Genomic DNA, 283,531 nt, shown 5'->3' with positions numbered 1-283,531 from the left:
AACAGTGAAAGATCAGAAAGAGAAATCAAGGAAACAATGTCATTTACTATCACATCAAAAAGAATAAAATACCTAGGAATAAACTTCCCTGAGGAGGCAAAAGACCTGTACCAGAAAACTATAAGATACTGATGAAAGAAATCAAAGATGACACAAACAGAGGGAGAGATATACCATGTTCTTGGATTGCAAGAATCAATATTGTGAAAATTGTATACTACCCAAAGCAATCTATAGATTCAAAGCAATCCCTTTCAAACTACCAATGGCATTTTTCACAGAATTAGAACAAAAAAATTTTACAATTTGTATGGAAACACAAAAGACCATGAATAGCCAAAATAATATTGAGAAAAAAATACGGAGCTGGGGGAATCAGGCTCCCTGACTTCAGACTATATTACAAAGCCACAATCATCAAAACATTATAGTACTGGCACCAAGATAGAAATATCGATCAATGGTACAGGATAGAAAGCCGAGAAATAAACCCACACAAGTATGGTCACCTAATCTATGACAAAGGCAGCAATAATATACAATGGAGAAAAGACTGTCTCTTCAATAAGTGGTGCTGGGACAACTGGACAGTTACATATAAATGAATGAAATTAGAGCACTCCCTAATACCATACACAAAAATAAACTCAAAATGCATTAAAGAGTTACATGTAAGGCTGGATACTATAAAACTTAGAGGCAAACATAGGCAGAACACTCTTAGGCATCAATCACAGCAATATCTTTTTGGATCCACCTCCTAGTGTGAAAATAAAAATAAATAAATGGGACCTAATTAAGCTTAAAAGCTTCTGCACAGCATTTTTTTTTTTTTTTTTTTTTTTTGCAGTACGCGGGCCTCTCACTGTTGTGGCCTCTCCCGTTGTGGAGCACAGGCTCCGGACACACAGGCTCAGCGGCCATGGCTCACGGGCCCAGCCTCTCTGCGGCATGTGGGATCTTCCTGGAGCGGGGCACGAACCCATGTCCCCTGCATCGGCAGGCGGACTCTCAAGCACTGCACCACCAGGGAAGCCCCTGCACAGCTTTTAAGGAAAGGAAACCATAAACAAAATGAAAAGACAACACACAGAATTGGAGAAATCTTTGCAGACAAAGCAACTGACAAGGATTAATCTCCAAAATATACAAGCAGCTCATGCAGCTCAATATCAAAAAACAAACAACTCAATCAACAAATGAGCAGAAGATCTAAATAGACATTTCTCCAGAGAAGACATACAGTTGGCTAAAAAGCACATGGAAAGATGCTCAACATCACTAATTATTAGAGAAATGCAAATCAAAACTACAATGAGGTATCACTTCACACCAGTCAGAATGGCTATCATCACAAAATCTACAAACAATAAATGCTGGAGAGGGTGCGGAGAAAAGCAAAACCTCCTACACTCTTAGTGGGAAAGAAAATTGGTACAGCCACTATGGAGAACAGTATGGAGGTTCCTTAAAAAACTAAAAATAGAGCTGCCATATGATCCTGCAATCCCATTCCTGGGCATATATCTGGAGTAAACCATAATTTGAAAGGATACATGCACCTCAATGTTCATTGCATCACTATTTACAATAGCCATGACATAGAAGCAACCTAAATGTCCATCAACGGATGAATGGATAAAGAAGATGTGATTGATATATATATATATATATATATATATAAAACAATGGAATATTACTCAGCCATTAAAAAGGAATGAAATAATGCCATTTGCAGCAACATGGATGGACCTAGAGATTGTTATACTGAAAGAAGTAAGTCAGACAGAGAAAGACAAATATCATATGATATTGCTTATATGTGAAATCTAAAAAACGGGTACAAATGAACCTATTTACCAAAAAGAAATATAGTCACAGATGTAGAAAACAAACTTATGCTTACCAAGGGGGAAAGGGGGAGGAGGGATAAATTGGGAGATTGGGATTGACATACATACACTACTCTATATAAAATAGATAACTAATAAGAACCTACGGTATAGCACAGGAAAATCTACTCAATTCTCTATAATGACCTCTATGGGAAAAGAATTTAACTGATTCATTTGGCTGTATAGCAGAAACTAACACAGCTTTGTAAATCAACTATACTCCATTAAAAATTAATTTAAAAAAATTAAAAATAAATAAGTAAAGGGGATTAGTACATTGACTAGATGGAAAATTTATTAGATGATATCTCACACAAGAAACTGAAGTAAATTCCAAATTTATTAAAGAATTAAATATGAATGAAACTGGGGAAGAAACAAAGGAAAATATATTTAATGTTTGATCTCAAGTTTGGTATGGAAAATACTTTTTAAGCATAAAGGCAAAGAAAGAACAGTAGAGGAAAAGATCGATTGATCTATGTAAAAATTAAGGAAGTCTCTACATTGAAAAAAGTTCAAAGAAGCTAAGCGTCCAAAACAAACTGGGAAAAATAATTACAATATACCTGGCAAAGTGTTATTACATTTAGCATAAAAGACAAGACAATAACATCTCAATATAAAAAGTATCAATAGACATGAATGGGAAAGTTATTTTAAAATACAAGTAAGTGGCCAAAAAATATTTTAAAAGGTCAATCTCAGTAAAAACAAGAAGTACACTTTTGTACCTATCAGAAAATTGCAAATCTTTGAAAATGATAATTTTTGGAGTAGGTTGGGGGCAGGAAAACAGACACATTTTTCTACGGCAGTAGAGTGGTACGTGATACAATCTTTGTGGAGGGTCGTTGGTCATTGGGTCATGCATCAAAAGACTAATGGTTATACTACTTGCCCTTGTAACTCTATTTCTGTAATTTATCATTTGAAAATGAGTAGAAATAAATATATCTATGTTTGGTGATGTTTGTTACAATGTTATTTAAAATAACAACAGACAGGAAACAAACAAAAATATACAAAAAAAAAACAGTTTGGTCCATTCATAGGATACAGTATGGCACATTCATTGAGCAGAACACTCTGCAGCCATAACACACAGATAACAAAATATGTACAATATTCAACACGAAAGCATGAATGGTATCCACACTGGAAATATTTGTTGAAAACATGATTTTAATATCTACTGCATATTCTACCTAGTAGTTGCCAAATACTCATAGTGTGAAATCTGTACCTCGAAGTATTAACAATGTTACCATCAGAGAGTAGGGCTATGCATGCAAATTTCCTTTACTATATCTTTCTTCATTATACAGAAATTTGACAGTGACAATACATTGCCTTAAAATCAGAAAAGTAAGGAAATATCTGACTCTAGACAATTAAATAATCAGAAAGATGAATGATACTAGAGAAATGTTGACTTGGGAGAAAATGACAAAAAAAGGTCTTAGATACCCTTTGGACCCCCGCATTTGATAGATGATGAATCTAAAGCATCAGGGGTGAGCCAGTCCTGAATCACATGGCCAATCAGTAAACATCCCAGCCCAGACCCCATCAGAGGACACCCCTCTCAAAAATGTCTTTGTGGGCACATATGGTACTCAATGGCTTAACAAATGCAGTTTTACAAGAAATGCATGTGGCAAACTGCTAATTTTAGAATCCGATAGACCCTCTACTTTCTTCTTGAAAGCTTAGTGGCTTATTGTAAGGCAATTGAAGTATTAAGAACAAAAGCACACTTTACTGGAGCTATATACATTATTATTATACTCTAGGTGATACCTTTCAAACTCACTACATTATTTATAAGCTTGTTGGCTATTCACTTAATTTTTTTTATCCCCCAGAGGGCTTCACATAGTACTATCAACATAGTGGGTGTCCAATAGGGTCTTTTGCTTGTTGTTTTGCATTTCCTTTTGTTTTTGTTCTTTGTTTAAAAACCAGTTTTAATATTTATCATTTTAGTGTTAAAAAATGAAATAGTAATAGAAAAAAAATAATATTCCCTGCCCCTCCCTCCCTATTGTTCCCTGCTCTTATGTAGACATAAGAAGTCATCAGAAGAAACCACATTCAACTTTAAGCTATTTCTTCTACCATTTACCTTCATGTTCCTAAATAATGCTCATGTGCAGTTATTTCCTAATTTACTTATTTTAGACATTATCTTCTGTGTTCCTGTTTTGATAGATGTAGAGGTGGCTCATGTGCACATTTGCTTTCCCTTCTTCATGCCCTCAGTATAATTATACCACAGTTTTTATATTTAAATTATTATTTGTATCACATAGATACTGTTCACTGGAAAGCCTCTGGGGCAAGAGAAGTGGTAATCACATGACTGCTTATGAGAGGGGAACAGATCAGAGCAACAAACTCTCAGCATATAGACTTCCAACCAGTCACCTTGTTTTAGCACCAGTGCTCTAAATAATTTAATGTCTCAGTTTTGATAATACTCAGGAGTTCTGCAAGGCAAGCAGCCGTGTCCCTGCCAGCTTATTCCTTTTTTTTTATTGAAGTATAGTTGGGTGTACAATATTATATAGGTTTTTGGTGTACAACATAATGATTCACAACTTTTAAAGTTTATAGTTATTATAAAATATTGGCTATATTCCCTGTGTTGTACAATATATACTTGTAGCTTATTTTATGCATAGTATTTTGTACCTCTTAATACTCTACCCCTCTCTTGTCACTTCCCCTTCCCTCTGCCCACTGATAACCACTAGTTTGTTCTCTGTATCTATGAGTCTGTTTCTTTTTTGTTATATCCACTAGTTTCTTGTATTTAGATTCTATGTATAAGTGATATCATATGGTATTTGTCTTTCTCTGTTAGACTTATTTCATTTAGCATAATACCCTCCAAGTCCACCCATGTTGTTGCAAATGGCAAAATTTCATTATTTTTATGGCTATGTTGTATTCCATTATATGTGTATATACCATGCCTTTTTTACAAAAATTTGAAATTGTAGTTGCTGTACAATATTATATGTTATAAGTGTACAATATAGTGATTCACAATTTTTAAACATTATACTCCATTTATAGTTATAAAATGATGGCTATATTCCTCATGTTGTATGATATATTCTTGTAGCTTAGTTTGTACCTCTTATTCCCTACTCCTATCTCCCCCCCTTCTCTCTCTCTGTTTGTAACCACTAGTTTGTTCTCTATATCTGTGCATCTGCTTCTTTCTTGTTTTATTCACTAGTTTGATGTATTTTTTAGATTCCACATATAAGTGAGAGCATACAGTATTTACCTTTCTCTGTCTGACTTATTTCACTAGTATAATGCCCTCCAAGTTCATCCATGTTGATGCAAATGGCAAAATTTCATTCTTTTTTATGGCTGAGTAGTATACCATTGTATATAAATACCACATCTTCTTTATCCATTCATCTGTTGATGGACTCTTAGGTTACTTCCATATCTTGGCTGTTGTAAATAATGCTGCTATGAACATTGGGGCACATCTTTTCAAATTAGTATTTTCACTTTTTTTTTAGATCTATACCCAGAGGTGGAATTTCTGGGTCATATGGTATTTCTATTTTTATTTTTTTGAGGAACCTCCATACTGTTTTCCATGATGGTTACAATTTACATTCCCACCAACTGTGTTAAGTTTCCCCGTTCTCCACATGCTTGCCAACATTTGTTATTTGTGGCCTTTTTGATGATAGCCATTCTGACAGGTGTGAGATGATATCTCATTGTGGTTTTGGTTTGCATTTCCATGATAATTAGAGACGTTGAGCATCTTTTCTTGTACCTATTAGCCATATGCATTTTTTCTTTGAGAAAATATCTATTCAGTTCTTCTGCCTATTTTTAGATTGGGAACTTTTTTTTGATGTTGAGTTGTGTGAGCTGTTTATATATGTCAGATATTAACCCCTTATCAGTCATATCATGCAAACTCTTCTCATTCAGAAGGTTGTCCTTTCATTTCTTGATGGTTTCCTTTGCTGTGCAAAACCTTATAAATTTAATTAGGTCCCATTTGTTTATTTTTATTTCCTTTGCTTCAGGAGATGGATTAAAAAATATTGCACTTCCGGGAAGATGGCGGAAGAGTAAGACGCGGAGATCACGTTCCTCCCCACAGATACACCAGAAATACATCTACGCGTGGAACAACTCCTACAGAGCATCTACTGAACGCTGGCAGAAGACCTCAGACCTCCCAAAAGGCAAGAAACCCCCACGTACCTGGGTAGGGCAAAAGAAAAAACTAAACAGAGACAAAAGAATAGGGACGCGTCCTGCACCAGCGGGAGAGAGCTGTGAAGGAGGAAAAGTGTCCACACACTAGGAAGCCCCTTCGCGGGTGGAGACTTCGGGAGGCGGAGTGGGGGAGCTTGGGAGCCGCGGAGGAGAGCACAGCAACAGGGGTGCGGAGGGCAAAGCGGACAGATTCCAGCGCAGAGGATCGGGCCGACCGGAACTTGCCAGCCGAGAGGCTTGTCTGCTCGCCCGCCGGGGCGGGCGGGACTGGGAGCTGAGGCTCCGGCTTTTGTCGGAGCGCCGGGAGAGGACTGAGGTTGGCGGCGTGAACACAGCCTGCAGGGCGTTGGTGCACCGCGGCTGGCCGGGAGAGAGTCCGGGGAGAAGTCTGGAACTGCCGAAGAGGCAAGAGACTTTTACGTCCCTCTTTGTTTCCTGGTGCACGAGGAGAGGGGATTAAGAACGCTGCTTGAGAGAGCTCCAGGGACGGGCGCGGGCCGCGGCTAGGGGTGCGGAGCCCAGAGACGGACGTGGCTAGGGCCGCCCAGAGCGGCTAGGGCCGCTGCTGCCGCCACCGGGAGGCCTGTGTGCGAACACAGGTCACTGGCCACGCGCCCTTCCGGGGAGCCTGTGCAGCCCGCCACTGCCGGGGTCCCGGGATCCAGGGACAACTCCCCCGGGAGAACGCACAGGCGCGCCTCAGGCTGCAACGTCTCGCTGGCCTCTGCCGCCGCAGGCCCGCCCCACACTCCGTGCCCCTCCCTACCCCCGGGCCTGAGTGAGCCAGAGCCTCCGAATCAGCGGCTCCTTTAACCCCGTCCTGTCTGAGCAAAGAACAGACGCCCTCCGGCGACCTACACGCACAGGCGGGGCTAAATCCAAAGCTGAGCCCCTGGGAGCTGTGAGAACAAAGAAGAGAAAGGGAAATCTCTCCCAGCAGCCTCAGAAGCAGCGGATTAAAGCTCCACAATCAACTTGATATACCCTGCATCTGTGGAATACCTGAATAGACAACCAATCATCCCAAATTAAGGAGCCCTGTGGATGAAAGGCTCTTGGGGCTGCAGCCAGGAGTCAGTGCTGTGCCTCTGAGGTGGGAGAGCCAACTTCAGGACACTGATCCACAAGAGGCCTCCCAGCTGCACATAATATCAAACAGCAAAAATTTCCGAGAGATCTCCATCTCAACGCCAGCACCCAGCTTCACTCAACGACCAGCAAGCTACAGTGCTGGACATCCTATGCCAAACAACTAGCAAGACAGGAACACAACCCCACCCATTAGCAGAGAGGCGGCCCAAAATCATAATAAGTCTACAGACACCCCAAAACACACCACCAGACGTGGACCTGCACACCAGAAAGACAAGATCTAGCCTCATCCACCAGAACACAGGCACTAGTACCCTCCACCAGGAAGCCTACACAACCCACTGAACCAACCTTAGCCACTGGGGACAGACACAAAAAACAACAGGAACTACGAACCTTCAGCCTGCAAAAAAGGAGACCCCAAACACAGTAAGATAAGCAAAATGAAAAGACAGAAAAACACACCGCAGATGAAGGAGCAAGATAAAAACCCACCAGACCTAACAAATGAAGAGGAAATAGGCAGTCTACCTGAAAAAGAATTCAGAATAATGATAGTAAGGTTGATCCGAAATCTTGGAGATAGAATGGACAATAGAATGGACAAAATGCAAGAATCAGTTAACAAAGACCTAGAAGAACTAAAGATGAAACAAGCAACGATGAACAACACAATAAATGAAATTAAAAGTACTCTAGATGGGATCAATAGCAGAATAACTGAGGCAGAAGAACGGATAAGTGACCTGGAAGATAAAATAGTGGAAATAACTACTGCAGAGCAGAATAAAGAAAAAAGAATGAAAAGAACTGAGGACAGTCTCAGAGACCTCTGGGACAACATTAAACGTACCAACATTCGAATTATAGGGGTTCCAGAAGAAGAAGAGAAAAAGAAAGGGACTGAGAAAATATTTGAAGAGATTATAGTTGAAAACTTCCCTAATATGGGAAAGGAAATAGTTAATCAAGTCCAGGAAGCACAGAGAGTCCCATACAGGATAAATCCAAGGAGAAATACGCCAAGACACATATTAATCAAACTGTCAAAAATTAAATACAAAGAAAACATATTAAAAGCAGCAAGGGAAAAACAACAAATAACACACAAGGGAATCCCCATAAGGTTAACAGCTGATCTTTCAGCAGAAACTCTGCAAGCCAGAAGGGAGTGGCAGGACATATTGAAAGTGTTGAAGGAGAAAAACCTGCAACCAAGATTACTCTACCCAGCAAGGATCTCATTCAGATTTGATGGAGAAATTAAAACCTTTAGAGACAAGCAAAAGCTGAGAGAGTTCAGCACCACCAAACCAGCTCTACAACAACTGCTAAAGGAACTTCTCTAGGCAAGAAACACAAAAGAAGGAAAAGACCTACAATAACAAACCCAAAACAATTAAGAAAATGGGAATGGGAACACACATATCGATAATTACCTTAAATGTAAATGGACTAAATGCTCCCACCAAAAGACACAGATTGGCTGAATGGATACAAAAACAAGACCCATATATTTGCTGTCTACAAGAGACCCACTTCAGACCTAGAGACACATACAGACTGAAAGTAAGGGGATGGAAAAAGGTATTTCATGCAAATGGAAACCAAAAAATATTGCTGCTATTTATGTCAAAATGTTCTGCCTAAGTTTTCCTCTAGGAGTTATATAGTATTAGGTCTTTAAACCATTTTGAGTTTATTTTTGCATATAGTGTTAGAGAATGTTCTAATTTCATTCTTTTATATGTAGCTGTCCAGTTTTCCTAGCACCACTTATTGAAGAGACTGTCTTTTCTCCACTGTATATTCTTGCCTCCTTTGTCATAGATTAATTGACCATAAGTGCATGTGTTAATTTCTGGTCTCTGTATCCTGTTCCATTGATCTATGTGTTTGTTCTTGTGCCAGTACTATACAGTTTTGATGACTGTAGCTTTGTAGTATAGTCTGAAGTCAGGGAGCATTATTCCTCCAGTTCTGTTCTTCTTTCTCAAGATTGTTTTGGCTATTCGGGGTCTTTTCTGTTTCCATATAAATTTTAAAACTATTTGTTTTAGTATGTGAAAAATGCTATTGGTATTTTGATAAGGATTGCATTGAATCTGTAGATTACCTTGGATAGTATGTCATTTTAACTATATTGATTCATCCAATCCAAGAACATGGTATATCTTTCTATCTGCTTGTGTCAATTCAATTTCTTTCATCACTGCCTCAAGTTTTCCAAGTAGAGGTCTTTAGCATCCATAGGTAGGTTTATTCCCAGGTATTTATTCTTTTTTGATGATAAACAGGATCGTTTCTTTAACTTATCTTTCTGATATTTTGTTGTTAGTGAATAGAAATTCACACAGATTTTTTGGGGAATAGAAATAATGCACAGATTTTTGTGTATTAATTTTGTATTCTGAAACTTTACTGAATTTGTTGATGAGTTCTAGCAGTTTTCTGGTGGTGTCTTTAAGACTTTCTATGTATAGTATCATGTCATCTGCAAACAGTGACAGTTTTATCTCTTCCTTTCCAATGTGAGTTCCTTTCATTTCTTTTGCTTCTCTGATTGCTGTGGCTAGGACTTCCAAAATTCTTTTGAATAAAAATGATGAGTGGGCATCCTTGTCTTGTTCCTGATCTTAGAAGAAATGCTTTCAGCTTTTCACCATTGAGTATGATGTTAGCTGTGGGTTTGTCATATATAACCTTTATTATGTTGAAGTATGTTCCCTCTATGCCCACTGTGTTTTATCATAAATGGATGTTGAATTTCATCAAAAGCTTTTTCTACATCTATTGAGATGATCACATTGTTTTCAGTCTTCAATTTTTTAATGTGGTGTATCACATTGATTGATTTGAATATATTGAAAAATCCTTGCATCCCTGGGATAAATCCCACTTGATCATGGTGTATGATCCTTTTAACGTACTGTTGGAGTTAGTTTGTTAGTATTTTGTTGAGGATTTTGCATGTATGTTCATCAGTGATATTGGCCTGTAATTTTTTGTGTGATATTGTTGTCTGTTTTTGATATCAGGGTGATAATAACCTCATAGAATGAGTTTGGAAGTGTTCCTTCCTCTACTATTTCTTGGAATAGTTTCAGAAGTATAGGTGTTAATTCTTCTCTAAATGTTTGGTAGAATTCACCTGTGAAGCCATCTGGTCTTAGGCTTTTTTTGTTGGGAGTTTTAAATTACTGATTCAAACTTATTACTGGTAATTTGTCTGTTCATATTCTCTATTTCTTCCTGGTTCAGCCTTGGGAAATTGTATCTTTCAGTCATTTGTCCACTTTTTCTAGGTTGCCCATTTTATTGGCTTATAGTTGCTCATAGTAGTCTCTTATGATCTTTTGTATTTCTGTGGTGTTGGTTGTAACTTCTCCTTTTTCATTTCTGATTTTATTTATTTCAGCTGACTCCCCCCTTTTTTTTTTTGTGGTAGGTGGGCCTCTCACTGTTGTGGCCTCCCCTGTTGCGGAGCACAGGCTCCGGACCCTCAGGCTCAGCAGCCATGGCTCACGGGCCTAGCCACTCCATGGCACGTGGGATCTTCCCAGACTGGGGCACAAACCCGTGTCCCCTGCATCGGCTGGTGGACTCTCAATGACTATGCCACAAGGGAAGCCCTCCCTTTTTTTCTTGATGAGTCTGGGTAAAAGTTGTCAATTTTGTTTATCTTTTCAAAGAACCAGCTTTTAGTTTCATTGATATTTTCTATTTGTTTGTTTGTTTGGTTGGTTTGGTTTGGGTTTTTGTCTCTATTTCATGTATTTCTACTCTGATCTTTATGATTTCTTTCCTTCTACTAACTTTGGGTTTTATTTGTTCTTCTTTCTCTAGCTCCTTTAGGTGTAAGGTTAGGTTGTGTATTTGAGATTTTTCTTGTTTCCTGAGATAAGGTTGTATTGCTATAAACTTCACTCTTAGAACTGCTGTAGCTGAATCCCATAGGTTTTGGATCATTGTGGTTTTGTTTTCATTTGTCTCTAGGTATTTTTTATTTCCTACTAGAGTTTTTCAGTGATCCACTTGTTGTTTAGTAGCATATTGTTTAGACTCCACATGTTTGTGTTTTTTGCAGCTTTTTTCTTATAGCTGATTTCTAGTCTCATAGTGTTGTGGTCAGAAAAGATGCTTGATATGAATTTAATTTTTAAAATTTACTGAGGCTTTTATTTGTGGCCTAGAATGTGATCTATCCTGGAGAATGTTCCATGTACACTGGAAAATAATGTGAATTCTGCTGCTTTCAGATGGAACACTCTATATGTATTAATTAAGTCCATTCGGTCTAATGTGTCATTTCACTCCAATACCACATCTTTATCCATTCATCTGTTGATGGACACTTTGGTTGGTCCCATATCTTGGCAATTGTAAAAAATGCTGCTATGAACATTGGGGTGCATGTATCTTTTTGAATTAGTGTTTTCATTTTTTTTCATATACATAACCAGGAATGGAATTGCTGGGTTATATGATAGTTCTATTTTTAGTTTTTTGAGGAATCTCCATACTGTTTTCCACAGTGGCTACAACAATTTACATTCCCACCAACAGTGTACAAGGATTCCTTTTTCTCTACATTCTCACCAACATTTGTTATGTGTGGTCTTTTGATGTTAGCCATTCTGACAGGTGTGCAGTGATATCTTATTGTGTTTTTGACTTGAGTTTCTCTGGTGATTAACAATGTTGAATATCTTTTCATGTACCTCTTGGCCATCTGCATTTCTTCTTTGGAAAAATGTCTATTTAGGTCTTCTGCCCATTTTTAAATCAGTGGGGTTTTTTTTTTTCTGTTTTTTGATGTTGAGTTGTATAAGATGTATATTTTGGAAATTCATCCCTTGTCAGTGTCATCATTAGCAAATATTTTTCCCCTTCAATAGGTTGTCTTTTTGTTCTTTCAATGGTTTCCTTTGTTATGCAAAAGCTTTTAAGTTTAATTAGGTTCCATTTGTTTATTTTTGTTTTTATTTCCTTTGCTCTAGGAGATAGATCCAAAAAGATATTGTTATGATTTTTGTCAAAGAGTGTTGTGCCTATTTTGTTTGTTTGTTTGTTTTTATTTCTTTTTTTATTGGAGTATAGTTGCTTTACAATGTTGTGTTAGTTTCCACTGTACAGCATAGTGAATCAGCTATATGTATACATATATCCCCTCTTTTTTGGATTTCCTTCCCATTTAAGTCACCACACGTGCTATACATTCGGTTCTCATTAGTTATCTATTTTATACATAGTAGTTTATATATGTCAATCCCACTCTCCCAATCCATCCCACCTCCCACTTCCCCCCTTAGTATCCATACATTTGTTCTCTACTTCTGTGTCCCTATTTCTACTTTGCAAATAAATTCATCTATACCATTTTCCTAGATTCCACATATATACGTTAATATATGATATTTGTTTTTCTCTTTCTGACTTACTTCACTCTGTATGACAGTCTCTAGGTCCATCCACGTCTCTGCAAATGGCACAGTTTTGTTCCTTTTTATGGCTGAGTAATATTCCATTGTATATATGTATTACATCTTCTTTATCTATTCCTCTGTTGATGGACATTTAGTTTGCTTCCATGTCCTGGCTATTGTAAATAGTGCTGCAATGAATATTGGGGTGCATGTGTCTTCTTAAATTATTATTTTCTCTGGGTATATGCCCAGGAGTGAGATTCCTGGGTTATCTTGTAGTTCTATTTTTAGTTTATTGAGGAAACCCCATACTGTTTTCCACAGTTTCCATATTGTTTTCTAATTTCCCTCTTAGAGCTGTTTTTGATGCATCTCATAAGCTTTGATATGTTGTGTTTTCATTTTCATTTGTTTCAAGATATTTTTTCATTCCTTTTTTGACCCATTGCTTGTTCTGGAGCATGTTGCTTAATCTTCACATATTTGAGAATTTTCCCATTTTCCTCTTGTTACTGATTTCTAGTTCCATACCATTGTGGTTAGAAAAGATTATTGTTGTCATTTCAATCTTCTTAAATATGTTGATACTTGTCTTATAGCTTATCATTTGCTCTATCCTTGAAAATGTTCTGAATGCACTTGGGAAGAATGTATATTCAGCTTCTGTTGGATGAAATGTTCTGTATATGTCTGTTAAGTTCTTTTATTTTAAGGCATAGTTCAAGTCCGGTTCTTTAATGATTTTCTGTCTGAATGATATATCCATAGTTGAAAGTGGGGATATTGAAGTCCCTTAGTATTACTGCACTGTTGTCTATTTCTCCCTCCAGATCTGATAATATTTGCTTTGCTTTATATATTTAAGTGTTCTGATGTTGGGTGAATAAATATTTTTAATTGTTACATCCTCTTGATGAATTGACATCTTTATCATCATATAGTGACCATTTGGTCTCTTGTTACAGTTGTTGGCTTAAAGTTTATTTTATCTGATACAAATATAGCTACAGCTGCTCTCTTTTTGTTTCTATTTACATGAAATATTTTTTTACCTCCCTTTGCTGTCAGTTTACATATGTCCTTAAAGCTGAAGTGAATCCCTTTAAGCAGCGTAAGTTTGGGTCTTATTTTTTGTTTGCTTGCTTTTAAATCTATTTAGATATTCTATGTTTTTTGGTCGGAGAATTTTGTCCATTTACATTTATGTAATTATTTATAGGTATGGATATACTGTTTCCATTTTCTTAATTGTTTTCATGGTGCTTTGTAACTCCTTTGTTCCTTTCTTCTTGTGTGCTACTCCTTTTTGGTTTTATAATTTTCTGTAGTGTTACGCTTAGATTCCTTTCCATTTATCATTTCTGTATTTTCTATAGGTTTTTGATTTTTGGTTACCTTGAGGCTTACATAAAAGTTCCTATAGTCTAATTTGTTAAAAACTAAAAGTTGAATGCATACAAAAGCTTTACATTTTTATCCTCCCTCATTTTATGTTTGGATGTCATAATTTACATTTTTAATATTGTATGTTCATTAACAAACATTATTATAATATTGTTATAGCTATGGTTATTTTTAATACTTTTGTCTTTTAACTTTTATACTAGAGTTAGAAATGATTTACATATCAACATTATAATATTAGAGATATGAATTTAACTCTATATTTACCTTTACCAGTGAGTTTTATACTTTCATATGTTGTCATGTTACTAATTGTATTCTTCCATTTCAACTTGAAGAACTCCCTTTAACACTTTTTATAAGGGATTTCTAGTGGTGATGAACTGTTTCAGCTTTTGTTTGTCTGGGAAACTTTATACCTTTTGTCTGTTTTGTGTGTGTGTGTGTGTGTGTATTTCTTTTTGCACTCTGAGTATATTAGCTCACTCACGCTGGTCTTCAAGATATTAGCTGGAAAATCCACTGATAGTTTTATGGGGGTTGGCTTGCATGTAACAATTTGTTTTTCTCTACTGCTTTTAAGATTCTCTCTTTACCTTTAACTTTAGACAATTTAATTGTAATGTGTCTTGACGTGAGTCTCTTTGGATTCATCATTTTTGGTTGTTTTGGGGCTTCCTGGATCTGGATGTCTGTTTCCTTCCCCTGGTTTGGAAAGGTTTCAGGCTTTCTTTCCTTCTTTTTTTTTTTTTTTTTTTTGAGTCACTAAGTTTCTTTAAATTTTTATTGGAGTATAGTTACTTTACAATGTTGTGTTAGTTTCTAGTGTACAGCAAAGTGAATCAGCTATACAGATAAATGTATCCTCTCTTATTTGGATTTCCTTCATATTTAGGTCACCACAGAGCACTGAGTAGAGTTCCCTGTGCTATACAGTGTGTTCTCTTTTGTTGTCTATTTTATACATAGTATCAATTGTGTTTATGTATCAATCCCAATCTCCCAATTCATCCCACTCCCTCTTTCTCCCTTGGTAACCATACATTTATTCTCTATGTCTATGTCTCTATTTCTGCTTTGTAAATAATATTGTCTACACCAATTTTTTCAGATTCCACATATATGAATTAATATAGGATTTATTTTTCTCTTTCTGATTTACTTCACTCTGTATGAGTCTCTAGGTCCATCCACGTCTCTACAAATGACCCATTTCATTCCTTTTTATGGCTGAGTAATATTCCATTGTATATATGTAACACGTCTTCTTTATCCATTCATCTGTCAATGGACATTTAGGTTGTTTCTATGTCCTGGCTACTGCAAATAGTGCTGCAATGAACATTGCGGTATATGTTTCTTTTTGAATTATGGTTTCCTCTGGGTATATGCCCAGTAGTGGGATTGCTACATCACATGGTAGTTCTATTTTCAGTTATTTAAGGAACCTCCATACTCTTCTCCATAGTGGCTGTATCAATTTACATCCCCACCAACAGTGCAAGAGGGTTCCCTTTTCTCCACACCCTCTCTAACATTTATTGTTTGTAGATTTTGTGATGATGGCCATTCTGACCTGTGTGAGGTGATACCTCATTGTAGTTTTGATTTGCATTTCTCTAATAATTAGTAATTTTGAGCATCTTTTCATGTGTCTCTTGGCCATCTCTATGTCTTCTTTGGAGAAATGTCTATTTAGATCTTCCACCCATTTTAAAAAATAAGTTTATTTACTTTATTTATTTACTTTGGGCTGCATTGGGTTTTCGCTGCTGTGTGCAGGCTTCCTCTAGTTGCAGCAAGCAGGGGCTACTCTGTTGCAGTGTGCAGGCTTCTCATTGCAGTGGCTTCTCTTGTTGCAGAGCACAGGCTCTATGCATGTGGGCTTCAGTATTTGTGGCACGTGGGCTCAGTATTTGTGGCTCACTGTCTCTGGAGCGCAGGCTCAGTAGTTGTGATAAACAGGCTTAGTTGGTCTGTGGAATGTGGGATCTTCCCAGACCAGTGCTTGAACCCATGTCCCCTGCAATGGCAGGTAGATTCTTAACCACTGAGACACCAGGGAAGCCACTGCCCATTTTTTGATTGGGTTTTTTGTTGTTTTGATATTGAGCTGCATGAGCTGTTTGTATATTTTGGAGATTAATCCTTTGTCAGTTGCTCCATTTACAAATATTTTCTCCCATTCTGAGGGTTGTCTTTTCATCTTGTTTATGGTTTCCTTTGCTGTGCAAAACCTTTTAAGTTTCATTAAGTCCCATTTGTTTATTTTTGTTTTTATTTCCATTTCTCTAGGAGGTGGGTCAAAAAGGATCTTGCTGTGATTTATGTCAAAGAGTGCTCTGCCTATGTTTTCCTCTAAAGGTTTTGTAGTGTCTGGGCTTACACTTAGGTCTTTAATCCATTTTGAGCTTATTTTTGTGCATGGTGTTAGGGAGTGTTCTAATTTCATTCTTTTACATGTAGCTGTCCAGTTTTCCCAGCACCACTTATTGAAGAGGCTGTCTTTTCTCCATTGTATATTCTTGCCTCCTTCATCAAAGATAAGGTGACCATATGTGTGTGGGTTTATCTCTGGGCTTTCTATCCTGTTCCATTGATCTATATTTCTATCTTGGTGCCTGTACCATATTATCTTGATTAGCTTTGTAGTGTAGTCTGAAGTCAGGGAGCCTGAATCCTCCAGCTCCATTTTCTTTCTCAAGATTGCTTTGGCTATTTGGGGTCTTTTGTGTTTCCCCACATAATGTAAAATTTTTGGTTCTAATTCAGTGAAAAATGTCATTGGTAATTTGATAGGGATTGCATAGAATCTGTAGATTGCTTTGGGTAGTATAGTCATTTTCACAATGTTGATTCTTCCAATCCAAGAACATGGTATATCTCTCCATCTATTTTGTGTCATCTTTAATTTCTTTCATCAGTGTTTTATAGTTTTCTGCATACAGATCTTTTGTCTCTTTAGGTAGGTTAATCCCTAGGTATTTTATTCTTTTTGTTGCAGTGGTAAATGGGATTGTTTTCTTAATTTCTCTTTCTGATCTTTTGTTGTTAGTATATAGGAATGCAAGAGATTTCTGTGCATTAATTTTGTATCCTGCAGCTTTACCAAATTCATTGATTAGTTCTAGTAGTTTTCTGGTGACATCTTTAGGATTTTCTATGTATAGTGTCATGTCATCTGCAAATAGTGACAATTTTACTTCTTCATTAACAATTTGGATTCCTTTCTTTTGTTTTTCTTATTTCTCTGATTGCTGTGGCTAGGACTACCAAAACTATGTTGAATAATAGTGGTGAGAGTGGATATCCTTGTCTTTTCCCTGGTTTTAGAGGAAATGCTTTCAGTTTTTCACCATTGAGTGTGATGTTTGCTGTGGGTTTGTTACATATGGCCATTATTATGTTGAGGTAGGTTCCCTCTATTCCCACTTTCCAGGGAGTTTTTATTATAAACCAGTGTTGAATATTATCCAAAGCTTTTTCTGCATCAATTGAGATGATCATATGGCTTTTATTCCTTGTTAATATGGTATATCACATTGGTTGATTTGCATATATTGAAAAATCCTTGCATCGCTGGGATAAATCCCACATGATCATGCTGTATGATCTTTTTTAACTGTTGTTGGATTCTGTTTGGTAGCATTTTGTTGAGGATTTTTGCATCTATGTTCATCAGTGATATTGGCCTGTAAGTTTCTTTTTTTGTGATATCTTCGTCTGGTTTTTGTATCAGGGTGATGGTGGCCTCATACAATGAGTTTGGGATTGTTCCATCCTCTGCAATTTTTTGGAAGATTTTGAAAAGGGTAAGTGTTAGCTCTTCTCTAAATATTTGATAGAATTTATCTGTGAAGCTGTCTGATCTTGGACTTTTGTTTGTTAGAAGATTTTTAATCACAGTTTCAATTTCAGTACTTTCTATTGGTCTGTTTATATTTTCTATTTCTTCATGGTTCAGTCTTGGAAAATTGTACCTTTCTAAGAATTTGTCCATTTCTTCCAGGTTGTCCATTTTATTGGCATATAGTTGCTTGTAGTTGTCTTTTATGATCCTGTGTATTTCAGTGGTTACATTGTAACTTCTTTTTCATTCCTAATTTTATTGATTTGAGTCCTCCCTTTTTTTTCTTTATGAGTCTGCCTAAAGGTTTATCAATTTGTTTGTCTTCTCAAAGAACCAGGTTTTAGTTTTATTGTTCTTTGCTCTTGTTTTCTTCACTTCCATTTCATTTATTTCTTCCCTGATCTTTATGATTTCTTTCCTCTACTAACTGTGGGTCTTCTTTGTTCTTTTTCCTCTAGTTTCTTTAAGTGTAAGGTTAGATTTTTTATTTGAGATTTTTCTTGTTTCTTGAGTAATAATGTATGGCTATAAACTTCCCTCTTAGAACTCCTTTTGCTGTGTCCCATGAGTTTTGAATCATCGTGTTTTCATTATCATTTGTTTCTATGTATTTTTTGATTTCCTCTTTGATTTCTTCAGTGTTCTCTTGGTTATTTAGTAGCATACTGTTTAGCCTCCATGTGTTTCTGCTTTTACAGTTTTTTTCTGTAATTGATTTCTAATCTCTTGGCATTGTGGTCAGAAAAGATTCTTGATATGATTTCAATTTTCTTAAATTTTCCAAGGCTTGATTTGTGGCTCAAGATGTGATCTATCTTGCAGAATGCTTCAAGTGCACTTGAGAAGAAAGTGTATTCTGCCACTTTCAGGTGGAATGTTTTATAAATATCAATTAAATCAATCTGGTCTATTGTGTCATTTAAAGCTTGTGTTTCCTTATTTATTTTCTGTGTGGATGATCTCTCCATTGGTGTAAGTGGGTTGTTAAAGTCCCCTAGTTTTATTGTGTCACTGTCAATTTTCCCTCTTTTGGCTGTTAGCATTTGCCTTATGTATTAAGGTGCTTGTATATTTGGTGCATAAATATTTACAATTGTCATATCTTCTTGGGTTGATCCCTGGATCATAATGTATTGTCCTTCCTTATCTCTTGTAGCAGTCTTTATTTTAAAATCTATTTTTTTCTGATATGAGTATTGCTACTCAGGCTTTATTTTGATTTCTATTTGCATGGAATCTTTTTCCATCCCCTCACTTTCAGTTTGTATGTGTCCCTAGGTCTGAAGTGGGTCTCTTGTACACAGCATATATATGGGTCTTGTGCTCATATCCATTCAGCCAGTCTATGTCTTTTGGTTGGAGCATTTAATCCATTTACATTCAAGGTAATTATCGATATAATAGTATGCTCCCATTGCCACTCTCATAAGTGTTTTGGGTTTGTTTTTGTGGGGTTTTTTCTTCTCTTGTGTTTCCCACCTAAATAAGTTCCTTTAGCATTTGTTGTAAAGCTGGTTTGGTGGTGGTGAATTCTCTTAGCTTTTGCTCTCTGTTAAGCTTTCGATTTCTGCATCAAATCTGAATGAGATCCTTGCTGGGTACCCTTGGTTCTAGGTTTTTCCCTTTCATCACTTTAAATATATCCTGCCACTCCCTCCTGGCCTGCAGAGTTTCTGCTGAAAAAGCACCTGATATCCTTATGGGGATTCCCTTGTATGTTATTTGTTGTTTTTCCCTTTCTGTCTTTAATACTTTTTCTTTGAATTTAATTTTTGTTAGTTTGATTAATATGTGTCTCAGCATGTTTCTCCTTGGGTTTATCCTGTATGGAACTCTCTGTTCTTCCTGGACCTTGGTGGCTATTTCCTTTCCCATGTTAGGGAAGTTTTTGACTATCATCTCTTCAAATATTTTGTCAGAGCCTTTATCTTTCTCTTCTTCTTCTGGGACCCCTACAATTCAAATGTTGGCATGTTTAACTTTGTTCCAGAATTCTCTGAGACTGTCTTCATTTCTTTTCATTCTTTTTTCTTTATTCTGCTCCTTGGCAGTTATTTCCACCATTCTATCTTGCAGCTCACTTATTCATTCTTCTGCTTCAGTTATTCTGCTATTGATTCCTTCTAGTGCATTTTTCCTTTCAGTTATTTTGTTGTTCATCACTCTTTGTTCTTTAGTTCTTCTATGTCCTTGTTAAACATTTCTTGTGTCTTTCTCTATCCATGCCTCAATTCTATTTCTGAGATTTTTAGATCATCTTTACTATCATTACTCTGAATTCTTTTTCAGGTAAGTTGCCTGTTTCCTGTTCATTTATTTGGTCTTGTAGGTTTTTATCTTGCTCCTTTGTCTGTACTTTATTATTTTGTTATCTCATTTTTTTCGATGTGTGGGCCTGTGTTCCTGTCTTGCTGGTTGTTTGGCCTGAGGCATCCAGCACTGGAGTTTGCAGGCAGTTGGGTGGAGCCAGGTCCTGGTGCCACGATGAGGACCTCCAGGAGGGCTCACACTGATTAATATTCCCTGAAGTCTGAGGTTCTCTGTTAGTCCAGCACTTTGGACTAGGTGCTTCCACCACAGGAGCTTAGGCCTGACCCCTGGCCTGGGAACCATGACCCTGCAAATCACATGGCACAGCAAAAGAAAAAAAAAGGCAACAAACAAAAATGAGTAGAACAATAACAAAGAATTTTAAAAAACAAAATTAAAAAATATATTAGAAAAAATAAAAATGAAACAACAAAGCAAAACAGAACCACGAGAGCAAAAAAAAAAAAAGCAAGAACAGGTCTTTGTCAAGGGAGGGGGAGGCTTTGGCTCAAGACCCACATGGCTGGAAAAGGTATTGTGGGGGTGGGGTTTAGGCTCAGCATCCACCAATGTGGCCAGAAAAGGCCTTGCTATGGTCATTTATTTTTTGACAAATATGCCAAGAATACACATGAGCAAATGATAGCCTCTTTAACAAATGGTGCTGGGAAAACTGGATATCTACATGCAAAAGAATGAAATTGGACCCCTGTCTTATACCGTACACAAAAATTAACTCAAAATGGATTAAAAACTTGCATTTAAGACCTGAAACCATGAATTTCTTAGTTTATAAGGAATAAGCTCCTTGGCATTGGTCTTGGCAATGAGTTTTTGGATTTGACACCAAAAGCACAGGCAATGAAAGCAAAAATAACAAGTGGGAAATGTCAAACTAAAAAGCCTTTGTACAGCAAAGGAAACCATCAACAAAGTTAAAAGGCAACCTATGGAATGAGAGATAATACTTGCAAACCACATATCCAATAAAAGGTTAATGTCCAAAGTATATAAGAAACCCATACAACTCAATAACATAAATAAATAAACGAGTGAATAATCAGATTTTAAAATGTGCAAAGACAAGAAAGACATTTTTCCAAAGAAGACATACAAAGTGGCCAATAGGTACATGAAAATGTGCTCACCAAGACTAATCATCAGGGAAATGCAAATCAAAAACACAATGAGATATCATCTCACAACTGTTAGGATGTCTAACATTATTAAATAGACAGGCAATAAAGTCTGGTGAGGATGCCAGGAAAAGAGAACACTTGTCCACTGTTGGTGGGAATGTAAACTAGTACAGTCACTATGGAAAACTGTATAAAGTTTCCTCAAGAAATTAAAATTAGACCTACCATATTTTCCAGCAATCTCCCTTCTAGATAAATATGTAAAGGAAATAAGCCCACTGTCTTGAAAAGATATCAGTATTCCCATGTTTACTGCAGCATTATTCATAATAGTCAAGGTACAGAAACAAAAGTCCATTGATGGATGAATGCACAAAGAAAATATTTGATACGTGTGTGTGTGTGTGTGTGTGTGTACATATATATATATATATATATATATATATATATAAAACAATGGAATATTATTCAGCCTTATAAAAGAAGAAACTCCTGCTATTTGCAACAACATGTGTGATAGTGGAGGGCATTATACTAAGTGAAATAAGCCAGACAGCAAAAGACAAATGCTGCGTGGTATCACTTATATGTGGAATTTTAAAGAAGAAAAAAAAAGTACAACTGTTAGAAATAGAGAGTAGAATGGTGGTTGCCAGGGGCTGAGAAGTGAAGGAAATTGGAGACATTTGTTAAAGGGTACACACTTTCAGTTATAAGAAAAATAAGTTCTCAGGACCTAATGTAAAGCATGGTGACTATAGTTAACACTGTAATATATAATTGAAACTTGCTAAGATAGATCTTAAACATTCTCGCCAAAAAAAAAGAAAAAAAGTAACTATGTGAGGTTATGAATGTGATTGTGGCAATAGTTTTACAATGTATACATATATCAAATCATCACATTGTCCACTTTAAATATATTATAATTTTATTATTCAATTTTACCTCAATAAAGCTAGAAAAAAATTAATAAAATCCTAAGGAAAGAATCTGGTAACCATAGCACTTGGGATAATGGTATCTCCCATTCCAACTATTCTCTATGTTTTCAATTCAGTATTTTCCCTAAGTTTAGTAACGCTGTGGGTCTAGGACTAGTTGGTTTTGCTTGAAAGGAATCTATATTTGCATATTTAAGATTTTCTAAAGAGAGATGGAAATTTTAATGTCATATTTTTCTTTAAACATTTTCTCTGTAGCATTAGCAAATTAATTTAAGGGAAAATATAGTTCTTGAATCTATAATAATGCTAACTTTTTCATTTGATTTTGCTAAATTCTTTGTGCTTCAGATTTGAAATTTAACAATCTCAGTAAAATTTTAGCATTGATTTTGTTTTGCTACCTACAAAACGTGGCATTTTTAGCAAAACTCCTTGTGTGTGTTAATAAAAATTCACTTTATTATTTTTTATTTTGATTTCATTGAGCTATTTGTGGGTTAATTTTTGGCCCTTACACATGAAAACTCCTTCGAGTTCAGAGCGTGTTATGTTCATGGAATGACTTGAGAACTGGGCCTTTGGTTTATTTCTCAAATACTCGAATTTCCTTTGGTTAGCTTTCAAAAGGTAGTTTCCCGGATCTCTATTCATTTGTACACTGCACCCTCTCTTTCTCTTTGTAAATTTGGACAATTCATACCCCTACCCTCTCTTTGGTTTCCAGAAGTTCTGGTCTATGAAGCATTGTTGCTTAGCAACAGGTTAACCAGCTCTTCCTTTCTATGCCATACTACAAAAGAGCTGATCAGAACCTCCACGCACTCTTACTCATCAAATGACTACAGATACAGTTTATAATGTTGTATTACTGATGGACTGTATAATTTTGTCTGTCTTCAAACTGTAACAAAATTATTAAAAGTGTGTTTTAAAATCAAACTTTCTTATTAAAATTTGCCTACTTGTTTGACTTGATTTTAAAATAATCTTTTGCTTAAAAAGATTCCTTTAATTGAAATAAGCTAAATCTTTTCCCCCTACATTTAAACCAAAGAAATAGACATTATTTTAAGCTGATCACAAAACCCTTCAAAATACCTTTTCTTACTAAAGTTTGCTTCATATAAATAGTGTTTTGAATAGAGTAGTGACAAGTTAATCTTCATATATCTTGTATCAAATTTAAATATACAGCAGAAGCCAATTTGGGATTCAAAAGTGCAGTATTTATACTTGGAGAAATAAAAAACTTTTTAAAACATCTTTAAGACATTCTAAAGCTAAGGTCCATTGAACCAGGGAGCAAGTGTAGAGAAGGTACAGTTTGGTAGTTTCTCATTTAGGAATAAAAGATCATAACATGTCGGATTATTCACCTGTCAAACTGTTCTAAAAGTCCCTGTTGCTAGGGAAGGAGATTTAAAAAAAAAAAAAAAAAGCTAAAACTGCTTGGAAAAAGCACTTGATTATCTAAAATAAATAAATAAATAAACTCAAGCTTACATTTTACAAGATTTCAAAGTTTTGGACTTCTCATGCTGGCCAAGATAGAATAGGCACACTACAGCCTATCTCTCCCACTCCATTATAAATAAAATTTCTGGACAAAATTGTATATCAACCAACTATGAACTCTGAAAAGTAAATAATGGCAGGCACTTTGTGGGGTAGGCAGTCAAAACCTGAAAAAACGACATGTACAGGAGTGAGTTTCCCATTTTTTTGTTTTCTTAACACTTCCAGCTTTGACATGAAAGTAGACCCAGTCAGAGAATTCCCCAGTTGGCACATACAACAAAAACTCCAAAAGGAGCCCTGTCTTTCTGGCCAGAGGCCAAGAAAAGAGGTCCGTGAGCCAGAGAGACTGCGGGGGGAAATCCCTGTTTGTTCCATCACACTTATTCTTGATAGATATAGGTGATACAGACATAGACATAGACACAGATATAGACATGGTTATATCTTCCTTCTTTTCCTTTTTCAGCCCTACTTGAGGGAAACTCCAGTCCTAGTACTATGAAAAGGCAGGATGGGCAACAAAAACTCCAAAAAATTCCTGTGAGCCAAACAGGTGTTTTGGGGAATTCTAGAGAAGATGGAACTAGAGAAGTGGAAACCCTGACTCTGCATATGAACTGGCATAAGCTCTGGCCTCAGGCTTAAGGTACTGGACAGACTCAAAGAAGTGAACAAAATATTTGAAACCTTAATTGCCAATGGAATCACCACCCACAGAAGGTGAGACAGAATTTGCAGCCTGATCTTAACTGGGTTGATTGCCTGCTTTAAATCAATATACTCAAGAGGATTTTAACAGGTTTCAGAGACTCACAACATAATCAACATGTCCAATACAGGATTACTGGACACACAAGGAACCAGGGATGTATGATCTCCTCACAAGGGAAAAGCCAATCAACACCTGTCCATACAAAAATGACGCAGATGTTGGATTATCAGACAAAAACTTGAAACCAGCGATTATAACCATACTCTTAAGACAAATAGAAAGAGAAGTTTTTGACAGAGACATAGAAGCTATCAAAATTCCAAGTGGGGATTTTATAATTGAAAAATACAATTTCTGAAATTAAAAAAAAAGAGTAAAGGATGGAATAGCAGAATGGAAATAATAGAACAAAGAAGCAGTAAATTGAAGACACATCAGTAGAAATTAACCAACATGAGGAACATCAAGGAAAGGATAAAACAAAATGAACAGAGCTTCAGGAATCTGTAAGGAAATATCAGAAGGCCTAATATTTTTGTCATTGGAGTCCATAAATAAAAGGAGAAAAATTTATTCATAAGAAAAATGTTCTGAAGGCATAATTGCTGAAAACTTTAAATTTTGTGAACCATATAAATTTACAGGTTCAAGAAACTCAGTAAAACCAAAACAAAATGCCCAGTATATCATAATCAAACTACTGAAAAATAAAGATAAAAGATCTTGAAAGCAACCAGAGACAAAGAACACATTCAACACAAGGAACAACAATTTGAATTGCAGATAACCACAGATACCCAATAAAAAATTGTGTAGGCAAGTATGCAGTGAAACAACATCTTTAAAGTATTAACAGAAAAGGACCATCAACACAGAATTCTATATGCAGTGAAAATATTCTTCAGGAATGTGGTGGTTCTAATATATATCCACAAATCCATATTTATCCCCCATTCAAAAGTTGGAGCCTAATTCCCTCCGTTTGAAGGTGAGCCAGAATTGATGATTCACTTCTAATGAATAGAGTATAGTAGAAGTGACATTTTATGATTCTGAAATTGCAGTTACCACAGCTTTGTTGACACCAGTACCCCCAACACCGTGGTTCAAATTTCAGTTACCGCAGTGTATTAACTGTGAGTAAATGCATAAAGTACAAACTTGCTACAAACTGTGCTCCTAGCTCCTCAGTCCCCACCAATCACTACATAAATAATTCAGGTATCATGCTCAGTGACCAATGACATTACTTCTTGCAGAGTCTATCAGTGACTGGTCACAAGCATCTCTTAGTTCATGCACAGACAGCAAAGCATGTGGTTGTGTTGCCTCCTTGTCTCCCAGTGATAAGTTCACAAGATGATTTACAAAAATGGATCATCCAATGATGAAAGTGCAGCAAAGAAATTAAAACTGGAAACACTAAAAGTGAAATTTAAATCCAACATAAATGGTGTCATCAAAGAAATAGTTGACTGTGGGGAGGTCAATATTGCTGCCATTCCAGACACTCAGATGTGCAACCAGAAGAACTTAGTAAAGATATTTTTATCAAATACATAAGGAAACTGTTTGCGACAAAAAGGATGAAGATGTTCTAGAGGAAGGGACACCAGCAAAAACTTCACATTAAAGGAACTTGGAGATATTTCAGGGCATTAAAAGCACAAAGGAGAAAATGTTGGAAGCTAATTCAAACTTAGAAAGGAATATTACAAGTTGTCAAATAAGTTATGTGAAGAAGACAAGCACTGTTCAAATGACTCTTGATACATTTTTACAAAGACTAAAAGCACTTTAATTCTCAGTGTTGCTAATGTTTTCAATTACAGTGTGCAAAATAAATGTTAATTTTACTATTATGCTCATTTCCTTATACATTTATAAATGGCAGTATGAGTTTTTAATGTTTTGATGAAAATTTCTAGAAGTCACAGTAAACCATAATTTTACCCCTTCATTATTAAGATCATATGGCACGGTTTTAGCTTGCACAGCCATTTGTATGATTCCATAATGTTGGGCAAAACAAAAACCATCTGTTTTATGTTGGGAGACTAAATGTGCTGAAATTCTAAAAAGAAATTATCTGGAGAATGTTGATTTTTTGTTTGTTTGTTTTAGCAGGCAATCACCCTGTCTTGCCCTCTGTTAGTGGTGGTTCCAATGTCAGTTCGTTTTCAAATGCTGCTATGCAGCTCTGTACTGAGCACAGACATATGTATGAACACAGAATTGGGGAGCCCCCTTTCCAGGTCTCTTCTCTCCAAGATGTCCAGGCTCTTTGGCTCTCAGGGGTCCCCTTTCCTGGTGCTCTAGCTAGAAAGATGGGGTTTCCCTCTGTTACCTGCCAATGTGCCCCATGATTTTGTCAAAAGGAACTGCCCTCAGGCAAAGAGAAGAAAGAAAATGGAGGGAAAAAAAAGAAACATAGATTCCTTCCACATTCTTCAGAAGGGTCACTTCTTTCTGTCTCCCTGGCTGGAAAGACAGGTTTTCTCTCAGGGTTGAGTAGACTGCTATCTCCTTGGCCTCTGCAGTGCTTCTCCACAACTAGGGTCAACTTCAGGTCAAGTCTGAGAGAGTAAAGATTTAGGAGCAAAAACAAAAACAAAACAGGGATACCGCCACACTCTGGCGTGCAGGGACCCCATTACCAGAACTTTTAAAGAAAGTTCAGACTGTTTTCCCATCAGCAATGTGAGAGTTCCAGTTCCAGCGCATCTTCATCAGCACTTAGTAATAGGCACTGTTAATTTTAGCCATTCTAAATAGGTGTGTAGTGGAATCTCATTGTGGTTTTTAAAAAGCTTTATTGAGACATAATTCACATAAAATTCATCCCTCTAAAGTGTACAATTCAATGGGTTTTGGTATATTCAATGTTAATTTTTTAATTGTGGTGAAATATCACATAGAATTTCCCATTACCAATTTTAAAGTGTACAGTTGAGTAACTTTAATTACATTCACAATGTTGTACAACCATCATCACTATCTAGTTCCAAAAGTTTTCACTACCTCAAACAAAGTCATAACTTTCCATTCCTACCTCTCCCACAGCCCCTGGTAACCTCTAATCTAATTTCTGTCTCTATGAATTTGCTTACTCTTCATATTTCATATAAGAGGAATTATATAATATTTACCCTTTTGTGTCTGACATTTCATTTAGCATAATGTTTTCTAAGTTCATCCACGTTGTAGCATGTATCAGTACTCCATTCCTTTATATGGATAAATAATATTCCGTTGTATTTATATATCATATTTTATTAATCCATTCATCTGCTTATGAACACTTGGGTGGTGTCCACTTTTTCGCTATTGTGTATAATGCTGCTATGAACATTGGCATATCTGTTCAAGTTCATGCTTTGAATTCCTTTGGGTAAATACATACAAATGGAATGCTGGGTCATATGGCAACTCTATTTAGTTTTTTGAGGAACAAACTATTTTTCACAGTGGCCGCAACATTTTATATTCCCACCAGAAAGATATGAGAGTTCTGATTTCTCTACATCCTCATCAACACTTGTTATTTATTTTTTTAATTGCAGCCATTCTGGTGTGTATCTCGTTTGGTTTTGAATTGCATTTCCATAATGATAATGATGTTGAGTATCTTTTCATGCTTATTTGCTATTTGTGTATCTTCTTTGTAGAAATGTCTATTAAAATCCTTTACTCACTTTTGAATTGTGTTTGGTTTGGGGTTTTTGTTTTTTTGGTTGTTGAGTTGTAGGAGTTTTTCATATGCTCTGAAAATTAATTCCTTATAAGACATATGATTTGCAAATATTTTATCCCATTCCATGGGTTTCTATGTACTCTCTCAATACTGACCTTTGATATACAAAAGTTTTTAATTTTGATGAAGTCCCATTTTTTCCTTTTTTTCTTTTATTTTCTGTGGGTTTTGTGTCATACTTAAGAAATCATTGCCTAATCCAATGTCATAGATTTTCACTTAGAGTTTTATAATGTTAGCTCTAAGAGTTTTCTTCTAAGAATTTTATAGTTTTAGTTCTTAAGTTCAGGTCTTTGATCCATTTTGAATTACTTTTTATAAATGGTATAAGGTAAGAGTCCAGCTTAATTCTCCTGCATGTGTCTATTTAGTTTTCCCAGCACAGTTTGTGGAGAAGACTTCCCTTACCCCATTGAATAGTCTTGGCACCCTTGCCGAAAATCAGTTGTCCATTTACGTGAGATTATATTTCTGGGCTCTCTTTTCTATCTCATTGGTCCATATGTCTATGCTTATGTCAGTATGACATTGTTTTGATTATTGGAGCTCTAAGAAAGTTGTGAAATTGAGAAGTATGAGTTCTCCAGCTTTGTTCTTTTTAAAGAATGATGTCTTGGGACTTCCCTGCTGGTCCAGTGGGTAAGACTCTGCACTTCCACTGCAGGGGTAATGGGTTCAATACCTGGTCAGGGAAATAAGATCCTGCATGCCACATGGTCCAGCCAAAAAAATAAAAAATAATTTTTAAAAATGATGTCTATTTAGGGTTCCTTGGGATTCTATTTAAATTTTAGGATGGGTTTTCCATTTCTGTAAAAATTGCTGGATTTTTGGTACAGATTGCATTAAATCTCTAGATCCCTTTGGGTAGTGTTGTCTTCTCAAATAATACTAAATCTTCCACTCCATGAATATGGCATATCTTCCCATGTATTTAGGTTTTTAAAATTTCTTTCAGCAATGCTTTGTAGTATTTAGTATACAAGTCTTTTTCCTCCCAGGTTGAATTTATTCCTAAGTATTTTTTTCTCTTTGACGCTATTCTAAATGTAATTTAAATAAATCCTCAGATTGTTCATTGCAAGTATATAGATATATAGCTGATTTTTGCACATTGACTTTGTATTTCACAAATTCGCCAAATTCATTTATCAGCTCTAACAATATTTTTGAGGATTCTTTAGGGTTTTCTATATATAAGATCATGTCATCTGTGTAGAGAATTTAACTTCTTCCCTTCCAGTTTGAATGTGTTTTATTTCTTTTTCTTGCTTGACTGCTTCAGCTAAGACTCTCAGTATGATAAATAGAAATGGTGAAAGTGGGCGCCTTTGTTTTGTTCCTGATGTTAGAGGAAAAGCTTTCAGTCTTTCACCATAGAGTACGATATTAGCTGTGGAATTTTCATATATGGGCTTTATCATGTTTATGAAGTTCACTTTTAGTCTCAGTTTATTGGGTGTTTTCAATCAAGAAAGTGTGTTGAACTTTTCTAATGTTTCTGCATCAATTATGATGATCATGTGGGATTTTTCCTATTAATTCATTCTATTAACATGGTGCATTACACTGATTAGTTTTTTATGTTGAACCACACTTGAATCATCTTGGGAATAAATCTCATGTAGTTATGATATATAATCCTTCTAATATGCTGCTGAATTCAGCTTGCTAGTAATTTATCAAGGACTTTTGCACTTATCTTCATAAGGAAAATTGGTCTATAATTTTCTTTTCTTGTAGAGTCTTTATCTGGTTTTGGTATCTGGGTGATTCTGGCCTCTTAGAATGAGATTTAAAGTTTTTCCATCTTTTCAATTTTTTTTGAAGACTTTAAGAAACATTGGTGTCAAATTCTTCTTTAAGTGTTGGGTAGAACTCACATTGAAACCATCTGGTACTGGGCTTTCTTTGTTGGGAAGTTTTTGATTTCTGAGTTAATCTCCTTACTTGATGTGGATTTATTGAGGTTTTCTATTTCTTTATGATTCAGTTTTGGTAGATTTTGTGTTTCTACAAATTTGTTAAGTTCATCTATGTTATCCAATTTGTTGGCATACAAATGTTCATAGTATTTCCTTATAATTTTTTTATTTTTGTAAAATTGGTAGTAATGTCCCAAATCAGTAAATTTCTGATTTTAGTAAGTTTAGTCTTCTGTCTTTCTTTCTTACTGAATCTTTGTCAATTTTGCTGATCTTTTTAAAGAACCTACTTCTGATTTTGTTGATTTTCTCTATTATTTTTCTGCTTTCTATTTTATTTATCTCTACCCTGACCTTCATTATTTCCTACATTATGTTAGCTTTGGGTTTAGTTTGCTCTTCTATTTATAGTTTCTTAAGGTGTGCAGTTAAGTTCTTCGTTTGTTTCTCCTTTTTAAATCTTGATTCTTTTCTTTTAATGATGTATTTTGAAGATCATTGTTTATCAATACCTGTGGGTATTCTTCATTCATCTTTCTTGCTACAGAGTATTTTATTGCATGTGTGTACAATTACTTATTTACCCTGTCTTCTATTGATGCACATTTAGATTGTTTTCAATTTTATTGGTATTACAAACAATGCAGTAATTGATATTACCATGAAAATATTTTTATTGAGCGAGGATTGCATTTGGCTGAAGGTAAAAGAAAACTCAACTTTAAAAAACTTAAATAGAGTGTATTTTTCTCTTACAGAAAGGAGTCCAGGGGAAGGAATTAGAGAACACAGACAGTTGATCAATGTCATCTTCAGGAATCCAGGCTCCTCCTACCCTCTCTGCCTTCCTTAGTGTATGACTTTCATCTTCATACTTCCAGAATGGCTGCTGCTCCTTCAGGCATTGCTTCTGCATTCCAGACCAGAAAAAAGAGGACGAAGAGCCAAAAGACATGTCCATGAGTTCTGTCCTTTTTTTGAGTGTGTTCTTTTATTTATTTATTTAAACATCTTTATTGGAATATAATTGCTTTACAATGGTGTGTTAGTTTCTGCTTTAAAACAAAGTGAATCAGCTATACATATACATATATCCCCATATCTCCTCCCTCTTGCATCTCCCTCCCACCCTCCTTATCCCACCCCTCTAGGTGGTCACAAAGCACCGAGGTGATCACCCTGTGCTATGCAGCTGCTTCCCACTAGCTATCTATTTTATATTTGGTAGTATATATTAGTCCATGTCACACTCACTTCGTTCCAGCTTACCCTTCCCCTCCCCATGTCCTCAAGTCCATTCTCTACGTCTGCGTCTTTATTCCTGTCCTGCCCCTCGGTTCTTCATAATAATTTTATAAATTCCATATATATGTGTTAGCATACGGTATTTGTTTTTCTCTTTCTGACTTATTTCACTCTGCATGACAGATTCTAAGTCCATCCGCCTCACTACAAATAACTCAATTTCGTTTCTTTTTATGGCTAATATTCCATTGTATATATGTGTCACATCTTCTTTATCCATTCATCTGTCGATGGACACATGTTGCTTCCGTGTCCTGGCTATTGTAAACAGAGCTGCAATGAACATTGTGGTACATGACTCTTTTTTTTTTTTTACATCTTTATTGGAGTATAACTGCTTTACAATGGTGTGTTAGTTTCTGCTCTATAACAAAGTGAATCAGCCATACATATACATATGTTCCCATATCTCTTCCCTCTTGCATCTCCCTCCCTCCCACCCTCCCTATCCCACCCCTCTAGGTGGTCACAAAGCACCGAGCTGATCTCCCTGTGCTATGCAGTTGCTTCCCACTAGCTATCTATTTTACGTTTGGTAGTGTATATATGTCCATGCCACTCTCTCGCTTTGTCACAGCTTACCCTTTCCCCTCCCCATATCCTCAAGTCCATTCTCTAGTAGGTCTGTGTCTTTATTCCTGTCTTATCCCTAGGTTCTTCATGACATTTCCCCCCCTAAATTCCATATATATGTGTTAGCATACGGTATTTGTCTTTCTCTTTCTGAGTTACTTCACTCTGTATGACAGACTCTAGGTCTATCCACCTCATTACAAATAGTTCAATTTCATTTCTTTTTATGGCTGAGTAATATTCCATTGTATATATGTGCCATATCTTCTTTATCCATTCATCCGATGATGGACACTTAGGTTGTTTCCATCTCCGGGCTATTGTAAATAGAGCTGCAATGAACATTTTGGTACATGACTCTTTTTGAATTTTAGTTTTCTCAGGGTATATGCCCAGAAGTGGGATTGCTGTGTCATATGGTAGTTCTGTTTGTAGTTTTTTAAGGAACCTCCATACTGTTCTCCATAGTGGCTGAACCAATTCACATTCCCACCAGCAGTGCAAGAGTGTTCCCTTTTCTCCACACCCTCTCCAGCATTTATTGCTTCTAGATTTTTTGATGATGGCCATTCTGACTGGTGTGAGATGATATCTCCTTGTAGTTTTGACTTGCATTTCTCTAATGATTAATGATGTTGAGCATTCTTTCATGTGCTTGTTGGCACTCTGTATATCTTCTTTGGAGAAATGTCTATTTAGGACTTCTGTCCATTTTTCGATTAGGTTTTTTGTTTTTTTGTTATTGAGCTGCATGAGCTGCTTGTAAATTTTGGAAATTAATCCTTTGTCAGTTGCTTCATTTGCAAATATTTTCTCCCATTCTAAGGGTTGTCTTTTGGTCTTGTTTATGGTTTCCTTTGCTGTGCAAAAGCTTTGAAGTTTCATTAGGTTCCATTTGTTTATTTTTGTTTTTATTTCCATTTCTCTGGGAGGTGGGTCAAAAAGGATCTTGCTGTGATTTATGTCATAGAGTGTTCTGCCTATGTTTTCCTCTAACAGTTTGATAGTTTCTGGCCTTACATTTAGGTCTTTAATCCATTTTGAGCTTATTTTTGTGCATGGTGTTAGGGAATGTTCTAATTTCATTCTTTTACATGTAGCTGTCCAGTTTTCCCAGCACCACTTATTGAAGAGGCTGTCTTTTCTCTATTGTATATTCTTGCCTCCTTTATCAAAGATAAGGTGACCATGTGTGCATGGGTTTATCTCTGGGCTTTCTATCCTGTTCCATTGATCTATATTTCTGTTTTTGTGCCAGTACCATACTGTCTTGATTACTGTAGCTTTGTAATATAGTCTGAAGTCCAGGAGCCTGATTCCTCCAGCTCAGTTTTTCTTTGTCAAGATTACTTTGACTATTTGGGGTCTTTTGTGTTTCCATACAAATTGTGAAATTTTTTGTTCTAGTTCTGGGAAAAATATCAGTGGTAGTTTGATAGGGATTGCATTGAATCTGTAAATTGCTTTGGGTAGTGGAGTCATTTTCACAATGTTGATTCTTCCAATCCAAGAACATGGTATATGTCTCCATCTGTTTGTATCATCTTTCATTTCTTTCATCAGTGTCTTATAATTTTCTGCATACAGGTCTTTTGTCTCCTTAGGTGGGTTTATTGCTAGGTATTTTATTCTTTTTGTTGCAGTGGTAAATGGGAGTGTTTCCTTAATTTTTCTTTCAGATTTTTCATCATTGATGTATAGGAATGCAAGAGGTTTCTGTGCATTAATTTTTTATCCTGCTACTTTTCCAAATTCATTGATTAGCTCTAGTAGTTTTCTGGTAGCGTCTTTAGGATTCTCTATGTATAGTATCATGTCATCTGCAAACAATGACAGCTTTACTTCTTCTTTTCTGATTTGGATTCGTTTTATTTCTTTTTTTTCTCTGATTGCTGTGGCTAAAACTTCCAAAACTATGTTGAATAATAGTAGTGAGAGTCGGCAACCTTTTCTTGTTCCTGATCTTAGGGGAAATGGTTTCAGTTTTTCACCTTTGAGAACGATGTTGGCTGTGGGGCAAGTTCCCTCTAGGCCTACTTTCTGGAGGGTTTTTTTTTTTTTATCATAAATGGGTGTTGAATTTTGTTGAAAACTTTTTCTGCATCTATTGAGATGATCAGATGATTTTTCTCCTTCAATTTGTTAATATGGCGTGTCACGTTGATTGATTTGCATATATTGAAGAATCCTTGCATTCCTGGGATAAACCCCACTTGATCATGGTGTATGACCTATTTCTCCTTTTTTAACATATACATTTACAACTATAATTTCCCACTTTAACACTGCTTTTGATGCATCCCATGAGTTTTTGTACATTGTGTTTTTATTTTCTTTTGTCTCAAGGTATTTTCTAATTTTTCTTGTCATTTCTTCTTTGACCTATTGTTTCTGTAAAACTGTGTTGTTTAATTTCCACATATTTGTGAATTTTCCAGTTTGCCCCTGTTATTCATTTCTAATTTCATTCCATTATGATCAGAAGATATACTTTGGATGATTTCAACCTTTTTTAAATTTATTAAGACTAATTTTGTGACCTAATATATGGTAAATACTAGAGAATGTTCCATGTGCACTTAAGAATAATGTGTATTCTGCTGTTGTTGGGTGGAATGTTCTGCATATGTCTGTTACGTCTAGTTGGTTTAAAGTGTTTGTACAAGTCCTACAGTTTCTTATTTATCTTCTGTTTGTTTTTGCTCTTCATTATTAACAGTAGTGCATTGAATTCTCCAACTAGTATTATAGAGCTTTCTATTTCTCTCTTCAACATGTCAGCTTTTGCTTCATATATTTTGGAGCTTTTTTTATATATAAAGTAGTACAATATCAGTTGAAGGTAGACTGACATGAGTTAAAGATGTGTACTGTAACCCTAAAGCAACGAATAAAATAAATAAAAAAGAATAATGGTACTAAAACTACAAATAAGATTAAATAGAATCATACAAAATACTAAAGTGACCAAAACAAAACAGAAAAAATAAGAAAAAGGGAGTAAAGGATATATGGGACAAACAGAAAACATAGGAAGATGGTAGATTTCTAATGTTTATAATTGTTATATCTTAGTGCTATATTAAATGTTTTATCAATATATGATGAAAACTTTTTTCATTTACAGTCTCTTTGTCTGACAATAATACAGCCAAGTCAGCTCACTTTTAGTTACTATTTGCATGGAGTATCTTTTTCCATCCTTTTACATTAAATGTATTTTCATTCTCATATCTAAAGTGAATATTTTGTAAACAGAATATTGATGAATTCTGGTTTTTTAAAATATGATCTTCCAAATCTGTATTTTAATAGGAGAGAGCAATCCTTTTACATTTAATGTGATTACTTAAAAAGAAGAATTTACTTCTGTCACTTAGCTATTTGCTTTCTATGGTATTTATACTTCAATTTTCCATTACTGACTTTTGGGAGATTGCAATTAACATATTAAACTTAATAAACACATAGTTTGAATAATACATAAAATGATATCATATTTTACAAAAATTCTGCTTCCATACATCCCCACTTCTTCCCTTTTGGGTTCTCCACTTCAACCCTTTGTGATGTTATTATCACAGATTATCACCTTATGCACTGTAGTCCCCTTAACATGAATTTATAACTGTTGTTTTATACACTTGCCATTTAGTTTATATAGGAAAAAGAGAGAAGTTACAAATCAAATGAAAAGAACAATAATACTGGATTTTGTATTTATGCTTGTTATTTTTTCTTATGGATGTGAGTTACTGTCTGGTGTCCTTTCATTTCAGCCTGAAGGATTCCCTTTAGTGGTTCTTGTAGGGCAGATCTATTGGTAATGAAATCTCTCAGCCTTCGTTTACCTGGGATTGTCTTAATTTCTCTTTCATTCTTGAAGGATAGTTTTGCTAGATACAGAATTCTTGATTGACAGGGTTTTTTTTTTTTTTTCTTTAAGGACACGAAGCATGTCATCCCACTGCCTTCTGTCCTCTATGGTTTCTGGGGAGAAATCATCTGTTAATTTTATTGAGAATCACTTGTGTGTGATGAGTCACTTGTACCTTCCTGCTTTCAAGATCCACTCTTTGTCTTTGGGTATTGACAGGTTGATGATAATGTGTCTTGGTGTAGATCTCTATATGTTTATCCAGCTTGGAGTTAGTTGAGCGTCTCAACTATACATATACATATTCATGTATTTCATCAGATTTAGGATTATTTTTTTTTTGGCCAAATATATTTTCCTGCTCCTTTCTCAATATCTTCTCCTTCTGGGCATCCCATAATGCATATGTTGAACACTTAACAGTATCCCACCAGTCCTTCAGGCTTTGTTCATTTTTCTTCATTCTTTTTTCTTTCTGTTCCTCTGAATTTATTATTTCAATTGTCCTTATCTTCAACTGATCCTTTCTTCTGCCTGCTCAAATCTGATTTTAAACACCTCTAGAGAGTTTTTCCTTTCAGTTTTTGTGATTTCCAGCTCCAGAATTTCTATTCAGTTCCTTCTCTTTATTTATCTTCATTTGTATTCTTTTTGTTTCCTTTTTTTTTTTTTCCTGCGGTATGCAGACCTCTCACTGCTGTGGCCTCTCCCATTGCAGATTGCAGGCCCTGGATGCACAGGCTCAGTGGCCATGGCTCACAGGCCCAGCCACTCTGTGGCATGTGGGATCCTCCCAGACCGGGGCACGAACCCGTGTTCCCTGCATCGGCAGGCGGACTCTCAACCACTGTGCCACCAGGGAAGCCCCAGTATTCTTATTTTATACAGACATTATTTTCTTGATTTCCTCTAGTTCTTTGTCCATGATTTCCTAAAAATCATTTAATATATTTAAGAAAGTTGATTTAATGTCTTTGACTAATAATGTAAATGTCTGGGCTTCCTCAGGGATGGTTTCTAATTCTTTTGTTCCTATGAAGAGACTGCACTTTACTGTTTCTTTGTATGTATTGTAATCTTTTGTTAAAAACTGGACATTTTGAGTTGTGGTAACTCAAACTATAATGCTGTGGGAATTCTAGAATTCCAATTCTTCCCCTTATCATGGATTGCTGGATTTGATTGTTGAAGGCTGAAGCCATACAATGTAACTTTTCCAAACTGTTTCTGAGAAGCATGAACTCCTTGTGTGTGATCCTTAAAGTTTCTGTTCCATTGTCTCTGCAATCAACCTGTGACTCAACAAAGGTATCCTTAAGCATCTGGCTCCCAAAAGGGGAAAACGTAGATACTGTCTCTTTAAACCCTCTCCAAGCCAGGAAGACATTTTAGCCCTTTGGGTTTGAAACAATGGCTAACTTCTGTGTCAGCTCCTCAGTGATTAACAATAAAAACCTATGATCCCAATTTTTGGAGGACAAGGTCCATATTCTCCACCATGGCCCCAGCAAGCTGCACCAGGAACTGGGTTGCTGCCTTCCGGGGTGCTGGAGTGTAAGGCATGGTAGCCACTACCATGTAATCACTAAAATTCACCAAAATGTAATGAAATTTACCAGCTTCTTCATCAAGCACTCCCCTGGATCCTGTAAGAGGTCTATTAGACCAGGGTTGCAAAATAGTTGTGCAGACAGTTCCTACCAGCTCAGATGTCATTTCTGTGAAGAGTCATATTCCTGGGGCTTTCTACCCTGCCATATTCCCTGATATCACTTCTTTGTGGTTTTAATTTGCATTTCCCTAATAATAAATGATGTTGAGCATCTTTTCATGTGCTTATATGTCACCTGTATATTTTCTTTAGTGATGAGTCTGGTCAAATTATTTCCCAAATTGTACATTGGGATTTTTTTTCTTAATGAGTTTTCAAGGTTTTATTATGTATTATGAATACAAGTTTTTATCATATAAATGATTTGCAAATATTTTCTACCACTGTAACTTGTCTTTTCATTAACAGTATCTTCCTAAGAGTTCAAATTATTAATTTTGATGGGGTTCAATTTTCCAGTTTTTCTTTTACAGATCATGCCTTTGGCACTATCTAAAATATCTTTAAATAAGAAAATATCACAAAGACTTTCCCTTATGTTTCTTTCTAGAACTTTTACACTTCTAGGTTGCATATTTAGGTCAAACAGCTTTTTTTTTTTTGCTAAATTTTTAAGCTAATTTTTGTATATTTGTGAGATATGGATTACACTTATCTATTTTTTTTTACTCCCGTATGGAAATCCAATTAGGTAAGCACCACTTCTTGAAAACGTTACCTTTCTCCATAAGTTGCTTTTGCATTTTTGTTGAAAATCAACCCCAAATGTGCAGGTCTATGTCTGGACTCTCTATTTTGTTACATTGATCTCTTTATCATGATGCTAGTATCACACTGACTTAATTACTCTAGACGTATAGTAAATCTTTTAATTAGGTAATGTAAGTTCTCTACTTCTGTTCTCTCTTATTTTTCAAAGTTATTTTGGCTATTGTAGGTCTTTGGTAGTCCCATGTAAATACAGTATATCTCTTTATTTAGATTTTTCCATGATTATTTCATTAGCATTTTAAAATTTCTTTTAAAATTGTACACTATGTGTACAACATAGTGATTCATAATTTTTGAAGTTTATTTTCCATTATAGTTATTATAAAATATTGGCTGTATTCCTTTTTCTGTACAATATATCTTTGTAGCTTATTTATTTTATACATAATAGTTTGTACCTCTTAATCCTCTACCCCTATCTTGCCCCTCCCCCTTCCCTCTCCCCATGGTAACCACTAGTTTGTTCTCTGTGTCTGTGAGTCTGTTTCTTTTATGTTATATTCAGTAGTTTGGTTTTTTTTTTAGATTCCACATATTAGTGATATCATACAGTATTTGTCTTTCTCTATCTGACTTATATCACTTATCATCATACCCCCCAAGTCCATCCATGTTGTTGCAAATGGCAAATTTTCATTTTTTAATGGCTGAGTAGTATCCCACTACACATACATACCACATTTTCTTTATCCTTCCAACTGTTGGTGGACACTTAGGTTGCTTCCATATCTTGGATATTGTAAATAATTCTGCTATGAACATTGGGGTGCATATATCTTTTTGAATTGGTGTTTTTTTTTTTCTTTAGGCATATAATCAGGAATGGAATTGCTGTATCATATGGTAGTTCTATTTTTAGTTTTTTTGAGGAACCTCCAAACTGTTTTCTACAGTGGCTACACCAATTTACATTTCCACCAACAGTGTACGAGGGTTCCATTTTCTCCACATCCTTGCCAACAGTTGCTATATCTTGTCTTTTTGATAAAAGCCATCCTAACATGTGTGAGGTGATATCTTGTTGTGGTTTTGATTTGAATTTTTCTGATGACTAACAATGTTGAGAATCTTTTAATGTTCCTTTTGGCCATCTGTATGTCTTCACTGGAAAAATGTCTATTCATATCTTCTGCCCATTTTTAAATTGGGTTGATTAAATTTTGATGTTGAGTTGTATGAGCTGTTTATATTTTTTAGATATTAACCCCCTATCAGTCATATCATTTGCAAGTATTTTCTCCCATTCTGTAAGTTGTCTTTTCATTTTGTTGATGGTTTCCTTTGCTCTGCGAAAGCTTACAAATTTAATTAGGTCCCATTTGTCTATTTTTGCTTTTGTTTCCTTTAGCATTTTGAAGTTTTGAGCATATAAATTTTATGCATGTTATGTTAGATTTACACCTAAGCATTTTACTTTTGTAAGCAATTGTAAATGGCATTGTATTTTTAATTTTGATGTCCACATGTTCATTGCTAAGTATATGGAAGTATACTTGATTTTTGTCTGCTGATTTTGTATCCCATGACTTTGCTGAATTCACTTGTTAGTTTTAGGAAATTTTAGTAGATTCTTTGGTATTTTTCTATGTTGATAATCATGTTATCTGCAAATATGGACAATTTTATTTATCCTTTCCCATCCATATGTCTTTTACTTCCTTTCTTGCTTTATTGTTCTGGCTAGACCTTCCAGTGTTTTGTTTAATAGCAGCGGTGAAGAAAATATACTTGTTCTCAATCTTAGGAGAAAAGCATTCAGTCTTTCACCATTAAGTATAATGTTAACTGTTTTGTTTTGTGTTTTGGTAGATGATCTCCATAAGGTCAATAAAGTGTTTGCCTCTTCCTATTTTTCTGAGGGTTTTTTCTCATGAATGAGGGCTGAGTTTTGTTAAATACTTTTCCTGCATCAATTGATATGATCACATGATTTTTCTTTTTTAGCTTGATTTTGATTTCCCAATATCAAATCAGTCTTGTATTCCTGGAATAAACCTCACTTGGTCATGGTATATAATTCTTTTTTTTCTTCTGATTATTAAAAATTTTATTGAAATATAGTTTATTTACAATGTTGTGTTAATTTCTGCTGTATATCAGAGTGATTCAGTTATACATATATATATTCTTTTTTATATTCTTTTCCATTATGGTTTATCACAAGATATTGAATACAGTTCTCTGTTCTATACAGTAGGACCTTGTTGTTTATCCATCCTGTATATAATAGTTTGCATCTGGTAATCCCAAACTCCCAAACCTTCCCTCTCCCAACCCCTTCACCCTTGGCAACCACAAATCTGTCCTCTATATCTGTGACTCTGTATCTGTTTCATAGATATGTTAATTTGTGTTGTATTTTAGATTCCACATATAACTGATATCATATGGTATTTGTCTTTCTCTTTCTGACTTACTTTGCTTAGTATGATAATCTATAAGCATCCATGTTGCTGAAAATGGAATTATTTCATTCTTTTCTGTGACTGAGTAATATTCCATTGATACACACACACACACACACACACACACACACACACACATATTTAGTTTTTTAAGGAACATCCATAATGTTCTCCATAGTGGCTGTACCAATTTTTTGGTGCAATAGTAAATGGGATTGTTTCCTTAATTTCTCTTTCTGATTTTTCATTGTCAGTGTATAGGAATTCAAGAGATTTCTGTGCATTAATTTTGTATCCTACAACCTTACCAAATTCATTGATTAGTTCTAGTAGTTTTCTACGACACCTTTAGGATTTTCTATGTATAGAAATGACATATGTCATCTGCAACAGTGAGTTTTACTTCTTCTTTTCCAATTTGGATTCCTTTTATTTCTTTTTTTTCTCTGATTGCTGCTGCTAGGACTTCTGAAACTATGTTGAATAAGAGTGGTGAGAGTGGACATCTTGTTTTGTTCCTGATCTTAGGGGAAATGTTTTCAGTTTTTCACCATTGAGTATGATGTTTGCTGTGGGTTTGTCATATATGGCCTTTATTATGTTGAGGTAGGTTCCCTCTATGCCCATTTTCTGGAGTGTTTTTATCATAAACTGGTGTTGAATTTTGTCAAAAGCTTTTTCTGAATCTATTGATCATATGATCATATGGATTTTATTCCTTAATTTGTTAATATAGTGTATCATGTTGATTGATTTGTGTATATTGAAGAATCATTGCATTCCTGGGATAAACCCCACTTGATCATGGTGTATGATCCTTTTAATATGTTGCTGGATTCTGTTTCCTAGTATTTTGTTGAGGATTTTTGCATCTATGTTCATCAGTGATACTGGTGTATAATTTTCTTTTTTCATAATATCTTTTGCTGGTGTCCGTATCAGGGTGATTGTGGCTTCATAGAATGAATTTGGGAGTGTTCCTCCCTCTGCAATTTTTTGGAAGAGTTTGAGAAGGATCAGTGTTAGCTCTTCTCTAAATGTTTGATAGAATTTTCCTGTGAAGCCATCTGGTCTTGGACTTTTGTTTGTTGGAAGATTTTAAATTACAGTTTCAATTTCATTACTTGTGATAGGTCTGTTTATATTTTCTAATTCTTCCTGGTTCAGTCTTGGAAAATTGTACCTTTCCAATAATTTGTCCACTTCTTCATGGTTGTCCATTTTATTGCCATATAGTTGTTTGTAGTAGTCTCTTATAATCCTTTATATTTCTGCGGTGTCAGTTGTGATTTCTCCTTTTTCATTTCTATCTTTACTGATTTGTGTCCTCTCCTTTTTTTTCTTGATGAGTCTGGCTAAAGGTTTATCAATCTTGTTTATCTTCTCAAAGAACCAACTTTTAGCTTTATTGATCTTTGTTATTGTTTCCCTCATTTCTATTTCATTTATTTCTGCTCTGATCTTCATGATTTCTTTCCTTTAGTGACTTTGGGTTTTCTTTGTTCTACTCTCTCTAGTTGCTTTAGGTGTAAGTTTAGATTGCTTATTTGAGATTTTTCCTGTTTCTTGAGGTGGGATTGAATTGCTATAAACTTCCTTCATTTAAAAAAAGTATTTATTTATTTTATTTATTTATTTTTGGCTGCATTGGGTCTTCATTGCTGCGCAGGCTTTCTCTAGTTGCAGTGAGCGAGCGCTACTCTTTGCTGCAGTGCGCAGGCTTCTCATTGTGGTAGCTTCTTTGTTGCAGAGCATGGGCTCTAGGCATGCGGGCTTCAGTAGTTGTGGTTCACAGGCTCTAGAGAGCAGGCTTAGTAGCTGTGGCACATGGTCTTAGTTGCTCTGCAGCATGTGGGATCTTCCTGGGATAGGGCTTGAACCTGTGTCCCCTGCATTGGCAGGAGGATTCTTAGCCACTGTGCCACCAGGTAAGTCCCTAAACTTCCCTCTTAGAACTGCTTTTGCTATGTCCCATAGGTTTTGGGTCATTGTGTTTTCATTGTCATTTGTTTATATGTATTTTTTTATTTCTTCTTTTATTTCTTCAGTGATCTGTTGTGTATTTAGTAGTGCACTGTTTAGCTTCCATGTATTTGTGTTTTTTAGCTTTTTCTCCTGTAATTGATTTCCAATCTCATATTGTTGTGGTCAGAAAAGATACTTGATATGATTTCAATTTTCTTAAATTTTCCAAGGCTTGATTTTTGACCCAAGATGTGATCTATCCTGGAGAATGATCCATGTGCACTTGAGAAGAAAGTCTATTCTGCCACTTTCGGGTGGAAAGTCCTATAAATATCACTTAAATCTATCTGTTCTATTGTGTCATTTAAAACATGTGTTTCCTTATTTATTTTTCTGTGGGGTGATCTGTCCATTGGTGTAAGTGGGATGTTAAAATCCTCTACTATTTTTGTGTTACTGTTGATTTCCCCTTTTATGGTTGTTAGTATTTGCCTTATGTATTGAGGTGCTCCTATGTTGGGTACATAAATATTTATAATTGTTATATATTCTTCTTGGATTGACCCCTTGATCATTATGTAGTGTTCTTCCTTATCTCTTGTAACAGTCTTTATTTTAAAGTGTATTTTATCTGATACGAGTATTGCTACGCCAGCTTTCTTTTGATTTCCTTTTGCATGGAATATCTTTTTCCATCCCTTCACTTTCTCTGTATGTGTCCATAGGTCTGAAGTGTGTCTCTTGCAGACAGCATATATATAGGTCTTGTTTTTGTTTCCTTTCAGCCAGCCTGTCTTTTTTTGGAGCATTTAATCCATTTACATTCAAAGTTATTATCAATATGTATGTTCCTATTCCCATTTTCTTAATTGTTTTGTGTTTGTTTTTGTGGGTCTTTTACTTCTCTGTGTTTCCTGCCTAGAGAAGTTCCTTTAGCATTTGTTGTAAAGCTGGTTTGGTGGTGATGAATTCTCTTAGCTTTTGCTTGTCTGAAAAGCTTTTGATTTCTCTGTTGAATCTGAATGAGATCCTTGCTGGATAATCTTGGTTGTAGGTTTTTCTCTTTCATCATTTTAAGTATATCCTGCCACCAATCCCTTCTGGCTTGCAGAGTTCTGCTAAAAAGTCAGCTGATAAACTTGTGGAGATTCCTTTGTATGTTATTTTTTGCTTTCCCCTTGCTGCTTGTTTTTTTTTTGGGGGGGGGGGCTGTACATGGGCCTCTAACTGTTGTGGCCTCTCCTGTTGGGGAGCACAGTCTCCGGACGTGCAGGCTCAGCATCCATGGCTCACGGGCCCAGCCGCTCCGTAGCATGTGGGATCTTCCCGGGCTGGGGCACGAACCCGTGTCCCCTGCATCAGCAGGTGGACTCTCAACCACTGTGCCAAGTGAAGCCCCCCTTGCTGCTTTTAATATTTTTTCTTTGAATTTAATTTTTGTTAGTTTGATTAATGTGTCTTGTTGTGTTTCTCCTAGGGTTTATCCTGTATGGGACTCTCTGCCTTTCCTGGCTTGGCTGACTAGTTCCTTTCCCATGTTAGGGAAGTTTCTGACTATAATCTCTTCAAATATTTTCTCAGACCCTTTCTCTATCTCTTCTTCTTCTGGGACCCCTATAATTCAAATGTTGGTGTGTTTAACTTTGTCCCAGAAGTCTAAGACTGTCTTCATTTCTTTTCATCCTTTTTTCTTTATTCTGATGCTCAGCAGTTATTTCCACCATTCTATCTTCCAGCTCACTTATTCATTCTTCTGTCTCAGTTATTCTGTTACTGATTCCTTCTAGCGTATTTTTTCCTGTCAGTTAATTGTGTTGTTCATCTCTGTTTGTTCTTTAGTTCTTTTGTTAAACATTTCTGTATTTTCTCAATTCATGCCTCCATTCTATTTCCAAATTCTGGATCATCTTTGCTATCATTACTCTGAATTCTATTTCAGGTAGGTTGCCTATTTCCTCTTCATTTAGTTGGTCTTGTAGGTTTCTACCTTACTCCTTCATCTGTGACATAATTTTTGGTCATTTTTTTGTTTTTGATGGGTAGGACTGTGTTACTATCTTACTGGTTCTTTGGCCTGAGGCTTCCTGCAGTGGAGTTTGTAGGCTGCTGGGCTTGGTACCGAGATGATTACCTCCAGGAGACCTCACTCAGATGAATATTCCCTGAGGTCTGAGGTTCTCTGTTAGTCAGTGGTTCGTACTTGGAGCTCCCACTGCAGTATCTCTGGCCCGACCCCCAGCTTGTGAACCAAAATCCCACAAGCAGCACGGGGTGGAAAAAAAGAAAAAGAGAAAAGAAAAAAAGGAACAGAACAATAACAAAGAGTAAAAAATAAAATAGGATTAGAAAACTAACAGGTGTTAGAAAGAATAAAAAAGTAAAAATATAGATGAAACAACAACCAGAAGGTAAAGCAGAACCACAATAGTAAAAAAGAGGAGAAAAAAAAAAAAGCTGGAAAACGCCTTGGCTGTGGGGGGCCAGGCTTAGGCAGGGGTAGGGTTTAGGTGGTGGGTAGGGCCTATGCTTAGGACCCACAGGCCTGGAAAAGGCCCTGCGGGTGGGGGGGTGGGGCTTATAATCAATGCAGTAGGCAGTGTCCAGGAGTGCCTCTGGCCTTGGAGGTTGGAGGACCAGGTCCATGACCCCAGCAGGCTCACTGGGCCCAAGTGAGTGAGGAAAATGTTAGGCGCATTCCCCCCTGATCCTCCCCTGAAGGGCCCCTCCCCGTTGGTCTCTCTTCTTCTTCTTCCCCTCCTTCCTCCCTCCTATGCCCCTAGGAGCCACGTGGCCAAAGGCGGTCCTGAAGGTAGGGGACGAGACCCCAAAGCCCAACAGGCTTCCTGAGGCCGAGTGGGTGGGGGAAACGACCTCTACACCTCCCCTGATCCTCTGATCCTGGAGGGCCCCTACCCATCTCTCTCTCCTCCTATTCCCCGCCCATGCCCCTAGGACCCCTGCAGCCAGAGGGGGCCTTGGAGAAAGGAGGACTGGGCCCAGAAGACTAGCAGGCTTCCTGGGGCCTGAGTGGGTGGGAGAAACACCTGCTGCACCTCCCCTGATCCTCTGGTCCTCGAGGGTCCCCCCCACACCGTTCACCTCTCCTCCTGTTCCCCCCTCCTCCCTCCCTCCCATGACCCTAGGACCCATGGGGTTTGAGGGGGTCCCAGAGAATGGAGGACCAGGCCTGGGAGACCAGCGGGTTTCCTGGGGCCTGAGTTGGTGGGGGAAGCGCCCTCCGTGCCTTCCCTGATCCTCCAATCTTGGAGGGCCCCTCCCCATCCACCTCTGCTCTTCTCCCCGCACCTCCTCCTCTGCTCCTAGGACCAACGCAGTCCAGGGAGGGCCTTGGAGGGTGGGAGACCTGGCCTGGGAGCCCAGCAGGCTTCCCAGGGCCTGACTGGGCAGGGGAAACGCTAGGCACACTCCCCCTGATCCTCTGAGCTCCTGAGGGTCCCTCCAGGTGTGGGAACCCCTCCCCCTCCCAGCCACCTCTCAGGGGCACTGGTCTTGTCTGGCCCCCACTTCTCCTCCCCACTCACTCCCCCCACATCCTACCCAGTCACTCAGGGGCTTCTCCCATCTCCTTGGGCATCAAGGTCCCACACCAGCGTCCAGCAGGCACCCTAGTTGTTGTCTATTGAGACTTAATTTGTGGCCTAACATATGGTCTACCCAGGAAAATGTCCCATGTACACTTGCGAAGAATGTGTATGTTGTTCTTGGGTGAAGTGTACTGTATATGTCTGCTAGATATAGTTGGTTTAGTGTTTGTTTACATCCTCTATTTCCTTATTTATCTTCTTTCCAGTCGTTCCGTCCAGTATTGTGATTTTTTAATTTAAAATATATTTTGTCTGATATTAGTATAGCTACTCATGCTCTCTTTTAGTTCCTATTTGCATAAACTCTTTCTCCCATCCTTTCACTTTCAACCTGCTTGTGTCTTTGGATCTCAGGTGAGTTCTTGTAGACAATACCTAGTTGGATCATGTGTTTTTATCCATTCTGGCAATCTTTATCTTTTGATGGAAGAGTTTAATCAATGTATATTTAAAATAGCTACTGATAAGGAGGAATTATTTCTGTCATTGTGATGATATTTATTTTCTATTTGCCCTATAGTTTTGTTTTGGGTTTTTTTTGTGGGGGGCTGTCATTTCCTGCATTCCTACCTTCTTTTGTGTTGACTTTTCTGTAGTAAATTGCTTAAATTGATTCTTAATTTCTTTTTGTATATATTCTATAGCTATTTTCTTTGTGGTTACCATGGGAATTACATTTAACATCCTAAAGTTATAACAATCTAATTTGAATTTATAGCAGCTTAACTTCAATAATATACAAAATATTTGCTCCTTTGTAGCTTCATTCTGCCCCTTTCAATGTTGATGTCACAAAATTACATCTTTATACATTGTGTGTCCAAAACAAAAACTAATAATTCTTTTAAAAGCATTGGTTTGGAGTTACAAACCAGTGTTTCAGTAATACTAGCTTTAACACTAATTTTTTCCCATTAAATGTACTAATCTCTTGAATCATGTAGAACGCAAAAAGTGTAATTACAAACCATTGTTACAATAATACTAGCTTTAAAAATTGCCCATGTATTTACCTTTATTGTGATCTTTATTTCTCCATACAGCTCTGAGGTACTGCTGAGTGTTCTTTCATTTCACTTTGGAGGACTCCCTTGAGCATTTCTTGCAAAACAGGTCTAGTGGCTACACCCTCAGCTTTTGATTATCTGGGAAAGTCTTTATTTCTCCCTCACTTTTGAAGAGCAGTCTTGCTGGATATAAGATTCTTGGTTGATGGGGTTTTTTCTTTAGCACTTTGAATATATCTGCCCACTGTCTTCTGGCCTCTAAAGTCTCTGATGAGAAATCTGAACATAATATTATTGAAGATCCCTTGTATTATGTAATGATTTGTTCTCTCTAGCTGCTTTCAAGATTCATTCTTTGTCTTTGTCTTTTGAAAGTTTGATTATGTGTCTCAGTGTGGGTCTCTTTGAGTTCATCTTATTTGGAGTTCATTGAGCTTCTTGGATATTTATATTCATGCCTTTCATCAGATTTGGTAAGTTTTCAGCCATTATTTCTTCAATGTTCTCTCTGTGCCTTTCTCTCTCTCTCCTCCTTCTAGGACTCCAATGATGAGTAGGTTGGTATGTTTTATGATGTCTCACAGTTCCCTTAGGCTCCATTTCTTTTCTTCAATTTTTCTTTCTGTTCTTCAGCCTGGATACTTTCCACTCTCTTATTTTCTAGTTCACTGATTATTTCTTTTGCCTGCTCAAATGCCTTTGAATCCCTCTAGTGAAATTTTCATTTCAGTTATTGTGCTTTTCAGCTCCAGAATTTCTTTTTTATTTATTTTTAGGCTTTCTATCTCTTTATTTATACTTCTATTTTGTTTACACCTCATTTTCTTGACTTCCTCCACATCTTCATATAGCTCTTTGAGCATCTTAGGACAGTTGTTTTAAAGTCTTTGTTTAATATATATTCCATTAGGTCTATTTCATGGACAGACTCTTGAATTATATTTTTTTCCTTTGAATTGGCCATACTTTCCTGATTCTTTGTATGCCTTGTGTGAGTTTTTGTTGAATGAACACTGGACATTTGAATCTAATAATTTGGTAACTCTGGAAATCAGATTCTCACCATTCCTCAGGGTTTGATGTTTTGATCATTTTTTCAAAATAAAAATAATGTCTTCTTAGGTCTTTTCTGAGCCCTTCTTTGAGCACATTTAGTCACTTTCTAATTTCCCCCATATATGTAGTTGTTTTTTTAATGTCCTATTCATTAATGTCTGACTACCAAAAGGGGAAAAGCAAAAAATTAAGGCAGGAGAAAAGGGTATTGGCCTTTAAATTTCCTAGAAGGCTGTTCAGCTAGAGGAGAGAAGCTTGCAGTGAGGTGGGGGGGGTATGTGAGGGGAGGTGCAGCAACAATGGCTGCCTGCCTTTTTCCATGCACCTCTGTGATCAGAAGAAGCAATCAGTGACCAGAACACAGATCCTCAATATTTGGGGGACCGGGTCCTTTTTGTCTACCCTGGCTCCTGCAAGCTGTGTGCAAGCTGCTCAATGCCTGCCATGTGGCTAGAGGTGGGGATGTGTAGCTACTACTGTCAGCTAAAAGCTGAAATTGACTAAAATTAACCAAAATTTACCATCCAAGACTTCCCCAGAAGTTGTAAGTCTTCAACAGACTCCAGAGTTCCAAATTAGTTATATCAGACAGAATCTGCCAGTGTCATTGTTGTCTAGGTGGGAGACAGATTTCTGGTGCTTCCTACTCCATTATCTTCCCAGAATCCTTGTCTAGAGTTAATTTTATCTCATTACCAGAAGAGCCTTTTTAGTACTCTAGCTGATGACTTTTGAATGATGTGATTTTCCAATCTGTTGGGACAAGCACTACTTCTGGTCTCAAGTGAACTTCAGGCACTGTATCCTTTCATCCTTCCCAATGGATTTTTCCTCTGCCTCAGGTAGCTTGCTCACATGTATTCACTAATTGATTCTCAGCTGAATATTTATGGAGGAGTCTCTGCAGATCTCTGGAGTCCTCTCTCTGTACATCACTCCTCTTTCCAGTACTCCGCCTTGTGAATTCTAGCCCTCTTGACCAACCCAGATTCCCAGTTTCATCCTCTCAATTTAGGGAGGCTGCCAGGCTCTGTGGGTTCCTTTCCTTACATCATGGCCTGGAAAGTCAACAGGCAGTGAGGTGGGTCAATTGTAGGGCTCATCTCCTTTGTTTTCCATTTCTCAAGGATCTGTCCTTCATTGACTTATGTTCAATGTCTTGAGAACCATTGTTTCACATGTGTTGTCTGGGTTTTTTTGGTTATTATTGTTTCAGGTGGGAGGGTAGTCAGTTCCTGTTACTTCATCTTGGCTGAAAATGAAAGTTTGAAGCTTCAATTTAAAATTAGTTTCTTCCTTATATGATCTCCTAGGATATATTCTCTGATCTTCCCATTGGCACTAATCAATATCTTTCTTGGTAATACAAGTTATATATGCAATTATTTTCTTTTCTTAGTAGTCTGTGAGTTTGTGGAGAATAAGATATAAGTGTGAGTCACAATATGTACTTTACAAATATGAAAAATATAAATGCTTAATAAGCATCTACTTAGTGGATTAAACTATTAAAAATTAACCTTACTTGGCATAGATTTCTAGACTTGTAGGTCATGAAAATATCATGGTGTATGTTGATAGCTGCAAGGAGTTCCATGATGTTTCTTATGAGAACTTTTTTGTTAAGATATAGATATTGATTTCTTAGGGTAGTTAAGTGAATTTGCAGTGAGTTAAATAAATGTCAAAAAAAAGAAAAATGGATCAAATAAAAATAGGACATGTTCTTTAGACACGTAGCTCACCAGTGATTCAGTATATAATCAGTGGCTTAAAATTCAGAAGGCATGGCTTTACAGTGTCTATATCTTTTAAGGACAGGGTATAGGAAGGGTCTTATCATGCATGTCGTGAACATATATCTATTTTGGACATTCAGCATTCCTTTTCCCTTCCTAAAGATATCCAGATATCTTTCTCAGAAGTTGTATATATTGGGCTTCCCTGGTGGTGCAGTGGTTGAGAGTCTGCCTGCCGATGCAGGGTACACGGGTTCATGACCCGGTCTGGGAAGATCCCACATGCCGCGGAGCGGCTGGGCCCGTGAGCCATGGCTGTTGAGCCTGTGCGTCCGGAGCCTGTGCTCTGCAACAGGAGAGGCCACAGCAGTGAGAGGCCCACGTACTGCAAAAAAAAAGAAGAAGTTGTATATAGTTTTGGTGAAATGGTCAATCCAGGTACTTGCTTACCATATGAACACCAAAGGAGCCATATTCTTTTCACCATCAGGTTGGAGACATTAAATGTAATCTAATATGGGGCCAGACTGATGCAATTGCTCAGTTTGTTAGGAATTAAGATCTTTTGCTACAGTATCCACTAGACACATGTAGCTATTTAAACTAAAATTAAATAAAATTAAAAATTTAGTTCCTCAGTTGTATACATCGAGTGCTCAATAGCCACCTATGGCTAGTGGCTACCATATTAGACAGTACAGCTCACTTCCTTCATCACAGAAAGTTCTATTGAACAGTGTAGTTCAAGGAACATAAATGTTAGGATAAGATTATTGAGTACATAATCTTTTCTCTTTTAGGGACATGGAAATTTTTATTTTAAAATATTGTATTTATAGTGCTTCTTGCTTTGACAAAACTGTAGGTATCTGTTATAAGATAAATAGACTTAACAGGCATTGTCTCATGACTGTGCTGAAATCCTTATTCCAGGTTGCACTGAAGTCGAAGATGTAGCTCTAGGCCCCAATCCCCCATCCTGGGCCAGTGCTGCCTGTACCACCTACCTGGGACCCGCAAGGAGTGAGGGAGGGGGAGGAGGCAGTGATGGGCAGGGGAGGAGGGGCTGTTTCTTGCCTTCAGCTCTTTCCCAAGCTCAGGCTACTGCTCCACCCTGAGGTCATCTGCATTTAAGGCAGAACTTTCTCCCCGTCTTCCAGAGGCACTTGCATTCTTGTAGTTCCAAAGGCAAGCCTGGCCTCTTCCTTTGGCAGCAGGGTCTGTGCCAGGAGCCTCAGCTCAGTTTCCAGAGAATGACTATGTGCTCTCACCTGTCTGAGGCCCCAGACACCCTGGAGGAGGTCAGATTCATGTGTTCCAGCCTTGTCAGGGCTGGGTGCTTTTCATATTCTGGTGGGAGAGAACTGCTCTTTCCAGAAACATTTTTATGGTTTTTATCAAATGCAATAGACCATTTAATGATAACTAGTCTCTACATATATCTTAAAATGGTTTTGTACTTATGAAAGGAGATTCCTGGTTTAAAAAAATAAAATTTTCATTTGATTTATATCACGTTAAAAAATAAGATTTCATTTACTAAAAAAATTTGGGGAGGGGGAATTCCCTGGTGGTCCAGTGGTTAGGACTCTGAGCTTCCATTGCAGGGGGCGTGGGTTCAATACCTGGTTGAAGATCCTGCAAGCGGTGCAGTGCGGTGCGGTGCGGTGCGGCCAAAAAAAAAATTATGTTTTGAAGATTCCATAAGGTAGTATGTAAGGGATGACTATAAAGTTCTTCTATTCAAATGAGAGAATATATGCCCAACTGAGTATCGTCTTCCAAAGCATCCCTATGGATGGTTGTCTACTTACTCCTCAGCAGCTCCCAGAGGTGAGGGTGGGAGTCAAGGCAGACTGATGCCTCCTGTCAGTAAGGACTGATGTGGAGAGGAAGAGGTCTTGGATACACAGGAAATGCCAGGAAGGCCTCTGTGTATTTCCACAAGTGGTGGAGAGGGAACACAGACAATCCTTTACAGACTTCAGAAAAAATGGGCACCAAAGAGCTCCCAATTGTTGTTAGATAGGGAAGGGAAAATTAGTAATGAAGGAGTACAGTAACCCTTCAGCTGAGTTGGTAACCAGCTGATTATGTAAAATGTTTGTCAGCCACGCATTTGGAAACTCCCTCTATTCTTGAAAAGCCCTAGAAATTTGCATTTAATGAAATTCACTTATACTTTCCCATTGACGCACAGTTTAGAACTATAATGTATACCTGTTTTAAAAGATTATGGTTGAAAGAGAAAATGTATTCATACTTCTGAAGAGAACATGACTTTTAATCCACATAACTAAAGACAAAAAGCACTTTTTAATTCCAGAATACCAAAACAAAAACAACAAAATCCTCAAGACTGTAGAGATACCTGTGTGTTCTTCCAGGTAATTTAAACTGACAATCAATTAACAGATTAGAGCTTAGTGCTAGGTAAACATTACATGTTCAAATCCCAAGCAGAGATTAATTTGCTCTCTTCTAGGGTCACACATTTCATGCTGAGCCCCAGCCTGCTGTTCTCCTACTATATGCTAATGTTTACATGGGTCTCAGTCACCTTAGTTGAAACACTGAAAGCTTAACCTTTTAGTGGATAGAAGCCTCAGCTAAGTAGAATATTAAGTAAAGTTATCATTCTACTACAAAACACTTTAATTGGGAAAGAATCATGTAAATAAGATAGACAATATTTTCCTACTTCGGGCTATAGATTAATTGATCAAAACTAAATTGGCTAAAATGTGAAAGAGCTGAAAATAAGTATTTCTGTCATTGGTTTTCCACACATCAGTAATTTTTGCATACATGGGTTGGCTCTCTTTGTCTATTAATCATAACTTTTTTCCCGAAATTTCTTTTTGTAAATTTATAAAGCCTGGGGCCATGTCCTTTTTAGCATTTTTGTTTATTTTTCAGATTTTTTTTCTTGCTTGTGGGGCAATCTCTTAGTGAAATTCAAAGTTTTCTAGAGAATATCCGCAGACGACCGGCACCTGGTCTCCAGCTGCGGCTCCTTCATCAAGACCGAGCCGTCTAGCCCGTCCTCGGGCATCGATGCCCTCAGCCACCACAGCCCCAGCGGCTCGTCCGACGCCAGCGGCGGCTTCGGCCTGGCCCTGGGCGCCCACGCCAACAGTCTGGACTTGCTGTCCATGTTCGTGGGCACCGGGCTGGGAGGCACCCCCTACCGCAAGGGCTACGAGGACTGTGCCGGCGGCATCATGGAGGACTCGGCCATCAAGTGCCAGTACATGCTCAACGCCATCCCCAAGAGCCTGTGCCTCGTGTGTGGGGACATCGCCTCCGGCTACCACTACAGCGTGGCCTCCTGTGAGGCCTGCAAGGCTTTCTTCAAGAGGACCATCCAAGGGAACATTGAGTACAGCTGCCCGGCCACCAACGAGTGTGAGATCACGAAACGGAGGCGCAAGTCCTGCCAGGCCTGTCGCTTCATGAAATGCCTCAAAGTGGGGATAATGCTGAAGGAAGGTGTGCGCCTTGACCGAGTGCGTGGAGGCCGCCAGAAATACAAGCGCCGGCTGGACTCAGAGAGCAGCCCGTACCTGAGCTTACAGATTTCTCCTCCTGCTAAAAAGCCATTGACTAAAATCGCCTCCTACCTGCTGGTGGCTGAGCCGGACAAACTTTACGCCATGCCACCCCCTGGCATGCCAGAGGGTGACATCAAGGCTCTGACCACTCTCTGTGATCTGGCAGACAGGGAGCTCGTGGTCATTATTGGCTGGGCCAAGCACATCCCAGGCTTCTCCAACCTCTCTCTGGGGGACCAGATGAGTCTGCCACAGAGTGCCTGGATGGAGATCCTCATCCTGGGCAGCGTGCACCGCTCGCTGCCCCATGACGACAAGCTGGTATATGCTGAGGACTATATGCTGAGGACTATATCACGGACGAGGAGCGCTCCCGCCTCGCGGTACTGCTGGAGCTCTACCGGGCCATCCTACAGCTGGTGCACAGCTACAAGAAGCTCAAGGTGAAGGAGGAGATTGTGACGCTCAAGGCCCTGGCCCTGGCCAACTCAGATTCCATGTACATCGAGGATCTGGAGGCGGTCCAGAAGCTGCAGGACCTGCTGCATGAGGCGCTGCAGGACTACGAGCTGTGCCAGCGCCACGAGAAGCCATGGAGGATGAGCAAGTTGCTGCTGACGCTGCCCCTGCTTCGGCAGACAGCTGCCAAGGCCGTGCAGCACTTCTACAGCCTCAAACTGCAAGGCAAGGTGCCCATGCACAAACTCTTCCTGGAGATGCTGGAGGCCAAGGTCTGATGGCCTGGCCCAAGGACCGACTCCCACCCAAGGACAGACAAACCGACGGGGAGACCTCCACAGCCACCAGCCTCAACATTCAAGTCCTGTATCATGGCCGCGAGCAGTCCCAGAGGAAGGGGCTCCTGGCCTCCTGGCTGTGTGCAGAGCCCTGGGTGCTGTGGGGTAGGGAACGGGGATGGGAGGGCAGGGCGCAGGGCTCATCTGTAACAGGCTTTTTCTTTGGTATGTTTTTCCTCCGCCACGGGCAACGCTGAGGCCTGGGCCAGAGCTGACTCCCCTGAGGCTGGAGACCACCGAGGAAGTGCCCCCTCTCCCTGCCAAATCACCAAGAGGCAGCACTAACATAACACATTTCCTAACCCCATGCCCGACCCCCTGTCCTCTGTCCATGGCCTGCGTGGGCAGTGCTTAGCGCCCAGGACTCTGGCATACTCAAGTGGGGTACCTTCTGGAGGTTTCCCTCTCCCAGAGGGCAGTTACTTTCTTGCAGCGGTGCTGCCTACTCTGGGGTTCTGTGGGGCCCCTCAAGAGGCCCTACGCCTTCCACAGTTCAGACGGCTCCCTCCCTCCATCCTTCCTCTAAGCTCCCAGGCCCGGCTCACCATCAGGAGAGTAGCGCCAGAACTCATGCGTTTTCCTGGTGACCCCACCCCTCGGTGCGCCCCCCCCCCCCCCCCGCCTGCCTGTCACCGCGGCCCCAGGGCCTGTCCTCCCCTTCTCTTCCCCAGGAGTCCTGCTGCTACTTCCTGCCCTACCTCAGAGCTCACTCTCACAGTGGGTTCAGCCAGCCAAGACTTCAGGGCCCGTGGGTGGGAATGGTGCTGGCTCAGAGAAGAGCAGGGTCCAGGCAACACTCCCCAGCGCTCCCCCTTCTTCTGGCTTCTCCCACTCCCCTGGGGCAGGTCCAGAGCAGGTAGGCCTTGGGAAACGAGGGAGATGCAGGGGCCTGACCCCGTCTGAGGGCACCCAGGGCACTTGATTCTGGCAGCCCTGGGAGGACCGGGTCAGGATAGGGAGAGGCCCAAACCAATCTTTGCCGAGCACAGAAAGGCCCAGAAGCAGAGATGAGCAGGCGGGGGAATCCTGAAGACAGAGGCTCGGTGGAGGTCACCAGCCTGCCTGATCTTTCCTTGTATCCAGGGGCAGTGGACACCGAAGCCCCCTCCCCTGCATCCCAAGGGCTGGGTGAATCAGCGCCACAGGAGGGGTTGCTCCTGCCATCCTTGGCCTAAGGAGGTGTAGCGTAGCTCCCTGGGTGCACTTAGAAGACCAGCTTTCTGGCAGGACAACTACTCCGGCCCCCCATCAGTCCTCCAGGCTGCTGTGTAAGGTGACAGCCACCCCAGTTTGCCCAGGACCGGTTCTGGCACTGGAAGTCCATTTCCCAGGAAACCCCTCAGTCCTGCCCAAATGGGGACAGTTGGTCACCCATTTCTGTGAGTGGCTATGAAAGTTTGTTCTCACCCACTTGTGGTAGGTCGGGGGCAGCCTTGAACATGCCATCTGGTGCTCACGGGGTTGGCTGAGGGCCGCTCAGAGGATCTCCCGAGGGTGAAAGGTTTTGAGCATTATGGAGAAGCTTCTTCCAATCAGCTGCCTTCTAAAGCAGGGATAAGAGCATCCCCCCTGGGGCACATCCCTGGGGAATCCACACACATTCTAACCCGACCTCTTGTCACATGGAGAGGCAGGCAAATCCCACCCACCCGTCGCTAGGACCAGGAGGCCAGGTGCCCTCCGCCACAGCCTCGCAGCTTTCCAAGGGAAGCAGCTACTGCTGGTTCCACCTCTCTACCCCGAGACACCGCTCTTTCTGAACTTTTGCTGGGACGTGCTGAGGTCACCCCAGGCAGGAGGGTTGGCTAAATCCTAGCAGCTGCTCTCAGATACCTTCACATAGAAAATGTAAGGGGTTCCAAGAGACTTCACAGACCAGCAAAGTGTGCCCCCTGTCCCTTTTGCCTGTGGGGATGGCCACAGTCACTTGTCAGTCAGCATTGGAATGATCTGGGATGCTTCAGCCCTAGCTCTCTGTGCAGTCTCCAATCTGGGTGGACAGATGCACAGGTGCCTCTAAGGGACCAGGGGTAAAACCCAGGCCTAACTTAGCCACTGGGGGCCATGCCATGAAGTCTGGACTAGGGAGATGGTACGGTGCGAGAACTTGGGGTCTGCTCTGCGGGAGCCTCCCCTAGCCCCTCACTGTGCTGTGTGCTCGAGGAGGTGGGGCAGAGAGTCGCACCTCATCACCCCAACCTCTGTAGCGTCACTGCTCAAGCATGAGGGCCCAAGCTGTGAGCTGTGGCAGGGGCTTGTGCACAACTGGCCTTTGCAATCCATCTTTTCTAGAAAAAGCAACTCTGGCTAACAGTGCAACAACTGGTTTGCGGTGGGTGGGGTGTTCTGTACACAGGGCAGCTTTGCCTCGCCGGATCACATACATCTGCAAGTGTCCCGGCATCAGAGCCCCTTTAAAGCAAAGAGGGGGCAGTGGTCCTGATGGCTTGATGCTAACGAGATGGATCCTGCTGCTGCTGCTGCTTTTACACTTAAAAAACGCCAGTGGCAACAGGAAATGTATCAGTAATGATGAGAATTCTGTCCAATGGGAAAGGCCCTGATGTGTACTTGATGGATCCATTGGCATTCAGAGAAAAAGTTTAGGAGCCAACTTCTTAGTTGGAAGTCTAGCTAGCTTTGGGACCTCCCTGGGAAGAGGGGGGGGGGGCGCTGACCTAGTGGAAGACAGTGGAGCAAGGAGAGTTTAGGACACCCCATCCCCCCAAACAGAGCAAAACTGAAGTTTACCTGCAAATCCGCTGTTCCCAGAAAATCTGTAAAGATGAAATAGCCCTGCTCAGTTGTACTCTCATGATACAGGTCATTGAAATGAACCAAGAAATAAAATGAAAAAAATCCAACCATGGGAAAAAAAAAAAAGTTTTCTCATATGCTCTAAGTGAAATGTCGAAAGATAAAGGTGGTTGCATATAGGAAAGTCCCCACCCATTAGTTATCATATATTGTGAACCCAAGGAGATATTATAATTTTTATTAAATTTTAAATACAGATGTTTGCTTTTACCTTGATACTTAAAAAATTTAACTTCAACCAACCTCTGAATTTGAAGATTATATAAAATATTTGTCAGCCAAACATCTTGCCAGCCACTAACAATGTTACTCAAAACATACGAGTTAGTTTTTTTTAATGTGAACACATACTTAAACAGGGAAAGTAAGCATAAATGAATTTATGTTTTATACTTATGAAAATGAATTTTAAGGTTTCAAAAAGTAAGATAACTGATCCATGTTCTCAAGGATAAATTTTATACAATTATAGGATGTGTAAGTAATAGTTACAAAAGCCAACATTTATTGAGCATTTGCTCTGTGGTAAGCACACAAATTGTATGATTTAATCCTTATAATGATCTGGAAGGTAGATACTATTAATATCCTCATTGTACAGATGATAGAAAGCAAGGTTTTAAAAGTTTAAGTAATTTATGCAAGGGCACAGAGGTAGGACTAGACAAGTTTGGTAGTCTGACTCCAGAACCTTAGTCCTCTATACTGTCTTAAGGTGAAAATAAATTTATTCTCAGAACCCCAGACACTGGCACCAAAGCATCTAAAATGTTAAAAGCAAGCACATTTAAAAGAAATAAAAACAGTACATAGCAAAATTAAATATGGAATGCAATGCTATAAATTAAATTACAATGAGTGATTAAAATTAATACTCCTAATCTTGTGAACCTACAGTGGATTATAGAAGGAAATTTGAATATTTGTGGTGTCAGTATTTAACGTGGCTTTAAATGGCTAAATAACATAATCCTGGCTTCATCTCTAATTTTGTGTATGAGTAAGTGGCTTAACTTGCCAAAGTCTGTTTTTTAAAAATTAAACATACTTATCAAAACACCAAGAGCATTTTACTTATGTGTATATCATACTGGCCTATATTTGAGGTGAAGTTATAAGAAATGGAAAAATTCAACTTGCCTTTTCGGGGACAGAGAGTATGGATGCTTCTTGGAACCTACATGGGTGCAGGCTCCATCTGCTCTGCACCTGCTGTTGGGGCCTGCTCCTCTACAGAGGTTTCTCCAGAAAAAAGAACAGACAGGAGGACAGGAGGTAAGTAAAAACACCACTTCCAAACTTCAAAGAGTTCTGAGTTTTTAAATGTTTCATTCTGTAAGATATTAATGTTTTAAAAACCATTTTATTGAAGCATAATACACTTATAGTATTAACCTCATTTAAAAAGCAATTACTGCTGAGCTCTGGGACAGAAGTCATGAAAGGATCTCCTTCCAGAAGATGCTACTACAGCAAGAAGGATTTAAATCATTTTCCTTAGGAGGGGTTGCTCAGTCTCAGGAAAGCGAGAGTTAGGGAAGATAGGCATTCCACAGTTGGAACTAAATAGAAAGGAGGCATTTCACATGCTGTAACAGATCTGTTTTTAAAGTCTCTTCGGTGATTATCTGACACTAAGGCTACTTGTATACTACATTATAGATTGTCAGTTCAGTGTCTGGGCCATGAAATCTGTTACTGGTGTGAAAATGAAAAAGGGGAGCCCGAGGCTCCTTCAGACAGTGAAACCACTTTGAGTGGGTTGAGTCAGATCTGCCTGTAGGGAACCCTGCTACCTAAAAGGGAGCTCCAGTGAGGGTCCCGGCTCACACCACCCTATTTCTCCCAGAAAAGCAGTAAACCCAGGGGGCAGTGGAGTCAATCTGCCACCTTTCCAACTTCCTCAGAATTACGACTCCACTCCTTGTGAACAACCAAGTCTGGAGAGTTATTTCCCAAGTTAATTAAAGATACGAACGCGATTAAGGTTGAGAGAGCAGGTGATCATTTCTCGAACTCGGTAACTACACTTGGGGACACAGCGCAGAGACTTATTCCTTTCTCCATTGGGGACAGTGGCTTCTGCTCCCTCCTCCCTCCCAGATGCACCCAACTTCCAGTTCCTGACCAGCCTGCCCACTTTCCCTCTGCAGCCACCCCGGCCAGGGCACTGGTCCCACCTCAGGATGACTGGTCCCCCCGGGACGAGGACGGGACCTCTTTGGGGTGACCAGACCCCAGGGATTAGGGCTCCTCAGGGCACTGGGATAGGAAGGGGCCTCCTCTGACCGGTCTTTGGGGACGAGACAGGGCCTCCTCGGAATGACTGGACCCGGGGACTAAGATGGGGCTTCCTTAGGGTGACCAACGACGGGACGGGGCCTTCTCGGGGTGACCGGCTTCCGGGATGAGGCCTCTTCAGGGTGACCAGATCCCGAGGACCGAAAGCGGACTCCTCGGGGTGACCGCCTCCGAGCGGGTACGGGGAGAGGGCTGCCTGACCGGCTTCCGGGTATAAGGCCGTCTCGGGGTGACCAGATCCTGGAGCCGGGGATGTGGCCTCCTCGGGTGAACAGCTCTGGGAGACCAGGAAGGGGACGAGATGAGGCCACCGCTCTGGGACCTCCCGGGAGCTCGCGCAGGCCCAGCGGCGCCGCTTGGGCCCGGCGCCCCCTTCCCTGGACTGGACCTCGCGGACTCTCCCCGGTCTGTCCTCCTCGGTCTGGGACTGGGATTTAGGTTCGGAGTCCTGGCCCTCAGTATACCGACCGCTCCGTCCGTAGTACCGGCAGCTCAGCCGCGGCACCGCCTCTTCCGCCCCTTCCGCCGGCCCACGTAAGTCAGCTGGCATCGCCCCGCCCCTCCGCCGCCGCCCGCCCGCCCGCGCGAGGCCGCCTCAGCCTGGCCTGGGCCTGGAGCGGCGCACGGCGCAGGTCCCTCCCCGCCATGGCCCTGGGAGGCGGTAGCACATGGCGGCAGCAGCGGCCATGAGCGCGCCCGCGGCCCGGCCCGGCCCCCCCTAGAGCCCGCCGCCCCGGCCCAGGCCAGCGCCACGGCCCCGCCGCCCCCGGCCCCGCCGCCCCGCCGCCCCGCGCCCGCCGCCGCCGCCGCCGCCGCCGCCATGGGCGTGCAGGGCTTCCAGGACTACATCGAGAAGCACTGCCCGAGCGCCGTGGTGCCGGTGGAGCTGCAGAAGCTGGCCCGGGGCAGCCTGGTGGGCGGCGGGCGGCAGCGGCCCCCGCACACGCCGCTGCGCCTGCTGGTGGACGCCGACAACTGCCTGCATCGCCTCTACGGCGGCTTCTACACCGACTGGGTGAGCGGCGGCCAGTGGAACCACATGCTCGGCTACCTGGCCGCGCTAGCCAAGGCCTGCTTCGGCGGCAACATCGAGCTCTTCGTCTTCTTCAACGGCGCGCTAGAGAAGGCGCGGCTGCACGAGTGGGTCAAGCGGCAGGGCAACGAGCGCCAGACGGCGCAGCAGATCGTCAGCCATGTCCAGAACAAGGGCACCCCGCCGCCTAAGGTCTGGTTCCTGCCACCCGTCTGCATGGCGCACTGCATCCGCCTGGCGCTCATCCGCTTCCACGTCAAGGTGCGGCCCGCCGGGCGGGCAGGCTGGCCGGGGTCCGCGTGGGCCTGGGGGCCGGGGGCGGGGTTGGAGGCCGGGGCTGGGCTGGGGTCTGCGTGGGCGTGGGGCCGGAGTCGCTCGAATTCAGAGTCAGGGTGGGTCGGGATCTGGAGTCCGAGGTCGGGGTTGGACTGGAGTTTGGGGTAACAGAGAAGGAGCGGGCCAGAGGTCTGGGCCTGAGTCGGGGTCTGGGGTGCGGGCTTGGGCCGGGGTTGGGGTCTGGGGTCCGAGCGGGTCGGGATCTGAAGTTGGAGCTGGGCAGGGTTCGGGGTCTGGTCCGGGGGACTGCAGGCGCCTCTCCCCTCCCGGTCTGAACTGCTGCAAAATGGACGCGCGGCCTGGAGCCCGGCCGGCGGCTGCGAGTGCCCGGGGTCTGGGGACTTCGGCTGCTCCAGGCCGTCCGAGAACCTTAAGACCAGCGGATAGCTGCAGGCTTGGAGGGTGCAGTGCCACCATCGCTGAGATCCGGAGTATTCCTCCACTCTTTGAAGCAGGTAGATTACTAACCTGAACTTTTATGAGACGCTGGTTTTCCTTTAGCAGGGCTTGAACAGCAACAGGTTTTTTGGGGGAGCAAGTGGGCTAGATGGCGACAGAAAGGGGTCTCCAGCCACTGAGGGTGGATGGAAGGTCTGCCTACTGCTGTCACCCCGGCTCAGCTGGGGGCTGTGACCTGGGCAAGGCCTGTGGAGTTAGCCTCTTCTTGAGAACGCAGGGCTGGGTCCAGGTTCCCTGGAAGATGACAGTTTTTAGAGAAATTGTCGGATTTTCGTGTGTGTTAGATTTCAAAGAATCATAAATTTTGACATGCTGAAATTTTGTCAGTTCTGTGACTTAGAGTCTACGTGAAAAAGTCTTTGGTTCTGTGTATCTGAAGTGAAGAGAGTAGTTCAGAGTCAGGGCAAAGAGAATGTGAATCAGAGTTTCCAGGATTTATTTCTCTCTGCACAGTGAGGACTCCACCACTTTGGGCTGTGCACTCAGGTAATCAGAGCTTTGACTGTCCGGCATTCTGCTGTCCTTTTGGCAGAGGTCTCCTTCCAGAACCCAGGCCAAGGAGTGCTTGAGGACCTAGCAGCCACGGCAGAGATAACATGCAAATCAATGACCCTTGACTTGAATTTTGATTGCTTCCTTTTTGATTGTTCTTTGTTTAAAATTTTTAGGGGGAATGTTCTGGTTTTCTGACTTTTGCCACTCTGCCTTCCAACGTGTTTGTCATTCCTTTATTTCTGCTTGAAACTGTGCTTGTTCCCAAAGTTTGTGAAATTCAAACTTCCTGATTGCTCTTGCCTGTGCTGAGATGGTGGTGGTTAAGCCTAAAGTGATAGCGGAAGTCCCACCCCGATCCTGTTGCAATTGGCGACAGGGTTTCTAAGTGTGCGGGTCGAGGCTGCTGGAAGAGCGGCGATTGGTCTGTGAGTATGGCAGAGACCTAGCCTGCGTCCCTGGGGAAGTTCGGCTGAGAGCCAGGGACTGCTGCTGGCATTTTCTGCCCTGGAGCCTGGGCTCTCAGAGAAGTAAGACAGTGCCGACTCCCAGGTGTGATCCACCTCCAGAAGATGCCCTGAGTGTTAACAGTTTTATCTTGTTCAGAGATGGAAACTACTACTGGAAAGACAATGAGCTTTCTAGTCAAGTGGCTTTCAAAGGAACACCGTAAATTTTACTTAGGATCAGAGTCAGTGTTTGTACACAGTCACTGTATCTTTTGAAAGAACTGCTAAATTCTTTTTTAATTGTAAAATTTCTTGGTATTTATCTTTGTGCCCCTGTAAATGTCTCACTTACCTGCTGGATGCCCAGAATTTTGACCAATGTGTAAGTTAGTAAGAAACTAGATTTAAGATCATTTCTTCCACTTAGGTTTCTGCACTCAAGGTATAATTGAGTCTATAATTATTTTGCTTTAGATAAGCTTTTAACTCCTGATATAGAACCACAATATAGTGTTAATTTTACAGCTTAATATAGTAAAGACTCAATTCCTTGGTGGGCACTTAACTGGCAGCCTCACCTTTTTGGAAAATGCCTAAGAAATCCAGCTACTAAAAATTTCTCAGCAGCCAAATGAGAGGTCAGGAAGCTTTGGTATAGTGACCCAAAAAGGAAAAAAAAAGCTTTCTGTTTCTTCCTTGAAGAATCAACTTCTCTCCCTTGTAGACTGCCCTCTCCTTTTCAGATGTAATTCTGATAAGCTTAGTTATCTATTTCTAAACTTAGCTTGAGAAAAGGGTGCAGAGGAAAGTCTGCCAGGCAGGCGCACCATTAATAGAAGGAAGTGACACTTCACAAGGGAGAAGATAGAAAAAGCTATAAAAAACACACATAATTCTGGGGCTTCCTTAGAAAAAAGAAAACAACCCTATGTACTTCAGTAGCCCCTGAGGGCAGTATGGTTTACTCTATGAGGATGATTTTGAGCCAGAAAAATTTATGTTCAGCATTCTCTAAGGGAGTGAAGGGAGTGTACTGTTTTTTAAAAATGCCCATTAAATGGTTAAGTGAATTAAAACCATGATGGCATATCACTACATACTTGTTAGAATGGCTAAAATAAATAATTCTGGCAATGCCAAGTGCTGGCAAGAATGCTGAGCAATTGGAATCGTCCCACATGGCTGGTGGGAATGCAAGATGGCACGCCACCCTAAAAAACAGCTCCCTTAGTTTCTTATAAAATGCATTTACCATGTGGTCCAGCAGTTGTACTCCTGGGTATTTTCCTAATGAAACTATTATTCACACAAAAACTGAACTTGAATGTTCATAGCAGTTTTATTCATAATAGCCAAAACTGGAAACAACCAAAATATCCTTTAATAGGTGAATAGTTAAGCTATGGTACTGTGCAATACTACTTAGCAATAAAAAGGGAGAAACTACTGATACATACAACTTGGATGAGTCTTTATAGCTTCATGTTGAGTGAAAGAAGCCAGGCTCAAAAGGTATGGTTCTATTTATATGACATTCTCTTGAAGATAAGGCTGTAGTGATGGGGACCCGATGAGTGGTTGCCTGAGGGTGTGAATATAAAGGGACAGCAGGAGGGAGCTTTTTGGGGTGATGGAACTGTTCTGTAACCTGATGGTAGTGGTGGTAGCATTTTTTTGTGTGTGTGTGTGTGTGTGTGGTACACGGGCCTCTCACTGTTGTGGCCCCTCCCGTTGCGGAGCACAGGCTCCGGATGCGCAGGCTCAGCGGCCATGGCTCACGGACCCAGCCGTTCCTCGGCATGTGGGATCTTCCCAGACCGGGGCACGAGCCCGTGTCTCCTGCATCCCGTGTCTCCTGCATCGGCAGGCGGACTCTCAACTACTGCGCCACCAGGGAAGCCCTGGTAGCATGTTTTAAAATCATAGAACTATACATCAAAAGTAAATAAAAGTTAATTTTACTGTATGATATTTGTATTTTTTTTAAGATTAAATAAAAATTGGCAAAGGAATTGATGCAAGCATCTCACTATATATAATGTTGGGCATATGAGGCATTTTTCTTATAAAAATCTACCATCGTATTGGCCGTCTCCAGGGTTCTGCAAACTGGCAGAAAGTCTTAATTTCCCGTCAGCTTTGCTTAGAGAAATCTTCTTTGGCTTAGAAGAGTATGTCTTTGCTAAAGTAATAATTGCATTTCTTTAACCATTAGAAGTTGGCCCACACATCAGCTAATTTTGTTCAGGTCATTAAACTGCCCAGCCTGAACTTGGCTTCTGTTAGTTACTAGGAGCATTTCCTCTTGTGTGCCTTGAGTCATCATAACCTTTGAAACTTGGTGAGGACTGATGTTGATTTTAAAATCTTGGTGGCATTAGATGCCTGGAGCTTTACTAAATGTTTCTGCCTCAAGACTTGTGGTGTTGATGTGCAGGTTTATAATGAAGTCCTTGAAATCTTATCCTGAATCGGTACTCTGGGGTATTTACTCAGATCTTACATAAAGCAGAGCTCATGTTTTAAGTCACTGGAAGAATGTGAGATTAGGCTGTGGCCTGAGATCTTGGGATGATGATCTCTTTCTTTGTATACTTTGTAGGGTGCCAGTCCCATGCTAGGTCATCTCTCACAGTGCTGTCTCATTTAGCCCTCAGTATTTTGTTAATATGGGAAGAAACGGATTGCGATTGCTGATTGAGCAACGTCTGGGGACAAGTAACCAGTAACCTCTTCAAGAGGGAAGTGGTGTGCTGAAGTCAAAGTTCAGTTTCATTGTGTAAGAATGCTGTGGGGTGTGCCTACCTGCAGTTCACTCTCAGGTCAGATCTGATAGCAAAACGCCTCTGCTGCTTTTTCCAGGCAGCACAGTTTCTATCCAAGAGACACTGAAAACTAGCAATGTACTGTTATTCTTAAAGATCTCTAATTGATCAGGGAATACTTACGATTCAGAATCGACCACATTATAACTCAAACCAGCCATACATTTAAAATACTTATTTAAAAATATTTATTTTCTTCAAGTGTACCAGTTTTGTGACTGGCTTATTTCTCTTAGCCATAATGTCTTCAAGGTTCATCCATATTGTAATGTTGTGTCAGAATTTCCTTCCCTTATAAGGCTGAAAAATACTCTATTCTGTGGATGGACCACATTTAGTTTATGGATTCTTGGGTTGCTTCCCCCTTTGGCTGTTGTGACTAATGAATAGTGCTGCTGTGAATATGGGTGTACAAAAATCTGTCGGGAGTCCCCGCTTTCAGTTCTTTGGGGTATGTACCCAGGAGTGGAATTGCTGGATCATTTGGTAATTTTATATTTAATTTCTCGAGGAATCACCATACTATTTTCCACAGCAGGTGCCTATGTATATTTTATATTATATATCATATGTTATCAAAATAGTTTTAGTTTTTAACATTAATGCGATCACTACATTATTCAGCAATTTGTTTTTTTATAAGTGTGTAAAAAATCTTTTCATTTCTATACTTACAGTTCTAATTCTTTTTAATACCTGCATAGTGTATGATTTATCTATCCCCTACAAATGGTATGCACACACAAACTTGATAGATTGAAGAGTGTGCACATTTTAAAAGCCTTACAAGACTATAGAGCCAACATTGCCAGACCTTCAGATTTTTCAAGAAAGTCAGAAATCCAGATTTTTATTTGAAATTATTCCATTTAAAAAACACCTTTAAGCCAAGGAAAATGGACTCCGGGCTAGATTCAGATCTTGAGCCACCAATTTGTGACTTCAGCACTGATACTTATCAACAGTTATCACCCATTTTTCAGGTTTAAAGTTAGACTTACCAAAGCCCATTGCCTCTTCCCTTCAACATTGCATTGTTGAAGCCTTTTTGATTACCAAAGCACTTCCATTTCCTGGAGTTACTGAAATACGACTTTCCATAAATGCCATAATTCTGTGGACCTTTCTGTTATATACTCTTATTATTACCTCTTTTGAGGTTAATACTATGCACATATTCTTTCAACATCTGACAGTTTCCAGTGCACCCTTTTACTGTTCTCAAAGACTTGAGCAGCTGGTTTTATGTACTTAGAGATTACTTCTCCCATATCCCATTCAACACACAAACTGACTATTCTCTCTAATCTGACCTCAGATTAGTCACCTCTAGTGACTATTGTAATTTCACTTTAGCTACCCTAGGGTTTGTGTCCTATAATTAGCAGGAAGAATGAATGATACCACCTTTAAGACTTCAAACTGCATGTCCCCCCTAGAGCCTGACTTTTACTGATATACCCTTCATTCCCCTTTCACTTTCCACAGTTGTCTCTTCTCCCAGTCTGTTCTGATTTCACTTTTAGCCCTAACTGCTTTGAGCCTGATGGTCACCTATTTCAAAGTTACACTTACCACCCTGGAGTCATCTTTGGCATTTTTATCATTCCATCCTGCCAGTCCCTGCAATATGACACATCAGTTCTAGCCCAGCAGTCTCTTACTTACACTTCTGTTCCTCATTTCTAGTATTCCCAACGTGTGAACTCACCAAGTTTACCGAAAAGGTCTGGTGGGTTGTGAAACCAAATTATTGGGTGTTTATCAGCATTTAGAAAAATTCACACAGAATAAAATAGAATAAAAAGTAGAATGCAAGACATGTATTAAGGGTGAATACCATTACATTAAACTGTGTCTTACTGTGGATAGTAGTCAGAATTGCCTCTGGATCTGACCAGGCCCCCATGCCTAGTATCAACAGTGGAACTCATCTTGCACACAATGTCAGAGCACCCTGCAGGGTCCTCAGGTGAGTCATTCTCCTGGCAACGACTGTCAACAAAACCATTAATCCAAACTCTTTATTCAGGCTTTTAGACCCTCCTACAATCCGAATCCATTCTACCTTCCTTAGTTTCAGAATTCTTCTATTATACTTTTAAGATGCTCCCAACCAGACTGTTTACTGTTTCCCCAAGAAATGTCCATTTCCCAACTCTACTGATGTCTCCCTCTGTCTACCCCACTTTCGCTTGCCAGAATTTTGGTTCTACCTCAAAGCCCATCTCAAAAGCTTTATTGTAGCTACCTTCATATGTATCTCCCCCACTAACTAAGCTACTTGAGGCCAGGGACTAATTTTACTCCTCCTGTATTTCCTATGTTTAGTATAGGCATTCAACTTTTTAATCATATATTTTCTTTGTTCTATTTATATAGGCAATTTAATTATTTTCTTTCAACACCTGGGTCAATGGCCATTAAGTACGATTTATTTTCTTTAAATTTCTTATTCTCTCCTCTCTGGTTTCCAGTGATGATTCATTCTCCCTTTAGCAAACATTGAGTGCCTGCTATTGGCCAGGTGTGGAGGAGTGAATATAACAGAAAAGAATGGAATCCTTTAAGGAGTTTACTCTAGTGGAAGGCGGGGTGTGTGTGCTCGTTTACATCATTTTCCCATGTCAACGTTTGGAACTTTCTTTGATGCCATAGGACCATCTATTTAGTCACTGAAGAGCAGTGATTCTCAACAGGGGCTAGAGGGCTGGTGATTTTGTTAAGGTCTAGAGACATTTTTGATTGTCACAGATGAGGGCATACTGGCTGCAGGCATCTAGAGGCAGGGGCCAGGGATGCTGCTAAACATTCTACAATGCACAGGACAGCCCCACAGTAAAGAATTATCCATTCCCAAATATCACCAGTGCCAAGGCTAGGAAATCCTGATGTGAACAAGTCAAAGAATTCTAAGCTTTGGGCCTTAGTAAAGCCATATAAAGGTTTGAAGTAGAGATTTCTAAGTATACCAGGGAGATAAGTAAAAAAAGAGAATATAGCTTAGTTTTCTAAATAAGATACGTACATACACACACCTTCTCTCTTATATATTTCTAGACCCACGTTGCTCTTCATTTTGTTTTATACAATTAGAATTTATACAATGGAAAGAAATTAATTAAAACATACTACACATTCCAGCCTTAGTAAGAAATTGACCATAGGAATAAATACCATGTAATATGAAGAGGAGTTCCTTTTTTTTTTAAATTGGGATATAGTGGACATACAGCATTATATTAGCTTCAGCTGTACAGCATAATGATTCAATATATGTATATATTGTGAAATGATCACCACATTAAGTCTAGTTAACATCCATCACCATACATAGTTATACTTTTTTTTCTTATGAGAATTTTTAAGCTCTCTCTTAGCAACTTTCAAATATACAATACAGTGTTAACTACACTGTCCATGCTGTACATTACATCCACATGACTTATTTATTTTATACAGATGACCCTTGAACGACACGTGTTTGAGCAGTGTGGGTCCACTTATATGTGGATTTTTGTCAATAGTAAATATTACAATCTGTGGTTGGTTGAGTCCATGGATGCAGAACCGTGGATGGAGGACTAACTATAAAGTTATACACAGATTTTTGACTGCGTGGAGGGTTGGTTTGCCTAAACACCTCCCTCCCCATTGTTCAGGGGTCAACTGTAACTGGAAGTTTGTACATTTAGACTTCACCCATTTTCTCCACCCCCACCTTAAAGAAGCAATACTCCAGAATTTGAAAAATTAGATTTATTTTCCAATGGATTTATAGACAGAGTTTTATAAATAGAACAATTAGATGTAAGTGAATCAGAGTTCAGATAGAAATATTCTAAAATTCTCCAAATGTCTCTATATAGCTGGAATTAGTTTTTACTTATGTTTATGTTTTCTCTAGCAAGTAAGTCCTACGATGGATGACCACCTCTTAGAACATTATGTTATCCATCTCTTAGAACACTGGCATGTAGTACGTGTTCAAAATATATTTGAGAAATGGACAAATCAATTCCAGACTCACCAGTTAGTCACCTTGTGCAAGGCAGTGATGGCAGAAAGATGGTAGAAAGTTTGTGTTCAAACCCAGAGTCTAGTCAATTCCACAGATAAGTAGTCTCAGCTTGGCCCCCTGGCACAGAGGCTTTATCTTTGAGTAAGCCCTTTATGCTTCTTAATTTAGGAGCTGTGTTGAAGACATCAAAGGGGTGACTGCTTAGGGAAATTGGCTTCATTTAGCCATCTTTTTTTTTCTCCCTTGTTATACCTGGCTCTATCAAACATTGTTTCTAGGTATTTTAGGGCCAGTATAGAGTTGAACTTGGCACACTGATTTATCTGCAAAGGTGATGGTAAATCTACAGTAATTAAGGATCTGTGATCTAGAAACGTGATTCTTTTGTACCCCGGTTACTTGGTATTTCCCGCTTGTCTCTAGAATAAATTTATTTCTTTGGAAAAACTGAAACTACCCTGTTGGTATTTTGCCAATTAGTGTAAGAAAATATACTGGAAGGAGTATTACTGGAGGGTTGAGTTTTCATAGGTCTGGAGTGTATTGTTCATCTTCATGGGCAGGAGTGCCAGCCAGTCCAGACTGGGAGGGCCTCCCTGGACTGCTTGGATGAGCACAGGCACCATGGTTTTTCAATCTCCTGTACCTATGTGAGCCATTAAATATTTCAATAAAGAATTTGCACGTGTCACCATTTTGAAATAAATTGCATCAGTCTGAGATTCATTTTTCTGAATTCCAAAAGTTAAATTTTGATGTATTTTGGAATTGGATTTTTAAAAAGAATACTACTGCTTGGAGTTAGCTGAATCATTAGGAGATTAATATAGTAGGCTGAATAGACACTGAATACAAATAATGTTGGTGTTTCAACACTCCTTTTTTTCTTTTAAATTAATTTTTATTGGAGTATGGTTGCTTTACAATGTTGTTAGCCTCCACTGCACAACAAAATGAATCAGCCAAACACATACAGATATCCCCTCCCTTTTGGACTTCACTCCCATTTAGGTTACCACTGTGCACTAGGTGAGTTCCCTGTGCTATATAGCATGTTCCTATCAGTTGTCCATTTTATCCATAGTATCAATAATATATATGTGTCAGTCTCAGTCTCCCAATTCCTCCCACCCCACCCCTTTCCCCCTTGGTTCAACATTCCTTTTTTTTTTTTGCGGTACGCGGGCCTCTCAGTATTGTGGCCTCTCCCGTTGTGGAGCACAGGCTCCGGATGTGCAGGCTCAGCAGCCATGGCTCACAGGCCTAGCCGCGCTCCACGGCATGTGGGATCTTCCCGGACCGGGGCACGAACCCGTGTCCCCTGCATTGGCAGGCGGACTCTCAACCACTGCGCCACTAGGGAAGCCCTCAACATTCCTTTTATTATTTTTATTTTAAAAATGTATGAAGTTTAACTTGCATTTCTTTTAGGACATTCACTCTCTTATTTAATTTTTTAACAGAGAAAGAAAACAGTTTTATTATTGAATAAGCATTGAAACAGATTGCAGTTGCATCACAGGCAACCTGCTAAAGAGATTGCAAAGAAGAAATCTCACCCTTTTATGTAGGCTGACAGATATAATACATTACATATATGCTAATGTCATTATCCAAAGGAAAAATAAAACTTCTGTTTTGACAAGGAGGAAGTTATATGTTGGAGCTAAGTGCCTAGGATTTCTGAGAAAACAGGGAGACGGGGTGCCACCCTCTTATTATTATAATTTTTATCTTTATTTTTTTAATTGTAATAAACTATTTAACAAAAGTTTTACCATTTTAACCATTTCTTATTTTTATATTAATTTATTTTATTTTTGGCTGCGTTGGGTCTTCATTGCTGTGCGTGGGCTTTCTCTAGTTGCGGCTAGCGGGGGCTGCTCTTCGTTGCATTGTGCAGGCTTCTCACTGTGGTGGCTTCTCTTGTTGCAGAGCACGGGCCCTAGGTGTGCAGACTTCAGTAGTTGGGGCGGGCGGGCATAGCCGTTGTGGCTTGCGGGCTCTAGAGCACAGGCTCAGTAGTTGTGGTTCAGGGGCTTAGTTGCTCCGCAGCTAAGCATGTGGGATCTTCCTGGACCAGGGTTCGAACCCATGTCCCCTGCATTGGCAGGCGGAGTCTTGACCACTGCGCCACCAGGGAAACCTGCCCATTTTAACCATTTTTAAGTGGAATTAAGTTCAGTAGAATTAAGTACAGTCTTCCCTCAGGTATATGCAGGGGACTGATTCCAGGAGACCCCTCAGATACCAAAATCCAAGGATGCTCAAGTCCCTGATGTAAAATGGTGTAGTACAGTGAGTACAGTCGGCTGTCCATATCAGCAGATGCGAAACCACATTCACACTGCTATGCAGCCATCACTACCATCAATCTCTAGAAATTTCTCACCTTCCCAAAGTGAAACTGTCCTCATTGAGCACTAACTCCCCATTCCTCTCTGCCAGCCTGTGGCAGCCGCCATTTTACTTTCTTGTCTCTATGAATCTGACTACTTAAGGCACCTCATATGAATGGAATCACACAGAATTTATCTTTTTGTAACTGGTTTATTTCACTGAGCATAATGTCCTCAAGGTTCATCCGTGTTGTAGTATGTATCAGAATTTCCTTCCTTTTCAAGGATGCATAATAATTTCTTGTGTGGGATAGACCACATTTTGCTTATCTGTTCATCTGTCAGTGGACTCTTGGGTTGCTTCTACATTTTGGCTATCGTGAATAATATTGCTATGAAGATGGGGGTGCAAATATCTGTTTGAATCCTTGCGTTCAGTTCTTTTGAGTATATGCCCAGAAATGGAATTGCAGGATCATATGGTGATTTTATATTTTGAGAACTGTTACACCATTTTCCACAGCAACTACACCATTTTACATTCCACCAGCAATGTGTGAGGGTTCCAGTTTTTCCACATCCTCGCCAACACTTGCTTATTTCTGTTTTTTTTTTTAGTAGCCATCTTAATTGGTGTGAAATGGTATCTCGTGGTTTTGATTTACATTTCCCTATGATTAATGAAGTTGAGAATCTTTTCATGTGCCACTCCCTTATTTTAAAAGACATTGTTTTTCCTTGCTTTTAAGACCACTGCAACCAATTCTTATAGAATAACCAAGAGCTATATAAGGTAAGACGTTTATTCAGCCATGATTACCTGAGGAGGAGAGGTTTACTTTTAGAGACATTGCTAATGTATGTCATGACACTAAAATTGCTCTTTTAAAGTAAACAACAACAATAAAAATCTTCTACCAAGTTAGCATTGACTTTCATGTTCTCACTCTTCAGCTCGACTTGAGTAGGGAGTAAGTAGCCTGAGTAAGTTTTACCCACCTCATACATAGTGTCTAGAATTCTGCTGGATAAAGGTCAGAGCCTGATTTTTTTTTTTTTAACAAAAGAATTTAGGTTGACTTATCCTTTTACGTTCAGGTTAACTTATATCTTTTAAAGCCAGTAGCTGGTTGGAGGACGTGTCACATTATTCCCTGAGCCTCTGTAAAATTATTCTAAAGAAAAACCACATATGATATTTTTTTCTTTGTGTCAGAAAATCTCTTTATGACAACTCATAGTGTTTCAGGTCCTGCATGAAAAGTATGAAGAAGTAGATCCTTTCTCACATAGCTTACTTGAAAATAAATAGTACCTGACATTTATCAAGTGCTTATTATTTATGAATGATTCTGAGCTGTTTACATGTAGTAACTCATTTAATCATCACAGCTACCCTATGAGGTAGGAGAGTACTATTATTTTTGCAGATGAAGAAATGGAAGTACAGAAAGTATTAAAGTAGGCAGTGGAGTTCACCTGATGCCAGAGACACAAAACCTCACTGTACAAGTGCTTCTTCACTGGAGATTAGGAGTAAGTAACGGTGTTACATTTTCATTCTTATAGGACTTTCCCCATAGCTGCTTTCAGCATTAATAAATAATTACATTCACAAAGTAAGCTTGAGAATTTTTTAGTCATTATTCTTTGTAAAAAATACTGAATTTTGATGTATCTGCCTTTTTAATGATGAAACTTAAAACTATTGAGATGAAAAGATTTACCTAGGATTCTGTGGCAAATATACAGTTACATAAAATTATCCCTAGCTAAATACAAAATACTTCATTGGGACCAAAAATGGGGCGTTTTGCCAGCTACTGAGGATCTTCAACACTGATTGCATACACCGTGTTTCTTGGTGACGGATGGGTGGAGAAGTGAGGCGAGGTGTTTGGTGGTTCCCAGCCTAGTTGTGGCTACCAAAGCACGTATCAAGTGGGCTTCCCTGGTGGCGCAGTGGTTAAGAATCTGCCTGCCAATGCAAGGGACACAGGTTCGAGCCTTGGCCCGGGAAGATCCCACATGCCGCAGAGCAACTAAGCCCGTGTACCACAACTACTGAGCCTGAGCTCTAGAGCCCGCAAGCCACAACTACTGAGCCCACGTGCCACAACTACTGAAGCCTGCGCGCCTAGAGCCTGTGCTCCGCAAAAAGAGAAGCCACAGCAGTGAGAAGCCCGCGCACCGCAACAAAGAGTAGCCCCTGCTCACCGCAACTAGAGAAAGCCTGCTCACAGCAACGAAGACGCAACACAGCCAAAAATAAAAAAATAAAATAAATAAATTTATATATTAAAAAAAAATAGTAAAAGTTGAATGCTCTGTGCACTGTACTCAGGAGCTCTACGGTTTCACTCCCTTGATCTGAAGTTGCATTTTGATGCAGTGGTGTTGGCAGCCATGGCAAAAATCAGTCAAGGCCTAGTGCCTTTAAGGTGGTAGGCGGTCTTTGGTCACTAGCCTGTGGTTTTCTGTGAGGAGGCTATGCATAATTCCAAGTCTGGCTCGCTCTCATAGGAGGCCTTAACCCTTTCTTTATCACCTGTGAGTAGATAGGTCTCGGCATAATTTTTTAGCTTGCTTTTTATACTCTTTGGGAATTCAAATTGAAATAATCTTCCCAACATTGTATTTCATAGTTTTTACTCATTTCTAAACTAAGAATTAAGAACTAGACATACCATTTTCATTAAGCATAATGTGCCCAGTCTGAGCCAGGAGCTGGAAGGCCAGGGAATTGGAGAAACAGAACACGGGGAATAGGGTGAGTAGAAGAGATGGGAAACAGGAGTGAAAGGCATTCAGACCGGAAGAAAGACACACTGAAAGGAGAAAGAACAGCGATACCCTGTTAGACCCTGATTCCTAGAAGCTTAACCTCTGGAATTTAATTTTTTTTTTAATTAAATAACTACCTCTCAGGTTCTGTTTTGATGCAATCCAGGCGTTTTCCTATCCTCACCCAAACCTTGCATCGAGTCTCCTCTGCACTGCATCCAATTCTTTGCCCCTGACTCTACCAGGCTCTTTGACATAAATCTTGAGGAATTGTTCAGTGGGCCTCTTACAGGTATTCTTGGTTGTTGGACTTTATTCTTTCATTCATAGGTTTATGCTGTGTGTGGTGGGCTTTCCTACTTCCCTTATTAGTTGGACTGTCTGGGGAGAGTTGTGTTTTCACATGATAGACTCTCGGAGACTTTGCCTGCCAGGCCTTTCAGTGCTTTGTTCACATGATGAAATAGCTTAAAACAGTCTCTCAGTTAGTGTCTTGTAGACCAGGGGTCCCCAACCCCTGGGCTACGGACTGGTACCGGTCCATGGTCTGTTAGGAACCAGGCCGCACAGCAGGAGGTGAGCAGCGGATGAGTGAGCAGAAGCTTCATCTGTATTTACAACTGCTTTCCATGGCTCACATTACTGCCTGAGCTCTGCCTGCTGTCAGATCACCTGCGGCATTCGATTCTTATAGGAGTGCGAACCCTACTGTGAGCTGCGCATGTGAGGGATGTAGGTTGTGTGCTCCTTATGAGAATCTAAAGCTTGATCTGAGGTGGAGCTGAGGCGGTGATGCCAGCTCTGGGGAGCGGCTGCAAATACAGATTGTCATTAGCAGAGAGGTTTGACTGCACAGAGACCATAATAAATCAGTTGCTTGCAGACTCATATCAAAAGTCTTATCAGTGAGTGGCAAGTGAAAGGAAGCCCAGGGCTCCCACTGATTCTGCATTATGGTGAGTTGTATAATTATTTCATTATATATTACAATGTAATAATAATAGAAATCAAGTGCACAATAAATGTAATGCACTTGAATCATCCCAAAACCATTCCTTCCCCCCACCGCCGCCTCCAATCTGTGGAAAAATTGTCTTCCAGGAAACTGGTCCCTGGTGCCAAAAAGGTTGGGGACCGCTTTTGTAGACTATTGTGTTTTTTTTTTTTTTTTCTTTTTAAAATAAACTTCTTACTTGGGAATAATTTGGGGTTTATAGAAAAGTTGCAAAAATGGTACAGAGAGTTCCTGAATATCCTTCACTCAGCTTTCATGCATCTTAGCATCCTATGAGCTAGTACAACTGTTACAACTAAGAAATTAGCATTGGTACAGTACCATTAACTGCATTATGTATTTCATTCAGATTTCTTCCATTTTCTACCTGTATCCTTTTTGGATTCCCTGTTGCCTTTAGGCGTCTTGTCTACTTACTGATCTCTGATCTGGGACAGCTTCTCAGCCTCTGCTTGTCTCTGTGGTGACCTTGACACTTTTGGAGAACTGATCAGGCATTTGGTAGGTTGGCCTCCAGTTTGGGCTGTCTGATATTTTCTTGTGATTTGGGGAGAATGCTCCAGAGGGGCAGTGCCCTCCTTCCGTATATCTACTGGGCGTCTGCTCAGTGACATGCCTTTTAGTGGAGAATGGTATTTAGAAACCAGATCGGGGTACAGATGTTCTTTCTCCTGGGGCGTTGCTGCTTCTAGGTTCTCTGCTGACACCTGGGAGATATAGGTGTGTGTTTATAGACTAATCCACGTGCACACACTTAACCTCTAATGATTTCTGTGCCTGTCTGTCTGTGTTGTCATCTACTTGTGGGTTCTTACGGACATCTCCATGGCTAACCCAACACTACAGGGTCATGCTAGCCTCCTCCCTTTGCACATTTGTAAGCCCATTCTCTGATAGGGAGACACTGAGGTCATCTACCATCCATTTACCCCAACCTTAACACATGTGAAAGTGATTTCAGAGTTGTTCATTGGCACCCCTGTGACAGACGGTTTATAATACAATTCGATACATTTGTCAGTTTGCATTCTGGCCTACCATCCCTGACTGCTGGCTGATTTTTTTTTTTAAGTCGTGTATATTAAAGTTTATCCTTTGTATGATATGTACAATGATGTGAGTTTGTACAAATGCAGAGTCATGTATCCATCAGCCAGACTCTTTCATTTAGGTGTTTTGTGGGGTTTTTATTTCCCTAATTGAGTAACTGCTACACCACTCTTCCATTGTTCACTTGTTGGAAAGGATTGCATCTCTGTTACCTTGTGGTTTTTAATGCCATGTAGCCTTCCTCAGATAAAGGCAAAATGGATTTTAACCAGTGGGGAAGAATACTAGAATTTCAGAAGTTGAAAGAATCTTAAAGATTCATTAATTTTACATTCCTAGCTAGGCAGGTTGGACATCAAGCCAGAACTGGAACCTGGACATTTTGGTTCTCCTCGCCATCCATATCACTCAGGGTACCTGAGATAGGAAAGATGAGCACGACAAGGGGCACAGATTGCTCCACCTTGCTTTATTATTATTATTATTTTTATTGAAGTATAGTTGATTGAACTAACACAATGTGTTAGTTTCTGGTGTACAGCAAAGTGATTCAGTTATACACCTTGCTTTAGATTTGAAGTCTGTGCTTACTTAAGGGCAGAGTTCCTTTATCTTTTGTTTTAGGAGATTAATTCTAGCAGACAATTATTTGTTTAATGTTAGGTGTGCTTTGGGGGAGGATTAAGATATTGTTAACATTTGCAAATTAGTCTTGTAGTGAGTTATTAATAGTTCATTCACTTTGCTTATTAATGCCAGGCTGAAACCAAGTGTTCTGAATGAATGAGAAATTGTGTTTGGGGAAGGGTCAGTGGAAGGAGGTGACTGTGGAAAGCGCTACATTCCACTCCCCAGAGATAGATGAAACTGCTCTATAAGGCTCTACTGGCTGTTGGTTTCTACTGTTTAGAGTTTATAGTAATCTTTATAAATAATTTAAAGACTGTTTGGGGCCCCTGAACTGGGACTCCCAGAGTTTTTCGTTTCATAAATAGTTTTTACTGTGTGCCAGGCACCAAGCTAGACCCTTGATATGTAGATGAGCAAATTGTGTGCCTTGTCTGGCAGGAGACGGATGTGAAAGGAGGAGTATTTGCCCCCAGTGCGGTGGCATAGAGGTGGCCAGTGTGGGCGTGCATATATGAGGGCTGTTTCAACTTTTTATTAGATTTTTTTCCTTTAAAAAAGTTTTTTTTCTACCATAATTCAAAAAGAGTCATGTACCACAATGTCATTGCAGCACTATTTACAGTAGCCAGGACATGGAAGCAACCTAAGTGTCCATCAACAGATGAATGGATAAAGAAGATGTGGCATATATATACAATGGAATATTACTCAGAGATAAAAAGAAACAAAACTGAGTAATTTGTAGTAAGGTGGATGGACCTAGAGTCTGTCATACAGAGTGAAGTAAGTCAGAAAGAGAAAAGCAAATACCGTATGCTAACACGTATATATGGAATCTTAAAAAAAAAAAAAGGTTCTGAAGAACCTAATGACAGGACAGGAATGAAGATACAGACGTAGAGAATGGACTTCAGGACACGGGGAGGGGGAAGGGTAAGCTGGGACAAAGTGAGAGAGTGGCATGGACATATATACACTCCCAAATGTAAAATAGATAGCTAGTGGGAAGCAGCCGCATAACACAGGGGGATCAGCTCGGTGCTTTGTGACCACCTAGAGGGGTGGGAGAGGGAGGGGATATGGGGATATATGTATCTGTATAGCTGATTCACTTTGTTATAAAGCAGAAACTAACACCATTGTAAAGCAATTATACTGCAATAAAGATGTTAAAAATAATAATAAATTAAAGTTTTTTTCTTTCTTTTTTTTTTTAAGTATAATTGTGCCACCGTGTACAACTGTGTTAGTTTTTGCTTACTCCCTTTCAGTCTTTTTCCATAGGTGCAGTTTTATGTGGTTGTATGTAGCAGATATTGTATTCTGAAATGGTTTTGCTTAATATTTTATTCTAAGCTTTTCTCAAGTTTCTCCACAACATTGTGTAGTTGCTGTGTTTACCCAGCTCCTTAATGTTAACTTATTTTTCCCATGGAAGGCTACCCTCACCCTTTTTATGCTCCCAACGTTTTTTATCAGGTACGTTGCTTTCTTAGGCTCTATTTCCTGGCGTAAGATTGCTCCAGAGTCAAAGAGTATGAGTGCTTTACAGCTCTGGAAATATATTGCCTGTTGTTTTACAATGCCCACAGCCTTCCTTGAAAACCTGCCAGATTAGATCTGTCCCTGCCTGCTCTGACTCCATTGCCTACTGCTTTCCCCTGGGTCTCTGGCATGAGGCTGCAGACACCACACTCAGCTCTGAGTCAGTATACCTGCTGTTCCCCTGCTTGAACACCCCACTGAGTGACCACACAGGGCTACCTCCTCCTTTCCCCTCCAAGGGTTGTTGTGAGGATAATGAGGTGATGTTGTGAGGTATGCAGAGAGTGGGTGCTCAGGGAGGATGAGTCTCTGGACCGCTCTTGTCCTGGAGCTGGGCAGAGCTAGGTTCTGAACTGCTGGCAGCCTCAGTTTCCTGGAAGAATAGGTTAACAAACTCTTGCAAAATATAGCTTGTACAGTACTCAACTCATACATTTAATTTTGCCCCATCTCCTCTACAGGATATCTGGCTCTATGAAGCAAGCAGCCATGCTGCCTTTTCTAGAACTCCTCTGAGGGGACTGGAGCTAGGGGGTGGTAACTCACAATCTCTCTTCATTTCAGGGCCTCTTAGGAAGATTGTGCAGACTTAATATTAAAGATGTCTGGAAAACAGGAATTGCTGGTGATTTTTAAATGCCTTAAGACATTGCTGTAAATATAAAGTTTTATGTAATAAAGTGATTTGAGGTAGAGAGCATGGACTTGGAGATTATCATTTCTAGATGAAGCTGGGCTAATTAAAATAAATTTTAACTGTAGTTTTCTATTTTAGTGAAAGTACTCTTTTTAGACTGAGATAAAACAGCATCATCCTATTCTAAGACAGAAGAGTAATTGACTAATTGTATGTTGTTATTGTTTTCTTTGTAAAGCAAAATATTTTTATCAAAATACTTATTAAGAGAATGCAAAAAATTATTTTTCCTTTAAATATGCATCTTTAAAAGGACTGCTTTGCCGCTGAGATTTCATTATAACTAACTTTCTAACAAAATTTGCGAAAGTCAGTGAGAAATGAGAGTAACTCTACAATGATGTCCATCTAGTAGGTGACCATTGAACACTTGAACTTAATTTTTAATGTATTTTAAATTTTAATTCAGTATAGCCACAAATCGGGCAGTGTAGTTCTAGAAATTTATGTTTAAGGGCACTTACTTGTTTTTTACCTTTAGGGCTCTATGGAGAGTTAATTTTCCACAGCTGAGTCACCCAATTAAGTTTAAAATTCTGTTTTCTAAAATACCTTTATCCATTGTAGGGGGAAAAAAAAACCTGCCAAATTTTAGTTGGTTAAATGAGTGTGGGTAACAGCAGGAGAGGAATTGTCTTTGACTTTATATATATAATTTTAGGAAAATGTTTTTCAATGCCCTTTGGTATGTTTTTTGGAATAGAGAAATTCTGGGGGCTTTTTGCTTTCCTGTGGGCGTTGCTTCTCTGCCCTCTTTAGTATGTGATGGACACCTGAGATAGATGGGGTTGACCTTTCACAGTGGGAGAGCCAGTAGAAGTAAGAAGCTTTAGCTTGTAGTTTTCATCACTAAAAAGGCAGTAAATTTAGACCTAGCCTTCACAGTGGTCCTGAACCTGGTGCCATACCACCAGGCCTGGTCCTTTGCACAGAATAAACGAGTGACAATTATTTGGGGGTAAACATGTTCATTCTTATTATTACCCATATGCTGAATGCTTCAGGGTCTATAGTAACTAGTAGGTAGGTGATGGATAATACTTGGCTTTTTTTTTTTTTTTAATCCTTCTGGTTATTTCACCTATTTGCTTTGACTTACTTTGAAGAAATTATTTTGTTTTCACTGAGAGTGGCTGGCTTCTTTCTGTCTCCGTCCTTTACACTTCTTTATTTTCCTCTTCTGTCTCTTTTTTTCCCATCTGTCTCTTTTCCTTCAAAATACTGTCACAGAGGCCACCTGGGATTGTGTATTTTTAAACAGGGTGATCTTTGAACTTGATAAGAAATTGAAAGTTAATTTGCAGTCTGGATGGGATCGTAAGTTACTGACCAGGAGATTATTTCCCACTGAAATTTCTTATTTGAGCAATGTGCTGCATACTTTATGATTGTTAGTTTTGACTGTTTGGCTCTCTTGTATAGCTTCCATATCTGGAATTTACAGATTCTGTACAGATATGTCTGTGTATTGAGCACGTGCTGAAGTGGTGCCTGGCCTCTGACGAAGTGGTCTTCTCCCTTGCACAGGTTGCACAGAGCATCGAGGATCATCATCAAGAAGTGATCGGTTTCTGCAGAGAAAACGGCTTCCACGGCTTAGTTGCATACGACTCTGATTATGCCCTGTGCAACATCCCCTACTATTTCAGTGCCCATGCCCTAAAACTGAGCCGGAATGGGAAAAGTCTCACCACAAGCCAATATCTGATGCACGAGGTTGCCAAGCAGCTGGACCTGAACCCAAACCGCTTCCCTATCTTTGCTGCTCTGTTAGGTAGGTGGGCAGTGTGAAAATTCATTTTATAAAGGAGTTCTGTACTCGGGACATACTGTTGTTGTTTTTTTTTAATTTCAATGCTAGAATGTTTGGGATTGTATCTTACTTAAATTTCAAAAAAACAGGGAATGGGCTGGGCTTCTCCTCAGTAACATTCTTTACTCATTATTTTTTGGTGTCACTGAAAATGTGCTTCATTTGTTCTTGTTTGTTTATGTATTGTTCCACTTAGGCCGATAAACTAATTTTGTGAAAAAAAATGCCCTTAAAGTTTGAGGAAAATAACATTTAAAAATCACAAGTGTTAACACAGTCTCACTTATGAAAATTAAACATTTAAACCTTTGGCACAAATTATGTTTGTTATAGAAGAAAATATGCTGTGAAGTTAGCACTGTCATGTTTTCCCCTCATTTTCAGGATTCTCATTACTTTAAAAGGAAAACAACAAAAATAAACTACGTTACCTTGTTTCCAGTGCCTGCATCTTAAGTGAATGTATACATGTCTTTAAAAACTCCCTTGGAGGGGGCTTCCCTGGTGGCGCAGTGGTTGAGAGTCCGCCTGCCAATGCAGGGGACACGGGTTCGTGCCCCAGTCCGGGAAGATCCCACGTGCCGTGGAGTGGCGGGGCCCGTGAGCCATGGCCGCTGAGCCTGCGCGTCCGGAGCCTGTGCTCCGCAACGGGAGAGGCCACAACAGTGAGAGGCCCGTGTACCACAAAAAAAAAAGAAAAGAAAAAAAAACTCTCCCTTGGAGGAATTCCTTATGCTGAATACCTAGAAAGGATGAAATCTGGTTTCAACTAAGATTTTATATATTAATTTCTTTCTCTTAAAAATAACTTGGCAATAGGTAATATATTTATTTATCACTTTATGTCTGTAGTTTATAGTTATTTCTTTCTTTTCTGTCCACTTCCCTTTCTTGTGCTTGGAATGTACATGTTTCTAGCTACTTGAATATCCGGCTCTAGTTTGCTCAGAGTTTGTAAAAATTATGTCCACAGTATAAGTAAATGTGTTCTGAGCAAAGCCCTCCTGTGAGTAAAATCCATGAATTTCAGTGATGGGATTGAGGGCTGTTTGGGACACACAGGCCCTTTTTGAAAGATGTGTGGTCTCCAGAAAAGTGCGATCTTATTGTACTCTCTCAATTTCTGTTCTAGTGCTTAGCAGCCTGATCTGGTCATGTTTAAGAGGGGGATTATATTGTGGGTTATTTTTAGAAATTCCTAATTATCAGATTTTTTATAAACATTCCAAAAAAGTTTTATACAACTAGAAATTATAGTGAGACAGCCATAATTTTTCATATATTATTTGGTGATAACATTTCAAACTGTATAACTACAAATCAATCAAAAACTTTCTGATTTTACAAGTTGTCTTTATTTGGATCTAATCTCAAATACATGTCTTTAAGTTAGTACTTGGCTATTTTCTGTCCATTTTCTTAGTGAACTCTTGTGACTTGGGATTTGGAGGATTAAAACCTAATTTCTAAATGTATGTAGTACTTTCATATTTTCAGACATTAAAATATAAAAGGATATTTCCTCAAATGTTAAAAAGTGATGGAGTGGATGGGCACATTATGAAAAGTTTCATGTTTACTTAAATGTTACCACAGTTGACTTTAAGTGAATGGGAAAATTGTATGCTTTTAGAATATGGATGCCTTAACTAATTTGGGAAGGATATTTGTTTATCTTATTTAAGGAAACATTGAATAAATTTCTTGGGAGATAATGCCAACTAATACTTTTCTGGCTAACTTATTTTGTGAAATAGTAAAAGAAATGAAAAACAATAGTAACGTTGTGAATAATTTAGTAATAAATTAAGGCTTGGAATTTCTTCAGAAAATTTAGGCAAGTTATAGATAAACGCTTAATTGGGTGAACATTTTTAGTTTAGATTTTGTGTAAAAGTTTCAACGTCCTCAAATAAGAAAGATTATTTTTCCAATAGAAAGTATAATTTCTCCTTTTTTGTAATAGAAGGTATAGCTATATAAGTTGTTTTGTTTTAGAAAGGTTGAGTGAAATACTCATTTAAGTATTTGACCCAAGTTTTAACAGACTGTTCTTTTTTTTTTACATCTTTATTGGAGTATAATTGCTTTACAATGTTGTGTTAGTTTCTGCTTTATAACAAAGTGAATCAGCTATACATATACATATATCCCCATATCTCCTCCCTCTTGCATCTCCCTCCCACCCTCCCTATCCCACCCCTCTAGGTGGTCATAAAGCACTGAGCTGATCTCGCTGTGCTACGTGGCTGCTTCCCACTAGCTATCTATTTTACATTTCACGGTGTATATATGTCCATGCCACTCTCTCACTTTGTCCCAGCTTACCCTTCCCCCTCCCTGTGTCCTCAAGTCCATTCTCTACATCTGCGTCTTTATTCCTGTCCTGCCCCTAGGTTCTTCATAACCTTTTTTTTTTTAGATTCCATATATATGTGTTAGCATGTGGTATTTAACAGACTATTCTTTTTTTTTTTCTTTTTTTTTTCTTTTTTTTTTTTTTGCGGTACGCGGGCCTCTCACCGTTGTGGCCTCTCCTGCTGCGGAGCACAGGCTCCGACGCGCAGGCCTAGCAGCCATGGCCCACGGGCCTAGCCGCTCCGTGGCATGCGGGATCCTCCCGGACTGAGGCACGAACCCGCGTCCCCTGCATCGGCAGGCGGACTCCCAACCACTGCGCCACCAGGGAAGCCCTAACAGACTATTCTTGATGTTGGAATTGGCTTAATATCTTTTCAGATAGAAGCTTCAAAAACAAATCTCAGATACTTAATACTTACTTCACAGTAAAGTTCTATACATTCCATGAGCCGAGGAAAGCAGTACAAAACTCGGTAACTGATACAATTAGGACTTAACTTTGCTCTTCTGGACATAATGACAGTTTGGTACATCTGTATCATGTATTTGTGTGTTTAGAGTATTATGATTAGCAGTATTGCAAATGAACTCACCTTGTTTTGTTTTCTGTTAGCAGCTGATTAATGAATCTGCTTAGTGTGGAGATGACTAAATCATAATATAAAAATTACAGAATTATTTAGGAAATTACTGCTTCTAAATTGTATCAAGACCACTAACAAACCAAAGATGTTAGTGTATCAGGCATCCAAGCACTACACTGAAGGGAGAATGTTCCCTGCAAAATGTAGTTTCTCAGCTGAATACACTTCTTATTTGTGACACAGCCCTGGTGATAGTGCATAGAGCTGATTGGCACTTCTTGATAGCACTTGTAGTCTGTGCTTTGTACACCTATTTGTGGGTGGTGCTGGAAATTACGGGAGGAGGGTGTTGATCCATGTCACAGGCAGCAAACATTGTCACTTAACCTTCCTTAGATTTTATAACTATAGATTCTGCCTCTGCTGTTGAACCTACTTCACAGAATGCAGTTTGAACCATAGTCTCTCATAAACAAATGAAAAGTTGTTTCAAATTGACATTTGGCATCTGGCATTATCAGACTGACCTTAATACTGTGCTGGGGAATTACTTAGGTTTTTATGCAGTTTATTCAGTTTGAATGCTGTTGAGCCTCTACTGGAAATTCACGTTGTGCTTGAGGCAGCTGCAAGAAGTCTGTCTGCTGTATGTTGCTTTGTATTAAAAGATGAAGAAATATTCTCAATTTCTGTGTGGAAGTTTTATGTGGTGTATCAAATGAGGTGGTCCTAAGAAGTCATATTACAAAGTCTGAAACTAACAAAGATAATCTACAAATTATAACATGCAATGATACTAAGTTTCCCCTGTGTCACTCATGATGATGGCTTTTATGGTATCCCTGTTTGTATTCCAGGAAATCACATTCTACCTGATGAAGATCTGGCTTCCTTTCATTGGAGTTTACTTGGTCCAGAACATCCACTAGCCTCACTTAAGGTACATATTCATTTCATTTCCAACATTTGTTGATTTTGATATTACTTTCATAATATAAATAATGTTTCTTTATTGTAGAAGGAAATATACCACAAAATTAGCAATATCCTGCTTCCCGCTAACTTCAGAATCTGTGTTGCCTTAAAAAACAAACAACCTGCCTTATCTTGTTCCCAGCACCTATATTTTAGGGAAATATATAAATGTCCTTAAAAATTCCCTTAGAGGAATTCTTCATGCCGTATACCTAGATAGGTGGAAATTTTTTAGCTAAAGTGTTTATGTATTAATTTTCTTACCTACAAATATTAATTTTTTTCAATAGATAATATCATCTTCTGTTAGTCAGATCAACATCTTACATAGTTTGATAAGTTTCATAATTTTCTTACTAATTTTTAAATATTATAAAAATCTATTTACAGTTTTAATGCTTTTTTTTTTTTTTTTTTAGTTTTAATGCTTTTTGAATGATGGAGGAGACCCAAGTTCATTACAGAAGTGGTCCATTTGTACTATTTTGTTAATATTATTTTCTTATTTTTCTCCCCTTCCTGTTTGTGAAAGTAATGAACATCCAAGAAGATTCTCTTAACTTTGATTTTCTAGAGTGGGAAGGTTTACGGTTTGATGTGAACATAGTAGTGAAATTGGTATGAGCCACTAGGGAACTTGGAGTTGTACTTGTTAGTGGCTTCCTGTGATTTTCCGTATTCCCTTTGCTGGGTAAAGTGGCTCTGGTGTTCTCTGCTTTTTAGTGTTGTGATCATAGCTGCCACTTGTTAGGTGGGGAGCTGGGAAGTCGGGACCTACACTGGCTGGCAGCCTGGGCCTCAGTTCCTCATAGTAATAGGGAGGTTGCTTGGAATGGTTTCTGAATGCACTTTTCCTGTTGTCAGAATTGCCCTCCAAATTGGAGTTTTTGTGTTTTAGCTTATAGTGAGCTTTTGTGATACTTGCAAGTTCAAGCGGTATTCCTTTCCTGCCTCTTTCATCTTGTTACTTGCTGCCTAGAATCCCCTTTCTTTTCCATTTCTTATTGAAGGGTCCTGATGTGTTCCTTTTTATCCTAACAGTTCTTTGTATGGGGCTTTTCCACTTCTGTTCAAAAGTCAGTTTTTCTCCTCTTGTTAGAAATTACTTGTTTTCTTTTGCTTTTTTGTCCTTGAAGGGGTACAGCTTTCTCTTTGCTATTGGCCAGAGTGTTCTTCATGTGTGTTTTCATTTACAGAGTGCTACAATTTGTAATCTTGATTCCAAGCTCCTGGTGATACCATTATTGAATTGCAGAATGGGAAAAGTGTAGTCTGAAATCAGGTGGACTCAGAAGTATTGTGCTCATTAGGTTCATTAAGCAGTATGCTTTTATAAGTTGAGACAGAATGAAGGCTTGTTTTTTAGAAGGTTTGTAGAGTTTTGAGTAGCAGGGGTGAGAGGCTCCCAGGATCCCAGACCATATACATATATCTAAATTGAGCTTGCCTTCTTTCATGTATCAGAGGTTAGGAGTGAGGAGCTGTTTGAATAATTACTGGAAAACCAACTCAAACTATTGGTAGGTTACAAACATCATTATCATGTATTTTTCCTAATAGTTTGTTAAGAAAAATACTAAGTATGTAAAAAGTTGAAATAGAAAATGTCTATCCATATATCCACCATCTTGGTTAAACAGTTTTTAACAGTTTCTTCTAAAGTATATTTGTATGTGTGTGTGTTTTTTTTTTTTTTTTTTTTTTTTTTGTGGTACGCGGGCCTCTCACTGTTGTGGCCTCTCCCATTGCGGAGCACAGGCTCTGGACGCGCAGGCTCAGCGGCCATGGCTCACGGGCCTAGCCGCTCCGCGGCATGTGGGATCCTCCCGGATCAGGGCACGAACCCGCGTCCCCTGCATCGGCAGGCGGACTCTCAACCACTGCGCCACCAGGGAAGCCCTGTGTGTTTGTTTTTTAACTCAACTATTTGGAAGTAAGTTGCAGATATCATAACACTTCACCTGTGAAAACTGTGGTTTATTTCACCACCACCTAAAAATAAGGATAATCTCTTAATTATATTATTATTATCACATTAACTAAATTAGCAATAATTCCCTAATGTCATTTAATATTAAGTCCATGTTCACATTTTTCTATTGTTCTCTGAAAGTTGTTTATAGGATTGTTTGTTGGTTTTTATTTTAAAGCAAATCAGATTTTTTTTTGCATTATCATCATGTGTATTTTAAATATTAGCTGGGTGTTTTTATGGCATTGTGAAGCAGTCCAAAATAATTTTTCAGTGACTTGATAAGTTGTAGGATTTTTAAAGTCATATTCTGAAAAGCAAAGCATTTTAAAAAATTGCATAACTTTTATGTTAAAAAATTGCATAACTTTTATGTTTTGACCTTTTATACATAGTTTTCTGTGTGTAGTATTGTTTTAATCATTTTAACAAAGACTGTGGGATATTGAATGTGGTTTTTTTCTCATGAACATTACTACCGTATAGAATTATCTGTATCCCATCTGCTTTTTTAGTCTCTTCTTTTTCACAGTAATAAAACTAACTACATCTTTTGAAAATTTGGTTAGTTGTTGTTTATGAAACTTCCTTATGATTTTTGTTTGTTCCTTTTTAACACAGTATGTTGTATACACAGCTTTTAAGGATACCTGATTTTGCATACCCAAGTTCAAGCATTCCTTTTATCATCCTTTATTTTGCCAGTGTTTCACCAAAGTCATATCTACTAGTTTATTGTTCACAGAGGGTTGGTGTTATATGAACTTATTATCTAATAAATTCAAATCACCCCTTAACATGTAATACCATAATCTTAGCCCTGTCAACATTTTAACCATTGTATTCATTTTAATGGTTTTTGTGTTCCTAAACTTCATATTCAGTTTCATGTATTTCAGGTTTTTATCCCCATCAGTCATTCATGACCCCCCCCAAGTACTTCTGGCCCCGGAGTCCCTTCACCATTTCCTTCACGTTGGACAGGCTACTTTGCAAGTTTTATGCTCGCCTTTCCTCTCCCCAGACCTCCCACATGTGTTGTTCTCCTGTACAGCTAATCAGGTTCTATTTTGGTCTCTCTATACCACCACCCCAATTGTGGCAAGCAGGCAGTGTGCCCCTCCCCTGGCACACTGCCTCCCCCCCGCCACTCCCCCCAGGCCTAGCTCTGCCCATCAGCCCCAGGCCAGGCAGGTGCTGGTTTCTCTTGAACTCCTTCTCCCTCTGTGTGTCCAATTAAATTAAAATATGTCCTTGAAAGCCCCCTTGCTTGCTTCTGCCTCTTCTCAAAGATCTAAGTGCTAGCTCTTGTACATCTCTCTTTCTGATTTAAATAGTCTTTAGTGTTTATTTATATAACCCTACCTTCAGGTTCACTTATTTTTAGTCACCTTCCTTTTTTTTTTTTTTTTTAATTTTATTTATTTTTGGCTGTGTCGGGTCTTCGTTGCTGCGCACGGGCTTTCTCTAGTTGCGGTGAGTGGGGGCTACTCTTCCGTTGTAGTGCGTGGGCTTCTCATTGCAGTGGCTTCTCTTGTTGTGGAGCACGGGCTCTAGGCATGTGAGCTTCAGTAGTTGTGGCACACGGGCTCAGTAGTTGTGGTGCATGGGCTTAGTTGCTCTGCGGCATGTGGGATATTCCCGGACCAGGCATCGAACCCGTGTGCCCTGCAGTAGCAGGCAGATTCTTAACCACTGTGCCACCAGGGAAGTCCCAAGTCACCTTCCTTTACCAGTATTATCTTTTCCCTGAGGCAGCTGTATACCAGGGCAGTCTGTCAGGTCAGATTAGGAACGTTTTGTTTTAAATTTACCTAGAGTTTTACCAAAGTTATCTCTAACTTTATATTTTTTACATGCCACCAGAAGTCACTGAGTAATCCTTTTTACCAATGTCTTTAGGGACAGGATGTGGCAATTGACCCCGGGGAGGAGGGAGTATGGTTCTGGGTGAGTAGCATGTTAGGGTCCCTAGGAACGTGGAGGTGGACAGAAGAGCCATCTATGTCTCACCATGCAGTCCATGCAACCCCAGCATTCCCAAGGTCAGGGCACATGGCAAGGCTCACAGTGGGCCCTCAGGATGAAGCCTGGACTCAAAGGATCTCCTCTCTCTTGGCTTCCCTGAAGGGGAAGCGGGTAGCAGCTGCACCTGCTGTGATCAGTGTCCAGCCAACCAGTGATCTTCATATCCACCGTACGTGGCCCCTGTCTGGGTTTCACACTGGAGCCAGCTGCCAGAGAGAAGAGCAGCATGATTTCAGGCATTTTGAGTTTTATGGTATATCTAACGTACTATGCAAGCTTACTAGAGTGAGATTGATGATCAGACTTTCTGGGATCCCTTTTGAAGGAAAGTTGAGTATAAATTGTGCATGAATAGAAAGATGGGCTTCAATTATTCTGAGTTCCACCTTTTAAGGCAGGGGTCCCCAATCCCCGGGCCACAGACCAGTCTGTGGCCTGTTAGGAACCGGGCCACACAGCAGGAGATGAGCGGCGGGTGAGCGAGTGAAGCTTCAACTGTATTTACAGCTGCTCCCCATCACTCACATTACCGCCTCAGCTCCTCGTCATATCGGGTCCGCTGCGGCATTAGATTCTCATAGGAGCGCGAACCCTACTGTGAACTGCGCATGCTAGGGATCTAGGTTGTGTGCTCCTTATTTGCAGGAAAACAAGCTCAGGGCTCCCACTGATTCTGCATTATCGTGAGCTGTATAATTATTTCATTATATAAATGTAATAATAACAGAAATAAAGTGCACAGTAACAGCAATGCACTTGAATCATCCTGAAATCATCCCCCTCCCCGTCCGTGGAAAAATTGTCTTCCAGGAAACCGGTCCCTGATGCCGAAAAGGTTGGGGACTGCTGTTTTAAGGCATTGCAAGAGGTGGCAGTTTGGGCACTTAAGACCTTCCAAAGAAGGAATTCCTGCTTGCATGTTAGTGTTAATTGAAGTTAACTCAATATATTCCTTTCTCAAAAAGTCATCCTGTAGTTTCATAAGAGCTAAGAAGTACTTCCTAAAATCTAAAGACTTTTCGGGCTCTAGAGAAAATAACGTTAGGGGCCTGGAAGGTTGAAAAATTCAACCATTATGCATTGTGGAAGTGAGAGCTATTTATAATTGCACTCCTGGAAGAGAACCACTTTTAACAGATTGATATTTGGTACTCCAGAATTGTTTTTAAATGTACATCCTGCTAATATTATTATTATAATGTCATCATCGTCATGTATTCAGTGAGCTGCACATTCTTAACAGTCTGGAATTTCAGTGCACAGATTCATGGTACTGGGCTTTAAGCTTTTAGGTCGTGGAAACTTGCTTCTAGTAAGAAGTCTTATTCTTTGCTCATTTAAAATTTATATGTGGATATCCTTAAATGGAAAATAAAAGACTGAACTCAAAAGATTTTTGCTTGTTTATATCTTCCCATCAGAGCTTCCTTCCCTGTCCCCATTTGGTTTTAAAGTGAAGATGGGGGACTTCCCTGGCGGTCCAGTGGTTGAGACTTCGCCTTCCAACGCAGGGGGTGCGGGTTCAATCCTTGGTGAGGGAGCTAAGGTCCCGCATGCCTCAGGGCCAAAAAACCAAAACATAAAACAGAAGCAATATTGTAACAAATTCAATAAAGACTTTAAAAATGGTCCACATCAAAAATAAATAAATATTAAATAAGTAAAGTGAAGATGGAAAGGTTGGCATTCTGAGGAATCTGCTGAAATCACTGGGGCTCAAGAATAGCTTTTCTGTCTCTGTTTTACAGATTGTGGGTGGATCACAGGTCACTTTGCTGGGAAGGAGGGACAGAGTCATGGGAAGGGTTTGTGTTCCCTAGGTGTTACAGGATTGCTTTCAGTTTAGCTCCTTGCTGTTGAGGGACTGGGCCTGCCCTGGGCCTGCGGGCAGAATTCTTCCGAGTGAGCTGAAATGCATGACCTAGCCAGAGGAGGGGAGATTCGCGGTCCAAATGCAATCTGAAAGATAGATTTTATATTTATAATATTTTATAAAATATTATAAATATTTTAAAATATTTTCATCACCTCAAAAAGAAACCCAGTATCTTATCTGTTAACAGTCACTCCCCATTTCTCCCCCTCCCCTACCCTCTGGCAACCACTAATCTACTTTTTCTTCTGTGGATTTGCCTCTTCTGGACATTTCATATAAGTGGAATTATATGACCTCTTGTGTCTGGCTTCTTTCATTGAGCATAATGTTTTTTCAAGGTTCATCCACACTGTAGCATGTATCAGCACTTCGTTTTTTCTTTTTATGGCCAAATAATAGTCTGTCGTGTGGGTATACCTACCATGTTTAATCCATTCATCAGTCAGTGGACATTCAGGTTGTTCAGCCACATTTTGGCTTTGTGATGCTGTGTGAATATTCAAGTACAAGTGTTTGTGTAGACATGTTTTCATTTCTCTCAGGTGTATACCTAGGACTGGAATTGCTGGTCATATGGTAATTCTATGCCTAACATTTTGAGGAACTACCAGACTGGTTTCCACAGTAGCTATACTGTTTATACTCTTACCAGCTATGTGTGAGGTTTCTGACTTTTCCACAACCTCGTCAACACTTGTTATTGTCTGTTGTTTTATTTTTAGCTGTTGCAGTGGGTGTGATGTGGTTTTGATTTGCATTTCTCTGATGACTAATGATGTTGAGCACCTTTTCCTGTGCTCACTGTCCATTTGTTTACCTTTTTTGGATAAATGTCTATTCATATCTTTTGTCCATTTTTAAATTTTTTATTAATGCGTTGTAAGAGTTTTTAGAAAATATATTCTGTATACAAGTCTCTTATCAGACACATAATTTGCAAACACTTTCTCCCATTCTGTGGGTTGTCGTTTTACTTTCATAATGGTGTCCTTTGATAACTCTTCTGAGACTCAGGCAAGGTCAGCGTCCTGGAGATTACCCACAGACAACTTGGCTGCATATTGTCTCCAGTAAAATAGTGTCTGCTCTACTGCAGCCTTCTAGGCCCAGAGTCATATACTGGGTCTTCTCCCAGAAGAGCTCCATTTCCTATCGTACACTTTTAATATCCCTTCTCCCTTTTGTCTCCATTGCTTCTGTCTTTAGTATTCTCATAAGCTGACACTTGGCTCTTTTGCCCGTCCTGGGGCCTTCTGCCCATTTATTTGTTCACTGTTTCTTCCCTAGCTGGCCTGGACCTCTTGGTGGGTCATCTTGAACTGGTTGTACCAACATCACCCTTCTCTTGCTCCTTCTTCCATCTCACCTGCCCAGCAGACCCCTCCACCCTAGATAGGTACTATCTAGAGAAGATTTGAGAACCACACAGCTAATGGATGCCACTGCAAACTTATGGTCTAATTTTAAAAAGATCTAAATAAATGAAGAAATGTGTGTGTTTATGGCTCAAAAGGTTCTGTTGTTATATAGATTTACTGCATCCCAATCAAAATCCAAGCAAGCTTTTTTTTAAGTAGAAATTGAAAAACAGATTTTAAAATTCATGTGGAATTGCAAAGGACCTAGAATAGCATCAGAGATGTTGAAAAGGAAGAACAAAGTGAAAGGACTTAGCATTAGACTCACTTTAAAGCTATAATAATCAACTCAGTGTGGTACTGACATAAGGGTAGTTGAACAGATCAGTGGAGCAGAACAGAGTCCAGAAATAGACCCATATATATATTTAATTATTTTCACCAGAAGTCCCTAAGTAACTAAATGGGGAAGGGTTAGTTTTTACAATAGCTGGATATCCATATGCAAAAATTAAAAGAATATAAAAATTATTCTAGAAGAAAATATAAGAGAGGATCTTTATGACCTTGAGTTAGTCAAAGATTTCTTAGTTAAGAAAATGAAAAGCAAGCAACAACAGTGGGAGAGGAGCTATTTGCAGAATATTGTCTCTGGTAAAGGACTTGTATCCAGAATGTGTAAAGAACAACACAAGAAGAAGATACACTACGCAACAACAAAAAAAGATGGGTGAAATTTTGAACAGACGTTTTACAGAATATTTAGTAAGCACACAAAGAGATGCTCCATGGAATTAGGGAATGCAAATTAAAGCCATCATGAGCTACACTACCTGACCACTGGAATGGGCCAAATGAAGGAGACAGATGATGCCAAGTGTCAGTGCGTGTCAGCACCCATAGCTCTGAGATGTGGCTGTTGGGAAGCAGAATCCAGAATGGTCACTTTGAAAACAGTCTGGTAGTTTCTTACAAAGTTAAACGTATACCTACCATATAACCCAGCAATCCCGCTGCTAGACATTTACTCACGAGAAATGAAATCCTATGTTCACAAAAATAATTGAACCTGAGTGTCCTGGCAGCTTTATTCATTGTAGTCTCAAACACACCAAGCAGTAGTCAGCTGGTGAATGGATGAATAAATTGTGGGACAGTCATACAATGACATGCTGATAGCAGTGAAAGGAACCAACTACTTTCTTATAATATGTATGAATCCTAACAGCATTATCTTAAGTGAAAAGTCGAACACCAAAGAAATACATATGATTGATTTTATGTAAAACCCTGGAAAAGGCAAAAGTATGGTGATAGAAAGCAGGTTAGTGGTTGTCTAGGGCTATGATGGGAAGGGGCACAGGGAACTATTTGAGGTGATAGAAACGTAACACTTCATAATTATGGCGGTGGTTACACTAATGTATGCATTTATCAGAGCTCAGTGAATTATGTGCTTAAAATTGATGAATTTTACTTTAAGTAAAATATCTCAGTAAAACTGATTTTTAAAATTATGGTCTCCAACTTCAACCAAACTATCAGTGTCAGCAGTTAATCCTTTTATTCTCCTTAATATTTATCTTCAACATTCATCATCTCTTCAGACCTCTCTTCAGTTTCACGCTTTCTCTTACAGAGAGATCCTTTATCCGAGGATGGTGAGAGTCCTCAGCTTCTCGTTCCCCTGTTTTCATTCTTCTTTATCCAGGCCCATTTTACTTCCTGAGACTAGACTATCCTGACATTCTTGAGCTGTTGTCACTGAACACATCCAGGGAGCCCTGCGTTACTTCGTCCAATCAACTCCTTGCTCCTGTGTAGACGCCCCCCTCTTTTGGTCATTGGCCCTCAGTTTGTAAATGTGGTCTAGTCTCCCGTATTCTCCTAACTCTCTTTTTCATCCTCGAATCTCCCGAAGGCAGCCTTCCATAATGTCCCCAACAGCTTAATCCACCCTCACTGCCCCCTGCGCCCCTCCCCCCCGATTTCTGGTGGACACAGTTGGGTCTTTGTCCAAGGCTGTGGATTTGACAAATGCTTTGTCAAATGATTTTCAGCCTCTCTGGAGCACTTGACACTGTCAGTCATCCTGCTCTCCTCACCCCTCTGGGAAATTCCTGCCTTGATTCCCAGACCCCAGCTTTGTTCTGTATTCCTTATTTCCACATCCTTTCCTTGTCTCTCGTGTGAGCTGGCTTCCTCTGGTTGCATGTGCATTCCCTAGGATCCATCTCTGTACCTTGCTGTGATCCTCACACTTTCTTTCTGGCACATCTCATCTGCCCTTAAGGTTTCAACTACTATGTTGATGACTCTCCAGTGTACTTCTCCCAAGAGACCCCTTCCCTGAACCGCAGGGTGTATCCCACTGTCCACCAAGTCATCTCCACTTGGGCACTGCACCTGTGCACCAAATTTGATGTTTCTAACTTAGAAATGTCATCACCTTCTCTAAATAGGTTTATCGTCCTGTATTTTGTTTCCCGCTAGTGATACCACTGTCCCTGCAGTCATCAGGTTAGAAATTGAGAATTATCTTTGATTCTTCTCCTCTCTGCATCTGACTCTCTACATCTGGCCTTTCCCAACTTGCTGACCCTATCCTTCTCGACCACCTGTGTTATCGTTACTTAGGTTTACACAGGAGCTGCTAATGTTCCCTCCTTTGTTCCTCTGCCTTCATGCCCATCCTCCGTGTGTCTGGAACTCAGGCCTGATTTCATACCTCTCCTTTTGAAAATCTTTCTGTAGCTCCTTTCATCGACAACAGGGGTTTGGGTTTCACGGATCTGTTGGGGAAAACAAAAGTTGGGAGGGCTACTGTTGTGTTACCAACTTTTAATTATTCTAAATAAGAATGTTAGAGGAAAAAGGAACTCGCCGTCTACCATCATTTCATAGAAAAGGACATTTAATGCTAAAAGAGGCATAATTTAGAGACGACTAGACCAGAGTGTGGTGGCCAGGTGTGCAGTCTGCAGGTCAGGTGGTGGCCCAGCTACTCACCTCGTTGGCTCATGTGGGTGCCTGAATGAACTCCTCTGTCAAATGGGGAGTACATTTAAGAGTACACCTCACAGCATTGTTTTGCGGATTAAATGAAGTGATGCATGCTGAGAGCAGTGTGTGGCATATAGTCTAGAAGAACTCAATCACAGGACAGTACAGCCCCAGCTGGATGCAGACACTTCTGCAGGAGGGAGCCCAGGCCTGCCCTCCTTTCCCTGTGAGCCTACTGGGGACCCTTGCTCATAAAACAGTGATGGAATTTTTCTTTGTTGACACTTAATACTTTAAATACTTTAAATTCAAATCCATTAAATCCTTCAGTATATCTGCATAACAGTTTCCCCCTGCGGAGCTCACATTTAGCATTGTTTGTGATTAATTGCATTTTAGCATCCTTTTCACAGCTATATTCAGGCAAATGTATACAAGATATGGATACACGTCGTAACTTTTAAAGAATCTCAAGGCGTAGCCATAACGGTTGTGGTGTTTAAATGTTTTCCTTACTCTTGACTCCTGTAGAAGATACTAGTCCTCAGGATGTGTTCAGCGATTCAGCGGTTGGAGGGCTTCCTACAACAAACCGCCAGAGCCCCCTCACACAACTCTTTTCGTTGGTCTGGGGGCTGCAAGACGGCACTGGGTTGGATCTCAGGGCCTGCACTCTGAGAACCAGAGGATGCAGAAGCCTTTCTCCCTCCTCCGCTGGGCCATGAGTCCTCCAGGATGTCCTCTGAGGGCCCTGTTGGAGTCTGGTCAGCATTTTTTCTCCAATAAGAATGTGAGCATCTTGAAGTCAAGACCCTGGGGAGCAGCTCCGTATTCTTATTTTCTAGAATGATACCTTACCCACAAGTGAATGTCGATCAAATCAGGTTTCTAGTTTTCTTCCTGAAAATTGCCAAGATTTGTAATCCTTTCGCTTTGCTCTTTTCCAAATGGCAGTGACGTGGATCAGGTTCTTCTGCTTCAGCAATGATATTATGTGAAACTTGTTTTTATAATCACTTGCATTTAAAGAGCAGCCAAGATGTAGCTTGGGAGCAGTAGCACCAACAGTCTCAGAGGAAGATGTGGGTGCTCACCCTGAGTTGGATTTGGAAGGCTGGATTAGGAATGAAGCTAGGGGAACGCGGGGTGGTGGGGCGTGAGGGAGGAGTCCGGGCCATGGGAAATTATAAAGGATGCAGTTTCAGGGTGGTGGTCATTAGCCTCTCAGAAGGATTTAGGGGCCCTCTAATTATAGGATCTGCTCACTTCAAGGATTTTATAGCCTTAGTGTTGTGGGGAGTGGGGGTAGTGAAGACGAGGATATCCACAGGAACCAAAGTGACAGACTCTGTCATTTTCACTTGAGGTGGGATGGGACAGTATGCGGCTGCCCAGTCGTCTGTGGTGTCCCGGTGTCAGGGTGCACACGCTGGGAGAGGCTGCCTGCACTACCACATTAGCTCCCAACTGCTGGAGGAAAGCCCTTTTCATATTTTGGACATCTATGTACCCAGTAAATTCTGTTCTAACCATGTTAATCGTCATTTGTTCCATATATAAACTCCTTCTACAGTGGCCGGCCTTTCCAGTACTGTATGCAACATAATGAGGTAAGCCTAGGCTTTCAGACTGCCAGGGGGGCATTCTTTGGGCAACTAGTCTCAAACTGTAGTTAGAAACAGAAAGTCGAGGCCCAGAGAGGGGGTTGTCCAAGGGCCTGGAGGCCACTGGCCATTGCAGACTCTCCTCAGGCAAGGCTGTCCCCTTCCCTGTGGAATGTGCTCACCAGGGGGGAAATGTCGATGGTAGGACAGCTCAGGGTTTCTGTCCTGACTCCTCATTCCTGGGGCTGCCACCAGCTGGCCCTCCTCCCTGTCATGGCTGTGGGACTATTAAACACCCCAAACGTCGGGGAGTGGACAGAATTTCCATTTCTCCCAGACTGGCTGGAACGCACTGTTCCAGGGACCTCTTCTTCATGGGGCGTGTGTGTGTCAGTAGTTTTTCATTCTGCAGAGGGGGAATTGGGTTTCTAGGAATGTGCTTGTGGTCTGCAGCCTCAGACATTTTACTAGTTCCCTGGAGTTCATTGTGATGGGATTTACCTTCACCAAACACTGACCAGAGCAAGGAGATAAATGCTTCCCTAGGAGACAGAGCAGCTAACATTTTCAAACACAGAAAACATTATTTCAGAAGAAAACCATTGCTTGGGACTTCCCTGGTGGTCCAGTGGTTAAGTTTCTGTGCTTCCACTGCAGAGGGCGCGGGTTTGATCCCTGGTCGGAGAACTAAGATCCCGCATGCTGTGCGGCACAGCCAAAAAAAAAAAAAAAAAACATTGCTTTTCTAAAGAGAAATTGAATATACTCATGTGCATCTGAAACTTTGCATGATGATACCCTAATAGTATAAATATCTATTTTTCCAGAAGTTCTTCCATTCTATTTCTTAATATTTTTTGTTTTTTCTTTCCTTTTTTATTTATTTATGTTTGGTGTCTTAAAACAGCAAATAATATCTTACAGTTCTAGAGGTCACAACCAAAGTGGGTCTCACTGGGCTAAAATCAAGGTATCAGCAGGGCCAGGGAGAATGTTTCTTCTGGAGGCTCCAGGGAGAGTTTCCTGCCTTTTCCAGCATCTGTAGGTGCTGCATTCCATGGCTCATGGCCCTTCCTCCATCATCAAAGCTGGCAATGGCCGATGGAGTCCTGCTCTACCTCATGTGTGAAACCTGCTCCTCTGCCTTCCTTTCTACATTAGAGGGTCCTGTGATGACATTGGGCCCATCTGAATAATCCAGGGTAACAGGCTTGGCCTGAGGTTAGCAGACAGCCAACCTACCCCCTCCTGCCGTGTAATGTACCACATTCATAGGTGTGGTGGGCAGGAGTGCACAGCTCTGGAAACACAAAGCCTTTAGATGTTTTTGCCATCTTTTTTATCTTTATGATCTTTGTGACTAAATAGGAAATAAAATGTCATTTCATACTGTCATTCAATTAAAAAAAGTTTTATAAACAGAGTTAGTACCTGATTCATCTTTGTTTCTAAGAACATGGGCATACCTTAGCTTTGTTAAATTAAGGTATCTGTTTTCTTTTAGTTTTCATGAAAAAGTCCAAAACAAACCTTTTTAAAAAAAATTTGCTTACTTACCTTTTCCTGGTATCAACTGTTCTTGGATAGAAAATATTCCTACACTTTATTCCATGTGTCTTTCACCAGACATGTCCCTCAGCAGTCAGGGGTACCATTGTCCTCCCCTTCAGAGCTTACCTTGGCTTTTTGCAGTGGTCTCAGGTGCTTGGGGCTGCATTCATCCAGCACAGCCTCCTGGTGCCTGGTGTTGAAAGAAAGGAAGCATCTGTGGCCCAGGGCTTCTCTGTGCCGTGCTCACATGAGCAGGTTGCAGACATCCCAGAAGTAATGGAAGGCTGTCAGACGCTCTTTTACCTAGCCAGGTTGAAGGAGCTGAGTTATAGTTCAACAACTGAAAGGGAGATCCAGGGCTTGATTCTCAGACCACCAAAGTCTTGGGGCCAAGAAATCACAAATTGATAATAATCAGGCCCTTAGAAGGGAAACATCACCTGGAGTTTCTGGGCCTGTGTTCAGAATTAGTGTATTGACACGTGTGCTTGTCTCCTTAGGTCCGGGCCCACCAGCTGGTCTTGCCACCGTGTGATGTGGTGATCAAGGCTGTGGCTGACTACGTTCGCAACATCCAGGATACCTCGGACTTGGATGCCATAGCTAAAGATGTTTTCCAGCATTCTCAGGTACAAATACAAGCTCCTGGGTAGCGCTTTGTGCTATGGCGTGTGCTGGGTTTGGAAGGGGTTTGAGAGGCACACACCAGCCGTGTCCAGGAGTGCTTGCCCAGCTGTCAGGCCTCTGCCAGCCAGGAGCGCTGGCACCTCACCTAGCTCCTCCAGCCTCCCCTCCGGCCTGCACAGAGGAGGGATTGAGGTAGATGAATGGTAAGGTCTCTGCTGCTCCTAGATTTGCCATCACAATTTAATGGGATTTCTACTAAGAAGACAGACGAATCAAATGGAATTGTGGACCTCTGATTTGTCCATCCCTTCAGGTGATGATCAGGGATTTCTTCTTCCTTTTTTGGAAAGTAAGGATGTGAGGGGGGTCAGGGTTAGTAGAAGAGGTGAAGTTTGTGTAACTTCCTGTTTGCTCTCTGAAGAACTAAAACTGCTCCCCCACTTGCTGGAGATGAAACTGGGTAGCACCAGAGACCTGGCCAAGGAAAAGTTGGAGGACTGCATCCCAGAACTCAGGTCTCCTGACTGCCATGTCAGACTCTGATAAGTGCATTGCTCTAAGAGAATGAATGTTCGATTTGTTTCTTTAATGATAATCTGTTGATTTTCCTTGAAGATTTTAATGTCATTTCTGAACTCTCATTTAGCTTGAAAGGCTGAAGATTATTATACATGTGCTGAATTATAAAAAGATATTAATACACATGACCAGTGGCATACTGATTTACAAAGGTTTTCCTGCGTTTATTTCAGTCTAGAACAGATGACAAAGTTATTCGATTTAAGAGAGCAATTGGATATTATTCAGCGACTAGTAAGCCTATGGCATTTCACCCACCACATTACTTAGGTAAGTAACTCAAAGCCTCTGTGATGGATGCTGACCATGCAATAACCAAAGAGATTTAAATACTCACCCAGTAATCTTGTTGGTTTATTCTTTTGAATTGAGATTTCTATAGTTATACAAATAAGTATAGCAGAACTTCCTGGGCAGACTCAGTGGTAATTCCTGAAAGTGTTGAAGAGCAAGAGAAAACTTATGAGACTGGAGGAGAAGAGCAGGCAGCCATGAGGACCAAGGCTAGCAGATGACAGTGATGCTGAAATCTCTGTCTGTGTGGTGTCCTCTTGCAGAGAGCACCAAGGACATAGAAGACCCTCTGGATCTATAAGTGCCTTCATAAATGCAGTGGATTTGTGTCTCCTCTTGCTGCCTTTTTTGGCAAAATATCAAATTTCACTCAGAGATTTGAAATTGGGGAATAAAAAACAATTATAAACTGTTTGCCTGAAGGCTGCTTGATAGTGAATATCTCATGGGAGGTTGTAAAGCACTAACCCTAAATACCAACCTCCTTCCTGAGTGAGATTGCCTTTCTTAGGCTCCAGAGCAGTAAAGCTATGAGAAATCATATTGCCAACCGTTGTTTCAGTTGTGCTTATTTCATATAATGAAAGAAGTCATGTTCCTGAGATTGTCTGTAGTGACATTCTAGTCCTCATATGACAATTGTACTTTAAACATTCATTATAATATACTTGGGACTAGAACATTTAAAGAGAAGGAAAATGTGGGGAGAGAAAGGATAGAGAAAGACACTTGACTTAACATTTGGCGTTTATCTGAGCTGATAACAGTTTGGAAGATGCTCTGAAGAGGAAGGTGAGTTTTAAATTAGGTTTAAGTTTGAACTTCTTAAAAATATTTACTGTTCTATAAAGTGCTTTCATGTTCTTATTAAATCATCAAAGGACATTATGAGGTAAGTATTTTATAAATGAAGTCAATACTCTTAGAATTCACTTTCACTCAGTGGTTTATGGACAACAGTGGTGTAATTGGTAAAGAATTTGGGGTATTTAGGGTGATGTTTTCAAGCAGGTTAATGTAGGTGATAACTACCTACAAATCCTTCTATAAAGCATTTCCCATTGCTTCTGACTGTTGCAGTCATCTGAATTGTACAACACGGGACTTAACAAAGCACAGTCACAGAATTACAACAGGGCAGGAAGTTTGGGGCAGTGTAGAGTTCAGTGTATGGCCTGGAATATTGGGATGAAATTGAGAGAGGTTGAGGCAAGATTGGGAAGGAAGGTTTATTTCAGGTTAGATACACATAATTTGGAGCAGGCAGAAACAGATTAATGTAAAAATCACTTTTATTGTTTTTTTTTCTGATAAGTATAAAGAAATAAAAGTATCTGGAGAAAGTGCTCATTGATTTCATCTATATGTGCTGTTAGGGACCCACTAAATGGAGAGTGATGACTGAAACGGAAATCAAGAGCATAGAAGAGGCAACACTGAGTTGGGGAAATACTTTCTTGGCATCCCAAGTGAGAACCTAAGACATATTTTCCACAAAAATATTCTTATAAGTAATAGGTAGGTCATAAGTGGTCTTTTCCAACCATAGTTCATTATATTATTCTACAGGAAAACACATTCAGAATTTTGAAGAACCAATATTGGAAAATAACTTTCTTGTTCATTAGACCCTGTCTGTATTAATCATTTTAGAAACTGGAATATGTGTAGAGTTTTGAAGAAATCTTACAGAAAAATGGGGAGAGTTGACTCTACCCAGAGGTTTCTAAATCCGGCTAGAATTTTAGGTTCTACCACAGAACAGTTTTCAGAAGCCTAATTGGCCTCAGGGTTCTGTATTTTCAAAAGAAAAACCTTCCTGGCCAGACCCCATGTGGACTGGCGTTGGGGGGTGACTGCTGTGTCTTCCATGCTTTTCCTTCTGAGTTTGTGGTTCTCTGCAGCATTGAGAAAAAAACCTCAGATCTCCATACTGTTATTGGATGGTGTGGAATTTACAAAGGAAGTGCACATGCTCCCTGTCCCGTTGCTGGGAGGCCTGGTCTGCATAGTGTGTGGTCTTTTTCAGGGTGGAAAAAGAATTTTTTCCAGCCCATGCTGTTTTTGTACTATGAACTCCCAGAAATTATCTATATTATATAACATATTATAGATTATGGATATTTAATATATAATACCTATCTGTATATATGTATATTTCTGAATTATCTACTAGATAGAGTTTTAAAATGTTACAGGTGAGATTAATATTAATTTTCAAGCATTTACTGTATCAGAAACACTGTGTTGGGAATGGGGGATCTAGATATGATTATAATTTTTTCCTTTCCATCATAGCACTTAATGTCCACCATCTCCAGAGAATCTGCAGTCTAAATGTAAGATATGTCAGAATTGAGTTGTCAGCAATATTTGGCTTCCTGGTTGAACAAGTAGTTCTTAAACCTTAGCTGTGCTCCAAAATCATTGGCAGAATTTAAAAATAACAAATAACAGATGTTAGAGGCCCGCCTCAGGTCTGTGAACGTGGACTCTGTAGGCGTGAACTAATCCTAGTGTATTTGTGGAAAGCTGTGCAAATAAAACAGAGGCCTTGTTAGTCTGAAGAAACATGCACTGTGTCCTCTTGGCCTTCCTCAGTGAAAAATAGATGAGCTCTCACTGCACACCTACTAGAATAGCTTAAGATCCGGAACACTGTCACCACCAAATGCTGGTGAGGATGTGGAGCACAGAAATTCTCATTTCTTGCTGGTGGGAATACAAAATGGTACAGCCACTCTGAAGACAGTTCAGCAGTTTCTTACAAAACCAAACATACTCTTACCACAAGATCCAGTAATCCTGCTCCTTGGTATTTACCCAAAGGAGTTGAATACTTATGTTCACACAGAAACCTGCACATGGATGTTTATAGTAGCTTTAGTCATTATTGCCGAAACATGGAAGTAACCAAGATATCCTTCACCAGGTGAATGAATAAATAAACTGCTACATCCAGACAATGGAATATTATTCAGTGCTGAAAAGAAATAGGCTATTAAGCTATGAAAACCCATGGAGAAACCTTCAATGTACATTACTAAGTGAAAGAAGCCAATCTGAAAATGCTACATACTGTATGATTCCAACTATATGACATGCTGGAAAAGGCAAAACTATGGAGGCATTAAGATGATCAGGGGTTCCAGGGTTTGAGCGTGAGAGAGGAATAAATAGGCAAAGCATGGGATTTTTAGAGCAGTGAAAATATTCCTTATGATACTATAATGCTGGATTTATGTCCTTGTAAGTTTGTCCAAACCTATAGAATACACAACACCAAGAGGGAATCCTACTGTGAACTATAGACTTTAGTTAATAGTAGGGCATCAATATTGGATCATCAGTTGTAACAAATGTAGCACACTAATGCAAGGTGTATACTTTCTGCTTATGTTTTCTGTAAAGCTGAACTGCTCAAAAAATAGTCTATTAATTTTTTGAAAAACGTAAATGAGCCTTTGATGTATTCACTTCCTGCCAGGCACTATGCTGAGTGTTGGACAGGGTGGTAGACAAGACAGATGTCATCCTTGCCCTTGTAGGTGATTGAGACGAGGAATCATACAGGAATGTGAACAGGAAGGTCACGGAAGACCAACCCGGTTAAAACAGTACTTGATTAAACCAGTGTTTAGTTCTGCTCTATTAAATTAATGTTTAGGTGAGGTTTGAGTGTAGAGTAGGAATTTAGCAAGACGACGATAGAGAGGAAGTATATGTGCAGAGGAGACAGAATGTGTAAAGGTCCTGAGGTGAGAGGACAGGATGTAGAAGAAACAGAAGAATGTGGTTGGAGCACAGGAAAGCAAGGGAAGGAATGGTCAGGTGATGCTTGTCGGGCCATGCATGGCCTTAGATTTTAGACTTACACTTTGGACCGCGAAAGCTCACTGAAAGATTTTTTTCATTGTAAAAACTTAAATTATTTTGAAACTATCATACACACAGTATATTTGTACAGTAAATTATTTTGAAACTCTCATACACACAGTATATTTGTACAGTAAATTATTTTGAAACTCTCATACACACAGTATATTTGTACAGTAAATAAAACAAACATCAGTGGAATGTTACTAGTATCAGAGCCCTATCCCTGTCTCTTCCTGGTCATGTTCCCCTGTATTCCGGCACCCTGAATTTTGTATTAATGGTCCCCTTGCTTTTCTTTATTGTGTGTGTACCCTGAGTACTAATTGGAGCAGCGGAAGTAGGTCGGATGCCCTGGGGAGGTTTTCTGTGGAGGGCCCTCTGTATGGAGGTCTTGAGATGGTGTACCTCAGATCAGGGAAAGGAGGTGGAGCTGGGGGCACAGGGAGAGCAGTGCAGCAGCCAGAATAGGAGTCGTGGCAAGAACAATTGTCAGCAGAGGTGAGGGGGAGACTTCTGTGGCACTCACAGCTCCCAGACCCCGTGCAGGTGCGGGTGCCTGCGTGATCCTCAACGAGGTGCAAGGGATCCTAGGAAAAATAGTTTTTTAGCTTTGCGGCTTCTTCTGTGCTGTAAAATATGGAAGAGGGTGGGGTAGGTGGCCAGCACCAGTCCTCCAAATCCACCTCCAATTGCTTCCATAAAGGGTGGGGCTTGAAATGGGAGGGAACTTTGAACATGCTTAAACTTTTAGGTGGATGATGAAAGCTGAGAGGGGGCTATGAAGGTAGAAGGAAGGTTGGAGGTAATAGTGACCCCCGGTCCCTTGGAGCACAGAGGAGTAGGGGTCTGGTGGGGACTAAGGGAGCCCTCAGGGCAGCAGGCCAGCATGAACAAATAATAGAGAATTGTGCAAAGAGAACCATATTGAAATAGGAGCTGTCACCGCTAAAGCAAAGAACAAATTCTACATAGTGACCACAAAGAAAGGACCTCTGGCTATAGAAACTTCCTAGGTGCTGGCAGAGAGGCCCCATGGGTGTTTTATCTGGACGGGCTTGCCCAGCTCAGGGGCCTGCATCAGCCTGTGTCCTGACAGGCCCCCAAGGCTGGCCACGTTCTACCTGACTGGGTCAGAGGATCCTGATTCACAAAATGCCAGATGGCAAACTTCAGTGCCAACCGCTGGTGACCCATCTACAAGAGAACATAAATGCCTACTGTCTTAACAGGAACAATTAGACTCCGTAGTTGGTGCTCCTGGACCATGGCTCTTGGGACCAGGGCTCAGAAAGGTGCATCTTCAAGTGTAAGGGAGAAGCAAGGACCAGTCAGTGGGCCCTCATTCTGAGCCATGGCTTTACTGGAAGGCATCACTTTCTGGTGTCTTGAGAAGGCGGGTTCCTGAGGCTACACAGTCTGCACAGTGCTCACCAAACTGTTCTGTTGATTGTTGCTGGGCTTCTAGGTTGTGTTGACAGTCTTTTTGAAAATACATCTCTACCTCCCCAACAACACACACTCCCAGCATGAGAGGGGATGGTCAGGAAATGTCCCCCCCGAACATGAAGACACAGTCTGTGAAGAAGGATGTGGCACCTGCTGGGCTTCCTCAGCTGATGAGAAGAGGCTGTTAGGTCTCCAGGACCCAAGGTCACTCATTCGGGTCCACTGTGGGACACAGAGGTCATGCAGAGTCCATAGTGTGACCTGCCTAGAATAGAGGGCGATGGCATGTACACATGTGTCTGGGGAGCAGAAGTGAGAGAGATCAGAACGCTGCCCACGCTGCTCCTGTTGCTTGAACTGTTGAACTCCTCAGCGTCGCTGCTACCCTACGCCAGGTGACATGGCCCTCAGGACCTCGTCCACCTGCCATCGTCCATGCGCCCAGGCTCACTATGCAGGGGTGGCACAGGCCTCCTGCTGCAAGTGCTGGCTGTAGCCAGGCCGCAGGACCCATAGTGGGCCTGACTGTACATACTATAAGGCAACTTGCCCTGTTCCCACCCAACAGTGTGCCTTTGGAGCTTCCCTGTAACTTCACAAAGGTTTGCCTTAGTATTTTTTTTTTTTTTTTGCCTTAGTATTTTTAAAGCTTGTCTAATGTTCCACAGTGGGGATGTGCTGTAATCTACTTAACCATGTTCTGTAGTCATCACTAGAATATTTTTAGTTTTTCTACTGTTATAATGATCACTTTAAAAAATTTTTGTCACCAAGTATATGATATTATACTGTTGCTCTACTCTACTAATAAGTTTTTGAAATTTGGCAAGTTATATAATATTCATTCTTATAGTTTTGACTACTAAACCCACTCTTTCCAAGGTTTTTGCTTAAATTTTCTTATTATGGAAAGCTTTAAATGTAACTGAAAAATACAAAGGATAGTATCATGAGCATTAGGGTACGCACTAAACAGGTTTAACAAATGTCTTTAAAGAAATACATTAGGCTTTTCTTTTTTTTTTTGCGGTACGTGGGCCTCTCACTGTTGTGGCCTCTCCCGTTGCGGAGCACAGGCTCCGGACGCGCAGGCTCAGCGGCCATGGCTCACAGGCCCAGCCGCTCCACGGCATGCGGGATCCTCCTGGTCCGGGGCACGAACCCGTGTCCCCTGCATCGGCAGGCGGACTCTCAACCACTGCGCCACCAGGGAAGCCCTACGTTAGGCTTTTCTAAAAGTCATGTCTGTCCCCCTCTAATGGTTTTTATAGTTCCTTACCTCATATATGGAATAATAAGTCATAGTGTTTTGATTTTTAATTAAATGCTGTATTGTACCTGTCATACTGTACTTGCTGTTTTTGAGATGTGTGCATGTTCATCTTTTTCAATTTTTATCTTTTTAAAGCTAATGCAAATGGCATTGATGTCAAGCCCCCAGGGGTCTGACAGAATAGATGCTGCCAAAGAGAAGCTAAGATGCTATCATGTTAAATAGGAAGTCCACTTATTCTTTCTCCTTGATTCCTGGGTAGATTAGTGGATTCTCTCAGTCTGTTCCTGTGGCCTTTCATTCAGTTTTTAGTCAGTTTATTTCAGTTGATGTGGTATGCAGTGCTATAGGTTGTCTGGTCTTAAGGGTTTTTGAAAGGTCATTTTTTTTAAAAACCTGAAAATTGGTCATTTTAGAAGAACTGAAAATACATCTCCTTTCAGTTGCTGTCTGGTTTAAAAGACTGCAAGGTGTGTCTTCCTGAGATGGGCACAGCTTGTCATCAGGTCTGTTGGTGGCTTCTCAGTATTCAGTGACAGAAGGGGACTGCTAGTTCAGTTTATCAGTGACTTCCAAATAAAGGCCTTTAGACTTTTCTTTTAGGTTGTGCTTTTTAGAATTCACAGATGGACAGAAACTGCTTTGTCTTGATTTATCATAGGCTTATAAAACCATGTAGGTGGCTGAATGAAATTTAAGAGTTCTTTTCTTTTGCTATTTAACGCCTACGATTCAAACCTGATTAAGTGAACTCAGGAATTTAATAGATTTGGATAAAATTTGGGATAAGTTTCTCACTATTCAGACTCTTGCTCTTCTAGACTCAGGTGTCACGTGGATTTGAATAATACTGTATCCTTTGAGGTCCGCACATGCTATCCAAACTCAAGGACAGAAGAGATTTGGATAACCAGGGATGCTGTGTAAGCACCAGGATACCTCCTGACCATGGTATATTCCTACACCAACCGTCAAGCAGTCAAAGCAGCCCTTGTCATTATTGAACAGCTGTAGTTCTCAGAAAGGTCTTATTTATTGACATATTAACCTGAAATGTGCTTCCCTAGGTTAAGTTTTTTCATTGCTCATAATTCTTTCAGGTGCCTACTTGCTTTATTCATGATCTTACTTTAATTTGCCCTACACTTAGCCTTCCATTGTGAGGGCTTCTCTCCTGGACAGTGGCCTCTGACTCTTCCTGTGGGGCCTTGCCAGCACTGTGGCTCCAGGTGGGCATCAGCTGCCCCAGCTCTGAGCTCTTGGGAGTTGGTACTCACTAGGAACTGACAAGGTTCAGTCCTCTAAGAGCTGGGATGATTTCTGTCTCCTCCTTCCCAAAAGCCCCCATGCCTCCTTGGCTATGCCCGGCCTACCAGGCTTCATAGGCCACACCAGTGTCCTGTTGGTTCCCACTGTCCCCCACACTAGCTTGCCTTCGAAAGCTATTCGTTTGGGAGAGGATGAAAACAAATTATGTAAAATTCTCCATATAACTTTGTACCTTAAGTTCTGTAGAGTATTGGTATTGAGTAAATATGTCAACATGGTTAACATAGTTTGAAAATTGTGCTTTGTTTTTTTGCAAGCATTGAAAACTAGTGTTGGTGGTAGGGAATATATTGGTTTATTTATTCTTTAAATTTTCAAAGCTATGTTTTTTGTGTAACACTTAAGTCATGCATCAGCACCCATCTAAATTATAGAATTAAAAAAATATTACTTTGTTACCATTGTTTGTTTAATGTAACATCTTCACAGTAACATGCCTAGTAATAGATGAATATTTGTTAGGTAGGGGTAGGGGTGGCTAGTTCTCAGTAGAGTTTTTGGTTAACACCATTCCTTCTTTTAATCGTATTTTAATTTAGAGAAAAGCTGGTTAGCTTCATACAGGCACAGTAAGTAATTCAAGGGAGTGGATACTGCACAGAGTGTCTTATCTATGAGAGTTCACAGCTAACTAAGCACAGCCGTAAGGGCTGCAATGCATGCTTTCTTTCTCTTATTCTCAAAGTCTTTAATATTTAAATATTTTTAAATTATGAAAATATTTTTCAAATACTAATTAAATACTTTTTTCCCTTTCGTCTGTCTTCATTCTGCATACTTTTCTAACAAAGGCCTACCTCTCTTAGTAAGTATTTGTGAAAGGAAGAGAATGAGAAACTGGTGGTGTTAATCTCCACTCTGAACTGGTGTCAATTCTGAGAAAGATGTCCTTGTCACACAGAAGACAGACAATGACTCTGCTTAGCTGCACGAGGGCACTGAGAACAAGAACTGATTTATAAGAAGGCATGCAGTATGCAGAGGCAGGCCCTCGCTTATTAGGCATTTCTGCAGCCATCAGAGAAATGTAGACAAATTAATTCACTTAATAGACTAGGTTATGATAGAATAGTAACTAGTCCTGTGGGTTCTCAAAGGTTTATTTGAGGTCAGGGATTGAAATATGATTTTAGAAAATGTTCTTTCCTTGGAAATCTTTGCTTTTAAGTTATAGTTTTGTGTGTGTTTTTGTTTTGGGAGGTTTCTTTCTTTTTGTTTTTTCTTGTTTTTTTTTTTTAAGGAAAGTTTGTGCTTTCAGGAATTTTGTAGCATATAATGGCCAAAAATAGAGTGAAACATAAATGTTCATCTTCACTTCAATGCTGCTGCATAATTGAAGAGTCCAGTCTCTCATTCTTATTACTCTGAAGTTAAGTATGGCAGGTCAGCTACAAGGAATTGTATACTAGACTTTTTACAGTGATTTAAGTTACAGCATTAGAGCTTAAGTGGATTTCATAATACTCTTTCACCCAAAATCTGGCTAAAATTCAGAATCACCTGAGAAGGGACTTTCAGTTACGGCATCCCGTATCTCACACTCAGAGGTTCATAACTCATGGACTTACTGTTTGATCAGGAATGTCTCCTTGTGTGTGTGAGTGCAGGCAAATGTGCACATGTGTCTGTGTGGTGAACATTTGTGTGTATGTGAGCGTGTGGACAAATGTGTAGATGGGACACCAGCCCCACATGCACATGTGCCAGCATCACCATTCCCAGCTGTTTGTCCCACAGCCATCTCTGTTCAGTGGAAAGTGGAAGCTGGGCCAAGCTTCCTGTTCGTGCGAGCTATGGCATTTCCAACTTGAGCACCAGGCGCTTGAGATGGGATCTTCCAACAGATCATGGCTTCTGAGGCTCATGAGTCTTGTGGGGTAGTAAGAAGTGAGCAACGGCCCAAGCCTCAGTGCTCCCTCCCAGTGTCCTTGCGGCCCAGGACTGGATTGGCTCAGGGAGCCTCAGGTTAGGAATCAGTGGGAGTTTCCTTTCAAAGAATGAGAGGGAGGGTTTGGGGCACTTTATTATTTTTTTTAGTTAAATTAAATGTGTGTTTATTTTTCTTGACAAGTTGGTAGTGGTTTATGGGTTGTGTGTTTCTCACCTGATGTCCCTCAGGTTTTGAAGTTAGAAAAGCACTCTTCCTGATAAATGACGTTCGCGTTGAGGTAGCTCTAGGCTTGGTTTTGTTCTGTTTTTAAAAGAAACCTAAGGAAGAGACGGTGTGGCCGTGGGGGCACCAGTAGGGTCTGTTGTGTGTTCTCACTGGGTGTATTTTCTCTGTGTCTCCTGCAGTCTGAGTCCTGATGACACCCCCGGGTCTTGTAGTAGCCCTGGGCTGGCCCTCGCAGCCTGTCCTCTCAGGCACGCCACCCCTAACTGTTCAGCAAGTGAACAAAGCCCTGAAGAGTCTCCTCATTTTTATCACATTAGTAAATCATGATATTTTGAAGTGTCTTTGACATGAAGGCCACACTCATCCCCCATCACCGCATGCTGGGGGCATTACCCTGCTCGCCTTGCTTGTGCTGACCCCCACCTGTCCTCAGACCCGCAAGGAGACTGAGTGTTGTGGATATGGAGGTTTCTAAACCTTGGGCTGAGTTGATTGCTTTATGTCATGTCTTTAAGCTGACATAGGACCCACTCCTGCCTGACGTTGTGTTTGGGGCCGCTTCTCTACGTGGCTTCCATTCTGTGCTTCACTGTTACAAGTTAGCACGAGGATAATGAAGGACAACTGCCAGCATACATCAGAACAGGTTTTATAAAGTCATTTTCTAAGGGAGCACAAAATCCCAAGTTTTACTGACCCCGCAGTGCATGTATAATGCATGTGTAACCTGGTCATGGTTTCCTTAACGATGAAAACAAACCAAAAGTATAGGCAGTGACTACCACACTTCACTTTTTGTATTTAAAAGTGTGCTAGTAGCTACGAACCTAATTTTAGTTTAAATAGAAAAATTCCATTGTTTCACGTATGGAAGGGGAAGTGCTGTGTCCTTCTTTTGTTCCTTTAGTGCTTAGAGTACTACAGTGCTTCCAGCTTTGTCAGCAGTGAGCAGAGAAAGAATAAGAACACCTGTTAAGTTAAAGACAGAGACAAGCCAGGCATTCAAAGAAATGGACAAAAGCAAAAAGACCATCAGACATTAATTGAAAACTCTTGAAAGTTAGAATTCTAGCCCCAGTGTATAAAATTGGTCATCATAAGATTAAGTATTTTTAATGTTAAACATGAATTTCTGAAGGTTTCTGGGAAGTGGGGCCAGTGGTGTGCTGGCACCTGAGGAGGTGCAAGACAGATGGAGATGTGTGCTAGCCACCGCTGTGTCCTGGGGAATGTCCTTCTGCTCACAGTCGTTTCATTGTTTTCTTTCCGTATTGATGAAACAGCCAGACCAAATCCGTTTGGAATGCCTGGGATAGTGCCACCGTATGTCCCCCCCCAGATGCTCAACATTCCACAGACGTCTCTGCAAGCAAAGCCTGTGGTAAGGCCTTTCCTTTCCTTCCTCAGCTGGTCTGCCCAGCCTTGGTGTGGGACAGCTGCCTTGAAAGCTGCATATGCATCAGATCTTAATGAATGCTAAAATAATTTCTTAAACTCAGGATATGTGAAGCACCTGCTTCACAGTGTTTGTTGAATTAAAACTTAGCCAAGGCCGGATTATGCTTATGTGTTCCGGGCCATGCAGGCAGTGTGTATGCATGTGTGATCTATACCCTCTGTTTCAGGCCCCCCAGGTGCCCAGCCCAGGTGCTCCGGGCCAGGGTCCACACCCATACAGCCTCGCTGAGCCGGCTCTCACCTTGGAAACCAGCGGAAAGAATCTGACTGAGCAGAACTACAGTAACATTCCTCATGAAGGAAAGCATACCCCACTGTATGAACGGTCCTCCCCGATCAACCCAGCTCCAAGCGGCAGTCCCAATCACGTGGACTCAGCGTACTTTCCTGGTTCTTCTACGTCATCATCTTCAGACAATGATGAAGGCAGTGGAGGAGCTGCAAAGTGAGTGGTGTATGGAGTAGTTGGTGCTTCCCAGAAGTGTAGCAGCTTCTTAAGTAGCTTGTAGTCACCAGGGAAGCCACCTTCTGGCTGGCCAGCCCACGGCACCGATGGTTGTGCTCAAACATGCTGTTTGTTATAGGTAGGTGACAGTTACTCTGTGCTTGGACCAAGACTCCTCAGACCGAAAGAAAAGGTTGGATGTTTCCTCGAGGCTTCCAAGGTTGAAAATCTGTACTATGCCAGCCCAAAGCCTTGGTGTCCCCAACCCCCCCGCTCTTTTTGGGTGGAATTTTAGGAAAATTAGTTTGTGTGACCACCAAACATGGTTAAGTTATCTGGTCAAGTTCTGCCTGACCCTTACTCTCTTTTGGGCTGTGATTCCCCTAGTCCCACCCCCAGAAAGCATTTTAAGTTAGACTCCTGTGGCTTTCAGTCTCTTGGCTCCTGGATTGAGGGGGAATCAGAATTTCCTTTCCTCCTGAATTCAGCAACTTGAACCCCAACTCAGCAGCTCATAGGACTGTTCTTGAAATAACACTGTTCACCCAACCAAAACCATGGAAAGCTGCCAGACCCAGGTTGGAATTCTCCCTGTAGAAGGAGTATTTTAAACAATGTGTGTCCCTGAATAAATGCATTTTCAAATACTTAAATTTGTTAGAATCTGATCGAGAAGGTCTTAAAATTCACAGTCCTCCTCCTCCCCTTACATAATCTTATGTTTCTAAGAAACCTGATTTCAAAAAAAGAAAGAAGAAAGGAAAGGAAGAGTCTTTCTTTTCTTTACATCTGCATCTCTTTTTCCTCGGTTTGAACTCTGATTCTCAGTAAATGCCCATGGCCAGTTATTGCTCTGTCAGTTTCTGCTGTATGAAAATCTGAGACACAGTTTCCAGTCTTCCTGCAAATTCTATGGGTGTGTCACCTGAAGCCAGAGATTCTTCCTCTTTTGTCCTCTTTTTCTCCATCTGTAAAATGGGCATTAAGTCTGCTGACCTTGGGCGGCAGTTACTGAGGAGTTTGCTGCCAGCCAGGGATGTGTGCTATTGTGAAACGGAAGCATAAAATGCATAAATATTTACTTGTTGTATGTGCAATCCTAAAATTCTAAAATGAAGGGAAAAGTTGTAATTTAACATTCAGACTTTTAAATTAACCTTCTAGAAAGATAATATATTTAAGACCTACTGAATGAGAATTGCTTTGTTGGGGCTTAGAAATCTGCAGGTGTAAATGAGACCATGTGACTCTTCAGCACAGAGAAGTTTGGGAACAGCTGATAGATGTCTCAGGAGCCCTTTCACTCACTAAGGAACTATGAGTTTTCTTTTAATAATTGACTCATGTCAGCAAGACCAAGATATCTGTAGGCAGGTTCATTTTAGTCAGAAACATTCTTTCTAGACTCTGAAACACAGGTAGAAATAAGACACAGAGCCACTGTGTGTGGCTTGGAGTCCTGTGCAGGTGATGAGCGTTGTGAGCCAGGAGAGGCCCTGGTCTGGGGAGGTCCAGTGGTGATCCTGTTCCTTCGGGTAGGGATGCGGAGATAATGTAAGTTGCCTGCTTAATTTGGCAAGCTGCCCTGTTAGGATATGAGTTGAACTTGAGTGGATAAGATTGCATGAGAGCCCCTCCCTTTTCTTGTGCATACTCAACTCTGCCCTGTTCCCAAAGGTTCTGATCAGTGTTGCCTTCCCTGGAGCTTTTCCTCAATTTTAGTCATTCCTCCTACCTCTGAGCTCTGTAGCACTTAACTGTCTGTACCCCCAACTCAGGGCATTTTTACTATGTTTTTCTGGAGGAGCCTCTGGAAGGTGAACTCCATATGTGGGGATGGCATGGGCCTCTCACCCTCTTGTGGTGTGAAATGTGGTAAGAAAGGCAGAGCACATCCACAATCTGGAATTGAAAGATTGCTAAGCCTGGATCAAGTTATGTGGCTTAGCAATGTTTTTATTTCCTTAAATCTGTTTTTCCATTTATTGTAACAAATAAGAGATAGGTGTGTTAAAATTGAGAGGGAGGAGGGAAGGAAAAGGGGATAGGGCGCTTGTACCAGAGGCTTCAGGATCATAAGCCAGGCAGAGTAGGATCTGATTATGGGCATCCCTTACTTGTGGCGGGATGCTAAGAAGGGTAGTGTTCATGATTTCAGGGTGAGGATTCTGTTTGAATAAGTTATGTGTGTACACTTTGGAGGCCGCGCATAGGACAGAGAACTGCCCTCCTAGTTCAGAAACTAAGTAGGGGCAGTAAGTCAGGATTTGGTTTACCTTTGGTTTGGACTGAAATTGGGACTCCTGGATCTGCACTGTGCTCTCAGGATGGTCTTAAGGGAAAGAAATCATCCATTCATTTAGCCAAGCAACACCTGAGCACTTGCCGTCTACCGTTGAGCATAGTGGCAGGCAGCGCAGACGTGGCGTGCTGATGGAGGCCTGCAAAGAAGTGAGTAGACAAATGAACAGATAACCCAAGTGGTGAGTATGCGAGGCAGACACCAGACAAGTTGGTCTGGAGGAGGGATTGCTTCCTGAGAGGCAGGATTCAAGCCGTGACGGAGCGGGGAGAGAGCTGGACGAGTGCGGGGTGGAGGAAGGGGAAGCCAGTGCGGCTGCGGTGTCGAGTGAGGTGGAGGCTGGGTGGCGTACACTCTGAATTCTGTTCTAAGAGTGATGGGAAACATCCACAGTATTTGCTTGGAATGGCCCTGGGGCTAGAAAGATCCCAGTGTTTCTTTGGAAATGAATTTGCTCCAATCTGGGTGCTCTTTGTCCTAGGGATGGACAGGTGTCTGGGTGGCCAGGCCATTTGGCTAGGGAAATTACTGCACAGTTGAACTGAAGTGCCTCTGGTCGTACCACCTTCTGCAGATTGACTGTAGAAACATTTTTAATTGCCCCACCCTAAGACACGGACTTGTACAATAGAGAGGAGGGAGGCCTGCACCGGACCTGACTGGGTGTGCCCTTTCCTGTTCAGTTCCCTCAGGCATTTGCACTCCTTCCACCATATTCCCCGCAGTACTGGGAAATAATCCCGAATATGGGAGATCACAAAATAAATGGCCTCATTTCCCCAGTGGAAAAGCAGTAGCATTTTTTTTTTAAAGGATGGTGCTGATGGGTAATGGGGCCTGTTACAGAATAACCCTCCCCAAAATACCCCCCCAAATAAGCCCCTCCCCCCAAAAAACCACCCAGCTTCCTAAAAATTAAAAAGATAACTGCTTTATATGGCAAAGAATATAAACTTGCAGTTCACAGAGGAAACACAGATGGTCAATAACACGAAAGAATGTTGTTCACTCTCACTAAAAAAAAAATCAAAGGCATGCAACTTAAAACATAGCAAGGTACCTTTCTTTAACCTATAAAATTGGCAAACATTGGTTTTTAAAGATAAATTTCAGTGGGGGACATCAGTGGAGTTGGTGGGACACGAGGTTTAGGCCCTCCTGGCAGGTCCTCGGTCTCTGTGGTCACCACGACCCACAGGTGTCTGAGGGCTGTGGATCTTCCTCCTGGTAGGGTTTGCACCGTCTGTGTGCAAAGGTGGATGTGGGGGAGCATTTAAGAGCAAAAGATCTGTGTCTGCCCCAAATGCAGACAATAGAGACATTCCTTATAGGGAATACTATGGAGCCACTCCAAAGAATGTTCCGATGTGAAAGGAAGAACATGCTAAGGTGTCCTATGGAGGAGTTGCCAGGTGTGAAAGTGCCTCTTGGCTGGTCTTCAGGTTCAGATGGTGGCACCTTTGCTGTATGTGTGTCTGTATGCACTCGGCAGGCCCTGTCCTTTATCTCCCTCCCTTTTTTTAATACCTTACCTGGCATTTTAGTCTCTTCAGCTGGGAGTGTTCAGGTGTCTTTCCCATCGCACTGCTGGAATGGACTTCCTGGGCTGTTGTTCTCTTGAAGTCAGCACGTGTCCCTGCAGGGTTTGCAGGTCTGTGTCAGACAAGGAGTCTCAGGCTACGAGAGGCCCCCTGCACACAGCTATGGTGAGTCGGGTGTCCTGGCCAGGGCTGAAGCTGTCCCGAGTCTCCTTGGTGGCTTCGCTTCTGTAGAAACGCAGCCTGCTGCTCATGCTGTGGTTCTTTGTGTGTCAAAGGGCATAGGCCGGTGCCTGGGCAGCTAGTCCAGACCAATTATTTTGAAGTAAAATAAGGAAGGAATGTGTTGCCTAACTAAATAACTTGTTTTTCCTATTCCTTTTCTTAGAGTATCATCAGCATGTACTTCTTTCTCTATTATTGGTTTAAATGTAAAAAACAAAACCAAACCTCAGGCTATATTCTTGTTTTTCTTTTCTTCTTTCCTGGTCTTTGTCAAATCTTTGTAATTCTGTTTTGGTTGAATTAAGAATTACAGTTGAATTCTTGTGGGGGTGTTTATATTATTTTCATAGATTTATTGGCTTTTAGAATTTGAGTCTGATCTGAGGTTGCTAATTTGCAGTTTTCAGTTACTTTGTATCTTCTTTCTAATTACCATTTCAATACACAGTTATAGAATTCAAACATTAGAAAATACAATATAGGAAATCCCCCATGATCCCACCTCTAGAGAGACAACTGTTTTCAAAAGATTGGTGAATATTCAAACACCTTATTTTTTACTGCATATACTAACATAGGGTTTTTACAATAATGAGATCTTAGGGACAGCAACTTGCCTTTTTTCCTTTTTCCTTTTTATACTGACTACACTTATGTAAGTATGTATTTTTATTTGTATGTATAAATGTAAATATGTATATGTACACTGAATATTGCTTCAGTGTGTTTGCATGTCATTACTGACAATTTTTAAATGGATATTTAAAAGTCCTATTAGGAGAGAAGACTAACTTGATTTTTCTCCACTTTGTGACTTCATTTGTATAGATTTGTTCTCTTTCCCTGTACATTTACGTACACATCGATTTTGAGGAATCGTGTCATGGCGGCATGTGTTGTATAAGCTTTGCATGCCCCCATGTGGTCCCTGTGGGACCAGATCTGGGCTATAGAAGGTCGCTGTCAGTGCCTGAGAGACTGTTAACCAGTGCAGAGACCCAATGCTGTCAGGACCCAGTACCCCAACCTCCCATAGCTTGTCTTGCTAGATACCACTTGGGGTTATGTGACCTAGAGCTCCCTGGGCCCAATGTGCCCAATGTGAATGGGAGGGCTCTGGGTTGTTTGTGATTTAAATCAGTTGATGAGTAACCACAGTAAGTGACAGCTATCATTATTCTTTAAAAACTAACTACGGGCCCAATAAAATACCAAAACATATGACTTCATTCTTAATGTAAAACACCTAAAGAATTTCATTTAGCGCCCTTGATCTGGTGTCCTAGGAAACATGCTTCTTCTAATGCATCTTTTTTCCTTTAAGTGGTATTGGTGTTCTACTCTGAGTCCTGTCAGGCTTCCTCTCCAAAGAAACTGTGTGGTTTGCAAAGACAATTACACGTTACCCTGCCCTAGGGTACCCAGTCCCAGACAGGCTAAATACAGCTGCAGATTTTTCCTTTCAAATTGTTACGCTGTTGTGCCAGACAAATGGCTACTTTACATTTATATATTGATTTTTTAACATAAGCTAACATTTCTAGTATCTTCTCAGAAAAACTATTCTGAATTTTTATATTTGGTAAAAATTAATAATTATCTATGCCATCATAGGGAGAAGGTCTGTATTTGTTCTAGCCACCTACTGACCCATGTAGGCATTTTATGTCGAGCTCATCTGACTCAGGTGTCTCTGAACCTTCACTTGGGTGGGAAAAGCGTGAGAAGTCCTGACAAACATGAAAGAGTAGCATTCGGGACACGAGGCCCATCTGACTGCTACACAGGAACAAGACCAGTACTTCTCTGTTACCAGCTTTTTATGAAAGAATCTGAATGTGTGACGCTAGCTTAATTTGGGGCATAGGGAGACTGTACCTAGGGTGTTTATATGTGATAATCTTGTGGCTTCCCTTATCAGGGATCTCAAATCTTCACCCTCTGTAGTAGAAGAACTTGACTGCCAGGTCCCTTCCTCAGAATTCTTGGGGGTCTGTCGAATGAGAACAGGCTGTGGATCAAGTCTCCCTTCCATTCCCGAGTTGGGGAGCATATGGAAATGAAAATGTATGCACGCTTGTTGAAGCTTTACATGGTTTAGCCGTATCTGTGACCTTACACACATACACTAGATAGTGCTACTGACGTTTTGATCTTTCATGTTTCGCTTCTTCCCTTTAGTTTTATTTGACTTTTCTTTCTTTCCTGTTGACAAGTAAGTCAGCTTGTGGTCAATGCTGTCTTCCTTTTCTGTTCCATAAAAACAAACCACACCCATGGCAGGGGGGCATGTGACCGGTCAGACACTTTTACACTTGGTGTAAATGGACACCAGTCTATTTCCATCCTAGCATCACCAACCTGCTGACTACAAAAATGTGTAGGAGAGATTTCAGTGGTTAGGACAATTGGCTACTTTCAACCAGCTTTAGTGCAGAAAAAGCCCCAGGTGTCCTGGAATGCAGTGAGACCTTGCATCGCCTCCTGAGAGTCCACAGAACCTAGTGGTGTGATGCTGGCCTTTCTCCTTGCCACCAATCTGCTATGAGGGTATCTGGTATCTGGTATGAGGGTAGTTCTTTTCTGTTGATTACCTACTGCGTCATAAGTGCATCTTAATGGCTTTTTGGTAATAACATGTGGTAATGTCTGGAATGGTGGGTCTGGGTTTGAATCCAGTCACTTTTGCTGTGGCTGTGAGTGGATTCCTTCTCTCTCAACCTGAATTTTATCAGCAGAGAGTTTTGCCTTGGGGTGAGCAGGAAAATTCAACTTGAGAACACATGCAGAATTCCCTGTGGTCTGCATGGGTCTCAGCAGGTCTCCCCAGGGCACAGCTGATGAAACTTCACGTCGACGTTAGCAGTTCTAAATGTGATTATGAGGTGGGAGCAGTTGTATAGAATGGAACCTAACTGAATATACAAATAATTCTGAAATCTCTAATCTATCTTGTTCTTCAAAGCAAGGCATTTGTTATATTCAAATACTTTGTTTTCTTAAGTTGTAAAGTAATATAGTTATCCTATTGAAATATTCTGGACTTTAAAAAAATTGGCCATTGTCAAGATTATTTTCAGGCAGAATTTTAGATTTTATAGTATAGTATTAAAAGGTCTTATGAAGGACTTCCCTGGTGGTGCAGTGATTAAGAATCCACCTGCCAATGCAGGGGATACGGGTTCGAGCCCTGGTCCAGGAAGATCCCACATGCCGTGGAGCAGCTAAGCCCGTGCACCACAACTACTGACCTGCGCTCTAGAGCCAGAGAGCCACAGCTACTGAAGTCTGCACGCCCTAGAGCCCGTGCACCACAGCTACTGAGCCTGCATGCTGCAACTACTGAAGCCCGCGTGCCTAGAGCCTGTGCTCCGCAACAAGAGAGGCCTGCGCACCGCAACGAAGAGTAACCCCCACTCGCCACAACGAGAGAAAGACCTCGCGCAGCAGTGAAGACCCAACACAGCCAAAAAAAAAAAAAATTAAAATAAATAAATAAATAAAAATAAAAGGTCTTATGAGCATTTAGATTATGACATTATTTTTAGTTTGATAATCTATATAAAACAAAACTAAGATTTATAAATAAAAATTCTATGTCATCTTAAGTGGGACAAGCTTTCCACTTGAGTAGTAGTGTTGGTATGGTCTCCCCCCATCACACTGTACCCATATAAAACCCAGGTTTTATACCTTCTTTGCCATATACCTTTAGGCTACAGTTATGTGATTTACTCGTTCAACTGTTGGACACCTGTTCAGCAGTGACTCTAAGGTCTTATTATCTTCATGGAGTTTATAATTGAATGATGAAAACAGACAGTAATTAGAATTAGTGCTGAATATGATGCATGCCATGAAGGAAACACAGAAATGAGAATAGCAAGGATGGGGTGGTCAGGGAAGGCTGCACCCAGTTGCAGCCAAGTCGTACAAGATGAGGCATCACATGTATACAAAAACGTCAATCTGTTGTAAAGCAGGAGGGGTGGCAGTCCAGCAGGGCATGGAAGATAATTGCAGTCCATACCCCTGACCAAGAACTTGTATCCAGAACATATAATTTCTTCCTATAAGTCCATAAGAACATTCTGTACATTCTCCACCTATTGTAGAATGTTTGAATAGGCACAACACAAAAGAAGATGTCACACATGGAGAGATGCTTATCTTCATCATTATCAGAGAAGTGCAAATTAGACTATGCTGAGATTCACCGCATTCCCTCCCAAAAGGCTAACACAAGAACAACAAAATACTAAGTGCATCAAGGGCAGGGATCTCCTGCAGGGCTGGATTACAGATCCAACTGTGGCATGCCCCCACAATGGGATGCATGCAGCACTGAGACCAAACCAGCACTGTGTACAATAGTATTGTTGAGCCAAAACTGGACACAAAAAGTGTACAATCGCATGATTCTCTTTATATCGTGTTCAAAACCAGATAGAAGAAGTCTTTGCTGTTAGAAGTCAGAATAACCGTTGCCCTTGAGGAAGTGTCTGGAGCAGGTCAAGAAGGGGATCCTGGGATATCAGCCCTGAGTCGATTTGGTTGCTTACATGGTGTGTTCAGTTTGTGGACATTCATTAAGCTGTTCACGTGTGCATTTTATTGATATGTTATACATAAATGTTTAAAATTGTAGGTAACAAATGTTACGTTTCTTTATAAAACATGTAAGTATCCAAATAATTTGTTCTAAATTTCACAGAATAAAAGTCACCAACCTTTTAAGCAGCTCTGTACCACGTTCTAATGGAATACTCACTTTGGATGTATGTATGACAAGATTGTCCACTGTCTGTTTCCCTATTTCACAGGTCCTGGCACAGTTATCACATAACATGTCCTGACCAGTAGACACTCAACAAATAATTGATTCGCTAATCAATTTGTCCAGCTTCTTATCTACTCACTCATGTAGTAGCTGCTTTTCTCTCGGATTTTAAACAGGATGGATCACTGTGCTCTTGGAATACTTACATTTATTTTTATGCCTTCTCATCACTTGGGTTTCCTCTAGTTTTTGCAAAGTTGTAGCCTGAAATTGCACACATGAGTAGCAAACTTGGACAGAACAGTGGTTTCTCTGAGTCCTCACTGAAGATAGGGAGCCTGGATGCTGCATAACTGGGCATCTGGGTGACCTTGTTTCATGCGGAGGTATTGGGGTATCCCATCCCGTGACTGGGATCAAGGAGCTAAAATTAGACTCCAAAATATCACAACATGGGACACGATTCTTGGTTTAAGATGGGACAGGCTTCTCATCTCTCCTCTTTTTTGCAACTGCTTTTTTTTTTTTTTTTTAAATAGAACTAAAATGAAGTCGCTTGGAAGATAGAATTACCAAGTCTTAAAATCTGTCGTGTGAGTCAGAAAGGCAAACCAAGTAAAACCTTTCTACGTTGGCTTGGCTTGCCTTGTGGCCAGCACTGGTTTTAGAAGATAATTTTGGCGTGGAGCCCTGCAGGGGAAGGGACAAGCGAAAGGTGTATGCCTATAGTGGCCCAGGCCATCCCTATAGCTCGCCAGCATTGCATCCCTGCTCAAGCCCCTCTAGATTCCCTCCTTCTCCAGGATAGTGCTTTTCACAAAATTTGCCCAGGTACCGAAGTAAATTTTCTTTTACATTGTGGCCCATAATACACGAATGTGCAAAGAGTTTTTGAAATAATAACATTCATACCACATTCACTGCATCTGGTCTGTTCCGTTTCTTTCTTTCCTTTTTTTTTTTTTGGCTGCACTACGCAGCATGTGGGACCTTAGTTCCCTGACCAGGGATCGAACCTGTGCCCCCTGCAGTGGAAGCGTGGAGTCTTAACCACTGGACCGCCAGGGGAGTCCCCATTTCATTTTTTTAAAATCCACTACATTGTTTTCTCAGGCTACTAATGGGTCACAACCCACAGTTTTTTAAGAACACTGATTGAAATACGTCATTCTGGCGTTTAAGAGACTCTGTAATCTTCCCCATCTCTTTTTCCCACTTTTACTCTGCCAGATAAAGTTATTCCCCAAATAAGATTCAGTTCACTCCCTGTTCTCTGAGCTCACCAAATCCATTCCCTCTCCTTGGGCCTGGAAGGCGCCCTCCCACCTCTGACTTGTTCGTGTGAGTTATCCCGAGCCTTAGCTCCCATGCCCCTTTCCATGAATAGGAATGCCCCCCTGAATTGTCACTTGACATGTAATGCCTTACATTTATTTATAAATTGAGTAACATGTGACCCAGATAACATTCAATCTTCTACTGCCTGATAAATATCAATTAAATATGATTTTTTAAATCTTACTGCTCCAAGATGACTGAGCTCCCAAAGGCGAGGTCTGCCTTTGTCTCCTCTGTACCCTGAGGCACTAGCACATCCTAGACCATCTTTAAGCCGAGCAGTGAGGCATGAGTTAGGCGCTTGATTCCTCTTCCACAGTGGGTGGTTACCACCTACCTGTTTGGAGTAGGTGGAAAGTGTTCCTGTGATAGGATTCTCTCTGGAGGTAGGTTGTTGGGGGAGGTGAGATCAGGAAAGCATAAGGTATCACTGAGTCTGTAGGCTTAGTGCAAGCCCTTATTATCATGAGCATGTGTGGGAAGTGGTCGACACTAATCAGTATTCTTGTTCATTTTATGTTCAGCCATATCAGTGGGAACAAAATTGGCTGGGAGAAGACAGGAAGCCATTCAGAACCTCAAGCACGGGGAGACTCAGGAGACCAAACAAAGGTAGTAAGTCTATGCCTTTTATTCTTTCAAATTCTCCTTCTTTCAGCATGGAGTGCCAGGGATTGGTTTAAAGTAAAATGCTCTCTCTTTTTTTAAGCATGTTATTTATGAGTAATACATTGGCAGGGGTGAGAGAGGAAGGAGGAACCCCAGGGCTGTGCTGCCACCAGCCTGCTTTCTTTCACAGGCAGGGTGGTGACCTGGTAGAGATCCTCTTCTCTCTGCTCGCTGCATAGCCTTCCAGAACCCTCATTTCTTGTAGGGTTTTTGTGGTGATTAAGTGAGAAAACCACCTGGGACGTATACATTAAAAATGAAAAAGATAAACTAAATTTTATTTTCCTTTTTTTTTTCTATTTCTACGTGTTAATATTCATCTCTAGAAATATCTGTTTAACTTACAAAGCCACATCTGTCCCCACATGTGATCACTTAGGATGAGCTGGTCTCCGGCTGGAAGAGGGCTTGTTTTATACAAGGTGATGGAATATCAGAAATCTGTTTAAAACTCTGAGATATTCTCACTGTTGAATGATTATCCTGCAAATAGGTAACAAAAATGCTTTCTGGATACCTACTATTTGCAAAGTACCTCCCAAAGCATTTTCGGTTGTTCATGTCTACATTCTATGGAATGGAAAGTGTACAAAACACTCGTGAGTTATCCATGAGTTATTCGTCTTAAGACTAATTTTGGCACTTTACGTTTTAATGGATAAAATTAAGCACTTGTTGCATACCACTGTAAAGAATACATGTCGTTTCAAAACAGAAAAATGTATATTTTTTAAGGTGCCACAAAATCAGTGAGCAATTATTATTACTAGGATTTATTGTGAGAAAAAAAAGTTTACTGCAAAAATAATAATTGCTCTTGGTAAACAATTAGGAATTTGCTAAAATTTGTAAAGAGAAAGCTAAGACCCTCCCTCTGCCTTTCCTCCCCTTGGTCCTGCTGCCTTGCAGCAATCCAGCACTGAGGTGATCATTTGGTGTCCACACGCTTTCCTATTCATGTACATACATGCTGTATTTTGGTGATCGGTTGTTACAGAATGAGTATTTTTCACCTGACAGTTTACCATGCACATGTTTCTCTGTTAGTATATATAGATCTGACTCATCATTTTTAATGGTATTAGCTTGTTCTTTGGTTTTAATTTTTGGTAGATAGTTCTCTATATATACTTAATTTGGGGCTTTTAATGACCTAAGAGAATGCCTGAGGTTTGGTTTTTGTTTCTTCTTTAAATAACAACTGGTGGTGGTGGTGAAGAGCAGGCCTGACTCGAGCCTAGTTTTGAGTCCCAGGTCCATGAGTTACTGGTCTTGTTACAACAGATGAAAGGCATACCCTCTCAGAGCATTAGTTTTTTTTATCTGTAGAGAGGATGATGCCTATTTAGTTTAGGAAGGGTCTCCAAAGAAAGCAGAAACACAGGAGTTGGCCACGTGGGGGGAGCCAGGTGGGACCAGGGTTAGCAACCACAAAAGGCCATTCACCCCACGGGGATCCCAAGGGAGGAACCATGGGTGGGGGTCACCCAGCAGAAGCTGCAGCAGTCTTCCAGGCTCCCACCCCCAACACAGGCATAGTGGGTGTCCGATTACCGCTTCCTCTGTCCAAGGAGGAGTGGATCATAGCTCCCTTGTCCTCATTGGCGAAGTTGTTAATCACATGTCTCTGGATAGGACTCTGTGTTGCAAGTGGACAGACAGGTTAAAGGAGTGGAAATGTGACATGAAACCATTTTCCCCTCTCACCCATTGCTCTGTAGGCAGAAGGTTCGTCCACTGCCTCTTCGGGCAGCCAGCTTGCTGAGGGAAAGGGGAGCCAGATTGGCACTGTTCAGCCAATTCCGTGCCTCCTGTCCATGCCCACCAGGAACCACATGGACATCACCACCCCGCCCCTGCCCCCCGTCGCGCCTGAGGTGCTGAGAGTGGCCGAGCACCGGCACAAGAAGGGGCTGATGTACCCCTACATCTTCCACGTCCTGACAAAGGTATGCACGGGGGCTGTGGGTATGGCCATCATCTCACAGTGGTCACTCCTGTGGAGTGTGTCCTTGTTCCTTTTGGGACTGCTTTTTATCTTACCAGCTACTTGAAACAAAGTTCATTTTCCCTTTTCTAAACTTGGAGGAAAAAGATGGAAATTTATACTTACAAATATAATAAAAGAAGAACTTGGGAAAAGTCTTATTTTCCTCTTCAATTTAATACAAAATATTTTTGAAACTTCTAATTAACGGCACGTCATATTATTTTCTGATTTGTAATTTTATTCTTTTTATTTCTAATTTCAAAATTTCCTACATCATGTTTATGCTGTAGTGTCAAGTTAAATTATGATGTCACATTCAATATCTGATTTATCATCTGTCCGAGAAATACCCAACTTCTGAGTGGCTGATAGCAGTTCATGTAATTCGACTTGTTCCTCTACCTCACTGAGCACTTATAGCAAAAAATGGAATACAGGACCTCGTCGATTTATTATTATCTTACTAAATGTATGCTTAAATAGATACACAGTGTGGTATTAATTGTTTCTGAATCTTAGTGTCTTGAATAGATCTGTGTGTACTTAAATTTCCTCAATGATTTGTAGTCTTTATGTTTATAATCACAGACCTACAATTTAACAAGTTAACTTGGTGACCAGATTTCTCATGCAGAATTGGTGAATTACTGTATGTATACTTAACATGTTTTCATCAGTATCTATACCACCATATATGATCAAACTTCTTTCTTCCTATTTTCTGTTGTCCATCTATGGTTTGTAGAATGGAGTCAGTAAATACAAAAGTCACTCCCATTCCACAGCACTCCTGAGCTGGACTTTAACCGTTAATTGACTAATTTGAACTGCCTACTTTTATATTTTATAAATTAAAGGACATGAAGAATATTATATTTTGTACAATAAAGGAAAAGAAGACCAGTACTACTTATTCAGGTCCTTTAATGTATTTTTAAATTGTAATTGCCTCCAAGTCTCATCTGTTATTTGACATGGGTGTGCATGTGTGGTATCACTTCTCAGATTATGGTTATAAAGTAAACATTTTATTTTTCAGGTCCAACATAAATTATAAGGGTAAGTGAAAGTTACTGTTGCGGGAAAAGGATTTTGCTAAGTTTAAAGGGACCCGAGTTTGGGGAAGATTGTGCTCTTTCTCTTTGTGGTTATTTGGAATATGAAGTCCCTGGACCCCCTGCTGTTTGTGCCCTGTCATGCTGGTGGATCTGACTTGGGGACTGTCGGTTAAATCAATCTGAGTGATGCAAACTGCCTGTCCTCCTCTTCGGTACTCACTGATTTCAAGGGCAAATATTGATAAAATCACTGTGGTTGAGAAAAGTGAACTCGACTATCTTCTGATTTTAAGGTGCCACCTAAAATTTTTCAATATATTTGGGAAAAGTTTAGACTAAAATGTGTACTGTTTCCTGGGACCTGAGTAGCTCTGGTATTAAATTGTCCAGGCTGAGACATCTGTAGTGAAGCTTCATAACAGGAATGTAGAGAATTATCAAAGTCTCATAATATTGAGAGAGTAATACTTACTAGATGAGTGTTAACCACATGTAGCTACTAGATTAATGAGTATGAAGGTTCTGATAAGGGAAAAGACCAATTTTGAAATAAAATTTATGTGAAAGAAAGAGCAAACGCAATGACATAATTAAAAGTATGTATCAATAGAGTTAATAGACACTGGAGGTCATAAATATATTTTTATGTTATGAATATACATAAACAAAATTCCTTGTGAAATCTCTTGAGATGTACCTTGATGGCATAAAATATTCAAGACAGGACCAGGGTCTCAGGTGCAGGTGGTCGTAGCAGTCATTTGTCTCCTGGAGCCACAGCAGAGCCCCTGCTGTGTTGGCAGAGGGGGATTGGGGTGATGAACAGAACGGGGCTTCCTTCGTTTTCTGCCCCTAGTGACCATCATGCCCTCTCAGTCAGTGTGACGCGTCTGTTGAGTACTTGGTGCACTGGGGCAGAGGCCTGATACATGCCGAACACTTTAAAAATGAATAACGCTTAAAAGAGTTCTCTTAGGTAGATCGTTTTTGTGTATGGTAATTTTTTATGGAAGAGCTTGGTAGAGAAAATTTGTGACCATTTTGTTTTCAGGGTGCTCATTTCTTGGATTTTGTATAGGTCATTGAAAATTATGAATTTCATTACCTATGGCTATCTTGACTCATAAATAAAATTTGCCACTTCTCAGCATTTTCTATTCTATTTGTTGTCTGATGTTATCTATCTAGACTGTTTCAAAGACTTTCGGATCATCTACATGGTTTTCTTTAGTTCTTGGTTCCAGATTAAAAATAAAACAATGTAGATTTTATTTTGACTCTTTGAGCATATGTTTTGACTACAACCTGCTAAATGAACTCTTCCTAAACATCTTGATGTAGGCAACTTATTAAGCAATTGATTTGGAATAGAATTGCAATTTCGTTAACTGGAGATAATACAGTATATTTCTGTGAGTTTATTGTAAATTCAACATGAAAAACGTGCAATATTATTCTGCTTTCTTCCATGCAAAGGGTGAAATCAAAATTGCTGTTTCTATTGAAGATGAAGCCAGCAAAGACCTGCCTCCCGCCGCCCTGCTCTATAGGCCAGTTCGTCAGTATGTTTACGGAGTCCTGTTTAGCTTGGCAGAAAGCAGAAAGAAAACTGAGAGACTTGCTTTTAGAAAGAACAGACTTCCACCAGAATGTATGTACTGTAAAATCCATTGTTTGTTTTCCTCGGTACCTCGTAATCTCTTGTGCATTTTTAAAGCATTAGAAGGATCGTAACTGAGTTCGCCCTGAGAGTCCCCACATAAAGGAGGTGGGCTTCACTGGGGCTCTTAGGAAAGGAGGACAGGCCACGGGCTGTTTTCCTCAGTAACATCCCAGCAATGGTGTTCATTCAGTAAAATGATAAAATAGCAGGTTTATGCTTTAAACTGAACGTTGATCTGGAAACAGTCCTGACGATTGCTGTCCTGCTGTGGTTAGCATGTCCCAGACAGAGCAACAGCAGTGTCTGCTCTGCTGTCCACGAGATATGATCCACTCTTTCCAGAAGTCAGTGTTCCTGGGGCGGTCCCACCAGCTATGCACAGGGCCACTTCTGTGCAGTTGATGTATTGCTGCACACATCCCTGAAGCTGAGAGGGGACTTGTAATGATTTCCCTCAGAGACCTCTGGCTGATCAACTCTGGGGGTGGAGGGAGAAGTGGAAAGACAGAAAACGTTTGAAATTTTGGCAAAAGTTGAGGTCAGAGTGTTCCCTCTTCTAGTGAGCCAGTGTAATTTGGTGGGGGGGGGGGATCATGCCTTTCTGTTCTAGGTAACCTTATCTACTAATGTAGGGAATGTAAAAGTCACTGTATATTTAGTAAGAAATATAGAAAAGTTTCACAAAACATGCAGTCTAAAATAAGAATATTATGAAGTGTGGAAATTGTAGATTACTAGATCATCCTCTAAACTAAGGATATTTACTGATAAATCACCTTCTTGTATGGCAGGTCAGTACAGTCCTGGTAACGTGGGTGAAGCTGACCAGTTCAGGGACAAGTGTGGGAGTGGGTCTTACCTTTGGAACTCAAAACTAGAGAGATTCTCCAATGCTAAAAACTCAGTACTATAGATTCCTAAGGTTTCTATTTCTAATTACTATGACACAATTGTGATTCTGTAAGCCTTTAAAATGAAGCAATCTGTCACTACCCTTACTTGAAGATAGTCGTACTGAGAGTGGCGTATATGACTGTAGCTGGAGAAGGTGATGCCGGCTCTGCAGGGCCACCTCTAGCTGATACTTCTGCCTTGATCAGGGCTGTAGACACCATGTGAATACCGAGTGTTGTCAACGGACACTCTTTTCAAAGGCCCAGTACGTTCCGGATGTACAAATCCTCATTCTTTTCTCACGCTGTGTGATTTATTTGCTCAGAAAAGAAGGACCTTTCTAACTTTGCACGGGATTGGTCAGTTTTCTGTGCTGGCCCACCCAGGCCACCCTGGCTCCACAGCTGTGACGTCCACTTCAGTTCACCTCCGTCTTCGTCCCTATAGCCCCTTGGGTCTCTGTTGGGCATAGAATGCTGAGTGCTACAGGGTCCCATGCAGCCCCACTTCCTGCCGTATCCTCAGCTCCATAGCACCACATTGGCTTTCATGGTGAAAGGCTGTTTCTTTCATTTGCTTGTTTGTTCCAGAAACATAGTCATCTTTATGCAGAAACTCCTCAGGAGCTTTCAGTGATCACAACCTGGAGACCCTCAGGTAGACCCCAGGTCGGGCTCCCCTTGGCAGTGTTCACAGCTTCATACAGCAGCCTGAATATGGCTGGTGTGCTCTGTTCGTGCCCTCAGCAGTGGGCAGTGTGCATCCCTCGTGTCTGGTTCAGGGAGTTCTGCGTCACAGGTGAGCTGCAGGTGCCAGGTGCTCTCGGGAAGTCAGAGACTTGGTCTGTTCTGCCCTGCTGCCAGTCTGAGGCTTTAAAACACTGTGGAACACACAGCTGGCAGCACACAGCATGCTCCACTCCCTCATCAGTTAATTTGTACCTGGGTGGTACAGGTGTCTTACTGGCCTGGGAAAGGCTGGCCTGTTAGCAGACAATAGGGGAAGCAGAACCCAGGGGAGAGTATTAACTAAATGGACCAACATCCTCTGAACATAAGCAAGAGAGAGGCACATTGTGGTGAAGGGCTGAGTGTGCAAACCACACCATAGGGCCTGATGCTGACAGGGTCACTTTGCCTGTAGCAGGCTAGTTCTGGCCGGGGCTGGAGGGCATGGGGAATGGCATGATCAAGAGAAGAAGAGAAGAAGGGTGGTACAGTCTGGGTGACTCAGATGAGCTCTGTGAGGCTATGGATGGAGGTGCCTTGACCTCATTTGGAGGGGGGAGGCACAGGGGAATACAAAGGAAAGGAGGAGAAAGGTGTACTAGTGTGAGGTGGACGGGGGAAGTGTGAGGTGAGTGGGAGAAGGCCGTAGCTTCAAAGAGAATTTGGCAGGCATGTCTTTTTCCTTTCCTCCTGCCTCCACTCCCCTCCCCACTCCTCTGACTTCTTTTTAAGGATGGGACAGACACAGTTGTTTGTCACCGCTATGTTACTTTTGGCTAATGGGAAACACTGACTCTTATGATGCCGCTGATACAGGTTTCCAAGCTTGCAACATCTACTAAGTGACTATGCATTTTACTATTCTTACCGAGAAAATGCTGTAGCTTCTTGATGGTCTGGTTGAGATGGGAAGACAACAATGTCTGATCATGCCAAAAAGAGCATTTTCTCAGGAGTTCTTGGTTGACAAGATTTGAAAATATGTTGAAATCTTGTTTTACCTACACTTACTCTTAGACCATATGTAGATGAAACGAAATCAATGGCACTTTGCAGGAGATTCATAAACCACGTGAAAGTGCACCGTAAGGTCCTTGGGACAAGTTTGTTTTCCACATGCCCACTGACTTTGCCTTCCACTTTGGTAGTCTGGTAACCAAAACCAAGCTATGTGGGTTCCAGGTAAACCCACCTACTCAAGTAGGTGATGCACCTGCCTCTGAATGTGAGGGTTTTGATCTAACATGGCTTCAGAATGCTGTGCGTACATAGGCATGTTCCTGGTGTGGTCACTGTGACCATCAAGAGTTTTCCCAAGAGGGCTTTGTTGTCAGAACTAGGCAAAGGACATATTGAAGTCTGTAGGGTTGTTCAAAAATACTTAACTCTCATTAGATATAAGACATGTATTCATTTGGACATTAGTTTCTTGCTTAAGGCATATGATAAAATGTTCATAATCTACAGTGAATTTTCGTGTGACTCACCAAAGTTTCATTTTTAAAGTCATTATATGGTTAAAGTAGGATATCTATAGTTGGATCCTTAAAAAATTCCAGCCTTTGAAAATCATACTGAATTACATGCTGGCAGTTTATTTTTCTGTTCTTTTCTGTCCATTTCTAGGCTCTATCATTTTGCTTTTAGGAATTTAATAAGAATACTTGTTTTATTGTGGCAGCATGCTACTGAAGTCACTATTGTGGAATTGGAAATCCTACCAGTCCAATCAGAAGACTGCTGACCCAACACAAACAGATTCACCCAGATGTGTTGGATGGTGATGGTGGCAGTTGCTTTGGGGAGAGATGGGAACAGGGACCTAGCTGTCTCTGTAGCTGCTGGAATAAAGGCTGGGCCTGGAGACAGGCGCCTGGGTCTGAGCCAGCCCTGGCCTCGAAGCCTTTGTGTGTGAAATCCAGATGGCGTGGCTGCCTCTCACATGCACTTCTGCCCTGGAGTCAGCTCTGGCCTTTAGTGCCCTATTGACTCTTCTCCCTGGGGGCGCTCCTCAGCCACCCGGGCACTGGGGTTCCCCCAGGTACTCTCCAATGGTGAAGGGGCCAGAAGAAAGGGTTCAGGTTCTAAAAAGACTACAGGATAATGAGTCGCCTCATCTATAGCTGAACCGTTAAAAATCCAGGAAGTGATTTGTGAATTTAAAAATTATTATCCACTTAATAAAACTGGCTTGTTTTCTGCAAGTCTCTTCAGTACCTCAAAATTAAGTAAAAAAAAACGCAGGCTTGGGAATTCCCTGGCGGTCCAGTGGTTAGGATTCCCCTGCAGGGGGCACGGGTTCAGTCCCTAGTCAGGGAACTAAGACCCCACAAGCTGTGCAGTGCAGCCAGAAAAAAAAAAAAAAAAAAGCAGGCTTGTAGAAAATAGATGGGCATAAATTATAGACACGTGAGATGTAGTTATGGAAATAGAAAGCAAGTTTATATACTATGTTTATATTTAGTATACTTATGCTATATTTGTATTTCCCCATATTCTCTACTTTTTAAACTATCAAGAAAAGCCAAAAGGAACATTGATTTCTTTTTCCTGGTCTACTTTGCTTTAGAAATTTTGTTAGTGCCAAATAATTGGGACTGCTAATCGAAAATAAATAAGTTAAATTTGTTCATTGTGAATTACATTATAAAACAGAATACTATAGCATGACCAATATTAATTAGTGTGCTGTTTCAATATGTGTGAAAATTGGTTATCGTTATCATTTTTTTCTTATGATTTTATGAAGGCTGTTTATATATTAATCTGAATTTCTTTATCCTTCAAAGCTTTCCAGAAGTAGCATTAGCAAACTGCCTTTTCCTCACAGAACTTTGAGCAGCTGAGCTCAAGAGACAGCTGTTGGGGAAGGCACTGTTGTGTGACAGGCAGTGTTTGATGGTACTCTTTTGGATTAATGTTTATGTCATAGTTCCTTGAGCTTCGGAGTTTCTAATATAGTAGGAATGATATAAATGGGAAAAATGAAGACTAGGAACAGTGTTTACCACATGTCTGTAACACCATGTTCTGTGTGCCCCGTGGCCTACTGAGCATGTATATGTTTGTGGACAGTAGGATACCCCCAGGCTCAGATATGAAAGGTTTAAGGAAAAAATTCATAGTCTTTTACTTTTGAGAGTCGTGGAGGGTGCTTACAGATGTGTCAGCATGAGGAAATGGGGGACTAGCTAATTGAAACCCCATAACCTGTACACAGTGCTGCTTGGTAGTTAACCAGCAGTTTTCCCCATTGGAAGGATTGACCAACTCTCATTGCACCCATTTTTCTGTTTCTGCCCTGATACGAAGGAACTAGAGTTTTGTTTTTATTTATTTGTGTGGTTTTGTTTTTTTTTCTATAACTCCAGAGGAGAGCTCAGGGAATAAAACAATGGCTCCTTCCCCAGATACACACACTTGCACAGACACAGACCAAAGGGTCCAGTTGGCCATAGTATTGGAAGTTGTCTCCGTCTTTTTCCTTACCTGTAACCATATTGTGTGTGTGCTACAACTCTCACTCCTAAGCCCTTATAGCAGGCACTGCTAGTTGCTCATGGTGCTCTGGCACTGAGCTTAGAGACATACTTCATCATATGGCACTATAGGCAGCCACTACCAGTCAGTTGGAATAGGCTTACAAAATGAAACGTTCATTATTCCTGGTCTGGGATGGATCCCAAATTCAGCATTCTAACAGATTTCTAAGGTAGCTGGTTGTTGTGTGTGTAAGTATGAAAATAGTAGATGATTAACGTCTGATGGAAAACATTGGGTTTTTACTGACAGCTTAAGTCTTAATAGTGTTTTATGTCTGGAAATTGTATTTGAAGAGGTACTTCCAGTAAAGAAGCTGCATTATAAATTTAGCTTCCAGTAATACAGAAAACTTGTGCCCTGGAGTTGTTTTTGCCAGTGTAAAAATTCAGTTTAGTTTCAGGTAAGGAAGACAATCTAATACTCAGTTGTTTTGAAGTCATCCACTTGAAATCATGAGTTTTCCTGTCAGTAGAAAAGACAAGATAAATATTTATTGATGGTGACACACAGAAAATTTATTCATGGACAGTAGCTGGATTAGCTAACCTCTGGGATTCTCTTATTCTTGTTTTAACAAGGCAGCATGAACATGTCTTTCCAAAAGGGTGCCTTCACAGAGAGGGTTTTATACCCCAGTGCTCTTGTCTGCATGCACTTGGAGTGTTCTCATAATCCAGCCGCCACGTACCATCTGGATAATCCCTGTATAACCAGTGGGTTTTGCAAAAATGGTAAGAGCCCAGGTTACTTGCTGTTAGCTGGCTACTTTGCATCTGCTTATTCCTGTGAGCTGAATCAGAGACCGAGCCTTCCCTCCTGGGCAGCAGCGACTCGGGGAGAAGCCTGGAGCCAGAGGGAGAGAAGGTACCGTGTGTGTACCAGCCACCCCAAAGGGCAAGCTTGTAACACAGAGGCTGCCATGTGTCAACCTGAAAATGGGATGTCCCTTGGAATTCATTAATCTATAAAACACTAACCTTTAATTAATCTAATGTAATGAGCCTATACAACATAAGTTGATCTCACACAGTTGAAAGCACATAACAGGGGTGCAAGATGCCTTTGTGTTTCCTCATCTGGATTGTGCAAGAGAGTGAGTCGTTGGCCCCTTTTTTTAGTGCCTAGTTCCAGGGCTGGGCCAGCGTAAGGCAAATGAGGGACCCAGGCCTCAGAATTTAAGGAGACCCTTGTTCTCACACTGGCACGTGGGAGTTGGCACCTGAGCCCTGGGTGCCTTTCCTGCCTCACCCAGTGCACACTAGGTGCTCAATAAATATCTGTTAGGTGATGGGCCAAAGGTTCCACAGCTATTAAGTGGTGGTATACGCAAAAGATCTCCAAGTTTTCAGTTTAAAAACAGATACATGTTAAAAAAGTAAAGCAAATTGGAAGCATCTTTGCTTTTGGAGCAAAGCTTTTTGTTACTGCACATTTATTTTCTCTGAGAAAGACATGTATTTCCTAAATTAGATATGAGCCATTCTTGTCATGACTAGTGCAGATAAGCAACAAAAATGCTTTGAATATGAGAGGAAGCTGCTATATCTGATGCCTCCTTTACAGCTGCAGTCTCCCCTGCCCTGTCCTGTGCTCCTGGTGGGTATGGACTGCATGTCCCTGCTAGTATTGGGGCAGTCCTTTCTCTAGGACATGGGAGTTCATGAGCATCAGTTGGCGGTCCTCAGGCACGAGTGTGCTCTCATCTGTAGCCTATACAGGCTGAACAGGATCTGAGCACACGGCATCATGCCAGGTAAATTCAGGCATACTTAGGTCCCTCAGAGCCCCGGCTAGTGTGGACAGCTGTCTAGGGCAGCTTCAGGGAACACGCAAGTGAACAGACACACTTGTGAAGGGACTGCTGGTACCTCTGACCTCCACTTATCCTCGATGTAGGACATGGAACATAAAGTATGTATAGGTCTAAGCATTCTGAACTTGAGAATGAAAATCTTCCACCAAAAATTTATTTCTAGAATGAAAACAATATAATAAAATGATTGCTAAAAATTATTAAAGAGAGACAAGAGCAGAGCTGACAAAGGGGAAAGAAATAAATGGATGAAGATGAAGACAGCTTTAATAAGAATGCCTCTTTTGAGAAAACTCAAGGGAGACTCCTGGCACTATAATCTGAGTTTTTTAAGATGCAGTAAACTTATGCCCTGTGTGCATGCGTGTGTGGTGGGTGTGTGTGTGTGTTTGTATTTTGGGGGAAGAAAGTGAGAGACCTTAGATTAACTAGGTTATTAACCCAGATTAACAACCAAAGATAAAATCTAATTAGTTCCATTAAATAAATCTTTGCCATCAAAATGAAGATGTTACATAGAAAAAATAGATTTATGCATTTTTGCTTGGGGGGCATGAAAATGAACTTTGTGAACTGACCTAATAGAAACATAGCATACTGGTTGTCTTGTAACCTCCTTTCACCTGTTTTCTTGGGGCTGACAACGTGCCAGCCTCTCAGACTGTAGTTGGGACAAAGGTGGGTGGGGTGTGCTGCACCTAGGAGGGCCCTGCGGTGGTGACGGCCACCCTCTGCATACGGGTGGGCATACGGGTGGGCGACACGTGGAGCTGTGCGCGCTGGAGGTCGGCAGGAATGGGGGTGAGTGCTAGATTGTGAGTCCGAGGACAGGGTCTGCTGGACAATGGGGACCTTGTGAGTTTGTGTCTGGCACCTAAAATATAGATAAATTCAAAGACATGTATTTATATATACATGTATATCTCTGTTTTGACTTGATGGATTTTAAAACAAACATTTTAAGTTAAAAAATTTTTTTTAACATTTAAACACTAAGATATACAAATGTAACTTAAAGGGATTTCCCAATGACAAAACAGTTACTTTTTTGTAAGGAAATTTTCAGAAACTGTCTCGACTTGTACCCCTGCTCAAGCAGCCTGATCCTGGGAGTTGGGGTCCATGCAGAATGGCTGGTCATGGCCCTCCTCTGCAGCACACTGTCACCTGACTTGACTGGGGTTGATTGTGCAAAAGCTTGCTTTTCCTGTTGCTAACAACTGTGTATATCCAGGTATCTGACTTCTGAAGTTCTTCGTGACATTGGAAGAGACAATTGTCTTGTCTGATTTGTTCAGACTTGGGGTGGAGCTAGAGATGAGCAAGTTAATCATTTAATTTTGTCAGGATTTGGGTTCTTCACAGTCTCGGTTTGCCTCAGGTGTTACTTTAGGGAAAATGAGCCCAGGGAGGGGGTATGGTTATTTGGATATAATTGATGTATCCAAGATCACATTAGAATCATAGCACCATCCTGGTTTCTGTATCAGCTGTCAGCCATGTGAGGGGAGGGTGGGGTATGCTAGCAGCTCTCTGGGTCAGGGGCTCCATGGGGCCCTGCTTCAGTTCTGATGTTTATTGACCAAAGTGAGCTATTTGTTACAAAATTCACACCCAGATCTGATGAAATTGTTTACATCAATGCACTTTGGTGAGAATTTTTAACATATTTCTCTGCAGTATGCTTTATCTCCATTTTTTTCCTTCCCCCGTCACAGTTTCTCCCTTAAGTTATTTGGAAATGATGTGGGGAAATGTGCATGTTTGTGTGTTTTAAGAATTAATTGATGCTAATAGTGGTAAGACTACGGTGGATAAAAGGTCATTTTTTATATGAAATCAACTTAGAACTTCTTGATTTTTTTTGAAGTGAAATGGGGAATTTTACAGTTTGTCTTCAGTCTTGCTGAAGAGAAATACTGTGTGCTGACTTCACCTGGAATTTCAAAACATGGACTGTCGCTTCTGCTTGCCACTTTACTGGGCTTTGGGGATCTCGCTACGTGGTAGTTTGTCCCTGCCAATCTTTAAAATAGACTTCAACAGTTATATTTGTTAAAGTAGGAGGTCCTTAAGTAAAGTGGCTACCAAATGCAAATTATTTCTCAGATCTAATTAGTATGACATGTAGAAAAAGGTTCAATTAGGTTCAATAGTTCAATTTAGCTATCTAAATTGGATTTTCCATGGATTTCTGTGATAATCACATACTTTCTGTAAGTTGTACCCATTGTTATTACTAAAACTATTAATGGATTTATAATATGAAAACAAATTTTATCTAACATCCTTGATTTACACATATTAGTTATATGGGGAAATCTAGTTTGATTTGATTGAGAAGAAATTTATTGGTGGCCGGACTGAAAATCTGAATGAGTCACCGAAGTTCATAAAGAACAAAATGAGGATTAGAGGTGAGGATTGATGACCGATGGCTTACTAATGAGAGAATCCGTTGTTATACCAGAATGACATCTCCATACTGTAATTATTAGAGCTGTTTGTTTTTGTTAGGCTTAAAATAGCTGAGATAGGGCATAAATGGTTCTCTGATTTTCCTTCCTGTAGTTTCACCAGTGATCATTAAAGAGTGGGCAGCTTACAAAGGGAAATCTCCACAAACCCCAGAATTGGTGGAAGCTCTTGCCTTCAGGGAGTGGACCTGCCCCAATCTGAAGAGACTCTGGCTGGGGAAGGCAGTGGAGGACAAGAACCGCAGAATGAGGGCCTTCCTGGCCTGCATGAGGTCAGACACACCAGCCATGCTCAACCCAGCCAGCGTGCCCACTCATCTCACGGTGCTGTGCTGCGTCCTACGGTAGGTGCTGCTGGCCGCTGCCTCAGCCGCTGCGTGTTCTCTAGCAGGTGCTTGTACAAATGCCTCTCCAAGACGCTTTCTGTGTGAAGGAGGTGGGGGTTATTCCAGATGAATCATGTTGTCGGTTGAAGTTTGTCCTCATCTCATATTTTCATATATTATAGAAATATAGGCCATGTAAATGCAATGTGGATTTGAACTGATGCTATATAGTATGTTTATAGAATAGGTATATTTGATGAACCTGTATTTTATGTAAATATCATAATGATTTTAAATATAGTTTATCCTTTAAATGTTAAAGCTTTTGAAGGCTATTGGGGAACTATATTATGTATTATTTGTAATTATTCTTCAGGGAAAATGTGTCTCTTCTTCCTCCTTCATTTATTTAAGCATATGTAGATCAGTATGGACTCATGGTTATCTCTCTTCCTAGGGTTATAACCTGATATAACCTCGTTACTTGGTTGTTCAGTTTGTTCCAGCTCAGACCTTGGGAGTTCATTCAGTGGCTCCTATGTCCCCTGTCCCCCCAGCATGTCCTTGCTTTCTGGCACCACAAGATGCCCAGGCTGTCCTGTATCTTCCCTGCCCTGGGACCTGCCATCTCTAAGGGGCTGGCTCCTGCCTTGGAGAGAGGGGTTTAAAAACCTAGATGTGGGCACTCTGTGCTTCCAGACCGTCTCAGCCAATGGGCCACAGATGCCTATGTGGACACTGTTGGTGTTCTGGAGTTAATTTGAATTGGCCTGTATACTTGAATCAGGTGAATTGGTTTTTTGAGGGTTTTTTTTGGAACCAATTTCAAACTTAGGAAAAAGTTGCAAGTATAATACAAAGAGCTTTTTATTTTTTAAATACTTGATGTTTAAAAGAAATACTTGTGATTTTCTAACAAACAAGGACACTGTCCCATGTAACCACAATACAGCCGTCAGGATCAATCAACATTAATACTTTATTTCTATCTTAACTTCAGAGTTTTGTTTCAGAGCCTCCCTTTGTATTTGGAGGTGAAGTCCCATTGGTCTTCAGCAGATGCTGTAGAGGGAAGAGCTGTTCCTCTGCTCCTCCTTGTCTCATCCATGCTGTGCATCTGTGCTCTGACCACTTGGCAAAGGGGGTGTCTGCCTGGCTTCTCCAGCGAGGCCATTCCGTCCCCCTCGTAACTGATACGATTTCATGGGAGGCACTTTGTGTAAAAATGCCATTCCTCCTCAGACTTCAGTGTATTTATATCAACATGGGCTCCTGGCTTCATCGATGACTTGTGGTCCACTACTGCTGTCATGTAATTTGGTACTCCACTGTCACCTGTTGGGCCAGTTGGGGGACTCGTCAGTCTGGCCTCCATGTGAGCACTTCTGTGCAGAGATTCTGACCTTACCGTGGATGCCCCCTTTTCCTAGCAGCCCTGGTTTCTAGTGATGGGGTCAGTATTGGACACCAGGCTCTTGACAGCAACTTTGCTGCTCCCAGACCTTCCCCAGTATGCATACAGGCACACAAACAACTGCATGTTTATAGACTTCCGCTTTTGATTTCTTCAACCTGGCCATCCTAGCTCTCCCTTCCCATGTGTATGGTCTCTGGCCCTGACAAACAGTGAGAGCCTGGGGCCCAGCTGCCATACAGGTCGTCACAGGCCCCAGCCCTGTGTGTCCCATCCCCCTGGGCTGGCCCCTTCTCCATGGTCCCCTGACCCCCACTGGGTCTCACCTGCTCCCTGAGGATGGGGGCAGAGCTTTAGTCAGGTGTTTCTTTCCTGAAGTTTCTTACATTCATAACAGACTTTAAGGCCAATAACTTATTTAGAAGCCTTTCCTTAATTAAATTGAGGTTGACTAAAATTAGCCTACGGTATCAGTTTCTTATCTTTATCTCCATTGAGGATTAGCTAGTGAGAAAGACTAGTTTTTTTGTTTGGGTTTTAGAATCCTCTTCTGGTTTCCTCTGATGGAGAGTTCATTTTATATTAGCCAAAACGTTAAGATTAAGACTTTGGGTGCTCTAAGATCAAATTAGCGGTAATAATTTTGGTTACTTCGTTTGTGTTTCTTCCGAGTTTAAAATGATGTGTGGCCTTTAATCTAGTGGGTGGACAGCTAACTGTCCGGTAATAATTTTAGTTATTAGCGGTAATAATTTTGGTTACTTTCTTTGTGTTTCTTCCGAGTTTAAAATGATGTGTGGCCTTTAATCTAGTGGGTGGACAGCTAACTGTCTACCGTATACCTCACCTGAAGGTCCCACTGGGCACTGAGTGAGGATGATGTGTGCTGTGCCTAAGGCTTGTTTGGCTGCCTCTTGGCCAGAAGCAGCCGTACATTAGTGCAGGACAAGCCACTGCTGTGTTGATGTGAGCACAGTGCTCACATTATTTCATGCTCCTTGGGGTGGCGGTGCCTTTACGTCTTGTCTCTCCATGCAGTGGGCCTCTTGGGACACTGGGTTGCCTGGTGGGTGCAGACTGGACAGTGTGACCAGACCCCACTCTTTTTTTATATATATATCTTTTGGGTTTTGTGTTTTTTTTAACTTTTTATTTTATATTGGAGTATAGCGAATTAACAGTGTTGTGGTAGTTTCAGGTGCACAGCAAAGCAACTCAGCCATACATATACACGTATCCATTCTCCCCCATACGCCCCTCCCATCCAGGCTGCCACAACATTGAGCAGAGTTCCCTGTGCTGTACAGTAGGTCTTTATTGGTTATCCTTTTTAAATGTAGCAGTGTGTACATGTCAATCGCAAACTCCCTAACAATCCCTTCCCTCCACCCTTCCCCCACTGGTAACCATAAGTTAGTTCATTCTCTAAGTCTGTGAGTCCACTTCTGTATTGTAAATACATTCATTTGTATAATTTCATTTTAGATTCCTCACATAAGCAATATCATACGGTATTTCTCTTTCTCTGTCTGACTTACTTCAGTCCGCATGACAGTCTCTTGGTCCATCCATGTGGCTGCAAATGGCATTATTTTATTCTTTTTAATGGCTGAGTAATATTCCATTGTATATATCTTCTTTATCCATTCCTCTGTCAATGGACATGTAGGTTGCTTCCATGTCTTGGTTATTGTAAACAGTGCTGCAGTGAACATTGGGGTGCATGTGTCCTTTCGGACCATGTTTTTCTCCAGATATATTACTGGGCCCCACTCTTTGTCTTTGTGGCCCTTCCTTGGCCATTACCCCCAGAAACAGCTATGCTGCTTTTAGGCACTGTTCAGATGGCCTTTGGAAAGTCTTTCCAGATTTCAGGATTGTCCTGGTCCCTGTTTTTATTTTTTTGTGTTGTTTATAAAAAACGTGCTCATTTTAGAACTTGAAAAGGTTAATAAATGCAGCTAGTAATCTCTCATTTCACCAAACCTCTTCCTGTGCTTATCTGTGTGGTGTCGAGAAGCTACAGTGAGTGCAGCTCAGGTTCCCTCGTATTTGCTACTCTGGTGGAAGCCAGAAGACATGCTTGGTTGTGCAGACTGTTGTGTGCATTATGGGCTTGGAGCCATGGAGTTTCCCACTTGGAAAGACTCACAGTTTCAGATCCTGAGGAGGAGGGGCTTACTGAGGCAAAGTGGTTGGGGAGAGATGAGAGAGAATGGCTTATGGGGCCAGTCTTGGGGATTTGGGGCCAGGACACCAGTAAATGGGTTGGTCCACTTCTGCTAAGAGAATTTGTTCTACCTTCATGAGTGTTTTGGGCCACAGGGACAAGCAGGTAAAGAAGGATTCCCTGCATGGCTTCTGTTTGATTGATGGGTATGACCTGCTGAGAACGTGGGGTGAAGAGTGGGAAGGGCATGGAGCAGGGGTTTGGGGGGGGGCGGTGCAAATGAGTAAGAGGGTTGGTGTATGTCTCCAAGGGCCTGCCAAGGACAGGCTGTGGCCTGGGGCCGTGGCCCAGTGGTCTTTCTCTGGCGAAATTGCAGCTGTGTGACAAAGGTCTGCTGAGGATGGGGGAGGGGGCAACAAAGGGCAGAACCTGTGTCCCAGATATGGTAAGGCCCTGTGGAGGCCACACAGCATGACCCTTGGCCTTGATGGCTGGGGTGGGGCAAACGTCCACAGTCACAAGTTTGGGCTGTCATCCCAAAGGCTCTCCCCTTCCTTTAATCTTTTTTTTTTTTAGCATAATTTCAAACTTGAAGAAATTATAAGATTAGTACAAAAAGTTGGTGGCTATTCTTCACCCAGATTCCCCACATATTAACCTTTTACTGCAGTGGCTTTCTCCTCTTCTCTCCCTGTGTCTGTGTGTTTGTCCTTAATCCCTTGAATGGAAGTGGTGAATGTGATACCCCTTTACCCCTAAACTCTGTATGTTTCCTAAAAAAACAAGGGCATTATCAAAATCAGAAAAATAATACTAATACATCTGATCTACAGATCTTACTCAGATTTCTCCTGTTATCCCAATAACATCCTTTGTTAGCAACAAAATCTTGCCTTGTGCTTGTGCTCAGGTGCCTTGTCTCCTCCAATCTCAGGCAGCTTCTCGTGTTTCTTTGGGTTGATGCAGAGATGTTTCTGAAGAATAAACACTGGTTTGTTTGCAGACCAGGGATCTGCAGATCATACGTCTTTTAGACAGCATGTGAACTGATGCGTGTGGCTGCTCCGGGAAACTGTGTTTAAAAACAGGCAGCCAGCCCCTGGGTGCAGTTTGTCAACCTCTGGGTAGACTATTTTCTCCGTCTAGATTTGCCTCTGTTCCTTGGCAGTGAGATTCCGCTTCTGCTTTTGGGGCAGGCATACCCCAGCCGGGAGGTGGTGGTTTTCTCTATGCTTTCACTAGTGATATCAGCACCCATACCACAGCAATCAGGAGAATGGGGGAAGAAATGGCAGTCAAATCTCTAGAAATCCTTGTAGTGAAGATGAGGAGGGGCCAGCATCTGAGCAGAGGTTCAGTGTGAGGGTGAAGCAAGCGTCCAGAACAGAACAGAAAGCAGCCTTTCCCAGGGTACAGCTGAGACCAGACAGACGAGATCCTTATCCAAGACAGCTTCTGAGAAGACAGACTGAGTTACGTTCTGGAGGAACTTAATAAATACAATAAGGGAGATAGAGGGCTTGAGCCCCCAAACAAGTGCAGGCTTTTCCAACACCCCAAGGAGCATACCAGGGTCCAGCTCCCCATCTGTGCCAATAGGAGGCAGACCACGTTGGTCCCCCAAGTGATGTGGAGACCTGCTTCTGTTCCAGCTTCCGTGCTTCTAAAGGGTAGTGAGAGGAGAGGTGACGAAGGGGGAACTGCAGATACCCTCAGACTTCCACGGTAGGAAACTTAAGGCCCGACCCAGGAAGAAGACATGGAAAAGAATGTCTAGAGAAAACTGAGAAACACAAAGTGATTGAAAGCACTGTCAGTGCACAGATAGGAAGAACGTGAACACGTGAGATAACCAAGGGTCAGTTTTTGCTGCTCTCACCTTTGCCCCTGACTGCAGTGCCATTGGTGCCATCCATGTTCTATGGTATTTAAGCTGTCTATCTATGTACATGTGTATCTTTATGAACACACTTCATACTCTTTCTACATCCAGAAAGTCTTTCTGAGGACTTACATTGAAAAACAAATAAAGGGTGACTTTGTTAAAATGTAAATAGAAAGCCAAATGGAGGAAGTGGTAGGTATTCTAACCCAAAAGGCTTTTCATTGTTGCAGCTCAACTGACTGCTGAGAGTCTTTGCTGCCAGAAAAACCAGGAAAGATCTTAAGAAAACCAGCCTGTCCCCAAAACAATCTTTTTCTGATTCATAATTTTTAAAGAAACGTCTAGCCTAGGGCTAGGGGATGAAGAGGGGAGTTAGTGTTTCATAGATCTGCAGGATGAAAAGAGTTGCAACGATGGATGGTGGGAGGATGTCTGTGCAACACCGTGAATGTACCTGATGCCCTTGCACTATCCACTTAAAAATGGTGAAAGTGGTAAATTTTATGTTATGTGTATTTTACCACAATTTTTAAAAAATAAGAAAGAAAAGGGTTGTATAACATGGATACTTAGGCAAAGAACATTGTATATTGAGCAAAATCTTTCCACAATAATTTTTTTCAGAGAAAAGTAGGGAGACTTTCTTCAGATTTGCTGTTTCTTGCATCAAGCCCTGGTAAAAACTCAGTATGATTGTTTTATTTAAGATATTTGGCACTCAAACAATTGCAAAGGGTGTTATTTTTGTCATTGTAAATGTTGACAGTTTAATGAAGTAAAACTTTTACATCACTCGAATCTAAATACCATACACCCACTGTTTGTTTACCTTGAAATTGCATGCCCTTTCTGCTTCTACTACATAATTTTACCATGAAGTATATAAGCTCTGTGCCTCCACTTCCCCATCTCTACAATGGGATAGTAATGGTTCCTGCCTCAGAGTTGCTGTGACCACTTGAGGAATCAGTGTGTGTAAATACTCAGACTAGTGCCTGGCACCAGCAAGCACTTTCATTTTTCTATTGGGATTTTTATTGAAAATACTTCTCTTAATCAGCTGGATGAAACTTCCTCCTTCACCTTTTAAGTTTATGTTCCTGTGGGTGGATGTTAATTATTATAGAAATGAGAGCGGGCTCTGTACCAACTCTGATGCTGATCTTTGTTGACTTAAATTTTAAGCACTGAGAAAACGTTCTCAGCAGACAGTACTGGAAAGAGTTTTGTTAGGCATGTCACAGTTCTCCATACTCCTTTTAAGCTATTTGCCAGAGATCACATAGGGATCTATGTATCTCCAGAAGTTATTTTTGGTGATCATCTGGCAACTTGGCTAGGTCATCCTTCAAGTTTGCTGAATGCAGAGACTTAGGAACCACTGGACATGCAATGAGACTTATGACGAAGTTCTTAGTGGTTATCCCTTTACTCTCTCACACCCAAATACTATTTGGGATTGTGCCTTGGCTTAATGTCCTGGAGGTTGTCACTGGGGCAGTGCCGTGCGGCAAGGTGAGTAAAGGGGAAATGATTGGCAGAGAAAAGGGACTGTGGACACCTGGCAGTTCTCAGGTAGATAGTACAAATGGAAGTTGAAGTTGTAGAAATTGATTTCCCTTTAGCTGCTCACACCAGGGTGGCCCCAGTAAGTCTGTGTGTCCCCAGGGATTGCAGGTACCTGTTCTGAAGGCTGAAGCTTTAGTTCTTGTCCCTGCTGTCCCTTCCTGTTCCACTGCAGGGCATTCACCTGCCACTGCCAGAGCCCCGTCTGTGCAGACGGTTCGCACAACACTTACTCTTCATCAGGAGATAAATCTTGCTTATTTGGACCTAGGGCCTGCCTCCCAGGTATCCTGTCTTGAATTAAAATAGATAAGTCATATAAATTTGCGCTTAACATATATTTTCAGGGTTTCAGGGTAAAATTTGTGCTTAACTTTTACCTCACAAAAGTAAAGTTGTATCAAAAAATCACTTACCAGCTGGCTTGCAGTGTGTTTAAATTTAGTGTTATTTTTAATTACTTCAAACATTCTGATCAGCCCAGATGATGATTAGGTTTTCACTTGTAATTGGCATCATCCAGTGAAAATAGAAAAGCTGGGTAAGAAATCCATATAGGCCTCCTTAGCTTGTGTCCTCCTGAGTCTCCTTAGAACCTGAACACCAGGTTATGCATGTGACTGGTGACTGCTCCATCCTGACACCAGGCCTTCTCTGTCTACCCGCTGTAGGTATATGGTGCAATGGCCTGGAGCACGGATACTGCGTCGCCAGGAGCTGGATGCCTTCCTGGCACAGGCGTTGTCCCCCAAACTCTATGAGCCTGATCAGCTGCAGGAGCTCAAGGTAATTGACAAGCCTCATTCCTTGTTTTGGGAAGTCTTGTTTTGGAGTTCTGTGAGACACAGCTAACCTCACGGAGGAGTCACTCAGTGCACTAAACTAGTTATAATAATGACGTGAACTTAGAGCCTTCAGGGCAAAAGGAATTTCCTTCCCGGTTATGGAAACAGTCAAGTCTACTTTTGTTCGATAAAGGTTTTCCCTTGTTTACCAATGGGTGTTTATTCTTGTTTTCCACATCAGGAAATAAACTTGCCTTTTATTTCAGGTGGGGATCCCAAACCCTGGGAGGGCTTGGTCCTAAGAATTTACTAACATCTGGCCAGGATTCTTTTTCTTGTTTCGTTCTGTTGTTCCTAAATACAACATTCGTTTTCTCTAAAAAATAGTCTTTGCCCTCCTAGTATTGTAAATCCCTTTTAAAAAAACCACTTGAAGAACAATGTTATGTCATCATCCCTGTGCCCTTTTAGTCAGCATTTAACATCGTATTCCTTTTAATTTTCCCTTCTAGTATTCCTTTTTTTCTTTAATTGTTTTGACAGTATTAATTTTCTCCATGTTGTCACCTGATTTTTTGGTGTGCTTATCTTTTCAGTGCACTTTTATTAGTCACTGTGTCCACATGGCTGTACTCGCTTTCTAATTTCTACACTAAATTTTAGAAAATTCAAGACTTTTCAGAGTTAGCTAAATTAGTGGATCTGCCTTTTCTTTTTAATGTACAGGGTTTTGTTTTTTTTCTTTGCCATCGGTTTGGTTTTCTTTTGTTGTTGTTTGTGTTTTTTGTTTGTTTTTTACAGAATTTGATTTGTAATCAAGTAATCTCTTTTGACAAAATCGCCTTCACTTTTAGATCTTTTTGCCATTCTTTATGAAGGCGTTCTTTCCCTGCAGAAAAGTTTTAGGCTCATTTGATGGGTTTTCAGTATTCTCCTGTTGGGGCTCAATAAATCTCTGGTTTCCCCTAAACTACTGAGTTAAATTCAGTAATCCGGTGTTGACCCTGAACTGTGTGGAGCCCATGTCATTTGTGGTCGCCTTAGGCTTCTGATGACTTTGAAACAAGCTAAACTAAAGACAACCAAACTTAGGAGAATCTACCTCAAATTGTATTCTTTGTAGTTTAAGCTTTTCTGTTTGTTAGGCAGAAATTATTTTTTTTAAAATGGTTTTGAATTGAAGTTTTCCTTCTAGAATATTTGGCCGGGTGTCCCCCCGAGAGGCTGGTACTAAGTGCAGGCTCTCCCTCCCTGTGTCCTAGCGTGTGGTGCCACCGCCACCATCTTCATCAGCAGACTGTGCTCAGGGGTGTTGTAAATACTTTTACTAGAGTGTGGTGCCATCCCTCTACCTCTACTTCCTGTTTCTCTTATTTAGATTATTACATCAGTATTGACATCCCAGTTCTGAAAATCAGACCGCCAGGTATCAGGTATGCCCACCAAGCCTTATTCACCATCAACTTGCTTTTACTCAAAGTTCATCTTCTCCCATATCCTTTTCATTTTTGGATCAACACATAGGATATAACTTTTGAAAGACAGTCGCACTCTAAGCTTTCATTTTGGTTCTTTTGAGGTCTTAGTGCTTTCATAATTTTCTCCTGATTCTTCATCTAAAGCCAGGCGTTTCTAGAGCTGTGTTTAGAAAGACCCATTTTATGTGCAGTTACTTCAAGCCCACCACTATCCCTTTGGGTCTTGCTGGTCTGGAGGTCTGTGTTCCTTTCACCAAGGACAGCCTGCATCGTTAGTGCTTCATTCACGAGCACCATAAATTCTGAAAGAGCTGGAAGGGAAAATAACAGCATTCATTGGGGGGAAAGATAGTTGGTTTTTTTTTAAGATCAGAGATCCTCTCAGCTATCAGACTGAGAACTGATAGGAATAATCATTATTTAAATGAACAAAAATCCCTATGCAGAGACTGAGGGTCCCAAAGTTCAGTGATAGAAAAGTAAATTTCAAAATTGCTTTTTCACTTAACCGTTAAAGTTGTTTTGATATTTCAAAAGCAATGACGATGCTTTTCTGTAAAATACCATTTTCCTGTTGAGGATATAGTCAACTCTTGATTTTTGTTGTTCTTTTAGGGGCCATTATCCAGTTTGTGGATTGCCCAGATCCTGTTTTTCTTCTCCCATTTTTGTCCATTATATGCTTTGAGAATAAATAGGAGAAGAGAAAGAAAAGACCTAATTTTGAACAGTTTGGCCTCTTGATGGCTATTCTGATAGGAGGTTTGGTGGGAAAAGATGTTGAAACCGTTGGTTTAAATGAATTTGCAAGAGTTTCATCTTGTCCAGTCTCTGTCCTCCCGCCACGACCCTGAATAGTTGAGTGTTCTGCGTGGCTCCTTGAGGATCCATGACAATGATTGACTGACGGCCTTCACTTTTTCCCTGGTTTATTTTTGTGGCGCTTCTCCTAGGTTACCAGCACAAAAATAATGACTAAGGTAAAATCAGCACTGACACTGTGTTTGGAGGAGGGCGGGTGAAGGATGAGGAGAAGGACCTTTGCACAGTTTTAATATTTATCCAGTTTCTTTCTCCCTTGCTTTTGACATCCCTATAATTGCCTTAAATTCTTTTAACAGTTTCACATGCCAAGTGCAGAATTAAAAGATGGAAAATGAAGAGCTTTAAAGACAGTAGTAGGGACGTGCAGCATGTCTGTGATACCTGTAAGAATTGTTGTGCGTATAGGTAAATATGACAAATCAAAGTAAGAGTCTGTTGCCCAGTAATTAGAAGTTGGACCAAGTAACCTCACTGGAATTTGGTTCTTGAACTAATTGGCCAGAGCTACATTCCATATTTGTATTTCCTGTAAGATCATAAAATTTTGTCACTATTTTTCTAGTTGAGGAACTTTGAATAATGGTGAATATTTTATCTTATGTGGTATAAGAGAATGAGATTGGAATGTGAATATTGCAACCATTTCTATGATCAAGGGTTCAGATTCTGGTGCCACCAGATCAGTTTTGTGACCTTGAGCTCTCTGTGACTCAGTTTCTCCATCTATGAAATGGAGTACTAACAGCAGTATCATACATGAGATTGTTGAGATGTTAATGAAATAATATATGGAAAAATACTTAGTGATGTCTGATACATATTTATTAAGTGCCCCGTAAATATTAGATAGTATTATGTGTGCAATTAACATTTAGGGGATGAAATATAAAACACCACGTAAAGTAATTAAAAATTTTTTTGAATGAAGTGAAATCCACACAGCAATTGAGATTTTATTCACATTATTTTGGCGGTTTTTATTTTAAGAATTTTTCTCTATTGAATTAATGGTAGTTGTTATTTCTAAAACAAATTGACTTGAAAATCATTTTTTAAACCCGTAAGAACACAGTTCTTCAACTAATGATGAGGCCATTTAAAATAAATATATATGTGTGTGGATAATGTAGATTTATCCATTCCTCCCATCCGCTCACTGGGAGGTTACTTGTTCTAACTAGGGTGCTTCTGTGTTCCATGCACCGGCTCCCATTGCTTAGCCTCAGCACGCAGATGGCCATCTGCCCGAAATGGTTTTGAGCTGTATTAGTTAAATAAGGGCTAAGGGTGGGTATGACCAACACCACCAGTGACTAAGAAATGACAGCAGTATCGGGTTTCACCAGAAGGACCCCACTGGCACTTTGTTATAAAGCAAACGGCTTTAGAGCAGCATCAGCACCATCGTTCCCTTCCCCTCAGCCTTGACCTGGTCCTCCCTCCTCTGGCCTGGAAGGCTGTGGGCTGACAGTGAGAGAGCGGCTAGAGGCCTGGTTGCCATGGTCCCTGCAGAGGGGCCAGGGGATGGGTTTCTGCACAGGCAGCCTCCAAGCTTGGGCTGGCATTGCTGCTGTGCCACTTTCCCACAGCGTCAGTGTTTAGGGAGGAGAAACTCCCTCTTTCTGCCTCAGGACTCAGAAGAAGGGAGTTTCCACTTCCTTTCTGCAGTGCAGAGAAAGACAAGGCCGGTGGGGATCTCAGTAAGTTAGGTGACTTTTTTTTTTTTTTTTTCCATTTTGACCCTCTTTCTCTCCCCTTTCTGCTCATAAATGTAAAAAGGCATCTAATTCTATCATCCTGACCCCACCTGCCCTCAACTGAACATGTTTATTAGTTCCCTTTTCTGACACTACATTAGAGAAGCAGGAGCCAGCAGAGGTGGGCTGGGAGGGGTGGACAGACTTCTCCAGGTTCAGGAAGTTCTTTACTGCATTGACTTCAAATTTAAAAAAAAAGGGGGGGGGGGAGGTTGGAAAACACAGTGTTAGCTGATAATGGGAATGTTGACACTGACAGCACAAAACATCAGATAATCAAATTCATTAGTATTTGGCACTGGAGTCATCTTTTTTATCTTTAATGAAAAGCCAGTTTACCTGCCACAATTAGGCATTGCTTAGTTTGGTACCCATAAAGACTGCATTCTCAAGAGACCATCACCTTAGAAAATAAGCATGGAAGGTGGGAAGACAGAAACCAGGACAGTTAAAGCTCAGTCCTGGATAATCCACAAACAAGGTCCTTCACTGATAATCAAGAGTTGACTGTATTTGTCAGTGTTTCTTATCCTACACATTAGATGCTAGAAGAAAGGGCTGTGTGTACAAAGGAAGGCTCACAGCACTAATGACTGAGTGAGAAGAACCCACAGATACAAGTCTTTAGCTTCTAATAGTCTGCATGGTTCAAATACAGTGTTTTTGCTGTTGTGTTCTTTCATTTATAAGCTATCCATTTCTCCTAAAACATTTTGACAGTCTCATTAATAAGTTGCTATCTAAAACATTAACATATAAAATAATGTAAACATAAAGTACAAACTTAAGAATGAAATTATACCAAGTAATTTTTTAAGATAACTGCTTGAAAAATGCAGAATCTTAATAGAGTATTCCTTTTTACAACATTTCTGTTAATATATTACCAGTGTTTAGAATCTTCAGTGTAAAATTTTATTTCGTAAATGAATTGTGGGCTTCTTAACTTCTAAGGAGACTATTAATAATTTGTTACTTTGTCATGTGTCCACCTTAAATACAGTATTACTTGATACTTGTGTAACTCTTTACAAATTCCAAATTGAAATATTTCAGTGTGTTTATCAAACAGTCTCTTAAATTTAAATTTGTTAAATAATGTAAGTCTTTCTGTTCAGACAAGTCAGTGTTAAGACACTGTAAGGTAGTGATAGGGCTGCTTAGGGGGCATTTGGTTGAGGAATGTGCTCATTACCTGTGGAGAGTTGTAGTCAGACATTGTAAGAATTGGATACTGTAGTATTCTTACTCCATAGAAATCACTCTTTTCCATTTAAAGATTGAGAACCTCGACCCCCGCGGCATTCAGCTGTCAGCTCTCTTCATGAGTGGCGTGGACATGGCCCTGTTTGCGAACGACGCGTGTGGCCAGCCAGTGCCCTGGGAACACTGCTGTCCTTGGATGTATTTTGATGGGAAGCTCTTCCAGTCCAAACTCCTCAAAGCAAGCCGGGAAAAGACCCCACTCATCGACCTCTGTGATGGTCAGGTCAGTTGCAAGAAAGCAGGCTGGGTGGGGCAGGGAGGAGCAGGTGGCCACCTCCAGCCAGAATGAAATAACGCTCACTGGCTAATCTGTCGTCTTTCCTACCAAATTTGTAACAAGCCTGTGCGACAGGAATTTGATTTAGATTGGGCCCAGCCCAGTGTGTAACCAAATGCCAGTTTAGTGCCCAGCTCAGGATATACACTTGGTTCTCATTATTCACGGTAATTATATTCTATATATTCGCCTTGAACACTGAATTAGCAAATACTGAACCTTTGCTCTTAGGGGAAATATACGGTTAGGTTCCTGCAAGCCTCCCGTCACATCATCTTCATCAACCAGTCAATATGTAACCTTGTTTTACATGTGTTTCTGTTTAAATACTTCTTAATGCATATATATTGTTAATCCACTCACATTGAATTTATGGCCGACAGCACTATATATAACTCAGCCTCACCAAAGCTCATTTAACTAACACGTGCATTTTCTCTGTAAGGTACATCACAGCCTAGCACTTGGGAACACTAGTCAGTACTCAGCACTGCTCTTGGGGCCGTTTGAAACAGCAAAATCATTCACAAAAACACAAAAAGTGTGGCACTAAGGAGACAGTGAACAGGACACATGTTTACAGTATAAAAGCTGAAACACGAAGGCAATGCTGTGTCTTCTTCAAGCTCAGGTGGCAACTCAAACTTTATCCCACTTAGCAAATGTCTTCAAATGACTATGAAAATGCCAGGAGTATTGATTTTGAGGTTACAAATAAATTTTAGCAAGTGGGTAAGTGTGCAGATGTGGAACTCATGAATAATGAGGATTGACTGTACTTTTTAAAAATCCTGATTTAAAAATAAAGTGAAGTAGGTTATGAGGTTATCTTGTCCTTTTGTATAAAAGAAGCTCACATGTGCTGCAAGCTTTTTAACCTTAGACTACAAAACATGCATTCTCCCACGTGCTGCTTTAGTCAAGCTCAGTCTAAAGACAGATTTACAGAGTAAGCAGATTTTCAATTTCTCTGATTACAGATTGGTTGCTGGTGTACATATTTGTGTATTTATTAACAAAAGACACTCAAGTTGAATGTTTCTGATGTTTTTTCACAGTGGAATTTGACATACACAAGTTGTATTGTCCACATTTGTGCAGGTGACTGAACAGTCATCTCACAGACAGCCCCACAGACAGATCAATTGGGCTGTTGTCCTGTCCAGTCTCAAAGAGCTCTAGACTTCCCTTAAAAAGCATCTATCACTCTGTGCCTCAGTTCCTTCTCTGTAAAATACAGTAAATACCTGACCTAAAATTAAATTGATAGGAAAGTACATTTTAAAGATGTGAACTAGGCATCATCTACCCCCTGGTCCACAAGTGGAAGGAAGGCTGTGAGCATGATCTGTCTGGACTTACTCATTGATTTTGAGAACCAAATTCATTTTCAGTTAATAAACTTTATAGTAAATGGTTCTCACCTGAAGATATGCTGAGAAAGTAGAAATTTAAATTCCTGTTTTATGAGATTAAGATTATGAGATGAAGAGGTATCTGTTAATCTTTTTTTTTGCATTTTTGCTTTTGGGGTCATGTTTGCATTCTGTAAACAAGTATCACTGAGCAGATTGTGACTGTGTTATTTATGGGTAAATAAGTAGGCATGGCACAGTGGTCAGCATGTCTCATTTCTTTCCTGTTCTTTCCAATTCAATTGAAACCTTGTGAGTGAAGTTTTCACATGCCAGTCCTTGACTTCCAGGCCGAGCAAGCCGCCAAGGTAGAAAAGATGCGGCAGAGCATCCTGGAAGGGCTGAACTTCTCCCGGCAGAGCCACCCGCTCCCCTTCCCACCGCCAGCGGCGCTGCCTTTCTACCCCACCTCCGTGTACCCACGGCACTTCGGGCCCGTCCCACCAGCACAGGGCCGAGGGCGGGGCTTTGCAGGTGAGTGTGTCCACCACTGTATGTAGGGACTTGCTAGAGTGGGGAGACAGACGCACGTACAGCGTGCAGGCCTTCTTAGCAGGCAATATCTTGCTGTGTTGAGACCTTGTAAATAATTGACAGGCTTAGTTATGAAGTTGGCAGCAACATCTCTTCACATTAGAAAGGAGCAAACTTGATCCCGGAAGAGATTATGTATGGGAAAGGGAGCGGGAACTACAAAAGCTATTAATAGCAGAGATAAGATTTTAAAATTGGTCAGTGTAGCTGAAAACTCTGCTCACGTTTGTGATTTAAGATTTTCTCACGTGTGGGGTCAGTGGAGCTCTCCTCCACTAAGGCCACCTCCCAAGTCTGTGGCAGAGCCCACAGCAATAGTGTTCGGTCCCCAGAGGCTCCTCCAAGAGCAGTCAAGGCGACATTTCAGTGTTGTTGGTGACAGGAGGGGTCAGGAGTCTCCTCCCTGGCAGCTGAAGGACATGGGGGTTACTCTGCCTGAAAGCCCACTGGTGGCTCTCCCTGAACCCAGTTCCTCATGGCTTCTCCCATCTCTCTCCACCCGGGTCCCACAGGAGTCTGTGGCTTTGGAGGCCCCTATGGGGAAACTGTAGCGACAGGCGCTTACCGTGCCTTCCGCGTGGCGACAGCAGCAGGACACTGCGGAGCCTTCTCAGGCAGTGACAGCAGCAGGACTAGCAAGTCACAGGGCGGTAATTATGCCACACCTCCTCCTAGAGCTTCTGTCCGCCAGCAGCTTCCCGCTTCTTCTGACTCTTCTTCCTCCTCGTCTGTCCTGACTCCAGCACCATATCCTTCCTGATAGGTCCCCACTCTGGCATTCACTGCTGCTCTTCTCCCAGCCTCTGCCTGCCCCCAGGTCTCTGCAGCAGCTTTGCTGTGGCCCATCTCTGCCTTCCAGAGGGGCCAGTGTGTGTCCACACACAGCCCTTCTTCTGTGCACCTGGCCCCCTAACCATTGTCTCCTGTGTTAGAACAGGCTGCCCAGTAATACCCAGTGATGTTTTTTTCCTGTCGTATTCCCTAACAGCCCCCTCTGGGTAAAGAGGATGATGCTTGTTTAGAAGATTCTAAGGGCATTGTACAATTCTTGGCATAAAAAACTTGATCACAGTTTGTTTCATAGAAACATTTTTAAAGAAAGATGTAACATCAGATATATAAATAGTCTATTTTAAATTCGCATTGCTTCTCTTCTTATTTGTATTAGGCTTGTGAGGGAGAGAAAAAGTCTTAACATTTAGTCTTGAAATACTATCTTGTGATTTTGCTGTACTTTGAAGCCCATGACTTGTGACTTTGTCATAAATCCCACATTTTGGGACTGCAGATCTAAACATGGCTATCAAGTCTACATTACAGGATTACTCAAATACAATTTTGAAGAACTTTTAGCATAGGCAAGCCTTTCTTGACCGGGAATATTTTTCCAGCTCAGTTACTTGCATACTTACAGAAGCTACCTAGAGACATCTTTTGTAGCAGTAAGACTCTTACAGATGAATGCTGCCCTCTCTCTGTAGCTGTAGGAGCCACTTCTCCTCTCCTACTGCATGCCCCTCTCCTGCCTCCCCTGAGTTCTCCCGGCTGTCCAGGGTGCTTTTCCTCCTGTTACTGCGCATCATGCAGTGCACAGTAACGTGTGTTCTCTGCTTCACAATCAGCTTCAGCTTCTTGCAACCCTTACCTGGAAACTTATGCTGGCCTGCAGTTGTGATAAAATACTGTGGTGGCAGGGAGGGCAGGAGGGGGGAGTTCTGACTGTGAACATTGTTTGGTCAGAAGTGGTTTTTTAGTCTGAAATGACAAGAGGAGCCTGCTTCTTAACTTCCACCAAATTGTGTCTGGAATCCGGATCTGTGCTGTCCAGTATAGTAGCCACTGGCCACACGTGGCTCTCGAGCACTTGAACTGTGGCTCATCCGAACTGAGCTGTGTCCTAAGCACACATCTAATTTTACAGACTTAATACAGAAAAAAGAATGCAAAATGTCTCATTCGTAGTTGTTTTTTATATTGCTTACATGTTGAAATTAATGTTAATTTGGGTATATTGGGTTAAATAAAATATCCTTTTTTTTTTTGGCTGCACCATGTGGCATGCGGCATCTCAGTTCCCCGACCAGGGATCGAACCCATGCCCCCTGCATTGGGAGCGCAGAGTCTTAACCACTGGACTGCCAGGGAACTCCCTAAAATATACATCACTCATATTTATTTCATGTGTTTCTTTGTACTTTTTTAACGCGGCCACTAGAAAATGTAAGGCTTGTAGATTTTGTTGAACAGCGCGACCTGGCTGTTAATCATCATGGCTAATACCAAGATGATGGAGAATTTATTATAATCCATTCCATGTGCCAGAAAAGAAGATGCTTGAGGTTCTGTTTTGTTTTGTTTTTATCAGAAATTTTGGTACCAACTAATTGTTTGAGGATTTTCTTAGGTAAGTCAGAAAACCTTAGAATATGCAGGCTACCAGTAGTTAATAGAAGTTAGTGAATACAATGAATATTTGTAACCCTGCCTAAGGAAATTATCGTTTAATAATGCAATAAGAAGTAACAGGCTAGCTTTACTGATTAATTTCTGTAATGCTTAGTTAAGGTAGTAAACTTGTAAGTAGTTACTCAAAGAGAAAGACATTCTGAGTTTGCAGATTTCCATCTTGGTAATATAGGAGGTGTGCCATAGGCACCCAATGCTTTATTGGATCTATTTCTACCTAACAGCCATGCTCATTTTGCAGTTGTAACCTATTTCAGTTGTCACGGGTTCTTTAAATAGCCAACACAGTTGTCTTACTTTCAGGTGTATTTTTAACAACAGCTTAAAAATAAAACCATTAAAATCAAACTTGTGCACATAGATAGTTCACATAATAAACAAGTCTTCACAAAGCAAGAGAAAGGGGCTTCATATGAAATGGAAACCACATTTGAAAAGAAACTGCTTGCTTATTTCTCTTTGTTAGTCCTGTGATTGTAAAGATGTTTTTTCATCTACTTTTGTGCAGGAATCCAACCTATACCTTCTCAGGGAGGGAAGCTAGAAATAGCTGGCACCGTGGTTGGCCACTGGGCTGGGAGCAGACGGGGCCGTGGAGGCCGTGGGCCTTTCCCCCTACAGGTAGTTTCTGTTGGAGGACCAGCAAGAGGGTAAGTTCTGAACAATGAAAATTTATTTGTATAAGCTTAAAAATACAGCCTCTTGTTACTTTAATCATGAGTTTACTAGGAACATTTTTACATCATTAAATACATTCTTCTTTAACATCATTCTTAGTGGCTGTATAGGATTCCATTATATATAGCATTATGTAATTATTTAAACCATTATTAAATAATTATCCCAAAATTACTCAGTTAACCATTTTTTAATGTTTTTTAAGAAAAGAACATTTTTGAAGTGCATTATTTTGAAAAGTGAATACACTGGATATGTACCAAAAAAATAAGATTGATTACTTGGACTAAATCTTTGGTGTGACCATGATTTAATAAAGTTTGTGCTTCCTGTAGCGTAGACTAGACACCTTTAAATCCATTTGATATGATTTTAGATGTTTAAATGTTATCTGTAACAGATTCAAGTCTGTTTGTTTTTGTCCTCTTTTATGTGTTTAGGCGTCCAAGAGGAGTTATTTCCACTCCAGTGATCAGAACATTTGGAAGAGGTGGAAGGTACTATGGCAGAGGCTATAAAAACCAGGGTGCGATTCAGGTAATAACACAACATAGTGCTAGTGCCGGTTCACTCCTGAGTGCCTGATCGTCCCAGGCCAGTGTTTCAGTGCCTGTGTCCAGACAGGAGGGGTGTCGGAATGTTTCTGTAGCTATTGAGCTAACACAATAGCGGCACATGGTGCTTACCAAATGTACATTCCCTCAGACCCAGATCATTTTATCATCATTTGTGGTAAAGAGAGCATGATCTCGTGTTCACATGCTGTACATAGGCATTTAGCTGAGAATAATCCAGGAGCTATTAATGCTGTTTATATTATAAAACATTATGTAGGTAAATCACATTTAGGATTTAAAAGAAAATTGTGACTTTAAATCCTGGAACAGTGCATCTTTTTCTCCTCCTGGACCATCTTGACTAGCTCTTCCCTGAAAGGATCAGCTCATGAGAAAATAAATCACATCTGTCTTCATGAAAGAGCTAGAACTGCCGCTTTGGATATTCCATTTTAGGACTTGGATTCTGATGAACTTCCCTTGAGAACAATCTTTTAAAAACACCAATCAGCCCTAACAATGTATTATGTTGTCTCATTTACTGAATTACGGTGTTTAGTCAAAGTACACAGTTTTTTCCCATAGCATCCTTGTAAACATTAAGAGGAGTACACTCTTGTGACTCATTTATTAATAACCCATATTTGGAAACTTACTTGGCCGAGAGAAAATAAAACTTCTGCCTTTGCCAGGTGATCTTAGTGTCTTGGTAGCTTCTGTTTTGATGAAATACATCAAGCAAGTCAAGTGCAGAGGCAGTCTCTTTCCTGAAAGCAGGCCTAGGCAGCCCCTCTTCGTAGCACAGCATCCAGCAAGGGGGAGGTACTCAGCTCGTTCTGGCTCTCCTGTAGCCCCACCCTGACCTTCCTCAGCCTTCACCAAAATGCCCTTTTGAGCTAGAGGCACTCTCGGCCTCTCGACTGGTTTACAAGAGGGAGGAGAACTTCATTCTTACTGGTTCTCCAGAGCTCGTCCTATAAAAATGCCTCTGGTTGTATGTTATGGTCATACATGGTGGATACAGGGGCCTTTCCTAAGCTGGTAGTGGGGCATATGTGTCCCTATGTTGCTTAAGCACTTTTATTTTTAATGTAAAACCGAGATACCAGAAACCACAGAGACACACAAATATAGCTTCATCAGTTATAAGTCAAATAGCCATGTAGCCATCACCTGTGTGATGAATAGCATTTTCCCAGCCATATCAAGAGCCCCTCACGGGCCCAATCCCAACACTAACCCCCTGCCTCCCTCTGCACAAAATAACTACAACCCTGGAGTTTCACACTCAGTTATTTCTCCCTTGTCTCTTTCTGGTTTTATCACTCACGTGTGCATTCCTAGACACTGATGTTGAATGGTGTTCATTTTCTTATAGTTTGCTATGTCTTCTAAGTCTCTCTGAATCAGCAGGCTTCCCTCCCGCACTTTCTTTTCCTTCATTTATCTATTGAAGGACAACCCAGGTTATTTCACCTACAGACTTCTGGCTTTTGCCGAGTGCACACTCATACTCATGGTGCTGTTTCCCATGTGGCTCTGACCTTTCTTGCCCGCTGGTAGCTGGGTCTGGATGGTGCATCGGACTTCGGTTTGTCCCTGTGGCAAGACTGTAGTGTGTGCTTTCATGTCTGCTTATCTGTTTTTATGTTAGGACCTGTTAATCTGTTCATATACTGCAGATTGCAAAATGAAGATATTCTCATTCGGTCATTTCTTTTTCTTTATTTATTGGGGTATTTTTATAAAAAGATGCTTCCCATTGCTTTCTGGTTTTGGTGCCTGAGTATTACAGCCCTTACAGGAACTAGGTCAACACATGGTTTTTTGTAGCTCACCTCACCCATCCTTGGCCACTGGGCCCTTTGCTGTGACCTCTGGTCTTCAGTAGCTTCCTGTCTGGTGTATCACCCAGCCCAGCAGACCAGTGACAGTCGTTTCTCTTAGTTTCTCAGTTTCTTTAGTGAGAAATGGCATTTCAAGTAGGAGCACCGATGGACCCTGGCTGCCATAGGGTCAGTCATTGTTCCTAGTGTTCTGTGTACATAGACACACAGAGTCCTGTTTCTTTATATATGTAAACACACACACAACCGATGTGCCTTTTTATTGTATTTTTTAAAGGTATGATTCTCATGAATTCACACTGATGTTTCCAGTTCAAACTGAGGACTATAGGCTTTTATTTAGTCTCATTTCTGTTACATCTCTATTTTCTTTTTTCTACACCAAATCACCATTTCTAGGCTTTTCCTATGAACAGAGCTAGAGGGAAAAGGTGTACACATGCACACTCACATATACTATGCACACGCAAACATATATACATGTAATCTGCTGCTTTTTTCCTCCCTAATTAAACTGACTCTTCTAATTCAAATTTAGGATTTTAGGAATTTGATTTAACCTTTACTGTTTATATCAGTATGTCTTTTCTTCCCTTCTGAGAATCTTGGTTCCTAAGAACCCAGAGGATGATTAAATTAGAACATCCCATAACTCATTATTTACTTCATCCCACATTGCATACACAGTCTGCTAGGAATAGCTAATTCTTCCATCACCAGCACAGTCACTGGGAACAATTAAAAGAAAATGTTGGTATATGCTTCCCCCATTTTCCCCTGTCATCCTCACAGTTTTGAAAAACAGCTTTGCTACTATTGTCTGCATTGTCCAAAGTATACTCCTTTCAGCCACATTTGTCCAGGGTTTGTAGATAACTGTGTCCCGTGCCCCACCAGCCTTGAGTCTGCTGGTCCATTTTGTCCCTCTAAGGCTCTTTCTTTAGTGGGTTCCTAGGGAAGACTTAGGAAAACAGTGTTTAATTTGAAAACAGTTTATTTTCCTAGCAATTAGAAATATTGGTTCACATCTTCTCAGGTGACTTACACATTATTTGATTTTCTTCTGTTATAAAGCTTTGCTGTTAAAGACTAATAATAATTGAATTATCTTTCCCTTTGAAGTCATTTGCTGTTTTGGCTAAATGCCTAAATTGTTTTCGTTTTTCCATCAAAGTTTAGTGACATGCCCTGCTGCTGGTCATTCTTGGTCAATGCACTCAGTATGCAATGCTTTCTTTCCAAATGCAATTTCAAATTTGTTTATGTGAGAAAATTTTCTTGAACTACTAGTTTTTCATTTCAGTTCTTTTGCTTTGCTTTGTTTTCATCTCTGGTGCTCCTGTCGTACTAGACCTTCTGGGTCTGTCTTCGGTGTTTGGCATACTCTTGATTCCTTTTCGTCTCTTCCTTTCTCTTTTGAGATGTAACTCATATACTATACAATTCACCTGTTTAAAGTGTACAGTTCAGTCTCTTCCTAAGGTCATATGCAATCACCGTTAATTCCAGAACATTCATCACCCCAAAAGAAACCCCTTATTCATGAGCAGTCATACACCCCACCCCCATAGTCTCTGGTGGATCTGCTTTCTGCCTAGAGTTGCTCTCCGTACATTGCATGTAAATGCACACGTTGTGCCCCATACCAGGACTTCATTCTGTATTACTGCTGAGTGATGCTTCATTATATAGATGCACTACATTTTGTTTACTTGTTCATCAGCTGATGGACATTTAGATTGTTTCCACTTTTTGACTATTATGAATAATGCTGCTATGAACATATATGTACAAGTTTGGGTTCCCCCCCCCCGGTTTTATTGAGATGTAATTGACACATAATATTATATTAAGTTTCATGTGTACAGCATAATGATTCGATATTTGTGTTTATTGCAAAATAAGTCTAGTTAACATCCATCACCACACATAATTACAAATTTCTTCTTGTGATGAGAAATCTTTTAAGTGATGAGTATATCTTTTAAGATATACTCTTTTAGCAACTTTCAAATATATGAGTACTGTTAACTATAAGAGTGTTGTTAACTACTGTTAACAACTTTCAAGTATATAAGAGTGCTGTTAACTGTTAACTACACATTTTCACTTCTCTTCAGTATGCATGTAGGAGTGAATTTCTGGGTCATATGGTAACTCTGTGTTTAAGCATTTGAGGAACTGCAAAACTGTTTTCAAAATGGCTGCACCATTTTCCATTCCTATCAGCAATGTATGAGGATTCCAATTCTCTACATGCACGTCAATACTTGCTACTATCTGTTGTTGAGTTTGGCCATCCTAGTGGGTATGAAATGGTGTCTCATTGTGGTTTTGATCTGCATTTCCCTTTCTTCATCTCTCTGATTTTAAAAATTTTGTTCTTTCACCTTCAGGTACTATGATGTTTATTTGGTGTTGTTTCTTCTAGTTTAGTGTTCATTTCTGGAATTATTTTTTCTTTATTTTAAATTCTTCCCAAAGTTTTTCGCCTCACTTTATGGCTTTTCCTGGTTTAATCTGTGCTCCTCTTCCTCATCCTGTCCTGTCACAGCCTGTTTTAAAATCAAAGGAAGCAGTCTTGGTCTTTTATTGACATGCCTTTCTGATGTATTTCATTGTCCTTAGGGATGTTGTTCCATCTTTTATTGCCATAATGTGTGGATTCCTTGGTACTTCCTGTTGCTCGTTTTTAAGTGAAAGTAGTATTCTTGCACCTTGAGAAGGACAGATGATGAAGGGCAGCTTGTTTCCTAAGAGTCTCTGGCCTTCCTTTCTCTGTTGTTGCCATCCTGATGGGGCCAGTGCTGATACGATATGTCAGTGGGACAGAGGAGGCAGTGCTGCCCCATGCTTGTGATGCATATAGTGGTGGAGGACCCCTTGCAGTGGCCTAGGCTTATGGGAAGAATTAGCTGTAGAGAGAGGGAGTGTCTGTTTCCAAGCAGGTACAGGCTGGCTTTCCTTCTTAGTCTTCCTGCATCCTTCATAACTATAGGGAGGTTCCCTAATAAGCAGGCGCCTCAGCACATTTCCTGTAGCAGGCACCCATGGGGGAACTGCTTAATCACCACTGGCAATACTCTGCCACAAGTGTGTGTTTAGTCTGGCAAATGGACTTATCCTCGAGAGAGTGAGGGTTTTGAGATTTGAAAGCATGTACTTGAGGTCTTCAGTATTATTTTTCTCTGCTTCTTGGCCCTCCTATATTTTTATATTAATTATGTTTCTCAAGGTTCCAAGAGAATGACAGTAGTATTGACTTCTAGAAAAGTTTACATGAGTGTTTCTGAACTATAGGATTGAAAACTAAAATGAGAAGACACTGTGTAAAACTGAGCCCAAATGGGGAACATGATTACCTGTGGTGTACAAGAGGGTGTCTCTAAAGCAAGGGTGATAGGTACCTCCAGTTCCACCCTGTATATAGACTACAGAGTGGATAGAGTATATAATAGAATGTTTAGAGTATAGAAAATTTAGATGATAGAATGGATAGCGTATAAAATAGAATGTAGAGAGTGGATAGATTATAGAGTGTATATAGACTGTAAAGTATAGAGAGTACAGTTGACCCTTGGACAATGCCGACTCTCTGCGCAGTTGAAAATCCACATATAACTTTTTTTTTTTTTTTTTTTGTGGTACGCGGGCCTCTCACTGCTGTGGCCTCTCCCGTTGCGGAGCACAGGCTCCGGACGCGCAGGCTCAGCGGCCATGGCTCACGGGCCCAGCCGCTCCGCGGCATGTGGGATCTTCCCGGACGGGGCACGAATCCGTGTCCCCGGCATCGGCAGGTGGACTCTCAACTACTGCGCCACCAGGGAAGCCCCACATATAACTTTACAGTCAGCCCTCCTCCATATCCACAGTTCCACATCCGCAGATTCAACCAACTGTGGATCATGTAGTACTGTAGTATGTGTTTATTGAAAAAAACCGCATAATGGCGGACTTGCGCAGTTCAAATGCATGTTGTTCAAGGGTCAACTGTATAGAGAATGTATAGAGTATATAATAGAATATATAGAGAATAGAGTGCATAGAGTATATAATAGAATGTAGAGCGTATATAGAGTATACAATAGAATATGTAGAGTTTAGAGAATATAGATTATGGAGGATATAGAGTACGTAATAGAATGTATAGAGAGTATACACAGTATAAAATGCATAGGGTAGAGAGTACCTAACAATGAGAGATACAGCCATGCACTCGCTGTGTTCTGTTCTTAAATCTGCAGTGAGTGTCATCAGGCCTCAACTGGTGTCTCCTCTCACCCGCTGTTTATCAAAAACTGCCTTATCGCTTGCTGTGCTTCATTTTAAATAGGGCAAGCCTCCTTATGCTGCTTCAGCAGAAGAAGTGGCCAAAGAACTGAAGTCGAGATCCGGGGAATCTAAATCCTCCGCTGTGTCTTCAGACGGGTCCCTGGCTGAAAACGGAGCGGTGGCTGAGGAGAAGCCGGCTCCCCAGATGAATGGGAGCGCGGGCGACACCAGGGCCCCCAGCCACTCGGAAAGTGCCTTGAACAATGACTCTAAGACGTGCAATACAAATCCTCACTTAAATGCACTAAGTACAGACAGTGCTTGCCGTAGAGCTGATGCTCTGGAGGCAGCTGTCTTAAAGAAAGAAGAGTAAACTTATTTTTTATAGAGGGTGAAGGATGCTGGAAGGGTAAGGATTTAGGAATATCTGGAGAGAAAGAGAGCCTACAGTTATGTACATTTTTTCCTTTCCGTAAGAGAAAAATGAGGACTTTGGAAATTCGGATCCCTCTTTGATATCAGAGATTTAAACAACACATTTTTAGTTTTAACCAGTTGTAGTCAAAATGCTACAATAAAACAAAAAGAGAGAAAGAAAATGAAGAGCATTTGACTCCCACACTTAAAATGAAGTACACACAAAGTTTAAACTGGTTAATGACAAAAGCCTATAGCTGTGTTTCTTGAACTATAAAGAAAACAAATTTTGGCAGTCTTTAAGTATATATAGCTTAAAATATCATTTTTAGCATTTGGCACCATATGTATGCCATTATCTTTGATTTTGCATTACTGTTCACAAGAAAGCTTTGTCTAAGGCTTTGATTTTATGATTATGAAAGAAATTAGGCACAACCACAGTTTTTCTTTCTTACTTAAATTTCATCACTGTTGATGTGGTTCTTTTGTGTTAAAAAAAAGTGCAACTATCAAAACTAAAAAAACTATAGAGTAATATTGCCGTTCTGCTGATTTTAAATATACAGTACATCATACATACTTTACAAGCAAGTTAAATGGAGATAAAGTTGAAATCATAGAAGATGCAAATGACCTTTCAAAATCAACACACTGTGTTCTGAAACTTTTCGTGACTTAATACCATGCATCTGTGATCAATGAACTATGTGGTTTTGAATCGGACGTAGACCATTAGTGCTACTACTTGAGCTAAACTTCTGCATGGTTCATAATTTTTAAAGTGTGTAGTTAATATTATGCATGTTATTGTCCTTTCTTCCATTCTTACCAGTATGTGCCCATTTGCAAAACAAAAATGCTAATAATCAGTAATAGTCCTATAAAAGATGTTAACTCTGTTTAGTCATTGACTGATCTTGCTCTAACCTTAAAATTTTGTGATTATTGACCTCTGTTGCATTTATTCTAAAACCCCCCAAATTATCTAGCTGTTTCGAATATCAACATTACCCTGGTGTATTCACTGCTGTATGCATTATTGTTCTTTGTTGCTGTTTTATGCCTTCATATTAGCAAAATATGAAATTCTGTGAAAAACAAAAAAAATCCCTTTGATCTTTAAAAAAAAAAAACAAAAAAAAACAACCCCCCCTTCTGTAGCAGGAAACAAATTGCTTGTTCTTGAGAACTTTCCCATCAAGAATTTAGTAGAAGCAGGTATACTTATATCATTTTGATGTTTTTGTTAATGTTTCCAAACAATGTACTTTGAAATCAGAATCACTTCTTATTCGTTTTCATATAATTCTCCTGATGCTCTTCATCACACATTAGTGATCAGAAATGAGATGTAATTCCCCAATCCCTGCCCGCAAGACCTGAGTAGGATCTTACTGTAAGTTGAAGGGAGTTTTGCCCTAACTCATGGATTGTGCAAGAATGAACTGCTGTTGGGTTTGACTGATTGTAGATGGGTTGTGGTGTGGTGTATCTGAAGGCTATTGAATGCAACTTACAATGCTTAATAAAAATCTTTATTCTTTTAGTATAAAGATGGTACGGCTTTTAAATTCCTTGTAAAAACATACATTTTACTAAGGTTTAATTCAAATTGAGACAGCTACTGAAGAGCTTAGTCAACCAAAATTTAGAAATATTTTGCCCATTGCAGGTAATTCCAGGTTTCTAGCTCTAAAGAAACATATGTGGTCAAAATGCAAATTATGCTGATGTCTGAATTTCATAGTTACAAAAAAGACATTCTCTAATAGAGCAGGCTTTTAGAAATAGAAATTTAATTAAAAAAAAAAAGCCCAAGGAAGAAATACATTTGATCTTGATTAAACCACTTTTTGTTTTTTACAAGATCCTAGTATCTACCGCATTATATTTAGTTGTCATGTCTCCTTAGTCTCTTCGTTCTGACAGTTTCTCAGACTTTCCTTGTTTTTGGTGATCTTGTGACAGCCTTGAGGAGTAGTCAGATATTTTGTTGAATGTCTTGTAACTGTGATTCGTCTTTTTTTTTTTTTTTCATGAGTGGACTGGGGTTAGGCTACATAAAATTAACATGCCTTATCACCAGTGATAGCGACTTGATCATCTGGCTGAGTTAGTGTTGGTCATGTCTCTTCACTGTTAAGGTTGCCGGCTCCTACTCCTTTCCATACTGTGCTCTTTGATAGAGCCACCATGTGGCTCACGAGTGACTCACGAGTGGGGAGTCATGCTTGAGTTAGCTAGTAAATTATTTGGAATTCTTGTGCGTGGCAAATTTGTCTCTTCTCCGCCATTTCCCCGTATGTTTTTACATCATTGAGTTCTGAGTGCTTAGCACAGGACAGGGGTGAACGGTAGGCATTTAATACATTTTGGTCCCTTTTTTGTGAACATCCACTGTAAATCTCTCACGTTCTAATAACACCTTCAATGATGATACTAAAACAGGACGTGCTTTTTTAGCAGCACTGTTCTAGGTGTTTTAGCTCAATTAATGCTCACAGCAATGCTATCAGGATGACAGTGTTATCACCACCGAAGGTTTTTAACTTATTGGAGGCCACACTGCTAGTGAGCGGTGGAGACAGGGTCTGAGTCCGTGCCCTTTGGAGCCCACGCTCAGAGCCTTTGAGGCGCCCTTTAGTCCATCATTCCTCTACGCATGGCCCGCCCAGCTCCTCCGGAACCGCTTCTCCGGGAGGTGCGGGGAGGTGGGGCTGTGTCCCCGCCTCCGCGGGGTGGGCAGGAGGGGAGTGGCCACACGGGAGAGACGGGGGCGGAGGGGGCGGTGTCAGAAGACGTAGTATCAAAGATGCTGGGACTGCGGGCGCGCGCTCTCGGCCGGGGTGGGAGGGGGGAGGGCCGCTTCAAGGCCCCGCCCGCCCGGCCTCCTAGTCAGAGGAAGACGCGCCCAGGATGCGCGCTTCCGGCCTTGCGTGGAGGGGGGTGGGGCCATGCGTAGGGCGGGGCAGGGCGGGGCCTTGAGTAGGGCAGGCCCATTGCTCCTTGCGCTGACGGTGCGCGCGCACCTCTTTCCTTCTATTTGTGAGTCCTGCGTTCCGCTGCGTCCCAGCGCTGCTACCCAGGCTAGGCGCGAGGCGACCGCGGGAGGTCGGCGGTGGCCGGTTCGGTGTCCACACTGCCGACACCTGGGGCCGAATTCCGCGCGCAGAGAGCTGACCGGATCCTCGGGGACCGCGAGAGCTAGGCCGGGTTCCCTACACGGTCACCAAGATGCTGACATCGAAGATTTCAAAGCTAAAAAGAAGGAGCTAGAAGAAATTGTTCAGCCAGTTATTAGCGAACTATGGAAATGCAGGCCCTCCCCAAACTGGGGATGAAGAACCAGCAGACAAAGATGAGTTGTAGACATTGCTCTGCTAGTGCTGTCATATTGTAAATAACTGGACTCAGGAACTTTCCTTAGGAGAAAATTGAGAGAAAAGTCTCGAATGTGATTGGAATCTTCACCTTGGAGTGGAGTTGAAAATGCTGTCGCCCAAGTAGCTGTTTACTGCTTTTCATTAGCAGTTGCTCACGTGTCTTGGGGTGGGGGGCGAGGAGGAATTGGCTATCATCAAAAGTAGGTAAAAAATCTGGGTTAGGATATGTGTTCACCTTGAAAATGTTCTGTTTAACAATTGGGTCATGTGCATCTGGTGTAGGAACTCGTTTTCTACCGTAAGTGATACCAATAAATGTTTGTTATTTACACTGGTCTTAGAAAAAGAAAAGAAAACCCTCCAGTTCTGGGGTTGGGCACCGTCACCGCATGTCCCTATAGCCTGGAAGCCACCTACGCCTCTGTGGGACCCACCACGGTTCCCGGTGCCCGGGACTGACGAGGCACTGTCCTGAGCTAGTCTGTTCCAAGCAAGCCCTGAGTGTTCTCCTGGTTCTGACAGGTGTGCAGACTCCAAATGCTGTTAACCCTCTACTCCTACAGGCTGTGGCTCTGGGATTTGGAGGAAATAAAGGAAGCACCCACACCTCTCCTCTCTGACACTTGTCTGGTCAATCGTGTTGGCCCCACCGTTCCTCAGGGACGTAGGTTCGAGCTCCTCTGCGTTCGTATCATGCTCTGGTCCACAGTACCAAGGGCCACGATGGCCCCCCAGTCCTTGCTTGTACTCATTTTACGAGGCAGTGGGGTGCGGGGGGGGTGGCTTCCGCTTTACAGAAACCTCAATTCCAGTGAGGACTCACCAGCACGTTTAATTTAGTGTCAATTGCAAACGCCTGTCAAGTTTCCTCCACTGGACTGTCTTTTCAGGGAGGGTTGTATTCTCAGTGCCACCGGCCCCTACCCCCAGATGCCAGCAGTGCCTCCCCATCATGACAACTGCATGATGCTGCCCTTCCCCTTCCCCACCCCCGCTCCTCTCTGGAGCAGGTCCTCCCCGCTGAAGAAGAACCCTGTGTTTTGGAGACAGGAGAGGGATGGAGGCACAGGCCTGGGCAGGAAGCAAAGGGAGGCCAAGCACACCACGCTTGCTTGGGGACAGGCTGGCCATCTCCCCCACGTCACTAGGATCACGGGGAATGGCCTGAGTGGCATCCAGAAATAGTGAGGGACCAGCAGCTCTGCGTGGCACTCTGGGGCTCGGGACTGAATTCTGACCCCAGCGTTGCTCGTAGGACAATTCACATACTCTCCTGGGCTGATGGTTTCTTTTCCCTTTCTTCCTTTTTGAAAAATAGCTTCTACTGATTTTTTTTTCTGGTTTCAAAAGTAATATGCTTATTGTAGTAACTTTAAGAAATATAGGTAAACAAAAAGGAAAAGAAAAATCACTATACTGTTAATATTGTTAATATTCTTAATCACCATATTGTTAATATTTGGCCTCTATCTTTCATTTTTCTATGTAATATATAAATTTTTTTGCAGAAAATAAACCATTATACATGTTTTATAACATTTTCTCCCCACCTACAAAATATTTTATGGCTCTTTCTCTCTACCATTTCATATTCTTCCATAGCCCCACGATTCCACGGGTAGCTGCACCATGAAGTACCTGCTTGCCCCGTGTGGCTGGACATGGCTTTATTTTGGCATCCCCCAGTATTGATGGAGCATCTGTGTTGGGTACTGCCCTAGGTCCTGAGGCTCAGAGGGCAGCAAGCGCCCTCCCTTCATGGGCATTTACAATTGGGGGCTGGGTGAAGTATACCTATGTACAAATAAGACTATTTCAGACAAGAAGATGAGGAAAATAAAACAGGGTGATGGTTGCGAGGCAGGGAGGGCCTCTGGGATGGGGGATGAGAAGGATAGTGGTCTGTGGAGAATGGGGTCAGGCTTGGGCCCGGGGTAGGAAGCAGTGGATGGAGAGAATTCATGAGTGAGAGGGAAAGCCAATGATGCAGGGTGAGGGTTCTGGGCATGCTGGTGGCCCTTCAGAGGTTGTGACCAGTCTCCAGGTGGTCACAGCCTGGGAGGCATGCACACCCTACAGGTGGTTAGCATTTCACCAGAAGGACTGCCTAGGGGTGGGATGTGAGGGTAGGTTGTCTTGGTCCTTGGTGCTGACCAGACCCTGACTCTTTGCTAGAATGACGCAGAAAACAGTTTTCTGGTTTTCATCTGCATTGCTTCGATTGCCAGCGAGGGTGATATATCCCTTCTTAGGTTTACTGTGCCCTCAGTTTACCATTTTCTAATTGACAGAGAACGTCTAATGCCCTGGCTCTTTCCTGATTCCAAAATCCCAGGCCAAGGCAAGAATGTTAAGAAATAATTCAGCAGTTGTACCCTCGTCCATATGATTGCCTGCAAGGACAAAGAGTTTCCAACACCTCCCTCCTCGTCCCCCCTCTTGGCCTCACAGGGAGCCTGTTGCTGCACTGGGTGCCTGTTCTTTCCCGATGTAGGTGTTCTCAGGAGTAGCTCTCTCTTCCAGGGAACTTATTCAACCCTCACATTTCCTGAGAATGACTAATTTATTACCCCCTTTTACTCCTTAATCCCCACTTAGTCAAGTGAACCTTGCAGAGGCCACTTTGCCTGGAGCCCTGTCTTTGCCCTGCCCATGTGGGCCTAGGCTGTTGAATGCTTGTCCTCTGCTCTTTGCTCTATTAGCTCCCTAGCACAGACTGGGCCACAGATGACCCGAGGACCTGTAGACAGGGCCAAAGTAGCTCTGCACTAGATGCTTCACCCTGTGCTATGGGCTGGACTGTATCCCCTCCACTTTCATATTTTGGAGCCCTGACCTCAGTCCTTCAGAGTAGGACCTTATTTGGAAATAGGGTTATTGCAGATGTAATTAGGTAGGTTAGGATGAGGTCCTGCTGGAGTGGGGTGGGCCCTAACCCAACAAATCTGGTGTCGCTATAAAAAGGGGAAATTTCGACACAGAAACAGATACACACAAAGGAACAAAATGGCCATGTGAAGACTGGACTGATGCTACCACAAGCCAAGAAGCTACCAGAAGCTGGAGAGAAGCCTGGAGCAGACCCTTCCTGGGGCCTTCAGAGGGGGCATGGCCTTGCTGGCACCTTCATCTTAGACTTCTGGCCTCTGGAACCCTGAGATGACACATTTCTGTGGTCCTAAGTCACCCAGTGTGGTACCTTGACATGGCAGCCGCAGGAAGCTGATACGCTCTGCGTGCTGCCATCCTGTTAAGTGCAGACTGTACTCTGCCCAGGGGTCTCTGAAACCATGGGGGGTGGGCACCACCACCCCAGACCCTTAGCTGGGTGTGACTTAGCTCTGGCTGCATGTGTTTCTTTTTTCTTGACACCCAGAACAGTGACTGGAAATGGCCCAGGCAGACCTGAATGTGAACGGTTCTACCTGGAATGAACCTGCCTGGTAGCAAGAACTATGGCCCTGCCTCTCAGACAGATGGAGGCTGATTTCAGGCTGAGGGTCTCGTCCTCACTTGGTATCAACCCAGCGACCATGTTGGGTCCTATACAAGTGCTCCCAAACTCATGCATCTGGGAAGAAAGATCTTAGGTCTTCCCTGCTTAGAGAGATCCCTGGATCTCCATCGGTCCTTTTGTCCACCTGTTGGTCATCTGGGCCCACTGGGGCTGGCGTTGTGCTTGTTGCTGAGGACTCAGCCATGAGCAGAATAGAGACCTCTCTGTGCTGTGTCACGTCACCTGAGTGGACAGTCATGTGGAAATGCAACGAGAAAAAATAAACCCATGTGAAAATGCAACAGCAATGATAATATGCTCTATGAAGGAAAATGCAGAGGAAAAGAGGAACTTACTATGGTGGAGGAAGGTGTCAGGGAATCCTCTGATGAATGACCTGGAAGCCAGGTGGGAATTACCCAGGCAGAGTTTGAGCTGCATCAGGGTGGGTACCCTGGTTGGCCTTAGCCTGCTGTGTCTGGCAGGCACTGGCACCCATAGCAGACCTAGCCAGACCACATCGCGCCACACCCCCTCGTGGCATTTGTGCATGTCCATCCCTGCAGACCTGAGTGACCCCAGTGTGGGCTATAGGAGGGCCACCCTGGTCCCAGTTGGACCAGAATAGCCTTGTTTGCCTCTGTTCTGGTGTTTTATTAATAGCACCCTTTTGGATAATAAATTATATGGCCATCCAGCTGAGTGAGTTTGGTCTACAAACTCACTGCTTCCAAACATCACAGGACCATCCTAGAGATGGACAACAAGAAGGGCACACTTTCGTACCCATCAGAAAAACCCAGAAGGCTTTCAAAGTTCCTGTGGCTTACTGTTCATTTCAACTGGTTCTGGTTCTGATCACCATGGTCCAAGTAGCCCAAGAAGCTCTTAGAATTTTCTTTGCATTCATCAGATGGATTCATCTGATACAAAAGCACACATCCAACCTTGAATTCGTATGTCCTTTCTGACATCTCCCCGCAAGACAGTTATTAGTTTTCTGTCTCCTGCTCTGGCATATGAGCTCCTTGGAGGTAGGAATGGTGTATGCCTTGTTCACTACTATAACATCTGCAGTAGTTGTGTGCCAACACATTGGATAACTAGATTAAATGAACAAATTCTTGGAAACATACAACTTACCAAAACTGAATCATGAAGATATAGAACATCTCAATAGATCTATAACTATTTAGAAGATTGAATCAATAATCAAAAACCAAGAAAAGCCCAGGACCAGATAGCTGCACTGAATTCTACCACACATTTAAAGAAAAATTAACACCAATCCTTCTTAAACTCTTCCCAAAAACTGAAGAGGAGGGAATACTTCCTAATCCTTTCTATGAAGCCAGCATTACCCTGACAAAAGCCAGACAAAGATTCTACAAGAACAGAAAACTACAAAACAATATCCCTTATAAACATTGACGCAAAATCCTCAACAAAATACTAGGAAACCAAATTCAACAGCATATTAAAAGGATCATACACCCTAACCAAATGGGATTTATTTCTGGGATGCAAGGATAGTTCAACATCCTTAAAATCAAGAAAAAAAAACCAATCAATGTAATACAGACCACATTAACAGAATAAAGGGGAAAAATAATCACCTCAATTGATGCAGAAAAAGCATTTGACAAAATTCAACACTCTTTCATGATAAACAAACAAACAAAAAACTCTACAAACTAGGATAGAAAGAAACTTCTTCAGTGTAGTAAAGGCCATATATGAAAAGCCCAAACCAAACATCATATTCAATGGTGAAAGACTAAAAAAAGCTTTCCCCTTAAGATCAGGAACAAGAGAAAGATGCCCATTTCACCACTTCTATTCAGCGTGCTATTGGATGCTCTAGCCAGAGTAATTGGGCAAGAAAAATAAATTTAAAAAGCATTCAAATTAGAAAGGAAGAAGTAAAATTATTTCTGTTCATAGATAACATGATCTTATGTCATGTAAAATCATCAAGATTTGGGAACTCTAAAGATTCTACAAATAACTGTTAGAACTAAAAAACAAATTCAGCAAACGTGCAAGATACTGAATCAACATACAAAAATCAGTTTTGTTTCCATACACTAAGAGTGAACAATCCAAAAAGGAAATTAGGAACATAATTCCACATACAATAGCATCAAACAAACAAAATACCTAAGAATAAACTTAGCCAAGGAGACAAAATATCTGTACACTGAAAACTTATATAAAACATTGCTGAAAGCTATTAAAGAAGATACAAATAAATAGGAAGACATCCCATGTTAATGGATCAGAAGGCTTACTGTTGTTAAGATATCAATATTACCCAAAGTGATCTACGGATTCAACACAATCCTTGTCAAAATTCCAATAGCTCTTTGTACAGAAACGGAGAGGCCAATCCTCAGATTAACATGGAATTGTAAGGGGCCCAGAAGAGCAAAAACAATCTTGGAAAAGAAGAGCCAAGTTGGAGGTCTCACACTTCCTAATTTCAAAACTTACCACAAAGCTACAGTAATCAAAATAGCGTGGTGCTGGCATAAAGATACACAAATAAACCAATGAAATACAATAGAGACCCCAGAAATAAACCCTTGGCCCATATGGTCAAATGATTTCTGACAAGGGTGCAATGACCATTCAGTGGGGAAAGGAGTGTCCTTTCAACAAATGGTGCTGGGAAAACTAGATAACCACCTACAAAAGAATTAATTTGGACCCTTACTTCACACCCTATACAAAAATTAATTGAAAATGGATCAAAGTCTTAAACTTAAGAACTAAAACTACAAAACTCTTAAATGAAAACATACAGTGGAAAGCTTCATGACACTGGATTTAGCAATGGTTTCTTAGATATGACATCAAATACACAGGCAACAAAAGGAAAAAACAGATGAATTGGGCTTTACCAACTCAAATAAAAAATGAGGAAAAGATGCAAAGACATTTCTCCAAAGAAGGTATATAAATAACCAATAAGCACGTAAAAAGATGCTCAACATCACTAATCATTAGGGAAATGCAAATCAAGACCACAATGATCATGGAGTTTCAGTAGAACCAAATTGTTGCCATTAAAAACTATTATATTGGGCTTTCCTGGTGGCGCAGTGGTTGAGAGTCTGCCTGCCGATGCAGGGGACACGGGTTCGTGCCCCGGTCCGGGAAGATCCCACATGCCGTGAAGCGGCTGGGCCCGTGAGCCATGGCCGCTGAGCCTGCGCGTCCGGAGCCTGTGCTCCGCAACGGGAGAGGCCACAACAGTGAGGCCCGCGTACCGCAAAAAACAAAACAAAAAACTATTATATTGCACTATACATTGAGAAATCAATCAAAATAAAAATATTTACTTCAAAAAAACCCCACAATGAGATACCACTTCCCACACATTAGGATGGCTTTAAAAAAAATTAAAAAAAAACAAACAAAAAACAAATCCCAAACCAGAAAACAATGTGTTGATGAAGATGTGGAGAAATTAGGACTCTTGTGCACTGTTTTTGGAAATGTAAAATGCTGTAGCTACTGTGGAAAACAGTATGGTGGTTCCTCAAAAAGTTAAAAATAGGATTACCATATGATTCAGCAATTTCACTTCTGGGTATACACACAAAAGAAGTGAAAGCAGGGACTTGAACAGACATTTGTATACCCATACTCATGGCCAAATGGTGGGGACAACCCAAGTGTCCATCAACAGTAAGCAGATAAACCAAATGTGGCATAGCCATATAATGAAGTATCATTCGTTCTTAAAAAGGAAGGAAATTCTGACACATACTATACCATGGATGAACCTTGAGGACATTCTGCTAAGTGAAATAAGCATCACAAAAGGACAAATACTGTATGATGCCACTTATGTGAGGTCTCTAGAGTAGTCAAATTCATAAAGACAAAAAGTAGAATGGTGGTTACCAGGAGCTGGAGGTAAGGGGTAATGGGGAGTTAGGGTCAGAATTTCGGTTTGGAAAGATGAAAATAGTTGTAGAGATGGATGATGGTGATGGCTGCACAATATTGTAAATGTACTTAATGCTACAGAGCTGTACACCGAATAACGGTTAAAATGGTAAATTTTATGCTGTGTATGTTACCACAATTTAAAAAAAAAACCAAAAGCCCTGTACCTGCAATTCAGTACACTTTGTTGAGTAGTAGGTGAGTGAATAAATACATACTGGAAGATGCTGCTTTTCCACTGGGTAATAAGGTGAATAAAACACGTCTTGTCCTCAGATGCTCACTGCAGGGTATGCGGCACTGCAGTCATACTTCACCAGAGTGCCAGGGCGGAGGGGCAGCACATGGCCTTGTAGTTTGGAAGCCCAACCACCTTACCCCTACAGCATGCCAGGCTTCTTGGGGTGGGTGGTGAGGTCCTGATGCTGGCACAGACACATGGGTGCTGTGCCCTGGAGAATGAGGCAAACTTGGGGGACGGATGCTGAGGTAATGGGCAGACCACATGGAGGGGCCACTGAGCTTAGCGTGGCAGAGTGCTAAGGCCACCCCTATTCCTTTCTGGGTCCTTGCAAGTAATTTCCCTTCGCTCTCCTTCCTCAACTCACCCCTTCCAGGCCTCTGCTTCCAGGTCACCTCAGGAGCTCTCCGCCTCTGCCCAGCCCCCAACCTGTGCCAGTTTCCCCAGGGCACTGTGGTACCCAGCCCACTATATGTGTTGCTGTCTCCCTTTACTGCCATATGAGCTCCACAACACTTGGGGCTGCTGAGTGCTCCATGGCTACAACACTGCTCAGCACACAGCAGATGTTCAATATATGTTGACGTGAATGAATGAGAAAGAGGGAGGACATAGAGATAAGGCAGGCTTTCTGATGGGGGATAAGAGGGAACTCATTGGGAGAAACCAAAGAGAGGAAGAGTCTGGGACCCATACTGAGTCTTATTTTAGTCTGTAGCTGGCAGGCAGCCTTGGAAGAGCTTTGAGTAACAGGAAAGTATTTCAGTGGACACTTCCAGATGCAAGTGGACACAGCTGTAGACAGGGGAGTCCTGGAGGGCAAGGAGTAGAGGTGGGTGGTGCAGGGTGACCAGAGCCATCCCAGAGGTCAGCAGTGAAGGACTTGGGGGTCAAGGATGGGCTCCCATGCCTAGTGTATGTGCTCAGGGTGCCCTGGGAGGTGAAAGAGGGGCGGCAGTGCAGGCTTAGGCCCTGGAGAAGTCTGGGTTCCTGGCTTGCTCCTTCCTCTCACTAGCCAGCTGACCTCCTCCATGAGGCAGTCAACTGCTTTGGGCCTCAGTTTTCACTTCTGAAAAATGGCACCAGTACTATACCTCTCTCTGATACCTGTTTATATACCTATCTCTAAAGTGGCAGCAGTAACACCTAAGGTGTCAATGTGAGTGCTGCGTATGTAATAATCACTACCCAGGGGGTATGCTGAGTGCTTTATAAGCAGCTGGGTGAGTTCTGGTCCATGTCTGAAGAACTAAGCACAGTGCACTGTACCTGGTAAACATTTGACAAATGCTGGGTACCTACTATCATTATTTGTAAACTAGGAAATGGAAGTGGCAGAGATGAGGACTGCCCACAGTCAAGTTGGTCTCCAGAAGTTTCTGGCTTCGATGGATGATAAGTGGGGGGATGTGGACACTGCTAGTTTAAGTGCTTCTGTACTGCCATGGGGGAAGGTAACTCAGCAGTGCCCAGGCCAGGCTCTTCGGGGCCTCCTTGCAGACTTTGATCTACAGGCTGAGTACTGTTTATCCGCACCAATTCACATTAGGGTGTTAATTGTGGACAATGCTTAATAGTCACTCCCTAAGACTCTGGAGGGGAGCGTGGCGGCTAGAATTCAGGTCGGAAGACCTTGTGCTCCAGATCCTGGGCAGCTCACCAATGTGTGAGAGGGTGAGGGAGGGAGATCATCCCTTTCTCCCCATTTCCCCCTTCAACATCTTCTTTTTCCCACTCTCACATTGTCCCTGAAGCTGAACCACTGAAGCTGCGGTTGAGGGGTCACCTGTAGAGGGAAGGTGGCTGACAATGTGAAGGCAGATTTTGACTCAACAGGAGGGAGAGCTGCCTACAAGTGGAGCAAGTTGCCCTTAGCAGCTGTAGGTCTCGGCTGGGTACCTGTCAGGGATGCTTCTGTGAGGTGAGCTGGGCCAGGTTTCCTGCCCCAAGCCTGGAATTCTGTGCTTGTGGTGGCCAGCATCTCCTAGCACCATGCATATTTTGCTTAGGGAGGGTGGGGAAGACCGACAGAGTGAGGGAGCACAGACAGGTTCCTTACTCTGAATTAGGAGCCAGCTCTATTCTAGCATCCTGAAATGATCACAGATGCCCAAAGGATGCAGCAGCTGGGTAGGGGGCAGGGGAGAGCCTGCTACAGAATGCCTTGGGAAAAGATCCCTCAGAGCCAGGCCCCCTCCCCATCTCACACTCAACAAAGAGCCTGACCACCACAGGTGAGGAGGGAGGACCACTTTAGGGCAAAGGATGCTGGGCCCAGAGCAACAATGCAGCACCTCTCGGTTCCCCCCTCCTCCTATATCCTTGTTGCCACCAGCAGAACTCAGCAATTTGGGACACAGACAGGAGGCCTGGGACCTGCTGTCCTCCCTGCACCTTAGGTCTCCCAGGCCTGGGGGCTCCCTCCAGGGCTCCTGGGCAGCTCAAATTCCAGGTAACTCCTTTCTCTTTACAGAGCTGACCCGTCCCAGCATGCTCCCGGGTCCCCTGAATTCTGTCCTCCACTGAGGACTGAGCATCAAGGGAAGTCCATAGATCGTGTGAGGGAGGGTGGGCTGTCTCCAGCCAGGAGTAAGGGCGAAAGGGAAGTTGTATTCCAGCCAGAAACTCAGTCGGTAAGGTAGGAAGGAGGAGGGAACAGGAGGAACCCCCCACCCCTGGCTGCCCCCTGCTCCGCTGCTTATCAGATGAAACTTAGAGCCAAGTAGTTGCTCCTCGGCCTTCTTAACCAGGAAGGACGTCGTCCTCCTCCTCGGGGTCCCACCTCACACCCAGAGGGTCTCTCAGACCTGCCTTCCCCCTGTACCCCCAGTCCACATTCTCCCCGGGGAATCCCCCTACCCACCTTCTTCCAGGTGACAGTCTCCTAGCCCACCTTCTCCCCTGGAGGGGTGTCCCAGTCCACCTTCTCTCCCTGCAGGTCCCCCGACCCACCTTCTCCTGGCAGGTCCCCCGGTCCCTCTTCTCCCTCAGCAGTGTTCCCCCGGCCCACCGTCTCCCCCGGCGGTGTACCCCGGCCCGCCTTCCCCGCGGTCCCCGGCCCGCCTTCCCGCGGCGGGAGCGGCGGCCCAGGCTGGCGGGCGGAGGCGGCGCCACCCGGGGCGCTGACGTAGAGGCCGCTCGGCGGCCGGGGGTCCCTTCGGTGGGGCCGCGGCTCTCCGCCCGCCGCCCCCGCGCGTCCATTCCCTTTTGTGTCCCGCGCGCGGCCCGTCCCCCGCGCACACTCGCGCCCTGCGCCCCGCGGGCCGGCGGGCGGCTCCCGGCGCGGCCCTGCACCGCGCGCCCCGCTTTGTGTGGACGCGCCAGCCGGGTGCGCGCGGGCTGTAGTGCGCCCCCGGCCCCGGCCCCGGCCCCGGCCCCGGCCCCGGCCCCCGCCCGGCCCGGCCCGCCCGGCCCGACCCGGGAGCGCAGCGCGGGCCGAGGGGCGGGCGGGCGGCGCGGCGAACATGGCGACGGTGCCCGTGTACTGCGTCTGCCGGCTCCCCTACGATGTTACCCGCTTCATGATCGAGTGCGACGCCTGCAAGGACTGGTTCCACGGCAGGTGAGCGCGCAGCCGCCCGGCCCCGGCCCCGGCCCCCGGCCCCCGGCCCCGGCCCGGCCCGGTGAGCGCCCCGCAGGCCCCCGCCCGCCGCCTCCCGCCGGCCGCGCGCCCTTTTGTGCCCGGGGCGGGGGCCGGGGCTGGGCGGGCGCCCCTCGCCGCCGCCGCTCACAAAGCGGGCCCGCGGGGGGCCGCGGGTGGGGGCCGGGCCGGGAAGTTGGGGCGCCCGGCCGGCCGGGCCGCCTGACAGCGGGGCCGCGGAGGCCGGGCTCCCGAGGCCCAGGCCCCGCGCCCGCCGCCTCCCCCGCGAAGTTGCAGGAACTTTCCCCGCGCGGGCCCCGGAGAGGCGCGAGTGGCGGGTTCGGACGCCGGCGGGGCTGGGACGGACGTGGGGCCCGGCCAGGTGGCGGCCGACGCGCCCACCCTCCGCCGCGGCCCGGAGCTCCGGCACCTCGTCCGGGCGGGCGGGACCCCTGCCCGGCCCCAGCAGGGCTCCTGGACCCGGCCGGCCTGCATGTCCCCGGGCGGGAGTGCGGGTGACAGAATGGTGTCTCTGTGTGGGTGGGGGTGTTGTGACTTTGCCGCCTCCTCCTTGGCCATCACATTTCCCCATTCCCCTCCTCTCTGTTTTCAGACACAGGCCCACCCTGGTTTTCACTTGACCTTATGCTCTCAGAGGAAGATGGGGTGGGGGGAGGTAAAGCTTGGCCTTTGCCTGTGACCATGACCTGGCCCTGTGCCGAGTTTTCAAAAGCCCGAGGCCCCTTCCCACCCGAGGCCCCTTCCCACCCAGAAGTAAGTGGAGGAGGAGGAAGAGGAGGTGATACTGGTGCCCAAACTGCTCCAACAGGTTCTCATGTGTTTGGGCCTCAGCGGGACCGCCAGAGGCTGGCCGGGGTAGTGTACTCTCCTATGCTCCAGTCTTAAACCCAGCAGGAGCAGGGCTGGGGGCAGGAGATGGGTGTGTGGTGGTAGGTGGTCCCTCAACCCCCAGAGAGGAGAGCCTCCCCCTGGCTTTAACTGTGGATGGGCCGGTGGCCCTTAAACATGGACTGTGGTGTCTAGTCCTGCCAGTTTACATGTGGGGAGCCAGGCAGCCAGATGTGACAGGGCTCGCTCAGGCTGATCAGCACAGGCCTGATTCCCAGCTCAGCGCCTGTGACGGTGACCCCAGTGAGGATGGGTGGGACTCCATGGGACAGGGACTCCCACTGAAATCTCCTGGGCTTCCTGGGCTGCCTTCCCGTGGATGTCCAGGGTTGCAGAGACCCCACAGAGCAGAGGAGCCCAGAACACTGCTACTATGCACACCCACCAGTTGGCATCCTCTCAGAGTTCGTAGCTGGATCAAGGGTGAGAGCTGCCATGTGATCCTTCATGGCTCCTCAATTCCAGAGATACTGAGAAGCGGGCCCTGAGTGCCCTGAAAGTGGTAGGGCCTCTCCCTCCTCCCCACCCCCACCGGGGGCCTGCAGAACTCCCTAGGTGCCCAGGCTGGGGGAGTGTGAGCGCCTGGGAGGACCCTTGTCTGGCTGCCCAGGGGCCCTTTCCTCTGGGTGGGGAAGGCAAGACCAGTTCTGAGCTAGACTTCGAGAAGGGAGGTAGTGGGTGGGAGGAGTGGAGGAGGTAGGGAGAGACCCAAGAATGCGGGGCAGGCAGGGGAAGGGGGCTGAGGGCTGGCCTGAGGGGCTGGTGGCATTTGCTCGATTGGCTTAGGCAGAGGCAGGGAGAAGGATGCGTGCTGACACCTTAAAGGGGATGTTTTTGGGAGGTCTTATTTCTTTATTTCTTATTTTTCATGTGAGGTCTTTGATTTGATCTGATATACGCACAGATCATTTTGATCAGCACAGATTCATTTCCACTTATGTGGGGTCGCCCTAGGGTCTGAAGGGGGCTGTGCTTTCCCCCTGCCATGGGGCACATCTTCTCTGCATCTAATCAAGGGTCCCTTAAGGAAGTGAGTGAGCCCTGAGGCCAGAACACCTCCTGTAGTCCTTAGTCCCCTGGGTGGCTCAGGGGAGGTGCTGTGATGCGGGAACACAGGGTCAGGGGTTGGGACCTTTGTGGGCAAGGCTGCATGCGGCCCTCACAGCCCTGGGCAAACCCCCCACCTCTCTTGGTGTGGCCCTTCTCCACTGTGACAGGAAGGTGTGTGACAGGACCCACATGTTTCCAAATCTGATATTCTGGATGGATGGCCCTCCACTCTTTCCAGATCCGTGTATCATTTGTACTGTTGTTTACTTCATATTCAACAGCTCAACTCACTTTTTAAAAGTTTGAATACTTTGTAACTTCTTATTTTGAGAGAATTTTAGACCTAAAGAAGAGTTAACAAAAAAGGTACAGTTTCCTTCTATCCCACACCCTGCCTTCCCTGAAGTTAACATCTTATCAAATCATGCTGGAAGCATGGAAACTATGCTGAGGCAGAAACACTAGGACAGTACTGCTAACCAAACTCCAGGCCTCGGGCAGATTTATTTAGTTCTAGGACCCCATTTCAGTCTTGTGTCTCCTTACTCTCCTGAATCTTTCTTTTCCAAGGAAACTTCATATCATTCCCTGAAATAGAACATTAGTATAACTTGCCATAGACAGTACTTGTAAAAATAAACATAACTGTGAAAGTAACAGGCTCCCTCTTGTTCCGCCTGTGACCCCTCACATCCCTACAATGCACCCCATTTTGGATGGATTGGAAGGGGGTCTCTGAGGTTACTTTCACTCACAGTGGCCAACTCTTTGCTGGTAGGACTCTAGCAGCATCTCTGGCTGAGATCATGGTCGGGACAGTCCCCTTCTAGGGGAAGAACCTGCTCCCAGGATGTGTCCACCTCGGCAGGAATCTTTGAGCAGCCTGACCACCCCTCCTGGCATTCTTTGGGGAGGTCTCTCCGCTGGACTGTGCTGGTACTCATTCAGCCAGGAAGTCAGGAGCTCGTGTTCCACCCCATCTTGACCATGGCTAGTCACTCCTGGGGCTGGGATACCCTGTCAGCCTAGTCTGCCTTCACTGGCACCTGCTGTAGTATCGCCTGGGAATCGGCTTTGACTGGGAGGGGATGGATTTTGCGGCTGGTTGTCTTCAAAGCTGTCTTATCTGTGTGTTTGATAGGGAAGCACAGCACTACTCAGGCATTGGGACACTTCTTCCCCAATTAAGGTGCCACAAAGCCACTTAGGGACAAGAACTGGGGGGCTTCTCATGACTGTGTCTTCTGTCAGACCCCGTGTGTCCTTCCACCCCTGCCTTCGGCAAGGCATCTGACCACGGACCAGTCACTCTAGGGAGTGACCTGGGCCTCTCACCTTGTCACCATCTTGATGTGAAGAGTCTCTGTCTGTGGGAAATAGGAATGATTCTGTTAAAGTATCAGATATCCTGAAGCTTCCTGGCCCTCTTTAAGTTCCTGTTGTATTAAACTTGAAGGGTTTTTGGAAGCATAATCAGTAAAGTTGATTTTAAAGAGTTTGAAAGCTGAAGGTGCTGTACAAGTCCTTCAGTGGCAGAAGTTTCATTTATCCCTCAGTAAGTACTATGGGGTGCATGTTCTGTGTGGGGTGCAGTGCTGGCCCTGTGGGTTCCTGGGGTAACAAGGCAGCTCCCTTGCCTCTTACAGGGTGTTTTCTATGGGAGTCAGACTTGTGGATCAGGAGTTCCATGCCAGCCTGGGGAGCTGTTTCAGAGCCCTGAGGAAGCACTGTTTGGGGCAAGGAAGCTGCATCAGGGACGGCCTGCAGGTGTGGCTAGGAGGCAGGAGCCACAGTGGGGGCTCTGAGCAGAGCAGCAGTGGGAGGGGACTGAGGATTTGACAGGGTCCTTCTGGCTGCTGTGGGCACAGTTGGGGAAGAGGGTGGGGAGGGACAGGAGCCTTTGTCCAGGTGAGAGGTGACAGGCAGGACCTGGGGGTGGGGACTGGGGTGTGCAGAAGGGGTCGAATTCTGCAAGTACTCAGAAAGGTGGGCTGACTAGACTTGCCTCGTGCAGATCCCCTCTGATTCCTGTGTGTTTGTCCTTCCACCTGGGGTCTGCCTGCCCTCCTCTCCAGGGCCCTATCTCTGTGCCCATCATCCCCAGGACTGGTTGGCCTTTGTGGGCTCTCGCTGTGTCTTTCACTCCACCCAGCCTTAAGCTTCCTGGGGCAAAGCCTCTTCCTGAGTCCTCGGCCCTCATGGCTGCTCAGTACCACAGAGTGAGACTGTTGGCTGGCCCTGTTGGCCAGCAAAGTGTGCGCACTTGGAGGGAAAGGAGGGCCTGCCAGGGGGTCAGGCCTCAACGTCGCAGTCTAGGTGATCAGAGCTGACAATTCAGCCTTCCAACCTGAGATCCCTTAATACTGGGGGAAGTACCGTTCACATGGCAATGGAGTTGTGACGTGTTTGACGTGGTTAGGAATAACGGTTCATCATTTTTAAATGAGGAATTCTCACTGTGTGAGTTTAAGAAGTTCCAGAGGAGGTTGGGGGAATGTTCTGCCAACTTACAGAGGGCAGAGCAGATGTCCCCTGTCCATTGATCCTTTCCAAATGAGATGAATCTCAAAGGAAGCGACTTGGAGCTCGTGGTAATCACCAGAATGTTTGCTTTTATTGAAAATATTGGCCCAGAAACATGCTTGGTGTGAGCCTCTGTACTGCAGCCCACATTTGTTTGGGGCTGCTTTGGCTCAGGTGCGGCTGCAGTTGGCCTGAGATCGGGCAAAGATTTGAGGTACTTCATGTGGACCCTGCCACTGCTGGGTACCCAATCCTCTGGGGCCATCGCCTCGCCTCTGTGCTCGTGGCACCTGGCCATGTGGCAGGGCCTTTTTCAAAAAGAATGAGCAGATTTGCTGTTGGGAGGGAGCATTGGCCAGAAAATAATGTTCCATGACAAAGTGTGCTAGAAGAATCTAACTCCTAAGATTCCGGTGTGGGTAAGGCAGAGCCGTCAATTGACTTCTAAATGACTGATGTGACTAATAGCGCTGCGGGGCTCACACTCAGGCTGGCCTTTATGGCATCAGGATTAGTTCACAGTTATCCTCTTTATTGGTTCTCACAGCTACCTGGGTGGTGGGCCAGGTGGGCCACCTTGTCCTCCCACTTCAAGCAGATGAGGGGGGCGTCTCGTCTCCTCACCTGCAGCAGGTGTACGTACCTCTGCCAGGTGCAGGGACAGAAGTGGCGTTTGGCATATTCTTGGCGGAGGGTGCTGAAAACCCCATTACTGTCCACGGTTTTGAAATGCTATGTGGATGGAAACATCTTCTCAGCAGGAAGGCCACATCCGGTGCCAAGTAGGGAAGCTGGGCCCTCTGCAGCACCCTCTGTGTCTCAGGTGTGCCCAGTGTCCCGCTGGCTTCCCATTGAGAGTTGTGCCTCCATCCCTGCACCTCTCCTTCTCTGTCTCACTCCATTTCCATTCCCCTACTGCTGCCTGTCTTGGTTCTCAACTTTTTGGTTTGGTGGGAAGTGAGCCTAACCGTGCTCTTTGGAATGGGGCTTGGCCCTCTGCTTCAGGGTGCAGGGTCTCTTCACTTCCACCCAAAGTGCTGGGTCATCCGTGGAAAAACATCTGTGGAAAAACATAGTTAGAATTCCAGCCAGTGACTGGCTTTGACCTCAGAGCATAAGAACTGAAGGTCTTGTGGTTTGTCCAGCAAATGGTGAAACCCACCTTTCATCCTTTTTTAAAAATTTAGGGTGAAATTCATATACCATGAAATTAACCATTTTAAAGTGCACAGTTAATAGCATTTAGTGCATTCAGAATGACTTGCAGCCATTATCTCTATCTAGTTCCTAAACATTTTGGTCACCTCAAAAGAAAACCCATTAAACAACTTCCCTGTCCCTCCCCCTCTCAGCCCTGGACAACCACCCATCTGTTGTCTGTCCCTGTGGATTTATCTATTCTGGACATTTCATATAAATGGAATCAAACTATATGTAACAGTTTGTGTCTGTCTTCTTTCACTTAGCATAATGTTTTTTAGGATCAACCATGTTGTGGCATGTATCAGAACTTCACTGATTTTTTTATGGCTGAATAATACTCCATTGTAAGGATATACCACAGTTTGTATATACATTCCTTTGTTTATGGATACTTGGGCTTTTTCCACCTATAGTTATTGTCAGTAGTGATGCTGTGAACATTTGTGTAAAATATTTGTTTGAAGACCTGTTTTCAATTGTTTACGGAATTGCTGGGTCATATAATTATTCTATGTTTAACTTTTTGAGTAACCAACAAACTTCCACAGCAGCTGCACCGTTTTACATTCTTACTACCAATGCAGGAGCAATCCGATTTCTCCTCATCCTTATCAACACTTGTTGTTTTCTATTTTAAAAATTATGGGCATCCTAGTGGGTGAGAGGTGGTATCTCATTATGATTTTGTTTTGCATCTCTGTAATGGCTGATGATGTTGAGTATGTTTCCATGTGCTTGTTGTCCATTTGCATATCTTCTTTGGAGAAACGTCTGTTGCAACAGTTTGCCCATTTTAAAATGGGGTTCTTTTTTTTATTTTTGAATTTTAAGAGTTCTTTATATATTCTGGACACTAGACCCTTATCAGATACAAAATTTGCATGTATTTTTCCATTTTGTGGGTTGTCTTTTCACTTCTGTGGTCATGCCCATTGATGCACAAACATTTTAATTTTGATGAAGTCCAATTTGTCTTTTTCTACTGTTGCTTATGCTTTTGGTGTTATATCTAAGAATCCATTGCCAAATCTGAGGTCATGAAGATTTACCCCTTTGGTTTCTTCTAGGAGTTTTATAGTTTTAGCTCTTGTATTTAGTTTTTGACTCATTTTCAGTTAATTTTTATATAAGATTTGAAGTAGGGATCCAACTTCATTTGTTTGCATGTGGGTATCCAGTTGTTCCAGAACCATTTGTTGAAAAGACTGTTCTTTCCCTATCGAAAGTCTTGGTAGCCTTGTTGAAAAATATTTGACCATATACATGAGGATTTAATTCTGGACACTATTCCATTCCATTGGTCTGTATGTCTGTTCTTATGCCAGTACCATACTGTTTTGATTACTGTAGCTTTGTAGTAAGTTTTTTTTTTTTAATTTTTTTATTGCGGTACGCGGGCCTCTCACTGTTGTGGTCTCTCCCGTTGCGGAGCACAGGCTCCGGACGCGCAGGCTCGGCAGCCATGGCTCACGGGCCCAGCCGCTCCACGGCATGTGGGATCTTCTTGGACCGGGGCACGAACCCGTGTCCCCTGCATCGACAGGCAGACTCTCAACCACTGCGCCACCAGGGAAGCCCTGTAGTAAGTTTTGAAATCAGGAAGTATGAGACTTCCAACCTTGTTCTTTTAAAAAAATTATGTTGACTTTTTGGGGCTCCTCGCAATTCCATATGAATTTGAGGATTGGCTTCTCCATTTCTGCAAAAAGAGCTGTTGGAATTTCGACAGGGATTGCATTGAATCTGTAGATCGCTTTGGGTAGTATTGACATCTTAGTATTACGTCTTCTGATTCATGAGCATGAGATGTCTTTCCATTTATTTAGATTTAGGTATCCCCTGATTTCTTTCAGCAATGTTTTGTAGTTTTCAGTGTACAAGTTTTAAATTCTTGATTTAGTTTATTCCTAGGTACTTAATTCCCTTGGATGCAATTGTAAGTGGGATTGTTTTTGTAATTTCCTTTTTGTATTGTTCACTGCCGGTGCTTTTACCCTTTTTATTAAAAAAAATCACCCTTTAACATGTGGCAGCTGACTTTCCAGAACCAGACATGTGTGGGGTGTGGGTGTTCATGCATGTGCTGGGGTGTGCACACACTCAGCTGGGTGCCTGTGGATGTCCTGTGTCCAGAGTGTGTCTGCATGCCCTGGGGGGGGTGCTGCTTTCCTTTTTAATCTTAAGTGTTTGTTGAGCCTTGCCTATGTCACATCCTGGGCTAGGCATTTTTCATACACAAGTGTTGGGGGGCTCCTTCTTGTATTGTGTGGGGGTCGCCATGCAGGTCTTTATCTCCTTTACCCTGACTGTTGAGGAAGCTGCCACTGAGTAGATCAGGGCCCACTGCTGGGCATGTACTGCACATGGCCTTGCTGAACTTCCCACTGCCCCTGAGGGCTTGGTGGTGGTGGGCTGCTCTGATTGGGAGGCAAGCAAACTGAGGCTGGAGAGATCAGCTCCCTGAGGTTAACACTACAACATGATAGGCTGGGACAGCAGCAGTGTGTGTGTCCTGGAGCTCCCCCTCCCAGCGCCCCTTCACTGATGTTAATGACAGGGGACAGTGCCCAGGACCCCAGAAGGCAGGAGGTCCCAGTGAATGCAGACCTGTAGCATGGGTCGGCACTGCTCCTTGGGTTGAGCAGGACATGAGGGCAGTGAACAAGCCCCTGGGATGGTAGCCCAAGCTGCTGACTAAACCGTGAGCCTTATGCTGGGGTGGGCCAAGTGCCTAGGAAGCTTTGGGCACAGTCTCTGGCCTGGGTCCTTCAAGTGTGGTGCCGTTTTCTGCTTCACACAGAAGTGCAGAGTGGAACTCATTTCTTCTTGTGCCCTACACACCGTGGACTGGGCACAGGTCCCATGGTGCCGGTTAAGTGTGAATGGCTGGATGGGCTTTGGAGAGTGCCCTGGGGCCAGGTCTGAGCTCACAGATACCTACCCTTGGGACAGCCAGACTTGGGCTGGCAATCCCAGACTGATGTACAACCAGCCCAGCTACACGAACTCTGATACTTGAAAATCATCTTGTAACTTTGTGAATTTGCCTCTCATTTTATCCATCCCCTTAGAACTACTCCCCGAGTCAGAGTCTGAATGTGAATTTCAGGGAAGTTGGGCTAAGTGGGAAGGGCAGTGAGAAAGTGCTTCTTGGGGAAATGAGCGTGTCCCAGTGAGGCACAGGACCCTTCCCTGCCCAGACCCCATCTCACCACCCTCCTGGGCTGACTTGCCATCAGCTGGAGAGATGACACAGATTTAGGGGTTCAGCTCCCATTTCCTGCAGAGGAGACTGAGGCCTGGTGCAGCATGACTTTTGGCACCCTGGAATAATCAAGAAACTGCAGCCTGATCCAGTGTGCCTCCCAGATGAACAACGCCCAGGGAGGTGTGCAGCGAGCTCCCCAGGAGAGCTCCCCAAACCCTGAGGGGAGGGGGATCCCTCAGCACTGCATGAGGCAACACAGTGGGTGTGCATCAGAGCTCGGGGTGGGTTCTCACTAAACATCCTTCTGCTGACATTTGCAAAACTCCAGGATTATTTGCCATTGGTGCTTGTAGAGTTTCTTTCCTGGAAAGTCTGACATAACTATGGCTAATCTCCCAGCTGTTTTGGAGCTATAGCTCGTAAAAAAAGGGGCACCTGGGACGGTGAGGGGTGTTTCTTGCCTCTTGTTTGCTCCCAGCAACAGATACTTTCTGTCAACACCTTGTCCTTTCAGCAGCTCCCCAAGGGCACTAGACTTGGGTCTGCTTAGGAGACTCTGGCTCGGAGAGGGCCAGCAGCCAGCCTGGGTCACTGGCTGATAAGTGGCGCATGCGGCTTTGCCACTCTGACTTCCCCTTGGCAAGTTCGAAGTCTGCCAGGCACTGCTCTTTCCCCATACTTCACCCATGCTGTTGGAAGGTGGAAGTCTTAGCTGCTGTTCAGCCTCCTGGTTCTCATGGTACTGTGTTGTTATGGTGACCTTTCGATCCCAGTCTGGGTGCTTGTGTAGCCGGCCCCCATCTGATCCTGGTACTGCCCCTGGGACTCTCCAGCATCCCCCTCAGCAACCTGGACCCCTGGCTGCCAGGGCGCCTGCCACCTGCCCACTGTACAAGCATCAGGCATTTGCATTTCAGCCCTTGGCTCCAGATGTGGAGGTGGACAGGTAAACCTGGGGGTGGCTCACTAAGTGAGGGTGGGGCATCTTTGTGAGTCTAGGGGCCGGTCATATCAGCCCCCCGTTCACTGAGCCACAGCTAGGTGTGGGACTAGGGCTCTGAGGACCTTTTACCTGGGTTCTGCCCCAAAAGACAGGTACAAATGCTTTTCCCGTGTTCTCAGCCCAGTTCTGCCCAATGTGTGCTGTGTGGCCCTCTCCTGGCCTTGAGATGTCCCCTCCCAAGTCCCACAGCCACTCCCCCCACCCCGACTCTCTAAAATCCCTATGGGGCCCGAAGGTAATGCTGGGCAGAAGTGAGGGAGAGACCCTGGAGCAGGGAGCCATGAAGCCACTTTCCCAGGCCCCCCATGCCGTGTCCCAGTCCTGCCCATCCCATGCCCTTCTCCAGCTCCACAGGGCACGTGGTTCCTTTCCTTTCATCCACAGATGATGTGACCCTCTGGTATAGAAGGTGGGTGTTGGTGGGACCAGAGAGCACCACATGGCTCTGCTCATCCTTGCGCTCAGCGGCTGAGCTCCGGAGGTGCAGCCCTGCGTGATCCTTCCTTCTGCAGAGCAGCCGTCCCAGCCTCGGGACTGTGAAAAAACCAAGTGCTGGATTGAAGCTTGGAGAATGAGGCAGGCAGATTTGCATTCAATTTGAGAAACAACTTTTTAATAATTGAAACTGACCCCAGACTGGACACGTCTGGGGAAATAGTGTGTACGTTAGAGTAGGGTTTCTCAGCCTGGGCTCTGTGGACATTGGACCCAGAAAATTCTTTGCTGTACAGGATGTGGAGCAGCATCCCTGGCCTCTGCCTACTAATCCAGTAGCACCCGCCCCCCCAGCTGTGACAGCAAAAGTGCCTCCAGGCATGGCCGATGTCCCTTGAGGGACACAGTTGCCGCCAGTTGAGGGCAAGGGGCGACTGAACTTCTGCAGAAACATATTCACCTTTATTGGGTAGAAAATGGAGCTTCTGACCCCTTTTCTTTTCTTATGTTTATTGTGATAAGGAATAACTGCATTTATTCACTTCAAAATAGTTAATTGAAAAATTTGCAAACGGAACACTAGGACATGGGTTTTTAAAAAGGAGTATGAAAGAATATGTAGTGAAAAGCTGTCTTCTCACCAGAACCAACTCGATGGCAGCCCCTTAGGAAAAACCGCAGAGAGATTTCTGTCTAGACAACGTTTGTGTCAGGCAACCACCCCCCTCTCTCTTTTCTCAGGCACATAGGCACACAGACACACGTTGCGGGCATGGCTCTGCCTGGGACATGGTTCTCAGACAGGGCTCTGTTGTGTGGGCTGCGCTCAGGGATGCGTTTTCCCTGTCTCCTCTGGCCTGGTTGGCGTTAAGCTTGTTTCTCATCTGGAGCAACTGCAGTTTTGCCCAGGGAGCATCCTGGTACATACGGTTACGTGTGCATATGGGCAAATTTATCTGTTGGATAAATTCCACGACATAAAGGTGCTGAGTTGAAGGGAAGCGTTTCAGGTTTTAAAATCGCCAGATAGGTTGTAGAGATTTCTCTACGCACTGGCAGCACATTTTCTGAACTTTTTGATCTTTTGTCAGTTCAGTCTGGAAGGTGAAAAATTGTATCTCACTATGGTTTTGTAGTGCAGTTTTTATATTATATATTATTATATTATCATTTCAGTTTGTAGTTGTCTAATTATTAAGCTCACTCACTTTTAAATCCTTTTCTCCCTACAATTGTAGGATTTTGTAAGTGGCCCAGATGCTTTCTAATAAAGACAAAAAGAGCAGGTTGAATCTGAGAAGTGAAATGAGAGGCAGCCTTCCTCTGGTGGGTCTGGGCAGCGGGGGGCACTCCCGTCCTCTCCCTCCTCCTGCTGCAGCAGTGCTCTGAGCCCCTGCGAACCTCCGGGGCTGGCAGAGGGTGAAAGCTCACTTGTTTGCCAAATATCCCCTCTCCCTTCCTTTTGAGTCTTACTGTGAAGTCAGCCTCATTTGCTTTTATTTTCTTCATAAACTTTTATTTTAGACTTGTTTTAGGTTTATAGAAAAGTGGCAGCCATGGTAGAGTTTGTGCATGCCCCGGCTCAGTTTACCTGATTGTTAGCATTTCACATCACTTGGGTACCCTGGTCACAGCCCTGGAGTCCATGTCGCTCCATTGCCATGCACTTCCTACCCCTAGTCCTCCCCACAGAGCCAGGTTTACTGGAGGCCTTGCACACCCATCTGCTCCAGTTGTGGTGGCTTCTTGGACCCCTTTGTCCTCTGATCCTGACCCTGAAGATCCTTCAACGTTTGTGTACCTTTGAGGAGCCATGTCTCCAGCTCGTGAGGCCTCCCCCCAGGCGCCTTCACACATCCCTGAACCTAGGACCCCAGCCCCAGTGAGGGCACCCTGACAGCTCGCGGGGCTACCTGTGACCCCGTGAGGGAGCTGAGTGTCACCCAGCAGCCCTGCGGTGGTCCCTGCAACACGGACATGGGGCGCTCTCCACGTGGTCCTGATCACAAGGGCTACCATTTAGGACCATGGTGCTGGTCCCCTTTCACAGTTTCTTCTAGATCTCAGACTTGTATTGTTTTATTAGATTTCAAACTACTCTTTGGAAAAGAAAGATGTAATTAGAGTGCTTTTTGCACTGCCTCTCTGAAAAGCTAAGAGAGCAGTTCCCCGCCCCCCCCCCCCGCCCCCACTCTTACGCTCTGCCTTAGGGGCCAACATTACCACCATCCACTTGAATGGCTCCCGCCCTCCAGACACACTACTGGAATAGGATGTGCAAGTTGGGCCTCCCAGGGAGGACTTGGTCCAAGCCCCTCTTTCACAAACGAGAAACAGAGGCTGCCCAGCAGTCTGTGTCCTTTCTCAGCCTGGTGCTCTTTCCAGACCCTGGGGTGTTCCCCACAGATGGGCTGGAACCCTCTTGGTTGGTTCTGCCCTTGGGGAAGCCCCCCTGCCCCCAGTCCTGAGCAGCACACGTTTGAGTGCGGGAAGCCCTGTGCCTCTGTGATTCGGTGAGTGACGACTGTCGGCCCCCATTCCAGAACACCTCGCTGTGTGGCTGGGCTGCCTGTCTGCAGTGGGAGGCTGTGACCAGCTGGCCTTGAGGTTCTGGGGTCAGGAGGAGGTGGCCTGATGCCTGTCCTGGTAGAGGCCTGCCCCGCTCTGGGGTCATCCTGCTGGGGCCCCCCTTCCCTGCCTGCCCATTTGCCTTTTCCGCAGGACCTCTGTGTCACCCGGGCGGCCTGGCCAGCTCTCCAAGGTCCCTTGTTGGAACCAAGGATCAGGATCCAGCCCATCTTCAGCCGCCCTCAGAGCTGGCCACTGGAGACCTGAGGGGTGGCAGAGCTGGGCCTGGTTGTCTCCTTGCCATTTCCCTCCCAACACTCCGGGGTTCCAGGATTCAGATTCATTTTAAACTCTTGGGGGAATCCCTGCGCAGACGGTCCCTGTGATGAGGCCGCTGGTCTGGATGACGGCACGTGGTCACAGAGCCTTGTTGTACCAGCGTGTCCCCTCTGGGAGCGCGCAGTCACCTCCCGGCACCGGCCTGTTCACCGTGATCTGCACATACTGTCAGTTAGTGAAGGAAAAGGCTTTTGGCGAGGTCACCCAGCAACACTTGGCAGCCTGCCATTCTTACCCGTCGCTTGGCAAGAGAATCCTTCAAGGCCTTCCCGGAAGTGTCCTGTCTGTCGGGGGGAACTATGGACAAGGCCTAATGCTGTGCTTGCGGGTATCTGTCAGTGTGAGTGTCCCTGGGATGGACGGAGGGCTCTGGTGCCCTCTGCACAGTGAGGTCCAAGGTATGTGTGTGCCTCATCTTGTCCTCAGGACCCGCTCCATGAGCCAGGCGAGGTCCCTGATTTAGGGATGGCAACATTGATGCTCAGTGTTCCCAACACACCCCTAGGTTGGAGGTGATCAAGCACAGCCAGTGTCCTTTCACCACACTCCCTGCCCACTGGTCATGCTGGCTGCTGTTGAAGTGTGCCTTGAGGCCCAGCTTGTACCAAACTAACCTCATGGCCCCCGTCTCCTCTGGGATAGGGTCCATCAAAAGGCCCTCACCTCAGGGGGCCACAGTACATGTCTGCTCCAGGCCCTACACCTTGCATTTGTGCCTCCTGGGAGTCTGGGGCAAGGGCCCGCTGGAGCCCATCCAGGTTTCAATATCCTGATCTTTGCTTTTCTTGTCCTTTATGGTTAAAAAAGGAAAAAAAGATAAAGAACAGATATTAGAATGTTCCAGCAGGATAGGACCTTGGAGCACACCAGTCGCTCCTCCCTCCAGATATAGCAGCAATCGGGACCACAGCCTTCCCTTCATTCTGGGCTGCCCCCTGTAGGGTCACAGCACAGTTTGTTCCCAGGCCCCACCTCTAAACACCCTCCAAGTTGTTGCCCTCAGGGGTGTGGTAGGGGCTGAGGACAGGGGCCTCACCTCTCTTAGTCTAGAGTGGTATTTCTGTTAACGTGACCTTGGATTGCATTTGCTCTCAGGTGAAATTTGTCTTCCCAGCCACCTTGTGAGTCTCTGAGGGTTTTATCCAGATGGAAGGCTGTAATTCCCAGAGCTTCCTGACAGAGGTATTTGCTCTATAGCTGCATACAGTTGGTTTCCCTAGAAACTGCTGGAATAAATACTCCAAAACCTGCTTCTGATTTTTAAAGAGACCATGCCATTTATCTGGAATATCTATTAAAAATCCAGTGGAACAGGTTCAAAAATATATGAAGAGATATTTTGAATATTCATTTAATATATCAAGGATTCTAGACTCTTAGATGATAGAATTGAGGGGAGGATTAAGTAAATTATAATGTACTCACAATAGGACATTATTCCGTCATCAACAGTGATGTTTACGACAAGATTTCAATGATACGGGAAAATGTTTATGCTATAATGTTAAATGGGAAAAACCCCCAAGATTCTACGTTGTCTATATAGGATGTTAGTTGGTTTGAATCAGTTAGAAGACATGCTGGAAGCAAATGTTAGAGGGTTGAGAGTGGTTTTTTTCCTGTTGCTTTCATACTTATCTCCACTTTCCAACTTGTTTTCCAGGAGCATAATATCACTTTTATAATCAGAAATAAAATAAGCATGAAAATGAGATTTCAGAGTACAGAGGTCATCCTGCCCTGCCTCTCATTTCACAGGTTTAGTGGACTACAGGTTTTATAGACACTTGGGCTTGAGTGTCTCCCACTGCACAGCCACCTGGAGGCAAGGGTGAGGGATGCTTTCTTTAGGACCCTTGACTCTAAAGGCCCTTCTGGCAACCCCTCTTCAGATGTCACCCCCCCACCCCAATAATGCACGCTAGCCTAGCCTGTGGCCTGTCTGCTGAGGACGGGCTCCGTCAGCCACCCAACAGCCCCATCTGCCCCAAGCATCTTTCTGCAAGTGGAGCTTTAAGTCCCATAGGACCCTGTCCAGTCAGAGGCCCCCTTTGGGGTCATCCCAGGGATGAGGCCTCAGGCTAATGGGTTGAGGTTGGGCCCCCCCACCACTACCACCTAACTAGGAGCAGTGACTGAGGCCCCATGACCACTTCCCAGAGCAGCAGGACCATCCTGTTACCAGCTACACTCACGCCGGAGTGTCCCACCCTAGGTGGGGACCAAAGCATATGGCCAGCTTTGGAGGACAGAGCCTGTAAGCCAAGCTCCTTCAGGTCTGTCCTCACATTTCTCTCCTGCAGACTGGCAGCTAAGCCCCTAGTTACTGCATTCCACATGAGAGAAGAAAAATGAGGCCTCAGTGCCACAAAATGTGTGGTTTGCAAGGCTGATGGGGGTGTGACACAAGAGGGGGCCCTTGGGGAGATCCCAGCAGACACCAGCCTTACAAGACATGCTGAAGGCACAGGCCAGCATAGATTAGTTCCAGTCTGAGAAGCTAAACACTGCTCTATGAACGGGGAGTCCTCCTTCACAGAGCTTTAAACCATTACTTACAGATACTAAATGATTACTCAAATACACTTGGATACTTACAGATACTAAATTATTATTTACAGATGCTCCTCCTAAAGATAAAGAGTAGAGTAACCTAAGGCCAAAAATATGGGGAGCCACTTCCAATCGGATCTTCTTTAGGAATGACAGCAAAGAATTCTGAAAATACAATGTAAGCCTTGAGAGATTTAGGATTTGATGTTACAGAAAATATTTCCTGGCCACATTCATTGTGTGACCATTCATTTTCAAAATGCTCATTCTGGTGACGCTGGGTCAGAGGATGGAGAGAACTATTAAGAACACTGTAATTTCTTCTTGAGTCAGACCTGCCATGTGGCTGACAGGGTTTTGGTGCTCCGGGCGGGTGTCAGGCCTGAGCCTCTGAGGTGGGAGAGCCAAGTTCAGGACATTGGTCCACCAGAGACCTCTCGGCCCCACGTAATATCAAACAGCGAAAGCTCTCCCAGGGATCTCCATCTCAACGCTAAGACAGAGCTCCACTCAATGACCAGCAAGCTACAGTGCTGAACACCCCATGCCAAACAACTAGCAAGACAGCAATACAACCACACCCATTAGCAGAGAGGCTGACTGAAATCATAATAAGTTCACAAATACCCCAAAACATACCACCAGACGCGGTCCTGCCCACCAGAGAGACAAGATCCAGCCTCATCCACCAGAACACAGGCACCAGTCCCCTCCACCAGGAAGCCTGCACAACCCAGTGAACCAACCTTAGCCACTGGGGACAGACACCAAAAACAGTGGGAACTACAAACCGGCAGCCTGCGAAAAGGAGACCCCAAACACAGTAAGTTAAGCAAAATGAGAAGACAGAGAAACACACAGCAGATGAAGGAGCAAGATAAAAACGCACCAGACCTAACAAATGAAGAGGAAATAGGCAGTCTACCTGAAAAAGAATTCAGAATAATGATAGTAAAGATGATCCAAAATCTTGGAAATAGAATGGAGAATATACAGGAAACGTTTAACAAGGATCTAGAAGAACTAAAGAGCAAACCAACAGTAATGACCAACACAAGAAATGAAATTAAAAATTCTCTAGAAGGAATCAATAGCAGAATAACTGAGGCAGAAGAACGGATAAATGACCTGGAAGATAAAATAGTGGAAATAACTACCGCAGAGCAGAATAAAGAAAAAAGAATGGAGGACAGTTTCAGAGACCTCTGGGACAACATTAAATATACCAACATTTGAATTATAGGGGTACCAGAAGAAGAGGAGAAAAAGAACAGGTCTGAGAATATATTTGAAGAGATTATAGTTGAAAACTCCCCTAATATGGGAAAGGAAATAGTCAATCAAGTCCAGGAAGCGGAAAGAGTCCCATACAGGATAAATCCAAGGAGAAACATGCCTAGACACATATTAATCAAACTATCAAAAATTAAATACAAAGAAAAAATATTAAAAGCAGCAAGGGAAAAGCAACAAATAACATTACAAGTGAATCCCTGTAAAGTTAACAGCTGATCTTTCAGCAGAAACTCTGCAAGCCAGAAGGGAGTGGCAGGACATATTTAAAGTGATGAAAGGGAAGAACCTACAACCAAGACTACTCTGCCCAGCAAGGATCTCATTCAGATTTGATGGAGAAATTAAAACCTTTACAGACAAGCAAAAGCTAAGAGAATTCAGCACCACCAAACCAGCTTTACAACAAATGCTAAAGGAACTTCTCTAGGCAGGAAACACAAGAGAAGGAAAAGACCTACAATAAAAAACCCCAAACAATTAAGAAAATGGTAATAGGAACATACATATCAAGAATTACCTTAAATGTAAATGGATTAAATGCTCCAACCAAAAGACATAGACTGACAGAATGGGCACAAAAACAAGACCCGTATATATGCTGTCTACAAGAGACCCACTTCAGACCTAGGGACACATACAAACTGAAAGTGAGGGGATGGAAAAAGATATTCCATGCAAATGGAAATCAAAAGAAAGCTGGAGTAGGAATTCTCATATCAGAAAAAATAGACTTTAAAATAAAGACTATTACAAGAGACAAAGAAGGACACTACATAATGATCAAGGGATCAATCCAAGAAGAAGATATAACAATTGTAAATATTTATGCACCCAAGATAGGAGCACCTCAATACATAAGGCAAATGCTAACAGCCATAAAAGGGCAAATCGACAGTAACACAATCATAGTAGGGGACTTTAACACCCCACTTTCACCAATGGACAGATGATCCAAAATGAAAATAAATAAGCAAACATAAGCTTTAAATGATACATTAAACAAGATGGACTTAATTGATATTTATAGGACATTCCATCCAAAACCAAAAGAATACACTTCCTTCTCAAGTGCTCATGGAACAGTCTCCAGGATAAATCATATCTTGGGTCACAAATCAAGCCTTGGTAAATTTAAGGAAATTGAAATGTTATCAAGTATCTTTTCCAACCACAGTGCTATAAGATTAGATATCAGTTACAGGGAAAAAAATGTAAAAAATCCAAACACATGGAGTCTAAACAATATGCTACTAAATAACCAAGACATCACTGAAGAAATCAAAGAGGAAATCAAAAACTACCTAGAAACAAATGACAATGAATACACAACGACCCAAAAGCTATGGGATGCAGCAAAAGCAGTTCTAAGAGGGAAGCTTATAACAATACAATCCTACCTCAAGAAACAAGAAACATCTCAAATAAACAACCTAACCTTACACCTAAAGCAATTAGAGAAAGAAGAACAAAAAAACCCAAAAGTTAGCAGAAGGAAAGAAATCAAAAAGATCAAGATAAGAAATAAATGAAAAAAAATGAAGGAAACAATAGCCAGGATCAATAAAACTTTAAGCTTGTTCTTTGAGAAGGTAAACAAAATTGATAAACAATTAGCCAGACTCTTCAAGAAAACAAGGGCGAAGACTGAAATCAACAGAGTTAGAAATGAAAAAGGAGAAATAACTGATACTGCAGAAATACAAAGGATCATGAGAGATTACTACAAGCAACTCTATGCCAATAAAATGGACAACTTGGAAGAAATGGGCAAATTCTTAGAAAAGCACAACCTTCCAAGACTGAACCAGGAAGAAATAGAAAATATAAACAGACCAAGCACAAGCACTGAAATTGAGACTGTGATTAAAACTCTTCCAACAAGCAAAAGCCCAGGACCAGATGGCTTCACAGGCGAATTCTATCAAACACTTAGAGAAGAGCTAACACCTATCCTTCTCAAACTCTTTCAAAATATAGCAGAGGGAGGAACACTCCCAAACTCATTTACAAGGCCACCATCACCCTGATACCAAAACTAGACAAAGATGTCACACACAAAAAAAACTACAGGGACTTCCCTGGTGGCACAGTGGTTGAGAGTCCGCCTGCCGATGCAGGGGACATGGGTTCGTGCTCCTGTCTGGGAAGATCCCACATACCGTGGAACGGCTAGACCTGTGAGCCATGGCTGCTGGGCCTGTGTGTTTGGAGCCTGTGCTACGCAACGGGAGAGGCCACAATAATGAAAGGCCCGCGTACCACAAACAAAAAAAAAAGAAAGAAAACTACAGGCCAACATCACTGATGAACATAGAAGCGAAAATCCTCAACAAAATAGTAGCAAACAGAATCCACCAGCACATTAAAAGGATCATATACCATGATCAAGTGGGGTTTAGCCCAGCAATGCAAGGATTCTTCAATAGGCGCAAATCAATCAGTGTCGTACACCATATTAACAAATTGAAGGATAAAAACCATATGATAATCTCAATAGATGCAGAAAAAGCTTTTGACAAAATTCAACACCCATTTGTGATAAAAACTCTCCAGAAAGTAGGCATAGTAGACATAGGAACCTATCTCAACATAATAGAGGCCATATATGACAAACCCACAGCCAACATCATTCTCAATGGTGAAAAACTGAAAGCATTTCCTCTAAGATGAGGAACAAGACAAGGATGTCCACTCTCGCCACTTTTATTCAATATAGTTTTGGAAGTTTTAGCCACAGCAGTTGGAGACGAAAAGGAAATAAAAGGAATCTAAATTGGAAAAGACGGAGTAAAACTGTCACTGTTTGCAGATGACATGATACTATACATAGAGAATCCCAAAGATGCTACAAGAAAACTACTAGAGCTAATCAATGAATTTGGTAAAGTAGCAGGATACAAAATTAATGCACAGAAATCTCTTGCATTCCTATACACTAATGATGAAAAATCTGAAAGAGAAATTAAGGAAACGCTCCCATTTACCACTGCAACAGAAAGAATAAAATACCTAGAAATAAACCTATCTAAGGAGACAAAAGACCTGTATGCAGAAAACTATAAGGCACTGATGAAAGAAATTAAAGATGATAAAACAAATGGAGAGATATACCACGGTCTTGGATTGGAAGAATCAATATTGTGAAAATGACTCTACTACCCAAAGCAATCTACAGATTCAATGCAATCCCTATCAAACTACCAGTGGCATTTTTCAAAGAAGTAGAACAAAAAATTTCACAAGTTGTATGGAAACACAAAAGACCCTGAATAGCCAAAGCAATCTTGAGAAAGAAAAATGGAGCTGGAGGAATCAGGCTCCCGGACTTTAGACTATGTTACAAAGCTACAGTATTCTAGACAGTATGGGACTGGCACAAAAGCAGAAATGTAGATCAGTGGAACAGAATAGATAGCCCAGAGATAAACCTGTACACATATGGTCACCTTATCTTTGATAAAGGAGGCAAGAATATACAATGGAGAAAAGGCAGCCTCTTCAATAAGTGGTGCTGGGAAAATTGGACAGCTACATGTAAAATAATGAAATTAGAACACTCCCTCACACCATACACAAAAATAAACTCAAAATAGATTAAAGACCTAAATGTGAGGCCAGACATTATAAAACTCTTAGAGGAAAACGTAGGCAGAACACTCTATGACATAAATCACAGCAAGATCTTTTTAACCCACCTCTTAGAGAAATGGAAGTAAAAACAAAAATAAACAAATGGGACCTAATGAAACTTAAAAGCTTTTGCACAGCAAAGGAAACCATAAACAAGATGAAAAGACAACCCTCAGAATGGGAGAAAATATTTGCAAACGAAGCAAGTGACAAAGGATTAATCTCCAAAATATATAAGCAGCTTATGCAGCTCAATATCAAAAACCAAACAACCCAATCCAAAAATGGGCAGAAGACCTAAACAGACATTTCTCCAAGGAAGATATACAGATTGCCAATAAACACATGAAAGGATGCTCAACGTCACTAATCATTAGAGAAATGCAAATCAAAACTACAATGAGGTATCATCTCACAGTGGTCAGAATGGCCATCATCAACAAATCTGCAAACAATAAATGCTGGAGAGGGTGTGGAGAAAAGTGAACCCTCTTGTACTGTTGGTGGGAATGTAAATTGATACAGCCACTGTGGAGAACAGTATGGAGGTTCCTTAAAAAGCTAAAAGTAGAACTACCATATGACCCAGCAATCCCACTACTGGGCATATACCCTGAGAAAACCATAATTCAAAAAGTGTCATGTGGGCTTCCTTGGTGGTGCAGTGGTTGGGAGTCTGCCTGCCGATGCGGGGGACGTGGGTTCATGCCCCGGTCCGGGAGGATCCCGCGTGCCGTGGAGCGGCTGGGCCTGTGAGCTGTGGCTGCTGGGCCTGCACGTCCGGAGCCTGTGCTCCGCAACGGGAGAGGCCGCAACAGTGAGAGGCCAGTGTACCACAAAAAAAAAAAAAAAAAAAGCGCAAAAACCAAAACCAAAAACAAAAGAGTCATGTACCACAATGTTCACTGCTGCTGTATTTACAATAGCCAGGACATGGAAGCATCCTAAGTGTCCATTGACAGATGAACGGATAAAGAAGATGTGGCACATATATACAATGGAATATTACTCAGCCATAGAAAAAAATGAAATTGAGTTATTTGTAGTGAGGTGTGTGGACCCAGAGACTGTCATACAGAATGAAGTAAGTCATAAAGAGAAAAACAAATACCATATGCTAACACATATATATGGAAACTAAAAAAAAAAAGAAAACCGTTCTTAAGAACCTAATGGCAGGACGGTAATAAAGACGCAGACATAGAGAATGGACTTGAGGACACGGGCAGGGGGAAGGTAAGCTGGGACGAAGTGAGAGAGTGGCATGGACATATATACACTACTAAATGTAAAATAGATAGCTAGTGGGAAGCAGCCGCTAAGCACAGGGAGACCAGCTCGGTCCTTTGTGTCCACCTAGAGGGGTGGGATAAGAGGGTGGGAGGGAGACGCAAGAGGGAGGGGATATCGGGATATATGTATACATATAGCTGATTCACTTCGTTATACAGCAGCAACTAACACAATATTGTAAAGCAATTATACTCTAGTAAAGATGTTAAAAAATAAATATTTAAATATAAAACTTTTATAAAAGTAAAAAAAAAGAAAAGCCTATTCTGAAATGCCCTGAGAACACGTGTATCTGTATGCCGGTGCACACACCCTTTCTGAGTGTGCTAGGTGCACTTTGCAATGCACGAGGATGAGCATTCCTACAGACGCACCCAGTGGACACATGTCGTTTACAAATATGTGTGTCCACATGGCTGGTGTGCACCAAATATGTGCATATTCAAAGATGCCCTATTCTTTTTTTCTTATACATTTTACAAAATTCAGTTTTATTCTTTCCAGCTTTATTGAGTTGTAATTGACAAAATTGTAATATATTTAAAGTGCACAATGTGATGATTTAATATATGTATACATTGTGGAAAGATTCCTGCAATTGAGTCAATTAACACATCCATCATCTCACATAGTTTTCTTTTTCTTTTGGTTAGAACACTAAAGTTTTACTCTGTTGGCAAATTTCAATTATATAATACAGTGTTATGAACTCTAGTCACTGTGTTATACATTAGATCCTCAGACCTTATTAATCTTACTGCTGAGAGTTTGTGCCCTTTTACCAGCCTCTCCCCACCCCCCGCTCCCCCAAAGATGCCTTCCTTGTTCTTGGAGGGATGGTAGACCTGGAATTCCTAAGACGATTGCATCAAACAGAAAGTCAATATCCCTAAGTTGACCACTTCCTTTACTTCACCAAGCTTCGTATTATTGTTAGTTTTGCTCCTGTACTGTGTCAGATTTGGTAACTGGTTTCTGTTTGAATTGTTGTGTCCACGGCAGCCAGCAGGAGTGGACATTTTCCCAGCTCCTCATTTACCGACCATCCATCCTCTTGGGTGAGCTGCCCCCAGCCGTTCCTGACTTTTCTTTTGAGCCGGGCTCCCTCCTGTCCTGTTTTCTGGTTGTGGGATCTGTGCTGAGACATCTACAGGGTGCTTGAAGCAGAAGAGGCAGAACCAGGTTGAATGGGTGGCTGTCCTGGGGGGTAACTTTGAACAACCGTGGGCGAGGAGAAGCCAAGGAGGTTTGCTTGTTTCTGTCAGGACCCAGTGCCAAGAGCGGGAGGGAGGGAAGCTGCAGGTAGTGCTGGGACAGCAACCCAAAGGGGTCTGGAGGTGCCCCCTGAGAACCAGGGCAGAGACTATTCTATAGAGACTGGTAGCCTTGTTGGGCCACGACTTCTTCACTTAGCTCAACCCAGTTCTGCACCTGGCAGGTTCTGGGCCTCTGGGAATGATGAGCAGTGTGGGCTCACGGGCTGCCAGGTGTGTCCGAGACCTCTGTAGGAGGAGACAGGTGATGTCAAGTACTTTCCCAGCCCTAAAATCCCACACTTCTTGAATCTGATTGTTTTCTGTGGTGGGTTGGGTCTATCCTGGTGAGAGTGAGGGCTCCTGGTGGTCCCAGCCGGCCCCACAGCTTTGAGGAGATGGCAGGCAGGGCAGACGGGTGGGGTTGTTCTCCCTTCCTGGGGCTTCCCTCCCAGGATGATGCTGATACAGACAACTGAAGGTGTGTCCCTGGGCAGAGTTAGGGAAATCATGCCTGAGAGTCTCAGAATTTCTGCCACGTCTTAAAAAAATAAAAAGTACCTGGCTTTGAGGTTCTGGAAGACGTGCAACAGGAGTGACAGGCGTTCTGGGACTTTCGTCCTGGTTCCTCTTGGTTCCCGGACCCCCGCCTGCTGGCTGTGGGAAAAGCAGAGACAGAGCCCTGGAGGGAGGAGCTGTGAAGGGGCGGGGGAAGGAGAGCAGAGGCTGCCAAACCTCAGTTTCCCTACCGGCAGAGCTGGAAGCAGCTGTTTGCTGGGTGCACGGGGCTGGTGGACGTGCAGTGCCCATGGAGGGGTGTGGCTTTAACAGCCCTGCCTATGCTGGGATGCAGGAGATCTGCTGGGGAAGGGCCCCTGTTGTCTCTAGGAGGAGCCTGGCACATGCTCTCAGGGGGGCTGGGACCTATCCTGTAGGTGACATTTCAGTCCCCCTGCTGCTGAAGCCCTTTCATTCATCTCCTGCATTTGTGGGTTCTTTCAGCCTCCCTTTCTATACAGTGTGGGAAATACCCATACAGCCACGAGTAGGGGGTTTTAAAGAACTCCTCTCTTCTTGGCTCTCTGCTTCTCTGATTTTCCACCCCCTTCCCTCCCCAGGACAGCACCTCGGCCTGGCATCCTCCTCCTCTAGGCACCCAGAAGGGGGGTGTGCTAATGTGTGCAGTGGTCCTCAGGAGCACCCTCTCCCAAATTCAGCACTTCCTGTAGCTCAGCTGTTAGGCCTCTGCACTTCGTCTTTCCAGAGGGCTCGCTGGTCTGCCCCTGCAGCCTGCGGCTGCTCAGCCTTGGGGGGAGGCCTGCTGCATGTCTGATGACCACCAAACCGGGGTGGGGAGGCGCAAGAGTCCAGATGCCCCTAAGAGAAGACAGGAAAGCCTGGCCCGTTCAGGCACGCAGCCCACCGTGAACCCTGATTATTCTGACAGGTGAGAACCAGGCTGACTGACTGATAACGGTGGCACCAACTCCCTATGAATGTGGCTGTGCTTTGTGGGAGCCTTGCCGACTTCCTCATTGCCAGAACTTTGAGACTTGGCTCCTATCCCACCAGAAAGGCCATGGAGAGGGACACTGGGATGGGCAAGGGATGGGCAGCCATCAGGGTCCCTGTGGGCTGGATCAAACTTCCACAAGTGATGATGATGAGCAGGGAAAGCCACCAATCTCCATCAGAAGCGCCGTGCCCATGCTGGTCCTGGCCCTTGCAGCTGTCGCCTCTGGAGGAGGGCGTAGCCCCGCATCCTGGTACCTCCTGGGAGGCCCCACTCACCTTTCATGCTGTGAGAAGGCCCAACAGGGGCCGGGTCCCCTTTGCTGGGAAGATGGACAGAAGAGGAGCTTCCATAGGCCTTCCGGGCCAGGCTGGCTCCACAGCTGGAAGTTTCGGCTGCCATGTGCTCAGTTCCCATCATTGTTTCATGTCCCCAAGAATGGCATCCTTAATGCTGGCCCATGTGGGCCTGGGTCTCTCTGTCCCAGGACTGGCTGTGGTTGGTCCAGGGAAGAGCCTAGTAGGGTGTCCTGTTGGCCCTGAGCCCCAGAAAGTACAGTTGTCCTCCAGAGGATTCTGCCACAGGCATGTGCGGTGAGTGTGTTTTGGTGGACCAGCTACCTCTGACCCCACGAGAGGGTCCAGCACAGAGGTCCCCATGCAGGGGACTTATGATCACCTCCAGGAGGGCATTTCCCTAAGAAGCTGCATCCCGTGCCATCCTGTTGGCCTCGCTCTGTCCCCACACTGCTGGGGGTCCAACATGAGCCCCCACCTTTCCACATGTTTGCTTCTTGCCTGCACCCTCAGAAACTGTTTTTATTGTGCATGTTCTTCATAAGTGATTTCATTTGTACCAGTTGTTCTTTAGCCCCTTCTTCCCTTCAATGCAGGCCTCAGTGAGCCAACCCAGTTGGATACCCTCAGCTGTTCCAGAGCCCCCAGGGTCTGCTGACCATGCCCCTCACGGAGGTGGAGCAGCTCAGACACCTGTCCCTATGGACCCTGCAGAGGCTCCCGATGGCAGTTTCGGAGTGGCTTGTGGGGCTGGGGCTATTCTCAGGGTTAGTTTTTATGTCCAGCACATTCACTTCCCTATGGCAGTGACAGGCAGAGATCAGGCGCCACTGGCATGGCCTGAAAGCATACATGTACCCGCCGGAGCAGGCTCACGGCACACAGTGACGCTGCTGCCCTTCCGTGACCTCCGGGTCAGCCTTTCTGTTCTGTAAGTCCAAGAAGTGAATTTTTAGAGGGATCAAGGAGGGGGTTTCAGACAAATTCCAAGTGAGTTATGGTCAAGGTCGTGCAAGGAGGTGGGGTTGGAAAACCAAGTAAAGGAGCGTGCTGCATACATCATTTGAATGCCAGTGTTTCAAAATGAGATCCCGTGCCAGTAAACAGCTCATGGGGGAGCTAGTCTACCACCTGGAGTGTTTGATGATCACCCCTGCATTTCACCTTTCCTGGTCTGCACTAAAGCACGAAATGTCTCAGCTGGGACAGACAGGGTCCAACTCTCATTTCGCACATTGTGGGATTCAGAGTCAGAAGGAACTTAGAAATGCAGGTAGGGGTACCAGATAAAAACTCGTTTGAATTTCTTTTTATTGGAAATTCATATTTGACTGGGTGTCGTGTATTTTTATTTGCTGACTCTGGCTACCCTAGGTGTAGCCCAGCCCTGTATCTTTGTCAGTGAGGATGTTGCAGCCAGGAAGGGTAGGACTTCCTCCATCCCAGCACTTCTCAGGGAGGGAATCTGGCTATTGGGATGCCTTGTGCCCCCCCAGCTTGGTCCAGCCTGCTTTACCAGTGAGAGGAGAACCCTGCAGTGGGGTGTGTGTGTGTGTGTGTGTGTGTGTGTGTGTGTGTGTGTGTGGTACATGTGGGGTGTGTCGTGTGCGTGTGTAGAGTGTGTGTATGTGTGTAGTGTGTGACATGTGGGGTATGTGCGTATGTGTTGTGCATGTGTGTGGTGTGTCTGTGAGCATGTGTTTGCATGTATGTGTGTATGGTGTGTGTGTGTGTTATGTGTGGTGTGTGGGGGGGTTATATGTGTGTGTATGTTTGTGTGGCAGCCACAGGGCGGTGGAGTAGGATATGGCTGCCTGTGTTCAGCACCCTGAGAATTTGGGGGGAGGCCCTCATAAACCCTCAAGGCCATGGATTCCGCACATGCTTTCTCTTGAAGGGAAAGCAGATGCACTAGGAGGAGAGTCTAGGAATTTTCCAGAGCATCGCCTGTGTGAATCTCTTAGTCTGAAATCTGTCCTCACTGTGGGAGCCGGGGCCACTGCTCCACTGATGTGAGGCTGCCTGGCCTTCCTACAGTGTGGGATGGCTTTGCAACCTCAGATCTGTGCGGCCACCTTCAGCACATGGCCTGAGTGAGCACCTCACCTGGTACAGTTTCTCACCTGTAAAGTGAAAGTGACAGGGCCACTTTGCATGTTGTCATGCAGATTGAGTCCCAGGCCAACAGCCACTCTTTGATCACATCCTGAGGCCTGTCAAACTCAGCAGGCCAGTGTGGATGGCGTCTCAGCCCCACAGCCTGGAGGCACTTGGCCGGAGCCCCATTGGCTCAGCACGGGAAGTTCTAAGTAGCATCACGTCATAAAAGAGTTAAGTTTTGCTCAAGCCTGAGAGAGGGAAAGACTATCATGAAACCACAGTCAGGCTCTGACTGGTGGAAAACACACAAAGGGTGTCTAATCCTTTTTTCTATGTGTTTATTTGGTAAAGAATAGAGGATAAATTGGGCAACTATGGACTTTAAAATTCGGTGTTTTGGATTACTTGGCATTTCAGGAGGGGTAATTGTGTGCTAGCAGGAGGATTGGCACCCCGACCCCGTGCACTGTTGCCAGGAGGGTCTCTGTGGACCTAGGAGGACCTAGGAGGTAGATCAGTGCCCAGTGAGAACCCCAGTGCCTAATGGGCACACCAGAAAGGCTCTCAGGAGGGTGGGAGCAAAGCCCAAACGTTGTTTCTGGGGGATGAGGGGACTGTTTTTTCCAGGACACTCCAGGTGGCGAAGCAGCTGCTGTCCCCACTCCCCCACACCTCCCCGCCCCAAACCTGATGGCAGTGATGGGAAGAGATTCTTGGAGAAGGGGAAGCAGGGCCCTGACTAATGCAAGTGGCAGCAAGGTGGACGTTATGCTTCTCCAACTACTTACAGTCCATCCTGCCGTGGCTTTGCTTCCTAGAGCTGAGCTAAGCCTTTCTTCAATTCCATACAGCCCTCAGCCTCCATCTCTTGGCCTCTCTTCCATTCTCTCCTCACCTCCTGAAGCTGTTTTTTCTTGTGTTGGGCCTTCTCATTCTCTTTCATGACCCTTTACTTTGCTTTCACATTTTCCCATATCTTTTTCTTTCTGTGTTTCATTCTTGGTGACTCCAGTTCACCAATTCTCTGAATTCCATGGGCACATTAAACAAATGTGTCTAATTTGTTGCTTACACTGTTCATGGAGTTTTAAATTTTAATATCATTTTTCATTTCTGGAAGTTCTAGTTTTTCAGATTTGTCTGATCATTTTATTTTTCCAGCATGTGTGAGTGTGCGTTTAATGCTTTTGAATCTTTTTTTTCCTACGATCATTTAAAATTGTTTTATATCTTCTATTAGATGACTCTGTTATTGTATAATGCTTGGGGGTTTAGTCCTACTTTCCCTCAGGGTCGGTCATCTCCTTGTGTTTGGAAATCTGTCCTCCTGAGGCCCCAGGGAACTGCTGTCCTCCCCCAGGTCTGTGGGGCACAGCCGGCACCTGCCCCACGGTGTGGTTTCTAGGGGGTGTTGGAGCATCTGAGATGGCCCCCTAAAGTGTGCCCCCTCTTCTCTGCTCCGTGGGCTCTGGAAACCCCACCCCTGTGCAGAGGCTTTCAGCCAGCTTCTGTCTGATATCCTGTGGGCCTGGGCTGGTCTTGCGTTGATTTGCCTCTCTGACAAGGCCTTTCAGGGATTGGTGCCATGACTGAGCAGTGCAGAACTGTGAGAAGAGTTATTGGTCAGTAAAAACACCTGCAGTGTCATGAGGAGAAATGAGGCCCGGCAGCAGACCCACCCATAGTCTACCATGGACTGCAGCCCTGCTTCTGTTCCCCTATTTCCACAGGGCTGGAGACACATCCTGATGTTGTAAACGTTTTCCTGTGTTTTTCCACGGCCTCAGATTTCTCAGGGTGTGGCTCACTGTGAGTCCCTTGGTTAGTGGCATCCCTGCGTCAGGCCTTCCTCTGTGGAGCACCCGGAACATCAAAAACATCCTCTTACGTTCTTTGGAATCACATCTTTGGGGCACAGTCCCAGCAGTGAATTTATTTGGTCAAAGGACCTGAGGCTGGTTGTATAGCTCATTTGTTGCGATATTGCCCCTTAGGGCACTCAGGGGTGGCTCTAGTGCTGTGACAGACCTTCTAATTCTTCCAGAGCCTGGGGCTGGGGGCCCTGCCTAGGAGTCTTTCCAGCAGGGAAGGGTGATGGACCCCTCCCTAAGAGGGAGGACCCCTGAGTCTCCTGGACCAGTGGAGGCACAGATGTGGGAAGGAAGCTGAGAAATGAAGATGGACTCCCAGGTCTGTGGCTTCCCCTCCCAGGGACCCAAGGCTGCAGAGGCAGCTAGCCCAGATGATGGCACTGGTGCTGGGAACCTCATATTGGTGCCCTGGGCCACAGTGCACGGGCAGGACAAGGCCCAATCTAGATACTGGGTCCCCTCCCCTAGGGCCCTGTCACCACTTGGTGGGAGCGGCCAGGTCGGGAAAGGGATGGGTGGCTCCTGGCTGGGCCTGGTGTTTCCAGCACAGAGCACAGGGCGTTCACAGGCCTTGGATACAGTTTGCCCTTTGGTTGACTTTGAGGTGCCGTGGACCCCCCCAAAGTACTACTGGTGCTGGACTCCCCCTGCCCACACAGCTGGGGTCACAGCCCCTCCCCCTTCCCCAGGCTAGCCCTCACCTCAGGGCCTTTACAGATGGTTTCTGTCTGCAGCCTCTTCGTTCAAGCCCGGCTATACCTGCTGCCTGAACATTCTCTCCACTAGGGTCGACCACATGGAAACCTGGACGCCCCCATTGTCTGCAGATTCAAATGGCAATCCGCAGCCTGGGTCGGGACATGCTGGGTGCACCCTGAGTCCCTGCCAGCTTGTCCTGAGCCAGGACCACACAGGCTCCTCGGTGTACACTGCACCTTTGCCCAGCGGCACCCCTTACTGCAAACCTGCTTGTGGAAGGAAGCCTTATTCTCCCTTCAGGATGGCTTGTTCCAGATGCTGCCGGAACTCCTATCTGATGGCATCCGCATGGGGTTGTGTGGCCTGGCACAGTGCACTTACCTTCAGTGCTCACCTTGTTATTGCCCCATTAGTCAACACCTGGAGGCTACCCAGTGGCTGCTTCTGGATCCCCAGCCCACAGCCAGTTCTGGTCCAGATGGGCTCAGGGTCTGGGGTGGGCCAGTCTGCACCCACTGGACACTGCTAGTGTGTCTGTGGTCGTCTCAGAAGACTGCTGGCCAAGGGGGCATTTCTGCTGTTTGGGGGGACACCCTGACCTTGACTTGTGAGCATATGAGGAAGCACCGAGAGTGTGGAGGAGAAGACCCTGAGATAAGGAGGCCCCTGCAAGATGGGAGAAGACAGATGGTGCTCCAGACATCAGACTAAGAGGCAGATGGTGGGTGGTGGGTGCACTCACCAGGTGGGTGGTGGGTGCACTCACCAGGTGGGGGCTGAGGGTCAGGCACAGTGGAGGCCTCAGCCTGGAGCCCTGAGCTCTGCTCCTGGCATCAGGGAATCAGGGAGAAGAGTGGGCTTAGAGGGGGTGAACAGGAGGCCTAGGCCTTGCTTTTAAATTTAGAGAGATGATTTACATTAGCATAGGATTCCAAAATTAAATAGCAGCATGTTTCCCCATCTCATTACCCAATAAGTCAGTATTTCTAATATCCTAGTCCTTGTCCGTTTGCTTGCTCATTTTAGGTTATTTTAAGTAATATCTGAGGTAGATATTATTTCTATAGGTTTTTATCAGTATTTCCTTCGTAAGATTTTCACGTAAGGTTTTGGCAGCGTTTCTCCAGCATTCTCACCAGATGGCTCCGCATGTCTCTCTAGGATCTTTCAGTTAGTGAGCATGTGGACACACGTGGAACTTTTCCTATCTGATTGGAAAATGACTTTTTTAAAGAGTACGTTTAGATTTACAGAAAGATTGAGTGGAAAGTGCAGGGTCCCCATGTACCCCTTCATACCTGCCCCCAGCCTCCCCTATTATTAACATCTTGCATTAGTGTGACGTATTTGTTATAATTCATGAGCCAATATTGATACATTATTACTAACTAAAGTCCATAGTTTACATTAGGGCTCACTCTTGGTGTTGTACACTCTGTTTTTGGACACACGTATAATGACACGTACCTGCCATTATATCAATGTATAATACAGAGTATTTTCACTGCCTTAAAAATCCTCTGTGATCCCTCCCCCTATCCCCCCTGGCAACCACTGATCTTTTTACTGTCTCTGTAGTTATGGGTTTTCCAGAATGTCATATAGTTGGAATCATACGTATGTAGTCTTTTCAGACTGGCTTCTTTCTCTTAGTGATAGGCATTTAAGTTTCCTCCATGTCTTTCATGGCTTGATAGCTCATTTCTTTTTAGTGCTGAATAACATTCATCATCTGGATATGCAGCAGCTTATTTATCTATTCAACTACTGCAGGCATCTTCGATGCTTCTGAGTTTTGGAAATTATGAATAAAGCTGCTATAAACATCCATGTGCAGGTATTTGTGTGGACATAAGTTTTCAGTTCATTTGAGTAAAAACCAAGGAATGCCATTTCTGGATCGAATGGTAAGAGTACACGTAGCTTTGTAAGAAACTGACAAACTGTCTTCCAAAGTGGCTACACCATTTGCATTCCCACCAACAATGAATGAGAGTTCCTGTTGTTCCACATGTTCACCAGCATTTGATGTTGTCAGTGTCTCAGGTTTTGGTCATTCTAATAGGTGTGTAGTTGTATCTCATTGTTTTGTTTTAATTTTACTTATTTTTGGCTGCATTGGGTCTTCGCTGCTGCGTGGGCTTTCTTTAGTTGCGGCGAGTGGGGGCTACTCTTCATTGCGGTGCATGGGCTTCTCATTGCGGTGGCTTCTCTTGTTGCAGAGCACAGGCTCTAGGCGCGTGGGCTTCAGTAGTTGCAGCACGCGGGCTCAGTAGTTGCGGCTCGGGGGCTCTAGAGTGCAGGCTCAGTAGTTGTGGTGCACGGGCTCAGTTACTCTGTGGCATGTGGGATCTTCCCGGACCAGGGATTAAACCCCTGTCCCCCACACTGGCAGGCGGGCTCATAACCACTGCGCCACCAGGGAAGTCCCGATACCATGCTATCTTGATTACTGTAGCTTTATAGTAAGTCTTGAAGTTGGATAGTGTTAGTCCTCCAACTTCTTTCTTCTTCTTCAACGTTGGCTATTCTGTCTCTTTACTTTACATTTAAACTTTAGAATCAGTTTGTCAATGTCCACAAAATAACTTGCTTTCCTTTTCATTGGGATTGCATTAGATCTATAGATCAAGTTGTGAAGAACTGACATCTTGACAGTATTGATTCTTCCTATCCATGAATATGGAGTATTTCTCCACTTATTTAGTTCTTTGATTACATTCATCAAAGTTTTATAGTTTTCCTTATATGGATCTTGTACATATTTTGTTAGATTGATACCTCAGTATTTCATTTTTGGGGGTGCTAATGTAAATTGTATTGCATTTTAAATTTCAATTTATAATTGTTCATTGTGGTATGTAAGAAAGCAATTTACCTTTGTATATTAACATTGGTATCCCACAACCTTGCCCTAATCACTTACAGTTCCAGAAGGTTTTTGTTGATTGCTTAGGACTTTTTATGTAGACAATCATGTCATCTTCAAACAAAGACAGTTTTATTTCTTCCTTCCCAATCTGTATATTTTTTATTTCCTTTTCTTGTCTTATTTTATTAGCTAGGACTTCCAGTACCATGCCGAAAAAGAGTGGTGGTATTGAATATCCTTGCCTGGTTCCTGATCTTAGGGGAAAAACATCTAGTTTTTCATATTACATATGATGTTAGCTGTAGTTTTGTGTGTGTGTGTTTGTTTATTGTTTTTTTAGAACTTTGTAACCAAGTAGAGGAAATTCCCCTCTATTCCTAGTTTCTTGTGAATTTTTACACAAAGGAGTGTTGGACTTTGTCAAATACTTTTCCCCCATCTATTGGTAGTGATTATATAATTTTTCTTCTTTAGCCTGTTTATGTGGTGGACTATGTTAATTGATTTTCTTTCTTAAAAATTATTTATTTATTTATTTTTGGCTGTGTTGGGTCCTTGTTGCTGCACACGGGCTTTCTCTAGTTGTGGCGAGCGGGGGCTACTCTTCGTTGTGGTGCACAGGCTTCTCATTGCGGTGGCTTTTCTTGTTGTGGAGCACGGGCTCTAGCCGCGGGGGCTTCAGTAGTTGCAGCACGTGGGCTCAGTAGTTCTGGCGCGTGGGCCCAGTAGTTGTGGCTTGCAGGCTCTAGAGCGCAGGCTCAGTAGTTGTGGTGCACGGGCTTAGTTGCTCCGTGGCATGTGGGATCTTCCTGGACCAGGGATCGAACCCATGTCCCCTGCATTGGCAGGCGGATTCTTAACCATTGCACCATCAGGGAAGTCCCAATTGATTTTCAAATACCGAAGCAACCTTGCTTAGGTGAAATAAATCCCTCTTGGTCTTTTTAACATATTGTTGAATTTGACTTGCTAATGTTTTGTAGAAGATTTTTGCATCTGCGTTCATGAAAGATATTGGTCTATAGTTTTCCTTTCTTGTCTTTGTATGGTTTTCCTTTCTTTGTCCTTGTCTGGTTTTGGTATTAAGATAATGCTGGCCTCATAGAAAGAGATAGGAAGTATTTCCTCTGCTTCTAATTTCTGGAAGAGATTGTAGAGAATTGGTATAATATTGTCCTTAAATGTTTGCTAGAATTAATCAGAGAACCCATCTGGGCCTGGTGCTTTCTATTTTGGAAGGTTTTTAAATATTGATTCAATTTCTTTAATAGATACAGTCATAAGCAGATTATTTCTCCTTGCGTGAGTTTTGGTAGATTGAACCTTTCAAAGAATTGGTTTATTTAATCTAGGTTATCAAATTTGTGGGCTTAGAGTTGTTCATAATATTCCTTCATTAACCGTTCAATGTCCATGGGATCTGTAGTGATGGCCCCTCTTTCATTTCTGACATTAGTAATTTGTGTCTTCTCTCTCTCTTTTTCTTTGTTAACTTGGCTAGAGGCTGATTAATTGATTGATCTTTTCAAAGAACCATATTTTGCTTTCTTTGATTTTTTTTCTATTTGCTGTTTTCATTTTCATTAATTTCTGCTCTAATTTTTTTTTAATTTATTTCCTTCTGCTTACTTTGGAGTTAGTTTTCTTTTCTTTTTCTAGTTTCCTCAGGTAGAAGCAGAGATAACTGATTTTAGATCTTCTTTTGTAATGTTTGCATTCAATGCTGTAAATTTCCCTTTAAGCACTACTTTCACTGCATCCCATACACTTTCTTAAGTTGTGTTTCATTTTCATTTAGTTAGAAATATTTTTAAATTTCTCCTTAGACTTTGTCTAGGTGTTATTTAGAAGTGAGTTATTTAATCTCCTAGTATTTGGGGGGTTTTCTAGATATCTTTTTGTTATTGGTTTCTAGTGTAATTCCATTGTGGTATGTGAGCATCCTTTGTATGACTTCTAGTCTTTTAAATTTGTTAGCATGTGTTTTATTGCCCAGAATGTGATCTCTCTTGGTGAATGTCCTGTGTGAGCTTGAGAGGAATGTTTATTCTGCCTTTGTTGGATGATGTATTCTATAAATGTCAATTAGATCAAGTTGGTTGGTGGTGGTGTTCAGTTCAACTATATCCTTACTGAGTTTTTGGTCTGTTGGATATGTCAATTATTAATAGAGGGTGTGGAAATCTCTAATATAATAATGGATTTGTCTATTTCTCCTTGAAGCCTATCAGTTTTTGCCTCTGGTATTTTGATGTGCTGGTATTAGGCACAGACACGTTCAGGATTGTTATATCTTCTTGGAAAATGAAACCATTTATCATTATGTAATGCCCCTCTTTATCCTGATGATTTTTCTTACTCTGAAGTTTACATTAAACTCTGAAATTACTTTAGCTATTCTGGCTTTCTTTTGACTAGCATAAGCAATGATATATCTTTCTTCATCCCTTTACTTTTTCTCCTCCACCTAAATTTTTATTATTTTCTAACAGACTTTTATTTTTTAGAGCAGTTTTAGATTCAAACTGAGCAGAAAGCACAGAGTTCCCATACCCTCCCTGCCCCTACATTGTCCTCTACTTTTTAAAATTAATTAATTTTTGTCTGCGTTGGGTCTTCGTTGCTGCGCACAGGCTTTCTCTAGTTACAGTGAGCGGGGGCTACTCTTCGTTGCGGTGCACAGGCTTCTCATTGTGGTGGCTTCTCTTGTTGCAGAGCACGGGCTCTAGGCGTGCAGGCTTCAGTAGTTGTGGCACGCGGGCTCAGTAGTTGTGGCTCGTGGGCTCTGGAGCGCAGGATCAGTAGTTGTGGTGCATGGGTTTAGTTGCTCCGCGGCATGTAGGATTTTCCCAGACCAGGGATCAAACCCGTGTCCCCTGAATTGGCAGGCAGATTCTTAACCACTGCACCACCAGGGAAGTCCTGTCCCTTTACTTTTAATCTATCTCTTTATTATTTAAAATGAGTTTCTGATAGAAAACATGTGGTTTTGTTTTTTCCCCCCCCGACTCTTACAGTCTCTGTCTTTTAATTTGTGTATTTAGACCATTGATTTTTAAAGTGATTATTGAAAATGTTGGATTAATATCTATTATATTTGTTTTCATTTTCTATTTGTTGCCCTTGTTGTTTGTTTAGGTTTTTGTCTTCCACTCTTTTTCTGCCTTCTCAGGTTTTAATTGAGCATTTTACATGATTTTATTTTTTCTCCTCTCTTAGTACATGTACTTCTTTTTAAACCTTTTCTTTTAGTGGTGGCTCTTGAGTTTGCAATATATGTATTTATGGCTAAGCCAAGTCCACTTTCAAACAATATACCACTTATGGATAGTGCAAGTTCCTTATAACAGAGTATCCCCTATTCCTCCCTCCCATCTCCTATGACGTGGCCATCATTCATTTCACTTATCCATAAGCTGTAATCAAGTTCATTGTTGCTATTATTATTCTGAACAAATTATCATCTGCTAGATCAATTGAGAATAAGAAAATAAAAGATTTCATGTTCCCTTAATTTATGCCTTTTCTAATGCTCTTCTTTTCTTTATGTAGATCCAGATTTCTGACTTATGTTCTTTTCCTTCTCTCTGAAGATATTCTTTTAACTTTTCTTGCAAGGTGGGTCTACTGGTGACAGATTCCCTCAAATTTTGCTTGTCTGGTAAAGTCTTCATTTCTCTTTCACTTTTGAAGGATAATTTTGCAGGATACAAAATTCTAGGTTGGTGTTTTTTCTTTCAGCATTTTAAATGTTTTACTCTGCTTTCTTCATATTTGAATGATTTCTAAAGAGAAGCCCATATAATTCTTATCCTTGCTCTTCTATGAATAAAATGGTTTACCCCTATGGCTTTTGTTTCAGGGTTTTCTCTTTTTCTTTTTTCTGTTACAGTGTTTTTAATTTCTAGCACTTCCTTTTGTTCCTGTCTTAGGATTTCCATCTCTGTGCTTACATTGCCCATCTGTTGTCACATGTTGTCCACTTTTTCCATTAAAACCCTTAACATAGTAATCATAGTTATTTTATTTCCTTATCTGATAATTCCAACATCTCTGCTGTATCTGAGAAAGCATATCTCATGCTTTCTCTGTTTCTTCAGACTGTGGGTTTTTTTTTTTGTCTTTTAGTATGCTTATTTTTTGTGCACAAAAGCTATTTTAAAGACAAGAAAACTGTCCCCCATCCAGAGGTGCTCACTTGTTACTGCTGTACACCACAGTCTCCCTCCCATCTCTTTTCTGTGTGGATGTTGGGATGACTCAGTGTGCTGTTTCCTGTACTGCAGCATAAGCGTGTCCCTGTCAGTACAGACCTTTGGGTGCATAACGATCTGTTAGGTGGAAACCGACTTAACAGCTCTCCTGTTGCTGGATACTTTAGTTTGTGAGTTTTTTAGTCTCTCGTGACCTGGGGAGGCTGAAAAGCAGGTTTTCTTGCTGTAGTATATGGACAAGGAGGCTGAGAGAGGCGCCCAGAGGGGCAGCACCCAGGCCAGCCTCCTCCCTCCTGCTTACCCTGATGCTCCTGCAGGCCTGGGCTGGACCAGGACTCCTGGCATTTCAGCATGCTGGCCTCCCAGCATCCTATGACCACATATCAGCTATGCTGTTAGTTCTGCAGGTCAGTGTCCCAGAGCAGCTCCAGGCCTAGCGTCTCCTAGGACAGATGCAGTCCCCTTGCTGCTGGACTGCCTTTCGGTCAGGATGTGTGCAGACCCTGTGTTGGTGGGGGAGGAGGGGTTGCTACCCCAGACATCATCACTGAGGTCTGGCCAAGGAGGGACCACTGGAAGGCCTCAGAGGCCAGTGGGACCTCTCACTACCCTGGCACCGGGCAGTGGAGGAGGGCCTCAGGTGGGCTCAGCCGCCTAGAGCAAGGGAGTATATTCTGACCTGGTGATGGGGGCAGAGGCAGAGGTTGCAAACTGCCTGCTGGGCCACAGGTGTGTGCTGGGCCTATGATGTTGGTCAACACAGGGTTTTCAAAAACAGTTCCATTAGCTGCAACATATTAAAATCAAGAAATTTCACATAAAGATGTGCATTCCCACATTTTCTTGAAAAATCAGGAGATTTGACAGAGCTCTGTGCACATCCACAAGGTGCCCCCATGGGCCTGCTTGGCATTGGGCTGTGGTGTTCCCGTCTCTGCTGCTCACTGAGCTGAGTGGGGGTTGCACCTCTGCCCCCTCACACCTGCCCGCTCCTACCTTTGGGCATGCAGCATCCCCTGTGCACAGTCAGGGCCCATTTGATGGGTTGTTCTAGATGACCTTCAGATCCCTGCCATGTAGAAATGTGATGGATCTCGGAGACCCGTGAGTGCTAGGGCTTCTGTCCTTTCCTTAGAGCTGTGTCAGGGAAGGCTGTCCCTGTGCATTGGGCTGACTGCTTCCTGCCATGTCCCAGAACAACATTAAACTGATTTGTTGAAGGAATTAGAGCAGGGTGGGTAGGCCCACTGCCTACGCTTGGCCTTAGTGTCCTCGTCTCACAAATGAGAGTGCTGGGAAGGATGGATTTTTGCTGAGAGTCCCTTCATTTTTTTTTTTTTTTTTTTTTTTTTTGTGGTACGTGGGCCTCTCACTGTTGTGGCCTCTCCCGTTGCGGAGCACAGGCTCCGGATGTGCAGGCTCAGCGGCCATGGCTCACGGGCCCAGCCGCTCCGCGGCATGTGAGATCCTCCCAGACCGGGGCACGAACCCGCGTCCCCTGCATTGGCAGGCGGACTCTCAACCACTGCGCCGCCAGGGAAGCCCTCCCTTCACTTTTGATGCTGCAAGAGCCTTTGATTCTTACCTGCTTGAACCTGCTCTCAGAAAGTTTTGAGTACGTACCATAAGCACACGCCAGCACTTGCTTATGACCTACATTCTATGCAGATATATTTTCGAGAGTCAGAAGAGTATATCTTTAAAAGTCTATTTTCATCCTTTAAAAAATTCAAATAGCTCTAATATGAATCTAATCAGTTTATTGAGATTACAGTTGTTCTTTATAATGTTTAAAGGGAGATAGCAATATGCACACACAGGAAAAAATTCAACAGTCAGGAATTTGTCTTCGGTGGCAGCTCTGTCTCCTCCCTGCTAACCACCAGTCTTCTCCAAAGGTGGCCACTTGGGTTAGGTTTCTGAGTCTTTGCAGAACATTCTGATTACAGAGGAGCATGTGTATGCATTTCTTTCAATGCCCCACAAAAAATGGGTGTATGCCCTGGCCCCTTCTGTAACTTGTGCTCTTTGCTGCACAATAAATCCTGGAGATTGTTCCAGATAGAAAGTGTAGAGTTTGTACTTCTTGGCATTCCAGACATTTACCTAAGTCTCCCCTGGATGGGCACCTGGTTGTTGCTGCACTAAACACCCTGTACACCCCTGCGCCAGTGTACCTGTGCATTCCTGGAAGAGGGCCACAGACAAGGGTACACGCGTTCTCAGTATCAGCAGCTCCCATCCTAGAGGCTGTGCCAATGTGTGTTTCTGCTGAGGACATAGAATGCTTGTCTGTCTGCAGCATTGACACACCAGGCGCTCTCCAGTCTCTTAGGGCTGTGCCAGCCGATAGGTGGAAAACCTTGCAGTTTTAGTTTGCGTGTCTTACTGAAAGTGCTGTTGTATCTCTTTCCATACGTTGAAAAACCACTATGTCCTTTTCTGTAAATTGTTTACTAAAAGCCACGATTTCAATCACTGGTCAGGCAGTTTCACTATGTTTTTTTCTCCTACAAAAAGTCTTTTTACTGTTTGCTCCATTCTTGACATGTGATCCAGACCTAAACTGAGGTCTCGCAGAGGCACGTAAGACTCCATGGAAAGCAATCATTGATTTGGGTACTTGGTATTTTTCACTCCTGGTGCTGCTGTTCATTGTTTGGAATTGTTTGGGTTTAGTGTCCCTGAGGCCAGCAGCAGGGCACCCTGGCAGGGCTATGGGGAGGGGTCCCCCTCAGCTGTGTCTCTGTGAGGTGTGGGAAAGGCCAGGTTTCCCTCCCTGACATGGCCTTGGTTAATTAGTGCCATGAGCCTCTGTGTCCTGCTTACTTCTCTCCAGCAAACACTTACCTACACTAAACCTGCAGATGTGGTTTGTACTTTTAAATGCTTCAGGAGTAAGATTTTAAGAAGGCACCCCTTAGGAGGGTTGTTTCAGCTAAGTCCACAGGAGCGTCGTGGACCCTTGAGTGCTGACCTCCCTCTGGTTCCATCCTGTTCTTGTTTGCTTATGGGTGGCGGTGGGGGGTGGGGGTGGCGGCGTCTGCTCAGTTGTGATCTCTACTGGAGTCTCCATGCCGACTGGAAATCAAGGACTTCCCTGCTTCCTCTGGGACGGAGCTGCCTATGGATTTCTAGGTCATGGAGCTTTAGTGTTCTTGGGACTTTGAAGATGCGCCGGCAAAGAAGTTTCCTTAGGGCCGAGTAACAGGACTCGTGGAGGAAAAGTGACTTCTGTCCCAGGGGACTGTGCTGCATCTGTGGTTTCCACCAGTCACTCCTGGGGTTTTCCGTCAGCAAATATAGTCCAGAAATGAGGTTGAGCAGTGAATTCCTAGGCAAAGCTGGCACCTGGGCACAGACTGTGGCTGAGGGCCAAGGTTGCTAATCAGGAGCGAGCCTGGGACTCATGCTGTGCATGTGGGCTGCTTTTCTGGAAGGGGTTGTGTGTCCCCCTAAGAAGGAAGTTATAGCCCCTATGGCTCATGGAAACCCCAGGTGAGAGCTGAGAGGAGCATAGGTCCGGCCCCACCTGGCTTCCTAAAATAGGCACTGTTGTAGCAGCTCCCAGACCCCAGCTTGTCTTTGGAAATGGGCCTAATCCAATAAGTTAGGTGGGGCTTGGGGTCCAGATCTTCAGAACCTTCCCAAAGGCTCTACCATCTTGTCTGGACGTATTGCCAAGACAATATAATTGCTAGGACATATTGGTAAGTGGAAACCCCAGGGCAATGACTGGATCAGCCCTGGACGCTGAGGCCGCAGGTCCGACGTTGTGGGGACAACAGAGTGACCCCTCACAAAGTCGCTTCTTCATCACCTGATAGTGGACTTGCCCTGGCCAAGAGACTCCAGGGTGCATGCCCATGGGGGCACAGCCTGACCCGAGTCTGTGACCTGCACCAGCACCACCCATGGGGCACTCGTGTCAGGTGTGCTTGGGCAGGAACACCAGATAGTCCAGAACTCAGTGTCTGTAGGAGATCACTGGCTTGGAGCTTGCAAAAGGCGATAGCGCCAAAGACAAATAGCATCCCTCACCCCCATTTAAGGAGCCCAGAGGCTGGGCAGCTGGTGCCATGTGTGATTCTGGGTCAAATATACAAACAGCTGTGAGGAATGTTGTCAAGACAACCGGGAAAATGTGACTATGTAGACATGTGCATTAGGATACATCTTACGGTGTTAACTTTGATGTTGTGGTTATGGTGGCGACAGCTTGGTTCTTAGGAGACTGCAGGCTGATGAATTAGGGGGCCGGTCCTCATGTCTATAACATATTTTCAAGTGTTTCAGAAAAAAACTACAGAGATATAAAGCAAATAAGGGGGAATTGTTAACCATTGGAGAACCTGAGTGAAGGGAACATGGGCATCCATTGTAATTTTTCTATAGGGTTTAAAATTTCAAAATGGGAAGTGGGTCGGGAGAGCCCTCTCAGGTGATGGTGACATTGAGCAGGCAGAGACCTGTCACCTACCTCCTCTGCCTGAGTCCCTCACCTGTGCCAGGGGAGGGCCTGGGTCCTGTCCATCTCATAGTGGCACCTGTTTGTAGACTCCCCAGGGCTGTACTCCGCCCAGCTTGGGACCCTTCCCGGGGCCTCGTGCTTGCTACCCGCTGCCCTGCTCCTCTCTATCCTGTCAATCCTCTCACCGCCCCTCATACTGCCTTTGGTGCCTTTACCAGGTGAAGGAGACTAGGGACGTGAGTCACTTGCTCCAAGGTGGCTGGCAAGAGAGGTGTGTGGACATTGGAGACCTTGACCTCCACCTGCACCCACTGGAGTGGGTTTTATAAACATCAGTTTATAGGGTCATGACTCACCTTGTTTAAACCTTTGAACTAAGAGAGAGGAGAAACCCCACATGTCCTACAAGGTACATCTATGAATGTTTGCTTCAACTGTAAGTATGGACGCAAGTGTTTCTTTTAGAGATTGTGATAAATTGGGAAGTTAAAGAAGTGAAGGCTCTTTGGGCTCTGCTTTCCTCCCCTGCAGTGGTGCTTCCTCCAGATTCCTGTGAGTGGTGCTCTCTGGGTTGGCCTGGAGGATGACGGAGACTCCTCTCCAGTGTGTCTGCCTGTGGCTTCCATCCCCCCATGGCTTTCCTCCCCTCCGTGGCTTTGTCCCCCCGATGGCTGCTGTTCCCCCATGGCTTCCAACCCCCCATATCTTCCATCCCCCGGAGGCTCCTGTTTCCCCTGGGTGCCCCATCCTGCTGAGGAAAGTGTGGAGAAGCACAAACAAAGGTATTACGGCCAGGAAGGAAAAACTTTGGGCAAGATGGGGTGGGGCTCAGCTGGTCAGAGGCCACTGGCCCCTTATTCTCTCCTTGGAGATAGGGAGGGGCTGGGCTGGAGTCCATTCACCTCAGAGTCCTGGAGGAGTGGATGTGACACATCTGGGAAGAAGAATAGATGTTGACATTCTTTCCATATGGATTCTGTGTTTCCCTCTGGAGTTCTGCTCTCAGCCACTTGCTGACAGATATGAGAGCATGTGTCATGATCCATCAGACCAGCAGGAGAAAATGCTGCTGATGATGATAATGATGATGATGATGGTGATGGTGATGGTAGTGATGATACTGGTGATGATGGTGATGACTGTACTGATGATGATGGTGATGGTGACGATGACTACAACGAGCAGTAAACTGTCTGCAGGCTCCTGCTTGTGCCAGGCATGGCGCTGGGCACTGTACATACGACCCTTTTTGAGCTTACCTGCCCCACTGGCAGGGGCTGGGAGGACAATTGTTCTTCACATTCTGGAACCTGTTTTCATTTCTTCTGAGTACGCAGTCCCTCCCCATAGTCCTGGTTATCTGTGGCTGTGTAATAGTCACCGCAAAACATAGTGGTTTCTGACAACAACTGTGTGGATTTTCCCCACAAGTCTGCATCTGAGCTCAGCAGACAGACCTACCCCCCCCAAATCTCTGTCATTGCTCTGTGGCTGGGTCCCCACGAGGTCCAGGTGGAAGCCACATGGTCTGTGTGACTCTTGGGGGTCCTGATATACTGATTCCCCGGGCTGACTGCCCTCCAGGGTTGGTAGTGAGACCCTCCTCTGTGGCGCAGTGTCACCTACCGCCCCGCAGGCCATGGCAGACACCCTGTCATCCCGTGCACACAGGCGCCCCTCTCCCTGGGGGCCAGACTTTTCCAGCTGGGTCAGGTCTGGCTGTTTTCTCTTTCCCCTTTCCTGCTCCTCTTTATGAACTTGTCCTATGAGGGCTCAGGTGCCTCAGGGGTCCAGTCCTTACTGCACCCTCCACCTCCTCCTGTGGCAAAGTGTTTGCTACCTACTCCTGCACAGCAGGCCCTTGGCTGACTGGAAACTGTGAAGGCTCCTGAGCCTGGTGTACGAGCTGTGGGGTGCAAACAGACTTGGCTGCCCCCACCTGGTCTTGCCACCTTTTCGCGTGGTCCTGGCAAATGCGGACCTCTCAGAGAGGCCCTTGCACAACATGCCTGAGGCTCTTAGGGTGAAACCACAAAACCCATGGACAGCTGTTGCCTGGGGGCATCCCGAGGTGGGACCCAGACACACTGCCTTGAGCCCATGTGTGGCTCTGAGGGTGTCAGTTCCCTTCTCCCACTGTGATTTCTCCCCTGTCGTGTGGAGAAGGTTGTGTGGCTCCTGGACTAGTGGCTGGGCATTCAGTGATTTAGTGGTGGTTACACGATTAGGGCCTAAAGGACCACCTTAAGTTTGACATGTGGCTGATGACCATCTTGAAGCCGAGTGGTGACCGAGTTGTGGTCCCCATGGCTGCATCGTGTGGAATTGTGTCAGTGACCAGTTTCTGGGTATCCTTTGGAGACTGCAGGCTGGAATGGGGGAGGATGAGGGAGGAAGGGGATGGCCGTGAAGTGGGGCTGGCTTGACATAGGATGAAGTCATCATGAGGGGAATCACTGAGCACCCCCATGCCTTCTAGGGCTCCTTGGCCAGCCCAGGCTTCCATGCAGGTGTCCGCCTGCCCTGCCTCTCCCTGTTGTCTCCAACGTGGCGTCTCCCCTCCATTGGGCTCCCTGGGGGAGACCCAGGGGCCCTGAGATGGCTGTCCCAGCCTTGCTGCAGGGTGGACAGCTCAGGAGCCCTTCTCAGTGGGGCACCAGGACCCAAGAAATGTGGGAGGAGGTGAACTGGGAAGGGGCACCGTTCTGACTTTCCAAATAAAGCAGGAATTTTGCTGCTTGTTATAAAAAGAATACACACTCATTTTCAGTGATTTAGGAAAGTACAGAAAAGTGTAAAGAGAAAACAAGCATGCCACTGCCCGGCACCAGTGTGGAGCCCTTCTGTATCACTGTGTGCCAGGGCTGTAGTTTTAGTGTCTGCAGATCTTAAACATGTAAACTCAAAAATAAAGCCTGAGTTTTGATGACTGCATAATATTCTGCTGTGTGAGCATAGCATGACCTTGGTATCTGACCTCCTGGCTGGAAAAGTTTACTGCTCCTAATTTTTCGCTGTTTTAAATAATCTTGAGGTGGACCATCTTGCATGTGACTCTTGTATGCATTTCTACTTTCTGCCTTATAACAGGTTTGTAGTTGTGGAATTACTGGCCTGAAGGATAAAATCCTTCTTAAAGCTCTTGGCACACACGACCATATTGGGGGAGACTGCTTCCCATGTTCATTCCTCCATGGGCAGGATGAGTGCCTGGTCCCAGTGGCCCCACCCGCATCATGACCATTATTGACACATCAACCGTGCCACCTCTGAGCTCCGCGGTGCTTTACATTGCAGGGGCTGGCGTGTGAGGCGAGGTTTGCCCGTCCCCCTCCCCTCGGGAATTGACAGGGGCCACTTCCTTTTTTGAGGCTCCTCCCCTGACTTAAAAAAAAGTCAAAACAGTGTTACAGAAGTTTTGGGTTATGTTAAATCAACGTTCTTGACAACACAATAGAAAAAAACCACAATGCAATCTAATTGTGGATTCATGAGAAAATTCCAGCCTTGATTCTCAAAAGCTGAGCAGAGGAGTGTGGTGGGGTGCCCAGGCTGGGCCAGGAGCCTGTGCCCTCGGGAGCTCCTCTGGCAAGGCTCTCACCATGAGGTCATACCCTGCATGCTTGGGGCTGGGATTCTAGAAAGTCCTGCTGGAAGTCGCCCTATTGGATGGCAGAGCAGGGATTACTGTGGGACGACCTCAGAAGAGCCGCTTCCTCTCTCGGTCCCCCTGGCCCTTGGTGTCACAAGGGTCTCACAACCAGAGCATCTCCAAGAGGCAGATTCAGATTTTGCACAAAGAGCAGGGAACCCAGGCTTCCTTGGGAGCAGGACTTCCCAAGGGTGGCTGGCCACTTTGGCAATTCTGACGATTTTGCCACCTTTGCAAGTATCTGAAATCTGCAGCCTCCCACCCCTCAGTTCCCTTTTTCTTGGTCATTTTCTTTGGTGTCTTATCCCCCAGTCACCTCTGCCTTTGAAAATTCTGTTGTCTTTCTACTCACTGGGCTCTGGGTACCAAATTACCTTTAATATTTGTTTGGGGTTGACTTTCTGGCATGCTGGGGTTGCTCGTGGCTCAGATCAAACCAGTTCCCGGCCCCACTGGGTCGTGAGCCCCTGAAAATGCAGCTGCATCTCTCCTTGTTTCTCACCGCCTGCCCGCTCAGTGTCAAGGTGAGTGCGGTGGACTGAATGAGCACATAGACAGGAACACATGGGCCCACACACACACTTGCACACACATGTATGCACATATGTGCAACTTACATATGTATGCACACATACATGCAGTGCACATACACTCACGCGCACACACACACACACACACACACACACACACACACATTCACACACCCCATAATTTTGTTCTGGGTTTTCCACCAAGAGAAATTATACCATACACATTCTCCTATTACCTACGATTTTTCAGTTTACAATTACTGTGGATATCTTTCCATGTCAGGATGTAAAAATCTACCTCATTCTTTTTATCTTTAAATTAGTTTAGCAGTATCCTGCCCGCCCAGAGCATTCTGCATTACCGTCTGCGTTTGCTGGGCAGGTGGTTTCCAGGTTCCCTTTATGCTGTGAGGCCTGGGTCCAACCTCGGTCTGTGTCCCAGCCTTTCCCTCAGCTGTCACATGGGCAGAGCCATCCCTGGGCCCCTGGGAGGTCTACAGGTTGGTGGAAACATCACTCATTCATTTGAGTCTTCTCCTAGGCACCTGGAGTCCTGGGTGCCAGTGACCTGGGTTCTCTCCAAGGGAGGGAAAGCGGGGTCAGCAGGATCCGTGTTGATGTCTTAGGTGGCCCTGGCAGCCTGTGCTTCTGCCTGCTGCCCACCCCCTGGGTGGGCCACGGCTTTCCATCCTGGGCACTGGGGCTGGGCAGGCTGGATTTGGCCCCTGAAGCTTCTGTCCTTTAGGAAGCCATGTGGCCTATGGGGTGCTTGGGGGACTGCTGCTCTCACCAGAGTTAAAAAGGACAAACGCCACAATTATCTGGCTGAATGCGTCTTTTCTCCAAGGTGTCAGGGCTGTCGCAGTTGGAGCTCTGTTTCAGAACTGATGTCCTGGGTGATTCTGTCCCCATCTAGCCTCGAGGTTTGTGTAGGGCTCCCCTGCCTTGGCCCCACAACACCTCTCCCAGCTGCTGGTCTTTTCCCCTGTGCCCTGAGTTACCTCCCCCACTCTCTCTCCCTGCCTCTGCCCCTCTCCCTCTTACCCTTATGCCCTCCCCCAGTCACCACAGTGTGCTCACCTGGCCAGCCCAGCCCAAGGCCTGGCTGACCCTCCCAGGCTGCAGCTGGGGCTACCTTGTGCAGTTGTGATGATCTTGGGGACACGGATGCAGCTGGGCCCAGACATGTCCAGGGCCCAGCTTGCAGGTGATGCCCCTCATCCTCCTTTCTCCCTTGGACCATTTGCAGGTAACTTCGAGCCCCTGCTTGGGCCTGGAGTGTATGGCAGGCTCTAGTGCCTGCTTCCCAGGAGAGTGATGCCCACCTTCCACCAAGAAGCTCATTGTATCCTCATAGAGCTTTCGTCTGTTGCAGTCCTACAAGGGGCAGGGGGCAGGGGACAGGTGAGGCTCTTGGGTGCCTTGCTGTAGACACAGGAGGACTAGCAGGCTGGGTGTGCTGAGCCCCCCACGTCCATCAGGGCAGTCCTTGGGTGCCCAGCTCTTGTTGTGAGCCAGCAGTGGTCTCCATGGGGTGGGTGGCCTGTCTGCCCCTCCTAGGTGAGGGGTAGCTCTAAGGTGTTCCCAGCAGAACAGAACCCACCTTCCCTGCTTCTCACTTTCTCTTTCAGTCCCGGGGCCTTCCTGCACAACATAGCAAACAGCCAGACCCATCCTGGCCCAGGTGAGACCTGAGCCCACCAGGTGGTGGTGTTCTAAAGACCCCCAGGGGTGGAGTTGGGGTGTCATGCACAGTGCACATGGTCGTGACTCCCGTGTCTCAGCTTCCACACCTGTCACAGGGGCCCCTGCCGTGGGCTTTCCAGAGCATGATGAGGCTTCAGGGATGTGTGGGACCAGCAGGTGGTGTTTGGGGGAGCCAGTCCCAGTAACTAGGCCTGAGGAACGCCAAGTGGGGTTTTGTATTTTAAGGCACATTGGTTTCCTTCCTTTTGATTGACCTGGAGCCTCCATCAGAGAAGCCCCTTGGACCTTCCAAGGTGCACCTGACTCCCGACCTCCTGCAAGGGCCCTAAGTCTGTGTCATCTGACCTCAGACATCCTGCCCACCTGTAGGGTCAGTGCCGGCACATAGAGGCCTTGCAGCAGAACCTGCTGCAGCCTCCTTGTTTGTCCCTGGGGCCCCTGGGACCTGGGCAGGCAGGGGTTCACACCGGGCCATGGGACAGAGGCAGACCCATCAGGGGAGGTCGGCCATCCTCAGTGTTTGTGAGCTCCAGGGGCTGCCAGTGAGAAGATAGCCTGGAGCCCCTGTCCAGTGTGGACGTGCAGTATGCGCTGTTGACCTAAAATCATAACACAGCCAGCTGTTTTACCAGCAAAATGGGTTTATTCAGGCACCGCAAAGAACTGCAATTTGGGACATGCAATCTCTGGCAAGCCACAGGAAAGTCCAGGGAACAAAGGAGAGTAACATTCTTTTATAGAGGAGAAGGGAGAGTTGGGAGGAGCTGTTGTAAAACAAGAGTCCATTGGAGGAAACTGGGAGTTCGAAATATAGTGGCTTTCATTGGCTAAGTGTGACAGCCTTTGGTTGGCTGGGCTGTTGCCAGGCAAGGAGAAATTCTTCCTCCTTCTGGGTAGTAAAGTAGTAACATTCTTCCTGTTGGAGATACAAAGGTGTAGACTCTTCCTCTGGGTCTATAACTGACACTGAGTGATAGGGTGTAAGAGCTCTCCCTTATGGCCTCCTGACTCCATTTTAAATGAGGGTCTGTTTATTAATTTTCACAGGACTCCAGGTGTGGACGTGGGGTGTAACTTCTGGGTCCAGTCTCTGGACCTGGCCAATCCTGAGCAGTTGCAGGGCTCTGCCTTTGTCTCAGTCCATGGCTCCTGGTGGGTATGGGTGATGGGGGCTCACTGTGTGCCCAGTTCTACAGTTGCTGGGTTTGAGCCATCTTCACCCTGGTGTGATCGCTGGTATCATGAGCCCACTTTATGGATGAGCAAACTGAGGACAGCCAGCTCGGGGCCTGCCATGCAGAGGCGACCCAAGGCACAGGACCCTTCTGTAGCCTGACTCTGGAAGGCAGGGGCTTGGAGAAGACTGGTAGGGAAGGAGCAGAGGGTCAGGCCTGGTGGGCTAGCCCTGGGTAGGGGGTGGGGGTTCAGGTGAGCCAGCTCTTCCTCCTCCTGGGTGGAGAGAAGCTGTCCTCTGCTGCCCCAGCCTCCAGGCAGTGCCCCATGCCTGGGGGCTGGGAAGATCTGGCTGTGTTTACTGTCCTCACTGTGCCTTTGCCAATGTGGCATGCTACCAGTTTAATGTGTTCGGTTTTGGTTAATTTGTCAGTTGAAAATGATATGTATTGTGATTTTAGCTTGCCTTTCATGGGTGGTTAGTGAGGTTGGGTATCCTTCTCACACAGCTGTAGCATGTGCCTATTCTGTTCCTGGCTCTGCCCTGTTCTGTTGGGAGATCCCCACAGTATATATAGTTCATGGAGGAAGAGTAGAAAAACTTTGCTATATTTGCTGTACATACTTTTCATAGCACCTTGAAGTTTGTTTTCATGATTTGGAGCACTGTTTCAATCCATCAGTGTCCTCTCCGTTTTCCTTTCCATTTTCTTTTTTGTTTGTTTGTTTAGAAAGTCACTTTGCGTCATGAGAGCAAATGTGCCCTCATGTTCTGATTTTGATGGCTTTGTCTTTTACATCTGACTCTAGATTTCTTTCACTTTATTACCGTTTACGTTCTGAAGTGAAGACCGAACTTTATGTTTTCAAAAAACACTTGCCAAGGTCTTTCTGGGCTTCAGGCTCTGTTCCCAGGGCTGTCGGACTGCGGCAGCTGTGGCAGGCAGTGTCCTGCCCAGGGACCCTGGGGCGTTGGTGGCCTGCAGAGCGTCTTGTCTGCTGAGTGCTCCTCCTGGGCCAGTGGCTGAGGGTGGGGGGAGAACTGTCCCTCTGAACGGTGAGGAGACCTTTGGGTGTGGGCAGACAGCTAACCTCTCGTGCCTCAGTTTCCTCCTTGTACAATAGGGCTAATGATAATTATCCCGATTACCGCAAGGTTGTTGCAAAAAAATGAATGTAGAGTTCTTGATGCTACCAGATGCAGAGTCAGCACTCAGCCAGCCTTAGTGATGATGGGTGGTGTCACTCTCACAGGGCCACCAGGTTCTTTTCTCTTTCTTTTTTGAGATAAAATTCACATAACATAAAATTAACCATTTTAAAGCGAACAGTTTGGTGGCATTTAATACCTTCACAGTGTTGTGCAACCATCACCTCTATCTAGTTCCAGAACATTTTCACACCAAAAGGAAACTCTGTGTGCACTAAACAGTCACTCCCCATTCCCCTCTGCCCCCACCCTCTGGTGCTGCCAGTCGGCCTCTGTCTCTCTGCATTTACCTATTCTGGGCATGATCATGTAAATGGAATCACAATATGCGGCCTTCTGTGTCTGGTTTCCTTCACTCAGCACAATGCTTTTGAGGCTCATCCTTGTTGTAGTGTGCATCAGCACTTCATTCCTTTTTAAGGCTGAATACTACTCCATTGTATGGCGGCACTGCAATTTGTTCAGCCATTCATCAGTTGACAGACATTTGGGTTGCTTCCATCTTTTGGCTATTGTGACTAATGCTGCTGTTAACATTTGTATACAAGGATTTGTTTGAGAAACTCTTCTTAGTTCTTTGTGGGTCTATACCTTGGAGTGGAATTGCCAGGTCATATTATAATTTTCTGTTTAACTTTTTGAGGAACCACCATACTGTTTTGCATAGAAAATGTACCATTTTATGTTCCCACCATGAACGTGAGAGGGTTCTAATTTCTCCACATCTTCACCAGCACTTGCTAGTTTCCTGTTTGTTTTTTTCTTTTTAAAATTATAGCCATCCGAGTGAGTGTATAGTGGTATCTCATGGTTTTGATTTGCATTTCAGTGGCATCCAGATGACTTAAGGGTGTTGAGCTTCTCTTCATGAGCTTCTTGGCCATTTGTATTTCTTCTTTGGAGAAATGTCTGTTCAGATCCTTTGACCATTTTTAAATTGATTTGTCTTTTTGTTGTTTTGTAAAGTTCTTTATGCATTCTGCATGATAGACCCTTATCAGGTAATATGATTTGCAAATATTTTCTCCCATTCTGCATAGTGCCTTTTCACTTTCTTGATAGTGTCCTTTAATGCAGAAAAGTTTTAAAGTTTGATGATGTCTAATTTATGTCTTTTTCCTTTTGTTTCTTGTGCTTTTGGTGTCATTTCTAGGAATCCATGCCCAAATCCATGGTCATGAAGATTCACTCCTGTGTTTTCTTCTAAGGGTGTTATAGTTTTAGCTCTTATATTTAGATTGTTAATCCATCTTCAGTTAATTTTTTGTATATGGTGTGAGGTAGGGGTTCAACTTCACCGTTTTGATATCCAGTTGTTCCAGCACCATGGTACAGCTCCCTGGGGAAGGTGACTTAAAGCCGTCCCCTTCACGGGGTCTGGAGGGGCCCTGCCTATGGCTGCAAACTGCCTATGGTGAAATGGTGGGGGTGCCCTGGCTCTGAGACACGCCCCCCCACCCCCCACCCCCCGGCCTCAACCTCCCTGGGCTCTGTGGGGACAGGGCAGTAACGGCCCTCATGGAGGCAGGCCCAAAGGATGGCTGGTTCCCTCTGCCTTTCCCAGTCACATATGGTGAGGTCTTCCTTGACCCTCCCTCTCCACTTCGAGTCTCCCATCCCATCCATGTGGGCCACTGTCCCCACACACACTCTGCCCCAGCTGCCGTCATGCTACCCTGCCCTTCCTCTTGAAAAGTGAGTGGGAGGTGCTGCAGATCTTTGCAGGGGAAGCTCTTGAGGAGCCAGCTGACTGCTGTTAATGATGTCTGTTTCTCCTTCGTTTCAGCTGTGTTGGAGTGGAAGAGGAGGAGGCCCCAGACATCGACATATACCACTGCCCAAACTGTGAGAAAACCCATGGGAAGTCCACCCGTAAGTATAGCACCATGCTGCTGCTCCTCGGATCTGACAATGGGAGCAGGGTCTCTGCTTGGCCTTGACCCCAACCCCAACTGGACCCCACCTTGCTGACGTGAACCGCCCTGTGTAGTTGCAGCCAGGGGACTCTGGTATCTAGGAACCACCTCCTGCCTCATTTATTGCCCCTCATGGCCTTGCTGGGCCCACTGTGGCCCCTCCTGGTCATCTCCTGCCTGCACATGCAGCTGGGGCCCCTCACGGCCTTTGCAAAGAGCCCACCAGCCTTCAAAGGCCTGGGCAGGGGTTGCAAAGTCCAGCATTTGCAGTGACCAGGCAACCTGAGATGGGTACATAGGCTGGGAAATGTCCAAGGGACCATCCATCCCAGCCCTGCCCAGCTCTGCCCAGCTGGCCATCTCTCTGCAGGGGTCCAGGAATGTGCATTGTTGCAGATTTGCTCTCCTTCCCTTCTCTAGCACCCCCTGCATGGAATCTTAGGTGTTCACCTTTCTCTCTCTTTTTTTTTTTCCAGCAATGAAAAACATTTTATTTCCTGTCAGTTCTACATTATTAATAAGTGAGAGTACAGGGAGGAAAAATAATAGTTGTTTTTTTTTTTTAATTGAAGTATACAGCCAAGGAATTTTGTATTTTTGAAATGCAAAAGAATTCTCTTTCTCAAACTATTTGTGCATTACAAGGACTTTATCCTCCTCCCCTTCCATCTGGCCCTCTGGGGGCGTGGGAGGCCCAGTGGGGGCTCCCCAAGGCACAGGCTCATCCAGGGTGGCCCACATCATGGCTGGGAGGCAAGTTCTAAGGCCGGGTCTGTGTGGGGGAAGTGCCATGACCTTCTGGGGCTGGACCCCTGTAGTCCTTGTGGAGCGAGTCCTGTGGATCCAGTGGGCATAGAGGGAGGACACCAGCACAGGGTGAAAGCCCACCTCCAGCACCCCTGTTCTGTGAGTCGTGGCCAGCCAAGGGAGCCCAGCCCAGCCCCTTAGGAAGCTGGGTGAAGTGGGGTCTCACCTCTCCTTGACTTTTCTTGGGCCTCTCTTTGTGCCTGGCCTGTGCCCCATCATCACTAAGTGACCATGGGAGCTGTATTCATTTCGGCTCTTGTGCTCTGCCCTCCAGCGCATGTGGGCATGAGGTAAATGCATGAGAAGATGAAGAAGAAAAGGCCTGGTGGCTTCTGAACTTCCTAGGCATGAAGATTCTCAAGTTCCTGACTTACCCTCATACCCCTAGAAGTTGGCAGCACTGATGCTCACAACACAACTCCCCTAAACGACCCGATCCTCCTGGTAACTGCTTTGCAGCAGATACAGGAGGATGACTGTCACCCCGTGGCTTAACCTGAATTTCTGGCGCCTCATGAACCTCCAGGAAAGCTCAGGGCCTGGGAGAGACAAACAGGATGTGGACCCAGGTCCTGCATCTCGTGGCCCTGGGTGTGGGGTGGGGGGCTGATCAGGGCTGGGGCCGGGAGACAACCCCCTACCATATAGAGCTGAGTGCCTGGGTAGGCACTACCCTGGGAGGTGCTCAGGGAGGGTGGGGGGCAGGGCCACCTCTGTGAGCGCTGTTCTAGATCAGCAGACAGTGTGGGACTTCAGCCTGGCAGGACCTGGCAGCCCCTCCTTGGCTGTGTGTGTGTATGTGTGTCTTGCATGTGTGCACGTGTGTGTGCGTGCATATGTGATTTGTAAATTCTGTGAACCAGACTTCTTGTTGTTATTGAGGCCCGTGTGCCCATCAGGGACGAAGGCACTGATTTTAGCATCTTCCGCCAGTGTGCACTCCTAGATTGCCCATCACCCTTTATTTTACATGTGTGTGCCCTGACCAGAGCCTGTCTGTGACACACTGGTTGGTTTTTTCTGCTTGGATTCCAGTCACACCTTCCACAGTAAGGCCCCTCGATGACCCTGTGCCCCCTGGGGGCCACCTAAGCCCATGAGCCTGCCTCCTTTCCTTGCCCTGGCCTGGGTGAGGTTTGTGACGGGCACAGTGAGGTGGGGATGGCAGGGGGAGGACCAGAACAGGATAGAGTTGGGGAATGGAGCACCGTGATGGGATGGAGGCGGAGTTCCCAGGGTGAGCTGGGCCTGAGGCCATATCCCTCTAGCTTTGCGTGTCTTACCAGATCTCGGGGTTCTCTCCCCACGCTGTTGCCACCTGTCCCTTGGACTGATTTTGGTCTGTGACCCTCAGGCCCACAGGTTTACGCAATTCACAAATTTAGAGTGAGACCCAGGAGTCCCTGTGGGAACTCGGCAAGGTATCCTTACTGACACGAAGGCTCACGGGAAGCGGGTGACATGGCCCTTAAAGGGGTTCTGAATCCTGGTGTTGCCTCTTGTTAGCGCTATGACTGCTTAAGAGGTTACTTACTAATTTCTTACTTTCCTCCTGCCTGAGGCGGGTGTAGCTGTCACATCTTCCTGGTGGGATGAACCACGCTTAGGACGGTGGGCCGGGCTCTGGTGCTGATTGCCTTAGGGACACCTCTTGCCCCCATAACCCGGGGGGCCCACTGAGACCCACCAGCTTCCTGCTGTCTCCTGGGCACCTTGTCAGAGGGTGCCTTGGGCCACCATAGGCAGGAGAAGTCTCAGCCTCTGGGCTTAGGAGGGTCATGGGACCTGGGGAGGGAGGGAGCCCACCAGCCAGGGCTGCAGAGGGGTTCAAGGGTAGCCCCATGGAGCTCAGACCCTGCCTCACAGCTTCATCTTTGGCTGTGGTCCCAGCATACCCGCTCCAGCCACAGTATCAGGTGTATTCCAGCCTCTCCACGAGGTTCTTGGAGCTGCCCAGTCCCGAGTGAGGGCCTGGGAAGCCCAGGTGGCCCAGGACTGCCACTGGCCCCTGGTCAGCATGCACTTCTCAGGCCCAGCTCCTGGCAGGCAGTGGAGATGCTGCTTCTCTCTCCTGCTGCCCACTGCTCCCCTGCATGTCTGCTATCGCTGGGCCGCATGCCCCCTCCAAGACTTGGTTTCCCCACATGGCCTTCTGACACAGGGCACTCCATGCTCACGAGGAGCCTGGGAAGCCAGGACTAGCATTAATGGTGAAGCACAGAGATACCTAGTAACTTGCCTAGGGTCACATGACTACAAGATAGTTGGATCCCTTTGGATCTCCTGTCTGCCTGGTGCTGCCACCAGAAGTTCCAGCTCCAGACCTCCCTTCGTAGGATCTTGACAGATTTCCATAGTATCCACTCACACCTTGGTCTTGGAGACCAAGCATGATGTAAATATCACCTGTTGTAGGAGACAGTCTCAAGGAGCTATGACTTGATGAGACGGGGAAGGGGTGGCAGTTTGGAACAGAGGTCAGCTCAGCCACCACCCACCTAGCGCTTTCCCCTTCTTGCTTTAGGCAGGTCCTACTCAGGGGCAGTTGTCAGCTCCCTTCATCCCCACAACCACCGGGATGCAGGAGGACTGCAGCCCCCACCCTGTCCCCGTCTGTGAAGGACAGGCACCCTGAGGGCCCCACCAGGTCTCCCTCACCTCCAGTCTCATCACAGCCTGTTTCAAACCCTTCCAGGCAGCCCCCAGGGATGGTCTCCATGCCTGGCCCATCTTCACTCACCGAGTTATCTGTGGCTGCCCTGAATGGGGGCAAGGGTATCAAGGAAATAGCTTCCTTCCCTCTGGGGGCTCCAAGTCCAGTAGGGGCAAACGTTAGTGTGTATGCGTGTGCGCGTTTGTGCTTGCGTGTGTGTGTGTGTATGTGTGTGCTAGTGTGCACGTGCCTGTCCCAGTCCAGTAGGGGCATGTGTGCTTGTGTGTGGGTGCGCATGCATGTGAATGTGTGTGCACACATGTGTCACAGCCCAGTAGGGACAGGTGTGTATGCTCACTTGTAAAAAGTCCAAGGTGGGTGTGTCCAGTGCCCTTGGAGCATGTGTGACAATAGGACAGCCTGAGGGAGTGGGCAGGGGGTGGGGAGGGCAGAGGGCACAGCAGGTGACGCTGGCCTGCCCTGCCTGTGAGTTGTGGTCTGTCATGGCAGCAAAGGTCCCGGCAGGGAAGGACAGGGTTGGTGCTGTTTGAGGGCAAATCTGAGGGGAGGCCAGGTGGGAGGGGTCCTGAATAGTGAGCCTTGGTGGGACCTTCTCAGGAGGTGCCTCTGACGAGTTCTCAGCAGACTGAGTGCTGAGTGACATGGGGTCCCAGGAAGGCCCCAGCTTTCGGGTGCATCGTCTGAGCTGGCAGGTCGGGAGGTGAGGTGGGGGCTGTGACTCAAGGATGTGGAGGGTGGGGGCTCCTGACCATGTGACAACTTGGGGTCCTGAGAGGCAGGGGAGGCGGGGTGGGCCAGGGACAGGGAACCCCAAGTTCTTTGCCTCTGAGGGGTCTGAGTCTTGCGGCATTCACGGTGGCTGCCCTCCCGGCCGGGTCCCTGGAGGCAAGGGGAGGGGGCTGTGGGTGATGACCTGCCTCTTGTTCCCCCACAGTGAAAAAGAAGCGAACCTGGCACAAACATGGCCCGGGGCAGACTCCCGAAGTGAAGCCCGTGCAGAATGGCAGCCAGCTCTTCATCAAGGAGTTGCGGAGTCGGACCTTTCCCAGGTGAGCAGGTGGCAGCCTTTTCCTCTCCAGACTGCCTGCTCCCTCCGAGGTCTGGATACGTACCCCACCACTAGGGCTCCAGGGCCATGGGTTTCCCTCTGGGGGAGCAGCACAGTCCCCGAAATTCCAGGTGCTCCCGGCATGGGGGCTGATCTCTCCCTTCTCAGCACCTCCGAGGACAGTTTATGGGGACCCTCTTCACAGCCCGGGAGGGAAGGGACCTACCTCCCCCACCTGGTATGGGCCTTCCCATGGAACCTTCCTGAGAGAGAGGCTACCGTCCCCATTTTATGGACCAGGAGTGGGGACTGGCGTCCAGCCTGAGACCATCCTCTGGAGGTGGCAGGTCCTGGTGTCAAATGGCTGTGGGCTTTCCTCTGTGTCCATGGCCTGGTGGGGTGTCCCTAGGTCTTCTTAGAGCACACCCTCCCCCTGCGCAGCCTTGTCCTATATGAGGACCGAGGGCAGAGAGCAGGATCAGGGCCACAGGAAATGGTTTCTGGTGAGGGGGGCACCGTGACTGCATGGACGTGAGGTTGTACAGACAGCTGCTCTGGAACACCCTTGTCCCTTCACAGCTGGAAGACAGTTTCTGTTTGTCTGACAAAGTCTTTACAAAGTCTTTACTTCTTCTTCACTTTTGAAGGATAATTTGATGGACACAGAATTCTAAGTTGGTGGGTTTTTTCTTTTAACACTTTAAATGTCTCATCCCATGCTCGACTTGAGTGCATGGTTTCTGGTGAGAAATTCAGTGTAACTCTTAGCCTTGCTGCTCAGTGGGTAAGGTATTTTTCCTCTCTGGCTTCTTTTTTATTTTCTTTTTTTCCACCTTTATTGAGATATAGTTCATACACCATACAATCCGTCCATTTAAAGGGTACAGTACAGTGTATTCACAGCTCTGAACCACCACCAGTCAGTTTTAGAATGTTTCCATCACCTCAAAAAAAACCCTGTAGCTTTATCATCCTCATTCCTCCCCACTTCTCCCCAAAGTCCTATCACTAATCTGCTTTCTGTCACTGTAGCTTTGCCTATTCTGAACATTTCATCAAAATGAAATCGTATAATATGTGGCCTTTGTGACTGGCTTATTTCACTTAGCATAATGTCTTCAAGGTTCATCCAGGGTGTAGCAAGTGTCAGTGCTCCATTCCTTTTTTATGGCCGAATAATATTCCGTTGTATGTATAGACCACATTTTGTTTATCCATTCATCAGCTGATGGACATTTGGGTTATTTCTGATTTTGGGCTACTGTGAAGAATTCTACTATAAATGTTCTTGTAAAATATTTTGTTTGGACATATATTTTCATTTCTTTTAGGAGTAACTCAATATTTAATTGTTTGAGGAACTGCCAGACTGTTTTCTAAAATGGTTGTATCACTTTCCATTCCCACCAGCAGCGTCTGAAGGTTTCAATTCACCAGAACTTGTTATTATCTGACTTTTTTTTTTTTGGCTGCGTTGGGTCTTAGTTGCGGCACGTGGGATCTTTGTTGAGGCATGCAGGATCTTTGTTGAGGCATGTAGGATCTTTCGTTGAGAAGCACGGGCTTCTTTCTAGTTGTGGCATGTGGGCTTCTCTCTAGCGGGCTTTTCTCTAGTTGTGGCATGTGGGTTTTCTCTCTCTCGTTGAGGCGTGCGAGCTCAGTAGTTGTGGTGAGCCAGCTTAGTTGCTCCGCAGCATGTGGGATCTTAGCTCTCTGACCAGGGATCAAACCCCGCACCCCCTGAGTTGGAAGGCGGATTCTTTACTGGTGGACCACCAGGGAAGTCCCTTATCTGACTTCTTGATTCTACCTATCCTGTAGTTGTGAAGTGGTCTCTCACTGTGGTTTTAATTTGCATTTCCCTGATGACTAGTGATGTTGAGCATCTTTTCATGTTCTTGTTGGCCATTTGTCGTTTGCCCATTAAAAGTTTTTTTTTTGTCTTTTTATTATTGAATTGTAAGAGTTCTTTATGTATTTTAGATACAAGTCCCTTACCAGATATATGATGTGCAAATACTTTCTCCACTTTTGTGGGTTGTCTTTTCACTTTCTTGGTGTCTTTTGAAGCACAAAAGTTTTAAATTTTGATTAAGTCTAATTTATTTATTTTTTCTGTTGTTGCTTGTGCTTTTGTTTTAGACAAAAACAAACCATTGCCAAATTCAAGGTCATGATGATTTATGCCTATGTTTTCTTCTAAAAGTTTTATAGTTTTAGCTCTTATATTTATGTCTTTAACTCATTTTGAGTTAATTTTTGTATATGGTGTGAGGTAAAGGTCCAACTTCATTCCGTTGCATGTGGGTATCCAGTTCTCCCATGCACCATTTATTGAAATGCCTATTCTTTCGCCGTTGAATTATCTTGGTACCCTTGATGAAAAACAATTGACCATAGATGTTTGGGTTTATTTCTGGACCCTCAGTTCTGTTCCATTGATCCTTATGTCTCATATTATGCCAGTACCACACAATCTTGATTACTGTAGCTTTGTAGTGAAGTTTGAAATTGGGAAGTGCCCTCCAACTTTCTTCATTTTAAAGACTGTTTTGGTTATCTGGGTGCCTTGTATTTCATTCAGCATTCCAAGTTCAGCATGTCAGTTTCTGCAAAGTAGTCAGCTGGTATTTTGACAGGGATTGTGTGGAATCTGTAGATCAGTTTTCCATTATTTCTTGAATCCCACTCCTTCCTTCTAGATTTGGTTTCCTCCTTGTTGAATTTTATCCGTTAGTAGTTCTTTCAGAAAAGGCCTATAAAAATATTCTCTGTGTCTGAAAATATTTTGTCTTTATTCTTGCATGATTCTATTTTCTAAAATGGATCTAAAATTCTAGAGTAAAAGTTATTTTCCTTGAACTTTTTGGAAATACTATTTTGTTGTCTTTTGACATTTATTGTTACTGATATCAGTCTAGCCACTGGAGTTTTTGTTTTGTTTCATTTTCATTTTTGGTAAATAATCTGTTTATTTCTCTGAAAACTTTTGAGATTGTTTTCTCATTTTTAATATACTATAGGTATACTGCAGTGCTTCTAATGTGCATTTGTTTTTATTTATCCTGTTCAGGACTCAGTAAGTGCCTTTAATTTGAGGTGTCATATTTTATCGCAATTCTGAAAAATGTCCTGTTTTCTCTTTTAATAACACTTCTTCCCCCTTCTGTCTTATTTTTCAGATCTTTTCATCAAATTCACTGTTTTTTTTCAGCCAGCTACCATTTAATGTATCTACTGAGTTTTAAAAAATTTCAATCATCATATTTTTTTTTCTACAATTTCTATTCCTTTTTAGTGTTGCCTGTTCTTTTCCTCCTTCTCTGTTCTTTGCCTTATCCTCTCATTATCCCTTTGGATGTGTTTAATGTACTTGTCTTAAAATGGCCTTTTCAATTATCCTATTATCCTCAGTTCTTGGGATCTACTCTTCTGGGCAGATGAGGCTGCTGGCTCTCCCTCCTGGGGGTTCACCTCCTTCTGTGAGGTGTGATCTTCAGAGGGCATCATTCCCATGGCAGCCAGTCTGCCCTGGGCTCTGAGGTGTCCCTACAGGATGGTTTCGTGTTTGCCTCTTTTTTTTTTTTTTTGCTGTATGCGGGCCTCTTACCGCTGTGGCCTCTCCCGCTGCGGAGCACAGGCTCCGGACGCGCAGGCTCAGCGGCCATGGCTCACGGGCCCAGCCGCTCCACGGCATGTGGGATCTTCCTGGACTGGGGCGCGAACCTGTGTCCCCTGCATCGGCAGGCGGACTCTCAACCACTGCGCCACCAGGGAAGCCCTCGTGTTTGCCTCTTGCTGGGTCCTCATGGGTTTCACAGTTCCAGACCCAATCCATGGGTGTGAATTTGGAACTCTCACTAGTGAGACAAGAGCTTGGGATTCCAGTTTATCAAGGGCGACCTTCTACCTCTGGCTTGTAGCTTCCACAGCTGACTCTGTGCTGTCCCAGTACTCCCAGAGCTTCTCACAGCAGTTGCCCACCACACTACTTCTTCTTCCTCACCCTCCACTCACTCCTTCTGATTTATCCCTAACACTCTGTCACCATGGTATCAAACCCCAGGATCACTCTTCAGTCCTCACCTTAACTGACCCTTGTCAACATGTAGCAGTGGTGCAGTCCCCTCTCCTTGAGTCCTGTCCTCTGTAGAGACCATGCCACCATGCTCTGCTGGCTGTCCTTCCCTGCCCGGCCTCCTTCCCTGCTGACGACTCTCCATGAGGGATTCTGGGAACTCTGCTCGATCCCCACCATCTTTTTCCCTGGCCTCATAGATTGTCCCTTGGCCAGCAGCTCCTCAACTTCTTTCTGCAGCCACTAGTCCTTCTGAGCTCTTGACCTGTCTGTCCAACTGGTGCATCCACTGGCCAATCCCAACAAGTGTGTTCCAACTCAGCTCTGGATCTGCCCCCACCCCCATTCCTGCCCCACCTCCAGGCCTCAGTCAGTGGCCCTGGTCCCTTGGTTACTCAGGCCAGTCCCTTGGCCATTCACCTTTGCCTCCCCCTGTTCTCCCACCCCCATCTGATCTCCTGAGTCCACCACCTCCCTCTCACTGTCACCTTCTGGTCCAGGCACTGCATGCTGAGCCTCCTCCTCCGTGGTTGCCCTGCCCCACCCTGGTCCTGCTGCTATCCACTGTACATCCGCACAGCAGCCAGATGAATCTCTGACCGTCACTGCCCTTCTCAAGTTGTCCAGTGGCTCCCCAGTACTCTTGGCATGAGGTGGCCTGGCCCACCACCTCACCGACTTGGGTGCTTGCCCCCCCCCCGCCCCCAGCCCCCCAGGTCCTTCTTATTCCTCACACTTGCCACATCCTCCTCCCTCCAAGGCCTTTGCTGGTACATTCCTTCTACTCAGAGCCCTGCCCCTCTCACTCCTGCTCCCCAGGCTTCGACAGGCCCAGTCTGACACTGCTTCCTGCTGTCTCCACCACAGCACTGCTCTCAGCTGTGGGTTAATGGCCTTGCATGCTCATCTGATGAAAGCCCCTCTTCAGCGTCACCACACAGGGGTCTTTCCAACTGGGCCCCACAGGTCTCTGACGCCCAGGGCAGCATCCGACACACAGGGAGGCAGGAGAGCTGCTGACCACAGCATCCCAGCCCAGCCCTGGGTCCTGTGTTTGGCTTGTCCAGGGGGTAGGTTCTCTCTGTAAAGGGGTTTATCTCCATCTGCTATGTCCTTAGACCTACCCCCATGCAGGGGTCTGATCTCTGAGCACTTGAGAGGAATATTATCGAGTGGAGGGTGAGTGGAGAGCAAGGGAGGTGGGGGAGGGATCTCGCTCACATGTCTGGAGGCTCCCTCTGCCATAGTAAGAGGGATGGGTGCAGTGTGTCCCCATTCTCTACTCACCACGGCCCTGGACAGGTGCCCAGACCTCCTGGACCTCAAGGTTCCTGTCTGTGATGAGTGTGTGGGACCCTGTCATGTCTACCTTGTGGCTGCCCTGTGACCACTGAGTGTGGCACCATGACAGGTCCTCCTTCTGGGGCATGGGTGGTGTGTGCCTGGAGCTCAGGCTCCGTGTCTGCAGCCCTGAGGCCCTGTCCAGGCCTATCATGGAGGCTGGGACCTGGGCTTGATGTGACCCCTGACTTGTATTTCCCTGCAGCGCGGAAGACGTGGTGGCCCGCGTGACGGGCAACCAGCTCACGCTGGGCTACATGGAAGAGCATGGCTTCACCGAGCCCATCCTTGTCCCCAAGAAAGATGGGCTGGGCCTGGCGGTCCCAGCCCCCACCTTCTATGTCAGCGACGTCGAGAACTACGTGGGTAAGTGCCCTCTCCTGCAAGTGAGTTATGGGCTCCCTGAGCCAGGAGTCCCTGTATACGCTGCCTAGGCCCTGACTGTGTCTCAGAGCCATGTGAGCCAGTGTGACTCTGGGTCTCCTTGTTCCGTTCTGGGTGTTCTTCTTAGAATGAGACCCCATGCCCCAGCAAATGATGTGGGACCCAGGCCCCTTCCCTTCTCAGTTACTCTGCCCACAAAATGGGGGCTTCGTGGGGACCCCTGGGTTCTGCCAGCTATAGTACTGTTGGGCGCTAATGATAGTCATGCCTGGGAGGGCCCCAGCTGTGTTGTCCACAGTTCCTGATGTTCGTGCCATGTCCTCCTCAGCCTCTGCTGGGGCCAACCTGGGGGCTGACCTCCCTTGTCTGCCCTGGACACGCCGTCCCATGGCCCCAGGACTACCTCCTCTTCTGGATCCCTTTGGGTTCTAGCTGGTGCTATTGGCACCCTGTCTTGTGTTCCCTGGCAGCTCCCAGTGCTGTGGACACCCTCGGTCAGGACACCTCTGGGTGGATGAAGTGCTTGTATGTGCTGGGACATCATCTGGCACAGAGAGGCTAGCACGTGCTTGCAGTGACCTTGGCAGGGCTGGTGGCCTCACAGCCGTGGCTCTGAGGCCCTCATGGTTGCTGGGGATTGGGGTGTTCACAGGGATGCCTGGGTGGCCAGTGAGGAGAGGGGAGAGGAAAGACCCTGAAAAGGCAAATGCCCAGGCCAGCTCTGGCCACACACTGGGCAGGAGAGGGCACAGGTGCTGAAACCCTCAGACGAGTTGTTCCATCACTGAGCTCTTGACCCTCTGCATCTCTAAGGCTTATGAATGGGGGGCAGGGGGCAGATGGGTGTGAGGATTAAATGAGATCGTCTGTACAAGCCACACAGGAAGCCAGTGGCATTCCAGAGAACAGGGGGCGGGGTGGGAAACACGCCTTCTCTGGAGCCGAAGCCCACCAGGGGAGGCCCCAAGCCTGGCTGGCTTGTGGCAGGGAGGAAGAAGGGACTCATGTTTTCAGTCTGGGAATGACCACAGTCCAGGACTGTCTCTGCCATGTTGTAGCACCTGTAATAACAGTTAATAACTAGTGAGTGTCTACCAGGTGCCAGGCATTTTTCTAAGCTGTTTCTGCATAGGAGCTAGTGTTGTCCTGCTCACAACTCTGTCATCCAGGCCCCAGGCTCAGCCAGCTGCAAAGGGCAGGGCCAGGTCTGCCGCAGTTCCTGCCTCCCCCCAACCCCCCAACCAGTTGTGCTTACAGGAGTGGGAAGCAGCTTACTGAATAGGGGAGGAGACGGTCCAGAGGTTTCCATTGTAAATGTCTTTCTTTCACCTCTTAATTTTTTTATTATGCAACTTTTCATACACACACAAAATGAGAGAAATAAGCAGTGAACCCTCATGTACCCAGTACTGGTCACAAAACCCATCAGCTTTTGGCTGTGTTCCTGTCTCCCCAACTCCCCCCTCCCCCAAGTATTTGAAGGCAAGTCTCTGGTACATACATCATTTCGCCCATGAAAACTCCAGTACACAGCGCTAACAGACAGTTTAAATAAGTATATAATCACAGTTCCATCTTGCACTTTACGACACTAACAATAATTCCTTAAAATCACCTAAGGCCACCTAAATTCTCCCCAGTTGCCTCAAGAACACCTTTTTATATTTGGATGTTTGACTCTGAATCTAAACAAGACCACACACTACATTTGGGTTTGATGTCCCTTCAGTCTCTTCTGTAACAGCCCCCATCCCCTTTCCATTCCCTTGGTTTGTTGGAGAAATGGGGTTGTTAGTCCTGGAGAATCTTGCTTTTTTTTTCTTTTTTGAATTTTATTTTATTTATTTTTTTATACAGCAGGTTCTTACTAGTTATCTATTTAATACATATTAGTGTATATATGTCAATCCCAATCTCCCAATTCATACCACCACACACCCCAACGCCCTGCAACTTTCCCCCCTTGGTGTCCATATGTTTGTTCTCTACATCTGCGTCTCCATTTCTGCCCTGCAAACCAGTTCATCTATACCATTTTTCTAGGTTCCACATATATGCATTAATATACAATATTTGTTTTTCTCTTTCTGACTTACTTCACTCTGTATGACAGTCTCTAGATCCATCCACGTCTCTACAAATGACCCAATTTCGTTCCTTTTTATGGCTGAGTAATATTCCATTGTTTATATGTACAACATCTTCCTTATCCATTCATATGTCAATGGGCATTTAGGTTGCTTCCATGACCTGACTATTGTAAATAGTGCTGCAATGAACATTGGGGTGCATGTGTCTTTTTGAATTATGGTTTTCTCTGGGCATATGCCAAGTAGTGGGATTGCTGGTTCATATGGTAATTCTATTTTTAGTTTCTTAAGGTACCTCCATACTGTTCTCCATAGTGGCTGTATCAATTTACACTCCAACCAGCAGTGCAAGAGGGTTCCCTTTTCTCCATACTCTCTCCAGCATTTTTTGTTTGTAGATTTTCTGATGATGCCCATTCTAACTGGTGTGAGATGATACCTCATTGTAGTTTTGATTTGCATTTCTCTAATAATTAGTGATGTTGAGCATCTTTTCACGTGCTTCTTGGCCATCTGTATGTCTTCTTTGGAGAAATGTCTACTTAGGTCATCTGCCCATTTTTGGTTTGGGTTGTTTGTTTTTTTAATATTGAGCTGCATGAGCTGTTTATATATTTTGGAGATTAATCCTTTGTCCATTGATTCATTTGCAAATATTTTCTCCCATTCTGAGGTTTGTCTTTTCATCTTGTTTGTAGTTTCCTTTGCTTTGCAAAAGCTTTTAAGTTTAATTAGGTCCCATTTGTTTATTTTTGTTTTTATTTCCATCACTCTAGGAGGTGGGTCAAAAATGATCTTGCTGTAATTTTTGTCAAAGAGTGTTCTTCCTATGTTTTCCTCTAAGGGTTTTATAGTGTCCAGTCTTACATTTAGGTCTCTAATGCATTTTGAGTTTATTTTTGTGTATGGTGTTAGGGAGTGTTCTAATTTCATTCTTTTACATGTAGCTGTCCGGTTTTCCCGGCACCACTTATTGAAGAGACTGTCTTTTCTCCATTTTATATCCTTGCCTCCTTTGTCATAGATTAGTTGACCATAGGTGCATGGGTTTATCTCTGGGCTTTCTATCCTATTCCATTGATCTATATTTCTGTTTTTGTGCCAGTACTATATTGTCTTGATTACTGTAGCTTTGTAAGATAATCTGAAGTCAGGGAGTCTGAATCCTCCAGCTCCGTTTTTTTCCCTCAAGACTGCTTTGGCTATTCAGGGTCTTTTGTGTCTCTGTACAAATTTTAAGATTTTTTGTTCAAGTTCTGCAAAAAATGCCATTGGTAATTTGATAGGGATTGCACTGAAGCTGTAGACTGCTTTGGGCAGTATAGTCATTTTCACAATATTGATTCTTCCAATTCAAGAACATGGTATATCTCTCCATCTGTTTGTATCATCTTTAATTTCTTTCATCAGTGTCTTATAGTTTTCTGCATACAGGTCTTTTGTCTCCTTAGGTAGGTTTATTCCTAGGTATTTTATTCTTTTAGTTGCAGTGGTAAATGGGAGTGTTTCCTTAATTTCTCTTTCAGATTTTTCATCATTAGTGTATAGGAATGTGAGCGATTTCTGTGCATTAATTTTGTATCCTGCTACTTTACCAAATTCATTGATTAACTCTAGTAGTTTTCTGGTGGCATCTTTAGGATTCTCTATGTACAGTATCATGTCATCTGCAAACAGTGACAGTTTTACTTCTGCTTTTCCAATTTGTATTCCTTTTATTTCTTTTTCTTTGATTGCCGTGGCTAGGACTTCCAAAACTATGTTGAATAATAGTGGTGAGAATGGACATCCTTGTCTTGTTCTGATCTTAGAGGAAATGCTTTCAGTTTTTCACCATTGAGAATGATGTTTGCTGTGGGTTTGTTGTATATGGCGTTTATTAAGTTGAGGTAGGTTCCCTCTGTGCCCACTTTCTGGAGAATTTTTATCATAAATGGGTATTGAATTTTGTCAAAAGCTTTTTCTGCATCTATTGAGATGATCATATGGTTTTTGTTCTTCAATTTGTTAATATGGTGTATCACATTGATTGATTTGCATATATTGAAGAATCCTCGCATCCCTGGGATAAACCCCACTTGATCATGGTGTATGATCCTTTTAATGTGTTGTTGGATTCTGTTTGCTGGTATTTTGTTGAGGATTTTTGTATCTATATTCATCAGTGATATTGGTCTGTAATTTTCTTTTTTTTGTAGTATCTTAGTCTGGTTTTGGTATCAGGGTGATGGTGGCCTCATACAGTGAGTTTGGGAGTGTTCCTTCCTCTGCAATTTTTTGGAAGAGTTGGAGAAGGATGGGTGTTAGCTCTTCTCTAAATGTTTGATAGAATTCACCTGTGAAGCCATCTGGTCCTGGACTTTTGTTTGTTGGAAGATTTTTAATCACAGTTTCAATTTCATTAGTTGTGATTGGTCTATTCATATTTTCTATTTCTTCCTGGTTCAGTCTTGGAAGGTTTTACCTTTCTAACAATTTGTCCATTTCTTCCAGGTTGTCCATTTTATTGGCATAGAGTAGCTTGTAGTAGTCTCTTAGGATGCTTTGTATTTCTGCAGTGTCTGTTGTAACTTCTCCTTTTTCATTTCTAATTTTATTGATTTGAGTCCTCTCCCTCTTTTTCTTGATGAGTCTGGCTAATGGTTTATCAATTATGTTTACCTTTGCAAAGAACGAGCTTTTAGTTTTATTTATCTTTTCTATTGTTTTCTTTGTTTCTATTTCATTTATTTCTGCTCTGATCTTTATGATTTCTTTCCTTCTACTAACTTTGGGTTTTGTTTGTTCTTTCTCTGGTTCCTTTAGGTGTAAGGTTAGATTGTTTATTTGAGATTTTCCTTGTTTCTTGAGGTAGGCTTGTATAGCTATAAACTTCCCTCTTAGAACTGCTTTTGCTGCATCCCATACGTTTTGGATCATCGTGTTTTCATTGTCATTTGTTTTGAGGTATTTTTTGATTTCCTCTTTGATTTCTTCAGTGATCTCTTGGTTATTTAGTAACATATTGTTTAGCCTCCACGTGTTTGTGTTTTTTACTTTTTTTTCCCTGTATTTGATTTCTAATCTCATAGTGTTGTGGTCAGAAAAGATGCTGGATATGATTTCAATTTTCTTAAATTTACTGAGGCTTGATTTGTGACCCAAGATGTGATCTATCCTGGAGAATGTTCCATGTGCACTTGAGAAGAAAGTGTAATTTGCTGTTTTCAGATGGAATGTCGTATAAATATCAATTAAATCTGTCTGGTCTATTGTGTCATTTAAAGCTTGTGTTTCCTTATTAATTTTCTGTTTGGATGATCTGTCCATTGGTGAGGTGGAGTGAGGTGTTAAAATCCCCCACTATTATTGTGTTACTGTCGATTTCCTCTTTTATAGCTGTTAGCAGTTGCTTTATGTATTGAGGTGCTTCTGTGTTGGGTGCATATATATTTACAATTGTTATATCTTCTTCTTGGATTGATCCCTTGATCATTATGTAGTGTCTTTCTTTGTCTCTTGTAACAGTCTTTATTTTAAAGTCCATTTTATCTGACAGGAGTATTGCTACTCCAGCTTTCTTTTGATTTCCATTTGCATGGAATATCTTTTTCCATCCCCTCACTTTCAGTCTGTATGTATCCCTAGGTCTGAAGTGTGTCTCTTGTAGACAGCATATATACGGGTCTTGTTTTTGTATCCATTCAGCGTGCCTCTGTCTTTTGGTTGGAGCATTTAATCCATTCACGTTTAAGGTAATTATCAGTATGTATGTTCCTATTACCATTTTCTTAATTGTTATGGGTTTGTTTTTGTAGGTCCTTTTCTTCTTTTGTGTTTCCCACTTAGAAAAGTTCCTTTAGCATTTGTTGTAGAGCTGGTTTGGTGGTGCTGAATTCTCTTAGCTTTTGCTTGTCTGTAAAGCTTTTGATTTCTCCGTCAAATCTGAATGAGATACTTGCTGGGTAGAGTAATCTTGGTTGTAAGTTCTTCCCTTTCATCACTTTAAATATGTCCTGCCACTCTCTTCTGGCTTGTAGAGTTTCTGCTGAGAAATCAGCCGTTAAACTTATGGGAGTTCCCTTGTATGTTATTTGTCATTTTTCCCTTGTTGCTTTCAAAAATTTTTCTTTTTCTTTAATTTTTGTCAATATGATTACTGTGTGTCTCGGTGTATTTCTCTTTGGGTTTATCCTGCCTGGGACTCTCTGTGCTTCCTGGACTTGAGTGGCTATTTCCTTTCCCATGTTAGGGAAGTTTTCGACTATAATCGCTTCAAACATTTTCTCAGGTCCTTTCTCCTTCTCTTCCCCTTCTGGGACCGCTATAATGCGAATGTTGTTGAGTTTAATGTTGTCCCAGAGGTCTGTTAGGCTGTCTTCATTTCTTTTCATTCTTTTTTCTTTATTTTGTTCCATGGCAGTGAATTCCACCATTCTGTCTTCCAGGTCACTTATCTGTTCTTCTGCCTCAGTTGTTCTGCTATTGATTCCTTCTAGTATATTTTTCATTCAGTTATTATATTGTTCATCTCTGTTTGTTTGTTCATTAATTCTTCTAGGTCTTTGTTAAACATTTCTTACATCTTCTCAATCTTTGCCTCCTTTCTTTTTCCAAGGTCCTGGATCATCTTCACTATCATTATTCTGAATTCTTTTTCTGGAAGGTTGCCTATCTCCACTTCATTTAGTTGGTTTTCTGGGGTTTTATCTTGTTTCTTCATCTGGTACATTGCCCTCTGCCTTTTCATCTTGTCTATCTTTCTGTGACTGTGGTTTTTGTTCCACAGGCTGCAGGATTGTAGTTCTTGTTGCTTCTGCTGTCTGCCCTCTGGTGGATGAGTCTGTCTAAGAGGCTTGTGCAAGTTTCTTGATGGGAGGGACTGGTGGTGGGTAGAGCTGGGTGTTGCTCTGGTGGGCAGAGCTCAGTAAAACTTTAATCCACTTGTCTTCTGATGGATGGGTCTGGGTTCCCTCCCTGTTGGTTGTTTGGCCTGAAGGGACCCAACACTGGAGCCTACCCGACTCTTTGGTGGGGCTATTGGCAGACTCTGGGAGGGCTCACACCAAGGAGTACTTCCCAGAACTCCTGCTGCCAGTGTCCTTGTCCTCATGGTGAGCCACATCCACTCCCCGCCTCTGCAGGAGACCCTCCAACACTAGCAGGTAGGTCTGGTTCAGTCTCCAGTGGGGTCACTGCTCCTTCCCCTGGGTCCCGATGCACACCGTACTTTGTGTGCACCCTCCAAGAGTGGAGTCTCTGTTTCCCCCAGTCCTGTTGAAGTCCTGCAGTCAAATCCTGGTAGCCTTCAAAGTCAAATCCTGGTAGCCTTCAAAGACTCTCTAGGAATTCCTCCTCCTGTTGCCGGACCCCCAGGTTCGAAAGCCTGACGTGGGGCTCAGAACCTTCACTTCAGTGCGTGGACTTCTGTGGTATAAGTGTTCTCCGGTTTGTGAGTCTCCCTCCCAGCAGTTATGGGATTTGATTTTATTGTGATAGCATCCCTCCTACCATCTCATTGTGGCTTCTCCTTTGTCTTTGGATGTGGGGTATCTTTTTTGGTGAGTTCCAGTGGCTTCCTGTCGATGGTTATTCAGCAGTTAGTTGTGATTCCGGTGCCCTTGCAAGAGGGAGTAAGCGCATGTCCTTCTACTTCGCTACCTTGAACCAATCTCTCTGGAGAATCTTTCATATTTGCGATTTGGGAAGATCTTACGTTAGGGATTTGGCTGACAGAGTCCCTGTGGTGTCATCTAACGTGTTCTTCTGACCCTAATAGTTCCTGTAACGGGTGGTTAGAGGTTGCTTAGATTTGTGTTCAAGTTGTTGGCAGGACTCCTTCTTGGGGTAGGGGTGCTGCCACCCACTTCTTTTCAGTGGTCAAGGCAGTGCAGTCTCATCTGTTCACAGAATGCTCCATCAGCCTTTCAGCTCTCTGTCTGAGCAGCCAGTGAGGACTGTTGCAAAGGAAGAGTTTGCTAATTCTGTCCTTCTCTCTCTGTCTATTGTGAGTCTTCTGTAAAGAACTTTCCCTTATTAGTTACTTGGTTATCCAAAACTCTATTTCTGTCATCAACAGTTTTTACCCTGAACTTTTCCCATCAAGTATAGAAAATGTAGGATAAATGTTTTTCCTTTTATTTTCAATTTTCAGAATAATGAGTTGGTGTCCTAGAAATGCAAGAATTTTTTTGATTTAAAAAATTTTTTATGTATAAGTATGTCCATGCATTATTTGGGACATATTTGCACTAAAAACACATCTTCATTGTTTATCTGAAGTGTAAGTTTTTACCTGGCGTCCTATATTTTTACTTGCTTGTCTGGCCACCTTAGCTGAGGCTCATTACTGTGCCACCCCACTGTACCAGGGGGTCTTCATGGCCACCCAAGGGAAGGAGCAGACAGGGCAGGTGGGGGGAGGGTCAGACGTTAGAGCCTAGAGCCTCAGCATTCAGCCCTCTCTGAGTTGTCTTCTGAGGATGAGTGAGCATTTCCTCTGCACATCCTGGACCCCGACCTCACAGAAGGCCACACCATCTTCCCTGGGTGTGCTCACCCTCCCCTGCTGCCTCCCCAGGCCCAGAGCGGAGTGTGGACGTGACAGACGTCACCAAGCAGAAGGACTGCAAGATGAAACTGAAGGAGTTTGTGGACTATTACTACAGCACCAACCGCAAGCGGGTCCTTAACCTCACCAACCTTGAGTTCTCTGACACAAGGTGAGTGGGGCCAGGGTGGAGGGATGGAGAGGGATAGCAGTTTGGAACATGCTGGAGATTTAAGCCTGTGAGTGAGGCTGTTGAGGTCAGGGTGGCCTGGCTTATGATTTGCGAACGTCTTGTCCGAGCAGGCATGGCCTTGAAGGCAGAGATGTGGCCAAGGCAGCAAGAACACTGAGACCCGGTTCTCAGCTTGGCTGAAGTGTCATTGCACAGGTGCTGCTGAGCTGGATGTTTTTGGTGCAGTATTGTGCATTCTATCCAGGACAGTGACATTTAATAGAATCAAAGGCTGCCTTTGCCTTTTCTCATCTTCCCTGGAGATCAGTTATCTGGTCTGACATGGCCCAGCGTGGCAAGGAGTTGCAGGCACCCCTGTTGTCTGCTCTGGAGAGAAGTGGCTTTTCCTTAGGCGTTGACAGGAAGGGCCTGGGCTGTGCATGAGCAATGATATTTACTCTCAGGGCTCCATCGTGCCCAGCGACACTAGAATGAGCCCACCTGACAAGTCTCTTTCCAGTTCTCCAGGAAGGAAGTTGTTTCTGGGGTAGATGGTTCTCAGGCCTTCTCCACACCTGTCCTTGGGTGAGAGCTCAGTGTTGGGTGCCTGCCGCAGCCACACCCAGCAGCTGGGCTCATTCTGCCCTCTGTGAACCTCAGTTTGCTCATCTGTAGAATGGGAGCAATGCCATGTAGCCCGAGGTGGAGAAATAGGCATGGGACACACATCTCAGAGCACCTTGCCCATCCTGCCCAGTGGGCAAAACAACTGTGCTGACGGGTCCCATCACTGCTGACTGTTCCTGTCCGTGCCCCCAGAATGTCCAGCTTTGTGGAGCCTCCTGACATCGTAAAGAAACTGTCCTGGGTAGAAAACTACTGGCCTGACGATGCACTGTTGGCCAAGCCCAAGGTGACCAAGTACTGCCTGATCTGTGTGAAGGACAGCTACACTGACTTTCACATCGACTCCGGGGGTGCCTCTGCATGGTACCACGTGCTCAAGGTGAGCGCTGGCCTCTGCTCCCCATGTGGGCCCTACGGGGGCCTCAGGGGCAAGACCTGCTCTTGACCAGGCCACTGTCCCCCTGCAGGACTGTTTGTAGTCCCCACAGGCCCTAACAGTGGCCAGCATCAGGTGGGATGAGGGACAAGATGTTTCTCCACAGAAGGGACACAGACGTTGGGCCCTTGGGAGGCATGGGGGTTGGGGGGAGCACCTCAGGACCAGAGCAGCACATGTGTGTTGCCTTTTCTAAAGATTGAGGCTCATGAAGCAATTGGAGGAGGCCCACTGCAGTGGTGACCAAGGGCTCATGTCCAGGGAAGGGAGAGCTGTGCTGGGAAGACTTCCTGGCAGAAGGGATGAGGGAACATGCCCCACTGGGAGGATGAGGGGGTGGGCTGGGGGCTGGGGAGCAAGGCTGCAGTGGCATCTGAGTGGCAGAGAGAGCTAGGGGACTTCTGGCTGGGGACAGGTAGGGAAGCTAGGGGAAAAGGGAGATGTGAAAAACAACAAAAAAGGAGAACCTAAGCCTTGGGCTCACCACCTTGCCTCGGGTCTCCCCAGACCCGCTAGAGCCCAGGCTAGGGTAGGCAGCTCAGCTTCTGATCCTAGCCCTTCGAGGCCCTGAGCAAGTCCTGCCCCCGCCCCCCGTTCATCCCCACCCTCAGCCTGTGTGCCTCGTGAGTGAGGACCTCTCTAGTCTATATCTCCCTAGTCCAAGTGCAGGGCTGGACTGGTGCTGGTGCTGGCAGCAGGGCCGTCCTTCCATCTCCATCTGGGACCCAAGCCACTCTCAAGAGCAGAGCTTTCTTGTAACTTGTCAGACAGCAGGTCACAACGTTGTTCCCCTTGGTAGATAGCCATCCATAGCGCTGCAGAGATATGGTGTGTGGAGTGGTAGGGGTTGCCCTGAACATGCCGGAGGCGCCAGTGCCTAGAGTCTTCCTAACACGCAGACATCTGAACTGCAAAGCACATGTGGTCCCAGTGTTTCAGGGGAGGAATGATGGGCCTGGGCAGGATGCTGTTGAAGCTAGGGCCCATCCCCAGGACACGGTGGGCTCCATCCCCTCTCAGCATCCCCAGGACATGATGGGCACTGCCCACCCCCAGCATCCCCAGCATATGACAGGCTCCGCCAATGGCCTCTTGTTGGCAGGGGGAGAAGATCTTCTATCTCATCAAGCCAGCTTCGGCCAACATCTCCCTGTATGAGCGCTGGCAGTCGGCCTCAAACCACAGTGAGATGTTCTTTGCTGACCAGGTGGACAAATGCTACAAGTGCACCCTCAAGCAGGGCCAGACGCTCTTCATCCCCTCGGGTGAGTGCCCTGTCCTCATGTTGTGTCTCCCACCTCTGACGTCTGCCAGGGGAGGTCATGCCCTGGCTGTTCCCTGCCTTGCCTTGGGGTCAGTCCTGCTCTGTGGTCACCTCTGGGGCCACCTTGGGGCCATGAGGCCCTACAGCTTCCAGCCTGGCTGTGCTCACAGAGGCCAGGCACGTGGGATTGCATGGGGCCCCAAGAGCCCAGCCCAGAGAGCGCAGCCACACTGTCAGAGATGGTGTTCGCTGATCTCAACATCTCAAACATGCAGAAGGAGGAAAAATGACATGAGCAGATAAATGCCCTTTACAGATGTCATGTTGCTTCACCCATAAATATTTCACCGTATCTGTAAGGTTTCCTTTTAAAGGTAACATAATTACAATACTGTCATCACACTTTAAAAAGGAACAGTTAACAGTTCCTTAGTATCACCAAATAGCCAGTCAGTGTTCAGATTTTCTAATTGTCGTATATGGAGGCCCTCACATTTCCACTGATTTATGTGCCTCTGAGTGCCTCCTGATCTAGTCCCTACCCCTGTTTCCTATAATCACAGTTATTTCCCGAAGTCTGTAGGGACAAACCCAGCTCTCCCGGGGGGTGTGGCAACTCTGCCTGTCTCTTTCCACCCCTGTATGTGGAGATGAGGGATGCCAGGCAGCCTGACCCTGGGGTGGGTCTGAGCAAGTCCCCTTGGCTCCTGGGCCTCAGTTTCCCTGTCTGTACCATACAGGGCTGGATAGAATAGACTGTGAGCTCGGACACAGTCTGTCCTTCTGGGAGGGCTCACCCACTCATTACACGGAAGCCAGGGCCAGAGCACCTTCCAGGGGGCCTGGGTGGATGGGGGCACAGAGGAAGGGCTGGCAGGAGTCAGGCCCGGTGGCTGCCAAGAGCCTGGCACGAGAGCACTGTTAAGAGATAGCCCCACCCCTGTCTCCCCAGGCTGGATATATGCCACACTTACACCCGTGGACTGCCTGGCCTTCGCGGGACATTTTCTGCACAGCCTGAGCGTGGAGATGCAGATGAGGTAGGGCCACACCTGACTCCCAGGATCTGCTGGGCGGGGTCCCCACCATCGGTATGATGGTACCTCTCCTGAGTCCTGGCTGGGCCTCTGGGTGGTGGGAGGGAAGGAGGAGGGGGGCCATGATCTTACCAGGGCCCCTGAGGTGCCTGGTCGCTGGACAGCCTCGGGACTGTAGTGGGTTTGGGGTGAGCTGAAAGGCCGAGCTGCCTTCTCCTTGCGCACTGACCCAGAGCTCTAGAAGCCACGGCCCACGGGGCTTGCCCTTAACGCAAAGTGCTCATCCTGATGTGGTCCTCTGGTCCACCTTGCCACGTAGTGCCCAGAAGGGAGGCCTGAGGGGTCATGGCCTAGGTGTGGCCTCTGGTCGTAGTGTGGATTCACCTTCCTTTATCATTGCCTGCTCAGGACTTAATGCACTGAATAGTTCTTTGCTATGGCTTCCAGAGCATACGAAGTGGAAAGAAGGTTGAAACTGGGCAGCCTGACTCAGTTTCCCAACTTCGAAACTGCCTGCTGGTACATGGGGAAGCACCTGCTGGAGGCGTTCAAAAGTACGTCCCCTGGTCAGCGTCTCAGCCTGCGGCTCTGGACAGTTCGTTTGCGTGCGGAGCTCAGGGACGCCGGGGAGTGGTAACAGTTCTGCCATCATGCAGCAGGACGGCTGGGCCCTGGGGAACAGGCTGAGCGATGCCTTCATGGGCCCTGAGCAAGTCTCCTTAGCTCACGGGCCTTGCTTTTCCTGTCTGTGTGCTGTGGGGCTGGACTGGACTCCTGCCTGCAGGGTCATCTGGTGTTGCAAAAAGAGCACTGGCCGCATGTTCCCAGACCTGGTGTGTGTTCTGCTCGGTTCCTGTGGCCTTGTGTGGTTACTGACAGGGCTCAGTTGGGATATTGAGAGGCCTGCAGGGACCCCTGCAGCATCCCTGCTGTACTGTGGGTGGGTGGGTGTGCATGCCAGAGTCCCCCGTGGAAGGCCTGTGAGAAGGGGTGGGCTCCACCGGGTCCATGCCTTCTGTGGGCATGGCCCTCCATCCTAGGCCCTGCCAGGCCATGCCTTCGGAATCAGCGTTTGGCTCCTGGTGGCCAACCCCTGCTCAGGTCTCCAGACTTCCTGCAGCCGGGTGAAGGACCCAGGAGGAGCATTTACTTTCACGGAGAGCTTCCTTTTTCAGCAGCACCCACCCTTCCAGGAAGCTGCTGTTTTGTGTTCCGATAAGAGCTGAGTGGAGACCACCACCTTTGCACTTTGGCTCTAATTTGAGATGAGAAAGCTGAAAATGGTTCTTAACCTGGGCTGGCCAAGTTTCAGTGAAATTCTTCCATCGCTCTCTGAATTCAAGCCCTGTGCTCCACCCTGGCAGAGCAAGTGCCCTGCCCTAGGGGCCTCTTGCCAGGGAGACGGAATGGGGGTCGTGTGGGTGGAGTCACACTTGGGGACATTGGGACAGCCTGACCAGGGTGACCGCTGACTAGCTGGGCCTCTCTGAGCTGCCCCTGCCTCTCTGCCTCAGGCCTTCCTCTGTGAAGGGGCTGGCAGCTCAGCAGCCCCAGAGCTGAGAGGACCCAGGGATTTGCCACAGGCCAGACAAATGGTCACCCGGTGGTGTCGGAGCTCGGGGCTGCTCTGCCTCCACGCTGAGCTCTCTGCCTGAAGGGGGAATGCCCTGTCCGTTTTGTTTGGGGCTGGCTCCAGCTCCCAGGGGTGTGTTTGCGGTGGTGCTTGCCCTGAGCCACCCCAGTGGGAACTGGACCCACTGCCCAGCATCCTTCAGCTATGCAGGGGGCAGTGTGAGGGTGGGAATCAGAAAGCATCTAGGGATGCTTGGTTTGGGGCATGACTCTGGCCCCTCACTGATGCAGGCTGGGGACCAGGTGGAGGGAGGAGCTGGGCCACCTGCATAAGGGGCCTGGTGTGTAGACAATGGGAAGGCCAATCCTGCCCCTCGCAGGGCATCGTAGGTGGGCATCCCCGAGGTTCCAAGAGGAACCGTTGGCAGTTGGGCAGGTGGCAGTGGGCAGAGGCCTCTGAAAGGTCTGGCCCTGAGCGTCCCCCACCACGGGGGCTTTGAGTCACCTGCAGGCAGCAGGTGAGAGTGGGCACCCTTCTGAGCAAACCCGTCTGTCTTCCCCCAGGTTCTCACAAGTCTGGGAAGCAGCTGCCCCCTCATTTAGTCCAAGGAGCTAAAATTCTCAATGGTGCTTTCAGATCATGGACGAAAAAGCAGGTAGGGATGTGTACTAGGCGTGATCCAGGGCAGAAGGGAGGGTGGCAGGCGAGGAGTCATTCCCAGGGCTTGTCCTTCCTTTGGTGGGAACTAGCATGTGAAAAGCAGGTGGGTGCCACCTGGCCAGGTCAGACACCTGTTGGTGGGGGCAGGTGCAGGACAGAGCCCTCCATCTAGGGACCTGGCCTGAGGGGTGGGGGCTGGGCGGCAGGGAGATTCAGTGGGCGGAAATCAGGTGGTGGAGACAGCACTGCGCGAACCCAAAAGCACAGGGAGCAGGGAGGACTCGAGTCGGTGACTGGTTGGATGTTCAGGGCTCTGAAGAGGAGAGTGGAGATGTCCTCTTTGTCCTACTGGCTGTCCCAGGCATCAACTCAGAAGCTGGCTTTGCTCTGTGACTAGGACAGTCCCTTTGCCCCATGCCCCTCCATCACCCCCCCCCACCACCACCACAGTAGCACTGCCCTTTGCCCCTCATGGCTCTCCTGAAGCAGCATGTCTGGGCCCCACCTCATGCCCCCACTGTAAAGCGTTAGCACCCTCACTAGCATCCATGCAGCAGCTACTTCTAATGGAGCCTCCAGAGAAGCAGCTTCCAACTTCCTTTGGCATCTTGCCTGGATTGTTGGGACAGAGGGAGTGGAGAGGCCTGGTCAGCCTTGGGACTCCCTGTCCGCTGCCAAGGGACTCTCTCCCAATCAGGGGTGCCAGCATAGTCTGAGCAGATCCCATCAGGCCTGCAGGAGGCCTTGTGGGGGTGGGGAGTCCAGGAGGTGGGGCAGCAGGTACCCTCCTAGAGCCCCCTTTCAGCTACATCTTCTCTTGCCTCAAGGCCTGGAGTAATGCAGGGTGTCCCTCCTACCTCACGTCAGCTGTATGGCCAGGCGGAGTGGCCTCGTGCCCAGGAAGAAGGGATGGCCCACATTCACTTCACAACTGGTGGAGGACTCAGGCACCCCCTCCTCTCGGGGACTTGTTTGTCCACCTGTAGGGTGGAGTCACGGCAGGGCCTCCTCGTTGGGGCAGTGTCTGGCCGGAGTGGGCTAACTCCCTTAGGACCCCATGCAGCCAGTCCACACCTGTAGGGTGGAGTCACGGCAGGGCCTCCTCGTTGGGGCAGCGTCTGGCCAGAGTGGGCTAACTCCCTTAGGACCCCATGCAGCCAGTCCACACCTGTAGGGTGGAGTCACGGCAGGGCCTCCTCGTTGGGGCAGTGTCTGGCCAGAGTGGGCTAACTCCCTTAGGACCCCATGCAGCCAGTCCACACCTGTAGGGTGGAGTCACGGCAGGGCCTCCTCGTTGGGGCAGCGTCTGGCCAGAGTGGGCTAACTCCCTTAGGACCCCATGCAGCCAGTCCACACCTGTAGGGTGGAGTCACGGCAGGGCCTCCTCGTTGGGGCAGCGTCTGGCCAGAGTGGGCTAACTCCCTTAGGACCCCATGCAGCCAGTCCACACCTGTAGGGTGGAGTCACGGCAGGGCCTCCTCGGTGGGGCAGCGTCTGGCCAGAGTGGGCTAACTCCCTTAGGACCCCATGCAGCCAGTCCACACCTGTAGGGTGGAGTCACGGCAGGGCCTCCTCGTTGGGGCAGCGTCTGGCCAGAGTGGGCTAACTCCCTTAGGACCCCATGCAGCCAGTCCACACCTGTAGGGTGGAGTCACGGCAGGGCCTCCTCGTTGGGGCAGCGTCTGGCCAGAGTGGGCTAACTCCCTTAGGACCCCATGCAGCCAGTCCACACCTGTAGGGTGGAGTCACGGCAGGGCCTCCTCGTTGGGGCAGCGTCTGGCCAGAGTGGGCTAACTCCCTTAGGACCCCATGCAGCCAGTCCACACCTGTAGGGTGGAGTCACGGCAGGGCCTCCTCGTTGGGGCAGCGTCTGGCCAGAGTGGGCTAACTCCCTTAGGACCCCATGCAGCCAGTCCACACCTGTAGGGTGGAGTCACGGCAGGGCCTCCTCGTTGGGGCAGCGTCTGGCCAGAGTGGGCTAACTCCCTTAGGACCCCATGCAGCCAGTCCACACCTGTAGGGTGGAGTCACGGCAGGGCCTCCTCGGTGGGGCAGCGTCTGGCCAGAGTGGGCTAACTCCCTTAGGACCCCATGCAGCCAGTCCACACCTTTGGCAGCACCTGCCCTTGTGCCTATCGGGATGGCAGGGGGGCCAGAGGTCCTGGGTGGGTAGATGGGGGGACAGCCTGGAGGGACAGAGGGCCTGAGTCAGGAACCACAGAAGCTGAGGCTGCTTGGGGCCCCTGTGGGTGGAGGGTGGGTGGGCATCGGTGCCCAGACTCGGTGGCTGACCCGCTGACCCTGTGCGTGGCTGTCCTGCAGGCTTTGGCGGAGCATGAAGATGAGCTACCAGAGCACTTCAAACCATCGCAGCTCATCAAAGACCTTGCCAAAGAGATCCGGCTCAGTGAGGTAGGGCTGACCTCGGGGGCCCGCTGACCCTGGTTGAGGGAGGCCTCTGCCTGTCTTCCCTGGGTATCCCTCCAGAGATGGCCATGTGTGAGGCAGCCCCTCCTTTAGCCCTCTGGGGCGGGGTCACCTGCATGATGGCTCTGGACTCCTAGGTCCCGGTGGTAGACTTGCAGTCTTCTGGTGGGAGCCCTGGGAATCAGTGTGGGGTCTCCCTCCAGCTCCCTGTGGGGGTGGGGAAGGACTCTGCAGGGGGGACTTCAGCCCCTTGAGACCCTGCTTGTGTGAGCCTGTCTAGTCCCCACCAAGGAGGTAAAGGGGTCAAGTGGTTGGTGATGTAGATGGATGGCACCCTGCCTCACGGATGGTGTGGGACAGATGTGAATATGTCACACAGATGGTGTAGATTGATGTGAGCCTGTCACACAGATGGTGTAGGATGAATGTGAGCGTGTCACTGATGATGTAGACAGATGCTCCTTTTTCGCTCGAGTGTCTCCCATGGCCTGGGGCTGTGAGACCCTCCTGGCAGGGTGTGGTTGGTCACCTCTCCCTGTCCTTTTCCCAGAATGCCTCCAAGGCCTCCCGACCTGAAGTAACTGCGGCCGTCTCCTCGGACGAGGTCTGTTTTGGGGACCGAGAAAAGGAGGAGCCCCCATCCCCCATTGAGGCCAGCCCTCCTCGGTCCTTCCTGGAGAAAGTGTCCAAAAAAAAGACTCCCAAAACCGTGAAGATGCCCAAGCCGTCCAAAGTTCCCAAGCCCCCAAAGCCCCCCAAGCCTCCCAAATCCCTGAAGCTCAAGGACGGGGGCAAGAAGAAGGGGAAGAAGTGCAGGGGCTCGGCTTCACCCACCATCCCCAACCTGGACCTGCTGGAGGCCCACACCAAGGAGGCACTGACCAAGATTGAGCCTCCTAAGAAGGGCAAGGTGGGTGGCCTCACCCTCCCCACCTCTAGTCAGCAGGCCTGCAGACACCTCCGAGGACCAGGCCTGCGGGATGGTGCTGGGGCTGCCATGTTCTTATGCTAGAGACCCAGGGCAGCTGGGCTCTGCCCCAACAAGCTTGGTGTAGTGGGCAGCTGGGGAGAGACCCTCACGATGAAGGCAGCAGAGTCTCTGCTGGGTCAGGGTGGCACCACTGAGGGTCATCTGGGGGGACAAGCCGGCTGAGTCTTCCCTGGGGCCCAGACATTGGCTGAGACCTGAAGGTGGGTGAGGCACCAGTGGAGGGCAGTGGGGAGGCAGGGGTGGAGCCAGTGATGGGGGCAGGTCCTTGGGGGGCCTGAGCCCCTGTGGCAGTGAGAGAGGCAGGCCTGGCCCTGAGGACCCACCAATGTGAGTAGAGGGTCTTAGGTGTGGGCTTTGGGGACCATGAGTCCCTGAGACCAGGCCACATTGAGTGATTTCCTGCTGGTGGGCGGTCATTGCTCACTTCCCAGGGGTTTGGTGGCCACTGGAGCTAGTGTTGCAGGGCTTAAGTGGGGCACATTGATCTTCCCTTCCTCAAGGCGAAGAGGGTAGATGAATGTATGAATGAATGAATGGATGGAACGAAGGAAGGAGAGAGGAAGGAAGGGAGGGAGGGAGGAGTAAGAGTAGATGAATGAATGTGTGGGTGAATGGTTTGATGGATGGATTGGTGGATAGATGGATGGTTGGTGAATGTATGAGTGGATGGGTGGGTGGATGGGTGGTTGGGTGGATGGATGGGTAGATAGATGGGTGGTGGGTGGATGGGTGGGTAGATAGGTAGATGGTGGATAAATGGATGGGTGGGTGGATGGATGGATGGTTAGTTGGATGGGTGGTTGGGTAGATTGATTGACGGATTAGCTGATGCATGTAGGCCAGCAGGAGGCAGGAACTCACTTTGTACTGTAGCCTGATGGAGGCCTGCTGCCCACCCATGTCCGCTACCAGATAATGGCTAGTATTTTCTAGGCCACAAAGAATGTCCTGAGTGTGCCCAACAAGGAGGTTATCAGCACGCAGAACGACGTGGAGAGGTTGGAAATCCGAGAGCAGACTAAGAGCAAGTCGGAGGCCAAGTGGAAGTACAAGGTAAGATGTGTGTGTACAGGTATGCTGGTGAGTGAATCTACCCTCAGGGAGGTGCTATGTTAGTGAAAGAAGGTGGTGTGTGGGGCAAGTGTGGGCTTGGTGGTGTGTGTGTGTGTGTGTGTGTGTGTGCCTGTGGGGGATGTCAGGTGTGTGTCTGCCTGTCTGCAGGTGGGCAGTGCCGTGAAGGTCCTTGAGGGTCTGGGTGTGCACGTGGCTTCCATGGAGCTACCTTCTGAGGGGCTGGCCTGGGCACATCTCGGCCTAAGAGCATGGACGGCGTTGCCCTTTGTGGCCTGCCCTGGTTCAAGCTCACACTCCCTGGAGCTGGGCAGCATCCGAGGGCAGGTCCTGTGGGCAGGTCCTGTGGGGCTGCAGTGGGTCCCCAGGTGACATGTCAGAGGGAGGAGGCTGCCCAGTCCAGCTGCCTCTGCCCACTGGGCTCCTGTGTGGGGCTCAGGGATGGTCCTGGGTTTGCTTTTCAGAACAGCAAACCCGACTCCCTACTGAAGATGGAGGAAGAGCAGAAGTTGGAGAAGTCTCCTCTGTCAGGGAACAAGGACAACAAGTTCTCATTTTCCTTCTCCAACAAGAAACTGCTAGGGTACGTGCGTGCTCGTGCCAGGAGGGGTTGGTTGCACGTGTGTCACGTGCCACACACACACCCTGAACACCGCCCCCCCACATCACACACACACATCCCCTGCTTGTGCACACACGACACACACATACACCCTCCTGGAGGGCTCCGCGGTGAGCCCCCCTTCGGAGCTGGCTGCACCCAAGCCACAGCCAGGGCTGTGTTGCTCAGCACACCCCTCATGAGGGCCTCCAGGCAGACTCCCTTCCTGCCTCCTAAGCCAAAAGGCTTGGGTAGGTGGGGAGGGGCAGTGGTGTGCGCCAGCAAGGAGTAGGAGAGTGTGACTGGGCAGATGTTAGCCGAGTGGCTGTCCTGGGCTGGCACAGAGGACGTGGTGGGGGTCAGGATCTTGACCATGGAGTCTAGAGGCCAGTGGGGAGAGACTGGTATGAATCCAACACTCTCAAATCCATCTAAAATTATGGCCGTGATGGGGGCCATGGAAGAAGGATTTGTGGGGCCTGGGGTGCTGTGGAGGCCTTGTGTGTCCAAGGGAGTTGGTGGGAGGGCTTCCTGGAGGAGACGGCACTGAGCTGAGAGATGGGGGCACCTCGCCTGGGAGGGTATGTGTGTGTGAGCTGGTGTGTCCGGGTTCTGGACTGTATAAGGGGTCTCCATCTGCTGACCAGTGTGGTGGGCTGGCCAGATGGGAGGTTGGTGGGCCAGACACCCTGTGCCCACCAAGAAGCCCCTCGGTGGCTTCGGTCCCACACCCAGTTGTATGCTGAATCCAAAGTCCAGGGTGGGTGCCCAGCAATCAGGAAGCAGACACGTCCCAGTGGGAATGGGGCCACTTTTCTGCTGTAGGCCTGAGTTTTCTCATCTGCAAGATGGGGGGAGAAGGCCATTTTTAGGTGGTGGGGGAACAGAGCCTGTCAGCATCTTGTGCTCTTGAAGAGCCTGGCACAAGTGGGCCTGTTATTCCCAAGAGCTCGCGGCAATGTGCCAAGGCTGCTTGGTGAGCAGGTGGGTTGGGTCTGATCTGCAGGGGCCCGGTTGCCCTGACTTCATGGCCCTGAGCACGGCCTTGATGTATCTGAAGCTCAGCTGCTGGGTCCCGGGGAGCTTCTGCACAGCATTAACTCTATGACTGACCGACTGCGCTACAGAGTTTAGAAATGGAAGGGAGAAAGGGAGACATGATTCTATAACTATGGCACACCTGTGTGTATGTACATGGGTGTGTGTGTACGTGAGTGTTGTGTTACGTAGCTCATGACTACACCCAGCAGGGCTCACTGCCAGCCGTCCTGTGTGTTTCCGTTGTTGGGAATCAGAGCTGTACCTGTTGAGAATCGCAGATGCCTGCGCCCTGCCTGCTGTCCCCACTGCTGAGTGTGCGCTTGTGCCCTCAGCTCACAGGGAGACAGCGGCTGGAGCGCTGGACTCTCCTCGTTTGCAGTAGCCCTATCTTGCCCCAGGAGAGAGATGAGTTGTGTGAAACCTTTTAGACTATTGTGTCTACACCTCGGCCCTGAAATTATTTTTCTAGAATAGCTCTGTAGAAAACCCAGGCCAGTTGGCACCGGCTCCATCTGACACTGGGCCTATATCAGGCCCCAGGGCAGCCTGAAAGAAGGCGTGCTCATCCGTTGGCTAGGGTGAGGGGGCATTGGGGGCCACAACCTTAAATAGCCCGAGAAAGGGCCAGGCATACACCCTGTGGGTTGTGCGCTGTCTTCACTGGGGTCACGACATTGGAGAGGAGGCTGTGGGGTTGGGAAGGCTCCAGCCTGGCTGTTGGTCCTCCAAGGCCTGTGGGGGGTGGTGCTGGAGGCACTAGCCAGGCTGTGTGAATGTCCACTGACCGGCCTACTTCTGCCGCCCCAGCTCCAAGGCCCTCAAGCCACAGCCAGGCCCAGGGGTGTTTGGAGCCTTGCAGAACTTCAAGGAGGACAAGCCCCAGCCAGTGCGGGATGAGTATGAGTACGTGTCGGATGACGGGGAGCTCAAGATTGACGAATTTCCTATTAGGAGGAAGAAAAATGCTCCGAAGAGGGACTTGTCCTGTGAGTTGGGGGGACATGGGGAGGGGGCAGGCCCAGCCCCGTATAGGCCATCTCAGGCATGTGGAGTGGGCATCGGGTGTGGCTGGACCAGGGTCCCCCTCTGCTCCTCCAAAACTGCTGCTGACTCCCATATGCTCTGCTTTCAGTCCTACTGGACAAGAAGGAGCCGCTGCCCACGCCCATTACGAAGCCAAAGCTGGACTCGGCTCTCTACAAGGTAAGCGAGTGCCTTCTGGGTGACTGAGCTTTCTGCGTGGAGAGCAGAGGGGGACGTTCTCCTGGGGAGGCTGGCTGGGCTCCAGATGTGGAGCTCTGAGCCCCGGGACCCTGCACAAAGGGACAAAAGCAGATGTGGGACTTGTGGAAGGTCTGCAGGTCTCTGTGAGTGGTGGGGCCTTGGGAGCTGCCCTCCGTAGTCAGATCCACTGTGAAGATAGTGCATCTCCTTGATGCCGGAGGACTGGGGTACAGGGAGTAGCAGGCCAGACCTGCTGGGGCTTGGGTCTTGCACCAAACGTGTGGGGGTTAAGTTAGATGTCCTCCAAGGCCATGCATGTCCAACCCAGGATGCAGTGGCCGTCTCCAAGAAAGCCAGGTTCCCTGTTGGGGTCATACCCTGCCTGCAGAGCCCAAGGTGTCCCTGCAGAGCCACTTGCCAGGGGCTATTAACCGGTGTCCCTCAGGTGCAGGCACACTGCCTGTTCCCAGTCCAGCCACGCCGACTCCTCTTGTATCTATGTTCAATATTGGAGTCTCACGTAAGGTCCTGTGAACCAAGGTTCACCTGGGGAAATGGTGCAGGCGGGGCTCCAAGATCCCAGCGCAGAGCTCTGGCACCTGTGCCCTGCTCTGTGTCTGGTCAGCCAGCCCCATGGTGCTCATTACAAGGACAGGCTCTTTAAAAACCTCTTTTTCTCACTGAAGGGAAACAGTAGTCCCTACCCCTACCCCCAAGTCCTTTTCCGACCAGCTACTCTGTCCCCACAGCAGAGTGATGACTCCTCTGATGAGGGTTCGCTGCACATAGACACGGACACTAAGCCCGCCCGCAATGCCAAAGTGAAGAAGGATGGCGGGGGTTCGGCTGCGGGCATCTTGGACCTGCTGCAGGCCAGCGAGGAGGTCGGCGCGCTCGAGTACAACCCCAACAGGTAGGCCCGGTGCCCACGGGGAACTTGGGGAAGTGGGTGCTTCCACAGAGGTGGGCCAGGCAGGGCTCCGTCAGCCCACGTCCCAGAGGCCAGGCGGCCAGAGCAGGACCCCTGCCTGGCAGAGATGGTGCCAGGTGGCCAGAGAGGTGAGAGGGGGCTGGCTGTGCCGGTCCTGTGTGTTGCAGAGCTCCTGAGCAAGGGCACAGAGCTCTGAGGACGGATGATTCTAGATGCTAGATGGGGAGTCAGGTGAGAAGTCGTTCCGCGTTGGGGCCATGGAGGGAGGAGTCTGTGGGGCCACCATACCTCTAGGTGCCTGCGGGGAAGCAGGGCCAGGCTGGGCACCTGGAGGGTGTCAGGATTGTTCCAGGCCAGGACGCCCAGCTGTCTCTGTCTCATCACTTCCTGAATGCCATAAAAATAACATAAGAAAAATTCCACAGTGTGTGCCCAGTGTCGGGCTCAAGGGCATTTAATGGGCCTCTCTGGGACCCCAAGCTGGCTTCCCTGCAGAGCCCTTACCTGCGGCAAGGGAGATGATGGCTTCAGAGCTCGGGGACGTGAGAGCCCACTCCCTGAGGAGGGGCTGGGTCGGCCAGGGGTCCCAGATTCCCACACCAGCTGGGGGGTGTGTGGGAACCAAACCACGCTGTCCTCGAGACCTGTGTGCATCCAGATCTGCGGCCTCAGGAGCCCACTGGCTGCTGGTGTATATGCTGTTCTTTCCCGGAGGCCCTGAGATTCTGGGCGGTCGGGCAGGCCAGGACACGTGTCTGCTCAGCTCAGGCGGTCTTCTCTACCTAGGCCTGCCCAATTGCAGTCCTTTGCTTTGAGAGAAATGGATTCATCCTCTTTGGGTTTTGCATTGTTGGAAGGCCACTGGGCTTGTTTTTCTCATGGTGGTCCCAGTTAAATTCTCTTTTGATCCCAATTAACTTTTGTTTTTATGCATCATGGCCATTTTTTTTTTTTTCCACATGTACCACAGACAGACAACCAAGGGATCAGGGCCCACGCCCCCTGTAGCCTCCCCATTCTGGGGACCTCAGCCACCATGGTGGGGGGTGGCTCCCCTCTTAGTCCTCGAGCCAGCAGGAGAGTCCTGCTGCACTGATGGGGAAACTGAGGCTCAGAGAGCTTCGGTGACTTGCTCAAGGCCGCACCGCCAGGAAGTGGCAGAGGCAGGGCCAGAATCTCCATCTGCTGATAATGGAACCCAAGCGTGGGGGTCTTGGAATGTTAACCATGCTGGGCGGTGACATCCAGCCAGAAGGGACTTGGCTTGAGGAAGTCAGGGCTCATGTGACCTGCTCGGGGTTCGCTTGGTCCTCCAGATCTGCGCTCCACCCATCCCCCTCTGCCTCTCAGTCTGTGCTTCCAGAATCGAGGTCCAGGGGCTACATGAGCCCGTGGAGGCAGCACGTCAGCCCCGTCTTAGACAGTGGGACTCCGGGAGGCGGATTAGGGCTTGATTGAAAAGCGTTCTTGCTAAATCAAATGGTTGTATTTTCTTTCATAAATTACCATTATTTGTGCAGTGTTATGCTCACAGACAGCCATAGGCGCCTTCTCTCATGGGAGTGGAGTGTATGGCTGGAGGCTTCTACAGAGCTGTGGGGTGCAGATTTCCTGTTCAGCATTAAGTGGTTTCTGTAGATGAGCAAACCTAAGCCCCTCACTGCAGAGATGCCCTGTGGCCTTTGCAGTGGTGGGAGGGACCCAGACCTGAGGCCCTTTGCCAGGAGGAGAAGCCTGGCTGTGAACCCCCTTTTCCTGGAAGGTGTTGGTGCCCGGGCTGGCCCCTCACCTCTTTGGAGGTGCCTTTCTTCTGGGAAGGCTATGGCTAGCTGAGACCTCAGTGACCGGTTGATGCTCAGACCCTGGAGAAGTGCCCTACACACCCTGGGTCCCCCATGAGTCCCAGGGAGAGGCACCCCTGGGATGAGGGCAGATGGGGCTGGTGCCAGAACTCTGCATGGAGCTGGGACACGGGTGCTGCAGCTTGGGCTCCTGACTGAACCCAGGAGCAGGATGCAGCCTGCCGGGAGGAGGGCAGCCAGTTTGAGGATGCGCTGTGAACTGCTCCGTAGGCACACACGTATGTGCTCACACACGCCTGCACACGTGCATGTGTGCCTGCTGGGGCTGGGTCTCCTCGGCCGCCGCAGGCAGTTCCTTTCCCAGGTCTCTCATTTGGAGTGTAGGTCAGTGTTTGATGGTCCATTTGCTCTGTTTTAAGTATTTGCTGTTTGGAAAAAGGCAGCTGAAGAAAATGGAGGAAAATATGTTAATTTCTTGTGGATGGTTTCCTTAGTGTTTACTGCCTGGGGGCGAGGGAAAGAGAGGATTTTGGTATGATAATTGGAGGATTAAGGTATTATTTTCCATGCGCACTAGTTAGACTTTGCTCCTTGATTCGCCGGCCCACGTGGACAGCCTGCAGCCCTGGGCTCCAAGGCCCCTCCCTCTCAGGTTGCAGCCGAGCTGGGCTGGGACCATGAGGTCCAGACTGCACAGGCAGGCGGCTGGCTTCCATGTTGGCTCCCGGAGGACCCTCGTGGTGAGTGTCCCGGCCCCCACCCTCCCATCCCTGCAGGAAGCCAGGTGTTTGTCTGGGCCATGAGGCTGGGTGAGGGTGCCTGAGACCTTCAGGGTGAGCCTGGAAGGGCCTCATTCGTAGAGCACTGGCGAGCCTGGCAGAGGATGGGGGCCAGCTATCAGCTCTTGCTGGCTCTAGTGCTGGGTCGGGGACCTGTCCGGGCTCAGAAAGCATCAGCGATGATGGTACAACAATGATATTACCGCTACCAAATGCCGTGTGCTCTTGGCTGGGTCTGGGTAGCCCTTTGCCGTCATGGCGCGGGACAGTGGGGGTCGGGGGTATGCTGGGGCAGGTGGAGAGTCTGCTGGAAGGCTCCCGACTCTCCACAGCGGTCTGACCATACTTGATTTTTCCCATTGTTTGGGCCTTTGGAGCCGTAATCCATTTGCTTCCAGCAAAACCCCAAAACGCTGTGGTCCAGTGTGTCTCGGGCAGGGCTTGGGGAAGTGGTATTCGTGCAGCGCTGCCCAGAGAGGCGCCTGCCCGTCGCCTCCTCCTGGCTTGGGGCAGAGTCCTTGGCCTGGAGCCCAGCAGTACCCCTCACAGGATGGCTTTTGTCCAAGCTTGCCTCGGTGGGCCCCCAGGCCCACAGGGGACCACCCTCTGTGTCTGTGCTTCCTGGGGCCAGCTCCATCTCCCTGCACCCTCCAGCCTCAATCTTGGGAACCTTATTTCTGAGCAGGGACTCCTTCTTGTTCTAATGTCTTACTAAACATGCTTCCAATACTTCTCGGAAGTGGAGGAGGGAGCAGGGACCATGCAGAACCACCAGGGGCCCATGTGGACTGGCACTTTTGGGGGCTGCTTCTGGGTCTGGCAGCCCTGCAGGTGGGTCCATCCCCTGGGGGCACATGGGGCAGGCAGGAGGGAGCCTGGATGTCAGACACACAGGGTGGGCCCGCTGCTGGGGCTCCTGGGCCTCCTGGGTCTGCGACCAGGGAGGAGGGCTAACAAGTGCCCCACTCCAGGTCCTGCTTCCTAGGGTCCCAGGGAGCAATGAGAGGTATGGCCAGGCTCCCCAGAGGCTGGGGTGGGCCATCCTGACCCAGGTGGACAAAAGCCTGGGGTGATGGGCAAGGGTGAGGGTCTGGGTGCTGGTGCAGGTGCAGTCATGAAAAGATGGTGTGAGTCACCTGGGGAGATCGAGTGCCATGGGAGGGAGAGGGCTGTGCTGCCCCATCTCAGGTACCAGATGGGAGGATGCCCTTGAAGACATGGGGGAGGGAGCGCTTGGGGCTGGGGCTGAGCGCAGGAGTCCACGGTGGGTGGAGGCGTGCACAAAACCAGCTGGAGTGGAAGAGGGAGGGAGGAGCGTGGCCTGGGTCCCTGGGGGAATCTGCTTGTTGACCTTTTGGTAGGAGAGATCAGGAGTTATGGCACCTTTGTCTACCACCTTCTATCCCTCTGCCCCTCTTCATCCCCTCCCTCTCTTCTCTCTTTATGCCCCTCTCTGTCCCAAGGCCTCCAGCCCTCCTTTGGTGTTGGGGGGTGGGAACGGAGGGTAGGGGACGGGGATAGCTGGCTCTTTCCATGGGGGAGTTATCAGCTACCACTATCCTCCACCCCACACCCTCTGCTGGCTGCTGAGTGGGAGGATGTGTGGGCCATGGGCTGAGTGCCTGTCTCTCTGTGCCTCCAGCCAGCCCCCCGCCTCCCCCAGCACACAGGAAGCCATTCAGGGAATGCTGTCCATGGCCAACCTGCAGGCCTCCGACTCCTGCCTGCAGACCACATGGGGTGCTGGCCAGGCCAAGGGCAGCTCGCTGGCGGCCCATGGCACCCGGAAGAACGGGGCTGGCAGTAAGAGCGCAGGCAAGCGGCTGCTGAAGAGGGCGGCCAAGAACAGTGTGGACCTGGATGATTACGAGGAGGAGCAGGACCACCTGGACGCCTGCTTCAAGGACTCGGACTACGGTGAGCGCCGCTGTGCGGGGAGGGGCGCTAGACCTGGGGGTTGGGAGCCGGGCCCTCTTATGGATATGATTCACAGACCTTAAAAGTCACCCTTTAAAAGCGTGTAACTCAGGGGTGCTTAGTGTATTTGGAGGGATGCGCATGCCACCATCATCATACCCAATTTGAGAACGTTTCGTCATCCAGAAAGGAAACCCTGCGCTGTACCTGTTAAGAGTCAGTACGTCTCCTCTGGCCCCTGGCAGCCACTGATTTATGCTGCCTTGCAGATATTCCTAATCAGGGTGTGTCACGTGAACAGAATCGCACAGTGCTTGGCCTTTGGTGCCTGTCTTCTTTCATTAGCATACTCTTCAGGCTTCATCCACGATGTAGCACATGTCAGCTCTTTGTTCCTTTTGATGGCTGAATACTATTCCACCACGTGGACACACCACGTTTGTTTATCCCTTTATCCATCCACAGGCACTTGGATGGCTTCCACCTTTTGGCAGTTGTGAACAGTGCTGCTGTGAATGTTGGTGTGCAGGGAGTTTTGTATGGCCTGTGTCTATGGTGCTCCTGTGGTGTATACCTGGGTCGCTGCCTGTTTCACCTTCTGAGAACCTGCCCAACTGTTCTCCACGTGGCTATACCATTTCAGACACATTGAGACCGTGTCCATCCTATGTCTGTGTAGACAGAGAAACTGAGGCCCAGAGTGGCTTTGTGGCCCTGAGTCTGAGGTGGGCAGTGAGTTGGTGGCTGGGCCATAGCTGTGGCCTCTGCCCAGGGGCATGGCCCCTCGCCTCCCACTGCAGCCCTTCCTTCCAGGCCTGGCACTTTGGGTTCCAACGGGCTCTGAAGGAGCTGCTGTTGGCCGCCTGGCAGGGGACTTGGAGTGAAGACCTGCCTCCATGCCTCAGCCCATTGCCCATAGATGTCCCAGCCCCCGCAGGGTGCGCTGTGCTCCTCAGGGTCAGGGCCGTGCTGGCCCCCATGGTGCAGGGCCTGTTTTCAGTTCAGTCCTGATGGTCTGAGGGCAGTGTATTTGTCCTGGAGACCCTGTCCCTGGAGAGCCCTCCCGTGGTGAGGCTGGAGCTGCCCTATCTGGTGGACACTTTCAGGCCTCACTGAGGGGCCTGCCGTGGTCTGACAGATCAACAGCGGAGTGAACTCCATTTTCTGGGCACCATTTTCTGAGTTCGGGTGTCACAAGCCTTGGAGGTTGAACCTGTAATGGGAGGAGGTACCCAGTGAGTCACCCAGGGCTGCCGTGTGGGTCTCCCTCCTCCAGAGACTTGCTGAGGTTAGCCTGGGGTCCTTCAGAGCCACTCAGTTCCGTGGACATCAGATGTTTTCTTCTCTGATAGCAGCAGAGGAGACGTTTTGAGAATTGGGCATTCAAGTGGGTGCGGTGGCCAGGCTGGGGTAGGAACAGCTGGTCATGGGGGCTGGATGGAGCCCCTTGTCTGGCCCTCTCTGGACCTCAAGGGGGCCTGGGCTTGACAATTTCAGAGGCCACCTGTGCCTATGCGTGTGGCAGCCACACCAGGAGGGCTGGTGCTCTGCAGCCTGGGGACAGCCTGGGGGATGCCGGTCATAAGCTCTGCCAGTAGCCTGCAGCAGCCACCCTCCTGTGGCCACACCAGCAGCCCAGCCCTTCTCCCCTTTGCCGCTCTAGTTTACCCCTCCCTGGAGTCGGATGAGGACAGTCCTGTTTTCAAGTCCCGTTCCAAGAAGAGGAAAGGCTCAGATGATGCTCCCTACAGCCCGACAGGTAGTGCTGGGGGCTGGAAGGGGAGCTCCATCCACACACGAAGGCCAGCAGCCGTGTTCCACACCCACTAGCTCTGTGCGGGGGCTCAGACGGGGTGTCACTTGCCTGCGGGAGCCTGACTGGGGTTCCACTTCTTTCTCCCGGGACCTCAGCCCAGGTGCTTTTGCAAGCTCGCCCAAAGGCATCCCAGCTCCTGCCAGTAGGGCAGTGCGATGTCCCTGTCTTGAGGTGGCCCTCTGCCTAGTTTCTCCTCAATGAACAGCCCTGGGAGGGTCACGATTGCACCTGGCCCCCCATCATGGCAGCCAGCGGGGTGGGGGTCTGGCTCACCTAGCACGTGACTTCCCTCTTGACCTCTCCTGTCTTGCTGGTGTAGGGAAACCAGCCCCACACCAGGTTGGGGCCCATGCTGACACTCCCCGAGTTGTCTTGTCCCTGGGATTTGGGGACAAACTGGGGCAGGGCTGGGGGATCCCAGGAGGGCGCACAGGCAGTGGGTGGCTGCTCGAGGCAGGCTGACCTTCTCTCCCGCAGCGAGGGTCGGCCCGTCGGTGCCAAGGCAGGACAGGCCTGTGCGTGAGGGGACCAGAGTGGCCTCCATTGAGACCGGGCTGGCAGCTGCTGCAGCCAAACTGTCCCAGCAGGTGAGGAGGGGGCCCCCTCCTGGGCTCAGGCTCCCCAGATGCCTCTGCTCCCCCCACCTTCATGTACGGAGACCACCCAGTCTGGGGCTGTCACAGCCTTGGGGACATTTGAGTATTGCCGACCCCGGTTCCTCTAGGCTCCCAAGTCCCTGCTAGTGGGAAGCAGAGAAGCTGGGAACTGGTGGCAAGAGTCTCATGGCAGCTCGGAGTGGGGTGGTGGGGAATGGAGGGGGTTAGGGTGATGGGGGCGGGGGCCCATACTACGTGTCCACCGATAGGTAAACTCAGATTGAGGCTGTCCACTACAGCTGAGTGCTGGTGCCACATCCCGCACGTCCCTGTGTCCGGGACGGCCCACCTCACAGAGGGGGGCCTGGTGGTCTCTCCACAGGCCCCAGTACTGCTCTGCAGAGCTCGTGGTGGCTGGCGGTGGGGCTCGGGTGTGATCCAGCCCTTTCTGGTCCTGCAGTGCTGGCTCGCTCAGCTCCATGGGAGAAGCCTTGTGCACAGCAGACCAGGCTGCTCCCAGGCTGCAGGCTGCTTCCCAGTGTCCGAAGCCTGGCCAGCCCTGTGGGGTGACACACCTGCATGTTTTGTTCAAAGGAGGAGCAGAAAAGCAAAAAGAAAAAGAACACCAAAAGGAAGCTGGCTCCCAACACCACCTCCCCTTCCGCCTCTGCCTCTGCCGGCACCACCTCGGCCTCCACCACCTCGGCCTCCACCACCTTGGCCTCCACCACCTCGGCCTCTACCACCTCGGCCTCTACCACCCCGGCCTCCACCACCCCGGCCTCCACCAGCACGGCCAGCAGCCAGGCCTCACAGGAGGGCAGCTCACCTGAGCCCCCACCAGAGTCCCACAGCAGCAGCCTGGTTGACCACGAGTACACGGCAGCCGGCGCCTTTGCTGGGGCCCAAGCCGGCCGTGCCTCTCAGCCCATGGCCCCTGGGGTCTTCCTCACCACGAGGAGGCCCTCCTCGTCATCCCCCAACAACACCGCTGCCAAAGGTACCTTGCCCGCCGACCCTGAGTCACCTAGACTTGCAGACTGTCCCTGTGGATGACCACAGGTCTCCTTTGTCCCTGCAGCCAGGGGTGTGTATGTCCAGGCACTCCGTCAGTATGTGAAACAAATGGTCCCTTTCAAGACCAAGAGCTCTGGTTACTCACCAGGGGGGTTCTGGTTACCTTGGAGTTAGGTCTGGCCCTTCAGACTCCCAGGGCCTCGGCTTTGGGGCCTGGCTTGAAGTCAGAGTGTGGTTGGTGGTTTGCCGAGGATTCACTGGGAGGAGCCTAAGGTGACCCAGGCTCCTCTGTGTGAATTAGGGGTGGGACGGCTGGCCGGGTCTCGTGGCATTCCCCACTGTCATCCCCCAGATCCCTTGCACCATGGGCGTGAGGCCCAGCCGGCCATGGACATGGGGAGTGTGGCTCTAGGTGGCCCTAATGCCATCCCTGGCCTGTCCCTACCCTACTCACCACGGCCCAACCCCTTGTCGACATAGCCTCTGAGTGGGGTGCTTTGTTGACAATTGGTGGTTTTGGAGGGATGCAGAACTCCCTGGACCTGGGAATTGCAGGCCCATTTTACAGACAGGGTGGGGGCTCAGGAGGGTTACAGACCCCCATCCCACATGCTGCTCCTGTCACTCATCTGTCCTTTTTGTGTCTCTGCCTCCCCCAGGAAAGCGTACAAAAAAGGGCATGGCCACTGCCAAACAGAGGCTTGGGAAAATTTTGAAAATTCATCGGAATGGAAAACTGCTCCTTTAAAGTTTGGAAAGCCAGGATCCTTCTGCTCCGCTCAGGACCCTTGGAGCCCTGCTAAAACATCAGCCCCCAGGAGGGTGGCCTTGCTGCCTCACCCCAGGGAGGGCCTGGCCTCTTCCCGGCAACCATCCCCCTCACATGAGCATCTGTTGCTTCAGCGGGCGGAGCTCGCCAATACGGACAGACGTCCTTTCTCAAGTTGCTTAGAGTGACCAGTTCCCGAAACGTGGCCCTGCCAGTTTGAGGACCATTCCAGTTTCAGGACAGCCTCCAGGCATCCCCGAGCATGGGTGTGATTGCAGGGCCTTTGCAGCTCTACTGGGAGCATGAGTCCTTCAAGGAAGGAGGAGTGAGCCAATGCTCACCAGGCCCAGAGTCTGAGCTGGCCACAGGCTGGTAGCCTCCAGAGGCTTTAAAAAAGGCAAAGAACACTAGAGAGGAAGAGGAGGAGAGATCGGGGTGTGTATGTGCCCCCCTTCTCTTCCCAAGTGATTCTCAGACAAGTCCAGAGACTGTTGGGCCCAGCCAGGAGAGGAGCCTCTGTGCTCCCCGGCTGGTGGGTGGTGGGCCGGATGGTGGGTGTTGCACCCTGAATGCCTGGGGCATTTCTCAGGGCTGGCTGGGGCCATCAGCAGGGTCAGTGTGTCAGTGTTGGGGGGGAAGCCCTCATGGGGTCCCCAGGGAAGGGTTCAGGCCCAGACACAGTGTGGGGCCCAGGGGGCCCAGGCTAAGCCACATGGGTGGTCCCCGTCCAGCCTGACCATCTATACTCCGAGAAGCACTTCCCAGCCAAGGCACCCCGCCATACGCCTGGTGGGGCAGATGGTGGCCGGGTGGCCCGAGGACTTGGGGGCCAGGCACTTCTGTCTTGTCACCTGTTAACGTTTGGTGTCGAGTGCATGGGTGGCTCCTGGACCACGTGTCTGCCCATCGACACGGAGGGGCTGGATTTGTTTCTCAGGCAATCCTGTATTTTAATTTTAGATGTATTTCCTGAAGCATATTTTTCATAGAATGTAGCGTGTAAATAGCTTTTTAAATAACTTCTTTTTTATAAGAGTAAAAGTATCTTTAGGAATTTCTTTCTATAGAGTCCTTCATTAACATTTATACGAGTTTTTTGCCGAGTATGATGAACAGTTGGGTTTCCGATGCTTTTCCTTTTCCTTCTTTCTTTGTATTATTATGGTTATTATTATTATTTTTTCTTTTAGGAACTAAGGTATTGCCTGAAAAACAAGTGATGTCTTTGCAGCCTTATATCTGTCTTTACAGAAGCAAACAGTACACAAAAGATCTATTTCAGACACATTTGAAGAGGAATCTTCAACTTGAATACCAGCTCTTTCTTTCCTTCTTGTTGATGAAGGGGGTGGGGGTACAGTTATTTTACTAGCACCTTGTGAAGTGTTTCTGTGTTTTGTGATGCTGTAATTTATTAATGTTTGTAGCTTTTTATATTTGTACATTTCTTATGAGCTTTGTTTATATGCCCATCCCTGGGTGTTCTGTCCATGAGGAGAGGCAGCTTTGCGTGGGCCTTGCCACCCTTGCTCATCCTGTTTGGGGGATGCAGCCCCGGGACCCAGAGGCTGGGAGGGGTGAGCCTCGTGGGGCCCTGACTATTCCGACCCGGCGTTTTGAAGGTTTCCTTTCCTGTCCTTGTTGAACATTTATATAATCTAACCTGGCCATCAAGCTGTTCTCTCTCTTCCTCTCTCTCTCTCTTTTATTTTTTTAATTTTATTATTATTATTTTGGCAACATGTACATTTCTAACAAAGTTTATTGTGGCTATTAAAGTGTTTTATTTCCCAATTCATATTACTCTTGTATCGAGTCCATGAGGTCTAAGGTAACTTAGATCAAAGTTTTAAAAGAGTAAAAATATTTCAGGTTTTGTACAGAACCATGTCTGTGTCATTTCTGCCTTGTTCACTGTCATCCACTCTGGTGGTGAGGACGGTGGGGATCCTCGACGTTGGGGAGAGGAGTGGGCCAGTGAGTGGTCTGGGTGTGAGGGTGGGCAGTCAGGCCAGGCCCCCTACCCAGGCCCAGCCCTGGCTGCCAACTTTCCCCTTGGAAAGCCTTTGGATTGCCCACAGGGCATATGTACTGCCCTGTACCCCAAAGCTGCAGCACCCTGAGCCAGCCTGCAGGAGTAGGCAGAAGAGACCCTTGGTCAGAGTGGGCAGCCTTTGAGACCCTGACAGTACCAGCCCCAGCCCCTAGCATCCTCAGGAGCCTCTGGTACCTTCTCAGTGTTCACAGGTGTGAAGTTTAGTTGAGTCCAGTGAGAGGCACCCGAGAACATGTACAGAATTTCAGTCTAAAGCTGATGTTAGGGACTTCCGTGATGGCGCAGTGGTTAAGAATCCAACTGCCAATGCAGGGGACATGGTTTCGATCCCTGGTCCGGGAAGATCCCACATGCCGTGGAGCAACTAAGCCCGTGCGCCCCAACTACTGAGTCTGTGCTCTAGAGCCCACGAGCCACAACTACTGAGCCTGCGTGCCACAGCTACTGAAGCCTGCATGCCCTAGAGCCCATACGCTGCAACTACTGAAGCCCAAACGCCTAGAGCCCGTGCTCCACAACAAGAGAAACCACCCAATGAGAAACCCACGATCCGCAACGAAGAGTAGACCCCGCTCGCCACAACTAGAGAAAGCCCACACGCAGCAACGAAGACCCAATGCAGCCCCCCAAAAAAAGCTGATGTTACTCACAACAAATGAACAAAAGCAGACCCCTCCCCACCCCCCACACATACACAGATGAACAGTGTAGGGCACAGTGAGGATCGAGGATTAGGGAGAAAGAATGGCCAACTGTGGGCATTCACCCTTCCTGGCAGCTGTCCTGTCCCTGCCCGGATCCAGCCAGATCCTGCCCTGCGGCTTCCCCAGGGGTCCCCGCCCCCTCACCCCACAGCCGCTGGGGGACCGTGCCAAGCCCTGGGCTGTTCTGTACAGCCCACCCTCCCGAGGCCTGGCTCTGGCTGCCCAGCCTCTGAGCTGGAGTCCTTGAGGCTGAGCTATCTGGGTGCTCCTTGGGTCTTCCCACCCCAGCATGGCTGTAGGGACTGGGTCTTCAGAGGGCCATCTGGGACCTGGGGCCCTAGGCTTGGGAAGGACCTCCCAGAAGGTACCCAGAGCCTCTTCCCTGTCCCTAGGCCCTATCCTGCGCTGCACCCACACCATCCTGGTGCAGCATGGCCTGGGCGTGCCCTGGGCCGTCGCTGTGGCCCCAGCGGCCCTTGTGTTCGGGAATGTCTGTAGGTGGACTAGAGGCATGCATTTCTGGGTGTGCCTGCAGCATGGGCAGCAAGGGGCCTGTGTCGCTCTGTGCTTGGTGCTGACTGTGGCCCTTCCAGGGTCTTCTCCCCATCTCCATGCAGGGCCAACAGCCCTGCGACAGTGAACTGGGAGGGGAGGGGCTGAGCAAGCTCCCTGCGCGGCCCCACGGACCCAGCCCCTCATTTGACAGGTAGATAAACTGAGGCCCACACTGAAGCCCTCCATGGATGAGACTTGAGTGCTCCAGGATTGTCCCCTGCTCACCGTAATTTCTCAGCCTCCTGGCAACAGGTGTAAGTGGAACACCACCATCGTGTTGAGGCAGCTCCTGGGGGCCGCAGGATGCCAGCAGCAGGGTCCTGGAGAGCCACCTGACCAGCAACAGACTTCGCAAGAGGAAACATGAAGGGTTGCACGTTAGGCCTCTGAGAGGTTGGGAGCTGTTTTTTTACTGCAGGCTGCCTAGCTCTGTCTGAGACTCACCTGCGGCTGTGTCCTGTGTACCGAACATGGCATAAATAAACAAATTGCCCCTTAAGTCGGCTTCCAAATTTCAGCTGAATTTTAGTCATTTCCCGAGCACCTACTGTGTTCCAGGCTCGGTGCTGAGAACCTTCCAGAGGCTTCATCGGGGCCGATTTTGCCAAGTAGGACTCCAAGCTCAGAGGGGCCACCTGTTCCCCTGCTCCTCTTGGGAAGCCTGGGCTTTGCCTGGGACCCACACTGCCACCTGCTCACTTGTACAGAAGGACAGGCTGTGATGAGACACACCCATGGTGTCGTGTTACACTCCAGGTGAATGAAGGGGGTCTGGAAGCTTCCCTCGAGCAGCCCATGAGATGAAAATGTCTTCAGCAACACAAGCAAAGGCCCCAGGGCAAGTGACCAGACCTCAGGGTGGTCAGATGGTGGGAGATAGGGCTGGAGCTGGCTCAGAGCAGGTGGAGGGTGTCCACACAGTGGGGAATGTGGCAGGCCCTGGGGAGCCCCTGCAGGTTAGCAAGCAGGTGCAGTGGACTCTCCGGGAGAGCAGCCTCTGCAGGGTAGGCTGAGGGCAAGGGGTTTACTCTCCCCCTGGCTCACATTCCCCTAGGATCCCCCTCCTCCTAGGGCTCCCTCTCCCCTCAAAGGCTCCCCCTCCCCCAGGTCTCGCCCTCTACCCCTTGTGCCCATCAGGCACGTGTTCCCATCGTCTCTGTGCAGGTGCTTAGCCCCGCCGGCAGCCCAGTCTGCTTTGCATGGTCCTGCCTGGGTGCTCAGAGCCTTGGACGGACCCAGAGCCAGTCCCCAAACCTGCAGGAAAGAGTCCCACTTGGTGCCTTGGGGCAATACTGAGAGTGACCACCAGGGGGCAGGGGAGGGCCATGAACGAACAGTCCTTCAATCGAATAGCAGTTCATTTAGCACATGTTGTCCTGTGGGCAAGACCCTGGGGCTAACTGCCGAAGGGACAGCAATGGGCAAAGAGAAATAAAGTTAACAGCCTACTGTGAGCGTTGGGAAGGAGATGATAATAATCAGATCAGCTTGGTCCTGAACTGTTTAAGGGCTGAGTGTGCCGGGACCCGTTTAAGTATCTGGCCTGTATTAGTGCATTCACGCCTCACAACTGCCCTCTGAGGAAGGTCCTACAACTGTCTCTATCCTATCAAGGAGGAAACTGAGGCACAGAGTCTCACAGTTAGTGGAGCTGGCAGGACAGTTACAGAGCCCTTGAGCTTATGAGAGACACCATCCTGCAGACAGCAGCCAGGAGGGCAGCTCCCCAAGGCCCAGGAGGAAGAGCTGTGCCAGCATAGAGAGAAATTGCACAATTGCTACCGTTCAAAGGCCCTGAGATGGGGACAAAGTGAGGTGCCGTCTTTGAGGATGGCTGGAGCGAGGGGCTGAGCACAGGGGACGGGGTGGAATGTTGGGCAGGGCAGCAGGCTGGGCCATCCCCTTGCCCGACTCTCCCTTCCATCATGGGGCTCTCCCTCTTTCGCAGGCTGCACAGAGACCTTCAACCCCCACTTTCCCCCAACCACACTTTCCCCTCTGGACCCAGCCCACCCTGCCTCTGTGCACAGCCCTGAACCGGGAACCCTCTTTGCAGATGAGGACACTGAGGCAGGTCTTGTGTTGGACACATGGCTGCCGGGGTCTCTGCCCTCCTTGTCCACAGTACTGAGCGCTGGATGGTGTGTGGGAGGAAGAGTGAAGAGGGCTCACTGTCCAAGGGCTAAAGAAAAAGATGCTGGGCTTCCCTGGTGGCGCATTGGTTAAGAGCCTGCCTACCAACGCAGGGCACACGGGTTCAAGCCCTGGTCTGGGAAGATCCCACATGCTGAGGAGCAGCTAAGCCCGTGCGCCGCAGCTACTGGGCCTGCATTCTAGAGCCCGTGAGCCACAACTACTGATCCCATGTGCCACAACTACTGAAGCCCGCGCGCCTAGACCCCATGCTCCGCAACAAGAGAAGCCACCACAATGAGAGGCCCGCGCACCACAACGAAGAGTGACCCCTGCTTGCTGCAGCTAGAGAGCGCCTGTGCACTGCAACAGAGACCCAATGCAACCAAATATAAATAATAAATAAATAAATTTTTTAAAAAAAGAAAAAGATGCTGCTGATGTAAAACTTCAGGCTGTGTTCCCAGCCCTGTGAAAGCAATTCTCCATAACAATAATGATAATGGTGCATAAGCTTCATATCAAAGACATTAGAGTCTGGTGCTGAGTTCCATAGGTTTCATGTAGTGATTGTGCTGCCAGTGTGGTCCCATTTCCTGAGTGCCTACAGTGTGCTGGGCAGGGTGCCATGAGCTTTCCCAAGGCTAATCACTTACCACTGCCCCTACACCTCAGGCTCGGGTCCTGGGACCGGGAGGCCTCTCTGAGGAGGTGACCTTTGAGCAGAGCCCAGAGACCATGGAGGAAGAGTGTTGCGACCAAGGGAACAGTAGAACAAAGGCCCTGGGACAGGATCCAGCTTCGTGAGGAACAGTGGGGGCAGTGTGGGTGGAGAAGTTGGCAGGGCCAGGGTTCCAGCAAGGCTTTGTCTGCCTCAGGCCTTGGTCCAGGCTGCGCCCCCTGACGTGAGTGGCTATACTCTTCACTGTTGTGGCGTCTCCCGTTGCGGAGCGCAGGCTCCGGACGCGCAGGCTCAGCGGCCATGACTCACGGGCCCAGCCGCTCCGCGGCATGTGGGATCTTCCCGGACCAGGGCATGAACCTGTGTCCCCTGCATCGGCAGGCGGACTCTCAACCACTGCGCCACCAGGGAAGCCCTGAGTGGCTATACTCTTGGCCCAAGGAGTCCATGGCAGGCCCAGCCCAGCCTGGCTGTGGAACCCTGGGGCTGGCCTCACCTTCCTCATCTGCAGAGTGGCTGATAGCGTGACCCCACACAGAGGTGCTTCAGGGCTGACTTCTCCCCAGAGGCCAGCCATTCCCACCTGGCCCTCTGCTGGGGCATGCCCCACTCTACCTGCCTGCCCTGACAGCCTGTTTGCTATGTGATCTCAGGCAGGACTTCCCCTCTCTGGGCCTCTTCTTCCATCAGCCTCCCTGATGATGAGGAGGGGGATGGAGTAGGGATCTGGAGCTGAGGGGACAGCATGTTCCCACCTGGTCTGCCCTACATCTTCTCTGCTATGGCCTGCAGAGGACTGCCCACACAGGAGGCAAGTCGCAGCAGGACACAGGACACAGCCCGGCCTTAGGTGGCCAGGCCTGGCCTGAGAGATCTGTCAACAGACATGCCATGTGCACCCCGACTTGCAGAGGTGTGAGGTGTGGAGCAGAGGCTGCACCCTGGGCTGGGTGTGTACCCAGGTGGTTGTGTCGATGATCAATTAAATGTTTATTCACATCCAGTTTGCAGTCTCCTTCCCATATTTTGGAATGGATCCTTACTTTTCACGACTCACGGTTTTGTGTCCCCAGAGCCCGGTGGACAGAGGGACACCAGGTGGGGCTGCAGGGTTGAGGAGGGGTGCTGGTGTGAGGGGAGCACTGCGGACTGTCGGGCAGCCTGACAAATGACCTCCCTCCTCAGCCGCCAGCCCGCCTTTCCCAGGCCGAGTCCCATCGGCCGCCTCATCCAAACATCCCAGGGGATGCCACCTCGGCAGAAAAATGATGCTGTTCCATTAACATCTGACACGGATTTGCAGGCCCCAAACAGACGAGCGTGCATGTAAACACCCGGCCTAGCTGGGCCCTCGCCCGGCTCAAAGCGGGATCCTCGTAATTAATTGTCCGCCTGCCGGCCTGCCGGCCTGAACCCACACTCCAGCCCGTGTTATTTCAAGATCGCAATCCGTCCTGTCCCCCCGCCCCACCCAACTGCATTTACCAAACAGCGGATGTGCTGGAGCTTGTAGGAAGGAGCAGAGAGATGGTCCTGGCTCTGCAGTCCTCAACTTCCTCCCTGTAAAATGGAGCCATCGCCCTGGCCTCCCTGATGGTCGGCAGAACAGGACCCATGTGCCTGGCTTGAGTTGGGCCGGAGCATCTGCACACTCACGAGCATGCTGTCTCGGGCTGCCCAGCCCGAATGGGTCGGTTGTTGAGAGAGTGCAGCCCCGACGGGCCACCAGGGTCTCCACACCCCGGATGTGGGCTCAGCTCGGCTGACACTGCTGTTTACCTTTTCTACTCATTTGGGCTGATTTAGTAAGTGCGTAAAGCCACATGTGTTACAATATGTGCCTTTTTACCTTGAAGAGGGACGATTTTTTGTAGAATGCTGTTCTAGAATGTTGTCTAGAGTCAGTGATACCTTGTGCATATGTGTACACCAATAATACCCCTTCTGCTTATCAAAGAGAAATCTCATATAAATGGGCCACAATTCTGAGTAAGCTTTGGTCTGCCACATTTATATTTCCTCCCTTCCCTCCTTTTTGGGTTAATTTATTTTAGAGTTTAGGAAAACTGCATGACTTTGCCTGCGATGGGCCATCAAGGGTCCCCCTGCTCTGCACCTGAAGCTGGTGGAGATGCCACCTCTATGAGCTGTGACTTGGGGACAATGATCTTACCTCCTATGGGGTCATAGGGATAAACCAAAGCCAGGCTCACAGATGGGTCCCTACAATGCGTTCTGGGATCAGTATCTTTGTTCAAATGCTTAAATCTGGGGGAAAAACCCAGTCCTACTTTCTTATTCTTTTCTTTTTAAACGATCTAACTATGACCACCTGGGATGAACTGTAGTTAATGGCCAAGAGCAGGGATCCCAAGTTTATCCTCCATCAACATCCAGGTATTTGTGGCCCATATCACACAGACATTTGTTGGTGGGTTTCTCTTGGTGGCTGTGGATTAAGCTCTGGCAAAGTTTATTGGTGTCTGTACTCTGCTCTTCCCAGGGAGTTACCAGGAGCAGTGCCAGGGTTAGGGGTTAGGGGGTGGTTCCACGAGAAGGAGGCATCTGGGGGCTTGTGGCAGATGTAAATAAGGATACTTTCTGGGGAATTCTTTCATTTTTTGTTTCTGTTTATTCTGTTCTAGACTCAGACCATATAGTTTTTGTGACTGTGGTTTTAGGATATATTTCCAATCTATCAAACGCTCCATGTGCTTCTTGAATTGCTGTGCTGCAATCTGTGAAGCAGCTCTGAAGGTGGGGGAAAGGGGGCTCATGTTCCAGCTATGGTCTCCACTCAGGGAGGAGGGGTGCCTTCTCCATCTGTTCAAAACCTCCCTCCTCCTCTCCCCTGATGTGGGTATTCTCTGGGTTCAGCTCTCCTGCCCTCACCCTGCAGTCCTCTGGAGGGGACCCCTCAGCTGTGCCCACTCAGCTGCTCCAAACCTTCACTCCTCAGTGACTTTGGCCTCAGGGGCCCTTCTTATCTGTCATTCCACCAACACGCTTAGATGGGTTGATTCTGGCTTCTTCAGGTCTCATGTACCTGCCTGCCCCAACTTAGCCTTCCCCAGGATGCCTTATACCAGCCCTGTCCTGACTCTGTTTCCCTGATTCCCTCCTTCACGGTCCCCAAATTCAGTCCCAGACACCACCTCCTGTGGTCACTCTTCAGCTCAGCCACCTTCTGTGGCTCCCCATTAACTGCCTACAGGATCCCCACAATCCAGGCCTTCCATTCTTTCATGCCTCAGTGCCCACAGCCCCAGCAGGGCATCCTCTGTGTGGTCAAATGGACACCCTCCCGGCCCATTTCACCCCAGAGGATAGTCTCTGTCCTCAACGTGGGCCTTGGAGCAATGGGGAGCCCCTGGTTCGGGGTAGACAAGAGCACCAGTGGCTGGTGGATAGTGGGAAAGCAAGGTGGATTGAAGGACCAGGGACCCCAGAGGAAGGAGGGAACAGGAAGGTGGGATAGGGCAAAGGGGGACTTTGAGAAGAGGGATGTTTCAGTGGAGAGAGGGTGTTTGTAAGGAAGAAGCCTCCAGGCAGAGGGACTAATGGCATGTGTGGAGCAGGGGCTGTTAATTCCTGCCCTGCAGGGGTGGATTAGGACAGACAAGCATCCAGGGTGGCCCTTCTGAAGCCTGGGGTTATCACTGCTTCCTCTTGTGAGGCTGCTGGTGATTCATGGTCTGAGGGCTGATGAGCAGGAAGTCAGGGGCATGGCTAAGCCAGCAGGGAGGGGCTGTGGCCACTCACATTGTGGTGGGCTGGGCTGACCTGTGCAGGCAGGCACAGGCTCCTGGGAGCCCAGTAGGCAGAGGGCAAGATCCCCAGCCACAGCTTAGGAGCCCATTCAGACAAGTGCTGTCTGGCCTTCAACCCCACACCCCTAATACCTCTGATGGGGCGCTCACATCCTCCTGGATACTCTGTCTCACTCTCAACTTGGCTGGACTCAAAGATCTGGAACCTGCCTTCCTAGGCTGGCTCTGGAGGGCCTGGAGAGGAGGTTCCCTGGGGCTTGGCTCTGGGGCTTAGGCCATAAACCAAATCCAAGAGAAGGGGCCATGCAGCTCTGGGGCTGGTGGCATTTTTTCCTGGTAGTCCGGTGGGTGGCTGAGGCCAAGTGATGTAAGTGACATGATTGTTCTTGGTGGCCCATTTAAAAGCGGGGGCTGCTCCTAGCAACCATGGCTCAGGCCTATGGGGGAAACAGATCATGCTCTGCTGGGAAGTCATGTGGGAGCCCAGGTAATGGGAGCACTGCAATTTGTGAAGGGTGGTGCAGGGGCAGATCACTGTGTTGGAAGCTCCCTCTGGAAGCAAAAGTGGAGAACAGACCGTTGGGACTGAGAGGAGGCAAAGGGACCAGGAAGAAAGGAGGTGGCCACAAGGCCTGAGCTGGGACCAAGGCCAGGGTCAAGAGGACAGGATGGTTTCAAGACCCACCTGGCTCTCCCATGACCCCTAAGAAACTTAGAGAAAATGCCTAGCTAGGGGAGATGGGACTAATTGAGAAACAGACCTCCTTCCCTCCAGAACAGGCCTTACCAATAAACTATTTGGAATGATGAAAATGTTCATATAGTGTAGTTGAGCACTTGAAATGTGGCTAGTGTGACTGAGTTTTGAATTCTTAATTTTATTTACTTTTAATTGCTTTTAGTTTAAATTTAAATGGCTGTGTGAAACAATCAATGAAATAGAAAATAGAAGAATAACAGAGAAAACCAATGAACTCCCAATTTGGTTCTTTGAATAACACTGATAAATCTCTAGCTGGACAGATAAGAAAAAATGGAGAAGATACACATTTCCAATATAAGAGTGAAAGAGTGGTCATTACTGCTGATCTTACAGACATTAAAAAAACAACAAAGAATATTATGATCAACTTTATGTGAATGTTTGACAACTGACAAAATATGGACAAATTCCTTGAAAGACACAAATAACCAAAATTGGTGCAAGAAGAAAGAGAATATCTTGTTAGCCTTCTGTGTATAAAAATTTTTGAATTAATAATTAAAAAGCCTCCCTGCCCCCCCTCACAAAATTCTAGGCCCAGATTGCCTTACTGGTGAATTCTAGCTAACTTTTCATAATGATATAATATATAAACTCTTTCAAAAAAATACTGGATGAAGCAACACTTCTTATTTCATTTTATGAGGCCAGAATTACACTGATGTCAAAACTAGAGATATAACCAAAAAATACAAAGAAACCTATAAACTTATATCCCTTATGAATACAAACATAAGATTCTCCATAAAATATTAGCAATCAAATCCAGCAATATAAAAAAAGGATCATATATTTAAGTGGGGTTTATCTCAGGAAGGTGAGGTTGGTTTAACATTCTCAAATAAGTCAATGTAATTCACCAAATTAAGAGAATAAAGAATAAAACCATATGATCATTTCAAAAAACAAAAACAAACAAACATAAAACAAACCACTTGATAAAATTAGGCACCCATTCAAGACAAATCTTTCATGAAAATATATAATAAGTAGAAGGGAATATCTTCAACTTGATAAAAGTCTAGATACTTCCTCCCAAAAACAGAATTGAGGTAAGGAAATCCATTCTAACACTTCTATTCAATAGTATACTTAGCCAAAGCAATAAGTCAAGAAAGAAGTAAAAGACCTATATATTAGATGACATTCCAGATGCTATTATTGTGTACATAGGAATTCCTAAGGAATATGCAAAAGAGCTACTGGAGCAAAGACCTGGAGCATAAATCAGTTTTATGTATAATGAACAAAGAAAGAGAGAAAGAGGAAAAAGTATTAAGACTGGAGAGACTGGCAAAGGCCAGTTCAAGGCCACAGAATACAGGATCAGAATTTAAAAATCAATTGTATTTCTATACGCTAGCAATGAACAACTGGAAAAATGAAACTATAAAATGATACTTTTCACAATAGCATAAAAACATAAAATGCTTAGGGATAAATTTAACAAAAATATTTCCAAGACCCATACACTAAAAATTACAAAAACTGCCGGAAGAAATTAAAGACTTAAAAAATGAAGAGATAAATTGTATTCATTGTTAAGAAGAATCAATATTTTTGAGATGTTAGTTTCCCCCAAATCATTCTATACATCTATTGCAATTCCAATCTTAGCAAGCTTTTTTGTAGAAATTGACATAGAAATGCAAAGGACCTAATACATCTAAACCAAACAATTTTAAAAGAACAACATTGGACTTACACTGGTTGGTTCCAAGACTTGACATAAAGTTATAAAGACTTGTTATTAAGCTAAGCAAAGTAGATATAGAAAAATAAAACTGGATGGCATGTTCAGAAATTATCCAAGAATGTCTATATGTATATAGTCTATCGATTTCCAGCAAAGGTACCAAGGCAGTTCACTACAAAAAGAAAATTCTTTTCAACAAATGGTACTTGAAAAACCAGATATCTACCAGGAAAAAAAATAGAGCTTTGGCCCTTACCTCATTCATACACAAAAATTAATGTCAAAAGGATCAGAGACCTTAAAAAGCTAAAACTATACATCTTCAAGAAAACATAGGAGAAAATCTTCAAGAACTTGTATAGGCAAAGATTTCTTAGAATGGACAAAAAAGAACAAAAAGTAAGTTTAAAATTGGCAAATTAAACTTCATCAAAATAAAAATATTTTGCTTTTTGTAAGTTTCCATTAAAAAATAAAAACCAAGCCACATGAAAGACAT

General features: G+C 44.9%; 3 protein-coding genes across 6 annotated transcripts; all 3 read left to right on the top strand.

The window, feature by feature from the left end:
- Positions 1–53,611: 53,611 nt before the first annotated feature.
- LOC115847450 (steroid hormone receptor ERR2-like) lies at positions 53,612–54,447 on the top strand. Its single transcript, XM_030847291.3, is given in 2 exon segments — positions 53,612–54,046; positions 54,049–54,447. Coding segments are annotated over 2 exon segments (834 nt in total).
- Positions 54,448–60,367: 5,920 nt separating this feature from the next.
- FAM120A (family with sequence similarity 120 member A) lies at positions 60,368–163,973 on the top strand. 3 transcript variants are annotated; one of them, XM_030847279.3, is made up of 18 exons: positions 60,371–60,919; positions 80,828–81,074; positions 84,916–84,998; positions 98,926–99,054; positions 99,805–99,901; positions 111,252–111,349; positions 111,594–111,871; positions 122,579–122,666; positions 124,445–124,672; positions 127,248–127,422; positions 136,984–137,233; positions 144,922–145,036; positions 150,375–150,584; positions 152,344–152,527; positions 153,100–153,237; positions 155,562–155,703; positions 156,172–156,268; positions 162,469–163,973. In XM_030847279.3, the coding sequence occupies exons 1-18, from the start codon at positions 60,446–60,448 to the stop codon at positions 162,778–162,780; spliced, it is 3,345 nt and encodes a 1,114-aa protein (XP_030703139.1). In that variant the 5' UTR covers positions 60,371–60,445; the 3' UTR covers positions 162,781–163,973. The 3 variants fall into 3 exon arrangements, with proteins under 3 accessions (XP_060157143.1, XP_030703139.1, XP_030703140.1); XM_030847280.3 differs by lacking the exon at positions 153,100–153,237 and having other exon boundaries at positions 60,376–60,919; XM_060301160.2 differs by lacking the exons at positions 127,248–127,422; positions 144,922–145,036; positions 150,375–150,584; ... (3 more) ...; positions 156,172–156,268; positions 162,469–163,973 and having other exon boundaries at positions 60,368–60,919; positions 136,984–137,134.
- Positions 163,974–177,316: 13,343 nt separating this feature from the next.
- On the top strand, positions 177,317–272,558 carry PHF2 (PHD finger protein 2). Of its 2 annotated transcripts, none has more exons than XM_060301158.1 (22): positions 177,317–177,466; positions 228,842–228,927; positions 233,387–233,501; positions 239,125–239,285; positions 247,953–248,094; positions 248,914–249,100; positions 250,260–250,422; positions 251,374–251,461; positions 251,906–252,012; positions 253,595–253,686; positions 256,014–256,103; positions 256,669–257,028; positions 258,043–258,162; positions 258,645–258,763; positions 260,630–260,808; positions 260,955–261,025; positions 261,799–261,959; positions 266,201–266,475; positions 268,139–268,234; positions 268,769–268,878; positions 269,482–269,887; positions 270,564–272,558. In XM_060301158.1, the coding sequence occupies exons 1-22, from the start codon at positions 177,369–177,371 to the stop codon at positions 270,650–270,652; spliced, it is 3,315 nt and encodes a 1,104-aa protein (XP_060157141.1). In that variant the 5' UTR covers positions 177,317–177,368; the 3' UTR covers positions 270,653–272,558. The 2 variants fall into 2 exon arrangements, with proteins under 2 accessions (XP_060157141.1, XP_060157140.1); XM_060301157.1 differs by having other exon boundaries at positions 261,796–261,959.
- Positions 272,559–283,531: the final 10,973 nt, after the last annotated feature.

This window comes from Globicephala melas, chromosome 6 (assembly GCF_963455315.2).
Source record: "Globicephala melas chromosome 6, mGloMel1.2, whole genome shotgun sequence".
NCBI lineage: Eukaryota > Metazoa > Chordata > Mammalia > Artiodactyla > Delphinidae > Globicephala > Globicephala melas.
This window is presented reverse-complemented; position numbering and strand designations above follow the sequence as displayed.

Excerpts from the sequence above, each read along its gene's own strand:
- FAM120A (XM_030847279.3), top strand. The coding sequence starts at position 60,446 with ATGGGCGTGCAGGGCTTCCAGGACTACATCGAGAAGCACTGCCCGAGC. Across the intron at positions 124,673-127,247 it reads TCTTCCACGTCCTGACAAAG|GGTGAAATCAAAATTGCTGT; the intron begins GTATGCACGGGG and ends TTCCATGCAAAG. Across the intron at positions 152,528-153,099 it reads CCGAGGGCGGGGCTTTGCAG|GAGTCTGTGGCTTTGGAGGC; the intron begins GTGAGTGTGTCC and ends CGGGTCCCACAG.
- PHF2 (XM_060301157.1), top strand. The coding sequence starts at position 177,369 with ATGGCGACGGTGCCCGTGTACTGCGTCTGCCGGCTCCCCTACGATGTT. Across the intron at positions 177,467-228,841 it reads AAGGACTGGTTCCACGGCAG|CTGTGTTGGAGTGGAAGAGG; the intron begins GTGAGCGCGCAG and ends CCTTCGTTTCAG. Across the intron at positions 258,163-258,644 it reads AGGCCAAGTGGAAGTACAAG|AACAGCAAACCCGACTCCCT; the intron begins GTAAGATGTGTG and ends TTTGCTTTTCAG.